This window comes from Lontra canadensis, unplaced genomic scaffold, assembly GCF_010015895.1.
Source record: "Lontra canadensis isolate GAN:19392208 unplaced genomic scaffold, GSC_riverotter_1.0 scaffold217, whole genome shotgun sequence".
In the NCBI taxonomy this organism is placed as follows: domain Eukaryota; kingdom Metazoa; phylum Chordata; class Mammalia; order Carnivora; family Mustelidae; genus Lontra; species Lontra canadensis.
In genome coordinates this window covers 230,191-473,444 of record NW_022631211.1, presented here as the reverse complement: position 1 = coordinate 473,444, position 243,254 = coordinate 230,191, and the positions used below count along the sequence as shown (strand labels likewise).

The 243,254-nt window shown below is 44.4% G+C and overlaps 12 protein-coding genes and 1 long non-coding RNA gene across 19 annotated transcripts; 9 read left to right on the top strand and 4 right to left on the bottom strand.

Annotated features, from left to right (window-relative positions):
- Nucleotides 1-10,997: 10,997 nt before the first annotated feature.
- On the top strand, nt 10,998-23,104 carry P2RX5 (purinergic receptor P2X 5). The gene is made up of 13 exons (XM_032849004.1): nt 10,998-11,281; nt 15,027-15,177; nt 15,802-15,873; nt 16,159-16,234; nt 16,321-16,417; nt 16,690-16,770; nt 17,108-17,246; nt 17,830-17,966; nt 18,428-18,521; nt 18,655-18,720; nt 21,213-21,295; nt 22,141-22,290; nt 23,035-23,104. The coding sequence occupies exons 1-13, from the start codon at nt 11,145-11,147 to the stop codon at nt 23,102-23,104; spliced, it is 1,353 nt and encodes a 450-aa protein (XP_032704895.1). The 5' UTR covers nt 10,998-11,144.
- Nucleotides 23,105-28,784: 5,680 nt separating this feature from the next.
- Nucleotides 28,785-29,625, bottom strand: EMC6 (ER membrane protein complex subunit 6). Its single transcript, XM_032849007.1, has 2 exons — nt 29,503-29,625; nt 28,785-29,334 (listed from the first exon to the last, which is right to left on the bottom strand). Exon 2 carries the CDS (start codon nt 29,296-29,298, stop codon nt 28,966-28,968), a length of 333 nt encoding a protein of 110 aa, XP_032704898.1. The 5' UTR covers nt 29,299-29,334; nt 29,503-29,625; the 3' UTR covers nt 28,785-28,965.
- A 112-nt stretch (nt 29,626-29,737) lies between these two features.
- On the top strand, nt 29,738-34,131 carry TAX1BP3 (Tax1 binding protein 3). Its single transcript, XM_032849005.1, has 4 exons — nt 29,738-29,932; nt 32,943-33,062; nt 33,417-33,494; nt 33,816-34,131. Exons 1-4 carry the CDS (start codon nt 29,894-29,896, stop codon nt 33,951-33,953), a joined length of 375 nt encoding a protein of 124 aa, XP_032704896.1. The 5' UTR covers nt 29,738-29,893; the 3' UTR covers nt 33,954-34,131.
- Nucleotides 34,132-34,505: 374 nt separating this feature from the next.
- On the bottom strand, nt 34,506-35,327 carry LOC116862002. The gene is made up of 2 exons (XR_004381580.1): nt 35,239-35,327; nt 34,506-35,057 (listed from the first exon to the last, which is right to left on the bottom strand). It is a non-coding gene; the product is annotated as an uncharacterized LOC116862002 (long non-coding RNA).
- A 107-nt stretch (nt 35,328-35,434) lies between these two features.
- On the bottom strand, nt 35,435-53,255 carry CTNS (cystinosin, lysosomal cystine transporter). 2 transcript variants are annotated; one of them, XM_032849000.1, is made up of 12 exons: nt 53,168-53,255; nt 50,532-50,611; nt 46,393-46,471; nt 45,019-45,103; nt 41,773-41,876; nt 41,520-41,651; nt 40,640-40,739; nt 40,428-40,547; nt 39,201-39,371; nt 37,171-37,288; nt 36,749-36,863; nt 35,435-36,408 (listed from the first exon to the last, which is right to left on the bottom strand). In XM_032849000.1, exons 2-12 carry the CDS (start codon nt 50,590-50,592, stop codon nt 36,327-36,329), a joined length of 1,167 nt encoding a protein of 388 aa, XP_032704891.1. In that variant the 5' UTR covers nt 50,593-50,611; nt 53,168-53,255; the 3' UTR covers nt 35,435-36,326. The 2 variants fall into 2 exon arrangements, with proteins under 2 accessions (XP_032704891.1, XP_032704892.1); XM_032849001.1 differs by having other exon boundaries at nt 39,279-39,371.
- A 475-nt stretch (nt 53,256-53,730) lies between these two features.
- On the top strand, nt 53,731-76,272 carry SHPK (sedoheptulokinase). The gene is made up of 7 exons (XM_032848998.1): nt 53,731-53,931; nt 59,093-59,234; nt 65,886-66,069; nt 66,613-66,765; nt 67,751-67,926; nt 71,301-71,501; nt 75,499-76,272. Exons 1-7 carry the CDS (start codon nt 53,764-53,766, stop codon nt 75,909-75,911), a joined length of 1,437 nt encoding a protein of 478 aa, XP_032704889.1. The 5' UTR covers nt 53,731-53,763; the 3' UTR covers nt 75,912-76,272.
- On the top strand, nt 71,413-115,366 carry TRPV1 (transient receptor potential cation channel subfamily V member 1). 3 transcript variants are annotated; one of them, XM_032848995.1, is made up of 16 exons: nt 71,413-71,501; nt 88,385-88,704; nt 89,479-89,645; nt 89,722-89,874; nt 90,351-90,491; nt 90,626-90,924; nt 91,469-91,648; nt 93,814-93,972; nt 95,333-95,428; nt 97,000-97,070; nt 101,926-102,091; nt 102,521-102,587; nt 105,296-105,618; nt 107,074-107,201; nt 107,770-107,885; nt 114,452-115,366. In XM_032848995.1, the coding sequence occupies exons 2-16, from the start codon at nt 88,418-88,420 to the stop codon at nt 114,610-114,612; spliced, it is 2,514 nt and encodes an 837-aa protein (XP_032704886.1). In that variant the 5' UTR covers nt 71,413-71,501; nt 88,385-88,417; the 3' UTR covers nt 114,613-115,366. The 3 variants fall into 3 exon arrangements, with proteins under 3 accessions (XP_032704886.1, XP_032704887.1, XP_032704888.1); XM_032848996.1 differs by lacking the exon at nt 71,413-71,501 and adding an exon at nt 84,179-84,647; XM_032848997.1 differs by lacking the exon at nt 71,413-71,501 and having other exon boundaries at nt 88,619-88,704; nt 89,483-89,645.
- A 2,041-nt stretch (nt 115,367-117,407) lies between these two features.
- On the top strand, nt 117,408-150,325 carry TRPV3 (transient receptor potential cation channel subfamily V member 3). Its single transcript, XM_032848971.1, has 19 exons — nt 117,408-117,480; nt 119,477-119,584; nt 122,010-122,130; nt 128,004-128,108; nt 128,257-128,343; nt 129,109-129,263; nt 130,045-130,221; nt 134,426-134,566; nt 136,210-136,490; nt 138,594-138,770; nt 139,697-139,855; nt 140,472-140,573; nt 142,302-142,375; nt 144,236-144,401; nt 145,704-145,770; nt 147,040-147,314; nt 148,562-148,674; nt 149,812-149,891; nt 150,182-150,325. Exons 3-19 carry the CDS (start codon nt 122,012-122,014, stop codon nt 150,277-150,279), a joined length of 2,376 nt encoding a protein of 791 aa, XP_032704862.1. The 5' UTR covers nt 117,408-117,480; nt 119,477-119,584; nt 122,010-122,011; the 3' UTR covers nt 150,280-150,325.
- Nucleotides 150,326-156,031: 5,706 nt separating this feature from the next.
- Nucleotides 156,032-177,695, bottom strand: ASPA (aspartoacylase). 2 transcript variants are annotated; one of them, XM_032848972.1, is made up of 7 exons: nt 177,681-177,695; nt 175,403-175,664; nt 171,660-171,855; nt 169,893-169,986; nt 165,749-165,856; nt 161,274-161,383; nt 156,032-157,546 (listed from the first exon to the last, which is right to left on the bottom strand). In XM_032848972.1, exons 2-7 carry the CDS (start codon nt 175,636-175,638, stop codon nt 157,349-157,351), a joined length of 942 nt encoding a protein of 313 aa, XP_032704863.1. In that variant the 5' UTR covers nt 175,639-175,664; nt 177,681-177,695; the 3' UTR covers nt 156,032-157,348. The 2 variants fall into 2 exon arrangements, with proteins under 2 accessions (XP_032704863.1, XP_032704865.1); XM_032848974.1 differs by lacking the exon at nt 177,681-177,695 and having other exon boundaries at nt 165,749-165,850; nt 175,403-175,791.
- Nucleotides 177,696-180,479: 2,784 nt separating this feature from the next.
- SPATA22 (spermatogenesis associated 22) lies at nt 180,480-195,982 on the top strand. 3 transcript variants are annotated; one of them, XM_032848990.1, is made up of 9 exons: nt 180,480-180,522; nt 181,938-182,051; nt 183,776-183,904; nt 185,737-185,797; nt 185,929-186,024; nt 189,320-189,653; nt 191,851-191,980; nt 192,435-192,532; nt 195,699-195,982. In XM_032848990.1, the coding sequence occupies exons 2-9, from the start codon at nt 182,009-182,011 to the stop codon at nt 195,888-195,890; spliced, it is 1,083 nt and encodes a 360-aa protein (XP_032704881.1). In that variant the 5' UTR covers nt 180,480-180,522; nt 181,938-182,008; the 3' UTR covers nt 195,891-195,982. The 3 variants fall into 3 exon arrangements, with proteins under 3 accessions (XP_032704881.1, XP_032704880.1, XP_032704882.1); XM_032848989.1 differs by having other exon boundaries at nt 180,486-180,528; XM_032848991.1 differs by lacking the exon at nt 180,480-180,522 and adding an exon at nt 181,754-181,835.
- Nucleotides 195,983-200,705: 4,723 nt separating this feature from the next.
- On the top strand, nt 200,706-201,781 carry LOC116862011 (olfactory receptor-like protein DTMT). Its single transcript, XM_032849014.1, has one exon. The coding sequence runs from the start codon at nt 200,720-200,722 to the stop codon at nt 201,779-201,781; it is 1,062 nt and encodes a 353-aa protein (XP_032704905.1). The 5' UTR covers nt 200,706-200,719.
- Nucleotides 201,782-229,067: 27,286 nt separating this feature from the next.
- Nucleotides 229,068-230,012, top strand: LOC116862010 (olfactory receptor-like protein DTMT). The gene has a single exon (XM_032849013.1). It carries the CDS (start codon nt 229,068-229,070, stop codon nt 230,010-230,012), a length of 945 nt encoding a protein of 314 aa, XP_032704904.1.
- Nucleotides 230,013-238,813: 8,801 nt separating this feature from the next.
- LOC116862009 (olfactory receptor-like protein DTMT) lies at nt 238,814-239,770 on the top strand. Its single transcript, XM_032849012.1, has one exon. The coding sequence runs from the start codon at nt 238,814-238,816 to the stop codon at nt 239,768-239,770; it is 957 nt and encodes a 318-aa protein (XP_032704903.1).
- The last annotated feature ends 3,484 nt before the right edge of the window (nt 239,771-243,254 follow it).

Genomic DNA, 243,254 nt, shown 5'->3' with positions numbered 1-243,254 from the left:
CCTTTCTTTATATTTCTTGAGTTATTTCAGAGGATATGCCTTTGAAGGCAAAAAAAGAGGTAAGTTTGCTTCAATATTTCTCTGTTGTTGGGCTTAGAAGTTTCATCCAAATTTTCTTCATTATAGGTGACTTAGAGCCCTTGCTTTTATACTTTTTTATTACAAATAAAACCCTACTCTCATTATAACAGTCAAGCCTTATACTGTGTACCTATGATCTAGTGACTGTCAGCTGTGCTGATCTGATTGGAGTTAAGCCAATGCAAGTGTAGTTAAGAGACTACATAAGGAACCAGCCTGAGAAGGGAAGAAACTTATAAGGAGACATGATTAGATTTTATAGATTCATGTACTATAGCTCGGGCCAAGGCCTTGTCTTTATTCTAAAAGATGCCTTTCTAGGGCCAGGCATTTTCCATTTCCTGTTCACCCTCCTCTGCCTGGGAATAGGAAGTGCCAAAACTTGTATAGATCTAAGAACAGTGGGTCATGACCACTGTCCTGACCAGATAAGGGCCAACATGAGGTCAGCTTGACACCAGCATGGGGAAAATGCCCCTTGTGATTTCTCTGTTTTCATTTCCCCTATTACAGTCTTATTGAGTACAGATTCAAATAACCTTTTTCTCTTGTGATAACATCGGAACTTTGGATTTGGTTGTTGGAGGGATGACATCAGGCAGATGTGAAAACCTAAATCTGCCAACTGTTTAGACCTAATTAAGTTTTGAGAAAGGGATGCTTCTTATGGCCAACCCCAACAGCCTTATATTATCCACAAATGGCATATGCTGTGTGTACATCTCTTCCCCTGCAAGTAGGGATATTTATTTAAGATCAGGATCTAGGTATTTTTGGGTCTCCTAGCTATAATTAGTAATGGTAAATCTTGTAATAGTGCCAGAAGTCTACCATTACTTTTTTTTTTTTTTTTTAAGATTTTAAGTAATCTCTATACCTAGCATGGAGCCCAAATCCACAATACTGAGATCAAGAGTTGTGTGCTCTACCACCTGAGCCAGCCAGCCCTGTCATTATTTTAAGAATGGATTTAGTAAATGGAATCAAGGGAAACATTGAATTACTTTAGGAAGAGTAGTTCTAATATCAGAGTTCAGGAAGTAGCTGGATGATTGTCTTTTTTTTTTTTTTAAGATTTTATTTATTTATTTGACAGACAAAGATCACAAGTAGGCAGAGAGGCAGGCAGAGAGAGAGGGGGAAGCAGGCTGCCCACTGATCAGAGAGCCCGATGCGGGGCTTGATCCCAGGACACAGATCATGACCTGAGTCTAAGGCAGAGGCTTAACCCACCGAGCCACTCAGGCGCCCCTGGATGATTGTCTTAATAGACAATTCCCAACTTCAGTTAACTCATTTGATTAATAGAAGGATATTTTGAAAAGTACATAAATAATAAGACTGTGATAGTAAGATCAGAATAAAAAGTGAAAAATTGGGGCACCTGGGTGGCACAGTCTGTTAAGCATCAGACTCTTGGTTTCAGCTCAGGTCGTGATCTCAGGGTTTGAAGCCCTCTTCAGACTCTGCTCTCAGCAGTGGAATCTGCTGGAGATTTTCTCTCCCTCTCCCTCTGCCCCTCCTGCACATGCTTCCTCTTTCTCAAATAGATAAATCTTTAAAAAAAAAAAAAAAGTGAAAAATTGCCTTTGTCACACCTGGCCCCATCCAAGCCCCTCCTTAGAAGCTGGGATGAACTGGTTTAGCATATACCCCTCCAGGCTTTATTCTGTGCATTTATAAATATTCACGTATATACAAATAGTATATAGTTTTGGGGTTTTGTTTTCTTTTACATAAATAGAATCATATATTCTGCCATTTGTGACCATTTTCAAGGAACCAGTGTCAGAAAAAGTGCTGCTGCCAAATGTGGGTGAAGTGGATAGGGAGAGGTGACACCTTCAGATAATGTGTCTTTGGGGGAATTAATAACTTAAATTTGCATAGCTCTTTACAGCTTATAAAGAGGCCCTTTCAACTTCTTCCAAAAGTGCAATTAAAGACATTTTTGTAATTGCTATATGGTGCCAAAGAGCTTTCCAAAAGGACTGAGCTATGTTACATGGTTAGCAGCATGAACATGTTCTGGGATCTCTTTTCACTTAACTTGTTTGGTTGATGGGTGTATAATCACAGCTTTAGTTTACTTTCTTTGCTGGCAAGACCATGTATTTTCCCATGAACTAAGATGACTTCTTCCCCCACTCTCTGCTTTACTTTTTCTTTCTTGTCTAGTTAAAATATGGCCCTGGTAGTTTCTCATTAGCTCTTCTGAACTGCACTATCTTCTGGGATAGAAGTAAAAGAAGTATTTCTCCCTCTGAACTCAGAAACCTCTGGGCGAGTAAGGGTGATTTGACTCAGAATTGGAGCAATGTGACTTCCAGAATGGGGGAACTGAGTGATACAAATTTGCTGGTGGGTGTTAGGAAGCAGTAGTCCTTACTGGTGGTCTGTCCAAAAGAGAAACTCTTCCTAAGTACCACAAAGAAGCCAAGACCATGGTGCCAACCTCCAGGAGAGCCCGCTGGAGGCTCTGCTCCTCCCTCTCCCTCTATCCTTAAAAGAGGATTCTGGGGCCCAATAGCCAGTCAAAGTCCTCAGGGCAGAGCTGGGAGGGAGGTGATTGAAGATGTGGTCCCTGGGGATGTCTCCTCTCCTGTCCAGGGCCTGGGAAAGGGGCCTGGACTCACCCTGCCTAGAGTGCTGGCAGATGTTCTTGGGCTCTTGGCCTTGGTTTCTGGGGTTTGACTAGTGTCCTACTCTGGGGTAACCTTTTTTCTCTTTAGAGCTGTGAGGTCAGAGATTAAGGTTGGAGCACTGGGGTGGGAGAAAACACCACTGAACCACTTTGATCCTGCAAACCTTGGAGATTTCGTAGTCTCGGAAGAAGCTACCAGCCTAACTCCTGGCACTTTACACTGGGACTTGGGGGACTTTGCTCAGTGATGAACTCACCCTGTGGATCAGCTAGCTAGTGAAGGACACTAATACCTCTAAGTCAGGGGTTTCTAACTTTTTTCTGTGTCATAGACCCCTTTGGTGGTCTGGTGAAACACAGGGACCCCTTTTCAGACTTTTCCCCAACATCATACTATGAAGAGTTGAATCTAGTTTCTTCCATTAACATTTTACACTAGGCTCGCCTTATCACATATTTTCCCATCTATCCATCCATCAGCTTGTTTTTTAATATGTACAATAAAACTTTACATACAACCAATTATATTGACATATAATACTCAGAATATTTAAAAATTCTTATGGAGATACATGTGTTTCTTTATTAAAGTGTTAAAGCATCAGGTCTAATAACTACCCTTCTTTCAAAATAGTGATGAGCTTAAAATGTATTTTGAGATATCTGCTATAATTGTAATGTGGAAAGACAGCTGTAATTTCTATTGGTGCCAAGATACAGATATTGCTAATATTGCTATGGTTTGTTGCCTACATTCATAATTAAAGGAAATGTTAAATTTCAGTTAAAGAGCAGGAAAAAAATATGTAACATATTTTTCATCCAACTTCACAGACCTCCTACGTTATATGTTCTGGTCCATTTAAGAAAAGCAGTGTCCTACACTGGGCTTTGTACATGTGCAGCTAATTTTAACGATCACTCTGTTTTAGCTCTGTTTTATGGAGGAAGAAACAACCCCACAGGTCTGGTATATAGCAGAGCTGTTGGAACAGCAGCAGATCTCCAAATCTAATGACTTTTCACAGAAAATCTTCCTGACGGACTTGGCAAGGCTACAGTGAAAGCCCTGGGTGGAGTGGTGGTTTTCAGACTTCGCTGGGCACAAGAGGTACAGGTGGAGCTCAGCATTTCAGGTTCCTTGGCCTTGTCCACTAAAGGCTCTTGATGCTCTGGTCCAGCTCTGGCCCAAAAAATCTGCTTTTTTGGTAAGCACTCTAGATGATTTTCATGCAAGAGTCACCCCCTGGAGGATACTAGTTGTGAGAACAGAGCTTGTTCATCTGATTATACTTTGTCCATGGATAGGCCTTAACACAGACTTGGAATCATTTTTTTTTTTTTAAAGATTTTATTTATTTATTTATTTATTTGTCAGAGAGAGTGAGCACAGGCAGACAGAGAGGCAGGCAGAGGCAGAGGGAGAAGCAGGCTCCCTGCTGAGCAAGGAGCCCGACGTGGGACTCGATCGCAGGACCCTGGGATCATGACCTGAGCCGAAGGCAGCCACTTAACCAACTGAGCCACCCAGGCGTCCCCAGACTTGGAATCTTGATGACAAAGAAGTTGCTTCAGGAGACAAATTTAACTTAATGCTCTGGCAGAATTATCTCTGAAATCTTCTATGAATATGCACACAAAAATAAAAGCTGAGTCACTCTGTCCTCAGACACTTCAAATATTCAGGCTAATGGCCAGAGGCAGGGTGATCAGGAATCAGTCCTTCCTTCCTTCCTTCTTTCCTTCCTTCTTGTCCCCCACCCCCTCTCTTACCACTCCACAAGGCTCCATGACCACCTACTTCATGAAGCCTGTGGTATAAAGAGTGCTAAAGTGCCTTCCTCCACTCAAAATCCTATATGACAGATATATACCCAATTGTAACTCCCTAAATTGTACAAATCCTATCCTTCGGGAATTTAGAGAACTTGAGGGATTGATTCCAGAAGCTTCCATGAACGAGGCAGACCCCTTGAAGCCATGGAGGACTGAGGGGAGACCAGCCGTGGGCAAAAGCATGGAGGCTGGAAAATGAAGGATGCGATAAAGCATGCGAGCCAATTCGGCTGAAGCAGAGTGTGTCTAACGGAGCATGTGAGGCTGGAGAGCAGGTGCGGATGGTAATTGCAATAAAGAATAACTTAAGGAAGAGTTGTGTATAAGGAACTGTGGGAAGACGCAACTACTCACAGTACGATTTTTATGCGAGGATTTCCTGCTCATTCTCATTTCGCTACTACTTTAGTTCTGTGAATTAGAGAGTGGAGCAGAGTGGAGCGGATGGATATGAGGAATTTCTTGAAGGTCTGTGGGAGAAAGCACTGTAGGGAGCATGAGGAAGAACAAGATGAGCTTGCTCTAAGACATACCGTGTTAGAGTTGGTTGACTTGAGTTTGAATCTTTATCCTTTTTGGTGCTCAGTGGACCAACATTTGAGGCTGGTTACTCTTTTTTTTTTTTTTTTAAAGATTTTATTTATTTGACAGAGAGAGAGAGATCACAAGTAGGCAGAGAGGCAGGCAGAGAGAGAGAGGGGAGGAAGCAGGCTCCCTGCAGAGCAGAGAGCCCAACCCGGGGCTTGATCCCAGGACCCTGGGATCATGACCTGAGTCGAAGGCAGAGGCTTTAACCCACTGAGCCACCCAGGCGCCCCTGAGTCTACTCTTTTAAGCACTTGATATCTGCACAGAGTTTTTCCCCAGGTTGCATTTTGAGAACTAAGTAATGAATAACAACGCATCAATTAAGATGGGTCATGGGAGCCACTGATGGACTCAGAAATGCTTCCCACAGAGAGGATCTTCCTTTTCCTTTTGACCATATTGAAATGACATTAATAATGCATCTGCTACTTCTTAAATGGACCAGTAATGTCTATTAACGGAATATGTTTTTCATAGCAGGATTATCAGAACAAGAGAAAAAATTAAAGGAGAAATTTGTGGGTCCTTTTCTTTTTTAAAAGATTTATTTATTTATTTTATTTGACAGAGATGACAAGTAGGCAAAGAGGCAGGCGGGGGTGGTGGGAGGGGGGAAGCAGACTTGCTGCTGAGCAGAGAGCCCAATGCAGGGCTTGATCCAAGGACTCTGGGATCATGACCTGAGCTGAAGGCAGAGGCTTTAACCCACTGAGCCACCCAGGCACCCCATGCTTTTTGGGACCTTATGTAAAACCCTTTCCACACCATGCCTTTCCCACTCTTGTCCCTTCTGTGCCATCCAGGATGCTTGGGACTCTGAAGAAAGGCCAGGTCTGCAGATGGTCCTCAAAGGCCTTTCTTACATTGCTGTGACCTCCTTTTGTGCCCCAGCATAGACTCAAATCTTCTACCTCTAGGCCCTGCATGAACCCTCCTCTCCTTGGGGGTGGGAAGCAGAAACACATTCACTATGTGTAAGTAATATCTGAACCTCCAAGAACCATATTATTTTATGGAATTTGTGAGGTTTTTAATTTCTCTTTGTCTTCCTTTAATTTTGGGGGGAACATTTTCTGGGTTTGTTAGTCTCCTCAGACTAAAGGAAAAGCTCTAATACTGGGAGAAGCCCTTACTAGGGCTGGAGAGAAAAGGAGGAAACCATGTGTCTTTGGAGGCCGCAGGGTGAACAAGTGATAACCTCCAGGCCTCTGATGGAAACACAGTGGTGCCACCCACCTGCAGCCAGCCCATGGTTTCCCTCCTAGAAACTCCTTCTCATCTCCTACAGAATGGGTTTTTCTTGATTAAAGGGGTGATTTCCTTGCAATTCTCCTGCCTCTAAGGCTCACTCTATTGTACCATACTTCCTCCTTTATAATCTCTAAAATTCATAGGAGAAGGAAGAGAGAATGGTATGGGGAAAAGGTTGGAATCAGAGTCAGGAGGGCCTGCTTTCCACTAAGTAAAGCACTAACACATTTCTTTGGGGGGACATGTGGAGGATCTGCCTGTTTCAATTTTTACACCTGAGAATCTGCCATTTTTTTAAAGATTTACTTATTTATTCTAGAGAGAGAGAGAACATAAGTTGGGTGGGGGTAGGAACAGAGGGAGAGGGAGAGAATCCTCAAGACTTCCCAGTGAGCACAGAGCTTGACACAGGGCTCGATTCCAGGACCTAGAGATCATGACCTGAGCCAAAATCAAGTTGGATACTCATCCAACTGAGCCACCCAGGCACCCTGAAGATCAACAATATTTTTAACTAGAGATTATCCCAGGACACAGAGCAGACCAAGATGGCCACAGCAATGGGTTCAAACCACACAGAACAATAGGTTTAAAATGTTGGCAGGTCTTAGGAGTAAGTGAGATGAAAGAAAAAGGAAAAAGGCCTTTTAGAAATTCATTTTATAATTCCCCATCACTTTATTGCTGGTACCTTAGGTCACTGAGCTAGACAAAGTCTTGTGAACAAGATGAGAATAGATAAATTCACTCACTGCCAAGCCTTCTTTCAAGTGGACAGCACTCATAATGAAGCATCATATAGACACCTTTGGGAGAGGAGAGGGAAGGGATGTGTGGTGAGGCAGGGAGGGGTTTTGGCTACTCTGAAGACAGGCCATTCATCCCTGACCCCTGACAGGAAGTGAAGTTTCAAGGCACTCAGTCAGTTCTTGCCATGCCAGAGTGCTCTCTCCCCCAGCAGCAGTGCGAGCTCCCAAAGATGGTGCCCATTCTCTTGAATGACCCCTCACTCTGATATGGCATCATGAGAGAGTCTGTTGTCTTTGAGGAGCCCTCTATGACTGGGCCTCAGCAGTGACCTCCCTCCACAGTAGCAGGGCAAATGTGTGAGCTCCACACTGTCATCCAGAGAAGCCACGGGTTCTAGAGGACTGAGCCTTGAGTGGATGGCTGGGAGACCCAGGACTGACTATAGCTTCTCAGGTGACCTAGGACCTTGTTCCATCAAATGCATAATAGGATTGAGAGTTACCTCTCCGGCTGGGTTCACAGAGTGAGTCACATGAGTTAATGTGGAAACTGTAAAGCACTGTGCTTATTGTGACAGTGGACATCATTGCTTGGGCTGCAGAGCCAGATCACCTGGATTCAAATTCTGGCTCAGGTGCTTACTAGGAGACACTTCTAGCCTCTTAGGGAAATGTAAACATAATGATTGTACCAACCACGTAGGCGTTACGGTTGTGATGATTAAGTGAGCCAACAAACGTAATGCATCCAGAAGAAGGCTGAGCAAGCAGTGGGTGCTGAGACACCTTGCTGGGGAAGATCACTGGAACAGGGTACTTGGGGGCTCTTAAGACTGTGGCCATGGGGTTAGGTAGAAACTGGAGAACCTGTCACTCAAAAGCAACAGGCAGGGCGCCTGGGTGGCTCAGTAGGTTAAAGCCTCTGCCTTCGGCTCAGGTCATGATCCCAGGGTCCTGGGATCGAGCCCCGCATCGGGCTCTCTGCTCTGTGGAGAGTCCGCTTCCTCCTCTCTCTCTGCCTGCCTTTCTGCCTACTTGTGATCTCTGTCAAATAAATAAATAAAATAAAATTAAAAAAGTAACAGGCAATTTTCTTTCAAGTGGAGAATACATCTTAGTTTTGGAAACATCCCTGACTTAGAATTTTATAAGGGAAATGTAAAAAGCATAGGCCCCTTCTCCCACTTCAGGTGTATTGAGTGTCAAGCTGAACTTGTGGGGGTGGTGAGCTGTCCTCCCATGTGGAGGATTACAGACACTTGGGTTTGCAGCTCTCCAGAAGCATTTCACACAGTGTTTTGACCATGACCCCAGGAAGAAATACATTCCACGTCATATGCACACACTCATACTCCAAACAACAGTTTCATGAAACTGTGCCTACACTTGCTTCCTTAATAAGCACACTGATAGCTCTCTCTCTCTCTCTCTCTCTCTCTCTTTCTCTCTTCCTCTTTTGAGCAGGGGATATGCTGTTTGTAACCCAGTAAGTGGGTATCATGACCCACTGATGGGTCTGGACCTAGTAGTCTGAGAAGCTGTGCTATGAGGTAACCCACAGGAGGGGTCTGGCCTGACCCCAAAAGTGGCCCTTTCCCTTCCAGTTCTACCACATGTGGTCCCTAAAGCTTTATGACAGTTCTATCAGAAACTGCAGCCTGGTCTTCGCTGAGTCATGGGGTGTTCAGGAAGGGCTGCCCATACTGCAAATTAGAGCAGAGCCCCTTCTCTAAAGCCAGAGCAGCAGTCAGGACGAGCCACATATAGAGGACGGGGGGCTTTCCAGTTCAGCCTTAGCAGCAGCACACAGGGAGGGGCTGAGCAAGCAAGAACAGGGGAGTGTGCCCTGGACTGGGGCTAGCTGTAAGCTCTGCCCAATGACCTGGGTCCTCAGTTACCCAACCTGAAAAATGAAGGCCTGTGTCTCTGGGGATCTCACAGCAGAATAAATAGTCCAGGCCACAAAGCCTGGAAATCACTTTGGGGAGTGGAGAGACCCATTGTGGCACCATCTTATATGCAGCTTATGCAAGGATAAGAGGCCTGTGGAGTGGTGTTTTTCAGCCTCAAGCTCTTCTTAAGCCAGATCTTGAGACCCTGAAAGGCTACTTTCCTCGTGGGCTCAGTTCGATAGAATCTTCACAGGTGTGATGTCACTCCATTGAGGCTGCCTCTCCCCTGAGTACCGGAGAGCCATGTGAAAGGAGCGCTGAGGAAGAGGCTGGTAGGAGAGTGAGGAAGTGAGGTCTAGTGACAATTCCCAAACCTTCCCCCCAGGATGATATCAGCTTCTAAAATCCCCACTCATGACTGGGACAGGACAGCAGCTCCAAATCCCTCCCTGTTTAAAAAATCGGAGCTGAGTTTGTTCACACACTTGACAAATATGTATTGAGTTAATATATGGCAGATACAGCAGTGGACATCAGACACAGATGTCCAAAGGCAAGGTCCCCATGCTCCAAGAGCTTATGGTCTTAGTGGGGGACACGGTCAATAAGTAAACAAGATCCTAGGCAAGAATGACAAGTGTTTTCAGGGAATAAGAAGGGTAAATGGGGTAGAAAGTGACTGGGGTAGGAGCCACTTTTGGTGGGATGGTAATAAGAATACACCTTTTGAGGAAATGGTGTTTGAATTTGATGAAAAGGTTTAAAGATCTCTGCTTCCCAAACGACGGTTTGAGAGCAAAATACAGATCCCCAGGCCCCATCCTAGACTTAGGGAATGAAAATATCAGAGGCAGGGCACAGGGATTTGCATTTTGCCTCCAAATGATTCCCATGCACACTAAAACTGGACACCCACTGCCTTGTAGCCTTTACTTTAAGAGAGAGTCACCTTGGTGAACTTTTGGGACCCTTCCAAGCCCTGGAGACTGTGGTTCAGGGAAGGGAAGGTGTGTGAAGGGCCAGCGTAGAGAGGAGCAGGACTGCTTCCGGTCAGATGGCAGGATGCAGAAACACACAGGACCTGCCTTTTTGTGGCTGTCACAAGTTCTAAAACTGATCTAAAACTTCATCCCAGTGCCCATTCCCTCTTAATTTCACCTGTTGTGAGTAGAGGTATGGTTTTAGCACCCTAGATTAGGCCCATCTCTTGCTCTGGGAACGTTTCAGATGGTTGGTTTGAACTCTTTCCAAGCATACTTTGTGATTCTGCCTGCATCTTGGCACCCCCAGCCCATCTGTCTGTCCTAGGTACCCTATGGGTTCTTCATGCTGTGGGTGCTGGGACCTGCTTGGCAACTGACTCCCTGGGAGCGTCTGGTTTTAAGTAACAGCAGCTGTTCCCGGGGCAACACCCACTTTATCACAGAGGACACAGGAGCCATGGGTCAGGCAAGTCTTCAGACTCCCTCAGCCTGTGTGGTGAGAATCAGGGTCCCCCCCCCCCCACCCAGAGCAGGAAAAATCAAACCCAGGGTGCCTGCCTGCAAATGCTCTTTACCCCCCTTCACTTCCTGCGCCTTAGGTCCCTCTTCCCCTGGCCTCAGTTTCCCCATCTATTCAATCTATCCAACACCCACCCCAGGATTGCTTTGGGAGGAGAAAAAGTGGGGTTGCTGGAGAAGCAGCCCCTCCTACTCTCCTCTCCTCGCCCCTGCTCCTCCAGCGCCCGGTTTCTGCTTTCCGGCTGGGGGGCCTCACGGGCGGCCCTGCGCCTCAAGAATGCCCTCGTAGGAGTGTGTCATCGTCACGGGAGGAGGAAGAGGGAGAGTCGTTTGCAAGGTCTCCACCCTCCACCCCCGGCCCCCGACCCCCCAGCGGCGTCTTCCGCAGCGTCGCCAGCAGCGGCCGGCGCCCCCGCGCGCTCCCCGCCCTGCCAGCCTCCGGCCCCGCGCCCCCGCCCCGGCGACCCTGCCGCTTGGAGCCGCGCCCCCGGGAGCCGCAGTGCCCAGCCGCCCGGGGCCGGCGCGGAGCAGGCGGCGAGAGGCGGCTCCCATGCGGCACCCGCGTGGCGGCGCGGGCGGCGGGCGCAGGTGACAGGGCGCCATGGGGCAGGCGGGCTGCAAGGGGCTGTCCCAGTCGCTGTTCGACTACAAGACCGAGAAGTATGTCATCGCCAAGAACAAGAAGGTGGGCCTGCTCTACCGGCTGCTGCAGGTCTCCATCCTGACCTACCTGGTGGTGTGAGTTCTCCGGGGTCTTTCAGGGAGGCTCTGGGCCGGGGAAATGGATGCGCGGTCCCTGTGCTTGGGAAGGGGCTCTTGGGTATAAGAGGGGCAGGTGAACAGAGAGCCCACTGTTTACCCCACCGGCTCTGGAGGTGATGAGATGCGAGCAGGGACTTAGCATTCCTTCATTTATGAGGCTCTCTGTGGGCTGCTCCTTCTGGCTGGAACTCTGGGTGTTGGGGGAGGGGGGCAAAGATGCAGGGGGCTGCGCTCCAGCTGTTGCCCTGAGAGCCTCCCTGGTGCGTTGGCCTGGTGCAGGCCCGGGGCACCGGGTGGGTTATTTATAATCACTGAGCTCATGTGCCAAGCTCCTGGCTGGGGCAACTCAGCAGCCTGGCATGTCCCGGCACTCGCTTCTGTCAACTCACCCCACCCGTGGCTGGCCTTTCTCGTGTCCGGCTAGGAATCCTGCCCAGAGGCCCACTACCCCGCAGCAACCGGCTGGATGGGCTGTCTCCCCTTTACCCCTCTCACCATGAGGGGAGGGGGCAACTCCTGGGAGTTGCTCAGCCAGGCACTGAGTCCTCCCCCCAGAAGGGAGGGAACAGGTGGAGCGAGGAAATGGCACCTCTTTTACTGCCTTAGTGAATGCGGTTGAGTCCCTCCTATTTCCTGACTGGGGGAGGAGCAGATGGTGCTTCTGAGAGGGCCACCCTGACCTCACAAGGAGGCCAAGTGCCCATGGAGCTTCCTCCCTAAGGCACCTGAATGTCTTCCACCTGAGGGCCTTTGTACATGCCGGTCCACAGCCAGGCACACCTTTACTCCTCTACTTGGCTAAAGCCCACTTGTCCTTCAGACCCAGGTTCTTGAATCACTCCCCTGATATATTCCATAGGGATTGTTTGCTTGTCTGACTCCCATCCAGTTTGGGGATGCCATGAAGGCAGGCATAGCCTGGCATCATCTAACCACTTAGAAAGTAGGTGTGAAATGAATGAAAGAATGCATGTTGTTCCTTGGGCATTTGCTGAATGTTTCTGTCCAGGCTGGGTCCAGTGTGTCCCTACTAAAATGGCTGGTTGGCTCATTGTCACAGCCCTTTCAGGTTTCCCCGGGGGACAGGAGAGTCTAGGGCCTAGGATGTAGCAGGTCTCCCCCAGAGATGAAGAGGGTGAGCACATCCTGGTTGGCACCAAAGAACCCTTAGTGGCACTCTGAGAGGTGCAGAACAAACCCCGCCCCCCCACTTGCCACTCCTGCATGACCTCAGGCAGGCTGCTTCCTGCCCTTCCCTGGCCTCCGTTTTCCCAACTTTTTCTAAAGGATTAACCTGGACAATCTCTAACCTTAACAGTAAATGTCAACACTAGGTTGGTTAGATCCCATTTTGAGTTCTTCCATGGCCCAGCCTTCACTGTGCTAAACAATTTATATGTGCCGTCTCATTAACAAAAAACAAATTTTTTTTTTGTATTTTGACATTTTAGACTTACAGAAAAGTTACAGGAGTAGTACAAACTTTAAAAAAAATCCTTCACCTAGATTCCTCAGATGTTAACATTTTACTACATTTGTGTTGTCCTTTCCCCTTTTTTTCTCCACATACGCATGTTGTGTGTGTATAAATGCAGTTTTTGCTGTTGAAGAGTAAGTTGCAGGGGTGTCCATGTGGCTCAGCTGGTCGAGTGTCTGGCTCCTGATTTGGACTCCAGTCATGGTCAGCGGGTGTAAGATGGGATCATCGGGGTATCTGCTTCTCTCTCTCTCTCTGCCCGCACTTGCATGCTCTCTCTCTAATAAATAAGTGAATAAATAACTCTTTTTTAAAAAAGAGTAGGTTGTAGACATTATGGCCCTTTACTACTAAAGACTTAAGTGCATATTTGTTTTTTTTTTTTTTTTTTTTAAGATTTTGTTTGTTTATTTGACACGTAGGCAGAGAGGCAGGCAGAGAGAGGAGGGGAAGCAGGCTCCCTGCTGGGCTCAATCCCAGGACCCTGAGATCATGACCTGAGCTGAGGCAGAGGCTTAACCCGACTGAGCCACCCAGGTGTCCCTTGAATGCGTATTTCTTAAAGCCAAGGAATTCTCTTACTTAACCAAGTACACCTATGAAATCATTAACACTGAAACAATATTATTTTCTAATCTATGGATCTCTTGTAAATTGCTCTTATAATTATCTGTAATAGCAAAAAAGAAAAATTCTGAAAGCTTGCCTTGCATCTGTTCATTTTGTCTTCTTAGTCTCCTTTAATCTGGAATTATACCTGAGACTGTCTTGTATATCATCACATTGATGTTTTTTGAAAAGTAGAGGATTTTTATTTTATTACAACTTTTTAGTTGAAGTAAAATTCACCTAACATGTAATTCACGATTTTAACTATTTAAAATTATACGATTCAGTGGTTTTTAGTACATTTGCAATGTTGTACAACTGTCAACCACTGTCTTATTTCAGAACATTTCCAACACCCCAAAAAGAAACCCACATCTATTAGCAGCCAGTTGGAATTTCCCCTTACCCCTAGCACTTGGCAACCACCAATGTACTTTCTGTCTCTATAGATTTACCTCTTCTGGACATTTTATATAAATCAAGTCATACGACATGTGGTCTTTTTTTGGTGTGGCTTCTTCACTTAACATAGTGTTTTCCATGTTTATCCATGTGACAGCATGAATCAGTACTTCATTCCATTTATAGCTAAAAAATACCCACATTTTGTTTGGACTATTTCTTCTTTTTGACTCTCATGAATAACATTATGAAGGACATTCATGTGCAAGTTTTGGTGTGGATATATGTTTTCAGTTCTCTTGGATATATATTTTTGTCAGTAAGTTGCTGGGTCAACTACCAAGCTGTTTTCCACAGCAGCTGCACCAGCTATCAGCGAGTCCCAATTTCTCTGCATCCTCTCCAACACTTGTTATTTTCCTTTTTTTTTTTTTTTTTTAATTACAGCTATCTTATTTGGTGTAAAGTGGTATCTCATTGTGGTTCTGATTTTCATTTTCTTGATGACTAACGATGTTGAGCATCTTATCGTGGGCTTATTGGCTGTCTCTATTATTTCTTTGAAGAAATGTCTACTCAAATCCTTGGCCCATTTTTAAATTGGGTTGTTTGTCTTTTTCATGGCTGAGTTGTAAGAGTTCTTTATATATTCTAGTTACTAGATCTTGACTCTATGATTTGCAAATATTTTCTCCCATTCTGTGTGTTATCTTTTCACTTTCTTGATAGTGTCCTTTGATGTACGAAAGTTTTAAATGTGGATGAAGTTCCACTTATCTATTTTTCCTTTATTGTGTGTGTTTTGGTTGTCAAAGAATATAGGATTTGTACTCTCATTTTGTGGAATGCCTCTTAGTTTGGATTTGTCAGTCTCTCCGTGAATAGTTTCAGGTTATGTATCATCTTCTTTAACTGTCTTCACACCCCTGGAGGGAGGCACTGTTACCCTGTGTTGACTCCCAGAATTCACTGGCTCTCCTGAGGTCACATCACCATGGCACAGGTGAGCAGGTTTTAGCCCAGCCTTCACCATCTTCAGGGCCTCAGCCCCTGAGAGCAGCCATCTCCCTTTTCTAGGATTGCTTGCCACCTCTGCTGCTTGCAGAACCAGGTTTAAGGCAGCAGTAGAAATGTGACCCCTGCCCAGGAGCTGGTGGGAAAGGTGAAGCCCCTGTGGAAAATTCCGAGGACAGCAATGAGGCTGATGCCCACCTGTCGACCCTTTCCCTACAGTTGGGTGTTCCTGGTGAAGAAGGGTTACCAAGATACTGACACCTCCCTGCAGAGCAGCATTATCACCAAAGTCAAGGGCGTGACCTTCACCAACACATCTGAGCTTGGGGAGCGGCTTTGGGATGTTGCCGACTATGTCATCCCACCCCAGGTCTGAGTCCCATGCAGCACTGGGGTCTGGGCTGGCAGGACCTGGCTCGGGGTGGGTCACATAGGAAGGTGCTCAGCTACCTAGGGACTCCCTTGGCCCAGGACAGCTGCCAGGGTTTAGACAGTGACCCTGCCCAGCAACTTCCTCCCTGACTGTGTCTATGGGACCACTCCCTTCCCAATAAACCCTGAGCCTGTAGAAACCAAATAGGGCCCCAAGAACGCTCAGGTCAGTGTGAGTCAGGTGGCCTGGCAACAGAGAACCGCTTCCTTGTATTAGCCACTGACTGCCCTTGGGAATGGCTCCCTGGCCTTTTCCCAATCGGCCTGGGCCAGGCCTTGGCCACCCTGCCTGGGCCTCTTCTCCCAGATCTGGGCTTGGATCCCAGGGACTGAGCTCAGAATAGGAATTCATGGAGGGGGCAGTTTGGGATTGTGGGCCTGAAAGGGACCTATCCAAGGATGTCTACTCAGAGACTTCAAAGTCAGTGGGCAAAATCTGCTGATTTTGTGGCCCCATTGTCCTCAACACCTCTGCAGACACCCAACCCCTGCCAGGAAGCCTGGGAACGAGGGTCCCCAAGAGGGAAGGAGGATGTCCCTCAACTCCTCTTTGGTTCCTCAGGGAGAAAACATCTTCTTCGTAGTCACCAACTTGATTGTGACCCCCAACCAGCGGCAGGAAACCTGTGCTGAGGTTTGATGGGGTGCAGAAAGCTGGGGAGGGGGTAGGAGAGCTTCCAGCAGTGGTTGGGGTCCACCCATCTCCTGAAGCAGGGGTTTGTATCTCCTCTAAGTGCCCCAGGGGATACGGGTGCCAGAGCATGTACCTGCATTGCTTGGGGGAGAAGCAGGTTCTCAAAGGGTGTATAGCCCCACTCAGGGGAGGAACACCTGTCCTAATTCCTGGGGTGGGACCTGGTTCTGAACTGGGGCCCCTGCAGGGAAATCCCCCCACCCAGGTGTCCTTTCTTTCTGGCAGAGTGAAAGCATTCCGGATGCCTGGTGCTACACAGACAGTGACTGTCCTTCTGGGGAGCCTGTTGTGGCTGGAAATGGTGAGGCCTGGAATAGCTAGGGCTGGGAGCAAAGTGGGGAAGGGAGCCAGGAGGCTTCGAGCATTGTCTCAGTCCCAATCCTGCAGGAGTGAAGACTGGACGCTGCCTGCGGGTGGGGAACATGCAAAGGGGCACCTGTGAGATCTTCGCCTGGTGCCCAGTGGAGACAAAGTCCAGGCCAGTGTGAGTGGCTCTAGCCTCGGGACCCTGAAGAGCATCTGGGCAGAGACTGGTTCTCAGCCTGGTGGTGGAGACACGTCTACTCTGGATCCCCTTTCTGAGGAAACCCGACAAAGCCCCAGGACCACCCCAACATGATCAAATTAATGGTCCTTGGCAAAGGCTCCAGGGGATCCAGGGGGCAGGCAGGCCTCGGCCCTGTCACAGGCCTGGGGGATGTACAGAGGGAACAGGGGCAGGGCCTCCTGGACAGGCTGTCCTGGCTTGGTTTTCAGGAAGCCACTCCTGGGCAAGGCTGAAGACTTCACCGTTTATATAAAGAACTTCATCCGTTTCCCCAAATTCAACTTCTCCAAGTACGTGGGACTCGGTTACTGGGGATCTGGGGCCTGCCTCCTTGTCACTGTGCATGGGGCTGTGTGCCTGGTGTATGGGTGTATGTGACATCCGTGTGTGCATGAACCACTGGGTGATGCTGGAGCACCCCTTCCTCTTGTTGTGGGAATGGGGTTCTGTCCTTGAATGCAGTAGGTTTTTGGGGAGACTACTAAGGGGATAGTAGTCAGGACTTGAGGCTAAAGTCAGGGACTCAGCCTGGGCCAGGGAAAGGCCCAGTGATGCCTGGGTCAAGCTGTCTCTGGCCTGGGAATGGCCCGTTTCAGCCTCATGTCACTATACGTTCATGGCCTCCAGGACCAATGTGCTGGACACCAAAGACAGAGCCTTCCTGAAGTCCTGTCAGTTTGGCCCCAAGAACCCCTACTGCCCCATCTTCCGACTGGGATCTGTGGTCAGCTGGACGGGGAGCAACTTCCAGGAGATAGCCCTGCAGGTAGGTGCTGTGCACCGAGGGAGCCGTGCCTGGGGGCCCCGGGGGCCCAAGAGCTCTGGGTCTGGGCTCTGTCACGAAGAGGGAGACTCCTGGAGTGGGATGGACAAAGTCCATCAGAATTAGTCTTCAGACTAATTCTTCAGAAGACCAAGTCTTCAGAATTGTCTTCAGAATTAGTATGACACACAGCCTGTCAGAACTCAGGCACTCAGTGGTAGGCACACTGAGCACCTGCTGTTTGGTTGTCAGTCCTTGGGGCATCCGTGGAAACTGAGTCAGAAGAAGCCCCACTGGCACATCCTGGCTCTTGGATGAGGTGCCCATCCCATTGTAGGTGCTCACTCATGGAAGCATGGAACAGGAGAGTTCTGGGGTTGGGCGCTCTAGGCGGTGTGCTTTTCTCGGCCACTCCAAAAGTGGGGCTAGGACCCTGGAACTTCCACTTTCTTCCTGGAAGGACGCTCCAGTGGGCCTGACCCTTGGCCTGAGTACTTTCCCGGTCTTGTCCAGCTCCCTGTGAGGAGCTGGTCTGTGTCTTCTTCCATAAAGTTCTGTGCACTGATTCTTGTCTCTTCTTTGTCAGGGTGGTGTGATAGGAATTCAGATTGAATGGGACTGTGATCTTGATAGAGCTCCTTCTGAGTGCAACCCTCACTATTCTTTTAGCCGTCTGGACAACAAATTCTCAGAAAACTCAATCTCCTCTGGGTACAACTTCAGGTAAGTGGGGCAGAGTTGTTGTCTTGTTATGCTGATCACATTTTGTCCTCTCCTGGGTGTCAGCACTCTGACATCCCTTACTGGGCATGGGTATTAGAGTGGGAAGTAGAGGGAGAAAGAGCTGAGGAGAGATGAGGGATGGAAGGCAGGGGCATCACTGGGAGAGGAGAGAAGTTTCTGTCCCCCTCTGGGCTCACTGGGAAGCTGAGGCTCGGCTTCTTAGCTGGGTCACCTTCCTCAGTGCTTTGGTGGCCCTGGGTTGGCCCAGCATGTCATGGGAAAGCCCTTGCCTCTTAGAGAATGTCTGTAAGGATTTCAAGTATCTGGATGAATCTTTACCACGGTTTTAGCATGAGGATCCATAACCTTCCCCATGGCTGCTAAGAGCAGGGGCTTGGGGGTTCTTATAAATCTCCAAGGCAGCCAAGTGCGCTTTGCCAAGCCGGGAAGGTCTCCGCTAGGTTTGCCAAATATTACCGAGATGGAGCTGGAGTGGAGTTCCGCACGCTGATGAAAGCCTATGGGATCCGCTTTGATGTGATGGTGAATGGCAAGGTGTGTGCGGTGATCTCCCATCCTGAGGCGGGGCAGGTCTGGGGTGGGGCATGCTGGAGTCCCTAGGGAGCCCACTGTCTGCCCTCCCCGCCCCCGCCCCATGTTCAGCCTGCTTTGTTTCTCTGTGCTCCAGGCAGGGAAGTTCAGCATCATCCCCACCATCATCAACATTGGCTCTGGGGTGGCGCTCATGGGTGCTGTGAGTACTCCCGTCTTCACGTGGACCCTCTGAGCACTGGCCGGGAGGGGGCGCTGCTCGAGACGTGCCGGGCTGATGCTTCAGAAGAATGGGAGCAGGCAACGTAGGTGGGATGGAGATCAGGCTTTCTGGGACCCGACACCTGCCAGCAGCCCCCAGGTGGCAGGGACTGCCAGAGTTTCTACTTCCAGAGCCAGAGAAGCACCTGCCTGTGGCTCAAGCTCAGGGCTGGGCTGGGCTCCTCTGGGATCCTGGGTCAGTCCCTGACCTTCCGAAGCCTCATTCCGAAGCCACTGCTGCTAAAAAGGGGCAGGACCCAGCTATATACAGGGCTTCTCAGCTGTGGCCCTGCTGACATTTTGGGCCAGATAATTCTTTTTTGTGGAGGGCCCTCTGTGCACTGGAGGATGGTTAACAACATTGCACTAGATACCTCTACTCGCTAGATGCCAGCAGTGCTTTCTTCCCCAGTTGGGACAACCAAAAACGTCTCCAGAAATTGCTTGTCTCTTGGGGAGCAAAATCCCTCCCGTTGAACATCACAGGGCTGAAAGGGGAGCAGCAGGGAAGTCAGGCTGTAGTCCTTCCTCAGATCCATTCCTTCAGCTAGGCCCAGAGGGGCTCACGGGAGAGGAAGCAGTGGCTGGGGAGTAGGCAAAGGTTTCCTCCGAATCTCTTGTCATGCCCCCATGTTCTTCTGGAAGTTTTTTTTTAAAAGACATGGGAGCTGTCTGTGAGTGGCTCATGCCCATCCCAGCTCCAAGCCCCTTGCCAGCGTTTCCGGCAGCCTCGTCCTGTCTGCCCTTTCTGCCTTGTTAGAGGCTTCCGGCAGGACTGAGGATGGACTTTTTATTAAGACCGGGGAACTGTGTAACGGTATCAACGAGTAACAGGCTTCAATGAGGCCATTCTCCTGAGATGTGGTCGATGAAAGTGAGCCCCAAATGATTCCTCTTTACTGCAAAGAGCCACTGTCTTGCATGTTTGCTTATGTGACTTTCTTAAGCCAGGCCACTGTCAGTGATTACTTCCCTATGTTGTGGGTAAGTCAGAACACAAGGGCATGCGGTACATACCTGTGAAATAAAGGTAACAGGGAAAGGGGGGCGCCTGGGTGGCTCAGTGGGTTAAAGCCTCTGCCTTCAGCTCAGGTCATGATCCCAGGGTCCTGGGATCGAGCCCTGCATCAGGTTCTCTGCTCAGTGGGGAGCCTGCTTCCTTCCCTCTCTGCCTGCCTCTCTGCCTACTTGTGATCTCTGTGAAATAAATAAATAAAATCTAAAAAAAAAAAAAAAAAAAGGTAACAGGGAAAGGGGTATAGATGCCAGGTCAGGTGGAAGAGTGTTCTCTGTGGAACAACTGATAACATTTTGGACATCTCGGTGGGGCAGGGTTGGGGGAGAGTCATGCAGTACCCAGAGTCAGAGGCCTGGGTTCACCTATGAGCCCATCTCTCAGCCCCCAATCCCCCTCACCCTCTCCTCAGCCCTGCAGGACACACCCCTTCCCCTGCGGGCTGTTGGGGGAGTGGCCCTCTGTGGCATTTACACCATGCACTCTGCTCAAGGCCCCTGTGAACAGTGTCGGTGGGTTCCAGCTGGATTAGCTCTGTCCTCTTCCATCTTTCCTTGACCACCCCTGTTGGCCTTGTTCTTCAAATCCCCTCTGACCCATCTCTCACAGTGGGAGATGGGTACCGAAGGGACCAACCTAAATTTCTAAAATGCCACAATTCTGACTGCTTTGAGCCCCTGTTCAAGGCTCTTCATTGTCTTCCCCTAAGGGATTAGGACCAAAGTTTCAAAGGCATTGTAAGAAAATTTACCAGCTCTTCCCCATCCCACCTCTCCAGAAGTGTCTCTCACTTTTGCAACACAGGCCCTGTGGAATTTCCTTTGCTACCTGTGCAGTGCCCTTCCTGGGTGGGCTTTTTTTTTTTTTTTCTTTTTCTCTTTTCCTTCTTTCTTTCTTTTCTTTCTTTTTTCTTTTTTTGCCTTGTATAAACTCCATCCAACCCTCAAGATTCAGCCCAGATAACCGTCCCCAGGCTGAGTAAAGTTCTGTCTTCTGCTTCCTTGCTCGGGTCCTTATCATAGGCTATGTCACTGTGATCATTTACATACTTGTCTCCTGCACCCAAGGGACGGTCCCCACAGGGTCCCATTGTCTTAATCCTCCTGCATTCCAGCGCAGTGTCAGTCTCGTGGTGACTGCCCAGCAGACGTTCACTGAAGACATGATTGAATGGGGTCAGGGCAGTGCAGGGGGTGCTTGGCCTGATAGAGCAGGCTTTCGCTCTACCGTGGACCGGCTTTGTGGCCTTTGACAAAGGTGCCTCTTGCTGAGCCCTGTTTCCTCATCTGTTAACTGGGGACAATGATGTCTCTTAGGGGTTGGTGCAAGATCAGATGGGATGTACTAAGTGTCATGTGTCAGGGCACTTTCTGGAAGTCTAGGATTCTGAGTCAGGAACCTCAACTCTTTTGCTGCAGGGAGCTTTCTTCTGTGACCTGGTACTTATCTACTTCATCAAGAAGAGCCATTTTTACCGAGACAAGAAGTACGAGGAAGTGAGGTCAGTGACGCTTCCTCCCCAGCAGTGTGAGGGGACCCTTGTGGAGCCCCCTTGATCAGCCTCCCCCTCCCCAGCCTAGAGACTTTACAGTGGTTGGATGGTGGCACTTGGGGTGTGGAGGGAGGCAGGGCTGAACTGCTGGGAGGGAGCTCCCCTGGAAGGGCCGTAGAAGGTGGGATGTTTTGAGAACACGCTTTCCAGAACCTGGTGCTGCCTGTGAGCAGCTGGCTGGAAACAAACAGGCCACGCGCAGGTGATCTGCCACTGTCTACCATGTGGTTTCAGACAAGTCCCAGCCTTTCTTGGGCCTCAGGTTCTCTCTCTGTGAGCCTTCTAGCACTTAAATTTTCGTATTCTTGGACATGGTTGTCCGATGGGCAGGGATTAAGGGAAGCTGGAGTGGTAAGGGAAGAAAAAGATGGATTTCCTGTTTTGGACGGTGGAGGTCTATTTCCAGGCTCTTTGGGCCCCCGAGCTTGGTGGTATGTATTCATAGCTGCAGAACATAGTGTTAGTGGGAAATTCTGATGTCTGTGGGAAGATTGGAAGGAGAAAGGGACTCTGGCCCGGCCATTCTGGAGGAGTTGGGATCAAAAGGGGAATTGCAGATGGTGGGCTCCAGATAGGCACCTGGGCACCCCCTGTACCCCACCACAACGTGTCATTCCCTGGACTGAACCAGCCCTGAGTCAGGCTGAGCCCTTGGCCCTGACCCTGACAGAACTCTCATAGCTCTGCCACCACCCGCCCCCACCCCACTGCTGTGAGCTGCTGGAGGAAGAGGGGTGCCTCCCAACCCCCGCTGGGCTGTGCAGGCCAGGTTTAACTGATCCTGTCCCGCCCAGAATCCTACGGGTCCCCCCGGGGCTTGCAGAGTCCTCGAAGCAGGGCGGGACCCCAGAGGCAGAGGAGGCCGAGCAGCCAGAGGTGCACCACGGAGGCAGCAGCCAGAAGGGGGATGGCTGCGCATGCCAGCAGATCCTTGAGCCCGTCAGGTGAGGGGCTGCAGGGCAGAGGCCCTGAGAATGAGCCTTGCAGAGATGGCTGGGCCCTCTCCTCTGCTCCCTGCTCCCAGGAGAGCCCATCCACGCTGGACTTTGTGGGGAGGGGGTGCTTTAGCTCCTCCATTTTGCCCGTTATTTCCCCCATGCCCTTAAGTCCCCACAGAGCAGCCTGTTTGCTCTGCTGTCCCAGCATTAGGATCATAGCAGTACCACCGTCTACTCGGCTCTCTCTGCCTGCCACTTCTCTGAGCTCTTCGTGTGTATGAACTCGTTTCAGCAACTTAGGGAGGTGGACACCAATAGTCCCTATTCTCCTAATGAGGAAATGGAAGCAAGAAAGGTTAAGTAACTTGCTCAAGTCACACAGCTGATAAATGGCAGAGCTTGGATTTGAAACGGCCAGTACATCTCTAGAATCCAGTTCTTCTCCATCAGGTTTTTCTGCCTTATCAAGCCCTCCATTCCCCTGCTCCTCATCAGATGCCTTCCTTGCCTGTCGCTGTGGGAGGCTCTGGGTGCCCCCCACGTACCAGCATGGTGGCTGCTGCTCATTGCCGGTACAGCTCCAGAGACGCCGAGCATCTGCGTGTGTCTGGGCGGTGGCCAGGGACTCGCTCTGTCTGCTGGGCTGCCAGTGAGAGGCTGCTGCGGGTGGGGTCTGCCTTTAGGGTGGCTGTCCCCATTCACAGGGTCCCCAATTGTCCTCTGTGTGCCCCCTCACCCATCTACACACAGGTCTGGCCACCTGGGGAACGGAAAGGTCGATGCGGAGCAGCTACAGAACCTGCAGACAGCGGAGGCCTAGCCTCCAAATCTGCTGAGAGCAGATTTGCTGAAGATGTTGGGGCCAAGGCACCTGCAGCCCTGAACTGAAAATTGTCTTTGTGTCTGCATGGGACAGGTGCTTCCAGGCACTGCCATCTCTTCTGCTCTTTGGGATCTTGCTATGGAGCTTTTTGTTCTGTGTATTGGGTGTGTGGCAGGGGTGAGGCAGCCTCCTAGTGGCCAGAGTGGCTCAGATCTACAAAAGGAGGCCTGGAAGAAGCAAGTGGGGGAAGGTCAGGGGCCTGAGTGGTACTAGAGTTATTTTTCTGAAATGAAAAATGTTCATGCATTCATTCATGCATTCATATGATACATATTATTTGCTATGGGCTGTGCCCTATCCAAGAGATGCTTAAATGAGATGCTGGCCTGGCCCTCAGGGAGGGGAGCACACATGTAATTCCCTCCAGAGCCAGCAGACCTCACACCTAGCCTCAGCCACCCTGGCCTTCCTCCAGCCTCTGGTTGAGACTTTCACAAATCCCTGTTGAGAATGGTGGCTCCTTGGAGAAAGACTCTGGCTAACATCCAAGGGGACGTTTGGCCTTGCCCTCAGGGAAAAAATTTAAAGGTGGCCAAGGAGGCAACCAGGAAAGGACTGGATGTGTGTAAGGAGGTAACTGGCCCCTGAGGGGAGAGGCAGCCTCTGAGGGCTTCCAGCTAAGGTGGGGAAGCAGAGGCAAGGAGGCCTCTGCTCCAGTCTACCCACCCAGTCTCTGGAAGCTTTGGGCATAGTGTCTCGCCCAAATAGGAAAGCATCTGTCTGTATCTTGCAGTTCTGTGCAGCTGGGTGTCCCGACCTAGTCTCCCTCCCTTTCTCTTCCAAGGCTGGGTCTGAAGGGGTAAGGAGATACAATAGGTGGAGCTCACTTGGCCGGGAAGCAACTGTTAATAAGGCGGCCCTAACCCTCACCCCAGCCTCTCCTTCCCCACCCTGCTCCATCCTGCCTCCACCCTGCAGACCCAAGCTGCTTCCCCCCTAGTGGCTGGAGAGCCTCACTTCTTCAAGTGTGGCCTGTAGACCAGCAGCATCAGCCTCAGAACCTGTATTTCAGCAAGATTCCTAGGTGATTCGTGTGAACATTATTGGTTGAGAGCACTGGTTAAAGAGATATGCCAAGACTGGGTCCAAGAAAGGAAAAGGCTGGCTTTGACAGGTGCTGCCTATTTCTAGGCCAGACTTATACACGTTGTACTTGGAGAGCAATAGGATTCCACCCCACCCCAGGAAAGTGGCAAGCTCCGTATATTTCAATTAAAATATTTTGACTAGATAATACTTACATGATTCAAAAACTAAAAGGTACAAAAGATTATAGAGAATGAAAAGCTTCCCTCCCACGAGGCAACCTGTGTTACCCATTCCAAGAGGCTCTCCTGTTTTGCGGAGCATCTACGCAGTGGTTCCTTGTGCCCTCACACAGGAAATGAACTTTGTCTGATGCTTGCAACATCAGACCAAGTCTCCTCTGTCAGAAAGGGACTCGATGGAGGACACCTTAAGTACTGGGCTGGGGAGTCTGCTAGCTCATTTCTCCCTCTTCCCGTGTCTGAGGAGTCCCTGTGTAAACCCCAAGGGAGAGACTCAGAACTCATCGCTCACTGTTGTCTGATGGCTCAGGAGCAAAGGCCTATGGTGCTGCCTCTGGCCTGGCAAGCTCCAGGGCTTTGTTTGCACAGTTACCCGGACAGACGCTAGGCAGTGTCCTCTTTGGAAGTGCTCTTTCTGGGCCTCCCTCAAGTTACCAGGGTTTGGTTTTCCCCGCACACAGGAGGACGGAAGCATCCTTCCACTGGGGGCCTTTGGAGAAGGTCAGAGGGACCTGCAAGAAGGCCGTGCCCCTGGGGCAAAGAAGCATGGTCCCCCTAACAGCTCCGTGCTCTACAAGGAGCAAGCAGCTCCCTCGTTCTGGGCTGGTAACCTGTCAACAAGCCCACTTGCTCTCTGAATCAAAAGTGAATAATCTGGGTGATCCACTATGCTGTTCACTTCCTAAGGCAAACCCTAGGATTTAATAATCTAGCATGTTATTTTTACGTTTGGGAGGAAGTAAAAAAGGCAGGCATCATGGCTGCTTAGGAATTAGTCGGTTTCTTTGAACCTGTTTTTAGAATTGCTTTGCAGCAGCCACATAACTTGGGGAAAGTTGTACTATTTGTCTTACATGGAAGTGGCTCCCTACAGTATTCATTCAATTAGTAAATATTTATTGGGTACCTGTTGACAGGTGTGGGACTAAATCTGAAAACACAGTTGTGAGAAACACTAAAACCGTCCCTGAGCAAGTGCTTACAGTCTGGGAGGAAGTGAGCCTTAATCCGTGGTCACGTCTATGATCACAAACTGAATTTTCAGTAAGGGATAGCCAGAGGTTTCCCCAAGGATCGTACATATAAGCTGAAATATGAAAGCAGTCTAACTAGGTGATGGGAAGCATTCCAGATAAGGGAACCACACGTGTATAAACACCTCGACATGAAAAGGAGTAACTGAGGAACTGGATGGAGACAGTGTGACTGAATCTGGTTTTATGAGGCTATCTTAACGTTTTCTGATTTTAAGGGTTGCCCCATTAAACTTCGCTGTCACAGAGGACTTAGCTTCCAGTCCAGCCAAGCTTTCCAGGAGACCTCCCCTACACTTCATGGGTTGTGTGCTCAGAAAAGCCAGTGACCCCATTCCAGCTTCTGGATGGTGTTGCACACTGTGTTTCCTTGCTTTTGCACAGCAACCCCCCTTTTTTGTGTAATCTTGGTACATAAGTGGGAAGCTCATGAATCTTACAGAAACTGGCTTTGGAATGGGAAGTGAAGTGGAACCTAAGCCCCATTGGGAAAGCCCCTTTCCTTCAGGGGCCCAGTTGCCTATCAGGAAGATGAGCATGCCACCCTCTCCAGAGCTCCCTTCCATGCTGACATTACAGGCTCACCTGAACCATCTATGCCTAACTTCAGGCCCTGGCCTAAAGCCATCAACCTGGTATTTTCCTAATAATTAATGTCATGCCTTGGGAGTGCCATCCTGCTGGCCAATGGGATTTGTAAATTGGGTGCTACTATCAAGGGGACCAGCCATTAGAGTGTAATGTCCTCTACTCCTGATACAGGGGTCACTAGGACTGACCAGTCATGGCTGCCTTTTTGCCCCCACCACCCCATCAGTTCTTCCTTTCTCAGAGCTGTAAAGGGGAACGTGACTTCCTCCAGGAATCTGAGAACCCCAGCTAAAGACTATGGTGTCCTGCAGAGTCCCTGGATCATCCCACTTGGAATGGCATCTTGCATGTCTGAAAAAGAGTTCTACTTGATTGTGATCCACCCTTCCCCACCCAAGTAATGCAACTTTCCTCAGAGCACTCTCCAGTGGACCCTAGAGTACTGTCTGTTGAAAAGGGGCACCTTTCTTCCAGCTGTTTGTTTTCCCATAGGCCAGTGCACAGAGTTAAAGGAGGAAAGATGGCAACCATTGTCTGGGACCTGCCCGGTAAATGCATTCTGATATTTTTATTTGGTTATAAAACAATAAAAGGTTTTAACTTTAAATGTATCTTGACTTTTATTCCCTTTCATATCTTTTTGGTCACTCTGTGTTTTAGAAGAAAATTTAAGGAGAAACTAACACCAAGAGGCAGACACAGGAACAATCAATGAGCAACAGATTATGTTCCCTATTACTTGCAAAGAAATTCAAATGGAAGGAAGAAAACTTTCAATGAGCAAACATTAAAAGGCTAGGAAGGTACCATAAAACTGGTACTTTTTCATTCAATGAGTGTAATCTGATAAAACTCTGGAAAGCATTTGGAATCAAGTTTTTAATCTTGTTTTAGGAGTTTATTAAGTTACTCAAAATGATATAAAGACATTCTCTGCAATATTTTTTTTTATAATAGTGAATATTTCAAACAACTTTACTGCCTAGTGATAGAGAAATGGTTAAATCAGTTTATTCCACACTGCCCCCTGCCCCCCACTGCCCCAACCTCCCAATCCAGTAGGACTGCCTCTTTACTCCACATCAGGAATGAACTTTCCCTTTCCATGCAGAGAAAAGCCCTGAGAGGACAGGGAGGTTGAGAAGGGTGTGTATGTGTGTGAGTCTCTTCAGTGGTGTTCTGAGATAGGGTTCAGAGATCATTGGGTGAGGCAGGCAAAGCTGTGGCCTCATCTGTCTTTCCTTCGTGTGCAAGGATGTGGTCCAGAACCCCAAAGGATTCATGAGGCCTGGGTCCCAGATCAATCTGTTATTGGCCATGGGCCATATAACTGTCTATAAAAGGGGACTTGGATTCAAGTCCAGATCCTCTTCTGATCTGATTCTTTTGAAAAAATCCGAATGTGATCACATCACTTCTGGCTAAAACTTCCAAAAGCTTCCTCCAATTGCTCTAAGGATCAAGGCCAAAATCTCCACTGTAGCCTTCCATGATCTGTTCCAAGTCCTGGTCCTGGCCTCCAACTCTCCAGATACAGGCCAAACTCCTTCCTGCCCAGTGGTCCTCACACATGTGCTTTCTTGTGAAAGTAGCCCCTTCTTCATACTTATTATTCAACTTTGAGGTCTCAAATGTAATTTCCTCAAAGACGACTTTTTTTTAAGATTTATATATTTTGAGAGAGAGAGAGACAGACAGACAGCATGAGCACATGTGCTAGGGAGGGGAGCAGGGAGAGGAGAGAAGCAGACCCCCTGTTGAGCTCCTAGCCTGAATGTCCATCCAGCGACCCAAGATCATGACCTGAGCCAAATCAAGAGTCAGACACTTAACCGACTGAGCCACCCAGGCACCCCTCAAAGACTTTATTGATCCCCACTCCGCAACCTGGGCTCAGTTTGGGGCGATGTTCTGTCTTCCCAGCTTACCATAATTTAAATATTTGTGAAATTAGGTAACACTTGTCTTCCCAGTTAGACTACAAATTCCACAAGCAACATGTTCACTACTGTCACTGTAATGCAATATGTATTTCTCAAATGTCTGTACTTTATTCTAGGATACCCCCGACAAGAGGAGATCACGGGTTAGCATATAGACAGAAGCATTACACTACAGTCTAAACAAGCCCAAAGTTTAGCTTAAATGTCTTCTATTTAATCTCCATTAGACATATTCTAGAAAAGAGCTTGACCGTATTTAAAATGGAAATAACAGTTAACTGTAACTAGATGAAATGGAACTGTAATTCATAGCTGAAAGCAGCGGTTACTGAGGACAGCTTGGATATGAAAAGGTACACTCAGCAAGGACAGCAAGAGCAATGAAAAGACCTGTATTTCAAACTTGGCTCTCTTTCTAGCTGTGCCTCTTATGGCAGAGGTATAGTTAACCTGAGCCTCAGATTCATCAATGAGGGATAATAATTATATCTACCCCATTGGATATTGCTAGAATTAAACGAGATAATGGGAGTAAAAGGTACAAGGCACAATGCTTGGCATATAAGAAACGCTTAATATTAACTGTTACTAGTTCTTGGGATGTTAACAGAAACTTCTCTTTCCTTGGTCCATAGTGGCCCTCTCTGGATGTCCTGTGTTAAATGCAAGGAAATTACAGAAGGCTAAGACCCAGCCCAACCTCTCTAGGAGTCAAAACTCAGCCTTCTGCACCCACGGCAGACATGGGGTATGAGTTAAGGGAGGAAAATACTCCACGGAGTGTCTCACGCTTCATTTAATCTGAAGAATATTACAGGCTCTTCGTCTTCAGATATAAATTATAACGTTACAGAACAAGCAGCGAATTCAACAACTTAAAAACTCAGTTTACACGGTGTTAATTTCTGGCGACAGTCCTCCCAATCTGTCGTGTTTTTTTAAAAAGTCATCCCTGCCCCCATTCAGTAGACGTGCACCATGCCATAGAGGAACGTCCAAAACAGGACGTAGGTGAACAGGCCTCCGATGAGACCTCCTGTAAAGAGGGGTCTTCGTGATTTAAAGTATTTGTTCCACCTCCTTCCCGCTTTGAGAATTAAGAGCAGGGAGAGCAGGATGGAGGCAAGCAAGTAGAAGATGAAGCCGTAGAGGCCGGTGAGGCCGAGGATGCCGGCCGTGGCCCCCGACAGAGCTGACACTGAGGTCCGGCAGTAATCCAGGACGGCGGCGTTGCCTCGCACAGCTGCCTCGCTGATGAACGGCGGCCCTTCCCGCTTGGCCACCACAGCGGCCATCGCATTCGCCGGGGCTCAGCCTGTTTTTTCGCGGAGCTGCGGAGGAAACCAAGTTACAAGTGACCCCCAGAGCCTGGCGAGTTACGTTCACGGCGCCCCTCCCCCCGGGACTCCCAAGACCTCACACGACTCCTGGATCTCGGGCCTTCAAAAGACCCAGAGATTTGCGGGCTCGGGCCGGCCCACCCAGGCTCACCCAGTTACCTGCAACACGACGGCGGACACAGACACGTGGCGTTCCTTCAGACGGCCAGCGGCAGACAGTCGCTCAGCGCCATCTTGCGCGGGAGGTTGCTGGGAGGATCCACGCTGCGCATGCGCCAAAGCCTCTCTCTCGCCCCCTGACGCGTACGCCGCGGGCGCCCACCCCTCCCCCGCCTTTCTACGCTCCCTCCACTCCCCGCCTTTCTACGCACGCACTGGGACTTCCGAAAGCCGAACAGCGCTCCGACCGGTGACTGGCTGGGGCTTTGTTAACTATTCATGAAGGGGCGGCCCGAATCGGGGTGCCTTTGTTAACCCGGGAGGGCGCGGCTGCTGGGATTTTCGCTGCGGGCTTCACTGAGTTGGGCTTGGTTTCCAGATTGGGGTCGAGATGTCCTACGTCCCGGGCCAGCCGGTCACCGCCGTGGTGGTGAGTGCGCTCGCGGGCTTCTCTTGGTCTTGGCTTGCCCCCACTCTCCAGATAGGAAAACTGACACCCCAAACAGGTTGACAAAGCGTTGAACCCAGAGCTGTTGCAAACCTGCGGCCAGGGTTCCGGTCCCGGCTCTGTCCCAGCGGGACCGCGGTCTTCCCCAGCCAGGCAACAGAAATGGCTGGGACCCAAGCGCCCCGGAACACCCGGAATCGCGATCAGATCCCACGCACTACCGCCACCTTGTTGGACTCCATCCAGCCCGCAGGGGCGGGAAGGACCGAGGAGAAAGTCCCCAGCTGTAGGAGTATCGGGAGAGCGCCCCCTTCCCGGCCCGAGTCCCCAGCTGGGTAGCTGCGGGGGGCGGGCGCCAGCCGCGACATCCGTGAGTCGAAGCCTTTGGAATGAGGAAATGCTTCCTCCCCTGCAGGAGACGCCGCCGCCACCGCCGCCCAGAGGGAGATTTCTGGGGTGGAGGTGGCCGGGGCCTGACTAGCAGTCCCTTATCCCTCCTGTCCAGCCTTGCTTGCTTGGACCCCGCGCCGCCCGCTCCAGAGTGGAGGCGCACGCAACTGGCTCGCTCCTGCTCCAAACTTTTCCTGCCTCCCCAGCCCCTGGGACAATGTCCAGGTTCCCCGCCTGGCACTGAGGAGACCAGACCCTTTGAGGGCTAGCTCAGGTCCCTGGCTCTCCCCACTGGCTTGTCTCGGGTGCCAAATGCTATTAGAAAAGGTAAGGGGAAGAAGAGACTGGGACATCAGATTCAGACACCAGTGCCAAAGCTGAATGGGGCCAGGAGGCAAACTCCGAGGCGGAGGTGGGGAAACTGAGTTCCGGAAAGAGGTCTGTTCCCGTTCAGCCCTAAAGGAAGCCCTCAGGAAGAACCCAGATCTCTCTGAGAAGAGATGCCTGCTGGGTAGGCACTGTGTCAGATGGAAGTCCCAGTCCTGAAGCCACGGGACAGACTGCAGTATCTCAGATGGGTGTGCAGGGTAGTCAGGCGGTGACAGGGTGTGAAGCTACTGACTAAAGTGTCCTGTGAGGTTGACCTTAGAGAACCAGCTCTAGCCTTAGCTAGTAAGAAACATTTCTGCACCTGCAGACAGCTGTCCTACGCTTCACCCTGACTGCACCAACCTTGCTTTTCCAGACCCCTAGCTGCCTCAAAGAGGGCCAGGTTTGCTTCTTAGATTTGGGGTGGGGGGTGGAGAGATGGGGCGTGGGAAAGGCAGTGTAGGGGAAGCACAAGAAAGGGGCAGTTACCTGCCTGGTAATCACCTAGTAAGTCTGGGAGAGGGCCTTGTCTTCCAGCCTAAGGGCCTGTACTCCCCTCTAATTTTGAGGGTGGGGCAAAGGTGTGCAAAGGTGTGTGTTGGAGGAGGTGGAGCAGGCCTGGAGGAGTTCACACTTGGGCACAAAGACCTAAGTCTAGTGGGCTTCCGGAGTCACACTTCCTGCTGCCCCTCTCTCCTGTCCTGGCAGGTCCTTTGGCCTTCCTCAGAACTCTAAGACCATGCCCTCCCAATTCTTGCTAACACTAGGAGTATGTCTGAAAGTGGTGGGTGGGGTCTTCTCCCTCTGCTGTTTTGGATTGGGGATGGGGTAGGGGTGGACTCCTCCCTAGTCCCTGCCTTATCCCATGTGATAAAAGGGGATACCCACATTTTGAGAATGTTAAAACCATTTTGGCTTCTCTGAACTGTGGCTTCATAGGTCCATTTGCCTTCTGGACACTTGCTTGGGTAGCTCCTGGCACTCCAAGATGCTTCTCCTTGTGTCCCCAGCTGAGAGTTGTGTTCAGCCAGGCCACTTGGCTGGGTGCTCCCCTTGACTCCTCTCCACCGCAAGCAGTCCTCAAGTCTGTTGATCTCACTTTCCAAGTAGTCACGTCCCATGTCCTCCACATCCCAAGGCTGGAAGATATCCATGTCCTCCTGAGTGCCCAGCTGGTCGGTCGTTCTAGCATCAAACCTGACCATGACCAATCTTATCCCTGGACTCCTGAGAGCCCTAGTAGGCCCAGAATCAAAGTTAGGTGTCCAAACTCCTGTCATTCCTTTCAAGGTCTGGTTGATCCAGATCAAGTCACTTTGTTTTTGTTTTTTTTTTTCTTCCTGTTAAAACTCAACTTTTGGGGTGGGGTGATCTGGTCTAGCCCCTACAGTCTGGTGATTGGAGGGCTCCTGCTGAGGGCTTTGAAAGGAGCCTAGCATTTTGGGGACCACAGCCGCAGAGTATGGTGGGAGAGCTCTAGAACCCTTTTCTGCCTCCTACATGCACAAGAGCAGGGTCTGGGCTTACAGACAAACCCCCTCCCTCTTGCGCGTGTACTCCACAGCCTTTTTAATCCGGCCTCAGCCTCACCTCACCTCCCACTTCTAGTCCTGTAGGGTACACTCATCTCATGGACATGTATCCATAGCACCTTCAAGCCTCTGCTCTTGTCCCTTGGCCAGGACCGCACTTCCTCTTCTTTCTGTGCAAGTTTGAACTTCTCTGCTTTTCTGGAGCATCTTTAGTCTTGTCCTTGACAGGGGTGGCTCAGCAATGAGCTGCCTCAACAAGGAGTACCTGCAGTGTTTTTTTTTTTGTGTGGTTTTTTTTTTTTTTTTTTTTTTTTTTTTTTTCAGGGCCTGACCCTTCTGCCCTGTGTGGTCCCTCCCCTGGGACACAGGCCCCCATCTATAGCAGCACAGCCTCCTGGCTCTTGGACCAGGAGCTTAGAGTACGTATTGACTAAAGCTGGTGCCTGAGACTAACAGGAAGGTCACAGAGGCTAGGACAGAAGGTTCCATAGGTCAGTTGTTGTGGCTGAGTTCTGAGTCTCAACCTTACCCCGCCCCAGTCTCCCAGTTTGGTGACCAGCTGGAATTCTGCAGAGGGCCTTGGGCTCCACCCTCTTGGCCTGGCTCTGGGCTGGGCCAGCAGCCTGAGGCTGCTGCTGGACATAGACCAGATTCATTGTCCACATACCCACCTGCCCCCACCCTGTTTTTTCCTTTGCCAGCAAAGAGTTGAAATTCACAAGCTGCGTCAAGGTGAGAACTTAATACTGGGCTTCAGCATTGGAGGTGGAATTGACCAGGATCCCTCCCAGAATCCGTTCTCAGAAGACAAGACAGACAAGGTGAGGGGGACCAGGGTCCACTGGGAACAAAGACCTGAGATGGTGGGTCTCTGCTTCCTGGGCCTTCATGGAAGGAGCAGAGCTCTGTCTTTCAAACAGTCCTAAGAAGGTTTAAGAAATGATGAGTAGGGATGGGGGTGGGAAATAGACCTCCCAGCGCAGGAGGAACAGGAACAGGCCAGCAGCAGGGGCCAGAGCATGGTGGGGCAGCCCTGTCTTAGCACAGCCTGTGTTGGGGGCAGACTTGGTGCTGAATCAGTTGGATGGCTGGGAATTTGCCATGCTGGGCTTTGCTCTCCGGATAATGGGCCAGTCCAATGACACTGGGGCTGGACCTGGGCTGCTTTTTTCCAGGGCATTTACGTCACACGAGTATCTGAAGGAGGCCCTGCTGAAATTGCTGGGCTGCAGATTGGAGACAAGATTATGCAGGTAACACATGTCCCAGAGGAGGAAACCAAGGCTTGGGCCAGAGGCTCTGGGGTGCCAGAAGCACTAGGAGTCAGGGGCTACCTTTGCCTCCTGGGGAACCTGGGAAGCTCACTGAAGCACTTTGGAGCACATACTGGAGTTGCCCCCAGAAGGGAGTGGTCTCTCTCTTCTGTGTGCCTCCATTGTGGCGCTTGGGATCCCCCAGCCCAGAGACATCAGCTTGGGAGACTGTTTGGGTGGGCCAGGACCCCAAAGCCCATCCTGCTTCCAGATCCCAGAGGGCAGAGAGCTGAGGTAGGCTGTCTTTTCTCCTTGGACCAGGTGAATGGCTGGGACATGACCATGGTCACGCACGACCAAGCCCGGAAGCGGCTCACCAAGCGCTCGGAGGAGGTGGTGCGCCTGCTGGTGACACGGCAGTCGCTGCAGAAGGCAGTGCAGCAGTCCATGCTGTCCTAGCAGCCCGCCATGGTCCCGGACTTGGGCCTGCCTGCCTACAGTGACACATGTCCACGCTCTGTCAGCACCTCATCCTGGCTTCTGCTAAGTACTGGCCCCTGGCTTGGAAGGGCCAGAGCTGGTCCCAGAGGCGTGTCCCTGGGACCTGACCCAGCCTTCCTTCCCCACCTCCCACCACTATCAGTCTGTTGGCCTCCCCAGACCCTGGGGCTGTCTGGCCTTAGCAGTGCCCAGATGGGTAGGAGGCTGGGGAATGCTGGGTGGGGCCAGCCTTTCCCACACTGAGCCCTGGCTCTAGGGATTGGCCTTGCCCCCATGTCTCAGCTCTGCAGTGACTATACCCCATGTTTTTTTCCTGCTTTCCCCAGCAGGGACTTGACACACAGCCAGAGACACTACAGAAGTTCGTCTGAACGGAAGCCAGGCAGGCTCACAGTTTACCCCATGGCCTCCCCAGGGTTCACCTGCTTACAAGATTTAGATGAAGTCCAAGGCTGACATTTCAGGGCAGTTCTCAGGATTGCCAGTTCCTTCTATACCTGTGGGTTTAACTTTATATTTTTTTAATCACAACTTTGATACAGAAGCATTTTTACCTTACTATTTGGAGATGCCAATTCTACTTTTGAATTTAGCTTACTAAATCACATATGGGAACAACAGCGTTGCTTTGGTTCCTGTGGAAATGGGGTAGTATGAAATTGCCCCGTGCCTGACATCTTGGGCCCAAATAAACAGTACTGGAATTTACAAGGGGTTTTTGCTGAGGCATGGGGTAGGGACGTCTAGGGGTGGATGGCAGCTACTCCAAGTAGTCCAGTACTCCAAGCTTTGGTGGTAGGGCTGACCAGCCTGGCCCCCAACCACTTCTGAGATGAAGCCCAGCTGATGCCAGGCCTGCCTGTTGCTGTGTGGCCAGGGCCACATCTGTGGGAACATCTGGGAGCCACTGCACTGGAAGTGGGGTGGAGAACTCTTCACGTCCCCTAGCTTGTGCCCCACTTGGGGCACTAAGGGGTTCATGGGAAAAAATACCTGTCCTCTACGACTCTTGAGAGCATACAGTTTATCACAGACAGGAGTGCAGCTCCACATTTCCAGAGGCTGTGATCAGATGAGATGTGGGTAAGTTGGGAGATTACCAGGGCCTCTGCCTGGCCCAGTACAAATGCCACCCCCCAACCCCCGCCGGCACTGTGAGAGTGCCCTTAACCCATCCAACCCATGCTCATAACCCCAGCTTGAGCAACATGCCCTGTACAGACATAGTACCCACACGACCTACCTGGCCCTGAGCAGGCAGGCATCTTGCACTACCCAAGAGGCTTCTCCGATGAAGTGCCCCATCAGCATGCAGCCAGCTCGCCATCACTGTGTAACCTACCCATGTGTTTCCTTACCCAAATTCTCCCCAAGTCCTAAGGATTGGTTCTTAAGCCAACATACCTGCCTCCCACATCTGGTAAATGCTCAGTGTGCACAAAGGAAACAAATCAGGTTTTAATTAAGGATACAGGCACCTCACATTAATCTTGCAGTACAAAGTCTGAGAGTGAACTGACAAGGCACATCCTGGGACCCTCCCCTCCTGCCACAGGAAGGATAGCTGCCTGGGAGAAGAGGGAAGGAGGTTTGGAATAAGGGCTGGGCCCATGAGTTGTATGTGAAGTGGTGTCAAGTCCTTAAGGGAGGCTCCTGAGTAGCCAAAAAATTGGTGAGTCTCAGGTAGGTGTCTGGGGTAAGTGAAGGAAGGGTCCAGCCTCTCCCCTACATGGGAACTACTCTCACCATTTGGTAGGTCTTACTGGCCTCTAAGGCACAGACTGGTATGTGTGTGCACGCACAGACGTGTCCTATACTCAGACACAAGATAAGGAGCAATTGAGGGGGTTTACATAGGGTCCCTGACTCTGGGAAAGTAGAGGTAGGCAGAAGGTGGAGAAATTTAGCCACTCAGTTCAAAACATCCCTCCAAAAAATCCAAAAGGGGGTAGTATGGTAAAGATCCAGAGGGTCTGGGCATAAGCCTAGCTCAGAACCAATCTGTTGGGCACCTCAAGGCTCTGAAATCCAGTTTCTTTACCAGACCCTAATCTGGGCCGCCTGTGATATGGTTGTGCGTGTTGAATTATGTAGCATGAGTTTCAGGAAGGTGGATGCTCAGAGCATGTGGCCTTCAGAGAAGGGACCCCCCCTACCAAGGCCTAATCCCAAAAGTCCTGTCCCCTCTGCCACCAGCACCAGCACCTCTGAGTCCATTGGCCACACCAACTGGCTGCTTGGGTCTCTGGGAACACACCAGTGGCATCAAAGCACCCGTGGCTCACAACTGCGGGATCAGTCCTTCAAGCTGCTCCCAGAAACACTGGTCACTTAGGTCAAGGCCTTCGGCTCCAAGCTCAGCACCCAATCCTGCCTGGGACGGCTGTCAGAACCCCTGTGTGCTGCCTGAAGCCTTAAAGAAAATAGAGACGGCGGCATCAAGACGCAGGAGGGCCAGATACCCGGCTGGCAAGGCCTGGGAGGGGCCGTCAGTGGTGTGGTTTTCCATCTCAAAGCAGAGTCAGCCATCTGTCTCAGAGGGAGGCTCCTCCCAGCCTGGCCTGGGACAGTTCTGGCTGAGGGCAGGCTGGTTTGTGTGTCAGGTGTTTGACCTTGAGGAAGAGAGCACTTGCAACACTGTCAGCACACTGAGCCAGCCCTGCGCTCCAGGCTCTGCCCCAACCTTCCTGGTGGGCACAGGACCCGGGGCCATTTATGCTGGGGTCCCTGGGTGCTAGTTCAGTTGGTCATACCCTGGTTTATTTCTGTATAAGCAGAAGTGCTGAATGAAGAAGATCACATCGAAGAAGATGGAGAAGATGCCGAGTCCAAACTTGGTTGGGTCTCCGAAGATCAGTGTCCACTGGTCTGTTAACAGCCACAGGGGACAGAGTTTGGTTTTAAGTTGGCAGCTCCCGAAGGAGCTGGAGGATGTGGGGGCTGCGGGGTGATGGCAGGGGGCGGGGAGGAAGGTGTCCTCATCTGCCCAGGAAACCACAAATCCTCCCACTGTAAAGCCCCTTAGGTGAGTCTCACCCCTGAGTACTGGGATTGGATCAGATTCCTAGGCTGAAGGGCTGGGGGTGGATGGGGTGGAGAGGTATCCTAGGAAGCCTGGCCCCCACCCTGTGCCTTCAGCCCACCAGATGGGAAGGCAGTCTGCTGGCTGACTCACCATTGTTGTAGGACTGGAGGAACATCTGGAGGAGGCTGAAGCTGCCCCCAGTGAAGTCCAGAAGCACGTTACCAATGCTCCAGCCCTCAGTGCTTTTGTAGTAAAAGTTCATGTAGGCCTGGGTCAGACAGAGGACAGCAGTGAGGGGGCTGGGTGGCCGCCTCTTAGACCTTGTGACCATCACTCCAAACAAGAACAGCTCTAATTCCTCCCACTCATGTGCCCAGGCCTCAGCATCAAGGAACACAGTGACCTTTGGGCTCTGACAAGTCCGCCAGCGGACAGAACAGTATGGGCAGGTCCCTGTGTCTCATGTTGGCACATAGCAAACAGCTCTCCTCCTCTCACCCCTGCACCTCACAACTGCAAAGGAGGGGGAGATGTTGCTTCTCCATCTTTATCCTTCCCTGTTCTGGGATGAGACCCTATCCTGGTTTTCTAGCAATTGATTTTTCTTCTCATTTCCAGTGAAGGTGAAACCCAGCCTGGACTTCATGTTGTGCTTATGAATATGGGCTGGGGGTCAACTGCCTGGTCTGGGATCCCAGCTCCACCACCGCAGGGAGGTTATCTTGGGAGTATTATCTTGGCAAGTTCTAACCTCAGTTTTTTCCCATCTGTAGAGTGGACTTGACTACCACCTCAGCTCTGGCTGGGCTCTGGAGACTGCATCTCAGGCTTCCTAGGTCTAGTTGGGGAGGTCCACTTGGACATCCCCCCACTTTCTACTGCCACTGCCCCACATCCTTCCTCCACTGCCAGAACCCTCTGGACTTCTCTGACTGGGGCAACTTCCCTATCACGACCAAGAGGAAAGGTGTGGCCTCCGTAGTGGGTCTTCTCCCAGGTCTTCTCTACCTATTAAGTCCCCTTCTTCATCCTCTTCCACCCTCTTTCATGCTTGTGGCCACCTCTCCAGTCTTGGGACAATTCTAGACATCTCCAAATGGGGCTCCTGCCTCCTGAGTTGACCAGGCCCAAGCCTTCCCACACTCAGGGACTGTGGCCCTACTTCCCTCAAGACCTCCCTCCAACCCCAACCATTCTGAAGCCTTCTTCCCTAGCCCCCTAAGGCCTGACCCTACTTTTTTTGTATTTTAGAATACATTTTTTCTGGCCCTACCTTTATAGCTTCAACAATGCTTCTTGCTGCCTCCCGTACTTCTCTGCCTATGCTGCTGTGCAGGTTGCCCCTGGCCTAGAATCCCCCTCCTCTCTTGCCCACAAAATTAAGTCCTGGTCATCCTTAAGAGCCTGGATCTGTTTCCATGCCCTCCAAGAGACATGCCTTGGCTCTTGGAGGGCGTGGATGGATGCGCTCTTTCCTGAACCCATGAAATACAAGGTTCTCTGCACTGGGGAAACTGAGAAGGAGGCTCCTCCATGGGTAATGGCGTGAGTTATGGGAGGCCCTAGATTCAGCGGTGGAGCCCACCACTGGCAGCTACTTCACACCTCCCCCTGTCCTGGGCCATTTGGGCTAAGGGGGAAGTCATGTTGGACTTTTAGATCTCCGAATCTGAATAGGACCCAGTACTTGAGGGATCATGCTGAGGGTCCCTAAGGTGTATCCTGGGTGGGACCTCTGAGCAAAACCTCTCTGGATGGGATACTGGGCTGCCTCCTCTCACTGGCTATTTCCCAAGTCTCCTGCCGCTGCTTGTCAGGGTTATCAGTTGTAGCAATGGTGGGCAAGGGTGGTGGTGGGGGGGCGGGGAAGAACTGATGTCCTTAGGAAAGACCGGGATGGAGAGACAAGGGACCTGCACAACCTGACTCTCAGAGCTGTGCAGGAGTACAGAGAAGTCTCTACTGACCCTAAGGCGACTGCTGGCCCCAGGGAAGGGAGCAGTGCTTACTGCCGGATTTCTGCTAGGCCCCGCTCTGGCTGGACTCAGGACTTCCACTGCAACTTTCCATTCACATCTCCACACCCCAGCTACAAGCTGCCCCATGGGAGCAGAACCTGCACCCTGTCGTGCCTCCCACGCTAATGGCCACATGAAGAGTAAGGAAGGCCCTGGAGGCACCTGCGGAAAATACTTGACCAGCGTCACTGCGAGCTTGATGTAGGAGAAGCAGAAGAGAAACTGCAGCCATGTGATTACCCCAACTGCAGCCAAAATCATGGTGACGAGCACGAAGACCCATGAGAGCACCAGGAAGCTGATGGTAGGCCAGGACACATGCTGGTTGCCTTGCTGAGGATGACAGAAGCAAAGGGAGTAGATGGTAGGGGCTGGGGTGGGGGCATAGAGAGCCCAGTACCAGTCACACCCTGGTCACTCTCAGGGTCTATTTCAGTCCTTTTTAGATTTTCCAGAGCTCATTTTCTTCTTGTTCCCACATTGCAAAGCTGGGTGCCTCTCAGAGGCCACCAGGAGCTGGGAATGTGGCCTGCAACACACGAGGCCTGTGCCTCATTCCATGATCCAGGTGGAGCCTGATCACCTCTAGAACCCATCCCTCACCCTATCTTGCCCCAAAGCAGGCCTTCACCCAGCTTCACAGCAAAAGGTAAAAAAACCTAGAAAGTTCGTGAAGGCAAGAGCCAAGCAGTCCCTGGCTGACCTTGCAGGTGCAGAAGGAGCTCCCTGAAGAAAGCAGTGTATCCACAGGCAAGTGAGACAAAACGTACCTATTGGTCTGAAAATTGCCCTAATGGTGCCTTTCCCTGCTGAGACGCCTTCCAGCAAAACAGCCCTCCAGCAATACAGCTGAGGCCAAAGTTTCTTCAGCATGGCAAGCAGACCCCTCGGGAGCCTGCTCCCCTCTCTGGGACCCTGAGCCCCAGCCATACCCATTTGCTCATAGTGACTTTCACTGCCCCTTGGCCTTCACAGTTTCGCCCTCCAGCTGGGGCTGCCCCACCCTGGCCTCTTCCTCGTCACCATGGCAACATCACTTACACTATGGACCACAACTCCACCCCACTTCCATGCTGCCCTCCTTCCCTGCTCCTCCCTGGCCCTGGCAGGGCCTCCAGGAGCCGCCTGTGTCCTTCCCTCCTGCTCAGCTCTCAATGTGATAGGTCATGACCGCCTCTCTGTGTCCTTCACCCCAGACCTGGGGTCCTGAGGGCTCAGGTTCATGGGTGTCCCCGGTACCCAGCACAGGGCCAGCTCTATTATCTCCATCTCAGTGAGTAGACGCTGAGTTTCTATGTCTTCCGTAAAACGAGAGGAGTGGGGAGCAGGTGGTAGGGGGTGTTGGCCTAGGCAGCCCGAGGTGGGGTGGGCACCGGATTCATCTCTCACCTCATAGAGGAAACACTGCACCATGACAACCAGGGTCAGGGCGACTGCGTGCAGACTGAAGAAGACATCGTTACTGTCCACAGGGTTCACTCCATTGGGATATTTGAGGAAAAACTGCTCCTGGTTGAGGGGTTGGGAGAAGCTTGGGGGTGAGGTGCAGCCCGGCTACCCACCAGGTTGGGCCGGGCTGCAGTGGGCAGGCAGTGCCATACCTTAATGGAGGGTACCCAGAGGAGACCAATGTTGAACACGCTGTAGGCCACGAAGCCTGTCAGGTTCAGGGCCACGAAGTCAAAGCTTAGACCAACGACACTGTGGCATGGGAGCAATGAAGAGAAATCAGGGCAAAGGGTGAGACTGGAGGGAAGAGAGGGGACAGAGCTTCCAGCACAAGGGGAGGAGGGCCCAGGTCTCCCAAGGACAGCACCGCCCTCAGGTGCCCTCTGCAAACCCCAGTCAATGCCACCCAATCTTGCCGTCTTGGGAAACAGTTTCCTTCCTCCGTCCCGCCCTCCCTCGTCTCCTGCCTCTTCAAGTCCTGGCCCCACAGGGAAAGTCTTGGAGGCCTCCTCCAGAGAGGAAGCATCTTCTTTCCTGGCTCCCAGCTCAGCGGCCCCCTACAAGGCCCATTTGGTAGAGGTGACTCAAAAGAGCTTGGGATCCTTGCTGCGCAGACACACAACTCTAGGCCCACTGTGTCTTTAAAGTCAGGGTGGGGCGGCTTCACCTCCAAGGCTGAAGGACCCAGCCTGGCCCTGCTGCAAGACCTGACACTAATTCCTCCAGGGCTGGGTGGACCAAGAACAGAGCAGATGTGGTGGACTGCCCCCAACCCTGCCTATTCTTCCCTTCCTGAAAAGCCCCATTTTGTTGCTTTCACACAGAGGAGCTGAACTGGGCCACAGAACAAACGCCCAGAGCTTCATGTCCTGCCGCAGGCTCTTAGAGCTTTCACACTGGACACTTTCTAGAAAGGGCAAGAAGAGAGAAGAGCAGAGGAGGAAAGCCTGAGCCCATGCTGCCTACAGCCTCTCTGGAATGCCTCCCATCTTACTAGCCTCTAGCGACTTCACATCAAGCTTAGCAGGTTACCTTTTCCGCCTCCAGTTGGTGATCACCTGCGGGTAGAAGGAGATGGACCAGGCCACAAAGTAAATCCAGCCAATCACCTGGTTTATGGTGCTAACGACGTCACTGTGGATGACCAGGAAGCGGATTCTCGGGCTATAAAGAGTTTGGGGACTGAAATGAGCTGAGGCTGGGCTTGAAGGAAACACCCCTGTTCTTAACACTGCCAGCCTCCCATCTCATTGCATAAGGCCCACTTGGGCTGAGGTCAGCCTACCCAGTCTGGTTGGAATGATTTCCGTGCAGATAAACAGTAACTTGTCCAACATTTTGAGATGTCACTTGAAAAGAGGCATCTGTCACTCCAGGAGGCACCACAACCTGTTAAGAAACCTGAATTCAATCTGGTGCTACAGTTATTAGGACTTCAATGTCCAGCTCCAGGCTACACTCTAGGAATGATGAGACAGACCACACACAGTGCCTGCCTTAAGACCTTACCAGTAAGAGGGAGAAACACTGGACCAACTACCAGGGAAAGTGGGATAGCTCTTCTCCTCTTCCTAACTATGAGATCTCAGGCGAGTTATTCAAGCTCTGACCTCAGTTTACTCCACGTGTACATGGGGATGAAGTGTCTACCTTACAAGGCTGCTATGAATGGCGTAATGTCCATAAATACTATGACTGCTATTACTTCACTTCTTTTATAATGGAAGGCTCCTCAATGCCCACAAACGATGTCTGCCCCATGCCCAGTGTAGCTGCCAAGTGACAAAACAGAAGAGGTGCACAAAATAGCCACCTTCAGGGAGAGAGAACGTTTTCCCCTCCTTTCTGACCAATACTTATCAAAATCTCTCCTCTGAGAAATAGTACTTGGAGGCCTGCTTACAATATCTGATCTCCCAGTCCCCACCACCACCCCCCGACATTCTCAAATCTCTCAAGTGTGGCAGGGAGCAGAATGATATACCTTCCCTGAACCTTCTCCCCCACTTTGTTCCCTGGATATTGCTCTGGGCCCCAACCTCCACCCATACCACAGGCACAGTGAAGATGCAGCCATTAGAATTCAGTGGCTTCTTTATGAGGATCCCGGAAGATTTTTTTTTTTTTTAAAGATTTTATTTATTTATTTGACAGACAGAGATCACAAGTAGGCAGAGAGGCGGAAGCAGGCTCCCTGCCAAGCAGAGAGCCCGATGTGGGGCTCGATCCCAGGACCCTGGGATCATGACCTGAGCCAAAGGCAGGGGCTTTAACCCACTGAGCCACCCAGGCGCCCCCCGGAAGATGTTTTTAGCACTGGAAATCAGGGGGCTTTGGCAGAACAAGTGAAATGGTATAAGTGCCTGCCGCAAAGCCCAGAGTCCGATTCGTGGCCTGCCTCGTGCAAGCTACGTCCTCATTCCATGTACTACTCTTGGCTACTTTTTCTTATTTTTAACAAGTTTTTTTGGTAATGTTGTTTGTATATTTGTTAAGTGGCCACTAAGTCCCTTTAGGAACTAGGCAGGAAGAAAACCGGTCAACTGGAAATCAACGGATACAAGGCAGAAGGAAATAGTAACTATCACTATCTTTTTTTTTTTTTTTAAATTATTAAGCTTTATTTTTAAGTAATTTTTTTAGAGAGAGCGAGAGAGAGCATGTGCGTGCCAAGTGGGGAGGGGCAGAGGGAGAAGGAGAGAAAGAATCTTAAGCAGGCTCCACACTCGGCATGGAGCTTGACACGGGGCTTGATCTTAAGACCTTGAGATCATGACCTGAGCTGAAATCAAGAGTCAGGCACTTAGCCGACTGAGCCACCCAGGCACCCCAAGAAACTTTAAGAACAGTTTTAGGTCTACAGCAAAATTTATCACTATTTTTTACTAAGTGCTTTCTTTCTACATGCCAGATACAATTCTAGAAATTTTATACTTGCTTTTACTCCTCACAACCCTGTCAAGTAGACATGACTAATGTTACAATTATGTCTACAAATGAGGACTTGGTGCTGTATTGGGTGGAGTACCTTATCTGAGATTCCTAGACTGCCTGACCCCCAAATTCTATCTAGTGGTTTCCAAAGGCACAGGGAGTAGACAGGAGTGCTTAGAGCTGGATGGGGGCGCCGTACAGGTTGGCCCCCAAAAAGCGGGTTGGCGCCCGTACAGATCATTCTATAACTGGATTTGACTCCCACTATATAATTTTTAAAAAAATTATAGTTGACATACAATGTTATCCACCATTAAAGTTACATAAAAATGAATCATAACATATGTGCAGAAAAGTACACACATCACAGCTTGATGAAGTAACAACCACAAACCAAGATCAAACACACAGGTCAAGAAATGGAACACTTCCAGCACTCCAGAAGCCCTGTTCTACTCCTTTCCAGACTCACCTGATCCGCAGGGGAAACTGCTGTGCCGACCAACACTATAGATTGGTCTTGACTGTGTGTGCACTTTAGGCACAAGGAAGCACACAGTGTGGGCTTCTCTGAGCCAGGCTTTCCTTGCTTAAGATTACGTTTGATTTTTACTGGCCCTAAACTAGGTGATTGCATCATTCCTCAGACTCTAAATTTTATCTGTGGATCAAACCAGACCTCAGCTGGGTGCTACAATCTGCTGTGAGAACCAATGGCTTTTCTTACCCTACGGCAGGCTTCGTGCCCCACGGCAGGGGAAAGTTGAGAGAAATGGCTCTAATGAGGTGTGCTGTTCACTAGAGGGTGAGACAGAACTGCCTCCCACACAAGTCCCTTCTGGGTTGACGCCCTTTATTTGACCACATGCTTCAGTACTGTTTTCATGCTAGGGGCCTCAGAGCCAACCTGTAGCCCATCTCTGCAACCACACAGGGCCTCATGACGAGCTACGTAGTTATCCCTGCATCTACCTTGTCTATTTTTTTTTTTAAACTCTTGTTTTTTCTCTACATTGCTGCCTTCCCTACTGATATTTTTTAATCTAGTCAGTTAGTAATTGGCTCAAATGTTGGTAAGGTAGGAGCAATGTGTATATTAACAGGTGAATGCATAAGGGCTATGAATAGTTATCGTTAGCATTTGGCCTCAGTTTTTTGGAAATAACTTACAACCAGTAGAACCTCAGAAGAGGCAAACTTCAGTGTGGGCCTAAATCATCTGGAGATCTTGCTCATATGCAGGTTTTGAATTAGCAGGTTTGGGATGGGGCCCACAATTCTGCATTTCTCATAGGTTTTCAAGCAGGGACAGTACTGCTCATCTGCCAATGCCCTCTAAGCAGCCAAGTTTTAGAAAGCCATCTTATTAAGAATTTCTTCTACATTCCCATTTTTGCCTTAAATTTCTTGCTACCACCCTCCTCATTCCAACTACATGGCATAAAATGCAATCCTCAAAGACAAACAAAGCCCAAATCAGAGATTTTTAGAATTATGGAACGGGAGCAGCCCATGGCATAAAAACAAGGTGGCCTATTTTGAAAAGCACTTACTTAAAAACTGTTTTGTTACCCAACAGTTAAAATTCATTACTTACTTCATCGGGGAGCTCAAGGATAGTAACATTTTTTGAACGAAATGTGATTTGAAAAGTGATCACCAAGGTTGCATTTAATGGATGCCTGTGGAGGATAAAAGTCTGATTACTGCTGAGAAGTTGGACACTGTGAGATCTCAACCAATCCTCTGAACTTCACATCGGGCATGTCACTGCTCAAGCAATTAGGGATTTTGGGTCTGTCACTTCTCAAGCAATTACAGTTAAGTGCTCTGTGCTAGGCCCTGAGTGGTCGTGGTGGGGTCCTTGCTCCTAGGAGCTTTCCATCGGTATCGGGAGGTAAGAGGCCCACAGGGGCCAGAGGAGAGCATGAGAAGGTGGGGAATGGGTTGTGACTGCCAAATGAAGTGTCCAGAGGCCAACAGGACCATGCCATCTGTTCTGATAGAGAAGGCTTTCAAGGGCTTGGGTCTGAGCAGAGACCAGTGTGTCCCCAGAAAGCCAGGAGACATGTATGATGGGAGTAGCTGGTGGTGTCCTCAAGTGTGAATGTACAGACCTGGGGTTCATTTGGAAGGCTACGGAAAGCCACCTGAGGATTCTGGAGAGGGGTGATGTGGTGAGGGGATGGCTTGTCAGATTTATAAGGTGTCCATGTAAAGGGGTGGCAGGAGCTGGGACAGAATCCAAGTTCCTATCAAAGCTTTGGCTGGAGATCAGACTTCCCAGGAGAGGTGAAAAACGGGGAGAAGGGTAAAGAGATAAGGACAGGATTCTAGATCTCGGGGAATCCTCACGGCTGGGAGGCAAGAGTAGGGAGAAGCAGTGAAGGACAGGGAGGAGGCAGGTTCTCTAGCAGTCTATACTAGGTCAGTACCTCACAACTGAACCAGCAGATGTTAGCCAGTAAGACTCTCAGACAAGGCCAAGTGGGAGTGTTGCCATGAATGGGGTCCACCCAAAAAGGTCACTTCTGCTTTTGGAAGGGATCTTAGAACAGCTTAGCTCCTTGACCCTTGACCTTCAGGGCTCTCAGCAAATACTTAGAGCCTTGGAAGGGACTACTCTGAAGCATCAAATGCTGATCACTCAAGGTCACCTCAGCCAAGGAAAAGGTTCCTGAAACAAGGATTCATTGGCCGGGAGTGGAGAGACTCTAGGACATGAGTCTGCAGATCACCTGCTATCATGCTATCACCTTCCTCTGGCTTTTTTTTTTTTAAAGCTTATTTTATTTTCTCAGGACAGAAGGGACTTGATGACCTCATACAGAATATCCACTGGCCCTCGGGTTCCCTGGCTTGTCTTAAAGTGAAGGGGCAAAGGTATCATACTTGAAATATGAACAGAGCCAGGGGTCAGCCTTGACCTGGCCATGGGGTGAATGAACAAGAGTTGGGCCCAGGGACTTACTGAAGGGTGATGCTGATGTTAGCTGAACTTCCATTTTCCAGCTTCACAGTGGGAGGAACGGTGAGGTCGACTGTCGACTCTAGAAGGACCCAAACCAATGACAAATCATTAGGTCAGAGAACTTAGGCTCACAAGGAAGAACTGGGATAAGGATCCCCAATATCTGAACTCATGAGCTCTGACTCGGGACAACCCCCATCTTCTAGAACACATGGAAGTCCTGAGAGGATGGGTGCTGGGCCTGGAAACCTGAGCCTTCATTATGTTCTTTCTCCTTCTGCTGCCAGAGAGAGGTAGACATAGGCCCAAGCAGGAAACACTGTAGCTTCTTCTTCCCCACACTGAGAGGCTCTGAGGCTGAGTGACCCAGAGTTTTAGAATACTGGAGCCCAAAATGTCACACAGGAATTCAAGCATCAATCTGGGACCGAAAAATGTAGACTTGAACCCCCTCTTCAGATGGGAAAGCACTGGGGTCTCTTCTGTTCATGGAGCTAAAATGGCCCTATAGAACTGGTCCAGCCCTTTTCTGTACTCTCAGAGATACACAGGGCCCAGCTACCTTGTTTCCAAAGAACCCCTTTGGACTCTGTACTAACTTAGCCTAAGCCATTCACTGATCCCCTTCCTGAGGCTGACTATACTGGGGAGTGGGGGGAAAATGGTGACTACCACAGTCTCACTATCAGTGATTTCTTTTTGGCACTAAGGTGTTAATGCAGGATAAGGTAGACAAATAGGCCTTGGGAGTGAGGAGGAAGCAGGTTTGGGAGGCCAAATACCCCAGAGCAAATTGGCCATAGAACCTGAGTGAGTTAGCCTCTCCCTGACCTCTTCCTGTGTTCTTTGGGCAGCCCACACTCCCACCCCACCTTACTCCCAGGTGTACTCAAAGCCCCAGTCACCTGTCCACCTCACCTCCCTTACCTAAGGGCCTTCAGGGTTACACAAGGAATAAGGAGTGGTCATGAAGCTTGACAGGGCAGGAAGGGAGCCCATGGGAAAGGAGCTCAACTTGATTAAGACACTCCTTGTAGGGGGAACGGCTGTAGGCAGGGCCCAGGTTTCTATCCTCCTGGTTCTCTCCAGACAGAAGATCAAGAACTGAGATCAGAAGTTTTAGGTGTTCAGGTTGGAAGGGAACTTAAAAGTTCTGGATAAAACCTCCACTGTCTGATCCCCCTTTTCATTATTCCTACCTGGAAGTTGCTCTTCCTCTGCCTGAACATTTCTGAGAACAGTAACCTCATCTCCTGCCAAGGAATCGGCCAGCCTGGAACTTTGTCCTTCTGGGCCTTGCTCTGCTACCTAGGGCCTTGGAAGGCCACCTTCCCCACAACAACCCTGCACCACGAATGTGGACAGATGCAGGCTCTGTCATGTGCACTTGCAAGCCTCCAACAGGGAGAATCCCATAGTCTGAGGTCTCTAGTCTCGGCACTCTCCTTACATCTGCCTGGCTGGGTCCCACTGAGTGGGTATGTTCCCATGCTGGTCCTGGCAGAAGCAAAGCCTCTCAGAGCTGAGTGGGACGACCCCTCCCTCATGTGTAGCCTCAGGACCTGGAGGCAGCTTTGGCAACTCTGTCCCTTCTTTTTCACACTCTTGATAGCAACGTGAGGCTTTGTTCTGGGCTTGCACAGCTGGGAGGTGGTAGGACTTAAGGTCCCTATTGTTATTTTCTATCTAGAGTTGAGGACCACACCAGATAAGCAAAACCATTGACGAGACACTGCCCAGGACAGACAGTGATGCCAGGCAGCCCCCACATCTTTTGGGTAACCCATAACCTCGGGCCCAAAGGTTCTACTGGGCTGTGGTCATGGCAAGCTAGAGATCCGTGTGGCCTTTGCTCTTCCATATATTGCACTTTACAAGAAGAGGCTGTGAGCTCCTGAGAACCAGATCATGGACTCTTTGCTTTCCCCTCACTGAGAGTCCCTGGAGACAGCGGCACTTAGCAGCTGAGAGACTGGGCTCTGAAGTCACACGGTCCATCTGCCTTTGTCACTCCCCTGCTTCCTTCCTTCCTTGTTTATAACCTCTATGTGGGCCTTTTTCTTCACCTGTAAGGTGGAGGGAATGGCACTACGTACTTCACATGGCGCTGTGAAGATACAGTGTGATAGTGTTTGTGACACATTTCCTATGTGGCCTGAGTGCTGGCGACTGTTCTCATCAGGTAAACACGGCAGGACATTTTCAAGCTCAAGATGGCAGGCAGTTAAGAAACAGGCATCGTATCCAGGGAAAGTGCATTCTAAAGTTTGCCCTGGGGCAAGAGGCTCTGAAAACCATAAGAATTACCAAACAAGTCTTCATGAAACCACCCAAAGTTTCCCCTGAGGCAGGGTATTTTTAAAATTTTTTCTGAAGGAATACTTATTGGCACCTTGCACTGTGCTTCCCATCCCACCCACTCTGCCACACTGATAACCCATTCTCTAATTACTGTAACAGTGAGAGGTGGGTATTATCATTCCCAATTTGGATATAAGGAAACAGAATCCCCAGAGGGAAAGTGTCTTGCCCACACAGCTCAGAAATGGAGGAGGCAGGATTCAAACCCAGGCCTGTTGGGCCTGAGGCCGAGCTTCTCGCCACTAGGTGGCAGTGCCTCAAGATTCCACCCAGAGAAGTCAAGAGACTCTTCTACAGTCCTTGATGACCAATCCCCAGAGCAAAGAGAAAACAAGCAGAATGAGATTAGAACCCCAATTCTAGTCACTTGATTTTATGGTGTTTACATCATTCTTTTTCAATGACATTCAGGAAGGATGCAAAGAAATAAAACGGAGCAGGGATCCTGTGCAGGTCCCACCTTTGGGGATGACTTTTACCCTCTCCTGGGCCAAAGTTTCCCCTCTGTATAACTCAGGTGGTGGTGGCCAGATGCGCTCTTCCTTCCTGGGCTTTATCTAAAGCCTGACAGTGCAGCTGTGGCACACACCTGGGCCTCAGGCCCAGAGAATATGAACCAGCAGGTCTGGAGTGGGGCTCTGGAATTCATGTTGAGAAACACCAGGCTTCATGGTACCACCTTTCCTTTCTTGGAAATTGTTTATCCACAAGGTATGACTGCAAAGTAACATGACTGATTATTTGACAAATCTGGAAGAGCCGTCAAGAGGCCACATGACTGTTACGGTACCGCCACTGTGCACAGCTCTCAGGAAGCTTCTGCAGGATTTGTATTGTTTGTACAAGGGTCACTTGAAATCTTTAGTCAGGGATTTTAAGATATATTTGATTTTTTTAAAAAGATTTTATTCATTCAATAGAGAGAGAGAGGGCCCAAGCAGAGGGAGCGGAGAGGGAGAAGGAGGCTTCCTCTAAGTAGGGAGCGTGACCTGGGGCTTGATCCCAGGACCTCGGGATCATGGCCTGAGCCGAAGGCAGCCACTTAACCGACTGAGTCACCCAGGCACTCTGAGATATATTTGATTTTTGACAATTGCTAAGCTGATGATCAAAATAACTGGCCTGCCATCCTAGGAGTGTAAATACTTTCCATCCTTTTCATGGAAGAAATTTCAGCAATGTTTGGGCAGTGGGAGAATTGATAGAATGATATAAGCCTCTAATCTAAGGGCCCTGCTGCTCTCACAAACCTCAAAAGGATGCCCAAACCCCAAGGTATTTTTTGACACCCAGCCTGTGTTACGTGAGGCCCTTGCTGCACTTGGGCTGCTGCACCCTGTTGTCTCTAAGAGAAGGTTTTTTCATCTTACAAAGGGATGCTGGGAAGACTCCTCATGTATCTGAGCCTGACACAAGAACCAGGTGCAACAAGTTGGTGACTTCGTTGGCTTCTGCAGCATCTCCTAGGACCTAGAATTCCTTCTGTGAGGTCCACAGCCCACAGAGTTGTTGGAGCACCTCAGTTTGACTTTGGTGGTACAGGAAAGGTAACAGGGACCTCATGGAAGAAGGCCAATTATTTGCAGAATCATCTGGTTCCTTGTGAAAGTCCTGAACCCCATACCTGCGTCTGCTCCACCACCCAGTGGTCATTTGGCCAAGGAGCTGGCAGACACATGCAGGCCAGACAATCCTAAACCCTTGGCTATGAACAGGTCTGGCTACTTTGTTGCACCATCTCCCTCTTTACGAAGCTGATGACCCATTTCTAAACTCACCACACTTCTCTATGAGCTTCAGGGGAAGAAGGATAAAAATAATCAGCCAACTCCTTATCATGTTCCTCAATTTCAAAGAACTAGGAAGAAAAACAAAGAGCAAGAGTTCAGGTTAAGTTTGGAGCAACTCAGGAACAAATGGACAATATGCCAGCTGGAATCGAGGCACATAAAGGACGTTCACCTCACGCTTGTGACCTCATCATGCGCTTTGCATCACCAGCTCAGAGGTGACTGGGGGGAGGGGGGTGTGGAACACAGCTTTCTTTGACATGTGGAGCCATGGGCTCAGAAAGGCTAAGTGTGTTGTGTAAGGTTCCACTCTGAGGAAGTAGACAACTACTGATTTTTTCCCTCTTCACCTGCTTCTTGTAACTAGTTAACAAAAAGAAAGAATGCAGTTTCATTGCCTGGGTTTTTTTTTATGTTTGTTTGTTTTCAAAAAGTTATCCAAACTGTGGTCAGATATTTGACTTGGTGAACCTACGAACCCTAAGGAAAGTAATTGCATTCCTTGTCCTGGGACAAAAGCGTAACGGGCTAATGCCACCCAAGGACACCAGGTTAAGACTTTTTCATTTAACAAATGTCACCTCGCCAGGACTGGCAGGGATCACACATGATAGGAACCCAGTGAGTGATGAGTCCCAGATTAGCCCAGGGGAAACTCATTGGTTAAGTGAGGGAGATGTACTACATAACACCTATAACCCAGTGTACAGCAGATGAACCGCAGGTCGAGATGGGGCAAGTCAGCATGGATATCTCTAACTTGTCTGTACCTGCTGCCTTAGCATGCAGAGCCTAGACCCTCCCACCTGACAGCCTCTGGGGATTCCCGCAGGCACAGCTAGGAGAGGGCTGTGTGGAAACACCTCTCTGGTTTCAGTTTTCCCAAAAGGCCTCAAGACACCTCTTGATACACCCCTCCCTTCAAAGACGTCTTCCCGAGGACTCCAGCCTGCCTGATCTCTGCCTGTCCCTGTCTCCTCCAGGCGTCTGTCTTGTCTGAGCAGCTCCCTTTGATCTGTTAGGTCTTTATCTCAGGAGCTTTCACACCTGCTGGCACAGACCTCCTCTGTCTCTGGCCTCCTCTGGAGTCCTTGCCTTTGATGCTATATCTCTATGCTCTCTACCACCCACTTTCTGTACCCTGACCTGCAGGGAATTGGCTCTCCTGTGTCTGTGGAATGACCACAGGTCTCCCATTCACTCTTGCCACTCTCTTCTCCTCACACCTCCCTGTGTCCCTGTGTCCATAAGTTCAGGATTCAGAATGTCCCTCAGGGTAAAGTCTGGGTTTTCCTCCGGAAATCAGATATGAATCAAGCCTAACAAGCTCCTCTCTCATCCCGCAGGAGTGGAATGTGGACTGAGAAACTCCAATGTTTGGTCAGCAAAAGTCACCCAGCCCCAGGGGCTGAGATACCTTGGAGGAAAGACACCAGGACAGATAGACATTGAGAGGTAAGTTGATTAAAATGTCAGAAAAAGGTCAGAGTGATATGTATACACTAAAACTATGTCTTGTGAATGCTACAAGGTAGAAATGGGAGAATTTCATGACCATGGGCTCTGTCAGCATGGCCCTCTTCCTGTGCAAGTTCTATCTTCCAGGCTTTACTCAGATACCATTTTAAGAAGTCTCCCATTCTCAAACCACAAGTCCCAGGAGCAACCTGGGGTCAGGGGTTTCCAGCTGCTGTCAAGTATCTTACTTAATCATGACAACTGTTTTACAACCTGCAAGTCCTTGAGTCTCCTTCTCTTGTGAAACACAGAAAGTGACAAGAATGTGTGCCCTGCAGACAGACTGCATAGGTTTGAATCTGGGCTCCCCAAATGTTAATTGGGGGTGCTACTTAACCTCCTCAATCTTCAATTTCCTAATGTGAAAACAAGGGCAGTGAGATTACATCATGGGACTTAAATGAGATGAAATGCAAAACATGGCTTGTGGTTCTCCAAAGGGGGACAGTACATAAACTGATTAAATCAGTGTTATTAAAATTTCATGATGGTGGGAAGGAGTTCATTAGAAAAAAAAAGGTTGAGAAACAATGTTGTAAAATGATCATTACCGTTGCCTCGGGCACCTAGCAAGCTCTCATAAAGCACAGGTGATTATTTTTCTCAATTCTTTGAAAAGGGTAGGGCCCAGGCAGTTGTCCTACCTTCCTCAAGCCTGAAAGCCTCGGAATGCAGGGCGGAGTCTCATTCTACCCAGTCCCCCAGAACGCAGACCGGTGCTCAGCACACCAACGCGGGTTCGTGGAATGGGCTTTCCAGCATCTTCTCCCTCCAAAGTAATCTGCAAACTCTGCGACCCATATTCAGGTAGCAACTAACCCAAAGGCGGGGAGGGGGCTTCGGACTTGCACTAGGGTGGAGCCACCCACACCACCGCGGCAGCCCCGTGTCCCTTGCTTCCGCTCACCACCACGCGGGCCTTTCAATCTGGAGGCTGTCTGGTGTCTCGAGGCCGGGATTCCTGGTAGGTGATGGAACCCTGGCGCGGCTGGAGGGGGATTAGACATACCGCAAGATCCTCAACCGACTTACAGTGCCAGTCTTTAACCCTCTGGGGTTCGGCCGGGTAAATGGAGGGAGGCTGTTGGGGCCGCGCCGACTCTCACCTGAGATCCTCTAGGATCTGGGAACCGACCACACCGTACGCTGAATCCGTTTCGGACTGTACCCGCTTCACCCGGCAGCCGGACTTTGGGTGAGGGCGGGACAGAAGTCACCTGACTCCAGCCACCTGATTCTTGGCGATGCACTCTGGGAACTGTAGTTTAGTCTTAGCTCGACAATTGGGCAGGATTGGGGCTCAGCAGAGGGGCCTAGGCGCCTTGGCAGGGATGGGGGCTCGGGTGTGTGGGAGGCTTAAACCACTTTTGGGGACACAGAGGCTCTCGGAGCCCCGAGTGCCTGTCGGCGAACCCTGCGCCACTACGATGAGCGAGGCCGGGGAGGGAGGCCACTGTCCTAGAACGGCTGTCATGGGGAACTGGGCCCTCTAGATCCTGCCTTCCGCCGCCTCTCCGCCTATTGCCAGGGCTCGCCGCGAGGGTAGGCGGGGCTGCGCCTTCTTCGACCAATGGGAAGGTGAGAAGCCTCAATGTTGGGTGTGGCTGAAGGCTTGGCCCCGCCTCGGCACCTAGAACCCGTGTGGCGCGCGCAGGAGGGGGCGCCAGTATCCCATACGTCAGCTGCGCGACTCTCTGAGGCGATGGCTACGCGGGTGGTCACTCTGGGTATCGACCTGGGTACTACATCTGTGAAGGCGGCCTTGGTGGAGGCTGTGCCCCGCGACCCGTCCGGGTTTGTGGTACTGGCGAGCTGTGCCCGGGCTACGCGAGCTGAGGCGGCGGCCCAGAGTGCGGCGGCAGGGCACCAGGTGAGGCAGCGTCCTGGAGCTGCGCCGCCTCGGGGAGCCACTCTCTCGCTCCTCAAAGGAGGCCTCCTCGCCACCCCTCTTCTTCAAAGAAGTCTCCCTGATTTCTCCAGCCTGTCTGACCTCTTCCTGCCTGCTGCAGCTGCCTGTGATCCGTTACTCTTCCTCCCAGAAGCTTTTCCCACCTGCTGACACCGTCTGGCTCTCTGGCCTCTGGCAGTATTGCTCATGGCGCTCTATTCCGGTGCTCTCTGCCCTCCACTTTCTGTACTTTGATCTGGGGAAATCGCTCTCCCCGTGTAACCTCAGGCCTCTCTCTTGTTCTTGACCTCTCTGCACCTCACACCTGCCGGCATCCGGTATCTTCAAGTTCAGGATTCAGTTTGTTCCCCAGGGCAGAATATAGGTTTTCCTCAGGAACTAAGATTGTAGAATCATAGGGCCTAAGTGGCTCTTCTCATTCCGCAGGGGTGGAATGTGGACTGGGGAATTGAAACACTTGGTCAGCAAAAGACACCAGGACCCAAAGGCTGAGACACCTTGGAGGAAGGACTGTGCAGACATAGACAGGAGAGATAAGCTGATTTAAATATCAGGAAAAGATCGGATGGATCATTATATATTAAAACTAGTGTTTTGTGAAAGCTACGGGGTAGAAATGGAGAATTTCACCAGAGTGGGATCTGTTTGGAGATGTGGGTTCAGAAAGATCATCAGTTCTTAGAGCTGGATTCCATTAATTCCCTGAAAAAGGTAGCTCTTTGTTCAGTTAATTGACAATAGAAATTAATATCCAGGAACTTTCTGTGAAACCTTAGGACTTTTTTTTTTTCTTTCTGGATCTTTGCTTGTTCTCCCAGTTGAAATAGGTGTCCTCTAAGGCCCTTTCCTGCCACGAAGAAGCCTCATTCCCTAGAGCTTGTTTTTCACAATCTTTTGGCACTTATCTAAGTTCTTTAGGGTTCAGAGTCTATCTTGCTCAGAAACATTTCAGAGGATAGAGAGTTCAGGAGCACTTTGCATATTCATAGACTCCAAATTACTTTGGTTGGGGCATCAGGGTATTTTAGAACGCTTATTTCACTACATAGACTATGAAATAGAGCCATCTTCAGCTCTTACCTTTGGGGGTGAGCAGCAGAGTTGGGATTACAGGGAGTGGAGTTAGGCACTGCCCTTTTCTCTTGAAATTGATCCAGTCTTTTTTTTTTTTTTTTTTTTTTTTTCCCTTTTTCCCAAGTAGGCTTCCCACCCAGCATGGGAAAGCTGGACTCACAACCCTGAGATCAAGACCTGGTCTGAGATCAAGAATTGGACGCTTAACCAACTGAGCCACCCAGGGGCCCTGAAATAGGGTTACTTCTTGAAAACTGCTTTCTAGGCTTCCCACAGCATGCAGCAGGCTGTTCTGTGTTTACAGGCACAGAACACCTGTGCCACACCTGCCTAATGACAGATTTAGGAGAGGCCAGGAATAGCCCCCTTGCATCCTCCACGTCTGTTTTGTGCTCTGGGACAAACAGTATTGCTGTAATTTCATCTATAGCAGAATTTCTCAGCCTTGGCACTGTTGATACTTTGGATTAGATGATTCTTTGTTGTGGGGAGCTGTCCTGTGCATTGTAGGATATTCAGCAGTATCCCTGGCCTTACGTACTACATGCCAGTAGATCCTTCTACCCAGTTGTGACACCCCAGAATGTCCCCATCCTGCCAAATATGCCCTCGGGGACAAACGTTACCCCTGAGGTGAGGACCACTGAGCTACAGAGATGCCTGATGACTCTTGTCCTTTCCTTATGTCCGTACTTTTTACTCTTAGGAAGTATTGTATACACCAAGGTCAAGCTTGGCAGCTTTTAAGTATTTGTGACTTTAAAATACCAGGATGTTTGCGGGAATCTCTGTCACCCTTTCTGAGTTATTACTTTCCCCTTTCTGGGCCTCAGTTTCCTCATTTGTAAAGAGGGGTTGGTGGGTAGGAGGGTTGAATGAGTTCCTGCGTTCTTCCTCAGATCTAAAGTTTTCGGATTTGATTTGGTTGTAGAGTGATGGATATTTTGAACCAAGGAAAGGGGGCAGCACCAATCCTGTTACATTGTGGGTATGCCCATTGTCAAAGAGCTACTCACTGATCACACTCACTATTGAAACTCGAACTAATTGCTGAACACTGACTACCCCCTTGTCTTCACTGCCGCCTGGCCCATTTCCCTCCTCCACTATCCCCACCCACACAACTCACCCACCCTGGGCCCATTTTAAACAGTGGCTCCTCTGTCTTGGGTTGATACACCTTCCAAGGTCCTGTGGGAACTCTTTAGCACTATCCAAAAGAAATTCTAACCACAAATGTGATGCACACTTGTAATTTTCAGTTTTCTAGTATTAAAAGTAAAAAGTAACATTTGAAATTAATTTTAATTGCGTATTTAATTTAGTCCAATGTATCCAATGTACTATCATTCAATATATAATAATTAATATAAAATTATTAATAAGATAAATTGTGTGTTTTTTCATATTAAATCTGAAGGCTGGTATGTATTTTTATACTCCCAACACATCTCAGTTCAGGTGCACAGCCATGCATCTCCTCTCTGTTGGTGTCTCGCTGCCTAGTCAGTTCTGCCATAGAGTCTTGTTAGAGTCTGGGGCTGCAGCCTCAGGGAAATGATTTGTGCTCTCTTCACACTCCTTCCCCCGTCCCATCCAACCTCACCTTCCTTTTCTTCTACTCCTTTGTTCAGGCTTGTGTGGAGTCTTAGAACTGCCCCTGCCCAAGGCCAGCAGGCTGACAGGGCAAGTGAGGGGTTTGTCTTAAGGAGAAGGCTGCCTTCTGCCCTGGGCAGGGTATCTTGGGCTTGAGGACTTAGTCTTTAGATACTTTTCCAAGACTGTGAGCTTTTTAGTTCTCCAGAAACCAAACATTTATTAAGAGCTGAGCCACATTTCTCTTCTAAGTTTTCCATGGGTCCTTCTAGTTATTAAGTATAAATTTATTTTGTGCCTTGAGATAATTTTTGTGTGCCAGAACATTTTACTTTGGTTGAAATAAAAATAAGTATTCAACTTATTAAATTCAGAACCCTAGTTCTTAAGCTTTTAAATTTAGCTCATAAAGCTGGTTCCATTTGTAAGTCTAAGATGTACCTATCAATTTTGAGGATCTTTGAATAATACTTAATGCCATCTCAGTTAAGTACCTTAGTTATACATTTTATATAAATATATAATATAAAATATAACATTACACAATATTCTATTTAAGTATATAAGGTACTCTAGTTGCCTGACCCAAAGCTTTTCAGAATACCTAAGTAATTCTTATAAATCTAATAAATTAAATGGATAACGATGTAAACTTTAAATGTTTTATATGTTTAAAATCCTTTTATAAGTATATAGTAGTGAGATTTGACCTTACAATTGCAAATCTACATCAGTTACTCAATTACAAAGGTAACCTAGGCCAAATTTTCTTAAGCATATAAATTTATCTAAAATGCCAAATACTCTTTAAGTTTCCTTAAGCACAAATGTTAATCAGATAGGCATGACTCTTTTAAACATGCATGTTTAATTCTTGATCATGGGACCCCTGGGTGGCTCAAGTGGCTAAGTGTTCAACTCTTGATCTCAGCTCAGGTCTTGATCTCAAGGTCATGAATTCAAGTCCCATACTGGGCTCCACACTGGGTGTGGAGTCTACTTGAAATCTACTTAATCATTGAGAAAACAATTACGTCATCTGGGTTGCTTTTCCAAGTGTATATTTTGTAGTGGCCTCCTTAGCTTTTTGAAACTTCTTACTGAATGGAGACATCTCCTGGGATTGGATGGGATCTTGGAGTCTGATTTCTAGTCTTTAACAGGGACTTCATAATTTAAAAGAAGAGATGGTCATGGAACCTCCCTAAATATTTTTGGTGTGAGTCACCTACTTTTATAAAGTTATATTAGTCTGTACCTCCCACCCATTTGGATACACTGCTTAATTGGTTTTGGCATTTTGTTATCTCTAAGATACATAAATGTGCTTTTGCTTCTGACTCCAGAGACCTTTAACCTTTTTCGAATCCTGCATTCTATTCACATATTTGTCGCAAAGACCATTTGCTTCATAGATATTAGTATGCTGTTTGTTTACAGCTTCTTATTTCTCATGACTTTGGTTTTCAAGGTTATTCTGCCTTGAGAAGTTCTTAAGGAGGCAGCAGATCAGAAAAAAGGCAAATCAGGAAAGGATGGTCCTGACGTCCTTGAATCTCATTTCCACCCCCCACCCCCCAAAATCTCTCTATACTACCAGTCTCTCTCTGGGTAGCTTATACCATTGCCTAATTAACCTTCTGATGATGATACTATCCTATTCAGAAAGCCCAAGGAGAGGGCTTTAGGAGGAGCCTCTCAGCCTGGGTCTTGAGGTCCCCCACCGGGCTCAGCCTCTCCTCTTTTATAGCTTCATCTCCCACCAGCCCCTCATATGGACCATCTCCCTGGGGCTCTTCCCAGGTATTCTTGGGGTTATCTCTTTGCCTGCCTTGCCTAGTGGGTGTTTTGTTTCCAAGTCTAAGGCCTGGCTCTAAAGGCACTCAAGAAATGTTTGCCATGTGGATGAACTAAAGTCCACATGGAAGAAAATGCTAGAGCTTGTCCTAAAGTGCTTAAGTCCATTAGGCCTTTCCTAACTACAACTTTCCTCCAGGTTCCTCCCGGCTATATGCCATCCTTTCCTTATCTTGAACCTCTGTGTCCCTTGTGATAGACCCTTAACTTCTACTTACATTATGGTCTTTCTTGTGTTTTCCTATCCTTCCTGTGAGACTGTCCACTCTTATAGGGCAGAGACAATGCTTTCCTCAGCTCAGACTCACCTACAGCGGAGGGCAGAGCCTTGGCCATTTCTGAATCTAATTCGCAGCAGTGACTCACCTGTGCTGGGAGGGACTGGAGTCTTGCCCACCACATTCCTGCTACAGGCCCTGCTGAAGGTGGTGGAGAACCCTCAGTCCCACATGTCCTCCCTGAGGCCAGTGAGCAGTCCTGGAAGTGACCCCAGTGGAATTAGCTCGGCAGATAGTACCCAGGAAATTCCTTGAGGCCTCTGCCCTCTTCCCCCTGTCTGTGTGCCCCTGCCCAGTGTGTCCTGTTCTGTTTCCAGGGGCAGGAGCAGGATGTGAGCAGAATCATCGAAGCCCTAAATGAGTGCCTTGCTGCCCTTCCTCGGCAGCTGCTTCAGGAAGTTTGTGGCATTGGAGTGTCAGGACAAATGCATGGAGTCATGTTTTGGAAAACAGGCCAAGGTATGCTGCGCTCTGGGGGTGATCATATGCTCCTAGCAATCAATTTGGGATAGCAGAGTGCTGCGGAGGGCTCTCCTCTGAAGTAACAGGTCACCCTGCAGTGTGAACAAAATGGCCTGTGCTGCCTCTTGCATTTTGTGTGCACCCTTTCTTGTACAAATGCGTAATGAGTAAGCGAACTCTACTCACACTCTGTCCATAAACAGGGCGAGGGAAGAGTGAGTTCTCTCTGATTCTCTGTAGGATTCAGTGGAGTGGATTTTCCACAGCTTTCTCTTTATTTCTGTCGGTGTCTCAGAGCATCAGCGCAGACAACTAATGATTAGTGTAGTTGTGGGAGATGCCAAGACACAGGGGACACTTGAATTTGGGCATAATTTTTGTTGTTTGCCATAATCACAGAAGTTTGTGATTTTTAAATTTCAGGGCATCCTTTTTATGGGCTCAGCTGCTGAGTATTTAGTTGGTCCTCTTCTAACAGGTCTCCCATAGTGCAGAGGTCCGTGACCTGTTCTGTTTGACCTCTAGGAGGAGACTTATTAAGCTAGCAAAATAAAAATGCTTGCATGCTTGGTAAGGGTGTTACCTATATGATCTCATTGAACTTTCCCAACATCTTTGTGAGGTAGGTTACATTAATGGCCCCACTGTGCAGATGAGAAGTGGAGGTTCAGAGAGGTTCATATGCTCAGGGTCATATGGCAGCAAGTGGTGACTCCAGCTTTTGAACCCAGGTTGGTCTGACTTTAGACACTGAGCTCTTAAAGGCCTCAAGAAGGACCAGAGTTACAGGAGGGTGCAGTAGCTCAGAGAAGAGAGGAACTTCCCAAAAGAATGTCCAACTTCCTTGGATGTTATGCATTCCTGTTAGAGCTAGCATTAAAAAGCCCTTTTTTAACTATAAAAAATTCTATATAGACATAAAAGTAGGGAGAATATTATTATGAACAGACACATACCCATCACCCAGCTTCAAAGCTGCCAGCATTTTACTGCAGGTGTTTTAAGTACAGGATGGGTGGCTACTTTGGGGGCTGTAGTAAAGGGGATTTGAACATTGGTTCACCCCTTTTTGCCTGGAGAGTTAGTGATTCCAGTTCTCCTGGGCCAAGTGAGTGGTGATCTGCTTCTCAGCAATGTGACAGGTGTCTAGTGATGCATCCTTTAATCAGTCCCCAGGAGGGCCTGGGTGACTGTAGAAGCCAGTGCAGTATCTCTTGCTCCTTTCCTCCTTCTTATCTGCTTGTTGTTAGACTCTTTGGGACCACAGGAGCTGCTTGGCTCTCATCAGTAGTTGGAGGAGAAAGCGGATTAGGGTGTTAGAGCTGGCCTCTCAGTGGGAATCTAGGTTGTAAAAGCTTTTTAAACTCCTTAATTTTGCATTAATGAGGATAAATGTCCTTTTAATACTAAAACCCTTCCCAAAAGGACAACAGAGATCTAAAGATTGTGGTCTGGTCATACACCTCCCTTTCTGCCCGTTTCCTGGACTCTGTAACAACCACACAAACCATTGCCCGCATTGTTGGAGAGAGCTGCTTAATATTTCATTGAGACAACCCACATGCCTCCTTGTTTTGTTTTCTGCTTCTGGGAAGGAGGGAAGCCACTCTTTGACAATGGTAATACTTGCTTAGCAGAGTTGAGTGAATCATACTTGGGATCAAGTCACTGTGTTTTAATGGTGGCCATAGATGAGTTTGGCTTCAGTACCTACAATATAAGGCTCCATGCTAGACCTCATTGGAGACATAGAAACGAGCAGACAAAGCCCTCACCCTCTAGGGCACACTCAAGGCCGTCAACACAGACAGGCACCAGTTTGCTGAGCAGAGAGCTAATTGCTTCCACGAGGGCACAGGCCAGCCAGCGGGCGGAGAGGAAAGGCAGTGAGAGTGTCTTCTGAGAGGCCTGTGGTTATTATGCCTGTAGACTCCATTTCCAGGCTCAGTAATAGCAGGAGAGAAATGGGGATCATAAAACCAAGCTAAAAGGCAAGCAGCCGACTAGGAGAAAACGTTTGCTAGTGTGAATATGGGTGCATACTAAAAAACCAAGAACAAAGAAAGGACAAATGGCTCTGTGGAAAATGGGCAGAGGATACTGAGAAGGGCAGTTCCTAGAAGAGGAAATACAAGCGGCTAATAAGCGTATGAAGAGATGCTCAATGTCATTAGTAATTAGGGTAGCACAGATGAAAACAACAAGAGAAGTTACCTTCCACCCACTGGATTATAAGAAATCAAAGTCTGAAAATGCCAAGAGTTGGCAAATGGGGTGGAAAATTGGTTCTTTTAAATATGACTGGTAGTAGTGTAAATTAGCATAGCCATTTGGAGGGCGGTTTGGTGGGGCCTGTTAAAAATTAGGGAACTGCTATGACTCAGCAGCTCTGCAACTTGGAATCTGTTCAGGAAAATCCCTTTCCTATGGATGTGCATAAGGATGGTCGTTCATGGTCGTTCTTTGCCCCCTTGTCACGCTAGTGGAAACTGGCATGGAGGAATAAATGTTGGCGTGCCCATGCTGCAGAAAAACATGCAGTAGTTAGCAAGAAGGAGGTACGTTCACGTATCCTGACATGGAAGGAAGTTCAGAACATTTGTTGGATGATAAAAACAACGCCTAGAAAAAGAAATACAGTGTAGTGCTATTTGTTTTTAAAAAATAGACAAAAACAAAAGGAAGTCCGTGAAAGCAAACCAAATATGTTGTATCAGTGTAAACATTTTATTTGGATGGTTACCCACAAGGGCTAACAAGGACAGGAAGGGGACTGGGACCCAAGCCTTTGGCTTTATGTGTAATATCTGAACATCTTATACTGAAAATCCTGGTTCTACCACTTAGTATCTATGTGACCTTTGACAATTTTTTTTTAACTTTTCTGTGCTTCATTTTTCTTGTATAAAGGGGACAATTATCATACCTATGTGATAAGGTTACTATGTAGATTCAATGAATCAATATTTTTGAAGTGCTTTGAACAATACCTGTACATGGTAAGAGCTCCACATTTGTTTTATAATACAAAGAAAATAAACAATAGTCCAAATTTGTTTTTGAAAAAGGACCAGAGTTTTGGAAGCAGATAAAGGTGTTGAAAAAGAGCTGCAGAGATTCAGCTTTAGAGCTGAGATAAGAATGCAGCTCGAAGTTTAAGTACAGATGTAGTATACAGTTGTGAGGGTACACTGCTTTGAGGAGCCCTTTACCCCATGTGAAACTGAGTGTGGTTTAGATGCATGGCTCTTTTGGCTACTAGCCAGGGATACCAAGCAGAGACTGACAAGATCCTCTAGATCCTTTGCTCTGACGCATCTACCTGAAGTATGTGTCCCTAGACATTCTTCTGGATCACTTCCTTACTCCATTCACATCGCTCCTCACATGTCACCTTAGAGAGGACTTCCCTGATCACCCTCCAAATATCTATCACTGCTGTATATTTCTTGACAGCAATTAAAAGTATCTGGTACTACATATTTGCTTATTTATATTCTATATCCCTAGCATATAAGCTTTCTGAAGGTAGTGACTTTTCCTTGTTCGTTGCTATATTCTCAGGGACTAGAACCAGTGCCTAATACATATTAGATATTTAATACACATGTCATTCAATCATTCATGTATGAGTGAATGAATGAATGGATGTTTCGTGGCCTGGAACTCAGCGGGAGGGGCAGTTAAGTCTCTTTCTTTGATTCTTAATGAACATACTTATAAGAAAATGTAATGGTTTTGGCTCCCAAATCTGGGGCATGAAATCAGTCATGGTCATGAAACAGTCGCATGTGGGGCTTTGCCCTGGTTTGTTTCATGGCAGGCATTGGTCTCACCTGGAAGCCATCTCATGTCATGTGGAGCCAGATTCTCAAGTCCGTCCATTGGATTTGTAGTATTCTTGCTGCTGATAATTTTTCTCAACTGGCACTTAATATTAACATTCTTTTCCCATTCTGCTGCAATGGTTATATTAATATTGTATGCAAGTGTGAGAAATCTCCCTTGTATGAGGATAGGAGAGAACAAAAGATATGTAGGGGGGGGTGTGTATTCTCTTTGTATAAGGCTGTTGGAAGTCTTAGACCTTGGACAGAGTTTGAAGGTAATGGTTCATTTTCATCATTATCATCACTAACATGAATTGAGTACTCACCGTGTCAGGTACTGTTCTAAATGTGTACATGTGTTAATTCGTTTAATACATACAACCCTATATATATAGCACAGACAATACACCCTAACTCTAACCTTTCCCTTGCTACTAGTTTGACAGTAAAGTCAACATGTGGCAGGAAGAGATATCAGGACCTAAGAAATAGTTATAAGTTTCCTCCACCTCTGGACTTCCACATACAGTTGCCGCCAAGATGCTGAACTAGCTTGACTGCTGGCTCTCTCCCCCAAGATTGGTTTCAGAAGAATCATAAGAGAAAAACACCAAAGAAAGGGGAGAACACTGTAAGAGAACCTAGGGTGATGGGGCTACTTTGAGTTGGTGCATGTGGGTTGATGGTTTGGATCTGGGGCAAGAGGCAACCAGCCTTGCCTGTGGGAAGATAAATCAAGAGGAGAACTGCTGGTTCCCCTGGACTGTCGTGGCTTTAGGACAAGCAGTACCTGTCCCCACATCCATAGTAATTCAGGTGTCCTTGAATAAAATCAAGTCAGTGGAGAAAAGCGGGAGTCTTTCCCCAAATCACAGGCTGGTGACCTATAATCTAAGGATCCTCAAAACATTGTTTCATCCTGGGGGCAGATTGGAAGCCCTGATCTGAGGAGATGTTTTTCAGGGTGGGATGGGTTCACTGTGGATTCACCCCAGGTCTCATCCATCCTCTGCAGACCTTTAGAGTGGACAGTCTAAGAATTTAAAATTAGCCTGACATACATACTAAAATATATGAAAGGTGAATATTAGCAAAAAAAAAAAAATAAGAAGAAAACATAAACAGAACCAAGCAGAAATATTAGGCATAAAAAAATATAATGGTTGAAATAAAGAGTGTAATAGATGGGATTAATAGCAGAATGGATAGATAGGAAGGAAGAAGAAAAGGACAAAGAAGTAGAAAATATTTAAAAAAAGAAATATTGAAAATACAAATAGAAGCACTAGCATCTGAATACTAGGCGATATAGAAAAGGAAAAATAAAAGTGGTAGAGGAGGAAGTTTGTGGGGAATTAATGGAGTAAATTTACCATAATTGACAAAATAAGATGTGACAGTCTGGACCAAAGGGGCCCATGGAATGTCAATGGAGGGAGAGAAGGAAAACCTTACAGCTGGATATATTAGAGCAAACTTTTAAGGATTTCAAAGACGAAGAAAACTCCAAAAGCTTACAGAGTGAAAGATCAGGTCCTAAATAAAAGAATAGAAGCAGATTGACTAGATAGTTTTCAATAGCAACATTCTATGTAAAAATGCAATGGAATCACATTTGGGTTTTCTATTGCATAACAAACTACCTCCAAAACTCAGTGACTTAAAATAGCAACCATTTTACCATACCTTGTATGAACTACTTCTGCGTATCAGATTGAGCTGCTCTATGTGGGGTTGACAGAGGTTGCTTGGGAGTATTCATCTAGTGGACAGATTTGTCTGGAGGGTTCAAGGGTAGTTCTGGTCAATGCCTGATGTTTTGGTGGGGAAAGCTAGACCCAGCTGACGATGGCCTGCTAGATGCCTCCATGTGTTTTCTCCACCTAGTTTCTTCAGCATGGTGGCCTCAGGGTAGTGGGACTTCTTACATGGTGGCTGGAATCCTCCAGAGTGAGTGCTCCAGGAATCTCTGGTGGGAGCTGCAAATCTTCTTATGACCTAACCTTGGCAGTCCTAGGATGTCACTGCCCCCACATTCTCCTGCTCTCACAAATCATCAAGGCCAGCCTAGATTTAAGGAGAGAGGATTTGAACTCTACCCCTTAATGGGAGTAGTAGCAAGGAATTTGTGGCAATCTATCACAAGTCTACAAAGTATTTTTAAGTATTGAAGAAAGGGAATTTAGAACCTAGAATGTTACAACTGTCCTTCAAATATGAGGGTATGAAAAAATATTCTGAGCCATATAGGCCTCTAGATGCTTTGCCACAGAATGAGCTTCGCTGGAACTAATTTGGGATAAAATATTTAAATAAGAGCAGAGGGGAAAAAAATCCAGATTTCAAGAGATAAATGAGGTAAATTAAGTAAAGATGGCCAGATTCCTGAGTAAAGTTTGATGTCTAAAAATCAATTAGTTAAGACCAAAGGAAAAGAGAAAATATACCCATCATCATCCAGAATCAAGTCTAGATAATATTATCATGATAAGGTTTGGAAGGACAGAAACTAGGGGACTTGAGAGTGTACCAAATTTGTTTTCTTACAGGGAGGGGGAGGGGTTATGCCATCAGCTTTAAAAAATGAATTAAGGGGAACATAGAGGAGGTGGGATAAATGGAGGGAGTAGGTGACTTGGTGAGGGTCATGCAGCCGTTGGTGGTGGAGCCCGGTGTTAAATCCAGGTGCTCTGATAGCAGAACCCATGTGCATACGTGAAGCATTATGCTGTGATCTCACTAGCAGAGTGGTCTCGAGGACATGCTGCTGCTGGTCAGTTGTTCTTTTCTCTGTTTTTGGTAATTTCCTTTGTTCCAGGCTGTGAATGGACAGAGAGAGGGCCCTCTCCTGTGTTTGAGCCCAGAGCTGTGAGCCCCCTGGTCACATGGCAGGACGGCCGGTGTAGCAGTGGGTTCCTGGCTTCTTTGCCCCAACCAGAGTCCCATCTCAGTGTGGCCTCGGGGTTTGGCTGTGCAACCATCTTCTGGCTTTTGAAGAACAGGTATGGACAACTGATTTTTGAATCAGGTGCTGGATTTCCAGGGACACGAGAATGGCCAGGAGTCTGTATCTCCAGCCGGTTGGTATCATTCCACCTGCTGGAGCATCCCTCAGTGAGGCGGCCTGGCACAGGGGTGGTCACAAGACCTAGACTTTGTCTAGAACTGCTTCATTTCTCAGAGGGCTCCTTGTTGGTTATCTGATTCTAAACCAGAGTGGGGAAGAAAAAGGCAGAGAGGGCAAGGGACTTGCCAAGGGTTGTGTGGTAAATTCATGGTGGGGTCAGGGCTGCTGAGGTGCTGCTTTCTCAAGCATGGCATGTTCTCCCTTGAAACCACTCCCTGAAGGCCAATTCCAGCCAGCTTTGCCTTGAGTGGCTGGGAAGGCCTCCCCCTGGAGGTTCGGCCATCAGGGAGCCACAGCATGTGGGATGCCTGCTGCCACCCAGCTATGCCATGTCTAGTCCACTGCCTGCAGCTAGGTGTAGCACATGCTTTCAAGTTGCTATTAGACCACGTTGAACTGTTTTTGGTATGAAAACTAGCCCAGAGTTCCTGAAGTCCTATGATGCTGCTGGCACCATCCATGACTATGTGGTTGCCATGCTGTGTGGCTTGCCAAGATCCCTGATGTGTGACCAGAATGCTGCTAGCTGGGGCTATTTCAACACTCAGAGCCAAAGCTGGAACTTGGAGATGTGAGTATATCTTTTCAATCTGGCTCCAGGGTAAAGGCCAGAATCTTGAATGCAAGTGATTTAGTGGGGCTTTCCCATTTGGGAACAATAGTGGAGGATTCCAAGAGCCCAGGAATCAGGTTCCAAAGACCCTCAGCCTGTTCCAGTCACCAGGCAAGGGTGGGCCAGGCTGTAAGTGAACCCTTGGAGGGGGGGTGCCCCATACACATGCTGTCCTGCTCCCCCACAGTTGTCCAGACCTAGGTTGGGCTCCCCTGTTCTCTGTGACTTGGACCTAGCCTGCGGATTTCAAAGAACAACTGTCAGTGTAACAAATTCTTAAATAAGGTTAAGAAATGAAAGTAGTAGTCTTGAGGGATGTCTTTCAAAAGTTCATTTTAAGGAATCATTTGCCTTTTCAGATCCAGAAATCCAGTGCCCTCTAAGTTCACTTCCTTCAGGGTCTAAATTCTGAGCTCTGTAAAAAAACAAAAAGCACCTGGTAGTTCAGGTAAAGGACTTTCTAGCATGTTCTGTAAAATTGATAGCCCCATGTTTACTAACCCCGAGTGATGAATGCAGTTGGTGTTTAGGAGACTGATGGGTTTGACTTTGGTATGGCCTGTGCTAACTGACTATGACTGTGTGCTGACATGCTGTCTCCCTTTGCTGAGTGTTTGTGTTTGGTTCAAACACAGAAGGCTGGATGGCGATGATATCTGGCTCTTATCTAACTCTTCCTGATCACCCCTGCTTAAACTAGTTGTTTTCTCCCCTGGACGGCCAATCCCCAGACTTTTGAAAGCCAGTGTTCTCTTTTTAAAAAATGCAAGTCTATTTTTCATGGTTTAAAAAAAGCCAAAAAGGCCCTCTGTGAAAACACTGGATTCTACCCTCCCTCCTTGTGTGTGTATCCTGTAGTGTTTTCCTTCATTGAGTTTCCTGGAAACAACAAAGACCAAAAATCAAGCTCCGGGCGAATACACTGTCCATTTTTGGATTGCAGATTGAGGGCCTCAGGCTTTCCTGTCCGCCTTCTCCCAGACATCGCGGAGGCTGGCAGTGTGGCAGGCAGAACTTCCCGTGCCTGGTTTGAAATCCCAAAGGGGACACAGGTGGGCGTGGCCTTGGGTGATTTACAGGCCTCCGTCTATTCCTGTATGGCCAAAAGGACAGATGCAGGTAAGTCTTTCTTTTATTGGCTCTTCAGACTTCTTCTAGTACCTCCTAAGCGCCAGCTCTGTGTGAGGGCCCAAGGGGCGCACATAACCAGCAGCCTTGGCATCCTGTCTATAGTTATACTGTAAACATGAAAAACAGCCTCCTTCCTATAGGTGAAGCCCCTCCTCTGGGAGCTTACAATCCAGCTGGCCAAGTTCTGTCCCTGACCACAGTCTGTGCTTTTCCTCTTTAGGGCCAGGTAAGGGAATTGACTCTCTCTAGTTGGCTGATTTCTGTATAACTCCATGACCAAAAAATAGATTAGTAGGTTTTCGGGTTTTGTGTTATTATGTGTTTGTCAGTGGAAGTTCCATCCGATCTGATTAGGAGTGCTGTCTTTCTGTATTCAGTGTAAAAGAGTCACAGTAAGGTGGAGGCCTCAGTCTAGGGCAGGGCTTGGTAAACTTTTTTTGTAAAGGGACAGAAAGTAAATATTTTAGACTTTACAGGCCATATAGTTTCCTGTCCTAACAACTCAGCTCTGCTGAAGCACGGAAGCAGCCATAGCCAATACATAAATGAATAGGGGTATAGCTGTGTTTCAGTAAAACTTCATTTATAGACACTAAAATGTGAATTTCATGGAATTTTCATGTGTCATGAAATTTTCTTCTCCTTTTGACTTCTCAACCATTTAAAAGTGTAGGAACATGCTACTGGATAGTAAAATGCTGCAGCCCCTTTGGAAAATAGTCTGTCAGTTCCTCAAAAGTGAAATAGGGAGTTATCACACAGTTCTACTCCCAGGTACAGACCCAAGAGATCTGGAAACACATGCCCACACAAACACTTCAAACAGATGTTCTTAGCAGCATTATTCATGATAAGTCATAATTCCAAAAAGTTGAACCAATCCAAATGCCCACCAACTGATAAATGGGTTTTAAAAATGTGATATATCCACATAGCTTAAATGCCACACATGGGAGTGAGAGAGAGGAATGAAAGAAGCCAGTTTCAAATGGCTACATGCTCTCTGGTTCCATTCCTAAGAAAAGTCCAGAACAGGCAAATCTGTAGAGACAGAAAGCAGATGAATGGTTGCCAGGGGCTGGGTGGAGCCCCGAGTGCTAACAGGTGCAAGGTTTCTTTTTGGAGTGATGAAAATGTGCTAAAATCAGATTGTGGTGATGGCTGTACAACTGTGAATATACTAAAAACCAGTGAATTATACCCTTTAAAAGGTTGCTGTTTATGGTGAATTATGCAAATTATATCTCAATAAATCTATTATTTCAAGCAAAATGTAAATGCTGGTCTTAGCTCCTAGACCACACAAAAACACATGGTGGGGTGGATATGGCCTGTGGGCTATTGTTTGCGCCTCCCTGGACAAGGGGAGAATTGGGGTGCCCAAACAGGGTGGTTGCAGGATGGGGGTTTCATTTGATCTTCATGGCAGGCTGGCTGAGTGAGTCCACTCTGGAAGTCCCTTCCTTGTTATCAAGGGGCATGGAGAATTCATTCATCTTACCTGAATTCTCTTTGTTATCACATCTTTTTTCTTCCATCAGTTAGAACTATTACAATTCAACCCTGAGTTTAAACATTCTGACCAGCTTTCTGCTCTATGCAGTTTGTTCCTATTTCATGACAGTCTTAAGAGATAACATTTCAAGGACTGTTTTTATGTTGTTTTAGGTAGTAATTCCTCTTCCTGCAAAATTATCTGAAAGAGAAAAGTGAAATTCTGCCAATTTTGTTTGCACATATTTTATGGAAAAAAGGTCTTCTAAAGTCAAAAGTCGTTCAAAACCTTTTCTCCCAAATTTTCAACTAAAATCAATTCTTCAGGAAAATGTGCTAAATTTATTCTGTGACACTTAATTTTCCCAATACACCATCTCAGAGTGTAAATGTCAGGGAGCTCACATGGACTTTTGGAGTCCAGCCTACTGACCTGGATGAGAATTTAGCCCCTCTTCTCCTTCCGGTGTCGCCTTGGACAGGTTGCTTTTCTTCCTGAGCCCTTGTCACCATCCAAAAGGAGGGCAGTGATATGTTTCTCATGGGGCAGTTGTGACACACTGGAATGGTGCCTCTAAAGAGCCTGGCTCTTTCTACACTGGTGGTTTTCTAATCAAAGGCTATTCCCTTGACAGCAGACTATCTTGTGCCTAGATGTAAATGTACTTTCTCTACAGTAAGTGAAGGGCTAGTCAGATGGGAAGAAAGTAGATATTAGGTTCCCTCTTCACAGAGCTGGTTGTAGTCTCTGGTTCCAGATTGGGGCTGCTGGCTGTTCTCACTTGTTCTGTGTCCATGGTCAAAGTTGGTTGGCCTCCATCCTTGACACCTCCACTTGAAGGGACAGGTGGAGGACATGTTGCTTCTGGTAAAGAGTCATGGTGAAAGGCTTGATATGGCAGAAAATAAAGGTTATTGGCTTTCTAAGATTGTTTTCAGTCTTCTTGCTTCCAACCTCCCAGTAGGTAGGAAGGTTACATGCTGACTTCAGTTATTTCAGATCCCAACAGACTGAGAAGAATAGGCTTTTTGGCCAGATCTTGTGAGACATGGAAGAAAAGAGATTTCTAGAATCATCCACAAGCCTTGGCCTCAATCCAGAGGAGGAAATCATCCCGTCTGTGCTGAGTCTGGGAGCTTTTCCCCTGCTGGTGGAGGGAGGTTAAGAAAAACACCATGGATATAAGGAAGAGGTGGCACTTGCTGAAAAAATGAATGAAACCTCCACAGAGAGTCAAATACTTGGACTGAGTGAGGTCTTACTCTCTGTACGTCATTGTGTGTTGTTGTGTAACAAATCATCCCAGTGCTTAATAGCCTCCAGCAGCAAACATTTATTATCTCTCATAGTTTCTGAGAGTCAGGAATCTGGATGTGTCTGGATGGTCTGGTTTAAGGTCTCTCATGGAATTGCAATCGAGGTGTTGGCTTAGCTGGGTCTGCAGTCATCCAAAGGATTGGCCAGGCCTGGTGGATCTACTTCTCAGCTCATTTACGTAGCTTTTGGCAGGAGGCCTCAGTTTTTTGCCACATGGACCTCTCCACAGGGCTGCTTATGACATGGTGCCTGCCTTTCCCCAGAGCAAGTGATCCAAGACAGAAGCTGCAGTGCCTTTTTATGATCCTATATGACCCTTTTTATGACACAGGACCCCTTCTGCTTTATTTTCTCAATTAGAAGCCAGTCCCCCAAGTCCCACCCACACTCACAGGGTAAGGGAAATTAGGCTCTACCTTCCAAAAAGGAGGAGTCTCAAAGAATTTGAAGACATATTTTTTTAAACCAGAATACTCTCCCCTTGCCCTGTTGTGACCTGTGCCCTCTGAGTCAGCCAACAGGCCTAACTTCTGCTTTCCTTGGACCCCAGTTCTCAACATCAGCACCTCAGTTCAGTTGGCAACCTCCATGCCTTCAGGATTCCAGCCAGCGCAGACTCCAGACCCTGCGACTCCAGTCACCTACTTTCCGTACTTTGACAGGACCTACCTGGCGGTGGCAGCATCACTCAATGGGGGCAATGTGCTGGCCACATTTGTCCACATGCTGGTACAGTGGATGACAGATCTAGGTAAGGTGTTGCCCACACAGTGATGTGTTCCCTGCTTGTCATTGCGATGTGGCAGTATCTTGGTGCTGCCTGTGTTATTTAAGCTCCTAGATTCATGTGTCCGATCCTGCCCAGCTCTAGCACATTCCTTCCTTCTTTGGGGATCTGGGCCTGCAGCCTTTTTTCTTCTCATCTTCTGAGCTGCTGTCACCTATTTTTTTCTGAGGGAGCACTTTCTCCTCTAACTTTGACTAGTCCCCTGGCTTTCCTGTGCCCCCTGGTTACTTTGTTAGTAGGTCACTCTCCCTTTCTGATGACTACAGACAGCTGAAAATAAAACGATCAAACATGGATGAGTGAAGAGTGTCTTGGTATTTTACATTATTATAAAATCCTTATAGCACTGATTCCTGGCAAGTGGTTCCTGGCTCCCTTTCTTGGAAGGGATCCCTGAGAACTCTGATACCCTCCTGCTTTCATCAGGGTAGAATAGATTGGGCCTTTCTCTGCTCTTCATTCGCAGAGAAACATGTAACCTCCTTCCAGGAGAGGCTCCCTTTCCAAGCACTTGAGGTAGAGATGAAATTTCTGGTCAGCCATGCAGGTATAGGGAAATCACTAGTCCACCTGTTGGAGCTCTGAATCAGGTCACTCTGGGAAGCTTTCAGCATAGTAACAAGGTGAGACACAGGTAGTAGGGAGCACATGGGAAGGTCATACTGCTTGTGCAGACAGGTGTTGCTGACATGTCCTTTCTGGCTGGCTAGGGATGTCAGGATTTCAGGGGAATTCTGCCCCCTTGGCTGAGATCCCCTCAGGAATGTGTCATTAAAAGAACAGAACTCTGATTTTATTTTGCCTGTGTCAGAAAAGGTTTTCAAGATGCAGAACCAGTTATCAGAATCTTTAGGCAAGCCCTATATTTAGATACTGGTTTGACTGGTTGGCTCTATGAATTGTTGACTGAGTTGACCGGTATTTTCTTTACACAGAAGTGACTTGTTATTTTTACCCCTGAAAGAGACGGTAATATTTAATTTCTCTGTAAGATCCTTTGAAAATGAAAAGTCTTTTGCATTGTCATGGTTCTTATTTTGGTGAAACTGAGGACTTTGAAGGCTAGTATTGGATGTAACTTAACCTTTTAAGAAATTTCTACAATTACGTCATTTGATTAAAAATTTATAGATGCAGGGGTACCTGGGTAGCTCACTTAATTAAGTGTCTGACTCTTGATTTGGGCTCAGGTCATGATCTTGGGGTCCCAGGATCAAGCCCCACATAGGACTCTGCACTCCACATGGAGTCTGTTTGAGGATTCTCTCTCTCCCTCTGCCCCTGCCCCTGCTCATGTGCACTCTCTCCCTCTCTCTAAAATAAATAAATAGGGGTGCCTGGGTGGCTCAGTTGGTTGTCTGTCTGACTCTGGATTTTGGCTCAGGTCATGATCTCAGGGTTGTGGGATCAAGCCCAGCGTCGGGCTCCGTGCTTAGCAGGGAGTCTGCTCAAGATTCTCTTTCTGTCTCCCCCTCTGCTCCTCCTCCCCTCTCTAAAATAAATAAATAAATAAGAAGAAATATATAGATACAAATACAATAGGTTGTTGAGATAAGAGACATTACACTTATTAACCAGATATGGAAATATTAAAGCACAAGATATAAAAATAAAACTCTCTCTCTATTCAGAATACCCTAGATTTGCATTATCTTACAGAAGTTAAAAAACATGAGTTCCACCCTCATGTGGCTTAGAGCAGGGACTCTGAAGCCAGGTGGCCTGCGTTTGAATCCGGGCCCTGCCACTTTCTTGTGCTTTAGGGCAGGTTACTTATCCCCTCTGTTCTTCGCTTTCCTCCTCTGAAAAGGGGTTATCCCAGATCTACCCTGAAAGACTGTCAGGATCAAGTGAGTTATATTGCAAAGCACTTAGAATGATGTCTGGCCCATAACAAGTGTGATATAACTGCTTGTTAAATAAGCATTGTGTGGTGGTGCGACCCGGGAGAGTGGCCTCAGTTCTCTGTTCGGTCAAGTTATTACGTGGCCTTGGCAAGTCCCTTCCCTTCTGTGTTTTTTCAGCTCTGATGGTCTGTGATTCTAAGCCTTTGATGTGAATATTGGGCAACTCATAGCATTTGATCCCCTCCAGTAGATTTGAATAAGGTGGTAAGCCAAGGAATGGAGAGACAGGTCTAGAAACCAGGTCTCTTGGGCCTTCAGCTAATCTGTTCCTTCCTTCAGGTGCCTCTCATGGCCCAAATGTTTCCCAGTGAGGAAGAACACTTTATTTTAACATTTCCTTAACATTCTTTAGGGAATTTTTATTAAGGACGTACAAGCACATGGCTCATTGTTTTCTGCTTTTAACTATAGACTTTCTTTGGGTTTTGGCAATTTTCCACTAATGTCGTTTTTCTGTTCCAGGATCCAATTCAGGATGCCACATTGCATTTAATCATCATATCTCCTTAGTCCCTCTGCTTTCTATTTTTTAAAGTTTTTATTTAAGTAATCTCTACACCCAATGTGGGGTTTGAACTCATGACCTTAAGATCAAGATTCAAACACTCTACTGACTGAGCCAGCCAGGTGGAACTTTTCTATTCGAAAGCTTTCTATTTGATTGATCTGTTTTTTTTTTTTCTTTTTCATCTCCTTTCCCTTTTTTCCCACTAGTTTCATGGTTTTATATTCTTTATCTATTCTTTTAGAAGTTTTCAATGCACTGTGTTTCCTATGATGTGGGGAGATAATCCCTCTTCTACATTCAGTAGTAGGGTAAATTGGTCCAACTTCTAAGGGAAGAATATGATGTGCATATCTTTTGAACAAATTCTCAAAGGACTCAGTCCTACAGATTTGTATACTTGTACACATGTGCTAGGTTATTCATCAAGCATGTGATTTTTCTTAGATTTTAGTAGAATTTCTAGAGGGAGGTGAAAGACACTAATATTCATTCTGGCATTTTTTTTTTTTATTTTTTAAGTAGGCTCCATGCCTAACATGGGACTTGAACTCACAACCCTGAGATCAAGAGTCACATACTGTACTGACCAAGTCAGCCAGGTGCCCTGATTCTGGCATGTTGAACCAGAGTTCTGCTGATCACATTTTGACTATGATATTTAAATTATTTCTCCCTCTTCCTCTCTCTGTCTCATTCCCAAGTGTATGTAGTTGAGTTTGTGTGAGTTAAATGTGCTGCTGAGGAGACTTTCATGGTCACACTGGGGTGGTGGCTTTCAGCACTGGCTGCACACTGGAAACACTTGAGGAGTTTAAAACATTGTGGAAACAATGTTGATGTCCTAGTCCTGCCTGCAGAAAGCTGATGATTTGGCCATGAGGTGGGGTGGGGTAGGCATTTTATAAAATGATTGTTATGCCCTTAAGTGTCAGTAAGCACTGGTCTAGAACCTTCTACCTCAAAAGTGTAGTTTTGGGGCCAGCAGCACTGGCTTCCTCTAGGAGTGGGTAACAACTGCAGAATCTTAGGGCTCCCCAAGGCATACGGAATCAGAAACTTCATTTTAATAAGATCCCTACTTGATTCATATACATATTCAAATGTGAAATGCATTGGTCTAGACTGGTGGTTCTCAACCTCTTGCTGAGCACTGGGCTAGACTGTGATCAGCACTGTGGTCCTGGGTTTTTTTTGACACTGCTGATAAGTCTAATAGTAGCTGTGATGATGCTTTTTTGATTAGTGAATGCATTTGCCTCCCTTGGGAGCATAGTTATGGGATGCTTAGTTGTTGGGTGCTTCGTGTTCACAGCAACACTTACGAGATCTCTCCCTGAAGTCTCGCCTGGAGTCTGCGGTGAGAGAGCCAGCTGGTGTCTGGAGCAGAGCATAGCTAGCTAGCTGCATGAGTCACTGAGCCAGGAAACAGCCAGCCAAGTGAGGATGAGCAACAAGTAGATCTACCCCTATTCACTGGGAATTCTGTACTGTCTTAGCCTACAGCAAGGGTGCATGAACTCACACAGGTCTTTTCTGTTCTTGGAAGGTCTAGAGGTCGAAGAATCCACTGTGTATTCATGCATGATCCAGGCAGCTGCACAGCAAAGAGACACCTGCCTAACTATCACTCCAACGGTGTTGGGCGAGAGGCACCTGCCGGACCAGCTGGCCTCAGTGACCAGAATCTCCTCCTCTGACCTCTCCCTGGGGCACGTGACCCGGGCTCTGTGCCGGGGCATTGTTCAAAACCTGCACTCCATGCTTCCATTTCAACAGCTCAAGGATTGGGGTGTGAAACGGGTGATTGGTAGTGGGAGTGCACTGTCCAGGAATGAGGTGCTAAAGCAGGAGGTGCAAAGGGCTTTTCCCTTCCCAGTGTCCTTTGGGCAGGATGTGGATGCAGCTGTGGGGGCAGCGCTGGTCATGCTCCAGAGAAGTCTTAACCAGAGGGAGTCTTAGTGCATTTTTTGGCCAAAAGACTGTTGCAGATTTTATCTAACTAACATTCATGACATGACCTTGGGGTCATCCTTGAACTGGACAGTTTTGTGGGCAGCTTTTAAGCAAAGCTCATTTTCAGGGAACCATCTTGACCAAGTACCTATCTTCATACTCTAATAATGCAGGCAGGACTCATCAGCTGGATCTCAAATCAGCGCTTCCCAAGAGACTCACTCGGGAATTTGTTGCAAATGTACATGTGGAAAAAAGAGGGAAAAAGAAAGAAAAGGAACAGTAGCCCAGCATCATGGTCAGCAGACTCTTCTGTGATTCACCTGTAGACAAAGAGAAAATAAATGTGGACTTCAGACACCAAAAAGTCTTCAATTAAGAAAAGAAGACCTCCCCACCCTGCCCCCAGCTCCAGCTTTTGGAATGATTGTTTTTTTGGGACATGAAGGCCAGACTTGGGTCATATGCACTGTTGGAAAAGTCCTTCCCTACTGGATTGTACCATGTGTCCCTAAGGCCCCTCTCCCATTCTTGTTCTCCCTTGGCCAGAGCTGGTTAGCTGAGGCAAGGCATGGCCCAAGATGGTAAAGCAGACTGGCTGAGATGGAGATGCATGGCGCATGTGCATGTATGTGCCTGGTGTGCATGGCGATATGCTTCTCCTTCCAAGGAGAGCCTTCTGTACTGGAGCTGCTCCAGATCCTTAACTTGCTTGAAGTTACAGAGCAGGGAAGTAAAGGCGGGTGGCATGACTAGCAAGGGAGACCGCTGCTGTGTGGCCCCATCATTCAGGCATATTGTTCCAAGAGTCTGGGACCCTTTTCCAGAGGAGTGTCTGGGCAGCAGTGTGTTTTTGTGCCTGCACAATCTTGGGAATCTTTCCAAGGGAAGGGATGTGGCTGGGCATGCTCCTGTCAGAGCGGCCAATTTGATCAGAGAGAACCCCTTTATCCTGTGGGTACTAGCTTTTCCTTCTCTTGGGGTAGGCCTTGGTGGGCCAAGCCTCTGTGTTCCTGGGCTGCAGAAACATCCCCCTGGACTCAGCTTCCCTGCAGGGATCCCAGAGCATCTAGGAGAAAGCTGTCATTGCTGCATCTAACTCCACACTCCCAAGAGTGATTCTAAGGCTCAGGCAGGCCTGACTCTGAGGCACCTGGGCAACTACGAGTCTGGTAAACAGTCATGTTGCCTCTTTGTAAATGTCACAGTTATGTGATTGTCTGAAGCTCTTAGATTAATCTGCCTGGCCATGCTGATTGGATTTTAGATACTAAAGCTCACTCTTCCAGAGCCTTGCGCCTTTAATAAGACATACCTGTCTTCTTTGGGAAGAATCGGCCCTCTGACTTCAGGAAGGCAGACTGTCTTGCGTTCTCAGAGCGCTGTGGATGGAGTCTGTAAATGTAGGATTAGGACATGGATGCAAGGCCCGGAAGCCCAGCCCAGTGCCCAGTATGGTGCTGGAACTTTTTTCCCTTCCCACATGTCCACTCTATCCCCGAGGGCTGAGTTTTGCCCTGTCCAAGCTCGTCAGCTCAGAGCTCTGCTGCTGTTTTTATTGCACATGACCTAAAGCCTCTGCAGGAGGTGGGTTGAGGACGGCTCCCAGGGCCTCATTTCTTCAGCCTGAAGTCACAAACCACTCACTGCTTTTGCTGTCATTCCCAGAAGGTATACCAAGAAGTGTTTGATACCAGCATGATCCCGATATGAGCCACTGGCCTTGAGGACTGTTTACCTGTGTCCTGATCTTATAGGCCCTGATTTGCTTTCGCCAGTAAAAGGTGACAAGAAGAGTGTCGCTTGTTCTGTGCCTTCAGGCCAGTTTGTGTAGCCTTTAGGAGTCAGTGCGTGATTTGTCACATTCCCTTCCTTTTGCCACCAGTGACTGGTAATGTCCCAGAGAAAGGCTCTGTCAGTGTGGGTTCCGTGTTAGGACAGTATGGCGTAGAACCCTCACCAAAGAATGAACAACATGCAGTGTGATTGAGAAATAAACCTTTGATGTTTGAAACCCCTGAGATTTGGGGGTTGTTTGTTACCACAGCATAGCTAGGTGTATCCTGACCACCGCAGCCACAGTAGAGACCAGACCTAGGAAGCCTCAGATGCTCCCAGCACTGACCCAGACATTTGTTGACACCCACTAGGAGCTGAGTTTACTGTCAACACAATGATGAGTTGCTGAATTTCTATCACTAGGGAATGAAATTAACACTAGCCCAGATGTATGTGTGTGCAGAAGGAGCAACAATTCATTCTTTATGTAAGTGACATTGAGCTAAACCTTGAGAGTTTCAGTCCATCAATACCAGCAACAAACAGTTAACATTTTTTGAGTACCTGCTTTGTACTAGGAGCTAATCTAAGCTTCACTTGTTTGGACCTGTTGATCTTTACGGTGATCCTAAAAGATAGGTACTATTCTCTTCATTGCTCAGATGAAGAAACTGAGACACAAAAACGGTAAGTAACCTACCTAAGATCACAGCTCTAGGATTCAACCCCAGAGCCCACTTTCTTTGGCGTTCTAGGCTGAGAGAGCAAATGTATTAACATGAAAGACTGGCATGAGCAGGCTGTGATGAATTGTCTGGTGTAACTTGGTCATAGGGCATATGAAAGGGTGTGATAGAACTTGTGACTGGAAATGTTGGCCAAACTGTGAAGGATCTTGGATGACAGATGGAGGGGTTTGGACTTTATCCTGTGGGCAGTGGAATGGAGGACAGGCTTCCTGGGGGCTTTAGGAGTATAACTGCCAGTGTGCAGACTCTAGATTGGAGAATGGGTGTTGCAGAAGGCAGGAGCCTAACTGGAGGGGCCTAGAAAGCAGCCCATGAGAGGTGGCCCGAACCAACCTGGAGGCAGAGACTGCCACACATACCTTTCTTTTCGCTCTTGACTGTGACTAGATCCATATTATGCTTATATGGTTTTCATGTTCTCTATTTTTCTTCTCAACTGCACTGAAAGCTGTTTGAGGGAAGGGTTCCTTTTAAGCTGTTCTCTTCCCTGTCCTCCTCCTTCATCTTGGGCTGATGCCTATGTTTGTAATGTCCTCCTTCTAGGGCAGAACATTATACCTTGTCCGAGGCCCAGCTCAAATGCCATCTTCCTGCTACAGTCTCCCTGGCAGCATATTTGTCACTGGATTATAATCGCAGCTGGCATCCAGGACAGCTCTCAGTGTTTGCTGATGGCATGGCCTATTGGGCTCTGGCTTGTGCCTATTACAGGGCTCCCCACCAAGTAAAGCATCAGAGAGAGCCTAACAGGTCTTCCTCCTCATGCATCCTGGCCTCCTTGAGGGCAGAGACCATCTTATTCATCCTACTCAATTGCTGTGGGTTTGCTAGTGCCCAGTGGTCTCAGGAAAGAGGGCAGTTTGCACCTGACCTCTTGTCTCAGCCACAGTTAGATGGACAGATCATGTCTTTGAAATTGAGAGATTCTGGGTTTAGAGATACTCACTGTATGAGTCATGAAACATTAAGCAAATCTTGTTCTTTTTTCATTAAAAAACGATTAGTCAGAACCTCGAGCTAATGGCCGGATATAGCTCAACAGTCAGCAGATGCGGTTCTCATTTGAAATAATGAGGATGAGAACCATAATCCCCCACGCCTGTCCAGAGCTTTACCAGCTCACAGAGACTATTCACACCCGGTATCCTTATTAATCCTCAGAAAAGCCCTGTAAAGCAGGTAGGGCAGGTACTTTTGCCCATTTTGTGGATGGAGGAAGCAGGCCCAGAGCTTCGGCTGTCAGCCCAAATTTATGCAGTGGGCATCTAGCACAGCTGGACCTCCTCTCCTGCCTCCATTCTCTGCCCATGCTCCAGCCCTCCCATCTCTTCTCCCTTTTGTTCCCAGTCCCCACCCTGGGTCCCAGCTGTGTAGAGCAGGGCCCAGTTATTGGATGCCTTATCCCTCTCTGGCTTAGGTGGCTGCTCCACCCACTTCTGGAGTACGCTGACACCTCTCGCAGAGCTCTGCTCTGACTCACATGGGTACCCGCCGATGCTAATACACAGACCAAAGGCAGAAAGGAAAGTCATTTTCTTCCAGGCTTGCCATTTGCCGTCTGCATCTGAGATCTCAGAAGCCATTTAAAATCTGGGAGGCGGGGCGCCTGAATGGCTCAGTGGGTTAAGCCTCCGCTTTTGGGCTCAGGTCATGATCTCAGGGTCCTGGGATCGAGCCCTGCATCAGGCTCTCTGCTTGGCGGGGAGCCTGCTTCCCCCTCTTTCTCTACCTGCCTCTCTGCCTACTTGAGATTTCTCTCTCCCTCTCTCAGTCAAATAAATAAATAAAATCTTAAAAAAAATAAAAATAAAATCTGGGAGGCAAGACACAAAGATCAGGGACATGAAATGTCAACACAAAATTTAGAAAGCTCAAGACAAGACTAGTAGAGTCGGCACTGTCCTTGGGTGGGGTATAGGTACAGGTTCCTACCTGGTTCCTCCCAGAAATGCCAGGCTGACAGTTTTGGTAATCAGGCTTTTTCAGCACAGGAGAGTGTGCTGGTCTCTAGCTGTACCAGTAAGTCTGGCTTCAAATCCAGGACCCAGATGGATGAAGAAAAGAAATGAGGATTCTCTCATCAGCGTCAAGGGCTCAGTTTAAGTCAATGTGCCCCCTGGTGGTAACTCTAGGGGAACAGCCACTGTGACGTGGGTTCCAGCAGACGGCCCACACACTGGCTGGTGAAGCCTTTAGTACTTTCCTCCACTGCTCTTTGTCCCCATCAGACCTGAGCTTCGAGTAGGTGCTCCCTCCCAGAATGCATCATTTAGACATGATCTACTTACGAAGAATTTTAATGGGTACATCATTACATAGATTCAAGAACACCCTTAAAGAATTATGGAAGCTGGGGAGAGGGGAGTGGGTAGAACACCTTGTTGCCCATTATGACCCAGAAAACTAGGCTGATGACAGCAGTGCTCACCTCTCAGGCAGTGTCTGTGCCACCATTTCATGAGTTTTACTAGAACCACTCAGTGCAGATTTTGCTCAGATAAAACAATGCCAATAAATACAGTGTGCTACCTTGGGTAAGGCATGGAACTAGGCTTAGAGAAGGAAAATTGAGGGGGTGAGAGCCCTGTCACCCTGAAGCCATTAAAGTCTGTGAAATAAGACACAAACATCAGAGATGTTAAAACTCAATACAAGCTTTAGGAAGCTTCAGACAAGACTGGTATGGTTGTCCCTGTCCTTGGGCAGGTTACACAGCCTGTCTGCACTTCATTTCTTGATCCATAAACTGGGGACAAAAATCACACTTTCCTCATGAAACTGTGAGAGTATGATGAGTTAATGCTCAAAGTGCTTACCCCATGCACACTGCATGGGCTTAATAAGGATCTACTGCCGTTATTGTCATTGTGATCACAAGCACCAGTTGTTACAGGAAGGCATATGCTGAGATTTCTGTAAGAGTTTAGAGGTGAGTACTTAGACTGGGCCCTTGATAGAGAGGCTTTTTGGAGGATGTGGGAGTTGAATGATAGTAATCACAGGTCTCACCTGACACCTGGGCCTTAAAGACATGTTAAGTGGATGCACAGTGCAAGCACATTGGGCCAAAGAAGGGCAGGGGAAGAGCGTGGAGGCAGGCACAGTTGGTGTGACTAGGGAGGAGATGTGTCCGGGTGACAGGAAGGGCTGGGCTGCGGTGGGAGAGGGGACCGGGGCTGTGGGCTCAGGGTGCCAGGCTGAAGGATAAGGCCTTGTTAAGTACAGTCAGGATGATGTTCCAGGACTGGGATTGGGACGTGGTAAATCGGGGTGCTTGGCCAGGGAAGGAAGGTATCTCCAGAGCCTTAGGTGAGAGGAAGTAGCTGCTAGTTACAGAGAAGGATAGATGTGAGCTATGGAAATGTAGCCCAGATAGAACAGAGAAGGAGAGGCTTGAGATGACAATATATCAGGCTTGGTGACCACAAGAAAGTTGGTGTCTCTATAGGCAGGAACATTAGGAGAGGGGACTGTGAAGGGCAGAGGAGTCTGCTTGGATATGCTGAGTGGAAGGGCTGTGTGGTCTTCATCTGGAGATTCCAGGAGGTAGGGATGGAGCTCAGGGCAGAGGGGAGGGCTGGACCCCTGCATGAGGGAGTCCCTGGCTTGGGAAAGTCAGATGGGTCCTTGGAGGAGTGGAGTCTCAGAAAAGGGTAGGAGGATATAAGTGTCAGTTGTGAGGAGGTCCCGTGTGTTGAGAAAAAGCAGTCAGAGAAGGATGAGAAGGGCTACGATTTCCCCTGTAGCCCTCACAGTATGCAGGGTACCATGCAGACTCTGGGAGATGTTGTCAGCACCCAATGGCTCTGTTACAAAGGGGACACATTTAGTGATGTATATTGTCCTCACTGGAGGCAGAAATCACCTCAGCCAAGGGGATGGTTCTGGTGAAGTGCAACCTGCCCCTTTCTTGGACTTTGCCCCTGAGCTGGCCAGTTGTCTCAGTGCCTTTCTCCAATGTCTCCCACCTGTTCCCCAGGGCTGCCCATGTTTGAGACCTGGCCCTGGTGAGCCCAAGGCTGTCCCTAAGATAGCATAGGCCTGTCTCCATACCAAGGGGTTCCCTGCAGCACCTCTGGCCCACACATTTGGTTAGAAGGAACAGTGACTCAGAGAACTTGTAGGCTGAGAGGTCACTACTGGGGAGTTTTTCAAATATAGGTAACAGATAGTTATGTATGATGAAGAATGAATTCCATGATCCAGCAATCTCACTTCTGGAATTGAAACCTAAAAGAATTGGAGGCTGTGACTCAAAGAGGTATTTGTACACCCCTGTTCACAGCAGCATAGTTCATCCTACAGTTTAAGGTTGGAAGCAACTCAAGTGTCCATTGAGAGATGAATGGCTAAATAAAATGCAGTATAAACATATGATGGATTATTATTCAGCCTTACAAAGGAAGGAAATCTGCAATTTGCTATAACAGGGATGGATCTTGAGGATTCATGGTAAGTGAAATAAGCCAGTCACAAGAAGATAAATACAGCGTGATTCCACTTACACGACAATTTTAGAGTAATCCAATTCATACACAGAATGTAGACTGGTTTCCAGAGGCTGTAGGAGGGGAGCAGTTGGGATTTAGCGTTTAATGGGTATAGAGTTTCAGCTTTGCAAGGTGAAAACAGTTTTGGAGATGGATGGTGGTAATGGCTGCCCCACATTTTGAATGTACTTAATGCTCCTGAATTGTATGCTTAAAATGGTTAAAATGATATTTTTCCTGTTATATGGATTTTACCAAAATTTCAGAAAAGGGATGAATTCAAAGGTTCATTTTAATTGCAGCTAAAGTGGCACATATGGAAGGGCACACAGCTAGGAAGGTGTCTAAGCAGGGGGCATGGTATGGCATGTTGAGATGGGCCTGGCTTCCATACCCAGACCAACAGCATGACCTGGGCAGTCAGCTAACTGCACGGACTTCTCACGTTTGAAATGAGTCTGGCCATCTCTGCCCTGCCACTGCCCAGGGTGTTGGGTGGCCTGGGAGAATGAGTTTGCACAGCCTCTCTCTAAACTGTCCAATGGCATGCAAAGTCCTTGCAGTGTCTGCACTCTGCTCTCTTGACTCAAGGGTCAACCTTGTGAGCTACTCCAAGTAGGGCTATGATGGGACTTCTGGCATGTGGCTGCTCATTTCAGGCTGTGTGGGGCCTGAGGTTTGTGGAGTTATGTAGGGTTCCTATGGGCAGCTGCCAGGTTGGGTTCTGCAGGACATTTTGGGCTGCAGACTGAATGCATACTCAGAAGGACCTGGCAGTTTTCTCAGCCATATTCTGGGAGGGAATTAAGCCTTACTGTATTAACTTTTCTCCTGCGCATTTAGGATCATACTAAGAGAAACAAGGAAATAGACAAAATAATTTCCTGTGTTCTGTGGTTCCATGAGGAATCCCAACTGAGTGAAGCTGGGACCTGGCAGACCCAGAAGCCTCCCACCTCAATCCCTACACCACGGTTCTGTGGTTCCATGAGGAATCCCAGCTGAGTGAAGCTGGGACCTGGCAGACCCAGAAGTCTCCCACCTCAATCCCTACACCATGGTTCCACAGGGAATGAGAGGCCTGAGAGAGGCAAGGACTCATCCAAGGTCACACACAGCTGGTGGCAAAGATAGCATTCAAAACCAGGTCCATAGATGCCAAGCCGGGACTGTAGGATGGGTGACATGATCATTTCCATTCCTTCTACATGGTGCTGGGTTTGACATTTCTGGTTGTAAAAGTGAATTCGTGTTTTGTTTTGTTTTTTTCCCCAGACCACGCTGTCTGTAAGGGTAGTGGGTTTGGGAGGCCTGAGCAGTGCCCTTCTCTTCCTTGTGAGCTGAGGTCACAGCTCTGGCTGGTTCTGGGCTGTGTTGTGGCTAAGTGCACTGCAGCCCCTGGCATGGTGGGAGGCGGGGCAGCAGCTAAGTGGTTTCTGAAAAAGGGCAAAAATGATGGGAAAAGCTCTGGGATCCTCTGGGAATCAGCCACGGCAACAGCAGCTGCTGCCATTGCTGGAAACATTTTCCTTGAGTGCCAGAGTGTACCCACAGCTCATCCTGACCAGCGCAGAGCAACCGCGACCTGGGGAGGGGCCAAGGACCCTCACAGAGTCAGGAGAGGCAGCTTTCCTCCCCACACCATTCCAGCTCTCCCTTCAATTAACAATAGCCTCGGAGCTCCCTGGTACCTGCTGTGTCCGGGCTGTGCCTGCATCTAGCTGGTGAGTTCTTTTTGTTGTTTGATGGCCAATGTCGATGTTAGTTTTTAGAATGGCATAGTGAGCTTGTCAGAAGCCAGGCCTTGCCTCTGTCAAGCTGTGTGATTATAAGCAGTTCAACTAGCCTCTTAGCACCTCAGTTACCCCATCTGAACATGGGATAACCACAGTGACTACCTCAAAGGTCGTGGGGGTGCATAAGTGATGTGTGGGGATGCATATAGAGCATTTAGCGTGGCTAATCATAAACACTTGGCAGGTGATAGGGGAGGTTGTCATGGTCAATGTGTATTATTTGTACCTGAGTCATCCTGGACCCTCATCCTGGAGCAAAGAGGCCATGGGTCCTGCAGAGGCCAGTGGTTTGTGGGTGGAGGTTTCAGCACATTGCCCTCTCTGTACTAAGGGGGTGCTGGGCTGGGAGACAGGAGCTCTGGGTTCTTGTCCAGGCTCCAGTCACTCTCTGTTTTGGGTAGAGTTCCTCTGGCTCTTCATCCATAGGTTGGGTAGCCCCTCAGGTCTCCATTCCTCTTTAGGAAATGCTCAGGTAGGCCAAGAGGGCAAGAAAGGTATGGGCTGGGTCCTGGGCCAGCTCCTAAGAGCCTGTGGGGAGGCCAGACACAGACAGATACTTTCAGCAGAGAGGGAGCAGGAGAGCTGCACCTCAGTATGTCTCATCTGGATTGGGGAGAAAAGGGAGGCTTCTCCTAGGTGGTGGCCGTGTCCTCCCTGGCTCTGGAGTTGAGGAAGGCCCAGAGGCCAAGCTACGTTTTTGCTGAGCAGGGTCATTTTTTTCAAGACTATCCTTTAGTCCAGACTGGTGTTTGTGAATCTTGCAGAAATCAGAACCACTGTCTCCATCAAACACCCCAAGTCATGGTTGGAAATACCCCATCATTGCAGAACATTCAACTGTGACAGGTGCATTGCCATGGGACTCATGTACTAGACACACCCAGGCCTGGCAGTGTTAGGCTTTCCTGTCCCTGTCTACCCCACAGCCCCAAACAAATAGCTTCTTAGTCCCTGTCCTTCCCTCTGCTCTTGAAGAAGCTTGGCTTCCGGTAGGGAATCAGGTGCGGGACATGTGGGGCAGACTTGGGGTTTCTTGACCTACTGAATGATGTTACCATGTAGGCTGCTTCATGTTTCTTGGGTTTGATTAGATTTGGACCAGTCAGAGGAAGAGGCAAAAAGGAACATCGCAGAACGATTTTGTGGACGCTCCTGCTAACAAGTGCTCTTATTGGGCTGGTAAGAGCTGTGAGTCAGGAAGTAGCTTTATTCTTGGTTTTGTGGCCAGGCCTATCCAAGGGGATAGCCCTGGGAGAGCCACGCCTGGCATATGGCCTGGATCTTACTCATACTTCATTTTGGGCCTTGAGTTTCCTGGGATACTTGTTTGAGCAGGAAGGTTCTACAGGTTGGGGCTTCTGATGGGAAGGGTGTTGTCCCTGCCTGATTGTCCCCAGGGCTGGGGAACCCTGGTCTGATCAGCCCCCCCACTCTGGGATGAGATCTGGGGCTGAGTCTGATGCCTGAGAAGAGCCCCGAGCCTTCAGAGAGGTGGTGGAGTGCTGGAGACGCTTGGGAGCCGGGCTGCCACATATCAGATCCAGCTTCCTCCTCTGCCTGTGTGGCCTCAGGGAACCGCTGTGTGTGCATCTCCTCAACTGTCATATGCTTACTTCTCAGACAAGTGAAAATGAAGTGAGTACATGTGAGGTGTTCAAACAGCACTCACCTTTGCACAGCACATGCTCAAACATGTCAGTTATTTTCATTCTTCCTAGCCTCCTATGCCTTTTAAAGGTAACGTGCTCCCCACAGTATGAACGGTCCTGGACAGGAAGTTACCTTTTGAAAGTATAGATGAATGCCAGTCTTCATGCTTCTGAACCTTCTTGTGGCTTCCTACCATCCACACAATAATGTCCACATCCTGTTCCTTGACATCCAAGGACAGCAGCCATCTGGTTCTGACCCTGGGCAAGCCAGTCCCACTGGCTTCCTATCAGCTAGTCTGGGATCCTCATCGTCTCTCCCAGTTTCAGACCAACCCTGCTCTTCTTCCGGGCCCAGATCCTCTGTCACTTCCTCCCTAAAGCCTCCTTCAGTACCCTGGCCCCTCCTGCGATAGCCCTGCCCCAGCCAGCACCTAGGTTCTGTCTCATTTGGGGCCTGAGCACTCTCTGTGCCCCCAGCAGGGGCCTGGGTTCCCAGTGGGATTCCGTACATAGGTGTTGAGTGATGGAATGAACAAATGGGTGAGTGGTCAGGAGTGGGATTCTCTGAGGCCGGGACACTTCCTGCTGCAGGGTTTCCATTTAATGGATGACCCAGAGAAAGACTCAGTCCCTCCTGAAGGAGGAACAACAGGCAGGAGGGAAAATGGGTCTGTCTTACTCACAGGATGCAGAGAGGTGAGGCAGCCTCATTTTCTTCCCCCAAGGATCTGGGCAACAGATGGTAGCTGATTTATTGCCAAGGCCCAGCCATGTGCTCTGAGTGTTCACTGTCTGAACTTGCACTTGAAAATGCAGGCCTAGGGGACAACTCCCTTTCCTTCCGTGGCTATTTTCTGGAATCCAGCCACTGCTGGAATATGAATCTCAATTTCTATGCAAATGGGAACAAAAAGGGCTGTATCTGATCTCCTTCATGTCCTCCACAGAGACCAGCCCAGCGTTTTTTCATAAGGGGGGGGGGGGTCAGGCAAGCTCCCTGCTCAAGAGGAGGTCATAGGTTATGGGGGAGATAAGGCAGTACCAGATAGAAATTGCTAGACTGAAGGATGATAGACAACCAACTGGGCCACTCTGGAGGGGTGGGGTGCATGGCCAGTGCAGAGCTTGGGGGTGTGGCGGAGGCAGCATCCGTGCTGGACGCCAAGGGGAGTTGGCATCTTAAAGGTGGTAGGATTTGGGCAAGAGGAGAAGAAAGGAAAAAGCACCCCAGGTGGAGGCCCTGAGATATGGGAGAGCCCTGGGTATTAGACAGTGGGGATGTCCTGCTTGGATGGAGCAAAGAGTGGGAGAGGAGGTTAGAGAGTGAATGGAAAGCAGTATCAAAACAAGTTCACAGCCACATGTGCCAGAAGGCCTGAACCAGCCCTGAATCATTTAAAATTTCCAAGTTCAGGGATGCTTGAAATATGCCAATTTCACAGAAATGACCAAAAGTGCAAAAAATCTCCTACAAACTCAACAGTTGGGGCCAACCGGGTCAAAGAGCAAAGGCCCGTGAGAATATGGCTGGTGACAGGGACACGCCGCTCACCTTGTTCGTGAAGATACAGCCTGCCCTGCTTTTCAGGGTTGAGCCATCCTCAGCACCTTGTTCTCTCCTGAATGCGCAGTCAATGACAGCCACTCCCATCGGTTCCCTTACTTTGATCTTGGAGGGAGGCAGAGCAGTGGTTAACATCCTACTTTGCAGAAGAGGCACCTGAGGTCCAGAGAGGAGAGCAATACATTCAAAACCTTCAGAGCCTGATGGCTCCGAGCTGGGGGACCCATTCACCCCTGAGCCCCATGCCCATGGGGCTACTAGGGCAGTTCACGCCTGGGGTAGGAGGTACAGCACCTCCGGAAGCTTCAGTTCTAGGGGGCTAGTGCCGACAGCTATTGGACCTCTGGGGTGAGCTGCTTCACAGGGGCTTTTGCAAGGAGGGCAGATGTGGGCTAGAATCATGCTGTCCTCGAGCTGGGAACAAACCTCATCTTCGTGGCTGCCTGCAGGCTGCCTCTTAGGCCACGAAGGATCTGGCAAGGATGAAGAAATGGGGGAGCTCAGATTCAGGGCAGGCTGAGGACCCATCCCAAGAGGACTCCTGCCCAGACCCCCTGGATGGAGACCCTAATTCCAGGTCAGCTCCAGCCAAGCCCCACTTCTTCCCCACGGCTAAGAGCCGCAGCCGGCTTTTTGGGAAGTGTGACTCAGAGGAGGCTTCTCCTATGGATTGCTCTTACGAAGAAGGCCAGCTAGCCTCTTGCCCAGCCATCACAGTCAACCCTGTTGTCATCATCCAGAAGCACAAGGATGGCCCCGCATGTGCCAGGTAAGCTGTATCTGGAGCATGGACCCCCTTCTTCACCAGGAGCTAAGCTGGCTCCTCTGGCTGAGGCCCCAGCTATGGAGATACCACGTGGTGCTCTAGCTTCTGGGCTGTGGGTCACAGAGCCAGGGAGCGGGGGACCCTTCAGAAGTCATGTGGTCCAACATCTGCCCTCATAGCAGCTTTGGGACACATGGTCATGGATGCTGGTGTATATGCTGATCTTAGCTGCCGGCTGATTTCCAGGTGTCCAGTCCTCAATGCTCACCAGCCCCAAACATTTAGACTTTAAGTTGAAAAGCTCAAAGCCGGGAGGCTTTCAGACAGAGAGGGCGGAACCATTCTAGTGAGGAGCCCACCAAGTGCCTCCACCAAGGCAGGTCTAGAAGGGCTCATAGACTAGGTAACACCTCAGGCCAGTATAGGGGCATTTTTCACTTGGCAGTGGCCATCCAAACCCTTCAAACCCCTGTCTCCAGCCCCCTCCAGGACAATGCCCCTAGAGCCCCAGCTCCTGGGCAAGCGGAGAAGTGAGTGGCTTGGGTATTGGAGGAAGTGGTGGCAGGAAAGACTTTCCAGAGGGTGCCTACTGGCGGGCTGGGGATGGAATGAGGGCACTTGCACCCCCACGGTTCCTTGTTACATCAGTTTCCTGGACAGTCACCTAGACTAAGGCATGGGTTTTATATCATGTATTTTTTCCCGTTTGGTTTGCCTTGGGCTTCTGTCATGCTCCCTGGTCAGAATAGTTCCATGAAGGGGTTTTCTGGCCCCCAGGCAGCCGTCCCATGATTCTGTCACTGCCGGATCTGAGAAGAGCCTCAAGCTCTACGATCGCAGGAAGATCTTTGAAGCTGTAGCTCAGAATAACTGTGAGGAGCTGCAGAGCCTGCTGCTCTTCCTGCAGAGGAGCAAGAAGCACCTGATGGACAGCGAGTTCAAAGGTGGCCCTGGGGAGCCGGCTTACTGGGAGGGGCCCCGGCCACTGTGCCCCGCTCTGATCCTCCCTTTGTCTTGCAGACCCAGAGACCGGGAAGACCTGTCTGCTGAAAGCCATGCTCAACCTTCACGAGGGGCAGAATGACACCATCCCCTTGCTCTTGGAGATCGCCCGGCAGACGGACAGCCTGAAGGAGTTTGTCAATGCCAGCTACACAGACAGCTACTACAAGGGTGAGGAGGGGTACGGGGTCTGGCATGGCTCTGTCCACCAGCACACCTGGAGCCAGCAGGTGTTGTTGTGCCTGGGCAAGCCTCTCGGCTCCTTGCTCCCTATACCAGCCACTGAAGTGGCATCTCCTGAGCCCAGGGGATTCTTGCCTTCCCTGCCTGCTGGACTTGATTTCTCCTGGTGCTGACAGTCCTCTCCTTCCCTCTGTGGACTTGTTCTTTGCCTCCAGAAGCCATGACTACTGTCTCTGCTACTGTTCCTTGATGTTGGACAGTTTTGACTACTCCAGTTCCCAGTCTGGTATTCCCCTGTGGGTCTCTGCTTCTGCCAAGGGGACTCGCTGGGTCCCCTTAGGGCATTCTGTCCAGCTCTCCTGTTTTGCGGGGGAGTCATCTGGCATTTTCTGCCCAAGTCTTCCCCTTGTACCTGCCCAAGCACAGGACTGTGAGTACAAACCCAACAGCACCCATCTCCACAGGCCAGACGGCCCTGCACATTGCCATCGAGAGGCGGAACATGGCACTAGTGACCCTGCTGGTGGAGAATGGAGCAGACGTCCAGGCTGCAGCCAACGGGGACTTCTTTAAGAAAACCAAAGGGCGGCCTGGCTTCTACTTTGGTAGGGACATGTGGCTTTTCGACAATTGCTAAGGGGAGGTTTGGGGGTGGAGACAGAGGGATTTGGAGGCTGGGTGGTCCAGGGACCAAGCTACTCTATTCCTGAGGCCCATCATATGCATGTGTTGGCCACAGGTGAGCTGCCCCTCTCTTTGGCTGCATGCACCAACCAGCTGGGCATCGTGAAGTTCCTGCTGCAGAACTCTTGGCAGCCAGCGGACATCAGCGCCAGGGACTCCGTGGGCAACACAGTGCTGCATGCGCTGGTAGAGGTGGCCGACAACACAGCAGACAACACCAAGTTTGTGACAAGCATGTACAATGAGATTCTGATCCTGGGGGCCAAGCTCCACCCGACACTGAAGCTGGAGGAGCTCACCAACAAGAAGGGGCTGACACCACTGGCTCTGGCTGCCAGGAGTGGGAAAATTGGGGTAGGGGGCAGGCTTCATGGCTGAGCTGGGGTATGACTTTGAGGGTGCTGTGGGAGGGAAGTGCCTACATTGCTGCATACCTGGGATCACCACCCTGCAGAGCCCTGCTGCTGTGGCACTAGGGGCTATTACAGGAAACCAGAGGAAGTGTGAGATGCTAAGCAGAAGCCAGGCACCACACCTGTCCTTTTCTTATTTCCACCTCTGAGCAGCACCAACCAAACACGGAGTCGGAGTGAGGTGCTGGCATCTGGGCATGGGGGTAGGTTGAGCCAAGGGTGAAATGGATGTGACCAGGTGTGATCCTCCAAGTGTGATCAGGCCACCATGGGTCTGATGTGGCTGTAGCTGGCATCTGAGTAAGTGGGCAGGTTGGTCAGGAGGCTGCTTGGATAGAAGTGAGCGCTTTCCTGGGGCTGGGTTTGGTCTCCAATTGGGCTAGGAAGCAGACTTATCATTGAGGTAGAGCTGGGGGCGTGGTGGGGATGTGCCTGGTGGGGGGCTCCAGGCTGGTCTCTCACAAGCTCTTATATCCCTATGGCAGGTCTTGGCCTATATTCTCCAGAGGGAGATCCAGGAGCCCGAGTGCAGGCATCTGTCCAGGAAGTTCACGGAATGGGCATATGGGCCTGTGCATTCCTCACTCTACGACCTGTCCTGCATTGACACTTGTGAGAAGAACTCAGTGCTGGAGGTGATCGCCTATAGCAGCAGCGAGACCCCTGTGAGTGGACCTGGGTGGGGCCTGGGCAGGCCAGCTTCTGGCCTCGTTGCGCCCCAGCCCCTGTCCTAGCCCCCATCCAGTTTTGCCTGGAAAACCCACTGCTTGGGGCCTAGGCCCTGATGCCTCATCTCCCCATTTATTCCCACTGAATGTTTTCCTTCATCATACAAATAATGTAGGCTAATTTTCCCATTAAAAAACACAAATATTTCAGATAAACAAAAATAATCCTTTTTTTTTTTGAAGATTTTATTTATTTATTTGACAGACAGAGATCACAAGCACGCTTGAGAGAGGCAGGCAGAGAGAGAGAGAGGGGGAAGCAGGCTCCCCACCAAGCAGAGAGCCCAATGCAGGGCTTGATCCCAGGACCCTGAGACCATGACCCGAGCCGAAGGCAGAGGCTCAAACCATTGAGCCACCCAGGTGCCCCAAGAATCCTCTTTTTATACCATATAAAAATGTGTGGTTTAATTTTATTTACATAAATGGGATCATACCATATGAAATGTAGAACAGTTTTTTCATTTAATGGTGTGTCTTGTAGATCATTTATATCAGTACATATGGGCCTGCTTCCTTCAGGAAAATTCCGGCTGCATAGTGTTCCATAGTAGGGATGGGGAGTAAATGCCCATTGAAGGTCATTTAAGTTATTTCTAGTTTTTTGTTACTACAGTGCTGCAAGCCATTTGGCATGGGTTTGGGAATTTTACTAGGATGCCTGGAATTGGAATTGCTAAATCAAAAAAGTATGTATGTTTTAATATTTTAATAGCTACTGCCAAATTGTCCTTCAAAAACACTGTATCAATTCATTTGCCCACTAGTGGGTAAAAATCTACCCATGTCCTTGTCAACCTGGGTATTATCAATCTTTTCTCAAAAACTAATTTAAGTTCTTGGGCCCGAAAATGCTATCTTATTGATGTCTTAATTCTCGTTTTCTTGATAATGTGAGGTGGATAATATTTTATGTAATTATCTGACCATTCATATTTCTTTGGTTAGATTTCCTATTCGTTGTCCTTCGCCATCTCTACTGGACTGTTGGTCCCATTCCTTTTGGTTGTAGGTACTCTTGTTATAGAATGAATTGATCCTTTCTTTATTGCATATGTAGCAAATATTTCATTTTCTTCTGGTCTGTCTCTTGTCTTCTAACTTCATATAAGGCATCATTTGCTTGTAAGTTTTTCATTTTGAGAGTCAGATTAATTAGTCTTTTTCCTTTATAGCTTCTGTGACCTGTGTCTTGCTTTGCAAGGTCTTTCCCATTTCAAGATTATACACATATCCTTCAGTACTTTTGTTTCACTCCTTTGTAGGTATTTTATGTTTGGCTTCTTAATTTACCTAGAATTTATTTTTGTGTAGGTATGAAGTAGGCATCTTACTTAATTATTTTGTTTCTGAATGAGTGTCCCAGGGCCACTTAATGAAAAGTCTGTCCTACCTCCACTGCTTTGAAAGGCCACCTCTCCTGTCCATTCTTTCTAAGGTGATACCAGTCTCTGAGGCAGACCTAGGGGGTGGGTCTGTGCTGTCAGTGGGAGGGCCTGCCCCAGTATCTCAAGGGACAGAGGCTGTGTTTACAGAGGCAAAGTTCAGGGGAGAGAGTGGCCTAGCCTGCTTTGCTCTGCCCTATTAGCCTCTGTCTGAGCTGCCATGCTGATTCAGGGCCTAGACTCAGAATCCCAGAGGGCTGGCCCATGTAGGAAATGTCTCCAAAAATGCTGGGGTGTTAGATCTAGAGAGGAGAGGGCTATGGGGGCCTGGCTGCCGTTTTCATGTCTCCAAAGGCTCTCTTGGGCAGAAAATCAGTACTGGAGTCCCTAGGTGCAGAACTGGGACAACTGGTAGAAAGCAGAGAAGACCAACTTAACTCCAGAAGATAGATCTTCCTGACAGCATTTCTCCCCAGGTTGTGTGAGGCCAGGAGATTCCTATCTCCAAAGGTATTGAAGAAGACATTGAACAGGGACCTTGTTGAGGGAGCTTAAACTTGGGCTGGGGGTTGGGCTTGATGGCCGGCAAAGGTTGGGATGATCTGATTTTGGCTCATCCATCTCAGGGATAGTGGAACTTTAAAAGAGATCTCTTGGATATGAGATTCTGTGGTTTCTGGCTGGGGAGTGAGTCTTACCTCTCTCTGCTCCCTTTAGAATCGCCATGACATGCTTTTGGTGGAACCGCTGAACCGACTCCTGCAGGACAAATGGGACAGATTTGTCAAGCGCATCTTCTACTTCAACTTCTTCGTCTACTGCGTGTATATGATCATCTTCACCACAGCAGCCTACTATAGGCCTGTGGATGGCTTGGTGGGGACTGAGGCTCAGCCTCATGACAGGGAAGTGGGGAGAGGAATGGGCATTCTTATAAGATCCTGGACTCCTTCCCAGCATGCTGAAGAGATGAAAGGGTCCTGGGATCATGACCTGAGCTAAAAGTAGACACTTAACTGACTGAGCCACCCAGGTGCCCCTTGAGCACATCTTCTGTGCCAGGCCCTGGGCCATCCTTCAAATAAGCTTAAGACCAGACTTCTTCCTCTGCCAGGAGCTTTTGACTCCTTTGAGTTACTGAATTGAATCCTTTCCATTTGCTACCCAAGCACTTAATTTGTTGCCTTTATTTCCAGGGTACCTTGCTTATAAATTTGATATAAAATTCCACTTCCGGGGCACCTGGGTGGTTCAGATGGTTAAGTATCTGCCTTCAGCTCAGGTCATGATCTCTGGTCCTGGGATTGGGCCCCACATCAGGCTCCCAGCTCAGCGGGGAGCCTGCTTCTCCCTCTCCCTCTGCCTCTCCTCCTGCTTGTGCTCTCTCTCTTTTTCCCCAAATGAATAAATAAAATCTTTAAAAAAATGAAAAAAATAAAATTCTACTTCTGAGTTAGGTAAAACCTGGCTTCTATCCACTTAATAAGGCATTTAATAATTTCATTTTATGACAAAAGAGAAACATGCTAGTGAGACAAGTAGTAAAGCAGTATTTTACAAACCATCGATGGCATGCAGAAAGGAAACCCACCCCAGGAAAGGGTCTGAGACACAAGGAAGACACACGTGTGTGAAATGTTCCACCTTCCACCATCCATGGGAAACCTTGATGGGTTCACCATGGCCATGGGAGCAGCAGAAAGCATATGTCATTGAGTCTGTAGGAGTGTTTCCACCTATGCCATCACCCTTCTCCCAGCAGAAGGAGACAGCACAGCACTGTAAGGATATTCTGCTTGGCACCTAGAGTCTGCCCCCTTGGGAATCAGGTCCCGCAGAGGGGCCTCCTTGCAAGTGTCCCCAATAATGCACTGTCTTTAATTATGCCTCTCTCTCTCTTTCTCTCTTTTAAAGATTTTATTTATTTATTAGAGAGAGAGAGACAGAGACAGAGACAGAGATAGCAAGAGAGAACACAACGGGGAGGAGAGGGAGAAGCAGACACCCCACTGAGCAGGGAACCTGACTTGGGGCTCAATCCCAGGACCCTGAGGATCACGACCTGAGCCAAAGGCAGACGTTTAACCAACTGAGTCACCCAGATGCACCTATGCCTTTCTCTCGGTAGAGGCTGAGCCTCTTGGGCAGGGGGTGGCTCTTAATCACAGGGCTTGGAAAATGTTTGTTGAATGAGTGAATAAGTGAATGGAGTCACTAACTTCTCTGCACCTTGCAGCCTCCCTATAAGCTGAAACACACCACTGGGGACTATTTCCGAGTCACTGGAGAGATTCTTTCTGTATCAGGGGGAGTCTACTTCTTTTTCCGAGGGGTAAGCATTCCTTCCCACACCGTGAGTCTCCATTATCACCAAAACAAAAAGCCAAGAGACTCACTCAGTGCTCACTCACTCTTTAATTCATGGGAGAGATATACAGGTGAAGAAGAGAGCTCTCCAGACATTCACAACTGGGGGTTGAGGGTCTGCCCCGTGGATTCCTGAGGACCCAGGATAGTCACATTCAAGGACAGTCAGGACTGAATGTACAGTTGACCCTAGAATACTGCAGGGATTAGGTGCACCAACTGCCCCCACAATCAAAAGTCTACAAGCTTACACTTTTGTTTTATTTTGTTTTGTTTTTTAATAGTTTCAGGGGATGAATTTAGTGGTTCATCAGTTGCATATAACACCCAGTGCTCATTTTGATTTTTGACTTCCCTCAATTTAACTACTAATAGCGCACTATTGACCGGAAGACTTACCAATAACATAAACAGTGAATTAACATGTATTCTGGATGATATATGTATTGTATACTATTTCTTACAATAAAGTAAGCTAGAGAAAATAAAATGTTATTAAGAACATCATAAGGAAGAGCAAATACATTTACAGCACTATCTCGTGTTTATAAAAAGAACCACCCAAGCCCCTGCACGAGTGGTCCCTCACAGCTCAAAACCATGCTGCTCAAGGATCAACTGTAATATTTAACTCCAGAAATAGAATGGATCATGACTGTTGTTCATTTAATTCAAACATTCTGTTAAAGTTCAAAATAATGAAAGAAATGTACATATATACTGGCATCACTTTATTTTACCTGAAAATACATGCATATTACTTGGTACTTCTTCTAACATATGAACAGTCTTTTCTTTGAAGTTTGGACCAATGTTACATGTTACACTGTTACAAATATTTGGAGATTGTTATGATTTTTCCCCTTAATCTTTTTGATCTAAGCTACACCCAGTGTTTCTTAGTGACTCACCATTAAGGAGTCTTTCCAAATTGTTGGACTCTGTCTTTACAGAAGCGACTGTCTTGATTTTGTACTCATATTTTAAATTATAATAAAAAAGAAAGCCACAGTAGCAAGTGCAGTGGGCAAAAAGCACTCTCAGCAACCAGAATTAACCAGTGGGAGGGAGTGGAAGGTGTGGGTGTCTGAGAGAGGATCTCCTAGCCACCAGCACTCACTGTGGGCATTGGTCAGAATATTTTCAGGGAGTGGAGAGCACTGGCTAATCTGGTGACTTAGTTCAGTGGAGGCTGATTAAAGAATTTTTACTAGAATGCACAGTTATTAAAGAAAACTAGGGAAAATGCACATAGTAGGAAGAAGAAAAAAAATCTCTCCACCTCATCATTCAAATACAGCAATTAATAGTATTTTGATGATTTTCTTTCCTGTCTTTACTTCTAGGTATTGTTAAAATTCCACTCTCTATTTTAAAAAATCTCTCCTGACTCAGTTACCTGTTAGCCTCACTGTTCTACCCTTGTTGGAATCTGCTTTGATGCCCTCCTGTGTTCCATTTTAGGCCATTTAGGAAACATTGCAAGTGCTCACCATCTAGCTTTCCTGGGAGCTTACTCTGTCTGTTTGCCTGCAGATCCAATATTTCCTGCAGAGGCGGCCATCACTGAAGACCTTGTTTGTGGACAGCTACAGTGAAATGCTTTTGTAAGTGACACTTGGATTCTTATGCCTCCATAACAGACAGCATCTGTTGGCCCAGTCCTAAGATTATAGCCATCCTTCTCACCCACCTTTTCACTCGTGCTGGGCTTGGAAGACAGTAGGACCTCACAAGCATGTTGAATGAATGGTGGAAGGCCCTCAGGAAATGTGTGTCCAGTGAGCGGATGCCGAGGCTCTACTCTGTCAGAGATGCACCAGATGCTAGGGAATGACAAAGGTGGGCTTATGGGGCTTACAGTCTGAGTTACAGTCTGAATATTCTTATTCATTTTTTTCATACGTTTGTCTGAACGTTTGGCATTCAGTGAATTGGCACTGGGATACTGAGATGAAACAGATATGATTCCTATCTTCAAGGAATTTCCAGTTTTTAGGGCAGGGCTTCTCAGCCTTGGCACTGTGGATATTTTGGACTGGATGGTTCTTTGCTGGGGAGTGGGGCACAGTCCTATGCATTGTAGAATGTTTAGCTGCATCCCTGGCCTCTACCTTCCAGATGCCAATGGCATTCTCCCTGTCCCCCAGTCTTGACAGCCAGAAATATATCTAGATATTGCTAAATGCCCCCTACCTGGGGAGGTACACTGCTTTAGGGGGAGACAGATAAGCAAAACCATAGTTACAAGAACAATGTGGATGTCACAAAGAACCTCCTTCCTTCACAAAATAACCTGGAACTTTAGGAAGTTTCCTTGCAGGACCCAGGTTACAAAGGGGGCCTTCAGATGGCAATGGGTTCTTCTCCTGGGATCACTTCCTTGGACTTTACTCTGATCTCCAGGTTTCCCTCATTCCTGAGGCCTCTCTCTCTATTCCTGGCAAATGCAAGGAGCTGATTCTCATCCAGTTGTAGCTAGCTTGTCCCTAGGACTCACAAACCCCACGCTTTTACTATAATCTTGAGATGCTTACACTTTTGTTTTATTTTTTATTCATTTCAGGGGATGAATTTAGTGGTTCATCAGTTGCATATAACACCCAGTGCTCATTACATCAATTGACTTCCTTAATGCCCAACACCCAATTAATTACCCTTTCCCCCCACTCACCTCCCCTCCAGCCACCCTCAGTTTGTTCCCTAGAGTTCAGCATCTCTTATGGTTTGCCTCCCTCTCAACTTTCATCTTATTTTATTTAGGGGTCCCATGTTTACCTGTTTTGTTTCTTAAATTTTACATATGAGTGAAATCATATGGTATTTGTCTTTCTCTGAGATACTTACCCTTTAACTTCAAAGAGCAAGGTCTGTAGGGTTAGTGCAATGCTGGTTTGCTTTACTAAGAGAAGCAATATTTCCTACATAGCATTGTGCCAATAAACTTGATTCTATTTCTAGGAAGACCCATTGTAGGCAGGTTAGAAATTTATTTTATTTTAAACTACCCATGCACATATGGAAACATTGATGAGTACTAAAAAGCTTATAACCAGTATATGAGTTCCTCATCTTAACCCTTTCCATTCCTTGCATTTCTCTCTCCCAGGGACAATCACTTTTCATTCTCAAAACTTTCTTCTGATGTTTACTCACCCAGTAGATGAGGATTTAGCATCTTTGTACTTCTTTCCTTTCTGCTTCCACTTCTCTAGCCTTCTAATATGGTTCATAGTAATTTTTGTTTTACTGGATATTGATAATTTACATTTTTTAAAAAAGATTTATTTATTTATTTATTTATTTATTTATTTATTTGACGGATCACAAGTAGGCAGAGAGGCAGGTGGGCAGGGGGTGGGGGAAGCAGGCTCCGTGCTGAGCAGAGAGCCCGATGCGAGGCTCGATCCCAGGACCCTGGGATCATGACCTGAGCCGAAGGCAGAGGCTTTAACCCACTGAACCCCCCAGGTGCCCCAGTAATTTACATTCTTATGTCTCTGTAAGTAGTATTCACAGTTGAGTTTCAAAATATACTCTGTGTCTTTTTTCCCTCTTTCTCCCAAAGTTAGTATTGTCTTGTTTTTATTTGTTTAGTTTTCTTTGTATCCACTGTTAACTCGTCCCACAGATCTTGAAACCCCTCAGTACAATTTTTCTCAAACTCAGTCACCTAAATCATATGATTGGAATCCCCTGCTCCTTTTTCTTTTCTGGAGGGGTTTCCTCCTGGAGTGCTGTCCTCTCTTTCTAACTGAGCTCTTTGCTCTCTGGGCCTGCTGCTTAGCTGTCCTCCTGGGAATCTTCTTTGCTGCCAGCCTTGGGATGCTCACTGCTTTCCTCCTGGGTTAGACTTACTATCTCTTTCGTGGTTTTACTCTTTGCTTTATTTGAGCACATCCTTCAGTATTATCATCTTGTGAAAAGGATGACCTCATGGTGGAGAACACAATGATGACAGCTCTCACCATACCCGGTTCCTGAGTTTCATCGCTGCCACATACACACCCAATGTGTTATCCCTTCACTAGCACCTTGGAGATCCCTTTCACTTCTCTCCTGACTTGGATCCTTTATTTTCTTAACCTTCTGTCTTCGTCTTTACTGATTCCCCTTTTTGAGGAGAAGGCATCCTTTAGCCAAAGAGAGAAGACACACAGTAGGGCAAGGGGGAATAAAATTTATTTCAAATCTGGCATGTCTGAAATTATTCTACCATACCTTCATGTTTGGTTGATAGTTTGGTTGGGTATACAATTCTTCTAAGAATTTGAAGATATTTCTCCATTGTTTCCTTGCTTCCAGTATTATAGACAACAAGTTCAAAACCATTCAGACTCTGGATCCTCCTTTAAGACCTGGTTTGTTTTTTCTCTTTGTAAATTTGTAGTATCTTCTATTTGTTCCTAGTGTTCTGAAACTTAACGATGTGTCTTGATGTGGATGTGTTTTTATCCAATGTCCTGGGCACTTAGGGGGCTCTTTCAATCTGGAAATTTATATCTTTTATTTCTTGATTTCTCTTCTGGAATCCTGTGGTATGTATATTGAACTTCTTGACCTAGTCTGAACCAGTTCTTATATTTTCTCACTTCTGTTTTATCTCTTTATCTTTGGCTCTTCTTTCTGGGAGGTTCAAATCAACTCTAATTTCCAACCCTTCTATTGAGCTTATTATTTTTTATATCATGTTTTTAATTTCTAAATACTCTTCAAAATTCTTCATTCCTTCTTTACAGCATTCTATTCTTGTTTCATTGATACAATCTTCTTTTGTCTCTCTGAGACTGTTAAGAGTTTTTGGTAAATTTTTCTTCTTTTTGTATAGGTTTTATTTTCTCCAAGTTGTTGTTTCCCATTTTCTTGTTTTGCTCTATCTTTCATGTAAAAGGATACTTGGAAATTTTTTATATCTGCTAATGAATAAGAGTGGAGGACTGAAAAACTGGTTGGAGGCTCTTTTTAAAATTAAAAAAAAATTATTTATTTGACAGAGAATGGGAGAGAGAACAAGAGAAAGCACAAGCAGGGGAAGCAGCAAAGGGAGAGGGAGGAGCAAGCTCCTAGCTGAGCAGGGAGCCTGGGCTTGATCCCAGGACACCAGGATCATGACCTGAGCTGAAGGCAGATGCTTAATTCACTGAGCCACCCAGGTGCCCCTAGAAGCTCTTAATGCATGAATAGGGCTTATCAATTTTGAGCTTCACTATAAACTGGTCTATGTAAGCTATTTATTGGAGAATATCCAAAGTTAGTCAATTGCATCTTTTCAATCTTCTACCTGAAAGGAAGAAGTCTGGATGCTATATTTCTGAGAACTGAGTGGAAAAGAGGGATTTCTGTAATCTGTATTATATAAAAATCCTGTAGTCTCCTGCTTTTGGTAAAATACCAATGCTTTCACGTTGTTTGATGAAAGAGGATCCAAAGATCCTCTGTTTCATCTTCTTCAGAGACAAAGCCTCCACTCTTCTTTATTTTAGGTCTCTTCATCTCTCCTCCAGAGGTCCCTAAGCCTTTTGAGACTCCTTGATTAAATGAAATGGTGCTCAGCTCTCCTCCCACTACAGATCGGAATACGGTTTTGTTGCATCTGCTAAGTCAGTTTCCATTTGTCCACCGCTTCCCAAATTCATATGTGAGGGCTCCATTTGCCACCCAAGGCAACTCTTTGCCTATCCTAACTGGTGTCAGTTCTTATTTTGGCTAAAGTTCTGCAAATACAGAGGAATAGTTTTCCTTTGCAGCAGAATTCCAATTGATGGGCCAGTCTACTGACATTAATTTACAGTAGGCTCACATCAGCACAATGGTAATTTTTTGCTGGATTCTCTCATACAAATGAGGTTGTCAGTGTGGTCTATAGTGCAAAGGTAGCTGGGGGACTTTCAGGAGGAGGCCATGATGAACAAGGAGACCTGGGATGAATACATAAAGAAGGGACCACTGGACAGACTCTGACATAGGATTATCAGATTTATTCTACCTTATCCATGGATCCTACTTGGGTAGCCACCAGCAGGCCAAGTTGCTGAAGGACGTCTTCCCTGGCTCTGCTTCTGAGTTTGAGGGTGTGACCAGCAGACTCCACCTGTGATTTTTCAGGAGTGCATGGCCTGCCCCTCCTACTGCTTAAGCGGTGTTTCTCAGCCCTTTTTCTCTTTTGCCTTTTTAGATGTTTTTTCCCTAATTGCCCCTTCCATTATCTAGTACCACAAATACACTGTATAGTTGTCTGTGTACTGTGTTAATATTTGTACTTTCTATAGAGAAAAAGATTTTGTAACCCCCTAACCAACGTTTGCCCTCTTGGGGTCACTCTTGCTCACACTGAGTATCATGGGCTAAAAGAGGCAGGACAGCCAACCCTAGCTCCTACCACAGCCTGTGGTCTGTGCTTCTGAGAGGGTGGCAGGTCTCCTGGGGACTCACAGACAGAGCTTGCTATCCCTCCACCTCCAGTTTTGTGCAGTCACTGTTCATGCTGGGGACCGTGGTGCTGTACTTCTGCCACCACAAGGAGTACGTGGCCTCCATGGTGTTCTCCCTGGCCATGGGCTGGACCAACATGCTCTACTACACCCGCGGCTTCCAGCAGATGGGCATCTATGCTGTTATGATTGAGAAGGTAGGTGTCAGTGTCCAAGTGGGTTCTCCACAGAGCCTGTCTATACCATGGGTATGTGGGACATGGTCTACAAACTCTGTCCATCCTCTGTAATGTCTGGGAGGCGCTTGTTTAGATCAGGACCCACTTTCCCAGCGTATTCCTCAAGAATCAGGCTATCTGACCCTGAACCAGGTTTGGGGGCTCCCCTAAAACTGGACCCCTCTACATACCAGGCCCCCCTCTCCAATCAGAACAAAGGCCAAGAGTGGGAACTATGGATGAATTCCTCATGACCCCAGAACTGAAAGCCACCAAACCAAACCCTCCTGCATGTTCTCCAGCTCTACTTGGGCTCAAGAGTAACTCCTAGGTTGACATAGTCCTGACCCCTCCCTTGGCCTTGCCTGGGTCTGGACTTGGTTCTGACAAGCCTGCTCTCTCCTGCAGATGATCCTGAGAGACCTGTGTCGCTTCATGTTTGTCTACCTTGTTTTCTTGTTCGGGTTTTCCACAGGTAATGGGCTTGCTCGGGGCTGGTAGTGGGCAGAGATCCTGCTCACCTCAGCTTCCTGAGGACTCTGCAGGGGCAGGGTGGGGAGAGGCCCACTGGGGTATGTATCTGTAGGTGAAAGAGTTGGGAAATAAAGAACACAAGAAATGAGCAGGAGAACATGGAAATGTAATTCATAAAACATTGTAAGCAATTTTAGAGGTATAGCTGCATTTGACTTAGATTTTTTTTACATTTTTACTTTTAATTTTTAAATTTATTAATTAAATTAATTAATTCAGAGAGAGAGAAAGAAAGAGAGAAAGCAGGAGAGGGGCAGAGGGAGTGGGGGAGAGAGAATCTTAAGCAGCCTCCATCCCCAGGGCAGAGCCTGATCTCACAACCCTGAGATCATGACTTGAGCTAAAATCAGGAATTGGCACTTAACTGACTAAGCCACCCAGGTGCCCCTTTTTAAATTTTAATTTTGACATTATTTCAGATTTTCAGAAAACGTTGTAAGAATAATGCAAATAACTTTACTTATTACCCCGAGTCCCCAAATTTTACCACATTTTAAAATCACATTCTGCTACACACACACCCCCACACGCACACACAAACACACGCATGCACGCACACATGTGCGTGCACACCACCACCACCACACTAAAAAAATTGTAAGCTGTAGACATGATCAGCCCTTTACCACTGGATAAAGTCTGCATTTCCTAAAAACAAGAATATTTTTCTTACATAAACAGTGTATAATGATCAAAATAAGGAAATAAAACACTGATACAGTGCTATTAGCTAATCTACCAGCCTTATTCAGATTTCACCAATTGTCCTAATAATGTCCATTACAGAAATGAAAATCCCAGATCATGTAGTTGTCAAGTCTGTTTAGTTTCTTTAATCTGGAGTGATTGCTCAGTCTTTCTTGTCTTGTAACCTTAGCATTTTTAATGAATAAAGGCTGGTTTTTACAATGTCTCTCAGTTTGGGTTTGTTTGATGTTTCCTCACAATTAAATTCAGGTATGTATTTTTTAAAATCAGAATATCAAGGAAGTAATGTGTGTCTTCCTCAATCCATTGTATCAGGAGTCCCACAATGTTCGTTTAGCCCATTTCTAGTGATGTTCACTTTAATTACTTGGTTTTGATGGCTCTGCTAGATTACTGTCAAATAATTATCTTTCCCTTTGGAATCAATAAGAGTCAATGAGTAATTTGTGAGGAGATGCTTTGAGACTAGGTAAATATCCTGTTTCTCATCAAACTTGAAACAGATGATGCTCACTTGAATCACTTAATCCTAATAGTTGCCAGATGATGATTTTCTAACTCTGTCGTTCCTTCTGCATTTATTAGCTGGCGCTCTATTGTAGGGAGGAGCTTTCCATTCTCCTGCACTCATTTATTATTTACATCATCGTGGCCTCACAGATTCTCTTCTGGTTTTTTGTTTCTTTTTCATGGATTCTTACTTTGTTAAATGGGTCATAATCTTAACTATTACCATATATCTTGATGCTGAGATTGTCTGAGCAGTCATCTTTGGGAGCCTCTCCAAGCCGGTTCCTGAGCTCTTGACACATCTGCAGCATTTCTCGGCACCTGGTTCTGCTTTGATCCTCATCTGAGTCCTGCAGTTACATGGTTCACATGCACGCCATCCCCTGTCTCCACCCCAGAGCCCGTTTTGGAATCTCTGTCTCAGAGTTATGGACAGTTTTGCCTGGGAGCTTTGACTGATAGGGATGGGTGTGGGCTCCAGCACCTGGTTTGAAGGCCCTGGTCTGTCGGTACCCATGGGAAGGGATTTGGCCAAGTGGGTTCGTGGCTACCAGCTATGCAGGAACCATGGGGGCACAACTGCTATGGAAGCTGTCAGACTCCAGATTATTTTTCCCAAAGAAAGGTGTAGTGTGCTGCAAGAGGCTATTCTGCTCTGAGCTGCTTAGTCCCTATCATTCTGGAATGAGTTAGCTCTGGGTCACTCTCTAAGGTGCACAGACAGACAGGGTGTGATTGAGAAGCTGGGTGTGGATTCAGAACTGATATGTAAAGTTAGGCAGGTTGTGTGCTGCACAAAGGTGATTATATTCATATTGTATATATAGATTTGTATATTTATTTTAACAGTTTTTTTTTGCTAGAAGATGATGATAAAGCTCTTAGTGTAACAAAACAGTATACAGTTGACCCTTGAACAACAGGGGGATTAGGAACACCAACTCCCTGCACAGTTAAAAATCTGCAAATAACTTTTGACTCCCCCAAAACTTTAATAATAGCCAACTGCTGATTGAAAGTCTTACCAATAACATAAACAGTTGATTAACACATATTTCATATGTTATACATATATATATATAACATGCTGTATTCTTATAATAAAGTAAGCTAGAGAAAAGAAAAAGGTATTAATAAAATCATACAGAAAATACATTTACAGTACTATACTGTACTTATTGAAAAAAATCTATGTATAAGTAGACTCATGAAGTTCCAATCCATGTTGTTCAAGGATCAGCTATATACTACAACAGTTGGCTGATAGTTCTGAAGGAAAAGGTGGTTTTTCTGTGTTTAAGTTCATAAAGAAGTGTTCCATGGCCAAGCAGCATTCCTGCTGCAGACCCATCCTGGGATATGGGGTGTGTCTGTTGGTGGTTCTGTCTTGGCTTCCATTCAGCTGCACCTGTCCCTCCCCATGCCCTGTAGCGGTGGTGACGCTGATTGAGGATGGGAAGAATAACTCTGTGCCAGCTGAGTCCACCTTGCACAGGTGGCGAGGGCCAGGCTGCCGGCCTCCTGACAGCTCCTACAACAGCCTTTACTCCACATGTCTGGAGCTTTTCAAGTTCACCATTGGTATGGGTGATCTGGAGTTCACAGAGAACTATGACTTCAAGGCTGTCTTCATCATCTTGTTGCTGGCCTATGTGATTCTCACCTATATTCTTCTGCTGAACATGCTCATTGCCCTCATGGGTGAGACTGTCAACAAGATTGCGCAGGAGAGCAAGAACATCTGGAAGCTACAGGTGGGTCAGAGGTTGGGGTGTGCCCAGCAGGAGGATGTCTGCTGCTCTCTTTGCTGCATAGCACAGTTAGGTGTGTGACCCCTTGCAGGGTTTGGGGAAGGGGAGAGACCCCAGGCAGCCCTGGGGGATCAAGCAAGAGCATCTCCCCCAGTCGACTCCCTGCTGGCCCCTCCTTCTGGGGTTCCCTCCCAAGCATCACCAACTGGTGTTCACAGACACTGTGGTTAGACAGTCCCTAGGAGCAGGAGATGGAGGGCTCAGCCCCAGGGGGTGCCCACCTCACAGAAGCTTGGTCTAGGGTGGGCACCAGAGACCATACTTGGGGGGAGCAGCTAGAATTGGGGGAGCTCTAATAGCTCTGGAGCTCTAATAGCTGCATTTTTGAGGCACCTGATCCATATCTACTCTCCTGCCTAATAATGAACTGTCATTCTTATTAAGTAGCATTGATTCTATACCAGTTATTGTTCTAAGTGTTTTACATAATTTCATTTAATTCTCACAACAATGCTATCAAGTGGCTACCATTATCATTCCCATTTTTGGATAAAGGCACTGAGGCAGAGAGAAGTTGGGTACTGTGTCCTAGATAACTACAGATCTTCCTCAATTTACAATGGGGTTACCTTCCAATACACCACCATAATTTAAATATGCATTTAATGCACCCAACCTACTAAACATCACAGCTTAGCCCAGCCTACCTTAAGTGTGCTTAGAGCACTTAACTTTAGCCTACATTTAGGCAAAATCATCTAACACAAAGCCTATTTTATAATAAAGTGTTGGATGTCTCATGAAATTTATTGACTACTATAATAAAAGTGAGAAGTAGAGTAGTTATATGGGTACAGAGTGGTTGTAAGTGTACTGGTTGTTGACCCTTGTGATCACATGGCTGACTGGGAACTCCCAGCCTCACGAGAAAGGATTGTACTATATTTTGCTTGCCTGGGAAAAGATCCATGTCCAAAACTTGAAGTATGGTTTCTGCCAAATGCGTATTGCTTTTGTATCATTGTGAAGTTGAAAATCATTAAGTTGGACCATTGTATGTCGGGGATGATCTGTAATAAGTAGCATAGTCAGTATTCAACCCAAGCAGTCCCATCTTGTGGCCCTGCTCTTAACTACTACACTATCTGCCCCTTTGTGAGCACTTCAGGGAAGAGTCCGGGGCTGGACACTCTACCTCACTTGTGGGAGGCCCTGCCCCAACTCGACCTGGCAGGCAGCAGCAGTCTCTGGGCAGGTCTGGGCTGGAGGGGCTGAGCTTGGAGTGTGCACCTGCCAAGCTACAGAAACGAGCTTGACATAGAAGGCACTAGAGGTCCCGCTCAGGGGCACTGGGACTGGGACAAACTCTGGAGAGGCTGATCTTGGAAGCCCCACTGACAGCCAGGGGAAGCCCCGGGATAAGCCTTTTGCCCCTCTGCTCTCTGTGTCTTCTCACAGAGAGCTATCACCATCCTGGACACGGAGAAGAGCTTCCTTAAATGCATGAGGAAGGCCTTCCGCTCAGGCAAGCTGTTGCAAGTGGGGTACACACCTGATGGCAAGGATGACTACAGGTGGTGTTTCAGGTAATGCCCAAGCAGGAAATCAAACTTAGGGAGCTCAGGGGCTTAGCTATAGATATCAGGGATCTACCCAAAGCCAGCTATGGGTACAGAGGCCATTTTGGGGGCTTTGTGGGCATAAGGGACTCATCTGGAGCCAGCTGTGGACACAGAAACCTGCCTCAGGGCTTCCTGGGACCAGTCATGAACATAGGGGACTCTCCCAAGGCCAGCTATCGGTAGGTACATGGGCTACCCCAAGGCTCAGCTGTGGGCACCAGGGACTTACTGTTGGGCATAGGAGACCTATAGGAAAATGAAGTGTCCAAAAGGGTCATCCAGTGATCAGGGTCAGAACCAGGAATCCAGCATTTAAAGTCCCTGAGCCTCATGATGTGGTCAGAGAACAGAGCTTTGGGGGTGGTGTCCAAAAGGCAGGCCCCTCTCAGCCCTCCTGCCTACCAGCTATGTCTCCCCATCCTTGTCTATGGGCTTCTTGGGATTGGCCTGTGGTACTAAGCCCTCAACCTGGGAAGCTAGGCATGGCTTTTAGGCCATCAGCTCCTAGCTCCCTTGTCTCCTTGCCCTACAGGGTGGATGAGGTCAACTGGACCACCTGGAACACCAATGTAGGTATCATCAATGAAGACCCGGGTAACTGTGAGGGCATCAAGCGCACCCTGAGCTTCTCCCTGCGGTCAGGCAGAGGTGAGGCATGAGGGAAGTATGCTGTGACATGGAGGGAGCCTGATGTTGGGCAGGTGAAGCCTTGGGGTTCCTTGCTCCTTGCAGGCCTTCTTCACCCCACAGCCTGGACACTGGAACAGCCCCAAGGGTCAAGCACCTGCATACACTCTGTCACAGGCACTCTTGTACTCTCATGCATTCCTGCACAGCTGACTGTGCCACATGCCCATGCTCACCAGCTCTGCCAGTATCCTGCCCCAGGCATCTGTCCTCAAGTGCCCCAGCGGAAGCAGTTGATCCCACATACAGCCATCTGGGACAGCTGGCCTTGTGGGCTGCCCTGCCTCCTCTTCTCGATCCTCACACCCAGTGTCTATGTTCGGCTGTGTGACTCTTATGGACACGAGCAGGTACAGGCAAAAATTCACCTTGCATGAACACAACCAGGCAGGCAGAGGAAGAATGGGAAGACTAAAGGGTATATATACCTTGAGCAGAAATGCTCTGCAGAAAGTCACTACCAGGAAAAAAATAGTCCTTTACCAGTTAATGGTAAACATTTAACAGTACTTGTTAAATTAAAGGTCTAATTGAGAACATTTATTTAAAAATGAAGCAAATGTAGTTTGTACTGAACAGATTTTGAGTTACAATTCTGCACTAATTCTTTGTTTTTAGCTTTTAGAAAATTGTGGTAAAATATGTGTAATACAAAAGTTGCCATTTTAACCATTTTTAAGCGTATAATTCATTGGTGTTAATTGTGTCCACAATGTTGTGAAACCTTCACCACTTTCTATTTCCAGAACATTTTCATTATTTCAAACAGGAACTCTGTACCTATTGAATGATTACTCCTATTTCTTCCTCCCCCCACCCCCTGGTAACCTCTATTCTGCTTTCTGTCTCTGTGTCTGTCTCTTTTGCCTAGGGTAGGTACCTGGTATAAGTGGAACACACCTTTTGTGTCTAGCTGAATAATATTCCATTGTAGGTATATACCACATTTTATTTATCCATTCATCTTTTCAATCAACATCAGGATTGTGTCCACTTTTTGGCTATTGTGAATAATGCTGTGACCATTGGTGGACATAATTCTGTTTGACTGCTGGCTTTCAGGTGTTTTACTAATTAATTAATTTATTTATTTATAGAGAGGCAGAAAGGGGGTGTGGGGTAGAGGAAGAGAGAAAGTCTTTTTATTTTCAGGCTTCTCATGAATTTTTTTAGTCTATTCTGTACAAAAATATGGCTTACAGTTTATTGCTGAAATGTAGGAACATGAAGATTCCCAGTCCATCCACACTTTTAAACCTAACAAGTATGAGAGAGAGAATCTTAAGCAGACTCCACACCAGTGTGGGTGTGGGGCTCAGTCTCATGACTCTGAGGTCAAGACCTGAGCTGAAACTAAGAGTCGGATGCTTCAGTTCTTTGGATAGAAATGAAACTGCAGGATCCTGTGGTAATTCTGTGTTTAACTTTTTTAAGAAACTGCCAGAATGTTTTCTAAAGTGGCTGCATTTCTGTACATTCCCACCAGCAAAACATGAGGGTTCCACATCCTCACCAACACTTGCTGTTACGTGGGTTTTTGTTGTGGTGGTGGTGGTTGTAGCCATGCTAATGGATGTGCAGTTGTATCTTATTGTGGTTTTGATTTGCATTTCTCTAATGACTAATTATTTTGAATATCTTTCCAAATGCTCATTTGTCATTATAGGTATTCTTTGGAGAAATGCCTATTCAAGCAATCTGCCCATTTAAAAATTTGTTTTGTTGTTGTTGAGTTATAGAAGTTCTTTATACATTCTGGATATTAATCCTTTGTCAGGTATACCATCTGCCAGTGTTTTCTTCTAGTCTCTGAGTTGTCCTTTGATATAAAAGTTTTTATTTTGATGAAGCCCAGTTTATCTATTCTTTTCTTTTATTGCCTATTCTTTTGGTGTAATATGTAAGAAATTTTTGTCAAATCCAATGTCTTGAAGATTTTCCCTATGTTTTTTTGTAAGAGTTCTATAGTTTTAGTTCCCAACCATTTCCTTGTTGATTTTTTTTAATCGATTCACGATTTTCTTGTTTGCTATAAACCTTGGACTGTTTCCCAGAGTTGTGACAATATTGGTTCCAAAGTTTCTGTTTTTTGTTTGTTTGTTTGTTTTTTGATATTTTTATGGTGGTCTAGGTTTTGGGAACTACCTATTTTACCATTTTGCTGGTGTTATTAATTCTTGAACAAAGAATGAACCAGATGCTGACTGTTTGGGGTTCTTTTTGGTAGGGTGGGAGAAAGGGCACTATTTTCAGATCAGCTTGCCTGATAGAATGATACTGCATCTTTCATATTTGATATTGCTTCATAGACTCTTTTTTTATTTTAAAAACTTAAGATGAACTTTATTGATATATAATTTACATGCAGTAAAATGCACGCATTTTAAATGTATAGTTTGGTAAGTTTCAGGAAATATCTACTCAGGGAACCACCACCCCACTCAAGATATAGAACATTTCCATCATGCCAGGAAGTATCATAAAGCCTCTTTGTAATCAGTTTCGACCTCCCCATCCCAGGTAACTACTTGTCTAATTTCTATCCCTGTCAATTAGTTTGATATCAGCTTTTGTTTACTTGAAAATGTGAATTTCATTCTCATGTTTGAAGGATATTTTCACTAGATACAGAATTCTGGGTTAACAGATTTTTTTTTCCTCTTTTTAAAAAAAATTTCCAACACTAACTTTTTCTCCACTGTCTCTGGCCTCCATTGTTTCTGGTGAAAAGTTGCTCATTATTTGCATTCCTGTATGTAATTTGTCTTTTTCTTTTTGGCTGCTTTCAAAATATTCTCTTCATCTTAGGTTTTCAGCAGTTTGAGTAAAACGTGCTTTGGTTTGTTTTTTTGGTTTATCCTGTTTAAGATTCGCCTGCAATTCTTGGATCTGTACATCAGAGTTTCTACATATATTTTGCTTCATTGTCCCTATCTACTTTGGGGGGGACTCCAATAACATATATTTTATTTTATTTATTTTATTTAACTTTATTTATTTGAGAGAGAAAGAGAGAGGGAAGGAGAGAGCAGGGGGAGGGACAAAAGGAGCAAGAGAATGAGAACCTCAAGCAGACTCCCTGCTGAGTGCAGAGCCTGACACAGGACTCTATCCCAGGACCTCAAGATCATGACATGAGCTGAAATCAAGAGTCGGATGCTCAACTGTCTGAGCCACCCAGGTGCCCCTACATGTATTTTAATTTTTTAAAATTTTATTTATTTATTTGACACAGAGAGAGAGATCATAAGTAGGCAGAGAGGCAGGCAGAGAGCCTGATGCAGGGCTCAATCCCAGGACCCTGAGACCATGACTGAGCTGAAGGCAGAGGCTTAACCCACTGAGCCACCCAGGTGCCCCGTCCCTACATGTATTTTAGATCGTTTGATATTGTCCCACAGGTTTCTGAGGCTTTATTTTTCCTTGATTTTTTTTCTATTTCTCAAATTTGAGAATTTTATTGTTCTGTCTTCAAGTTCACTGATCCTATCCTCAGCCATCTCCAAACTATGGTTAAGCTCATCCAGTGACTATTATATTTCAAGTATTATGCTATTTGGTTTTCAAGTTTCTATTTTTTTTTTTTTTTTACGGTTTTCATTTCTTTCCTAAGATTCTCTAGCTGGTCTGTCATCAAGATCCTATTTACTTTTTTGTTTGTTTGTTTGTTTGTTTTGTTGTTGTTGTTTTTACATATTAATAATAGTTAATTTAAATTCTCTGCTAACTAAGTCCAACATCTGGGCCATCTTGGGGACAGTTTCCATTGACTGTTTTTCTCCCTCCTTACTGTGAGTCACATTTCCCTCTTTGCATGTCTAGTAACTATTAATTGTGTACTGGGCATTGTGGGTAATATGTTTTAGAGACCCTGGATTGAAATTTTTTTAAAGATTTTATTTATTTATTTGACACAGAGAGAGAGATCACAAGTAGGCAGAGAGAGAGGAAGGGAAGCAGGCTCCCTGCCCAGCAGAGAGCCCCATGTGGGGCTCGATCCCAGGACCCTAGGACCACGACCTGAGCTGAAGGCAGAGGCTTTAACCCACTGAGCCACCCAGGCACCCCTGGATTGAATTTTTGTTTTAGTTGGCAGTTCAATTATTGAGCGAATCACCCTGAAGTTGTGTAGGCTTAGTTTTAAACTTTATAATGATAGATCTATGAAATGCCAAGGTATTTTCCAATTCCATCAAATTTGTGGGGCTCAACCTCCAAACTGTTTCCACTAAAGTTCTTGCCAGGACTTGGTTTTAGGCTTTGTTAGGGTGGGTCTTGGGTAGACCTTACTCTAGGGCATGTAGAATAAGTAGGGCATTTCTGTGTTTTCACTTGATCCTCAGAGTAGAAAAAAGGTCTTAAGGAGGTCTCTCCACTCAGTACTGCTCAGCTTCCAGTGTTTCTATCCCACTGTCAGCCCTATAGTGGCCACTGTCTGGTAGGTCTTATGCAGTCTCACATTGTACAAGTACACTCCAGCCCCCAGCCCAGAGACTTCTAGACCTCCACCATCACATCTCTCTTTTTCCTCTTCTTCTGTGCCCTGTTCCACAGATTCTAGCTGTTTCAGCTGTCCAAAACCCCAATCTCTTCTTCCTTAGTTCAGAGGTACTGCCATGCTCTGCTTAGACTCCAGCTCACTACACCACAGTCATAGAAATTGTCCCTATGCAAAATATCAGGGCAATCATGGGGCTCAGTTTGTGGATTTCACTTTTTCTCAGCAACTGCAGTTTTCAGTCTGTATCCTATGCCTGAAAACATTTACTGCAAATATTTTTTCCTGCTTTATGGTTGTTTACAACAGTGTGGGCAGCTCAGCACTACATACTCCATCAGGGCTAGAAGTAGAAATCTTTTTTATCAAGAGCTTTCTGCAATCCTGTAATTTTCCCACTAGTTTCATGAGAAGCATTTCCTGTGTCATGCCATAGTACTTATTGATTATCTCTACAATTGTTATTGATCTAACTTTACCACAGAGCCATTCAAAGATGATTTTGCCTATAATTTGAGCAGTCTTCCAATATCAATCTTACTGACTTCATGAAACCTCCGATCTTTTAAAGATTTACTATTGTACTTGTGGTTAACTTGCATTGTGTTTGCATGACATTGTTGGCTGTTTATAACATTGCACATTCACTGTGTATTGACAAAGATATTGTTGAAGTAGCAGGGATATACACATTCTTGTTATTTGGATTGGGGTAGGAGATGATTAGAGGTTCCCTGATTTCACATTTATAATTAATTAGTGAATATTTCCTGAGGATTTTGCTTTTTTGTACAACTTTGTAGTAGTGTATACTTTAGTAATGAATAGTCATACAATTCAGATAACAAGGAACTCTCCTACCTACAAAGTGTATATGATTGGGAAGGGGCAAAAGTATACATGAGAGAAAGGCCAGGGAGGAAAGCAGTTAATAGCTGAGCTGGGGAGAACACTTGAGAGAGTCTTGGCATCAGGACTGTGGGAAGTGGGCATGGAGAGCCCTGTGCCTCCTTTCAGAGCTTTTGAGCTAGGGCTGGGCCAAGCAGTCTCTGAGGCTGCATGTTCCCAACGCTGAGCCAGCCAGAAGATTGTGTCTCAGTGAGACCTGGCCTATATCCCCATGAAGTCCTGCTTCAATGCCTGGGTTCTTATTTATCAGGTGATGCTTGGGAGCAGGCCAACATCAGCCTGCAGTCCTGGGGTAAACACCAAGACCTGGAGAATTTGGCTGGAGTGGTCATGATGGGCCTAGCTTTCCATATTCCTGATGCCTTTGACATGTGGTCAGTGTTAGACACGAGCAGAGGAACCTGAATTACGGCCTGAGGGTAGGAGGTATAGAAGGTATAATCGAGGCTGGTTTTCCAGAGAGATTAGACCCAGGGTGGCCAACCAGAGGACTTGGCTTTGGGAGGGGAACATGTACCAGGACTCTGGCAGTGGGAGGGGAACATGTACAGCTTTCCCTCTTGGTTGTCAGTTTGCCTAGGTGGCTGGGAAGCTGGAGGGGGCTAGGGAGTGACAACTGGATTCTCTTTAGGAGCTCCCTGTGCACACAGTAGAGCCCCATTTAAGACCTAATGTCACCATGTTTTCTTTGGCATTGTTCTCAATATGCTATGCTCTGGTGGGTCCTGGTCCCCAGATCCTGATTCTCTGGCTGGTTCATCAGCCTACAGCTGACCTGATGTGGAGCCACCATGGGGCAGGCCCCAGTGTTGCCCTATGGAGATCTGTCCTCCCTCCCATGTGGTCAGGGAGGAGATGGAGACTGGGAAAGGCAAGCAATAGACTCTGATGAGGTCCCTGCAAGTCAGGGTGAGGGGAAGTAAGAGGATTTAGGATTTTCCAGAGTGGAAGAGGCTCCTTAAGCAGGCAAGGGAAGAGGAAATGGCAGCTATCCCTGTGTCTCAGGAAGGACCAAAATGTCTGGGTCTCCTTTAAGAGAACTACAAGTTGGTAAGGCCAACAAATAAGTGTTTATTTCTGCGTGCTGCATCCAAGGCAGTAATGATGTTTTACTCTTTAGTTTCAGGAAGAAACTGGAAGAACTTTGCCTTGGTTCCCCTTTTAAGAGATGCAAGTACAAGAGAAAGGCCCCCTGCTCAGCCAGAGGAAGTTCATCTGAGGCACTTTGCAGGGTCCCTCAAGCCAGAAGATGCTGAGGTCTTCAAGGATCCTGTTGCTTGAGGGGAAAAGTGAGGGACCCCTCTAGGGTACTCCTAACACTGTTGGGTCTCAGAATATCTCACTGTGGAGGGAAAAACAGGGCCCTCTCAGCAGCCTGGCTTGGCCTGTGCCTGCCCAGGCCCTTTCCTCACCTGCTCTGCACAAGCTACGGGAAGCATTGTTGGGTGCATGGGGAGAGCTAGTCATCCAGCCTCACTGTCCCCAAGGGAGTCTTCCACCAGGAAATTATTTTGCTCTCATATTTTTACTGACTTTGTTAGGTATCATGAATGATGAATCTTGTGTGGACATATGTGATGCCATTGTTCTATTTTATATGACTAGAAGTGAATGTAAATGAGGCCCAGGAAAACACCTCTTGGAACAAAACAAAACATGTCCTTTGATGTAAACTACTGCAGCTGTTCTCTGTGTTGTGTTTAATACCTCCTCCGAAACAGAGTGGGCTCGGGGGAATGTCATTTATTCCTCAGAGAAGGTGGGGGAAGGCTGGCCCTATTTCCAGCTCTGCCAGAATCAGGTTTTGACGGAGTGACTTCCTTGTTCTGTGTGATACATCATGGCCCCCAAAACAGAACTCTTTTGCTGTCCAGATGAAAGTACAGCACCTGTCTTAAAAGCATGTGGCAAGAATTTTTTCATGGTCTTCCATTTGTAGCAACTGTAGTCCTATTCCCCCGCAGTGGTCCTACTTCCACCTCCATGCATCCTGTCACTCATCAAATAAATAAATAAATAAATAAATAAATAAATATCACATCTAGTGTGAACTTTGTACCATAGCTAGTTGGCTATGGTGTGTGTGTGTGTGTGTGTGTGTGTGTGTGTGTGTGTGTTGCTATTGAGGCTGGGACAGTTAGTAAGGTTACACAGCCAGTAAACAGCATTGCCTGGGTCTGACTCCAAAGCCTGGGACTTAACTGTGGCACCAGGCTATCTGGCAGAGAATAGAATGGGCTGGGGCATTCCAGTCCCTCACTGGGGAGCAGAGACATGAGGGCTTTTTGCTTCCTGTTGTGGGCCTGGGACCCCTCTCTTCCTGGAGGCCTTCCTACAAGATGTCATGTAGATGTCAGATATTTGCAAGTTTCTGCAGATTAGATCAACTTTCAAACTTAACCCGAGCTGGAAGGAATCTTGTGGTTGTTCTTTTCTAAAATGAATGAGCGTAACCTTTTGTGTAAACCCATGTTCTTTAAAGAAGGACACACATGCAATTAGCCCACTCTTTGCTCTTTTGTGTCTGTCACTGTCTCTTTAGCTCCCTTTCCCCATGTCCCTCCCTCCAACACATGGAGGCAGGAAGAGCCACAAACCAGAATCCCAGGTGGGGAGGCTGCTCAGCTCTCCTAGCCCAGGGTGAGCTGTGACCTGCCAGGATACAGACAGCCTCTCTTGACCACAGTCTGGGGGGATCTGCTCAGGCCTGAGAGTGTTGATGGAGATCTGCCTGGCTCCCAGGCCTCCCTCCTTGTTCACTGCACTATGTGGAGTGTTTCCTAGGGCAGGTCAAGGCATTGGCCCATCCCTGCGTGCACTCATCCCATGGAGACCACTTCTCTTACTCCTCCTTCTTAAAGGGAGAGCTTGTGCACCTGCCACCAGGGTCTGATATCTGCAAGGCCTGGGAGGTGTGGGGAGGAGGTAAGGGTGTGTTTGACTCCTGTCTAGTACGTACTTTGGGGGTGTTTTATAGTCCAGGGCAGATGGTCTGGTGAGATGGGGGCCATGTAGGGTATGCTGGCAGATGTCTAGGGGCTGCCTAAAATTTGGGCCTCTGGGAAGCAGGCTTGGGGCAGGAAAGTGTAGAAGCTTCCCTTTCCCTCTCACTGCCACATCCCTTCCAGGCCCCAGGCTGCATCTGCCCTTGGCATTTTGCTTCCCACACACAGCCCGTTTTGATGGTTCCTCCTGTCACTGTTGTCTTTTAATTTAAACTCCTGTTTCCTGCACGGTCACAGAAGGAGCTGAGGTCACAGAGGAAGGGTGGGCACAGCAGGGCCCATGGCTGCTCCAAGGAAAGAGGAGCTGGACTCTGGAGGCCAGTTGGTCTGTCCTCCTGGGTGCCCAGGCACTGGTGCAGCTGCGACCAAGCACTAGAAGTCACCCATGTGGTGGGCAGGGCTGAGCGGGCAATGCTGGCTTCTATGGGGCTCCAGGCTAGGCAGGAGGAGGCCGGACTCCTGGCTCCACACTCCTGTCGCTGTGCCAGTGGACCCCAAACACAGGGTGGGGATCAAGCTCATCTGCAGCCCTGGCCAGTTGCAGGCAGGGGGTCCGTTGGCCAAAATGCTGCCTTTGGTTTGAGGTGCTGACTTGGTTGAGCTGGGGCACTTCCCTCCCTGACCACATGGGTACGAGCGTCTTCAACAGGGCCCTGCACCCCATAAAGCTGGACGGGTGCAGCCTCCTGTGATGAAAGGGTCAGAGCTGACTCAGTGGCTTGTGGCCCGACTCACAGCTCCTGTCTGACACTCCACTGAGGCTGTGCATTATTCACCCAAGCTCATCATCGTTCCTTGAATGTGCCAGGATCTTTTGCCTCCCAGTTCTGCTCCTGCTGCTCTCCCTGTGTACAAGGTCCTCCCTCATTCCCAGTGTAGCCCAAATGCTCTCCCTTCCCTGAGCCCATCCCCCACTGCCCCATGGGCCAGATTTCCTTCCTCCTCAGTGACCCAAGCCCTTTTTGTCCTTACAACTTGCTGAGTGGGGTTATGGTTTTTGCCTGAGCCTGTGTCCTGTGTGGCCCACAGTTTCTTGAGGGTGGAGACCACTTTCTCTAGTACTAAATCCTATGCTGGTCCTTGCTTGCCTGCCTTGTATCCTACTGTGGGATCTCATGATGTGTTGCATTAAATGGGATTGAACGTAGGCCAGCTCAAGGGGCAGGAGCTGCTGTTTCCTTGTATTTGGGGTAGGAGCAGGGTGGGGGATGGGTAGTGGCTCTGACTGCTGCGATCTGGTCTCTGATCCCACAAACAGCAAACTCCCTGCCAGGCACAGTGTGGGACTTTGGGTGGGGACAGGGGTCTTTTAGAGAGGTTCCAGCCTGGCCTTTGAGAAAAAGTGTCAACACCAGGCAAAATGTAAATGCTGAAATTTGACAACAGCCGCGTCCCTAGGGTTCTGAGGCCACGAGAAGTAAAGCTAAGAGGGACAAGGGGCTGATTCAGAAGGGGAAATTAATTGAGTATTAGAAGGAAGACTATGATTGATCCAAGGTCAAGCTATCATGATGGAGTTTCAGGCAATGTTTGTGGGAACTTCAGGACCACTTGATGTAAAACCACCAAAACAGCCCACATTTGTTGGTCCTGAAGCCAGGTTTCCTGTCCCTTACTGGCCATAGGTCCTGCTGCCCTATGGTCAGAAGACTGAGTCTGCCGCCTGCCTCTGCCCAGGCTGGAAGGTTGTGGTGATGAGGGATGGAGGGACTGGGGAAATCCCTGCTGCGTCAGTCATGGGCGCCCTCCCTGTCAGCAAGACTTCCTGCTCCCTCCCAGTCCTGTCTGCCCAAGGGGACAGGTGGGCGATTCCTGAGTAACAAGAGACAGTCAGGGCTGCCCCAGCCTCGCTCCGCCCCCTTCACAGCCTTGGCCTGCTTGAGGAGGAAGGGTGTAGAATCTTCCCCAACATCTGGCCTGGAGGCAGGTGGCCCAGGTGGTTGCTGGGGGAAGGGACCAGGATGACAAAACCATTCAGAATTAATGACTGTTGCTGTTTATTGAGTTCTTTCTGTCCTCTGGGTCTTGTTGAAGTCCTTTCTATGTGTTTTCTCAAATAATTCTGCAAGGCAGATTGATTGATTTATTTAAGGTTTGGTTTTTTTTTTTTTTTAAGATTTTTATTTATTTGTCAGGGAGAGAGAGAGAGAGTACAAGTGGGGGGAGTGGCAGGCAAGGGAGCAGGCTCTTCACTGAGCAGGGACCCTGATGTGGGACTTAATCCCAGGATGCTGGGATCATGACCTGAGCCAAAGGTAGACGCTTCACTGACTGAGCCACCCAGGTGTCCCTGCAAAGTGGATTTATTATGCACATTTCACAGACAGGAAATGGGAGAAATGACTTGCTCAAGATCATAGAGCCAGAGAGGGGTGAGGTTGTTTGACACCAAGGTTTGAAGTAAATAATTTCTGGTGGTAAGTGGTGTTTTGTTTTGTTTTGTTTTTAAAGATTTTACTTATTTATTTGAGAGAGAGAGAGAATGAAAGAGGGAGAGAGTGAGAGAACATGGGGCGGGGTGGTCGGGGGCGGGCAGGGCCAGAGGGATAAGCAGACTTCCTGCTCAGCAGAGAGCCTGATGTGGGACTTTGATCCTGGGACTCCAGGATCCAACTGAGCCACCCAGGTGCCCCTGGTGGTAGTCTTTGAATGGGGACTTCCTTTGTCTCTAAGAGGATCTGATCCCAGACTTTGAAGGACAGATACCAAGTTTTGGTACTGGCTACCCTGGGATCGACCAAGCCAGTGCTCAGCTGTGGCCTTTCCTCCCAGGGCTCAGGGTAGAGCACTTGACCATTCATTAGGCTCTTCCACCAGCATGATCTCTTTGACTCTTCACAGCATCCTTGGAAAGTAGTTGTAATTCCCATTTCCCATTTGGGGAAACTGAGGCCTGTGATGGGAAGCATCAACTACAAGAGAGAAAAGAGTTGGGACCAAAACTTTGGCCTTGGCACCTGTTGCCTCCCCTGCCTTCTCTTAGGCTGGGCTGCTGTGTGGGTGTGGGGTGACTCAGGCAGGGCATGTGGGTGGGCAGGTGCTGCAGCTATGGCTGGTGGGTGTGGCCTGCCTGACGCCTAGGGCAGGTGGCCCAGCCAGTTCTGCCTCTGACGCCTCATTTCAACCCTCTCTCTGCCTAGGATGAGAGCCTCCCGCCGCCTCAGCCACAGTCCCTCCAGGGGTCCCTGGGCCCAGGACATGCGGTGATCTCAGAGCAAAGGCACCCACCACCACCCAGACCTCACCAGGTGAGTCCTCACCACACATGGCAGCCAGTACTCTCCAAGGTCCTAGGGGACCCTGGAGTGAGAACCCAGGGTTCTCACTAAAGGGGTCCTTTAGGTTGCATCTGCCCTTTGCTGATAGGCCTTGGGGGAGGCGTTGGGAAGAAGCTTGTATCTCTAGCAGGAGAAACAAAGTGAGGTGTGAGCTCTTGGCCTGGGGAGTAAGTGCAGAGCCCAGGTTCTGATGGACCCAAGAAACTTCCCTGAGGTTTGGAGATCTTGGGAGGGGGAAGGGCTCACAACCACCTAGGGGCAAAGGTGAGGCTCTTGTCACCACTAGTGGGCCCCAGGATGTGGCTCTCCAGTGCAGGAAAGTGAGGGGGGCCGTTCAGGATGAGATGAGGTAGCCCAGAGCTTGAGAGAGACAAGGCCCAGGCACCTCACAGGGGCTGAGCCCGTAGCTGCAGGGGCTCCCTGTGGGCCCCGGGCCTGGCCTGTCTCCCGGGAAAGGCCGTTCAGTCAGTATCACGGCTTGGGAGCACTTCTCCAGTGAGGAAGGCCAAACCAGGGAGGGAGGGCAAGGCAGTGAGAGAGTCCCACAGGTGAGAACCCAGAGTTTATGGGGTGACTCAGGGAGCTAATTATCACCACTAATTATAGCTCCAGCCCAGAGTTTTCTTGACCCTCTCCTGCCCCAGCTTCCCAGGGCTGCCCCAACTCATGGGCCCAGTGCTGGGAGGATGGAACAGCCGGATGTCATGGGTGAGTGCTCTAGGGTCCTGGGGTCCTTTCAGCTCATTCATCAGAAGGGAAAACAGAGGCCCAGGGTAAGAGACACGCCCTCTACCCTCCCCTCCCCCAACCCCCTGCCTCAGTCTTGGTTTAGCTCAGCCTTTTAGCCCTATCCGTCCATAGACCACTCCTGACTAAGGAAGGAGTTAAAGCCCACCCATCCTCATCCTGTGACTATGGAGACAGTCAGGGACCTACATGCTCATGATTCTTTCTCGGTAGGATACTTCATCTCTCTGGCCTCAAGTTCTCTGCACTCCAAGGCCAAAGCCTTCCCCTGGATAACTCCTCCTCTCCCAAGGCTGCTTACTTTGGGGAGGGCAGCTGTCCCATTTCCAAACCTCATTGCCATCTGATAACGAACGGCTCTGGATACTTCTTCCAGGAGACTTTCCTATCTGGGCCAGGATTACCAGTGGCCCCAGCTCTACCCCACCTAGCTAGGCTCTTAGAGGAAATCTGTCCCTTGCTCCTGTCTCCATGACCCTGAGGGTGTTCTCTGAGGGCTGCTCAAGCTGAGAATGGCCCCCTGATGATTGCAGAGTCACCTCTTATCCATTAACCCTTTGTCTTGTCCATCTTATCCTATATGGCGAGCCCACCCTTCTCCATGGGTGCTGCCATATACTGCCCCCACAGTAGCTTTCTGCTAGCTAGCTTGCACCTAGCTCCATGTGCTAGTCTCCTTCATCCTTCGTAGTCTGCTATCTCTAACATGTCTGTCTCCTGTGTAAACCCTCCCATGCCCGCTGCCCTTGGGACCAGCTACAACTCCTCACTGGTGTTTCAGGCCCTCACAACATGGCCCCACCTGCTTTTGGAGACTCTCATGCCAGTGGTCTCCAGAACTCCCCGGGCTCTGCAGCCACACCAGCTCCTTGCCACTTGCTATCTTTCTTGACGTGTGGTCTTTGCTCAGGCTATCCCCTCTGCCCAGATTGTCCTTCCTCTACACAGAAACCTCTAAGGACCCCTTAGAGTTCTCAAAAGACATGTCAGTCCCTCTCCCCAGCACATCCCTCTGAGCCCAGCATGGGGTCCAGCCTGTACTGAGCACATCTGAGGGGCTGCCTTGCCTGCCTCTGGGGAGGGAGCTCAGCTGCTCACTTCAGGTGAGAAGGGAATCTAACGGACAGATAGCCACAAGGCTAGTGGCACTCAGCTCTTGGGGATAAGACAAAGATAATGAGTGTGTCAGCTGCAGAGACCACCAGGGTAGTAAGAAATCCAAAGCACCGAAGAGGTCTGAAGCTGTATTACTAGGAGCAGAGTGCCTAGGACAAAGGAGAAGGTAGTCCTGTTCTGTTGAGGATATCACTGAACACAACATCTGATGGGGAAATGGAAAAAGCAGAGCTAATTCTTAGGAGTCCGCCTGAAGATTGTGGGTGGAGATGATGTCTTGAGAGACGCTAAGGGCATGGTGGTCTCTGCCTGGAAGCTCTGTTGGGCTCTCCTAAGATGCACAAGGGCAGAGGTTCTGGAGCAGGGAACAGGAGGAATTGCAGGGAAGTTGGCAGGCTTGGAGGGGAGAGAGTGAGCTCCTTGTCCTGGGGGTATGAGTAGGGACTACCCGGTGCCACATGGGCGTCTGAAGCCCCCTAAAGCTCCCCCATGCCCACTCAACCTAAGCACCTATGCTACGATTTTGCTCCAGCCATGAATGCCCACCCCAAAGAGATGGTGCCCCTCATGGGCAGAAGAGCTGCTGTCCCCAGTGGGAATCCTCCCATCCTGCAGGAGAAGAGACCAGCAGAGATCACCCCCACCAAGAAGAGGTAGGATGGGCAGGCTTGGGCACTGTGTTGAGGGGGCACAAGAGGGATTCTGATGCCCACCCTCAGGCAGCCCTTGCCTGGGGTCGACACAAGACTCTGTCTCATCTGGGGTGACCTGGTATCCAGCTAGGTATAAATGGGGGGAGGGTGGGGAAACAGCCCTACATGTTCAGGGGCTGAGCTAGGGAAGCCAGTACAATGGGAATAATCAGGGAGGCCTCCTTGAAGGGATCAGAGGTGCTGAGGCAGTAATATTCAGGAGGGCTTCTCGGGGAGGCAAGGGATCCCTGGAGCCACCCTTGAGACAAGGAGCAGAAAGACTCATGGACATTCCAGGCAACCTGGATCCCCAAATGAATGCTTTTTTCACATACATCAACTGCTTTCCCATCCATTGGGTGCCCAGCCAGGGTGTTCAAGCTCTTAAACACCACCTGTGTAATGGGCAAGAAGCAAAGGCATCTCCTCATAGGGTGATGGTTTGCTGGGGTTGTCGGCAGGCAGTTGGCATCCTGCACACATGTGCTGATGGTGTTTTTGTTACTTGGAGCTTCATCTTCATCACTGTCATTGTTATTGTCACTCCAAGGGGCCCCTGGGAACTGAATAGGACTGGGATGGTTACGACTACTTCCCAGCTGGGGATGGGGAGGAAGCAAAGCACGGGAGTGTTTCTCCAGGGTCATCCCTGGCACCTGAGCTGCTTCCGTGGCAGTCGCCGAACCCCTTCCAGCCCAAATGCCCCTCCTCACCACAAGCTGTGTCTTCACTGGACCCTGCTGGGCTCTGGATGTGATTTAGCTTGTTTGCCCTGCCTCCTCTGGCCCCAGCCCCAGCCCCCTGCTTGGGCCAGAGGTGAGAATGCTGTTTTCCCTTCTGTCTGTTGTTTTTGAGTAATAATTACTGAAGTTTTCTGTGCACCAGGGCCCAGGCTGGGGAGACTGAGACACAGAGAGAAAGAATATCCATCCCTGCTCACAGTCTGGTGAGAAGGGCACCCAGAAGAATGTGAGATGTGTCCCAACTTCTGAGATGGGATCTGAGAAGGATATGAGAAGGGATCTGAGAAGACTGTGGGCCATCTCAGGGCACTTCCTGGATGAGTTGGTTTAACATGGGTGATGGCAGGTGGAGAGGAAGGGCAATGGCATCCCAGATGGAGGCTTGGGGCAGGGACCAGTGAGGAAATGTGTAACTGAAGTGCTGGGTGGGTGGTGGAATCTTGGAGAACATGAGTCCCATGGGGGCTGGGTCTTGGTTAATCCCATGGGGTTGGTTAAGGAGTTTGGACAAACCCGAGGGCAGTCAGAAGCCACAGAGGGATTTTATGTGAGATAGAGGGCATGGTGAGATTTGCATTTTGGAAAGGATAGTCTGGGTGATCTATGTGGATGATGGATTAGAGGGGAGACTGGGAGCAGGAAGATGACAAGGAGGCTCTTGGGAAGCTTGAGTGATAGCTAGTAAGGTCTGAACCTGGGTGATCAGGGATGGGGAAGAGGGGGTCAGGTCAGAAATTTATCAGGATCATGGGGTGTGCAGGATCAACTATGAGAAGGGAGGGACAAGGCAAACCAAGAGACATCCCCTTCATTTGATGGGAGGGTTGATGGGGCCATCTCTGACATGAGCACATCAGAGGAGAAGGAGCAAGATGAGGAGAGACAAGCCAGGTTCAGGTGTGAATGTTGTCTGAGAAGTGCCCGAGGGACGTTCAGGTGGAGGCTCCATCCTGGAGTGCAGAATAGAAAACTGGGCAGACCTGGGGTTATGGGGGCAGCCTTAGTTGTCTAGGTAAGGGCAGAGATTCCAGATCCAAGCCACCAAACACCACCCTCCTGCCTCTCTTTCCCTTTCCCTGCCTTCTCCCATTCCTAGGGGCGGTTTGGACCTCAGGGAAAGATGGTGAACATGGCTTCAGGAAAATCCCAGGATCTTCCCACAGTCAAGCTGCCTTTTCTGAGCCTATCCCTGCTCATGAACTTAGCCTCATACTCAGCTCTACCTATGGCCTCACGCAGCCAATGGCCTGGGTGTGAGATGTGAACTTCATCTCATGAAGCAGTAGCACCTTCTACCCAAGGGCTCCTTGTGGGCCCTCAAGTGCCTACTTCTCCCTGAAGGTTTGAGCATCTCCCTCAAAACTGAGTATAGGACTCAGCCTAGATAGGAAAAGAAAAGAAAAGAAAAAATTCAATGTAAATAAAGAAGGCCAGTCTGACCAGTAAGGAAATCTGTACTAATGGGATTGAAGATACCAAGAAGTCTAAGTAGGGAGAGATTTTTGGACCCGGAGCTTTTCCTGAGCCATCATGCTATTTCTCATGAGCAGCTGCCATTGTGGCCTCTTTTCCGAATCCTGAGCAAGGCAAATGCCCTGAGGTAGACATGGGCTGATGAAGGTTATGGAGGAGCTGGCCTTTTGGAGATCAGAGCACTTGGACAATTTTTGGTACAAAGTAGGTGGTCACACAGCCTCCTTCCCAGCCCCGGGGATGCTCAGGGATAGTTCACCATCTTCAAAGGGACAGAAATGAAGGAGAGATGGGGGAGATCTGTGTGCTCACATGAGTTAACAACACCTGTGAGGTGTCCTTTGGTCTGGATCAAAGGTAGGAATAAACAAACAGCATATGCTGCAGGTTAGAAGCCAGGTTGTCACATGGCCAAGACATCACCATCTGTCACTGTGGCAGGTGAGATGTGGCATGTGCAGTGGCAATTAGGGCACGTGTGGGATGGACTGTCATGGTCTGCAGCTCCTTGTCCCAGGAATTGGGTCCTTGTTCATGGTCAGGGATCTTTCCAGTCTGACTTTCATCACTTTCCTTCCTAGCCACTGAAGACTTCCTCTGACATAGTCCTCACCTTCTTCCATAGAAGCTTTTCTTCTACCTGCTCTCCCTGCTTCTGGGGATTTTCCCTTGTCTCTGAGGACAAGGTTCCTGGAAGGGTCATCTCTTCCTTCCCTGTTTCCCACATTTTCTACACGGAGCATATTAGTATTTTTTGAGTAAATAGGTGGGTCGGTGCAAGAGCAGGTGAGACAATGAGAGACAGAGTGGGTGAGCTGATGAGTAAGTGTCCTGGGGGCTCAGCACAGTCCCTCAGCACAAATGAGGACACTTCATGGTGATATGAGGATACATTTCCTCCACTCCCTCTGTCCCTTTGGTTTCCAGGCCTGGAATAGATAGATGCTGCCATGATTTGGTTTTTGGTCCACCCTGGGGGACCCCTATGGACTCTGGGAGGAGAACTTGAGAAGGAGAGGAGTTGGAGGAAAGGCAAAGGACCCTTCCCCAACTTCTTGGGAAAGACTGAGAAAAAGATGAGAGCTTTGGGCAACACAGAGCCCAATAGGAGTCACCTGAGGTTTATACTGGTCTATCTATTGGTTCATTCCACCCACCTCTGTATCTATCCGCCAATCTGCCCAACTACTCATTCCTCAGCTGTTCATGCATCCATCCAGCCTTCTAACCATCTTATTCATCCATCCAACTTATCTGTCCATCTATCTGACGAGCCATTTTCCCTTCCTTTCACACAATATCTATCCATATTCTGCTCCCCTGTTCAGTTAAGTCTTCCAAGTGTCAGAACAAGTATTGGGTTCTGGAGAATTAAGGACACTGCAAGTGTATTTCCTCCCATTGAGGATCTTACAGTTGAAGGTCAGTGTGTTGTCTGGAGCAGGGAAAGCAATGACCTCATTGTGCTATGCACTGCTCTCTGGTCCAATCCTTGGGACCAGTTCTGACCAGTTCACCGGAACAATAGCTCTTCAAATGGATTTTTGCTCATTTGCAAATGAGCTCATTTGCTCATTTGCACCGTCTAATCCCCATCTCCTAGAACAGTGCTGGGCACACAGTAGGTGCTCAATAAATATTTGTCGAGTAGATGTATACCAAGGAGACTAGACAAGTAAGAATAGCTTTAGGGTGGCATTTCTGGGGCATTTCAGGGATGCTGGGAGTGGTGATCCGACTGGATGACCTCTGATGCCCACTTTAGCTACACAGTCCATTTGTGGATGATTTAGAGCAGTCCTGGCTGCAGAGTCCAGGATCATCTGGCCCAACCACTCTCCATCCTCGGGTCACACAGGAGACAGAGGCAGAGGCAAAGCCAGACTAGAGCCCAGGTTTTGGGCTCCCAGTCAGGGGTGTAATTCTCTTTTGGAAGAAGGATTTGATTTTAGTTCAGGTCAGAAAGTTCCTCTTGATGGGCAGAAGACAGGAGGGTGAGGGCCAATGTGCCAGTCAGTGCTGCCTCCCCACCCCAAATATGCCCCAGTTCTGGATTGGTTCTGAGCCTTCCAGTCTTGTCTGTTTCTGGAGGACAGGAGAGGGAGCCCTGGGTCTTGCCTGGGAAAGTCCCAGAAGACCCTAGAAGACCCTAGAATACCCAGGACTCGCTCATGCCTGCCCATCCGGGGAAGTGGCTATGTTGGGCAGTGTCCACTTTCAGCTAATCCCTACAACCAGTTTGGCTGGAAGACGATCCAGAGGGCTGAGAGGAGAGCAGCATGGATAATGGTATAAACTGTGAGCCTGGAATCACGAGTCAGTTCTCTGACCAACGTGGCTTCTATCCTTGGGGTCAAAGGATATCCATGGTGATCAGCTGCTCCATCCTGGGCCTTAGTTCCCTCATTTATAGAATGGGGCCACAATCCTTTCCCTGCTACCCTTCTGAACTTGGCATGGCTAGAACTGTACTTTGGGAGCTCTTCTGTGGTCTTATGAGAAAGGGAGGGGGCATGTTGATCCTCCTGAGTGTGGGAAGGAAACAGGCAGCAAAGGCACTTAGGAGAAAGAGCAGCTGGTCAGGAGGCCACTCTCCCAGGCCAGGTCACAGAGCCAGCAGGTACGTGGCAGCAGCCACGGGGTAGGGGGTATCGCAGCAACCGACCCTTGTCCTGGTGCTCATCATCCCGGTTGTCATGGGAAGGCTTGTCCCTCAGTGTGTGATTGTGGGTTCTGTGAGCATGCGTGTCTCTGTTTGTGGGTGTCTGGCTTGGGAGTCATATCTTGGATGTGTGTCTCACCTCTGAGCAGCCAGTGAGTCTGTCCCCTTCCCTGGGGCGTATTCAGGTCACAGGCCCTGGGCCCACATCTCTCTTCCACTGGGAGAAAGTGTACCCTTCATTTGCCCCTCTACTTCTCCTCATGTCCACTGTCCAAAGTGGTCTCCTGAGTTTTCCTTCTTGACGAGGATTCTTAGTCTTGTCCCCTGAACTTGTACATGCCCTCTTAGCTCTAGGTCTGTTTTCTGTGCTGACACAACTGTACAAGAGATGATCAAAGGGGGTTGAATATGCCCTGGCAGCCAGGAAAGGCCTTTGTCGATGTCAGCAACTAGGGACTGGCCCCTGGAAGAGCTCTTCTTCAGACCTGAGGCCAGAGGGGCTATTGCGGAAGATGATGGGGAATTGTAGCTCTTGTTATCATGTCCCCCATCTCTGGTGAGTCCTCGCACCTGGAGGAAGCCGCAGACAGGAAAGGCAGATGCTAGGCCACCCTCAGATGCTAGGCCACCCCAGCAGAGACCCCTGGGCTCGTCTCCCGGTATTTTTAGTGACAAGAGTCACCCAGACCCAGCTCTGCCACCTGCTTGCTGTGTGAGCTTGGGCAAGTAGCTTGACCTCAGAGCCTCCACATGCCCACCTGTCAAGCGTGGATGATTGGGATGGTACCCATCTGAGAGGGCAGCCGCGTGGCTTGAGCGAAGCCATGAGGGATGGAGCCTAGTGTGGAGCCAGCCAAGAGCGAGTGTGCTGTGTGGCAGGTCACTCTCAGGGTGAAGGGCATGTGGGTGGACAGTCCCTGTCCCGCTCTAATGGCCTTGCTTGGGTGTCCCCACAGTGCACACTTCTTCCTGGAGATAGAAGGGTTTGATCCCAACCCCACTGTCTCCAAGACCTCTCCCCCCGTCTTCTCCAAGCCTATGGACTCCAACATCCGGCAGTGGTGAGTAGTGGCCCCCTTGCCAGCCCCTACTCCAGTCCAGCCCTCCACTCTAGGATGGGCAGTGACTCACCTGGGGCCTAATGGCCAGGCCTGGTTGGCTCTCTCTTTTAAACTTGTCTCTCTCTCTTCCTTCCCCACTCCCCCACAGCCTCTCTGGGAACTGTGATGACATGGACTCACCACAGTCTCCTCAGGACGATGTGACAGAGACCCCGTCCAATCCCAACAGCCCCAGGTAAGCCTGGCCATTCCCTTCCACCCACTGTGTCCACCAGGTGGGTGACAGAGGCATGGGCATCACAACCCAGGGAAGAGAAAGAAGCCTCCATTCCTGGGGCTGGGACAAATGTCTGGGCCCATGGCTGTGGCATGTAGGAATTTTCTTTTGTGGGGGGAGTTTTACATTTCATAAACTATAAGAAGTATTACCCATTCATTATAAAATATTCAGACAACAGTCTGCAGCAGAGCGAGAACTGTAACACAATCCCATACAAGTAAATTAAAAATACATGCACCCAAACCATGAAACACCATGTGCATTTTGCAAGAACACATACAAACAAAAAAATACGAATTGCCATGGCTGTCTCTTTGGAGTGTGGGGGCAGGGAGAGATGGAGTTTAAAAATTCAAACACTGCCAAAGATGAAAGTGGGATTTTCCTTCCTTTCATCTCATACTTTTCAAGATAATCACTATTAATTGTCCTTTCTAGTCATCTTTGCTATGTGTATCCAAATATATAGTTTGGAAAACTGTGATTGCATTTGGATTCAGAGGGAAGCCTGCATGGGGCAACACGGATGCCAGGGGCCCGGGGCGCTGGTGGAAGACGTCTGGGGCCTGGTGACTGGCTGTGGAGCTGCGGCTGTGGTGTCTGGGGCCATGGACCCGGCTGTGGTGCAGCTCTGCGCAGGCACAGCGGCCCTGGCAGGAGGAGGGGGAGAGGAGGTTGGTGGCACCCATGTGGTGAATTGGAGATTCTTTCTGGCCTCAGTGCAAACCTGGCCAAGGAAGAGCAGAGGCGGAGGAAGAAGCGGCTGAAGCAGCGCATTTTTGCAGCCGTGTCAGAGGGCTGCGTGGAGCAGCTGCTGGAGCTGCTGGGGGAGCTGCAGGAACTTTGCAAACGGCGTCGTGGCCTGGACGTGGCTGGTCAGTGCCTGGCTCTAGCAGAGAGAGTGTGGGGCTGGGGGCTCAGCTTGGCTCCTGCTGTCCACCTTTCCCCACAACAACCCATGAGGGGGACATGTGAGGAGCCCAGAATGTTGGGCTGGGGACTTTGAACCTGACTCTGAGGGCAATGGGGAGCCCCAGCCCTTAGACAGGTGAAGGTCATGTCTGGCTACTGCATGGAGGGCAGGTGTAAAACTGGAGAAAGGCACTATTCAGGCAATGCTGGGATCACAGCAGCAGACCTGGGGGAAGGTGACCAGCTCCTCAGCAGGGGAACTGTCTGGAACCAAGGACAAAGGGAGTGAGAGAAAGGGAGGATTCCCGGGTAGCGCCTTTGGCGACTTGCTGGCTGGTGGGGCCCACGTTGTCTGGGGGACTGGGGAATAGCTCGTTAGAGGGAGGTGATAAGCTTTATTTGTGGGCTGCCAAGAGGTGGTAGGCTGGAGATTTGGGGTGTCAGCACTGAGGTGGACAGTGGGAAGGCATGCAGTGGGTGAGATTGCCCCTTCCAAGGTAGCAGGTGCAGAAGGCAGAGAGCTAAAGTCCCACATAAGGCTTTCGGGGGCCTCAAGGGGGGAAAAGTTGGAGAGGGAGGAGGGGAGCAGGTAGCACAGGCTCCAGGAGGCCAGTGGAGGGCACGGCATGGGAGTCTCAAGATCTGAGACTGCAGCCCCCACACCCTGGCCTCCCCTGCTCAGGGCTGGGAGGGCTAGGGGCAGCCGGGGCCCCTCCTGCGGCTCACCCATGACCCTGCCTGCAGACTTCCTCATGCACAAGTTGACGGCCTCTGACACGGGGAAGACCTGCCTGATGAAGGCCTTGTTAAACATCAACCCCAACACCAAGGAGATTGTGCGGATCCTGCTGGCTTTCGCAGAGGAGAATGACATCCTGGACAGGTTCATCAATGCTGCATACACAGAGGAGGCCTACGAAGGTATGCTACCTGTGGGAGGTGCCATGTGGACAGGGGAGTGGGGTGGGAACCAAGCCATACAGAGCCCCCCCACTGTCACTGTGGACCCAAAGCACGAAGCAGGCCCTCCCTGCCTCCATCCTTGGTTCTGTAGAGAGATTCGAGTGCTCACCACATGCCAGGCAGGCCTTGTTTTCAGCACTGGGGTGCAGTGATGAACAAGACAGATGTAGGCCACTGCTTTAAATAAAGTAATTTTAGATGGAAAACGCTAGGAAAATGATCTGAAGTGACTGGGTATGGGCAACTTTAGAATGGGTCAGCAGGGAGGGAACATTTGACCTGAGGCTGGCATGATGAGGAAGACTGGGAGCAGGGCAAGGGCTGAAGCCCGAGATGGGAACGAGTTTGGCCTATCAGGGCAATGGGAAGCAGGCCAGAGATGCTGTCACATAGTTGGGCGAGGCCCACACATGGTCACTGTCAGTCTCACCATCATCATTATCACTACTGCCCCATTTGGGTCTCAATTTTGTGGCTTCTCTGTTAAGTGAACTAGAAAGGGGCAGAAGACCAAATTTGGGATAATGTTTCCCTGCCCAGCAAATCTGTGGTGAATAATCAGTAAGGTATGCCCTCACTGGAGTTTTTGGACTCAGTAAACATCCTGTTCATCTCTAATAAGGTGCAAACATGATGAGCTCAGGAATAACCAGATGCTATCTTGCTGACACGCCAAGGGGTGCTGAACATTGCTCTTTGCAGGGGATGGTCTAGCTTGGGCCCTAAACTTTTCTCATGGGAAAAAGTCATTTTAAATTATTTATTTGTTTATTTATACTCCAGATGTTCACAAGCATTTTTGCTATATTCAAGAAAAAGTAAAGGATTGTGAAAACTAACACCGTTCATTGGAAGAGAGGGGATCCAGGGAAGATGGCTACAGCTGAGTGCTGAACTGCACGATGAGCTCCCTGGTAGCCAAAGCAAAGAGAGAAACTAGATGAGCTGTGTATAATGTTCTCAGCCTGTCACTAGGGAGCTGATACTAGTCCTTAGCCAAGGAGTTTTAGGTCAGTGCCTCAAGCTTGCCTGTCTTGATTCTTTCCCCTTTTCAGTCCCTTTCTGTCCCCTTCTTTCTTCTTGTCAGTATATAGACACACCTCTTTCTAGAAGCATGTTCCCCTTGAGGCCAGGGATGGAGTCTGTCTTGCCCATAGTGAATTCCCTGGCCCCTTGGGGTATCATATAAGAGGTCCTTAATAAATGTTTTTTGAATGAGTGAATAAATGAAGGTTACTATCAAGGCGTTGCTGTCCTGGCTGCAATTCCTTATTTCTTTCTTAGCCTTCCCTTGTCACTTCCTTCTTTCATGACTTTGTCTTTTGCTGGTGGCCTTGTTGGGGACTGTGAACATTCTCTCTGCATGGTGGGAGGAGCCATTTATTTCTGTCTTCTCAGAAACCAACTCCCCATTCTTCCCTCTGATGGTATCTGCTCGTACCTTCTCTCCAGTGTCTGGGTGGGTGCTCCCCGCCACTGGGGGCTGAGGGGCTACAGCACCATGGGGAGTGGGAGTCATTTTTCCTCACTTTGGTACGTTACTTTGCCTTTCTGAGTCTCGTTCCTCCATCTGTCAGGGGCTAATATTTCCTTCCTATGCTGCTAAGAGGATCCAAAAGCAACTTTTAAAATATTATTTTTAACATTTTGTGAAAGGCCTTCAGAAATTTGCCTTTTTTAAAGCGATGTATTCAACTAAAAATTATTATTAAAAATTTTAAACATGCATTTGAGATTAATATAATGAATGATTTATTATCCATCATTGCGATTCAACATAATTATTTTTAATTACATAAATAACACATGAATAGAGTTTCATTGTAAAACATTCAAATAAAATGAAAGAAAATATGGCATCAGAAATAAAGTAGCCAACAGGAGGGTTTGGAAGATAGAGTCAAGGAAACCTTTGAGAAAGTAAATAAATAAATAAATAAAGGTATGCAAAAGAGGAGAGAAAACAAAATAAGGAAAGCAAAAGATCTACCTAGGGAGCCCAGCAGAAGAAATACAGAATAGAGAAAACGGAAGGGAGTCCATGGTCAAAGGAGTAATACAAAAATATTTTCCAGACCTAAAGGACCTCTATTTCCAGATTTTAAAAACCCATTGAGGCGCTCCTAGGTGGCTCAGTCAGTTAAGCAACTGACGTCTGCTCAGGTCTTGACCTCAGGGTCATGAGATCAAGTCCCACATTGGGCTCTGTGCTCAGCAGGGAGTCTGCTGGAGAGTCTCTCTCTCCCTCTTCCCTTCCCCCTGCACACACTCTAAATAAATAAATAAATAAATAAATAAAATCTTCTTTAAAATTTAAAAATAAATAAATACCCTTAGAACATAAAAAAATTCAAGTATTTAATTAAGTTAAAAAAAAAAATACCCTCTGCCCGTTTTTCCACTCTCCTCTCTAGAAATAATTATGTTGTGTAGACCTTGAGGACTTTCCTAGGCTTTTTACAAATGTGTATATGTGAACATAGAAACATGTTTGTTTATTCATGTATCTATTTAACATAGAACAATAGCATACTGTTTGCATTGTTCTACACCTTGCATTTTTTTTTTAACTCTATGCCTTAGACACCTTCTCATCCCAGAATATGCAAGTCTGCCTCCTTTTTACCTGCCCTAGTCTGAGTGTGGCTATCCTGTGGCTAATTTCTGTTTTCCCCTATATATATATATATGGATGTTCTTCAATTTTTCACTATGAAAATATCACAGTACATATTCTTGCCTATGACCCCATGCTCAGTGCACACGTTTTAGGAAAATACTTTGAATTGGATTTTCTGTGTTCAAAGACATGCACATTAAAATTTGTAATGATAATTGTCAGATTTGCTTCCAAAAGATAGTAGTTTATTCTCCTTGAAATACAAAGTATTCATTCCCTCATTCTCTCACCTTTCACTAATACTGGAAATTATCTTTTTTGTTTGGTTGGTTCTGCTTTGTTTTTTGTTTTGTTTTGTTTTGCCAATCTAGTCAGTGAAAAGTAGAAAAGTGTTAACTTGCTAGATTCTAACTTCATTTTCTCAATTATCAGTGATTCCAATCATGTTTCACTTTCTTTTTTGGCCATGTGTATTTTCTTCTCTGTGAGGTGTTTGTTAATTTTTTCTCAGTTTTCTTTTAAGTTGTTTGTCTGTTGATTTGTAAGTGGTCTTAATATATTAGGAACTTTAAAAAACCTACTGTCTCTTTATTTATGTCTCAGATATTTTCCCCAGCCTATCACTTGCCTTTTATCTTTCTTTACGATGTCTTTTGAATTACAGAAACCTTACATTTTTTTCTTTGTTAGTTTTTTTCTTTGTGGTTGTGTTAGTTTTTTCTTTGTGGTTGTTTCTGCATTTTTGGATTTTGCTTAAGAAGTTCTTCCTTATGAAAAGATTAGTTATCAACGAATTTTTGTGTTTTTTTTTTTTTTTAAACTCCTACTTCTTTAATCCACCCAGGAATTTATTTTTGTATATGGAATGGTGGCAGCTCTTTGGAAAATGCTGTTTCTGGTGGGACATTCCTAGAGCTATCCCCTCCCCCAGCCTTTCAGAGCCTTCCATCTGGAGAGTCCACAGACTCCACCAGCTGGGTTAATGTCCTTTCAGCCCCTTCCTGCTGCTTTCTCCGGTTCTGTTCCTCAGTCATTGTGGCACCACTCTCCCGGCTCCTAGGCCAGTCATCCCTTCTTTCCCAGCCCCCCACAGGCCATTCTGAGGACTTTCTCCCATGGGTCTCTGGCCCTCATCATCTCTTTCTCCACTGAAGTGGCGGTTCCTGCCAAGTCTGGGCTCCTTCTAATGCATCCTCCAATTTTGCATCCAGAGTGATCCGAAAATACACATGTGCAAAACTCAAAACTCTGGTCGTGTCCCTTGCCTGCTTCAATGACTTGTGACTTCCCACAGCACTTAGGATAAAGTTCTAACCTGGCTTATGCCGTCTCGATTGCCCCCCACCCGCCCCGCCCCGCCCTAGGTCCCCCAGCCCTTGCGACTCCCTGTATGGTATCACTGAAGTCTCACCGGAGCCTGGAGCAGGAAGGCAGCTAGTATTTTGCTGTGGCTCGGCAGGGAGTTCGGGGGCCAGGGAGGGTCTGTCCCCCAGGGCCCAGCCGCTGAGCGCCCCCCTTCCTCCCTCCCCACTCCGTTCGCAGGGCAGACGGCACTGAACATCGCCATCGAGCGGCGGCAGGGAGACATCACCGCGCTGCTCATTGCGGCGGGCGCCGACGTCAACGCCCACGCCAGGGGAGTCTTCTTCAACCCCAAGTACCTGCACGAGGGCTTCTACTTTGGTGGGTGCTGCCCCCCCACCGTCCGGCCTTCCCGACCCGCCCCCATCCCAGTAGGCGCTAGCGGGCTGGCCTGGAGCCCCCACTGCCAGGTTCCTGCCCGCTCGCTCGGCACGTGGACATGTGGACCCGCCCCAGGCCCAGAGGGACAGTGCCCGGGGAGGCCGCTGGGATAGAGCCTTCTGAACTGGGGGAGGGGGCGCGAGTGGGCATCCACGTGAGCAGACTCAACTTCCCCTCTGCCCCTGCGCCCAATGCTTTCCAGGACTGCAAACACGCAGTCAAGAGTCAGAGAGGAAGATTCCCTGACTGACAAATTAGGGAGTTCAAAAGGAATTGGGGTTAGGATACTCTGGGTAGAAAAAAAGATTGTAATGCCTAATTTAGATATAGTGAAATTCACCCGTTTTAATGGATAGTTCTGTTCAGCCCCACAAATGTATACAGTTGACTAACCACAACCATGAGGGCAGGGTATAAATAGTCCCATCACACCAGAAACTTTGCCCCCACAAATTTGTCAACCCCTTTTCCCACTCCAGCCCTTGGCTGCAACCACTGACCTGTTTTCTCTTCTGGGTGGTTTTTTGTTTGGTTGGTTGGTTTTTATCTGTAGGACTAGCTGGGTCTGAGCAGCCATGAGGACAGGGTCTTGTACAGTCCATTGGTCCAACATTAGACCCTGTTGGAACCAGTGTTGGGAAATGTCTGTCAGGTGGGAGGAAGAGAGGGAACAGAAGGGAGATTGGAAGGGAAACAGTTGGAGACCTCCTGTCCAGTCCTAGTTCCATCTCAGGCTTGCTGTGTGACCATGTATGAGTCACCTGCCTTCTCTTTTCTTAAAAAACATTTATTGATCACTTACTATACACACCAGGCACCGTTCTAGGTGTTTGAAATGTAACAGTGAATGAAACAAAGATTCCTATCCTCATGGAACTTAGGTTCTAGACTGGAGGAAAATGATCAATAATAAACATAATAAATAACACTATGTAATATCTTAGAAAATGATAAGTGCTATGAAAATATAAAAATCAAGGCAGGGAAAGGGGGTCAGGAGTTCCAGGGTAGGGAAGTGGATTTCAATTTTAAATAGTGCAGTTAGGGTGACTCATTAAAAAGGTGATGTTTGAGTGAAGACTTGGTAGAAGTGTGGAGATGCCCAAGGCAGATGCTGAGAAACAGTACTACAAGTGAGGGGAACAGCCTGTGCAAAGGCCCTGAGGTAGGAAAAAATGCCTTGGCACGTTCTAGGAAAAGGAAGAAGGCCACTGTGGCCGGAGAGGAGTGAGTGGGGATAAGAGAGGAGGTGATGTCTGAACATGCAGGGCCTGTGGGCTTTTGCTGGAACCCGGGCTTTTATTCTGGGCGAGGTGAGTCTTTTGTGTTACTAGGATCAGTCTGGCTGCTATGCTGGGGATAGTGATGGAGGCCTGGGATGGAAGTAGGGAGATCAGTTAGGAGGTAATGGAAGTGATCCAGCTTTGGTCTCCCCGCTCTCCTCGTACAAGGCAGAAGGTGGGGGGAATTACAGGGAAGCTCGGGTGTCAGTCCTACTGAGGACATGGGCCTCAGTCCTAGGGCTTGCGGAAACTGGGCAGGTCTAGGAGAGAACTGAGGTCTAGTGCTCCCTACTGCCCCAGGCGAGACCCCACTGGCTCTGGCGGCGTGTACCAACCAGCCTGAGATTGTGCAGCTGCTGATGGAGAATGAGCAGACTGACATAACCTCGCAGGACTCACGGGGAAACAACATCCTACACGCATTGGTGACAGTGGCTGAGGACTTCAAGACACAGAACGACTTTGTGAAGCACATGTACGACATGATCCTGCTAAGGAGCGGGACGTGGGAGCTGGAGACCATGCACAACAAGGATGGGCTCACGCCACTGCAGCTGGCTGCCAAGATGGGCAAGGCTGAGGTGGGGCCTTGGGCGGGGGCAGGAAGGAGGGCAGGGAGGCTCCTGGCCAGTGCTTTGGCCTTTCTGGGGACCCCACAGATTGTACCTTGGCCTGGGAGAGGTCAGCCTGAAGTCTAGGAAGTACATTTGTGGCATGGGGTGGGTTTGTTCTGAGTGACCACACAGAAATATGGCACATGGGAGCCCCCTCTGGGCTTTAGTCCCTGACACTCTGTGTTTCTATGCCCTGCTCTGGGACTCCCATCTGGGGTCAGAGTGGAGGAACTTGAAGGCTGTGGTGACGTGGGACCTCACAGGCTTTGTGGCTGAGGATTCCTGTGTGGTGAGGCAGGCACACAAGCCAAAGCTATGTCTGAAGACCCTTAGGGCCTTCAGCCTCTCTCAGGAGGCTAGGAGTCCCAGAATGCCGGATCTGCATCCAGAGCCAGTGAGCTGCCTGAGTCTGGAGAGACCTCTCTCTGTCTGTCATGTTGAAACTCTGAGCCAGGTCCCCAGCAGAAAGTGTGGTTGTTTGAGGCCCTTTGTGCCCTGTGTGGAGTGGCTGAGGAGCTCAAGGCTTAACCTTGGTGAAGACTTGGGTTGAGGTGGGCTCCCATCGCTGTGGGTGCCTGGAGTCACAGCTCGGTCTGAGATCAAGGTCAGGACTCAGGTGGGCCCGAGGGCAAGGCCCAGAGTAGCTTGCTCTTCAGCTTCCATGTGTCCAAGCCCTAGGAGTGGACTGAGGCTCCTGGGAGGCTGTGAGAGGACTGGGTGGGTGCAGGGGGCTATTGAACAATCACAGCTGTGCCCGCCTCAGGGCAGCTGACAGGGGAGGCGGGGGCCTTGAGGGCCTTGGGCCCAGTGTCAGTGGTCAGGGCTGATGCCCACAAGGGACCTTTTCATTCTCTTGTGGGGGAAGGAAGGGTTGGAGATTGGCTTTGACAAAGGAGAAATTGTGTGCCTTCCCACCCTCCCTACCATCTCCTACTCTCCCCCAGGAACACAGTTTGTGGGGGACTTTGAAGAGAGTCAGATTAGGGTTGCAAGTGGAGCTTCCTGATAGCTGCTGTGGCATGTGCTGTGGTGCTTGGAGCATGGCCCCATGACCTTTTGACTCTCTAGAGGATAATGTGCTCCCCCGTGGCCAGTCCTGGGGAGGGGACTCCCCCATTCCTGGCCCTCTCTCTTCTTCATTCAGTGTTCTTTGGAAAACCTTTCTGGATGCTGCCCAAGTTGGCCAGTATGCTGGGAGTGGAAGGTGCAGAGATGCTTAGACCAAGGAACAGACCCTGTTCCTTGGGGCTCTTTGAGGCTGGGGCCCAGGATGGGGAGATTGGCCCTGGAGTCAGTCTGGAGGCTCTCTGCCTGGACTGTGAGGACAAGGCTCCCATATGAGATGAGATGGGAACCCCACTGGGTGGTGTGAAACCAGGGCTCTGACACTGTCATGTCAAGAACCCTCTTCCTGGGTCTTGGTTTGGTGCCCCAGGAAGCTCTGGCCCCAGTTCTGGAAAGGAGTGAACTGGAGAGCAGTGGCTCTCCACCTGGCTTGCACTTTGGAACTGCCCATGCAGCTTTACAAAACATAGATATCTGGGTCCCACCTGCAGAGCTTTGGACTGAATTAGTCAGTGGTGTGGGATTGTCGAGTGTCCCTAAGTGACTCTACTGTGCACCAGAGTTTGAGGGTCACCTGGAGAGTGGATTTCTCAGGCCTCTCTGCCAGGCTGGCAACTTGTATGGCCCACAGTGAGCCTCAGCTGGAATGGTCTTGACTGAGGGTAGGCTAGGGAAGCTGGAAAAACTTCTAATTTCTTCTCCCATCCAGGTCAAATAGAAATTATTTCTCAAAATTGTCAGTTCTCATATGCTTCACCGAATGGAGTCCCCAACTGGTACAAGGTTTTATGATCTTACTGTGCAGCTTTCTGCACCCTGCAAAGGGCCTCCGCACCTTTTGTCCCTTGTATTCTCAGTCCCTGGTGAACTAGGCAGAGCAGTGAGGTTCACATGGGTTCTGCAGTGGAAACCGAGCTCGGGGCTTACGGTGGCAGGTGCAGAATCCATCCAGGTGGGAACATCTTCCCAGCCCTGTTCAATGGCTGTTCCTCTTTCTGTCCCCAGATCTTGAAGTATATCCTCAGTCGTGAGATCAAGGAAAAGCCACTCCGGAGTCTGTCCAGGAAGTTCACAGACTGGGCATACGGGCCTGTGTCGTCCTCACTCTACGACCTCACCAACGTGGACACTACGACAGACAACTCGGTGCTGGAAATCATCGTCTACAACACCAACCTTGATGTGGGTCTCTCAGGGGGGCTGGGGGAGGGCTGGGGACGAGGGGCTGGGCCTCAGGCTGCAATGGGAAGACCTATGGCACTAGCTGGACATGTCTGTAGTCCTCCAGTTCTTTACCTCGGTGGGGAGAGTCAACACAGAAAAGGCAGGGCTAGGGTCGGTGCTGTGTTTACTTATTCCTAACTAACCTTGTGTTATAAACTTCTGTGGTGGGTGTCTCCTGGCCCCAGAATCCTGGGTAGTGTGAGACGGCGGGTGGGATGATTGGTGTTGATCTCCATCTTGTTTCTCCTTCTCTTCCCTGATGGTTCTATAATCTCCCCTACCCACAGAGAAGGCACAGCTGCAGCAATCAGAGAGGCCTTCCTGGAGGAGGCAAGGGCTGGGGCGAAGATCACTGAAGCTTGAGGGGAAGTGAGAGGATCAGCAGTGAGAGGTTTTCAGCTTTTGGGGGGAAATTGAGGCAGCAGATTAGACCTTCATGATCCTCATGTTACCAAGAGCCATGCTTACTGGAGCCTGCCTTATCTGGGGTCTCCCTGAACCCTCACAGCCTGCTGGTTGGTAGGGCAGTTTGGATGATTTCAGTTTTATAGATGAGGAAATCGAGGCCCTGGGAGTATTGGGGGTTTTCCCAAGGTTACACAGTGAAGGGGCCAAGTTGGTTCCAGTCATGGCCCTTCCCCCTTGCGGCTCTTGCTCCCCATTAAGCAGCGGGTCCTCCCACCGGAAGCCCAGCTCCTGTGGGGTTTGGCTGCTGCCTGGGGGCACTGGGAAGGAGCTACAGGAGCCAGAAATTACTCTGCCCACATTTCCAGCCAAACCAGCCTATGGGACAGAACGATTGGCCCCTTCTGCCAGGGGTGGTGCTGACTCAGGGCTCCCTTTGGAATGAGGGCCCTTTGAAAGTGGTGGTGTTCTACCCCCAGAACCGGCATGAGATGCTGACCCTGGAGCCCTTGCACACGCTGCTGCATATGAAGTGGAAGAAGTTTGCCAAGTACATGTTCTTCTTGTCATTCTGCTTTTATTTCTTCTACAACATCACTCTGACTCTAGTCTCCTATTACCGTCCCCGGGAAGAGGAGGTACGTGGGCCCCTGGAGGGAGGCGGGTGGGGTGGTCAGAGCTCCAAGAGGTTGGAGAGTCCCATGTGCATATGAGGAAACTGAGGCCCAGAATGACCAAGACATTTGCACGGCATTCCCCAGTTGTCATCCTGCACAGCTTCTAGGGAATTGAATACGTCTCTGGTCCTCAGCAATTGTGGGGAAATCTGGAGGGTTGGAAGACCCAGGCTCCACCTTAAATCTAGAGCTAATTGGGTGTTTCTGCCATGAGGGTCGGAGAAATGGGAGGGGGGATTCCCCCACTCTGGGCCACAATTTCCCATTCATTACATGGGGCAGAGTTTTAGCTTCGAGTGTCCTCTAAGTGTCTGGATATGAATGGGTTCTGGAGAGAACAAATACCATGAGGTGTGAGGGGTCGTTAGCATGGATTGGACTGTAGAGTTCTGGGTCCCACTGTGGGTGGGTACAGGGGCACAGAGCTGCCTTTCTTTCTCTCCCATTGTACTGAGCTTGGGCTTCGCGTTGGCTCCAGCTCAACTAGTGGTCTTGGCACGTGTGTGTGAACCCTACACCCAGAGGGGCCTTCCTCATTCCCCGTCTTGCTCCCATCCATTCTTTCCCTTCTTCCCAGGCCCTCCCACACCCCTTGGCCCTGACGCACAAGATGGGGTGGCTGCAGCTGTTAGGAAGGATGTTCGTGCTCATCTGGGCCATGTGCATTTCTGTGAAAGAGGTGAGTGGCCCACTAAGCCCCTTGCAAGGCAGGCAGAGTGACCACAGGCCTGGCTTTGATCCACCCTGCTCTGCCTGACTATGGGGAGGGGGGTTCTGGGGAGTACTTCCTTTCTAAGCTTCAGATTTTGTAGATCCAAAATTAGTTTCTTAGGCAGACCTGTCCCACCTACTTTATCTATCCACCCTTCTATCCCTCTATCAGCCATCTACCCTCCCAGCCCCTCAGTGACCCGTCCTCCTGTCCGTCCATCCACACCTTCAGTCACTTCTCTCACTGACCCAGCCCTTCGTCTGGGTTTATCAATCAGTCCCTTGTCAACCATCCACCAATGAATCAACAGGTATATTTTGAACACCTTCTATATGTGGAGCCCTGGGGGAGGTGAGAGGGAAAGAGGGAGTTTATCCTCTTTAAACTCACAGTCTTGTGGGGGATTTCAGATAGGCACAAACATCTGGATCCTAAAATGGATGATGTAAAGGGCCCTGTGTGTGGTTCAGACCAGCACTCAGAGGAAGAGAGATGACTTTTATCTGGGGACAGGACAGGGAGGGAAGGCATGAAAGCAGAGGTGGTATTTAGTCTGCAAGGGCGGGATTTGGCATGAGGGCACTGAAGAGAAGGTCATTACAGAGTGGGCAGGGGGAATAGCATTAAAAGGCTCAGAGGCAGGAGAGCTAATCCATATCTTTTTTTCTTTTCTTTTAATTAAAATTTTAATTTTAATTCTAGTGTAGTTAACTTACAGTGTTACATTAGTTTCCTTTGTACAATATAGTGATTCAGCAGTTCTGTACAAGACTCAGTACTCATCACAGGTGTACTCATAATCCCCTCTACCTAGTTTCCCCCAGACTCCACCCTCCTCCCCTCTGGCCACCATCAGTTTGTTCTCCATAGTTAAGAGTCTGTTTCTTGCTTTGTCTCTATTTTTTCACTTTGCTCATTTGTTTCATTTCTTAAATTTCACATGTAAGTGAAATCATATGACATTTGTTTTTCTCTAACTTCTATCACTTAGCATAATGCTCTCTAGCCCCACCCATGTCATTGAAAATGGCAAAATTTCATTCTTTTTTATGGCTGAGTAATATTACATTGTATATATGTCCCATCTTCCTTATTCGTTCATCTATCAGGGGACACTTGGGCTGCTTCCATAGTTTGGCTATTATAAATAATGCTTCAATAAATATAAGGGTGCATGTATCTTTTTGATTTTGTGTTTTTGTATTGTTTGGGTAGATACCCAGTACTGCGATTACTGGATCATATGATATTTCTGGTTTTAACTTTTTGAGGAAACTCCACACTGTTTTCCACAGTGGCTGCCCCAGTTTGCACTCCCACCAATAGTGCAAGAGGGTTCCTTTTTCCCCACATCCCCACCAACACCTGTTGTTTCTTGTTTTTGGCTTTAGAAGCTAGGCTGTGTCTGGGGAATGGCAGCAAATTGTGTGACTGTGCTGCTTTGCACACAGTGAGGGTGAGGGTAAGGCGGGGGGAGTGAGAGATGTGAGAGGATTTGGGGGTGCAGCCACTCCTACCCTGGGATGCCTCTGCTCCCGGGCATAGGTCCCCTTCTGTATTTCTCACCTGGGCTCTGGCTTGGCCTTCATGCCCTCCCCCTCACCGAGTCTCAGTCCTGAGGAAACACCGCCTTCCTCAGATCCTCCAGTGAGAGGCATGCAGGGGGTGCAGCTTTTCTTTCCTTTTTGGCCTCAGGGCATCGCGATCTTCCTGCTGAGACCCTCAGATCTGCAGTCCATTCTCTCTGATGCCTGGTTTCACTTTGTCTTGTAAGTAGGTCTGTCCCATTTGGTCACCACTGCACAGGCAGAGCCAAAGTCCTGTATGGTGGCCGCTGTGTCCTCTGGAACCACCCTCCCATGTCACCATGTCCCAGTCATTTGGCCGTAGTCTCGTGGCCAGGGACCTCCTCTCCCTTCTAGTGAGAGAAGCCCATGGACACCCATGGAGAGGACCAGAAGAGCCTAGCACAGTGCCCACCATCAGGTTGCAGTGATGACTGTCTCCACCCTGGCAGGTGTGGCAGAGAAGGCAGGAAGAGGCTTAGTGGTGGTTTACTTCTTCAGGAAGAGATGGTCTGGGCCAGTTCCTCCTAGTTTTGTGGGATCTAGAGGTTGCCATCTTGGACTCTGGCAGATCAGGGCTGGAAAGCACTAGAGAAATCATCAAGTCTCATCCATAGGCACAAAAACCAAAGCCCAGAGCAGGGAAATGAGTTACTCAAGGTCACACCAAGCCTCGGTGCTGTCAAAGCCAGCCCCAGCCACCCCGTCATCTTCACCTTATGCTAGAGCAGGTGTGGCTACCATGGGGCCAGGAAGCCCAGCTCAGCAGCCTCTCTGAATGAGGTCACGAGTTGACATCAGAGGCTTATGGGACATCTGTCTCTCAAGGAACAGAGGCTGATTCACCATTGCTGCCATGCGAAGGAAATAGGACTTGCAGTGTGGAACGAAGTACGTTGGGCTCTTTGGCTCTGCAGATCTCACCAAAGTCCTGCCTCAGAGTATTTGGGAAGCTGGTTCTATAGGACCTTAAATCTTGGCCCAATGTTTCCAAATACCTAGGTGTTTATTATGTATGCACCTGCCTTCTAGAGGCATAAATGGAATTCTTCATCCCTGTGGGCAAGTGGGGTGCCCAGATACTGCAGTGAGTAGATGGACCCCATGATATCTCCCTCATGGGAGTCTTCCACCTTTGAGAAAATATAAGAATTCCAGTGAAGCGTTTGTTTATCCAGCCACTGGCTTTAGTGCAGACAAAAGTCACCAATGCATTGCCCTGCTTTTCAGCTTCTTAGGTGTTTTGTTAACGAGGGATACATCATGCTTCCTCACTTCAGTCTAGAATGCATCGATCGCCCAATCATTTGCTTTTCATTGCACATGAAAAGCAAGGCTGCCTGTGTCCTAACTTTAACTCATTGGATATTTTACAATCATGGAGACCGTCTGATGTTCTAAGCAATGGAGCTTTTTATCTAGATGTCTGCATCACTGATGATGTAGTGATGTTTAGGAGTTGATGCTGGTCCTGTGTGTTTGTTATATGTTGTACTTTAAAATATATATAACCTAAAGTTGCCATCTTAACCATTTTAAACGTACAGTTCAATGGTGTTAAGTACATTCATATTGTTCTGCAACCAATATGTTCAAGAGAGCTATCATTTAGCACATATTATAGTTGTTAAAAGACTTTTGTAATGATTGGCTTTTAAGTATAGACGTTGTTAGCTTTCATCATTTTTGTTAAAAATGCAATCACTCACTTACCTCCCTTAGTCTACTCCAGCGGCTCCCTGATCTATGTGGGCATCAGAAATCACATGTGTCAGTTAAGATATATGGGCTTCTGAACCAGAATCTCCTTGAGTCCTCAGGATCTGTACTTTTAAAAAGTCCCTGCCAGCTGCAGTCCAAGTGCTGTCGGCTCTGACACATGTCTGCTGATGCCATCCGCAAGGCTGGATGTTCGAGTCAAGAGGGTCTGGGTCAACCTTACCTGTCTCTTCCGCGTTACCCTTCAGGGTGCCATTTTGGGGGTGGAGGGGAGATTGGGGTTGGAATGTCTCCCTGGATGCTGAGAAGTAAGTAAGGCTCTTGTCTCCTGTGTCTCCTGAACAGTTTTGTCCAAGCTGTGCTTGTGATACTGTCTGTCTTCTTGTACTTGTTTGCCTACAAAGAGTACCTTGCCTGCCTCGTGCTGGCCATGGCCTTGGGCTGGGCAAACATGCTCTACTACACGCGGGGATTCCAGTCCATGGGCATGTACAGCGTCATGATCCAGAAGGTGCGTTGCGGGCTTGTGAGCATCACAGACACACAGGCATCTGTGCTGGGGAGATGGGGAGTCCTCAGAGAATGTCCATTTTTCCAATGGGGAAGCAGGTTGGAAGAGAAGCCTGCTTCTCTCCCTCCCAAATACCACTGTCTCCCTTTGCTTGTGGCTAGATCTCACCCCCAGGCTGTGGTGTGCTGGTAAGTCTTTAACAAGTTTATTGCCCCAAGGATATTTACAAATAATGAACTATATAATGGCCTTTATTTAAATTCCACATAGACAGAAGCATTTGTTGATTTTTCTTGGACTCCTGTATCTGCTGCCCATTTATGGTTGCAAGTGACAGATATGTCAATATCGGTTGATGCTTTCTTGAAGGAGTAAGATGAAAGTGAAACAGCGCAGCCTTATGAGAACTTCCCTTGCTTGTCAGTGATGCGAAGTACTTACTCGCTGATTTGAATAATAGTTCTCAAATATTCAAAGACTACTTCATGAATGTTACTGTCTTATTCATGACACAACAGCTACAGATAGGACACATTTTAAATTTTAATCTGCCTTACCATCATCTCTATTGCCGTCTTAAATCTAGATCTAGACAAATGTAGGTCTAGACAGTCAGCAAAATCATGAGTCTGTGATTTGTCCCACTCACTGATTCCCATAGTGTAAATCCTAGCACGGCTGATTTCCAGCTGCCAGGATGATGGAGTCAAACACAGAGTCAGGAAGCGATGCTCAGTAATGCAAGATATAGTAGGTACACAGTATGGCTGCCAGTGACCTAAATACCCTTAGTCACGTAGATAATTGTAAAGTGAGTGATGAGTTTTGAATATTTATTATCTTTGTTTTTACTATAATTTACTTTAATTATAAGTTTACACAATTTTTCATAATGGTTCTGTTTAACAGCCAGATTACAAAATTGATAAGAATGTAACCGTCAGCTCTAATGAGCTGACATCAGGCGCCAGCACACCACTGCCCCCAGGAAGCGTGAGGCTTTCCGACACGAGACACTGTGAAAAGAAGTGCTCACGTACAGAGTGAATCACCAGGGACAGGCACAGACTATGTGCCAGAAGGGGGAGGGAGGAGAGCAGGAACGGAAGGGAAGGCTTCTTGGAGGAGATGGGACCCAGAATGGAGCTTTGGGGCATCAGAGGGTTTGCTAGGGGAAGGGAGAATGGTCTGGGGGAAGGCGTGGTCAGGGCGGGGGTTGGAGGAGGGTGGGAAGCAATAAGATCAGCGTCTAGTGAATATATACCTAAATCTTACCCTTAAATTATGTTTCTCCTTTTATAGGTCATTTTGCATGATGTTCTGAAGTTCTTGTTTGTATATATCGTGTTCTTACTTGGATTTGGAGTAGGTAATTTATTTATAGATAATAGGAACTGCCACATTCATAAAGCACTTTATACAGATGTCAAAAGGACAGCGTCCCCAGCAGCCTCAGCAAGTCATGTCACCTACCAGCGGAGCACTTGCCGTGCTTAGCATTTTCCAGGCATTGTCTTTTTATTTCTCTCAATATCTTGACCAAGGGGGAGTCACCGTCCCTGGTCGTAAGGTAACTGAGGCTTAGAATCAGACCTGTCATCCACACTGTGGGGTGTGCCTCCCGCATTCGCATCCAGCATCTTACGTGGCCCCCACAACCTGAAAGAGGATTGGTAGGTGGTGTTGGCCCCATTTTACAGACAGGGAAGGTAGAGTCTGCAGCAATGTGACTGATGGTCTTTGAAAACTAGGAGTAAATTAATGCATCGAGGTAAGCTCCTTTGGCTCCCCACATCATGTTTCTTGCGGTTTGGTTCAGGTATATCTGTGAGGGCTCTCCTGGACACTGGGGATGGGGAGCCCCCTCTTAAAGTCTCTTCATTTGTACAACCTGATTTTATTTCTAGCTTCTGCATAGACAGGTATCATTGAATTTTCCCATCTCCTCCATCCCCCTACCCCACCCCTCATCCCCAGCCATGATCATTGGCATTTGAAATTAGGCAGACATTCACATCTTCTGGTACCTTTGCTGGGCCACAGTGTGTTTATTTATTTGCTCCTTCACTTGCCTATTTATTCTTCCATGCATTTACTCACTCATTAATTTGACCATCCATCCATCCATCCATCCATCCACCCGTCTATCCATTTAGCAATAAGCCACTGCTATGGTGTGTTGGAAAGAAGAGAAGAAAGAGGCCACAGTCTTCTTGGCCAGGGGATCTCTCTACAGAGGGTGAGGAAGAGACTCAGGACCTTCCAGTCTTGGAGGAGATGACCCAGGCCACAGGAAGCTGGGAGCCCAAAGCGGGACACACAGAGATTATAGATCGCAACTCTGCAAGGCTGGGAGTGATCAAGGGCTGAATGGCAGAGTAGAGGAAGGAGAGAAGAGTGTGGGCTTTGTTAGGCAGGAAGAGTTTTTTACAGGAGCTCATGGCAAGAGAAGCAGCCTAAGGAAGCTTCTAGGAGCTGAGGGAGGCGGGAGGTGAAATTTAAATAAGCAGAGGCTGAGGCTGTAGGCCTGCAGGGTGTGTGGGGGAGGGGCGTGTGTGTACATGCAAGTGTGCAGGAGTTTGTTGGGTAATTAAGCAGCCAGAGCACCCGAGGAGAACACCCTCTTCTGTCCTCCCAGCCCTGGCCTCGCTGATTGAGAAGTGTCCCAGTGACAATAAGGACTGCAGCTCCTACGGCAGCTTCAGTGACGCCGTTCTGGAACTCTTCAAGCTCACCATTGGTCTGGGTGACCTGAACATACAGCAGAACTCCAAGTACCCCATCCTCTTTCTGTTCCTGCTTATCACTTACGTCATCCTCACCTTCGTCCTCCTGCTCAACATGCTCATCGCCCTGATGGGAGAAACCGTGGAGAATGTCTCCAAGGAGAGTGAGCGCATCTGGCGTCTACAGGTGAGCCTGGCAGGACCCCTGCTATGAGGGTCTTCCTGGGGACTCCATTCAGCACGTTGTATGGACAGCTGTCTGTACCAGGGACCTGGGGTGGGGGCTGGGAATCTGCATCAGCTCCCTGTGGTTGGCCAGGTTTGGGGAGATCTTAGTCTAGGGTATGGGCAGTATGACTGGACAGCAGCACAGGTGAGAAAAACTCAGGCTTACAGGCATGATCTGCTCAGAGTCTGGTGTGATGTGTGGATGTTGAAATATGAACTTTGATTGCATTAAGAGGAGTATACGGCATAGGACAATGGAGGTGACAATTCTGCACTCCTCCATCCTGGCTGCAACATTCCTTACATGCTGGGGGTCTTACACACTGAGGACAGTAACCCACAGGATGGTCCAGAGCAGGTTACCAGGCTTAGGAGAGGACTTGGAAACTGTGCCTCACAAGAAATGGTGTTGGGACTAGGGTTGAAAAAGGTAAGAGTTTCTTCAGGTATCTGCGGAGCTACTTGTGAAGGGAGAGCTTCCTTCTGAGGTCCCAGATGGCAGAACTGAGGTATCTGGGCAATGACAGGGAGAAAAGCTTTGCTTTGTCACGAGGAAGTTTCTAATTATTAGGTCCTTCTCTCTCTTTTTTTTTTTTTTAGATTTTATTTATTTATTTGACAGACAGAGATCACAAGTAGGCAGAGAGGCAGGCACAGAGAGAGGAGGAAGCAGGCTCCCGCTGAGCAGAGAGCCTGATGCAGGGCTCAATCCCAGGATCCTGGGATCATGACCTGAGCCGAAGGCAGAGGCTTTAACCCACTGAGCCACCCAGGCGCCCCTATTAGGGCCTTCTTAATTGGATTGTTGATTCCATTCAAGAGAGATCTGACAAATTGTTGATAGTTAAACGGTGAGGGGAATCCAAGCCTGGCATGCAGGTAAGATTACACGATGTCAGCACCTCTCTTCATTGTGGGATCCCAGGATCCTAACATTTTCAGTTAGGAAGCTCCTGGACTTCCAGAAACAGTGTTTATGTTGTGTTTAAAGTAATTTGAATACCTTTTCCTAACTTACTGGTTTTTCATTTTTGAATTCTGGAGATTAGCTGGACCCTTCGGATCTGTGCATTAAGCTTCCAATTGGAGGTGAAGCTGGCTGTTTGGTGGTGTGTGTGTGTGGGGGGGGGTGTCTGCACACTCATACAGAGCTGTGTTCCTGGGCCGGCTTCTCATTGATGTGCTTAGGCTCATGTATGTCCCCAGAGAGCCAGGACGATTTTGGAGTTTGAGAAGATGTTACCAGAATGGCTGAGGAGCAGATTCCGGATGGGAGAGCTATGTAAAGTAGCAGAGGAAGATTTCCGGCTGTGTTTGCGGTAACAAAGGGAAAGGGGCCCCCTGGTGTGTGTCTTTGGGGGGCTGAAGAGAGAGGAGTCAGTGAATGTCAGAGAAATGGTGCTGTCCTTTGTTTCCCAAACCACACCTGCAGTCGGTTCTGGCCTCCGTAGAACATGGAATTTGCTCCTATGTGGTTGCTAGCACTGGGACAAAGCTTCTCCAGTTTCTGCAGGGAGAGGGAAGGAGACTGCTGGTGGCCATTCCCATCTCTGCCCGTGCAGCTGCCTCCGTGGCCTCTCCCGGTCCACTCTCTTGTTTAGGAAAGATTTGCCAACCCAGCAGTCTCTGTCCTTTTCTCTAGCCTGTGTGCGTTCATGGAACACCAGGGGACCTGAGCCATGTTTGTCATGGGTGACTGGAGAGGGAGACAGCTACTTGGGACAGATATCAAGGTTTTTGGTTTTTAAAAAGTACCTGCACGTGCCATGACCAACTTTTCTGATGATGAGTCTACTTTATCCTCTGGCTGACTGCCTGACCTTATGGATGCCTTCCATGTATACCTCACCATGCCCAGCTTCTCTGACTGAAAGTCCCACGCTGTGGAAACCACCGTTTCCAGCTCTATAACGCTTACCCTGACGAATATCTCTGATGTTCACACCCTCATTCTAGAGCTGCTCCCTGAATGTGAACTTCAGGCAAACCACTGCCTCTGTTGCAATCTAGCACCTTAGACTCTGCCCACTCTCATTGGGGCCTGAACCCTAACTGCATTCTCCTAGTGCAACCTTAACTCTAGTTTAACCTCAAGCTTCTAAACTTCTACAAGTTTAATCCTCACACTGTCACCTCAGCCTCGGCCCTCTCCCCCTCCTTCCCCATGGACCGCCTCTCGGCAGGCAGTAAGGCACAGCCGTTGCTGTCTGAAAATGTCCCCTTGACACCTCTCTGAGTTTCTGCACCCCACACACTGGGATGGGACTGATCCCTGAGGGCTGGGAAGATGGGGAGTTTTAAACCCCCAAACTGCTGAATGACCATGTGTGGTGGGAGTCCCAGATCCCTGGGATGGAAAGAAAGGGAGTGTTTAGAACACTCCAGATGTCATGCTAGTTGTTTGCATTTAATGAGGTGCAGTTGAGAAGTAGTGAGAATGATTATCACACTTGCAGGATCAATGAGGTGAAGTGGACTGAATGGAAAACACATGTCTCCTTCCTCAACGAAGACCCGGGGCCCGTGAGACGGACAGGTACCGTTGCTGTCTCAAAGTGTGCTGACCATGCCTGTCTGATCACGTGACCAGGGGCAAAGTGTGTCTGAGGGCCCTGATTTTCCCCATCTGCAAAATAGGAGGTTGAATTAAAGGGGTTCTCAGGTCCCTTTCAGCTGTGACATTTTATATCCCTGGTAGGAATAACTTTTAACAATCAGGTGGGGATAAAAGAATGAGGTGGTGTGCTAGACATGGAATCCCACATTACAGAGCATCACCTTGCTAAAATAGTGGTTTTGGTGTTTTGTTTTGTTTTGTTTTTAAAGCAGATTTCAGCAAAATCCAAGATTCTTCCAGAAGCAACAGCAAAACTACCCTCAACGCATTTGATGAAATAGATGAGTTTCCGGAAACTTCGGTGTAGAAGCAAAATCCAGAGCTGGTGTGAGCCTGGGCTGTCTAACACTGCAGTCCGGGCTAAGGGCCTACAGCAGAATGTGGCCTTGCACTGCATGGCCAGAAATGGAAGGCAATCTCATGCCAAGTGGTGGCTAAGCTAAGAGGCAGCTGTCAGTCTGCTTGAATGGGAAACACCCTGGATTATTTATTTTTTTTACTCAGCAAAGGGTTTGTGTAAACCCATGGCTAGGAGTCCTTCAAGTCCAGGGCGAAGGCCTGGGCTCACCAACTGCAGGACAGCTTGGCTGGGAGTAAGGGCTGGCGGGGAAGGGGCAGAGGCCTGAGGAGCAGAACTTCCTTCCTGCCAACCTCTCCTCGACAGCCCCCAGCCCCAGCCCTCACTTTCCACTGTCTCCCTTACTGTGACTGGGTCTCCTGAATTTAAGCGATTCTTGATCCCATCCCATCCCAGAACAAACAGGACAGAACTAAGTCGGACGTCCTTAGGGTCGAAGGGACTGAGCTATGGAAATGCCCTTCTGGACCCTTCAGGGAACAGGAAACTACCCTTGGGATGAGTGCCTTGGTACCCCAAGGCTCGAACTGTCTCAAACTAAGAGACATTTTTAGTAGAGTAATTAACACAGTTAATTTTTTATTTTCAATAGAGAAAAAACATTTCAGTTTTGAATGAAAGTTACTTCAGATGAAGTATGTGATTTTAAAAGCTGAGAAACAGATTTGGGGATTTGGGGCTGGATATAAGTATTATATACTTGGCCTCAGCGTGGCCAGAGCAGGGACAAAAAGCTTTTCTTTACACACACAAAAGTCCACATGAGACGTGCCAGGCAGGGCCTGTGTGGGCTGCTGTGACCTGGGTGGAAGAGCTTGGCCCTTGTCGTCGTTCTGGCCCTGCCGTCATGTATGCCTCCCAGCTGGGAGCGGGGCTTCTTCTGATATAGAAATAGCAGCTGCTCTGTTTCCATGGTCTTAAATCTCAGAGGTTACTATTATATATCAGTACTTCTCATTGGAAGAATTTAACAAAATACCCAGAATGCTCTGGTTTTAAATGTTTTTGTTAACTGTGAATTTTGAGGCTGAAGAGAGGGAGTGTGAGAAAGGAGTGTTTGCCAAAACATAGGGCTTCTTTTTAGAGCCTCATCCTCTGATCTTTCTCCCCCTGAAATTACGCAGAGTCAGTCTGAGGCAGAGGTGAAGTGGGGATGGGAGACTTCTTCCAGATTACTGGAACTTAAACAACTATAAAATCTGCTCTGCCTTAGGAACCTGGTCAAAGTATTCATGTGAGAGTTTCTGGAGGCGGGATTATCAAGGTATTAACCACGAGTTTGAATTTTAAAGGGCATAAAAATCAATTTGGCCTTTTAGACAACTTGGCAATTGGCTAGTGAAGCTGACTTGAGGCAAACTGAGGAGTGTGAGCCAAGCACTCTGGGCCCCTCTGGGCCACTCTGGGCCCTTTTCTCCACTCCGGGATGCTCTGTGTGCCAGCTTCCCTGGGTGAGTGGACACTTGGCCTTTGTGTCCCTGATGAGCCAGGGCTGGGAGAGGAGGGGTGGGTCTAGGACGAGCCCGAGACCTGCAAACTTTGCTGCAGTCCCTGTACTCCCAGCTGAAGCTGACCAGGGCTCTAAACTGTGGTGCTCTGGTGTGAGCAGGGGTAGCAGGGATGAGGTATGTTCTCTGGAAACAGATGATTGAGGGAGAAGGGTTGTCCTGGAGGCGGGAGGAGCACCTGTGTTCCAGATGGGCAGAAACAGTGCCAAAGGAAATTTCAAGGACAAAGATTTTGGTTCCCTCCAGTCTAGCAAATGCTCCAGATATTGAAGACGTTTAAGCAGAACTCATTAGGCATGTTAAGGATCACAGTCAGATGGACCGTGAGGTCCTTTTAGCCTGGAGGTCAGCATCCTGTGCCGGGAGTTCCCTACTTTTGTATGTCCAGAGCAGATGTCCTGGTCTGAAGGGCAGCCATTGGGATCCATGGTGCCATGATCTGGGAATTCCAGGATTGTTTTGGTTTGGATAGGAATGGATGAAGTTGCACAGCTCTCCATTTGCCACTTGAACAAAGGCTGCGGGGTAAGGCGAATGGAAATCAATAATGGGATCTTGGTCCTCTCACGCATCTGAAGAGCTGTTATCTGTGGATCTGGATGGAATCTGGTGGCAGGGGCATTTTCTGTACCGTATTCATCCCTGAAAGACTTTCAGCCAAGGTCACCTGAGCCTGGGTAGGTTTACCAAGGCGAACGGAAGCAGTGAGTCAAAGATCATTGGTTTGAAAGAATCAGTTCCCTTATTTTATACCTGGAAACTAAAGACCAGAAAAGAAAGTGGACTTGCTTAAAGCCATACAGCCATGCGGGAAGTCACATCAGAATTGCTGGAGCCAGAGTGCTCTGACTCCTGGGCCACAGGTGTCTCCCAGCACAGTTTCAACATAGTTATTCAGTAAATTTGAGCCTGCCTTTGTGGTTGCCACATATATTACGTCAGGGGGCTAAGGGATTTTGCTCAGATGATTCATGTTGACAGTCTACATGTTCCCAGTGATCCCCAGGACAGGTTTAAAACTCAAGTGTGCACATAGGTGTGCACAAACCACACACACACACCACATCACACCGAATCCACCAGCATATCAGGACATCTTAAAACTTCAGAATTTACATTTCAGTAATTTAAGGGATAGGCATTTTTCCAGGGATGGAATCCCCCATGCTCAGATAATGGTTTTGGCTGGGAGTTTTCCTTTGGCTAGACTTCCTAATAGAGGAATCTATTATTCTAGACATTATGTGATGTATGCACCTGGAATAAAAATGCTGCTTACCTTCCTCTCTGGGATGTAGAAGGTGTATGAGATTGTACTGTGAAGTAATTAAGCTCTTAGTAGGCTCCTGCCTCAGAGAGCCCAGTATTATTGAAGTTCCTTTCCTTCCTCAAGGCCTGGTTTAACTGTGTCCTTTTGCTCTGGGCGGGGCCCAGGTGGATGGGCCGTATTCCTGGCCTGTAAGCCATACTTGAGTTTTGCATTGATTTACATGTTTATACTGTGATCTTGGTTCCAAACATAGAATTATCAGCTTGTTCTCTTTGAATGTGCCTGATCCTTGTCAATTTTAATTCACATACTTGTTCTTAGTGTTGTGTGTGTGTGAAACTCTGTGTTTAATTAAGAAGTCATAAATAGAGTAAGAACATTTTAGTGCCATTGAAGAAATGCTTTCATGATTTCTAATAAATGTTTATTTTGCCTTGCTATGATTGTAGTTTATCCTTTATCTTACGTATGCTACTATGAAGACCAACTAGGAATCCTAGAGTGTTGCTTAATCTAAGGCTAAAGGAAAGCCCACTTTTTGGACCTGAAATATTGGTCCCAACTCAGGGACAGAGTCAGCACACTGTGAGACAGGTCACCTTTGAACAGTGTTTACATCTCACAGTGTATTGATGTCCAATACCCTAGCTGAACCATGCAACAACTCTAGAACCAGTTTGAGTAAAGAGGGACTAAGGGAGTTGAAATGACATGCCCAAAGTATCACAGCCAGAAAATGTCAGCAGCTCAGGCTTACATGACCCCCAAGCAGTGCTCTGTCTACCATGTCCTGCTGCCTGTCAATTTATTTAGTGTGGCTATAACACCATGGCTCCACGCAGAGATCAGAAAGTATAAATCCCTTCGGTCCACTTCACAGGACCTTTGTGAGGAGGCAGTGATATTACTATCATTACTGGCCAACTCATATGTGTAGTCATTTGTAAAATTCTCTTGTTATTTCATAAGGATGGCAGTTCTTAACTTGAATGCTAAGACACTGCTGTGTCTTGGTGGGTTGCAGAACTTGCAATTTATTAATCAGTGATCTGCTGCATTTGGTGAATTATTAACTTAATCCAAACAACTCCTAGAGCAGCATCCTTCACTGGGATGTGTCTTCTTAAATGGCAAAGAAATGGGAATTGTACATAATCTACATCCTAACTCAAATAAGCTTCAGCTTCTAATCTAGGAATGTGCTATCCATGGGAACATTCTGGGTGGACTGATAGAAAAAGGGTGGAAACCCCTCTTAATAGGATATATTCTGGGAGTGGGATGTCTAGGTCAATGGGTATGAACAGTTTTGTGGTTCTCAATATTGTAAAAAGTTACCTTCCAAAAGGTATTTTGCAACTTAAGCCTTTAAGATGATATGTTTCCTATTTATAAAGCTTTTCCTGTCACACTGGTTATCTTAATAACACAGTGTTATAGGTTTGATGAGTATTATATCCCCATTTAACAAGTGGAGAAACTGAGACTTGGAGAGACATGGAATGATATCTAAAGGTCACAATGTTTTTTCCTGGGCCATGGGTCCAGGTTCTCTGAGGTTTACTAGTCAGTGCTAGTCAGTCGTGCTAGTCTAGCCTGAGTCACATTTAAGAATACGTCTCATCCAGGTAAAGGGAGTGTGGGGGTGGGATAGGGCTTCAAGAAGAGGGAACAATGTGGGCAAAGACTAGGGAGCTTGATGCAGCTGAGGATGGAGGAATCTGTGTGGCCAAACTGTTGGGAACAAAGGGACAAGTGACATGAAATAGGGCTGGAGAGGTAGGCAGAGGCCAGAGCACATAGGACATGTTCAGCTTTCACATCAAGTTTAGAGGACTCTACTAAAAGGCTTTAGAGAGAGGAATGACTAAATCTGAACATTCCTCTGTTTTTGCAATGGGGTTGCAGGCTTAAAAGGGTATATGTTCCCCCCTGCCATCCTTTGGGACACAGTAATGTTTGAAGAGTGTACAATGAAGTGAATTCCAATTGAGAGTGATGGGCAGGCATACTCAGGGAGTGGCTGGGAGAAAAGGAAAGAAGGCAAGGACATTGGTGGGATATGAAAACACTTCAGTAGAGAAGGGATGTTTAAGCACACTCAGGCGACTAAACTTTACTGGGCGCTTATAGATTGAAGACACTGGAAAAGAGATCGGTAATGTCTTCAAGATGGGAGGAAAGCAGAGAGGGGCAAAGGGGCAGGCCAAAAAGTCTTTAAGATGAAAGGAGAGTTAAGGAGCATTTTGAAGGAAGAGGAGGAATTAGCTAGAGCAAGGGCCGAATGGGGGTGAGGGGTAGAGGAAGGAGGGAGAGAATTCTGAGTGGAAGGACCAGTCTGTGTAAAGGCGTATAGGAATAAAACAATGTGAAACGGGCTAGAACAGAGAGCACCTGAAAGGCAAAGCATCTAGAGAGGCTGTGGGGGAGAGAACAGTAAATCATAAAAGGCCTCTTGTATTAGGAATTTGAACTTGAATAACTTGTTATTCTGTGTTGGGCACTGTGCTAAGTACTTGTCTGTATCAGCCCACTTATTCTCTATAATAATTCTAAGAGGGTGACACTATTATGATCACCCCCATTTTACAAATGCAAAAACCGAGTGTGCAGACTGTTAGAAATAATCAAAACAGAATAAAACTGAAAGTGGCTAAAACCAAACAGCACTATGCTCTAGATTTTTAAAAAATCACATTTAATTTAGAAACTCTGAATTCAGTAAATACTGAGTCAGAATAAATAAGACTTTGCATTGGTAAAATTTTACAGGTAACTAAAATTTGATGGAAAAGTAAAAGGACTCTGGTCAACATTCACATCTGGAAAAAACTGACCCAGAAAAATTGGACTCAGACAAAACAGAAGGCATTTTCACAGTGGGGGAAGGAAGATTGGTAAAACTTGTTATGTATGAAAGCTCATTGACAAATTGAATTTTTACTTCAGAATTCAGAAGGAAGAGAGTTTATTCCAATAAAAATCATTTTGGCAAAGTACAAAAATATTAGTGCTGAAAATTTCGGAAACAGTTTACTTGCACTTTATGAAACACTGAATATTAAAATGAAATTGGCTTAATGGGGTTTGCTCTGGAAGAATGAGATATCTTTGTTTCCAATAATATTAGTATGATTTTGGTACATATATTTGAAACCACAAACATGGGTTTATTTGGGTCCAAATCATATGATAAAAACTGTCTTTAACTTGGCCCTGGGGGCCTAAGAGAGGAGACAGGTGCGGTTCCTGTAGGGGCTGGAGGGAGAGGGAGAACTTTGAGGAGAAAAATCAAGAGAGGAGAGGGATTTGGGCACTTCAGTCATGGGCGCTTTCTTGAAAGAACGCATTTGATCAGAGACATGAGTTTGGGTCACATTTCCACTAGTGTCCACTGCCCTCTGCTATTTCTGTCTTCACCACCTATGCTGTAGGAGCCCAAAGACTTCCTCACGCGTTGGCTGGGGACAAAGGCAAGTGCATTCCTTCAAACTGAGAAGCGACAGTTGGAGGACTATGCCTCTTCCAGATTTTCCCAAGTTGGGAAGGGATGTTAGCTTCCCAAGGCGCTTGTGAGATGTCTGGAGGAGGCTCCCCGTTCCCGGAGGTCAGCGTGGAACAAGCAACCATGTGAGAGCAGCGATGCTGTGTGTGGGTTACTGTCTTTCTGTGGACAGAGGTCCATTCAGTTTCTAATCAGCCCTCATTTCCTGTTCACATTTCATCTTCAAAAGAGCAATTAAAAACCTCCTATGGATATCACAACTATTGGTAAAGTTTACAGACGGGATACTTAATACATTAATTCAAATGTGAAAAATTTAAAAGTAGCCAAGTCTGCATCATTAGTTTCTAGTAGCATTTATACATTACTTGAAAACACATTTAATTCTACACTCAAATTAATAACATTTTTAGATAACATCCATTTCAATTTTGAAATGTGAATTTAAAGGTGGTTTTATTCAGAATCTTAAACTATTCAAGTATAATATATAAGGAGCTATACAGAAATAAGAAATGCACCTCTTTGAATAAGCTACCCATCCAATATGATACTTTTAAAGATACTCATTAATTCATTTATTCATTCATTCATTCAGAAAATTTGCCTCCATGCCCACTGTGTGCAAGGCACTGGACTGGTGCTACGGGTATGAAGCTAAAGATGGCACGATCCTGCCCTTCAAGAGCTTACAAACTAGTAGAGATACTGTACACAGGGGGTTAGAAGTGATTCCTAATGTAAAGAGGAGCGAATACTCTTTGCACTGAGTGTTAGTTTGGCTGTCTTTGCGAAAGCTTCTCTCTTTTCGTAATACGCAGCCTCATTTACAAACACTGGATACACAGTATCGTCTCCGCCCAATGGAATTATCTGTCCGTCAAGAGTTAAAAACACAGGATCCCCAGGGTGCAGCGGTTTCCAGTCTTGATCCTCTCAGGAAACAATTAAAATAACGTAAGTTACATTTGTTTTTTTTCCTTGTTTTTAAAGGTTTAAGCCGGGCTCTAGACAACTAACAGATTGCAGCACTGTATAAATAAGGAGATACCGGACAGATGCATTAGGAAGCACACCATGATCTCACTAAACTGAGGCCGAACTGTTACTTTGGGCTGCAGTTTTAAGAGTTCGCATTTAATTTTTATAACTGATACATGTCATTAGAGTTTGCCTCAATACCAAGTTTGCCTTGAATGTTGCCAAGGAGATTTAGAGTATGAAAGGACAAAAATAACACATGTCTCTCTAAGTGTATATTCTACTTGTTCAGCAAAATTTAGGAAATACCGTTAAGACGCTTCAGTGTGCTGGGCATTATACTGCTGGGGATGGGAAAATGGTACCATCGTGCCTGCCTGCAAAGGGATGCTACTTGGATAGGCTTCGAGCATAGACAGTGGGGGTGGGGCTGGGGCAAATCCAGGATAAGGTGAGTGTATTCCGTGGCAAAAACTGAGTTATCTGGAATGTCCCACACCAGGGATCTGGACCTCTGAGCCCTCAAACCCCAGTGCTGTCACACCACAGGAACCCTAAACCAGTTCTTCCCAGACTTTGACATGTTTGCAGGTGGTGTACGGATTTTGTGAAAATGCAGATTTGGATTCTATGGGTTTGGGGCAGAGCCCATGAGTCTGCATTTCTAACATTTCCCAGCAGCACACGGGAGTTTATTAGAAAAGCACAATTTCATTTCCCACTGCAAACTTGCTAAATCGAAATCTTCATGTTAACAAATCTCCAGATATTTACATGCACAACATTAAAGTTTGGGAAGCACTGCATTATGGCAATTTTCTCAACCACGATTACACATTATAATCACCTGGAATGTTTAAAAAATGTAGATGAGTAGAAGGGCTGCCTGTACCACAGATACATGAAACTAGAATCTCAAGGGTGGGGCTCAGGTGCCATTAATTTTAAAACATTTATTTCAAAATTTACATAGAGTAAAATTTATTCATTTTTATGCACCGTTCTAGGAGTTGGGATATGCACAGTAGAGAGTCAGGTAAGCACAGAATATGGAACGAAGGTGCATGATTCCATCACAACCCTCCCTCGCTTCACTATTTAGAGTTCCCTGTTGGCTGGTTTTGTTTTTCAAAGCCCCAGGTGACTCTGTAGGACGGTGTGTGAAAAGCTGCTCTAGACCAGTGATTTGCAGCCAGAGATGTGCCTCTGGAACAAGTGACACAGCTGCTTTGCCACAAATGCAGTGATGCCATGGTCAGGCAGGGCTACCCAGACTGGAGCCATGGGAAAATCACCTGGTGAGCCTAACTGATATCCGGTGCCCACCTTGATGAATTAAATCAGAATCTCCGGGGATGGGACCCGGACCAAGATTTTTCAAAGCTCCTCAGTGCCCTAGTTTTGTTTTGTTTAAGATTTTAGTTATTTATTTGACAGAGAGAGAAAGCACTGGGGGAGCAGCAGGCAGAGGGAGAAGTAGACTCCCAACTGAGCAGGGAGCCTGACATGGGACTCGATTCCAGGAGTCTGAGATCATGACCTGAGATGAAGGCAGAGACGCTCAACCGACTGGGCCACCCAGGCACCCCTCCTGTGGTCTAAGTTTGAGAAGCACTGTGTTGGTGCTTTTGTAATGGGCTCCCAGCATTTGGGGGTACGTCCTTGAGGTCACTCCAGTGAACATCCTGATTAAGAACCATCACTCTTAGCATAAAACCTGGACTGTGTCTCTAGTTCCAGGGCCTACCGTCCTCTCTGTTCACCCCCTACTCTACAACAACACTGGTCTTGCTGGTCCTCAAACATGCCAAGTTCCTTCCAGCCCCAGGGTCTTTGGATTTGTTTTCCACGTGGTTGACTTCTCGTGGTCCAGGATCCAGCTTCAATGCCATCATCTCAGAGATGGCTCTTTCAGACCATTTCATCTAATAGGAACCATCTGCTGGCCTCTATTCTTCTGTTTATTTCTTTTATAGTAGTCATTACACTACAACTTGTTTATGTATTATTTACTTATTCATGCTGTGTTCTCCCCTGCTTGGTATGGAAGCTCCATGGGGGACTTTGTCTATGTTGAATCTCAGGGCCCAGAATAGGCTTAGTCATTCAAATACATTTTTTGTAATAACTAATGAATCACTCTTCCTTGTAGAATACAGAGCCATCAGAACGACCCTAACCTTCCCTTCAACACCTACCACTAACCCTGTTTGTAACTGTTCTCTGCCTCACTTCTCGGCCTCCCCACGATGATTTTGTACTATTCCTCGGATCCCCGAGGAATACAAATTCTTTAAAAAATCCCGTGTTGTAGTCAGTTAGGACATCAACATCTTGGCCTCTGTTTCTGGACTTGCTATTTTTGTTATCTGTAGGACTTCCTCTTTCTCCCTCACTCTTTATCTTTCTTTCCTTTAAATCACTGCCCAAGGTTCCTTCTGGTGTCTACCTGGATCCCACAAAGGCACCAAGCACAATTTGTTTCAATTATCTGTATTTTTGGGCAGGCTACTTTTTTAAGTTGTAAGTCTGGATGACTAGTATTAAGGTCATTACATAGGAATCTGAACTGGATCAGTGATTCTCCACCTTGATTACTCAGGCCAATAAGATCAGATTATCTGAGTGGGATCCTGGCATCGTTATTTTTCAAAGGCTCTCTAGGCAATGTGTAGCCAGAGCTGAAAGCCCCAGATTAGATAATCCACCAGGTCTCCTCCATCTCTGATGTCTAAGGGTGAGTAGGGTACTCACAATGGGAATGGAAGCTTTGCTCCTCCTTTTTTCTACCGTTGCCTTTCCCAGTTTTAAACTCTCCCAAGAGCCTTTTCTTCTCCCTTAACTATGCCATAATTGATCAAGCCAGACAAGGAACAGATACTAGGATTCTGAGGAGAGTGAAGAATGTGGCCGAAAACATTGCAAAGGAAGAAATTTGAATGCTTTGCTCTAACTTATTCAGTACGGAGCACAGGGAGGTGGCAGCAATGTGATCAAACTGCAAAGAACATTAGTTCTAGATCTGCCACGGATAGCTACAGGACTATGGGGAAGATCTAACTTCTGAGCCTCTGTTTTCTTTAAAAAATTTTTTTTTGAATGTAGTTGACACACAGTGTTACACTAGTTTTAGGTGTACAGCATAGTTTATACTTTATACTATGCTCACCCCAAACGTAGCTACTATCTGTCAGAGTACAACGCTATTACAATAGCATTGGCCATATTCCCTGTGTTCTGCCTTTTACCCTGTGACTTATCCATTCCATAAGTGGGAGCCTGTGTGAACCTCAGTTTTCTTAAGTTAAAATAGATACACTGATTCCTGCCCATTGCACTTGGGCAGGAATTTCACCTTCCCTGAGAGGCTTGCCCGACCCCTTCCTCCCTACATCATTATTCTGTTGTAGCATCTGGTTATCTTGATTTCTAAACCACAGTTTAGCATTTAGTATATCTGCTTTGTAAATACCACAAAAGTATTTGTGTACCCCCAGAGCCAGCACGGATCTACTCAGTAAATATTTACTGAATGAAGGTTTGAATACCCTACCTATATGGTAGGGTTTTTGAGAACACAAATGAGCTAATGTATGTAAAATGGTTTTTAAGCTATAAAGTTCTATTGGAAGGTGGAGCATCATTATTTTGAATACTTTAAAGAAACGGCAAATGTTACCTGCAGATTAGGGTGGATAATAGCAGCAATATCTCCATTTTCATTCCTGGGATAATCAACTTTCTCCATTATTTTATAGACTTCAATAGCACATGGAGGAAATTCTTTCCCTATGGTGAAAACAATATGTATATTTGGTGACTAAAAATGCCTCTTCAAAAAAAAGGAAGTTGCCACTTTCAGGGAAAAACAACCACCACCAAAAAATGAAGACAGTTACAAGAACATACCATTTTAGTTAAGGATATTCATAAACAACATCTGGCCAAAAGAAGTTCTCAAACTACTCCTATTGGTACATTGTCCACAAATACATTAATGGATAGAAATAGATAACAGGACTTGAGAAGCCAGTGTGGGAGAAAAAGAGGCTGGGATGGAAGTCAAGATACCCAGGCTTTAATCCAGCTGTGTAATCTTGAGCAAGAAGCTTAACTTCTTGAGGCTCACTTTCTTCACCTGTCAAATGAAGATTTTGAATTATCTTATCTTGGAGGTTCCTTCCAGCTTTGACATTCTATGATCGTACAACCTCAGAAGGACTTCCAGCAGGTTAGATGACTTCAACATTGTGCCCCTTCTTTCAACATAGTATTGTGAGACACAGGGAAACAGGCAACCTGCCAACAGTGGGGTCCTCCTTCCAAAGATGCAGCAACATCAAACAGCCAAAACTTGGAAAAGAAGTAGTGTACATGTATACCAGGCAGCCTTGAGTAAAAGGATGAAGTTTCATCCAACATAGGGCTCGTAGTGCACTATGGTTGCAACTCAAAGAAAAATCTTTTGTCTTTAGAGCAGAAAGTGCAGCCAGGGTTGGAATGTAGTAACCTGTGATCACTTCTGTATCAGTTAGTTTTTGATGCTTAACACACTCCCCCAAACGCAATGGTGTCATACAAGGACCTTCAATTTAGTCATGACTCTGTGGGTTGTTTGAGCAGTTTGTCTGGTTTAGGCTGGCTTGCTGATTTCTGACTGGCTTGCTCATGTGTTTGCGGTAAGCTGGCAGGTCAGCTGGGGGCTGGATGATCTAAGATGGTCTTACTCTCATGTCTGGCATCTGACAGACCTATTGGGCTAGAGCTAGGGTGTCTGAGTCCTCTGCCTCATAACCTCCCATTATTTAAGAGGCTAGGCCAGGCTGATCCACATACTGGCAAGGGGAGCAAGAGTGCAACCCCCAGAGGGCAAGTCCTTTTCAAATTTCTTCTGTGGCACAAAACATGTCAGATTCAGGAGGTAGGGAAATAGACTCCATTTCTTGGTAGAAGGATCTAAAACAGCACATTGTAAGAACATGGACACAGAGAAGGAAAGAATTTGTGGCCATTTTTACAATCTACCCCACTTTCAAGGGAAAATGGAAACTTATCAGGTGTCCTCTCTTTAAAGCAGAAGGTCCATTGGGAGTAAAGGAAAAAGTGGTAGAAAATAAAGTAGCATGTTTTTGCTACTTTGAATCTCAGAGTCTGAAGGAGCCTCAAATACCTAATTTCATCAGTGCTTGAGTATTCTCCATCTCTTTCTGGCCCACTGGTGGTCATCTTACTCTAGCTCGGACAGCTTCACAAAGTGTGGTCAGTGTTAATTAGAAATTTATGTCTGTAGGTAACTCTATCCCACTAATTCTACTCTGCCCTCAGTCACAGAAAACAAGTCTAATTGCTTTCCAATATAACACTTCTAAAACTCCAATATAAAGTCTTCTTTTGCTGATCTAAATATTCTTATTCACTATTCCTACGTGGTCATATTCATGAGGTTCTATGTGAAGGTACTTTGTAAACTCAAGTTCTGTGTGTGTCTTAGGGATTACTCTTATTTTGGTTTTCAAACCTTTTAGCATTCTTAATTTACTCCTTGGCTAACCACTAATATGGAGTCAGAATTTATTCACAGTTCCCCAAGTGGTGTTTATTCAATGCAGGAGAGAGACCATCACCTCCTGGATTTTTTTTTTTTAAACATAAAAGCAAACTTTGTACCTGTAATGTATTTAACTTAAAGCATTTGCTTCAGACAATTGTTAAAGATTGTCAGGACTTTTTCGATCCACCTCCTGACCCTGAATATTTTCCTGCAAGCTTCCTGCCACCTTTCATTTATATATAAGCATGTCACATATATCTTTATCCAACTTACTGACAATTTTGAGTAGCACAGAGTCAAGGACGGAGCTCTTCTGCACATTTCTAGAGATTTTTCTCTAGGTGGTTGGTTATCTCTTTGTCAGCATTCTTTGGGTAATTGTGCTCTTTCCATGTTAGTTAAAAATCCACCAAACTAAAAAGTTATAGTGGTTTAATATTTCGGAACTGTAGAATCTTTTGCTTAAGTGAAATGTTACATGGAAGAGCAATAAAACAGTAGGACTGCTCTGGAGCAACTGTCCTTGAACTGTCCCAGAGCGACTGGGCAGCTAGGAGACCCCCTCCCCTCGAGTAGGATTCTGTGGACTCTGATTTGGAAACCATGTTTCTTCACTCAGGTTTGTGGCCTTCTACCTGGTACATCATTTCTGTAGTCCCACACTTATTATTGGAAGGGTGTCTTATAAATTAGTGGTGACCTTCCCAATACCAGGTCCATTCAATGCTATCGACCCTGTCCTCAGAAAAAGGTGGTAAAAATCTGATTTTCAGTCTTTATGATTTTGGAGTCAAAGGATTCCTAAGCAGAAAAGAAATTCCTGTGATTGAAGTAGGGTGCACAATCTGACATTAAGAAATTATATACCCCACGACACTGAACTATTCTCCAGCCTTGTCACTATAATGACCAACTCCACAACAATTTCGATTCAGCCTTCTGGAATAGTTATTTCCATAGGATTTTCTCTCTCTCTCTCTGTCTTTTAGGAATATTTAAAAATTAAAAAAAAATTTTTAAAGATTTTATTTATTTATTTGACAGACAGAGATCACAAGTAGGCAGAGAGGCAGGCAGGGGTGGGGGAAAGCAGGCTCCCAGCCAAGCAGAGAGCCTGATGCAGGGCTCGATCCCAGGACCCTGGGATCATGACCTGAGCCGAAGGCAGAGGCTTTAACCCACTGAGCCACCCAGGTGCCCCAAAAGTTTTTAAAATTTTATTAAGTTTTTAAAATTTTAATTCCAGGATAATTAATACACAGTGTTATATTAGTTTCAGGTCTCTCTGGTTTTAATTATACTTTATTTTTAAATTTTAAAGAAAATCAGAGAGAGAGACAAATCATGAGAGATTCCTGACTCCCTCCAGGAAACAAATCTAGGGTTGCAGAAGGGAGGGGAGTGAAGGGATGGGATAACTGGTGAACACTACATCAAAAACTAATGATGTACTATATGTTTGCTAATTGAACTTAAATTAAAAAAATATTCTTTTGAAAGAAAAAAATTTACTTTTTTTGTAATTTTAGTAAGTAATAAGACTTTTTTTTGCTGCAGTTTTAGGTTTACCAAATAAATGAGCAGATAGTGGAGTTCCATATATCATCCTACCACCAGCCCCATTTAATTATTTTTTAATTACACAAATAATAAATGAATGCATCATTCACCTTGAAAACAATAAAAACAAAATTAATCTGTTTTTTTACTCCCCTCCCCAATAATCATGGTTATCAGTTTGGTGTATTTTCCTCTAGAACTTTTCCTGTGTATTAAGATATATGTGTAGATGTATTCAAGCAAGCATTTATTACTATTATTATTATTATTCTAAACAAATTGGTATACTGCATGTTTTGGTCTGTAGCTTCTTTTCTGTAATTAACAATATATTTTGAAGATCTTTCCACATTAGTTTATTTAATTGTTCACCAATGGATCGACATTCAGGTTATTTCTGTTTTGCTGTTACTGTGACACTGATACCCACCCTTGTGTATGTCGTATTGGGTGTGCATGTGTTTGTGTTTCTTTGAGATATGGAAATGCTGGATCACAGGATTTGTGTATTTTAAAAAGTGGATACTGTAAAAATTATCTCTAAAGTGCCCTTACCAATTTAAACAAGCAGGGATGAGAGCATCCTCTTTTCGTATACACTTACCAACAGTTAATATTATCAGATTTTAATATTTTTTTCACTTTAATGGGAGAAAATGGTTTCTCATTTTAATTTGCATTTCTCTGATAACTAGTAATATTGGACATCTTTTTATACATTTACTGGACATTTTAATTTCTTAGTATTTGCTTTTTAAACTGGAAATTAGAAAATGAGGATTTTATTTGGAGAGCTTTATTTAGTAGCTGCTTTTCTTAACTGTCTACTCTGGTCACTGAAGAATGGCTGAAGTGAATAACATTTTTAAAAATCATCTACTACCATGGGCATGGTAAATTTGACAATTGCTATTTCAGTGTTCAGTGGTTAAGTCACTGTGTGCTCATTTCAGCTCCCTTTTCTGATTTCTTTACACACACACACACACACACACACACACAAACATACACTAACAAGTAAACAGTTCCTTTCTCTTGCTTACCTTCATTGAAATTATGTATAAAATCAAGAGCATGTTTAATCATTTTTCTCATTTGATCCAAAATATCAGCTCTCAGAACCCCTTGAGGCTGGGGACCAACTTCTATACCTCGGTACAAAAGGGGAAATAGTCATATTTATACAAAGAGTATTACAACACATTATAAAATTGATCATTTTGATGTATAAATATCTATAATCCCATCATTAAAATTATTAAAAAGATAGACCATGTAGCATCATGGAAAATATTTGAGACAATGTTATGCAAAAAATGAAAGCAGAACATCCACATGTACATGCTATAAGCATAATGAATCAAGACTGGGAAAAAACATGGAAAAATATCAGAGTTATATTAGAATAGTAAAATCCTGGGGTCATTTTTCTTCTCCTTCAATATTGTCAAAATGCTTAAATATCATAACCTAATAAACAGAGTAGACAAATTTATATTGACAAAATAGTAAGTGGCCACAAAGAGAAACTGTCATAGACCTAATATTTAGTTTTGACTGGAGGAAAGTCATCCATTTAAGTCACAGAAATCTAGAGCCATGGATGTAAGTCAACATGACAATCTATGTGACCCTAGAGCAACATTCTTACTTACCCTTACATAACAACCCATCCTGACATGATAGTGTGACAGTTTTAGTTTTCCTTAGAATAAATTTGTATTTATTTTTCACTCCTAGCCAATCCAATCTTTTTTTTTTAAAAAGATCTTATTTATTTGACAGAGAGAGATCAGAAGTAGGCAGAGCAGCAGGCAGAGAGAGAAGGGGAAAGAGGCTCCCCGCTGAACAGAGAGCCCTATGCGGGGCTTGATCCCAGGACCCTGAGATCATGACCTGAGTCAAAGGCAGAGGCTTAACCCACTGAGCCATCCAGGTGCCCCAAGTGCCAATCCAATCTTACACCAAATACCTAGTCACTTCCCTCCTGTTCCCTTCAATCCCTAGGGTTATCCCTCCAACAGTTATTCCTCCAATTCTTACTTCCTCCACTTTTAAACCATTTACCAAGTATAATATCATCCATTCTCTTCCAGACAATTCATACGTATTCATATACATTCTTTGTCACCCATTCTGTTTTCACTCACTTCTCTCATTTCTTGATTCACACAATCTTTCTGTATTTGATCTATATTTTTTAAAGAATTTTATTTATTTGAGAGGGAGAAGCAGGCTCCCCGCCGAGCAAGGACGCCCCCCCTCTGCCACCCCCATGTGGGACTTGATCCCAGGACCCTGTAATCATGACCTGAGCTGAAGGCCGAGGCTTAACCCACTGAGCCATGCAGGTGTCCGGATCAACATTTTTTATTTGTTGTACTTAGCTTTCTTTCTTTCTTTCTTTTTTGTTAAGATTTTATTTATTTATTTGACAGAGAGAGAGAGAGATCACAATTAGGCAGAGAGGCAGGCAGAGAGAGAGGAAGGGAAGCAGGCTGCTTGCTGAGCAGAGAGCCCTTTTGTGGGGCTCTATCCCAGGACCCTGAGATCATGACCTGAGTTGAAGGCAGAGGCTTAACCCACTGAGCCACCCAGGCGCTCCTATGCTTAGCTTCCTTGTATACACGTTTGGACATGTATTTAAGTATGTGGTATAAGTGTGGCCGAGGTAAGCATCTTGTGTATAAATGATTTGTACAGATGTGTGAAAACATGTTCAAGGACATGTCTACATCTGTGCTGTTGAAGACATTGTAGGCTGCCCATCCAAAAGCCATTCTACCTCTTCCGTTAACAGAGTCCTGATTTTGGTTGGGGGTCCAATCTTCCAGGTAAGGGAACTTTTCTCCAGCTCAGGTGTAAATGTAGAATAATATAAGTCATTAGAGTACTCCCATTACCCTAGTGATTGATTTAAGAATGGATATGTGACCCAGTTCTAACCAAGTGGTTATAATAGAAGGTCTGCAGGGGAGTTCCTAAGAATTATCTTTCACTCACTAGATATTATCTTGTTGGCATATGATGCTTAAAATTACAGTGGACATCTTGTGGCCATGGGGCTGCTAAAAAAATGCTAACAATGGGAGACTTTCTAGTCTAGAAGAACCTAGCTCTTCATTATGCTGTTGAGCTGTTACATAAAATAATAAATCTATCTTATTGCTTAAGCCATTTGAGCTTCTTGCAGCCAAAAAATATTCTACATTTCCTTGTTCTGGGGGGAGATGGGGGGGAGATGGAAGGTGTGGTGTGAGGCAGTCCTATGTGGAGAGAAGATATGATGGTTAGGAGTGGGTATTTGACCCAGAAGTCAGTTATTGACAGTTTTTTCCCTTTCTGATTGTGAGTGGAAGATAATAGGGCGGCCTTATTTTCTAAACCAGCAATTAACCTTGACACAAGATCCTGTGTCAGAGAAGAATGTTTAGATTTGTAGAAAACAGCCATGGCATAGTCCTGAGTGGAGCTGAAGAAGTAACGGTCATAAAATTAAATCTTCTGAGTCTCTAATGAGGCCACGGTCGACCTGGGACAGTTAGTAGAAAAATCTGTTTAGTCTTCCGTGCGTGTGAGCGCATGCGCACATGCCCACGCACACATGACAGACAGAGATACAGACAGAAAATGAAGAAGATTCTAGGAATGATCTTAAGGCTGGCTGAAGCAAACAGCTTCTTTCTGGAATAAAGTTTATCTGGAATGATCCTGCCATTTTTTAGGTGCCTTGGCAAAAGAATGCAAAAGGAGTCCTTGTAGAAGGTCAATAGAAGCTAAAGCAAATTTCTATGAGCAAAAGTTATAGGTGTATTATAAAATGTTGAGGGGCACCTGGGTGGCTCAGTCAGTTAAGGGGCTGCCTTCAGCTCAAGTCATGAACCCAGGGTCCTGGGATCAAGCCCCCACATGTGGCTCCCAGCTCAGCGGAGAGTCTGCTTCTCCTCTCCTCTCTCTCTCCTCTTGCTTGCGATCTTCCCCCAGATAAATAAATAAATAAAATCTTAAAAAAAAATAAATAAAATGTTGAGCTGCAGATAGTTTTTCCTCTGATCTTAAGTGTTTTTTTTCCCCAATGAGTGGATGGTATAAAAATATTCCAAATAGCAAAATTGCAGGGAGAGCATACAGTATTTCTAACTATTTATGATGATCTTAATACTCTGTCATATTAAAATGTTTGAAAGATTTGTTTTTATTTTTTAGGACCAAACATACTGGTAGATATTTGCTCTAGCTAAGAGCAGCATTGCCCGACAAACATCACAAACCAAGACTGCTTTTTCAAAGTGTGGAAATCTTTTGATTTATTTGGTGTCCCAAAGAAATAGGCTCTCTATCCTTTATTGTTAAGCATTTGGTTTGTTTTAAATAATTACCTATACTTGGATATTTAGCCTGCCCCAGGAGATCCCTGATTTTACACCAAATTATCAACAACTGATAACGAGGATGACTTTAAATTTGCTTATATTGTTTGACAACTTGTTTTTAAAATGAATTACTCTTGGTTAAAACCATCTGAAATCTAACAAAAAAGGATTTTAAGTTGTGATAGCAATTTTAATGATTGTAGTATATCTGCAAACAACTATGTTAGTAGGTCACTCAGGAAGAGAGTGGAATACAGAAAAAAGAGACTGAGTATGCAAACCTTTCTGTTGGAAGTTGCTAGAAGGCAAAGATGAATTCACAACCAAGTAACATTCAGGGCAAACAAATGAATGGATAGCAAACAGTTTATGGGAGACATGAATGCAAAGCAGGTGCTAAGAAGAATGTTGACAAGATTTTTCATGGGTCTTTTGTGTTTCTGCATGTCTTCCCAGCAAGACACTGACTGTCCTGGTTCTAGATTATTTTTTAAGAATGTTTGTATAGTGAACAGTCCTGGAAAATGGGGATGATCTCTTTCTAGGGACAAAAGGTAGGCATGTTTACTGCTCATTATAAAAGACTGAAGTTCCTTCAGCTCACTGTTTATCTCCTGGAATGCAGAAAGCTGCTCAATGAAATTGAAGAAATTTGATATAATTAGAGTCTTCCTGGAGTTAGTTTGCTTATTAACTGATAGTTATAAGCCATAATAATTAGCAAGATAGCTATAAATATTCTTAAAAAATAATTTTCTCAGAGGTTCCCCTAGATACATTTTGTGCAGTTGTGACAATGGAAAATATGACTTACCAACAGGATACTTGGCTATAGAACGAGTGGTTGCATATTTGAGGGAAGGATGTTCAATAAGATAAACATAGCAGGGTAATGGAGCCAAAGAAGTCTGAAAAGAAATTAAAACATCTTTCTTATTACATAAAGACCATTTGCTTTGTTCTCTTTTCCACTGGAGAGTCAATAATGTCTTCAATATGTTTTACCACATCAGCTAAGATTAGCAAGACAGCTTTATGAAATACTCTAAGATTCAGTGTTATTATAACTTGTAAACACACCAATGCATTACATATCAAATTGAATCCTGCATAGATTTCTGGGTAGAAGGTACATTAAACAATTCTCAAGGACCATGATCAAAGCACAGGAAATAATTTTTCCTTCTGGAGGGATTTGGTTATTTTTGTTTTCACTGCTGGTTACAGTTATTATTTAGCTTTGTATTGATCACATAATGAATTCTGTTTCCACCCCTACAGTCCAGGTCTGTGTAGATGTTGGGTGACTTCCCCCACCTCCACTTATCTGAGTGAGAATTCAAGAAATTCCTCCAGGTTTTGATGACAATGTCAGCCATGCTGCGTCTACGCCTGGCAACCAGAGCATTCGACTCTCCCTTCAATAAGCAACAAAGAATTGCTCCATTATGATCTCCAACCAGAACTACTATCTACTTATTATCAAAAACTCAAGGGAAACAAAAATAATTATTCTTTACTGTATGCTAGGTTTGAGGGTAAATGCTTTAAATACTTAAAAAATTCTCATTTAAGGCTTTAACAGCCATATGGGTAAGTGTTGCTGTTATGCCAATTTTATACAACAAGGAAATCACAGTTTTGGGAGTGGGGTATCTTGTCCAAGGTTAGTGAGTAAGAAAGCAAGGATTATAAACCTAGCTTCTGGGGCGCCTGGGTGGCTCAGTGGGTTAAAGCCTCTGCCTTTGGCTCCGGTCATGATCCCAGGGTCCTGGGATCGAACCCCGCATCGGGCTTTCTGCTGAACAGGGAGCCTGCTTTCTTCTCTCTCTCTCTGCCTGCCTCTCTGCCTGCTTGTGATCTCTATCTGTCAAAAAAAAAAAAAAAAAAAAGACATTTATAAACCTAGGTTCTCCTGGCTCCGTGGGTCAAACTCTTTCACTAGATCATACTAGCACTCTGGAAGGAAGAGTACCCATTACACAGAAATAAACATAGAGTTTATTATTTGTGGTTTTGCTGTGGTTTAGCAATTCTCTAGCTATAGGCACTGGATTGCTGAAATTTTCATCCTGTAAATTTCTGAGCCTTAAAATGATTAACTTTACCAAGTACTAGAAGAACAGATGTGTGCTGGGGTATCTGAATCAAATGCAGACAAAGGGAGAAATAAAAAGAGCCACTCCTTTTAACACTGACCTTTAGTTAACATTAAATGACTATTTCTTGAGCTTCCTAAAACTAGAATTGAGCTACTTCAAGCACACCAATTTAAACATTGGTATTAATTTTACCAAATAGCCTATGACTTGGTGGCTGTCTGGATAAAAGATTTATAATTTTATAGACACAAGTATCTACAACGGTCTCATTATTTTATTCACTATATTTATTATTTTACTCATTTCCTCACCTTTTGTCCTGCTTGTCAACACTGCCTCTATTCTAGTGTCCCTCTCATTCCCTCATCTCTCTTGGACACTCCCTCATCTCCTGATCCTTTTCTGTCTGTCTTATACCTATAGCTGGCTTAAAAGTACAGGAACTATACTAACATATAAATTAATAACATTGACATTACCTTAATATAATGAAACATCTGAATTAAAAAGTCATTTCTGGAGTCTTCAAGAATAAGAGTGCATCCCATGTTAGAAGTAGTGTTGTGAAGGTCAAAAATAATGTCATAGGAATCTTCATTGTCTTTTGGGCCAAACAAATGATTTATTTCTTGAGCCCTTCTCACTTCATATGGCAAATCCTTTGACATTTTTTTGCTGTTATTAGCAGAAAGAAAAAGATTAACAACATCTGTGGCTAAGATAACATAAATATCTAATAAGAACATAGTGTATAAGGAAACCGTTGCCAAACCTTTAATATGAAAAATCTGTAAGGGAAGTGGAACTTATCTGAAAATTTCATAAATAAAAAAATTCCTTTTTTTCTCCATTTGATTTTATGTAATGGTGCATTGGCCTGCTCACAAATAATAGTTCATTTATGTGGCTGATGCCAGAAAAGACATTTCAAATAGGATTTAGCATCTGACTTCAATTTTGAACAAAATTTATTCATTAATCAACAGTTTTTAAAAAGTTATGTGCACTGGGCTATTTTATGGGGCTACGCCATCAAACACACATTAAATTTCTTCTTCCTCTGGCTGATTTCCTAGTGCCCGAAAATAGTCAAACTTAGGTGATCATGTTATCTAATTAGGGATTCTAATGGAGATCAGGGAACCAGTAGGGGTCTACGGAAAGCTTTACAATGTCTGTTAAGCTCTAAGAAAATGCAAAATTTTGCAGGTATATGCATATATATATGTATTTTTTTTTTTTCTGGGATGAGTTTTTATTGAATTCTCAAATGAGTCTCTATCTCCTCTTACTCTTTAGGATACTTTTTTTTTCTTACTGTACAGGATGATGATGTACGTTTATTATTCCTCATTAAACAATGGTTTAATTCAACCACTTCTCTATAATTCCATCTATTTCTGTTCCCTATTTTTGTTGGTATCTTCAAGGGACCTACAGTTTGAACCTCGGTAATTTCTGCCTGAAATGTAATCAAGCAGTCAAAAATGAAGCAGCCATTTTTGACCATAAACCAAAACTACGAGGACAAAAGCTTCATAGTAAGGACGGTACAGTGGGAAGACAGAAGAGACCTGTGACACTAATGATATTATTGAACCACTGCAAACACTGCTGGACTGCCAAACTCTTCACTTATTTGTGAAAGAGAAAACTTTTATTTAAGCCACTGTTTTCAGGTTTTTATATGCAACCAAACACAGTTCCTAATGGATAGATAAGCATTTTATTATTTTTTTTAAGACTTATTTATTTATTTTAGGGCAGAGGAGCAGAGGAAGAGGGAAAAAGAGAATCTCAAGCAGGCTTTCCTCTGAGCATGGAGAACCCTGAGATCATGCCCTAAATTTCAATCAAGAGTCAGTCACCCAACAAGTAAGCCACCCAGATATGCATTTTAAAAGTTAATTCAGAGAACAACACTGCGAGTTTCCTCTCCCCCCAACCGATTGGATTCTAATTTTCCCTCAGGTGAATAACTGGCATCGCTAGCCGCCCAGTTGCTCAGAGCTAAGGACTGGAGTCTTAAAAGATAATGGACCCTGCGTTTTCATGCCTGGGGTCCAGGTCTCATAGGAGGAGTCCCAAGGGATGAAGCTCAAACAATAGGCAGGGGCAAGCTCCGAAAAGGCACAGCAGCAATACTAAGTTACTTAAATCTATGCTGGATAGGAGATTTTGGAGGAATTTTCAGCTGAGGACAGACATGATAAGATTTGCCGGTCAGGATGATCCCTATGAGTGAATAGCAGTAAGGACTGGACTAGGGCTAAATGCTGAGGTGCTTTAGGAGGCCACTTTAACTGTCCACAGAAGAAATAAACCAAGGAGGTGAGAATGCAGAAGAAGATTGGATTTGCAAAATATTCAACACTTGAACAATTGGGAAGATTTAGTGACTTACTAGACATGGGGCTTGAGGAACAGGGAAGGTTCCAAGCTGATTTCCACAGGGGATTTGGTGGGTATGGGTGACATCACTGAGAGGGTAAATACAGGAAAAGGAACAGATTTGGGAGAGGGAAGACTGGAGAATGTAAGTAGCTTATCTATAAGTTTTATAACCACCCTGACAGAGAACTGTCTAGCCTCTGAAGAGTATTCAAGTATAAGAACTAGAAAATGAATTTAATTGAAAAGACTGCTCTCATTGAAAATGTACACTCTCGAGTGGTCCTAATAAGAAGACTCACCCCTGTTCATTTCAGAGTTATTTGAGAAGTTAACATTTGAGAAGTTGCCTAAAAGAGTTATTCTTCAACAAGTTCTTATAAGAGTTAGTTAAAAGCTATTTTAGGTGACTAGATAAACCTTAGTTGTATCAACATAAGCTCAGTCACAAAGATAAAGTATTCCTGAAATTAAAATATATGCCAGTAAAAAATATTATTTGATTCACAGAACATAACTAATTATAATTTTCCCTAGAAAATATCTATTTCTTGGGGCTCCTGGGTGGCTCAGTTGGTTAAGCAGCTGCCTTCGGCTCAGGTCATGATCCCAGTGTCCTGGGATCGAGCCCCACATTGGGCTCCCTGCTCAGCAGAGAGCCTGCTTCTCCCCATCCCTCTCCCAGAGCCTGCTGCTCTGCCTACTTGTGCTATCTCTTTGTCAAATAAATTAAAAAAAAAACTTAAAAAAAAAGAAAATATCTATTTCATAAAGTGAGGCATACTTGAACTTGAAGTCATAACCATCTTTTGATTGGCTGTGAGATTAAATTTAAGAAACTCTAAACTGAATTTAGTCTTTATTAGAAAATGAGTATATAAATCGGTGCTGTATTTGTTGTTCCTTTGCATGTCTTCTATCTTAGTAGTCTTCCCACTTGCTGTCTGCAAAAACCATTTTGTACATAGCTTTGTACTCCCACGGTACCTGGCACAGTGCCCCATAAAGAGTAGGTGTTTAATAATATTTTTAGGTAAATAAAAGAAAGTGATAAGAAGCAAATAATACTAAGAGGCTTATATATCTACACTAGGACCTACAAAGATGTAAACAAAGGCAAAATACTTATTATTCATATTATGTATCATAATTAATACCTAGAGTATTATTATTGCATATTGTGTGCAATGTATTATAAGCCAGTTGCAATTTAAATTCAAATTTAATGCAGGTGAAGTATCTTTAACTCTCAGTGATCCACCACTGAAGCCAGTACATCTACTCCTCATTTTACAGAGTTGCCTGATATATATTTTTTTGATGATGGGCATTTATTAACATTTTTCATTAAATATTAATTGAAATGTTCAATATTCTTGACTAGAACTTTATGTACTACCATAAACATAGTGGTATAAACACATAGTGGCGAACCACCTAGAAAACTAACAAATATGTATGCAAGTGTAGTGGCCAAACACTAATAAATTATAAGACCATTAAATCTGTTTCTTTAAAGATATGGCTTAAAAATAAAAACCATTCTTATTTTTTGTCTCAGTCTTTACAGAATGCATTTAAAAAGAAAATCAGTTAAGAACAGTCTGATGCTTTCAAAAGTTTATAAGAGAGCATGTGAATGCCCAGTTTAGGTCACTGAGAAATTCATAGTGTAGTATAATTAAAAGTGAAAGTGATCTTATTCATAACAGCAATTATATGTACAGATTTGTATATCATCTGCTACACATATATATTCTCTCACACGTACCACTTTTCACACACACACCCATATATGTACCCATACATACAACACAAAATATAGTCTTACCCAAGATTTTCAGGGTCAAAAACTCGATTCAGGTCACAGTCAATATATCTGGTACACTTCTTCACTGCTCTTGGGTTGGTAATAAATGGTTTTACTTCCAACCCTGTTCTCTGAATCTCAGTGCCATTCTCCAGCCAGTGCTTAACTAGAAATACTCCTGTTAACTCATTCCCATGAGTTCCTCCAAAGATAGCAACCTTTTTTATAGGATCTTTAGTAACATGACAAGAAGTCATTTTTATCAAGTAGTTTTATCTGATTTCTGCAATTCAGAAAAGAGGAGATAATATAAAACTTAATTTCTTAAGAAAAGTTTAGAAATTTAAATTTAAACAAGACTTTAACCAAAGTGCAAAGTGCATAGTTCTCGTGAGTGGAGTATAATTTAATATTCTGTTACAAGTTCAGAGCCTTGTTTATTATAGGGACACTCCCTTCTTTAGCCCTGCCCTTTACCATATTTGGATTAAAATATGCAGAGATTGACTGGACACAACTGTTTAACTTCTTACTCCCTCACATGGTCAGTCGATCTAAATGCAATAATAAATTACCATCTCATACTAATACAAAAATTCTGTTTTTCTTTCAGCTAGAAGGTCACCTATTGGTGCTTCTACAACTACTTGTGATAGTAAAAATAGTTCATATTTTTCTAATCCTTAAAAATATAAAAAATTTAAAAATATAAAAAAAAGAAGTGGTTCATAATATGCATGCTATTATTTGATATTTATGTTTCCACTCACATTTGAAAACATTTCTACTCTGAAATGAGTTCAAATCCGTTTCATCATCGGAGGACATTTGAATCTCACTTCCAAAAACAGCCAAAGACAGATAGATCCCAAGAGACCTTCTTCTCTACTTCTCTACTGAAAGAAACAATGCTGTTTCTTTCAGTAGCTTTTTCATGGTCAGAGACACAAGAACCAAATAAATGAATGATCCCTAGGACTTAAAAAGCTACTTTGAAGTATGCGTTAATTTCTTTCTGATTGAGCTTTTGATAATTCCATCAATTTCTTTAGGAATCATCCTCATTTTTTGCCTTAATTCTAAAGGAAAAGCATCTGGGGGTAATTTTCAAGTCTTTGTAATGCTTGAAAATGTCTTGGGGCATGCTATATATAATAACTAAATTAAGAGTTTATTGTAATACACAGTCTAACTTACTGGCAGTACAGACTTTTCATTGGAATGTGTTACTCAATAGGTGGTCTTATTAGGGGAAACTATCCAGAATACTAAGATGATTACATTCCTTTGGAAAAATGACTCTGAACCAAATCGGATTTGATTTCATGTTCAATCATCCAGAAAGGCAAATACGTTCAAGTACTGGCAATACTATGTACTAGTAATGTCACATTGTTTGATTGGGGTACAACAAGAGAAATTCATTACAACCAAAGAAAAGTTTGATTTATAATTAAATTTCCCACATGTTATCTCAGCTTGTTCATATATTCACTTTTTAAGATAGGGTGGGTTAGGTATTGACATTCCCATTGCAGTGTTAAAGGAAAAGTCCCTCAGCTACAAGGAGAAAATCGAGCTGGGACCCAAGTTTTCTGATTGTAAGCCCAGTGTTTTTTACAGAACAGGGTGCTTCCTGTTATTTTTGGACTTTCCCAAAGTTCTAATTTTGTCCTTTTGGAATTCACATAAGCAGTTACTACAGTGTGCTCAGGAAACAACAAGCATATAAACAAAACACATGCTGGAGAATATAAAATGTGACTGTTTCATAATATTTAATAAACTAATACCTATGTTCTTCCTTTTAAAAAATTGTAATACAGAGCTAGAGAAAGCAAAATAATGAAATCCAAATTTACACATTAAAATTACCATTCTAACCTAAGAAAATGCCTCTGTAGCCTTTAATTTTCTATCCACATCAACTTACACAGAACACTTCAGTGTGGAGATTCTGAAAACAAGCCTAAATGTTAACAAATGATAGTTGTATTGTTTACTTTTGTTTTAAGAGTTGTAACTATGGTGAATTATTAACACTTGATTATGTTTTATTTCTTTTCTGCTGATTGTGGTTAGTTCTGTCCTTTGCCCTAGTCTCTCTGGAAATGCTGCCTTGGTTATTTACTCTTAGCTGGCACAAATGACTGGCATTTCGAGGCTTGTTTTATGGAATTTTAACAGATAAACACTTTGAAACACATTTAACATTCACGAATGAAATTTCCCTTACATGTCAAAATGAATAACTTTTTTGAGAGTTAAAAGAATTAGAGCAATTCTGTCCTATACTTACCTTGTTTATTGTGTACAGTTCGTCTTCTGCGGAAAGCTTTATTAGAAAAAAAGGAGAGCATTTCCTTAGAACTAGAGCAACAGAGGCTTTTCATACTCTTATACCAAGTTAACTTCCGAAAGATTTTTAACTCCCTGTTTCCCAAAGCACACCAAATTTTTGAGCTCTACAATATCTAAAAATTTTTATTAGTCTAATTCTTTTTTGAAAATTCAAAGAACTGATGGTATACAAAGTGGAACCCTTTCTAGTTATCACCATCTCACTATTAGGTTGAATATTTAATGTTTGGAAGTATTTAAAAGAAAAAGCCTAGTAATTTCCAGCACTACAAATGTTTTGTAGGGGTGAAGGTGCCTGATTTATTAGTAAAATAATGTAGTATAAAACAAAGGGAGAATAAATTTTTCATAGTCTTGGTCATCCAATAAATGCATGCAAAAAATTTTGTAGGAGACACATTTAAGTTGTTGTTTACAAAATAGTATGACTGGAGGATAAGGAGGGTCTTTTCTCCAATATTACATATAAGGAAGTTATCTCATTCATAATGCGGTTGTCTAGCAGTCATGTAATTAATCAAACTACTCTCACTATTTAAATTTTTTCCTTCCTTTGTGGCCCTCTTGCTGTCACCCATTCTGACCAACTTTCCAGATGAAAACAAATCAATGTAGCCAAAACAAGATCAGTATAAAATAGGTTAAGTTTATACACTGCTAGTAAAGATTCCACATTGACCATGTCAATAGTCCTGACAGACATAACACACATGTTGCTCATAGTGGGTTTAAAGTATTTGTTTTTAATGAGAAATCCATTTTTGGGGTGTGTGTGGGGTGTGTGTGTGTGTGTGTGTGTGTGTAAGGTAAAAATTGGTTTTCCCAAAGCTTTTAGTCATTTTCAAAGGTCTCTTTTTTGGAACCATGACAACTCACAAATCTTTTCAGACATTTTATTGTGTGAAATCTCTTTTTCAGATTAAATGAAGACACTATTCCTTCAAAGTTATTCCTTAGTTTAGCATTCATACTTATTCTTTTTTTTTTTTTTTTTTAAGGAGGGAAAGGGGCAGAGATAGAAGGAGAGAGAGACTCATATGCAGGCTCCTCACCTAGTGGGGAGCCTGATGTAGGGCTCTATCTCACAACCCTGAGATCACGACAAGAGCCGAAATCAAGAGTCTGTGCCTTAATTGACTGAGCCACCCAGGTGCCCCTCATTCTTCTTCTGACTTCATCTTACAAGAGTTGACCCTCCAACAACACAGGGGTTAGGGGTGTTGACCTCCAAGCAGTTGAAAATCCTTGTATAACTTCTGATTCCCCAACAACTTAAATTACTAATAGACTACTGCTGACTAGAAGCCTTACCAAGAGACAATTAACACGTATTTTGTGTATGTATTATATACTGTATCCTTACAATAAAGTAAGCTCGAGAAAATGTTAATAAGAAAATCATGGCAGAGAAAATACATGTACAGTATCATACTCTAACAAAAATCCATATATAGGGGCTCCTGTGTAGCTCAGTCCTTGGGCGTCTCCCTTCAGCTCAGGTCATGATCCCAGGCTCTTGGGATCAAGCCCCACATCAGGCTCCCTGCTTGGTGGGAAGCCTGCTTCTCTCTCTCTCCCACTCCCTCCTCTGCTTGTGTTCCCTCTCTTGCTGTGTCTCTGTCAAATAAATAAATAAAATCTTAAAAAAAAAATCCATGTGTAACTAGACCTGCACAGTTCAAATCTGTGCTGTTCAAGGGTCAACTGTACATGTCTCATGGTTTCATAGTCCTAGGCCTGTACCAATAACCTTCCCTCGATCTCTAGACCCTCTGCACATTTCTGTTCACCTATCCCAGTCTTCAAATGGTCAGAAGTTATAGTAACAACAAAACATGTCTTGGACTCCAGGTGGAGCTAGGATTACTATTTATGGCGTCTAGTAAACATTCAGTAAATAGCTACTGTTACTAAATAAAAGCTAACATTTATTGAGCATTTACTGTGTGCCAGGACTGTTCATTCTCTATTTTAATACTTTGAGGACAGTTAATTAAGTAGTTATATTGGGAAGCGAAATATAGGTTTAGAGGAGGTCAATAACTTGCCCAAGACCAAGGGGCCAGGCAGTGACCGCCTATCACGTGAGGGTCAGAGCCCCGGTCACTGCACCATTCCGTTTCCTCTCCCCGGTCTCAAGTGCTTGTTCTCCACCGAGCTTGCACAGCACAGTCCCAGCCTTATTGACTCTACTTGGATTTGCAGGGCCCTCTTTTTAACCCAGCTTCAGCTCTCCCACTGGCTGCCAAGTGACTTTAATTCCCAGCTATGACCAAGGGAGTTGAAACAAACCCTATGACCTGGTTTTGAGGCCTGTGGCCTTTGAGTTACTCTCTTCTAAGTGAATTCCCAGCATCTTACAAATTGATGTCTAGAACCTAAAATATACGTGCGCGTGGTGGGGGTGGGGAGGGTGTGTTGGGCCACCAGTCCTGGGTACACCTCAGCAGTGAACAGAAACAGGCTTGTCCCTACAGCCATTCCTGTGCTACGTACCTCACAGTTGTGAGTGGGAGGTGCGTTAACGTTCTTCTTCCTAAGATAGCGAGCATGCATCCTTCTCATCGCCCACGCTAGACGACACCATTTGCACCAATGACCCAAACGCAGGGGACCTCTGCGCCTGCGCAATTGGAGGCACGGGTGGCGGCGCGTCTGCGTAAAGCCCGACTTCTCGCGCTTTTTCGGAGGCCGGGAAGTGGGCCGTAGCTGACTGGAGTGTGTCCACGGGAAGCAACAGGCCGAAGACGACGGTTATTTGGAGGCGTAGGAACCTGAAGGTTGAAGTTGCGCGTCGTGTTGGCTGGAGGGTCAAGAAGGGAAAGACTGTATTATCCCTAGTTACCAAACTTATCCGGTCCACAAATCAGTAGAGGTCGTTGGAAGAGAATTTACTCCTGACTGGGCCGCCTAGGAGGAGCCATAATAGGCCTTCCGGGTCGCCATTTGAGACGAGACAGTGGGCTTTGACGGGGGGGACTGGGGGAGAGAGAGAGAGAGAGTGTGTGTGTGTGTGTGTGTGCGCGCGCGCGCGTGTGCGTGTGTACATTGGGCATACTTTTTGCTCATCGACGCTGTCAACTGCATTACTGCCTTCTGGGTCCAGTTAGAAGTTGGGGTCGGGCAACTCGGGGTCCCTGACTCCATGGTCTGGGGGAGGATGCTTATTTTGTTTGCATGGTATTCAGAAATGTAATAGCCCTTGTAAGCCCCTCTCTAGGTTCAGTGTGTGAGTTACATTGGTATTTCCTTGATGAGAAAAAGTCGCACAACCTCTCTTTTTCTTCCTAGAATGACATCAGGAATATTTTCTAAAGGGCCTGCTATATCCGGCTTCAAGCCCAGGATGTGGAAACAAAGCAGAAACAGTCTCTGAACTTATGTTTCCCAAGTTTTATTTCTATAAGTGTTATTTAGACATTAATGTTTATCTCAGTACGATTTACATTGTTGTATTCATGTCTATTTTCCTCATTGGATAGTGAGTTTAGGAACAGAAATTACCTTGTTTACGTTTGTGTTTTGCCTTTTCATGTAATAGGTAAGTGTTTGTTGAATTAAATTGCAATTGAAATATATTAGGACGCTGAACATGGAAAAAATTACAACATACTTTGTTGTAAAAGAAAAAACAAAAAAACTTCTTTCACTTGTTGGAGTTAAGTAGACACTGAATAGAAACTTATCATTACAATTATTCTGGATTTTGTGGCTTTAGTCTTTGATACTATATAATACAGGGGTCTCAAATTAATGGCCAAAGCAAGTGATCTCCACAGTGTTTTAAAGTGAGATAGAGCTTGTTCTCATGCTGTTAGTTCAATTGTTTTTGTTTCATTGGTTGCCTTGTAAGCATACCAGTTTGCCAGTGTTGTAGTCCATTTCCGTCTTTATAAATTTGTTTCAGAACTGTTGCTATTGTGGGTCCTTGGCCCTAGAATACATTACATAGAGTGTGTGCAAATCCGTGCATGTTTAGGAAGAGAGGTATAGCCGCTTTAGTCCTAACCAATTTCGAACAGAGTTGGAAAAGTAGATTGTTAGAAATTCTTATGCAGGAAGAAAAGATGCTGTAAAGTGATTTCCTTATCAGGTTTGAAACCATAGTGTTAAATCATAATTTCAGTAATTACTAGGCTGAGAATTTGATTTTTTTTGTTGATACAATTTGAGTTGCAAATTTCTTTCTTTGAAGATTTAGTCAGACAACTTCATTTGTAAATTTGGAATGCTAAAGAAACGTTACAGACTTTGATATTGAAAAAAATGAAGAGAAACCTAAGTGAAAATTCAACTCGAAGTACAGCAGGTATTGAACAATTATATTCAATTTTATTTATTAAATTTTTATTTTAAATTTTGTATATTTTTGTAATATATTTATATATTTACAAATATAATTTTTATATATAATATATTTATATAATTTATATATTTATAAATAAATTTACAAATATATATTTGTAAATTTTGTATATATTTGTATATACCATGTAAACCTTGTGAAGTTTATAGATGGAACATTTTGGGAGGAACTTTTTAAAAAGATTGAACATATAGTCTAGCCTCTTTACTTTTAAGGTCCAAGGAAATAAAATAACTTAGAACATTTAGTGGCAGAGGTAGGAGTAAAATGAAACATTCCTGGATTTACCCTTTCTTTCTACAAACTTTATGTGCTTGAGTTGTTGTTCACTCTTAAGCTGAAAACATAGAAATAGATTTATTTCTATTTGTATTTGTGACTTTCTTATTTAAAATATTTCTATCTCCCTAACAACTTCCCCTACCATTTCTGCTTTCCCAGTTTATTAGTAAAAGGATAGAGGATAAGGATGAAGAGAACCAGGAGTCTAGTGATAATGCACAGTGAAGACAATAATAGCTATTTATGATAGCTGTATTGTATTCTAGCATTTAATTATATGTATTAATTTATTTAATCCTTACACCAGCCCTCTGGGATAGGCATTATAATTGTCATTCCTGTTTTCCAGATGAGAAACTTAGGCACAGAGAGGTTAAATAAGTAATTTATGAAGTGGCAAAGCCAGCATTTGGACCTAGGAATCTGGCTCTAGTGGTCATGCTCTTAATTACTATATTTCCCTCCTTCTCTGTGTATGTCATAGTAGCAGAATGAGTTAAGAAAATTGCCCAAATGTATACTTTGAAGTTGTGATTCAAACTCAGGCAGTCTGATTTCAGAGCTCACATAATTTTCCCAGCTTTTTATCTAGGCACTGTGCAAGCTTTTCAGACCCCTTTTTGTCTGAGATCTCTTCTAGTTTTAGTGTTTATAAATTCTGACTTTTGGCTTGACTTGAGATCCCAGGCCTCCCATCTGGAGGGCTTGGACATAATATTTATTTATCCTCATGTGGATTGAATATTATCACTTTAAGCATTCAGAAAATGATCCACAGAAAATATCCATTACAGACACCTGGAGTGCATGTTAAAATTGCAGAGTTTTGGATTCCAAACTAAATCTGTTGAAATAAAATCCATGAGAGTGGGGTCTAGGAACTGGCGTGTTAAGGAAAATTCCATGTAAATCTTAGACTAAAGTTGGAGAACCATGGCCCTAAAGGGTGTGCTGTCACAGTCCAAAGAGTGGTTAGGGTTTTGGAAAGCATGGGTCAGAGTTTGGTTCTCCCTCACCTCTATTGTATTTGAAGGGCCCCCTCCAGTGACATGGTAATAAGAAGCACAGAAAGGAAATAAGGAAAACAAAAAGTGGATTTGGAAAGGGTTGGGGGGTGAGGAAGGAGATGGGAATTACTTCCAAACAAGTGAAATTAAATCAGTGTTAATGTAGAACAGGAAAGGAGTTTTTAATAGAGACAAATGAGGTTATTTGGGACCTTAAAAAGAATGTAAAAATCAATGCAAAGATACAGAAATATATCTGTAATAAATATAAAATTAACATATAGAAGTAGACAAATCAAAGTTGTTATTATACATAATTATTCTTTAACTAGATCTGTTTGCCTCTTATGTACTAATTTATTGGTACATTCAATTTAGGCTGTTTGCCTGTACCATTGTTCAATCAGAAGAAGAGGAATAGACAACCATTAACATCCAGTCCACTTACAAATGATCCAAGTAGCAGTACTGCTTCTGATAGTTATGATTTCCCTCCTTTACCGCCAGGTGAGGAAATATGGTGAAAATTTTCAAAAAATAGGAATTAAGATTATAGAAAATTAACATTTTAATTTTATTACAATGGAAATAGAAAGTTTATTTTTTTTTCTTCTTTCCCCTATCCAAATATAGGGATTACTTGGCTCTTTCTGAACATTCCAGTACAGTAGTTTGAGTTTCCTTGTCTACAAGGGTGGCTTAGCATTTAAATGGAGTATCTTAGATCTGAAGCCTTTGTTCTAATGAAGTTGTAACCCACATTGTAAAGATTTGTTTTTTTCTTTTTCAAGATATATGGATATTGTAACTTAGGCATGTGGTGATAAAGAGTGGTGAAACTCAAGTTGCCTCAGGAATTGGGATATGTGTACACATGAACACAGGAAAAATGGGAGAAAATTTAGACCTTAGGAAGGATAGAAGCCTAAAATTTCTACTGCTTGGCTTTTTTCTCTTCTGAGCATTTTTGCTTTTCTTCATTTGTTACTTTATTTCTCTCATCCACTTGGCTTCCTTATAACTTCAACTAGCCCGTGAACTAAATTGTCCTTGCTGGAAGTTGACATAGCCTTTTACTTCTAGTTCTCAGAGTCCACTGTTGACTGCCTTCTGTATCTTTTGATTAAATTCTAAAGACAGCCTTTGGTTCAGCACATCTTTTTAAGTAAGGTCACTAAAATTCTGGTTTAGCTTTATGATTAGGCCTCTCATCTCTGCAACAGTTAGCTGTGGTGGTGGGTGCTGAGAGGTCTTAATGTTTGCTGACTTTTTATTTCTCCTCAGAAAAAGGCATGGATAGGCAGGCATTCTGAAATATACTTGGTATATGCTGATTGTATACATTTACATATTTTTGAGGATACCTTAAAAATCTTTAATAAGATCTTTTGCAACTAGAATTTTAAAATTTCTCTCACTTCCTCTCTCTCCCTCACCCCTCCAGGCCTTAGTCTGCTTGTAAATCTATAATTATTTTCTTTTCTTCCATATTTGAGGAATTCAAAGTAGGAATTTTATATTATTTTCATTTTTATTGACAAAGGAAAAAATCCATATGGATGTGCATAAATTGGCATTTATCTGATCATCCTCTGCCATTTAAAAAAATTCTCTGACATTTAAAGTATTTTTATAAATAGCATGAATGTTGTCTTCCATTGGGAAATGTTCATCCTCCTGAAATACTGAACTGTCCAAGCTCTGAGCAGGATTAAAATCTGTCAGAGATGTAATATTCTTATATTGGGTAAGAGATATGGCTAGATCAGTGTTTTTCAAATTTTCGTCTTGATCCATTAGTTTGAAGGAAATAGAAGAGAATAGAGTAGAATAGAAAATGTCAGGGTGCAACACACATGGTAAGGATACAGACTGATATTGCAGTTTTGTTATGTTCTCTCTCCTTTGTCTCTCTCTCTCTCTCTCTCTCTCTCATGTATACCATGCATGTGTGTACGTGTGTGTGTGCACATATATTCTGGGCTATGTTGTACTTTTTTGCTGTGGGTTGGGTTCAAAAAAATTGAAGAAACATTGATTACACTAAATTCATGCTACAAAGTACAAGGTTCTACACTAGAACTGATCATGGAAAAGATACAGATTAAACTACTACCTTTGTTTAAAATACAATGAGAAAGGAAGACATCTATGAGAATTAATAAGGCAGGCTGTGACAAATTCCACAATAAAGTGCTGTTTGAAGAACATGCCCATATCTTCCAAGTCCTTTTCTTCTCCAGGCTTTTAGTTTTCCACCTATTAAATAAATATGAAGTGATTATTTTTAAAAAATGATATGTATCTTACTTTTGTCTATGCTATTTGTATCTTTTGAGATTGGGCTTGGGAAGCTGTGAATCCAGAGTTTCCTCCTTCAATGAAAACAATGAACACAGGGTAGGTGGAAAGATATATACTACTGACTATATGTGTCTGTTACTGACTGATGTTATTCTTCATTGTATATTTTACATTTCTCAGTTTGGAAACAAACTATTAATATTTAATAAGACCTATTTCTTTGAAAGGCAAATACCACATTCAGTTTCTCATCCTCTGAGAAGTCAAGATTCCATGTCTAAGTCTACTCAATTAAATACTGAAAGAAGCAAGAGTCACTGGAGGTGAGTTTATTTAAGATTTTTCTTTTTTCTATCCCTTCTCTTTCCCCTCTTTTTCTCTCCTCCATTCCCTCTTCCTTCATCTCTTCTTCCTTTCTCGGGCAAAATTAAAATTTAGGAAATTTTTATGCTAAATAGTAACTAACCCCATAGCAGTATTAGCTACGTTTTATAAAAGAAGTTTTAAAATGCTATATAAGACTTTAATAATAGGCAAATTTTAAAAAAATGGGCAAATTTGTCAGTGAATATGTTTCCAAAGCATTCTTCACGTTATATCCAAATTTCTGCCTATATTTGTCATCATGCTACAGATCATTAATAATCTAATTGACAGTAGGTAAAGAGTCAGGAAGAACTGTATTTTAGAGTTGGATATATTTAGGAATTGCCAACCAAATAGAATGGTGAATCTCACCCTAGTAAGACAGTCAGCTCCATAAACAGAACAGAGTAAGAAAGAAAGATGAGGACCAAAATGTGTGTACATAAACAGTGGTAGGTTCTCAGGAAATGAAGATGACCGTCAAGGAAGGTAGCGAGAATGCTCCTGGATTATTGCTATAAGAGTCTAAATTTAATCCCTAAATACGATGAAAAAATAAATAGTTAGGGAAAGGACATGGATTATTTGTTAGGTTGGATTTTAGTATTCTTGAGTAACTAGTAACTACCAAAGAAAATACTTTTGGGAACAAAATATTAGAGAAACAACATCAAACATATATCTTGTATCAGTCTTGTTTAGTGCTATGATACATTATTTTAATAATCCTTACAGCAGGGGTGCCTGGGTGGCTCAGTGGGTTAAGCCCCTGCCTTCGCTCCAGTCATGATCTCAGGGTCCTGGGATCGAGCCCCGCATCGGGCTCTCTGCTCAGCAGTGAGCCTCCTTCCTCCTCTCTCTGCCTGCCTCTCTGTCTACTTGTGATCTCTCTCTCTTTCTGTCAAATAAATAAATAAAATCTTTAAAAAAAATAATTCTTACAGCAATCCTGTAAAGTTAACATTACCTTCACTTTTATTAGAGATACCATATTTTTTAAAGGGGATAAATATTAATAAAATACTTAAGTACATAAAAACAATATACATATTTTAAAATTAGTTTTGATCATACTGGTTTCTTCAGAACCAGTTAGTTACTTTCTTTAGAACCAGGGCTTATTACCTAGGCCATTCAGTGGTTTGAGATCGTCCTCAGAGGCACAGTTTCAGCTGCAGATGCTGTAAGAAAATGCCTTCTGACTGGCATTTGAGAATTAGGTAACATTGTAATATGGACAGGCAGTCAGTATTAGATATTCCAATTTGAAATCATAGATAATCTATCAGACAGTTGGACTATAACAACAGAAAATCCAGGAGCAAAAACCATTAGAAAACCCAGTTAGGTGGCTGGTAATCTGCTGAAGCTCTTTTAACTGGTTCTCTGTTTAGGTTTAGAATCTCTGCTTTATCTTCACATCCATGTAGCCCCCGTTAAGCGCTTGTTCTTGGGATCTCATTGGACACCTAGATCCAAAGAGAAGGATCCAAAGCAGACACTACCCTTCCCTTCTCAGAAGCCACTACAGATTTAGTGCCTTTCATGGTCTGGCTGGGATTTGAGGACATGGCTGAGCTAGACTGGCTGCTGAAGCAGCATCCTTGTGTGGGCTTACTCAGGAAGGTCAAAGGACTGTGGTTCTTCCAGGGCTTGTCCCCAGGCCAGGAGCGCCTCCTAGACAAAAATGTGGGAAGAAGTTAAAATGCATTATCAATAAGGAGCTGTGAGGGGTGCTTGGGTGGCTCAGTGGGTTAAAACCTCTGCCTTGCCTCGGATCCTGGGATCAAGCTCCATATTAGGCTCTCTGCTCAGCAGGGAGCCTGCTTCATCCTCTCTCTCTGCCTACTTGTCTGTCAAATAAATAAATAAAATCTTAAAAAAAAATAAGGAGTTGTGAAACAAAGAAACTTTTCTAAATTGAATAATAAACATAATTTTTATAGCCATGAGAGGAGAAAGGCGAAGTTTGGTTTCTGTTCTCTCTACTGAAAATAAAATTGCTGTCATATGAAGAGGTGGTGAATGTAGGAAAAATTTTAAAGAGGTGTATCAGACAGTTAATTAATAAAAATACAAGTAATTTTTTTCCTGGATATTTTGAAGTTTGTGAGATTCATCAACTTTAAGGTTTGAAATTATTCATGATATCTCCTGTCCTTATTTTCATACCTAATTTTGCACCTAATTTATTTAAGAGGGCTGCCCACATTAACAAGCTTCAGGCCCCATACAGTCTGGACTTGTGCCTAGTCACTAGGGAACCTGTATTATTTTCTCTAACAAGGGATGAGTTGTATTATTTGCCCCCTTGTAATACCAGTGATATTTTCAGGAAAATTACCCAGAAATAAGAATTTGTGACCTGGATTAGTTTCTCCCTGTTGAACTCTTAACTGGTCTGCTTAGAAATTATACTTTGGATTTTGGCCTCATTAACCTCATGTTCTCATCAGCTGTTACTAGATTAATGTAGTTACTAAAAGGTTGCAACAGATTCATTAATTGGACTTTTAAGCTATATAGTAAAAGCATAAAATTTCTAATCAAAGTTATCTACACTGCTTGTGTTTATTCTCCTTGTGATTTAAAATCACCTATAAGCCATAACTTAACTTGTTAAAATTTTATTGTAGAAAATTTAAAAAATAAATACATAAAGAAGCAGGCAAATATCCTCAGAATCTTACCACTAAGAGACAACCACTGTCATATGAAAGCCTATATAGTTTAAAACATATGCGTTATAACACTAGACTCTGAGTTGGGAGATTAGGATTCTCTGGGTTCCAGATTGACAATAACTTGCTGTATAACTTCAGGCAAGTTACTTCCTCGGTTTCATCACCTAAAAAGAGAGGTATGATCCATTGCAGAGTTGTTGTGATAATGTATTTGGGAGTTCCAACTAGTCAGTAGTTACAAAGTACTTTATAAATCATAATTTTTCACTATTAATTTTTTATTTTTTAAATTTTTTAAAAGATTTTATTTATTTATTTGACAGAGAGAGATCACAAGTAGACAGAGAGGCAGGCAGAGAGAGAGAGAGAGAGAGAGAGGGAAGCAGGCTCCCTGCTGAGCAGAGAGCCCGATGCGGGGCTCGATCCTAGGACCCTGAGATCATGACCTGAGCCGAAGGCAGTCGCTTAACCCACTGAGCCACCCAGTCGCCCCCACTATTAATTTTTTAAAAGAAAAAATATATAGAAACAAAAAAACTAATATTAATTTTTAAAAAATCTATTACAGCTACAGGGATGGCAGCAAAAATACCAGCTGGAAAACATCGGACAGAAATGATGTTAGGCCTCAATGCAAAAGAACAAACCTGGTGGCAAATGATGGAATAAATTCCTGTTGGGGAGCTCAGCAAGGGAAACAATTAAGAATATCAGAACCTCCTAACTTATCTCACCAAAGAGAAGCCAAAGTACTCAGACAAACAAATTCGTCAGAAATACCTGGCTCCACAATGAGAGGTCTAGACAAAAGCAGTGCTTTACAGGCATTTAAGCCTAGTTTTCAACAAAGTCTATTTAAGAAGAAAATGTTGGATGATATTCCAGAAAAAAGTAGTCTTAAGGTAAACTTTATAAATATGGATCATTTACATTTAAAAATGAGATAAATACTTAAATTACAGAGATAAGAGCATTTAAAAATCAATCTCATGGCATGCATTACATGATTAACACAAATGCCTGGTCGCTGATGTAGATGAATGTTTCAAAATATTTTCTTTGTGATTATGAGTGACTGCTCCTTTTCATAGTTGCCTTAGAGTGTGCTACTGGATTCTGAATCTCACTGTTGATTGATGATTGAGATGATGAGAGTTTATCCATTACTTAGAGAAATTTCTCCCAGTCCTTTATGTGTCAGTCTCATTTTTTGTAACAGGGGTCAGCAAACTCTTTTTTTAAAGGGCCAGATAGTAAATATTTTTTTACTTTATGAGTCATATTGTCTCTCTTAAGTGTACCACTCAGCTCTACCATTGTAGTTTGGAAGCAACCATAGACAATACATAAATAATAGACTTGACTGTGTTCCAATAAAAGTTTTCAAAAACAGACAACAGGTTAGATTTGGACTGCAAGCCAGAGTTTATTTTACTTTTCTAGCTTCATATTCCATAATCTACAAATTCTTTTATATACTAGCCATTTCAGACCTTTCACAATTCTCTGAACATGATATGCACTCTAATATGACTCTGCTTTGGTTTAATTTTTTCCCTATATCTATATATCAGCCTTACTTCCCCCTCTCACCACTCTTTGCTCTATTTGTTCTTTGTAAATATCTTTTATATATTTTGTGTGCTGGTTGTTCCCTACCTTTCTTCCCTTGTACCCTGGCCCAAGAGATTTTTTACTCTCCACTCTCGGTGCTCTGGAAGGCTGAGTTGCCCTACGTAGTGCAGCCTCCTGAGGTCCCCAGGCTAGCTCTTGTTAGGGGTCAGCCAGTGGGTGTCACTGGCAGGAAATCAGAGGGGAGGGAGAGAGGTTGGGTTTTCCTATTTTCTCCCTGTTTAAATGCTGTATTGTGGGCAGTAGCTGTCCCCAAATGGTACAGCTCTTACGTGAATCCAGCTTTCACAGGTGTGATAATTTTCTTTCCCTTGTCCTTTCAGCCTAGGAATAATAGAAGTCTCTTATTGTTGTTAGTCTCGAGGGCTTTAAGTACCCTGTTTGTTTTGCCCATACACCTGTTAAGAAGTCTTTTCAACAAGCCATTTGGGGTATTTTTTTTTTTTTTTTTTGCTAGAAATCTGACTAATGTAGCATATATCACAGTGGCTTTCAACCGTATGTTTCCTTGTACAAAAGAATGATAGTTACCTTAGTAACAATTGTTCATTATGGCAGTAGCTCTCAATGGTAGGTATTTGTAACTTGGTTAGGAAGGGGAGGAGGAGGGAAGGTAACTGTAGTTAGAAAAAAAAGTCCCATCAAGTATTCTTTGATGTGCTGCCTCCCTCACAAGGGAAAGTACCCTCTTCCCCCCTGAAATTAGTACTTGACGTACTGTATTCTTAGTTGATCTTTAAAAATGCCAAACACATTCTCACCACAGGACCTTTATATTTTGCTGTTCCCTCAACCCTCACTTAACAACCTATTTAAAATAATAATTCCTATTTCTCTTTATCCTTTTACTCTGTTTTTCTTTAATTCATAGGATATATTAATTCCTGACATTCTATTATGTATTTATTTGTTTATTTTCTGAATACTCCATTAGAGGGCAATATCGGTGAGGTATCTTGTCTGTTTTGTTCAGTGGTGGTTCCTCATTAGCTGTGTTTGGCACATAGTAAATGCCAGTAAGTACTTTTGAAATGAACGAGTAAGTGTGTTTGACTCCCCTGTTAGAGTGTGAACACATTAGGGAAAGGAACTATGTTTTATGCACCTGTGTTTATCAGAGGATTGGCACACAATGCTCTAAAAATATTCAGTGAATAAATAAATGAGTGCGTGAATGTCCATACAAATAATTTTCTTCTTGGTTTATTGTCTTCAAGTATATCCTAGTTTCTCCTCCTATAAACTGCTAATGATGTCTTTAATTTAAGGGAATAACTACTAAAATTTTCAATATTTTCTTACATATTCTATACAAAAGGACCTAGAATCTTTACATGGAAAGTGAAAGAGTGTGACAAGAAAAAAAAAAAAAAATGAATCGCTTCTCGGCCTTTTAGCTAAGATCAAGGGTAAAAAAAAAAAAAAAAAGAAAGGTTTTTCTAATGTTATGTTTTTATTTTTCAAAAGGAAAGCTCATTTTATCAGTTAAAGCTTAAGGAAAAAGATAATTCTTTAAGAATTATATCTGCAGTTATTGAAAGCATGAAGTACTGGCGTGAACATGCACAGAAAACTGTACTTCTTTTTGAAATATTGGGTAGGTATAGTACTTTGGAAAACCTCAGTAATACTATTTGGACAATAGTTTTAAATGTCTATAGGAATACCTAGGGGATCTTAAAAATAAAATTTGGAAAAGAATATTATGGTTTATTAGGATTTTCTTCATTTCTTAGATTTGTTATTGATTTGTGTGACTTAAGACGTATTATTTTTCGTCATATTCTTCTGATTCATAATGTTAAAATGGGAAAGATTGTTACGGGGCTCTGTCTTAACTCCTGAGTTGAATAGGGCCAGAAATTTTGTTTTCCTTAGTATATAACAATTTCAGAGATATTGTTCCCACTTAAGATGTAGTCTTTATTATTGTATAAATAAAACTAGAAGAGCTTTGTGTAGGAATAGTTATTTAAATATTAGTTCCCACTGTTAAATTTTAGTTGCATTTTACCAGCACTGATTTTCTCCCCTATTTTAATGTTGCTTAGCTGTTCTCGATTCAGCTGTTACACCTGGTCCATATTATTCAAAGACATTCCTTATGAGAGATGGGAGAAACACTCTGCCTTGTGTATTTTATGAAATAGTGAGTATTTGTTTAAATATTCTTTGCAAAGCTTGTGCCAACCAAACATACAAAGGCTGGTTATAATTCCATCATAGTAGAAATTCTGTTAACAATTTGGTATTACTTTCAACATTTTGTTTGGTTTTAATTCTGACTTTAAAGTTTATTTGTTCAGCTGATAGAGATAACCTACTGTGTGCCAGGTGCTGTACTAGATGCAAGGGATACAAAGTAGAATACAAGTGCTAAAAAGCTCTTTCTTTCGGAGTTTATTGTAGTCTCAGGAAGAGGTACATAAATGTTACATTGTGGTGTGATAAGTGGTATGTAGAGGCATGTATGGTATGCTATAAAAGTAGACAGGATGGGGCAGATCAGAGAAAGACTTTTCAAGAATGTAGTAACTTATCTTATCTTACATGTTTAAAGAGTAATAAATGAAGCCAAAGTGTGTTGGGGGAGGGGAGAGGTTGGAAGAATGAATTACTAGGTAAGAGGGCAGCAAATGCAAGGACATGAAGCTGAGAGCGTGGATTGTAGAGGAAACTGCACATAGTTTATAATCAACAGAGTGTGGAAGGACAGTGGTTCTGAAGTTGGAGGAAGGCAGGGAGTGGGCTGGGATTTAGGAAAGATTCTTGGTGACAAATTAGCCTGCAGGTGACAAAGGAGGCTGGAGACTTTGTAAAACTTACATACTTTGTAGAAGAGTTTGGTATTAATTCTGAAATCAGACTTGGATTCCAATTTTTACCCCACTATTTACTAGCTTTATGACCTTGAGTAAGCTACTTAAATTCCCTGAGTTTTTTTAATCTGTAAAATGGGAAGACTAATTCCTACTGAAAGATTGTTTTGGAGATTAGATAATAAAATATATGAATGTACATTTTCTGACACATAGTAGATGAAAAAAGAAATTATATTACTAATTTCTATAATATCTTTAATCCTTATTTTTCTCTAGTCTATTAAGTTTAAAAATATTTTATTGAGGGCACCTGGGTGGCTCAGTTGGTTGGGCGTCTGCCTTCGGCCCAGGTCATGGTCCTGGGGTCCTGGGATTGAGTTCCTCATCAGGCTTCCTGCTCAAGCAGGGAGCCTGCTTCTCCCTCTGCCTCCTCTTCTCTCTCTGTTTCTCATGAATAAATGAATAGAATCTTTAAAAAAATCTTTTATTGAAGTATAACATATACCTAAAAGTATACAAATCATAATTGTACAGTTCTGTGAGATACCTATGACATATCACAAAATGGACATTACCAAGGCTAAGAAAAAGAATATTGCTGTCACTCCATGCATTCTGTGTCTCCTCCCATTCTCTACCTCCTCTCTCCTACCTAAAAGCAACTACTATGCTGATTTTTAATATCACAAATTAAATCTATTTAGTTTTGAACCTTATATAAATAGTATTATATGGTATGTCTTTAAAGTCTTTGCCTCAACACAATGTTTGTAAGATTCATCTGTTATTCTGTGAGGCTGTAGTCTATTTATTTATATTTCCATGTACAATATTCTGTTGTAAAACAATTTAGCTTTCTATTCTACTGTTGGTGATATCCAAGTTTCCAGATTTTTTGCTGTTATGAATAATATTCTATGAATAGTCTTGTATATATCTTTTGTGCATATACACACATTTCTGTTGAGCATATACCTAGAAGTAAAATCACTGCATCATAGTTCATGTGTATGTTCCAATGTAGTAGTTATTTACCAAAGAATTTTCCAAAGGTTTGTACTTATTTCCACTCTCACAATCAGTGTAGACGAATTAACAGTTTTTCTGCATTCTTATCAACACTTAGTGCTGTCAGTCTTTTTTATTTCAGCCATGTAGGTTTTTAGTGCTACCTTACTTTTCTGCAGTTCCCTGGTAACTAATGAGCTTGAACGCCTTGTATGTTTACTGGCCACTTAGACACCTTCTTCTGTAAAGTCTTTTCAGGCCTCTTGCTCTTTTCTATTGAGTTATTGTTTTATCCTTACTGATTTATCGGAGGTTTTTTGTGTGTGACTATTTTGGGTACAAGTTATTTGTCCATTATTTGTATTGCAAATTTTTTCTCATACTCCATAGTTTGCTTTTTTAGTCTTTTATTTTTTTTAAAGATGTATTTATTTATTTGACAGAGACACGGTGAGAGAGGAAATACAGGCAGGGGAGTGAGAGAGGGAGAAGCAGGCTTCCTGCCAAGTAGGGAGCCGAATGCGGGGCTTGATGCCAGGCTTGATCATGACCCGAGCTAAAGGCAGATGCTTAATGACTGAGCCACACGGGGCCCTGCTTTTTTAGTCTTAGTGATGGCTGTTGAGGAACAGAAATTCTGCTTTTTAATATAGTCTTTTTAGCAATTATCAATGCTACCTTTTATACCTAGTGTTTTTTATGACCATTTGGTGAAGGGAATTCCAGAATACTCACCTTTAGTTAATGATTCAGAAGATTTGATGCTGGCTGGTCTTTTTCCATTTTACTAGTCGCATGAAATCTATAGCCCTTTTGGGTACCACCCCTAAGCTAAGGGTGAGGGTGAGAGTGGTGACCAGAATCTCTTTTCCTTGGGAGCCTCTGATTCCGTTTTTTATCTCCCAGTCCTAGGAGCCTGTCAAAACCTCTGCTCAGTTTCTTAGACTCAACTGCCTTGACTGTTCTTGACAGATAATCTCAAGGGGAAACATTCCTAAATGTCAAGCCCCACTTTGGACTTCTGTCTTTTCCCAGATGGGAGTCTCTCTACTCCCTCACTGCATTGGTATCTCTCTAATGTCTATGAGGAGATTTAAAAATATTTCATCCACCTATTTGAGTTGTTCTTAGCTAGAGAGTTGGTCTGAACTACCTGGTCTGCTTTCTACTGGAAGTAGAACTCTAGCAGTCTAATAAAATGAATAATTCATGTGCCATTACCCTGGGAGTTACTGTCTTTTAAGACCAATAGCTTACCAGCTTGTAAGAAGCCCTACCCAGGTGAACATCTTTCCTCTGTGGCAGGACACCCATATATGCCTAGCTATCTTGGTCTTACAGGCAGTGGGGCCCTAAATCCGGTTGAGGGAATTACAGCTTTTTGGGGGTGATTCCTATTTAGTTGGTCATATGATTAGTTTTAAAAAACTGAAATTCAGATGAAGTAAATGATAACATCTTTGATATTTATTTTTTTAAAAACAGGATCGTGAACTTCCAAGACTGATTAGAGGCCGAGTTCATAGGTGTGTTGGAAACTATGACCAGAAAAAGAATATTTTCAAATGTGTTTCTGTTAGACCAGCATCTGTTTCTGAACAAAAAACTTTCCAAGCATTTGTTAAAATTGTAGATGCTGAGATGAAGTATTATACTGATACAATGAATGAAATTTAAATAGTAATAAGGGAAGTTTAAATATTATAATTTAAAGCATTTCCCTATTGTTTAAATGATCATCTCCATGCTTATAGCTGCTGTTTTTTGTAGTTCATTTGTTGAATTAAAATATTTCAATCCTTTTAAATGTGGAGTTTTTTTTTAATGAAAATGGTACATTTGCTAAAATTAAACAACCATTTCTAGATAAAAATCCTCAAAGTAGTAGGAATAGATGCTTATTTAACATGATATAATAATATATTTGAGTCAGTCCAAAAGCCAACATCAAGCTTAATGGGAAAATATAGGGACATTCCCACTAAAATCAGGAATAAGACAAGGGTGCCCACTATCGGTACTGTTACTAAGAATTATATAAGAACTGCTAGTCTATGCAGTTTATTTAATTATTTCAAATATTTAGTGTGCATATATAATATATATTTACATATTTATATATTTATATATAATTTATACTTAATTCTCTATTTTCCTATATCTGTCCTTCTAAAATGCTTCTGCATTCTGGTCTTTCCTCCCTACCTCTCCCTGCCCTCATTTTTAAGATCTCAATTGCTCACCGCTCTATAAAACAAATAAGTGGAGGGGAGTAATAGTCTCCAGCTTCAAAAGCAATCAGTTAAGATGGAGAAATCCCTTAGAAGGTACATGGAAGGAGGATGCAGAGGATGATAGCAAGTTCTTTTCTGGCTTTGCAGCTACTGCCTTATACCAAAGTTGTGATGCCAGTTGGGAGATCACATCCCAAAAGATTGATGTATACTTCTATAGAATATGAACCAGGAACCCATACATGGTGCTACTTCTCCCATAGCCATGATATATGGGTCTGGGAATCAAGAGGTGGTAGCAGGACTGACTTTTGTCATTATTACACCAAATGATGACCTCACAAAATTTTTGCTTCCCACCCCGACAAGTTTAGGCTTCTGGTTTAGCGATCTTAATTTGTTATAGTCTGGGTTGCTCAAAATGCAAACAAAATCTTATTATTTGCTAGTATGTTTTTGGTACTGTTCTCTCACAGGAAGAGACAGAAGGGTATGAATAATGAAGAAAGGACAACCAATAACTGGGGTGGCTTATTAAGTTGACCACTACTGGTGAATAAGGCTTGTTGAAATGCATCATAGAACCGTCTACCTTAGTGAAAATGGGAAGCGTATATTCCTTAGCTCCCACCACTTGTTTTTTTTAAGGGTTGGCACATGGGTCCTGAACTCCCTTACATTTTCAGGTGTGTATGTATCAGTATTAAACTGGCTACCTGTGATATTCTACTCTGTGGAAGCAGAAAAACCCTATGCCAGGATGCAATAATCAGGTGGAGCAGGCCTGAGGTAGTATAGTTAGATTATATCTCTGTGAAGCTGGTTAAAGTCTGCAGAACTGGTTACTGCAGCTGTAGCTGGAATAAAAGCTGTCTCAGAGAATCTGAAGTGCTGCACAAGAAGTTGCTGGTACAGCTCCTAAAGAATATTTCTACCAGGATTGCTTTAATGGTTCTATTCTATGGGAAGCTGAGACTGCCACTTGGCCATTTTAGGTTTTTTGTGTTACTGAACCAACAGGCAAAGAAAGGAGCTATGATACTGTCTGGAGTCATTAAATCTAAATTAACAATAGAAAATTGGATTTCTCTACACAATGAGGAAAGACCATGCCTGATATCCAGGAGGTTCTTTGGAGTACTACTTAGTAAAAGATAATGGAAAACCATAGTGACCCAATAAGGACATCAACACTGAGGATTTGGACTCGTAAGGAATGAAAGTTGAATGTAAAGAAACCATGGAGCTACAGTGATACATATAGAGGAAATATGGAAGAAGGAGTTATAAATATTAGCTATGGCCTTATGACCAATACAGAGTAAGAAACAACCGGAAACTAGGAGGTAATCTGGCACATGTGGATAGTGGTGGCAGGGTGCTATTAAGGTTTCCTACAGATGTAAGAAGCTAAACATACCTCAATGGAATGAAAATCTGGGTTTCTTTTCCATCACTGCATGAGGAAAAATTGAAATTATCTGGGAGAGTTACCTTTTATTCCAGTACTTCCTATGCATCTGCATATGATTGGGTCATAGGGATCTAATCTTTATTAGCTGCAGGTTTATCTCTCCACTTGAGTATGTTTATGAGAAACTGGGTTGTAGTGAGAGGTGATGCCACCCTGGGAATTTTTCCAAAATATGTCTTTCATGGCACTTTGTTCAAAGACCACTGATGATGACTTCTTGCCCGCAATAAAGCCTTTTACCCTGTAAGATATTTTAGGAATTCATAGCCTTGTCCCTATTCCTTTCTATGGCTTCTCCAATCATCCTCCTTCACCTCCCAAAAGGAAGGCTCCAGCCCCATGGGACTGTCCATTCCCTAAACAGGGAATGATTAAGCATCCATATTCTGAACTTCTCTCTTTCCCCACCTTCCCCCAAAGTATAGTCAGGTGTGATCAGTGATGTAATCAGTCTCTGCTCCAGGACTCAGAGCATTTGTTGCAAGGGTCCTGGGTAATTTCTGTGTCTTTAATGAGTTCCTTTAGGATCTAGACTCCTCTGGGATCCAGGGCCCCTTAGGCCCAGGGATGTATAGAATGGGAGATTTGAGAAGGGATGTTGCAGACACAGTGATGACTACAAAAGCTGGCACTTCACATGTCTTAGTAAATAAAGGGAAACAGGACCTTAAGTTAGTGTGCTGGTGTCACCCTCAGGCATACTGGGTAGGTTAGGCAAAGGGTGAATGATCTGATCCATTAGGGTCCTTCTAACCCGAGAGTCTTTTTTCCCAGGTTGTATGACATTCTGCAGGATAGGTTCTTCAGGTATGATAATCCTCCTCTTCTTCATCTCCCTGCCTCCTGAGACTTCCCTAGAAATATTTTTTCTGATGTTACACCATCATATGGTTACATAACTGGTTACACATAACTGGTTACACCGGTGTAACCAGTTACACCAGTTACATCAGTTCACCAGTTACATTTTGTCTTTTCTTAATGATAATACTCATAAATATTGCTATATAAGATCTCAAATCCAGAAATTACCTTTATTTCTTCCTTTTATCCCCAAGTTACTAAATCTCGAGATCCTTCAGGTTCATTTTTTTTTTTTTTTTACAGCAATATCACTGAATCTTGTGGATGCAGCAAAAGGAAATAGTGATGGTGTGGATGTATACTGGGTCGGCTATTTTGGTTAAAGAGAAGCATAGTTGAAGTTCAAATTTTCCATGAGTAACAAGGTTATGTCAGGCAATTCTATAATAAAGTGCTGAAAGTTATTAATTTTTGTTCTAAGATCACTTAGTAGAAGTAAATATTCTAATAGAAGTTTGCTGTCTCTAAAGTTGAAGGAATGCATGTCTCAGTCTGAAGCACAGCCAATGAATATTTACGAAACATTGGCTATAATGAGGCACTGTGCCGGGTGCTGACACTTCTGCAGTCATGAAGGCAGACGTGGCCTTTCCTGCATGTTTACAATCCAATAGGGAGAACAGCTGTAACCAATCTTCTGGGCATTCAGTGCTTGAGGGACAAGTATGGGATGCCTGGAAAACATAGTAGCAGGTTCTTACTTGGTCTGGGCAAGGGGGCCAGGAGAGATACAGCTGAGTAAATGACATGTAATATGGCTAAAGGGTAAGTAGGAACAAACCAGGTGAAGAGGGAGCAGAGAGAGGAAGATGCTAGGCAGGGGGAACAGCAAGTAGACTGGTGACAAGAAATTGTGCCTTTCAAGCCCAGCATTTCTGGAGAGGTGAATGTAAGTGTCACTATGGGGCTAGGTGAAGCTGTGGAAGTCAGCAAGTTGTTAAAGCATCTTTTGTGCAATTCCTTTGAGAGGGATTTTGCTTTTTATCTTTTTAAAATGAGATTTTATCTATCTATTTGAGAGAGAGTATGAAAAAGAGAATGAGCAGGTAGGAGAGGCAGAGGGAGAAGCAGGCTCCCTGCAGAGCAAGGAGCCTGATGCAGTACTCAATCCTGGGACTCCGGGATCATGACCTGAGCTGAAGGCAGATGCTTAATGGACAGAGCCACTTAGGCGTCCAGAAGGAGAAAATGTTCAAGTGTGGAAGCAGGGAGAAAAGTGAAGAGAAAAGAGGCTGTTCCAATAGTACAGACAAGACATGATGTCAGCCCAGTCAATATAGTGAAGGTTGAGATAAGGAATGGATGAATGAGAAAGAGGTTTAATGTGGCTGAATCTTTAGGATGTGTTGACAGATTGGATATTGAGGATGAGAGAGGATGGAAGGAAAGAAAACTCTCAGGTGTATGACTTGTGCCTGGATTTTTTTACTGAGATGTGAGAGATGTAGAGGCATAGGTTGGGAGGGGGACAGGGTAAGATCATGAGTTTTATTTGTGATCTGTTGAACCAAAGATGCTTGTGATTGTATATGAAGAGATAATCACTTCGCAATTGATGATATAGTTTCTGAGTTGATAGAGGTTTATCAATGAGATTTAGATGGTAATTTATGCAATGGGAATAGGCCATTCTTTTAGGGCTGCATATGTGGTGTTAGAACAGTATTTAGGGAAAGGCCCAAGAAAATATCGATACATAAGATACTGTTATAGAGGACACCAATCACAGTTACTGAGAATGAAGGGCTGAGAACCAGGATTATCACGCAGAAGATAAGAGATAAGAGTGTTTCAGAAGAGAGGGAAGAGTCAACCATTTAACATTTTAACAACCTTTGTTAAATGGTAATGAGTGAGAAATGAAAAAAACAAGTCTGAAGGTGATTGGATTTAGTGATTTGTTATATTGTGGTTACAGAATGTTGTTCTGGATAATGAGAGTGAAATCAATTATTGCAGAACAACTTACCTTGTATCATAGAAATTGTTCATTTTTATTCAGGTTTATAATGGACAAAAGACACTGGACACAGAGCATGACAAGAAAGAATCAAACTGTCATCTCAGAATTTGTCCTCTTGGGCCTACCCATTGATCCAGATCAACAAGACCTGTTCTATGCCCTGTTCCTGGCTATGTATGTTACCACTGTCCTAGGGAATCTTATCATCATCATCCTCATTCACCTGGACTCCCACCTCCACACACCCATGTATTTGTTTCTCAGCAATTTGTCTTTCTCTGATATCTGCTTCTCTTCTGTGACCATTCCCAAGTTGTTGCAAACCATGCAGGGCCAAGTCTCCTCCATTCCCTATGCTGGCTGCTTGACCCAGATGTACTTCTTCCTGTTTTTTGCAGATCTAGAGAGCTTCCTCCTGGTGGCCATGGCCTATGACCGCTATGTGGCCATCTGCTTCCCCCTGCATTACATCAGCCTTATGAGCCCCAAGCTCTGTCTCTCGCTGGTGGTGCTTTCCTGGGTGCTGACCATGTTCCATGCTATGTTACACACTCTGCTCATGGCCAGATTGTGGTTTTGTGCAGACAACAAAGTCCCCCACTTTTTCTGTGATATGTCTGCCCTGCTGAAGCTGGCCTGCTCTGACGCTCGAGTTAATGAGTTGGTGATATTTATCATGGGAGGGCTCATTCTTGTCATCCCATTCCTGCTCATCATCATGTCTTATGCAAGGATCGTGTCCTCCATCCTCAAGGTCCCTTCTGCTAGGGGTATTCACAAAGCCTTCTCTACCTGTGGCTCCCACCTCTCTGTGGTGTCTCTCTTCTATGGGACAGTTATTGGTCTCTACTTATGCCCATCAACTAATAATTCTACTGTTAAGGAGACTGTCATGGCCATGATGTACACTGTGGTCACCCCCATGCTGAACCCCTTCATCTACAGCCTAAGGAACAGAGACATGAAGGAGGCCCTGGGAAGAGTTCTTTTCAAAAAGAAAATTACCTTGCCTGTATTAATATCAGAATATTGACCCAGGGCTTTTTTCACTATGACATTTTCTGTTTAAATGACATACTATTCTGTTCCATTGATCTATGTGTCTGTTTTTGTGCCAATACCATGCTGTCTTGATGATCACAGCTTTGTAATATAGCTTGAAGTCAGGGACTGTGATGCCCTCAGCTTTGGTTTTGTTTTTCAACACTCCCCTGGCAATTTGGGGTCTATTCCATTTCCATATAAATTTTAGGATTGTTTGTTCCAGCTCTGTGAAAAATGTTGATTTTATTTTGATAGGGATTCCACTGAAAGTGTAGATTGCTTTGGGCAGCATAGAGATTTTAATAATGTTTATTTTTCTAATCCATAAACATGGAAAGTTTTTCCATCTCTTTGTGTCTTTCTCAATTTCTTTCATAAGTGATCTGTAGTTTCTACAGTATAGATCTTTTACCTCTTTGGCTAGGTTTATTCCTAGGTGTCATATGATTTTGGTGCTATTTTAAATGGGTTTGATTCTTTAATTTCTCTTTCTTCAGTTACATTGTTAGTATATAGAAATGCAGCTGATTTCTGTGCATTGATTTTGTATCCTGCCACATTGCTGAATTGCTGTATGAGTTCTAGTAATTTTGAGGTGGAGTGTTTTGGATTTTCCACATAAAGTATCATGTCATCTGTGAAGAGAGAGAGTTTGACTTCTTTGCCAATTTTAATGCCTTTTATTTCTTTTTGTTGTCTAATTGCTGATGCTAGGACTTCTAGTAATATGTTGAACAAACGTGGTGAGAGTGGGCATCTCTGTGGTGTTCCTGAACTTAAGGAAAATCTCTCAGATTTTCCTCATTGAGAATGATATTCACTGTGGGCTTTTCCTAGATGGTTTTTATGATACCAGAAATGGACTCTCAACTCTATGGTCAACTAATCTTTGACATATCAGAAATGAATATCCAATGCAAAAAAAGACAGTCTCTTCAATAAATAGTGCTGGGAAAATTATACAGCCACAGAATAATGAAACTGGACCATTCTGTTATACTATACATAAAGATAGACTCAGAATGGATGAAAGACTTTGATGTGAGATGGAATCCATCAAAATCCTAGAGGAGAGAACATAACCAGTAACCTCTTTGACATTGGCCACAGCAATTTCTTTCAAGATACCTCTTTAAAGGCAAGGGAAACAAAAGCAAAAATGAACTTTTGGGATTTAGTCACGATAAAAAGCTTCTGCACAGCAAAGGAAACAGTCAACAAAACTAAGGTAATCTGTGGAATGGGAGAAGATATTTGCAAATGACATTACAAATAAAGGGCTGGTATCTTGTTAATTTTTGCCATTTTAACTGGTGTAAGGTGGTATCTCATTGTGGTTTTGATTTGTATTTCCCTGATGGTTAGTGATGTTGAACATTTTTTTGTACGTCTGTTAGCCATACGTATGTTTTCTTTGGAGAAGTGTCTGTTCATGTCTTCTTCCCCATTTCTTAACTGGATTATTTGGTGGTGGTGGTTTTTTTTTTTTTTTTTTTCCAGGTGTTGAGTTTGGTAAGTTCTTTATAGATCTTGGATACCAGCCCTTTATCTGTAATGTCATTTGTCAAACTCAACACCTGAAAAAAAATTCAGTCAAGAAATGGGGCAGAAGACCTGAACAGACACTTCTCCAAAGAAAACATACAAATGGCTAACAGACGCATGAAAGAATGTTCAACATTACTCACCATCAGGGAAATACAAATCAAAACCACAGTGAGATACCACCTTATACCGGTTAAAATGGCAAAAATTAACAAGACAGTAAACAACAAATGTTGGCAAGGATGTGGAGAAGAAAGGGGAACCCTCTTACGCTGTTGGTGGTAATGCAAGCTGGCACATCCACTCTGCAAAGCAGTATGGAGGTTCCTCAAGATGTTAAAAATAGAGCTACCTTACAACCCAACAATTCCCCTACTAGGGATTTATCCCAAAGATATAGATGTAGTGAAAAAGAAGGGGTATATGTGCCCCATTTTTCATAGCAGTGTTGTCCACAATATCCAAACTGTGGAAGGAACTGAGATGTCCTTCAACAGATGAATGGATAAAGAAGATGTGGTTCATATATACGATGGAATATTACTCAGCCACCAGAAAGGATGAATGCCTACCATTTGCATCAGCATCGGTGGAACTGGAGAGGATTATGCTGGGTGAAATCAGCCACGCAGAGAAAGACAATTATCATATGGTTTCACTCGTATATGGAACATAAGGAATAGCATGGAGAATCATATGGGCAGTGAGGGAGCTCTGAATGGGAAGAAATCAGAGAGGGAAAAAAACCATGAGAGACTCTGGACTCTGGGAACCAAATGAGGGTTACAGAATGAAGAGGGTTGGGGAGAAGGGGTAACCAGGTGATGGATATTAAGGAGGGCACGTGTTGTGATGAGCACTGGGTTATGCACAACCAATGAATCATTGAACACTGCATCAAAAACGAATGATGTACTATATGTTGGCTAATTGAACATAATAAAAATGCACAAATAAAATAAAATGACATAATAATGGTTCAATACATAAAAGAAGTGGAGTTGTGTAGTTGCACTGCAAAAGGGGGTCTCAGTGACCTGCCAACAAGTTCTTTCTTTTTGTTATTCCCAGGTGACTGAAGAAGCATTAATTTTAAGCTTTTAATTGATCTTTCTGTCTCCAGTTGTTAAACAATTAATATGTCATGTGCTTATTATTTTTTTTTAACTACAACTGCTTTAAATAATACCCTGCTCTCCCAGGTCAATATTGACTAAAACTCAAACATCTTGCCCCTCTGCTTACCTCTGATAAAAACTGGACTTTCATCATTGAATGCAGATTTTTACTTACTTCTTCCCAAACACAGGTTCACATCATTCTGTCTTTTAACATTTTCTCCTCTGATTTATCTTCATGTCTACATTCTGGCCTGACCTGAACCTAAAGTGGACCTTCTATCTGCTACAATAGTTTAGTTTGTCTTTACCTGGGAGCTAATGTATACCTAAGACCTTACAGGTTACTCCCACAAGTATGGGAAAACCAGAGCCAGGTTAACAGCCTTACTGTTTAAGGGTGTCTCCCTTCTGCTTAGTATTTTGGAATTTTTAAGCAAGTTTTACATCCATGCTCTTATTTTACTCTTATGATTATTCCACAAAGGAATCTTATCACCATCTTAAAGATTGAAAATGTGGAATTTGATGACTTGCCAAGGACCCAGAATTGGTCAACATTGAGCTTAATTTCTCAGACTGTCTAATTTTAGGGTTTCTTCTCCTTTTCCCCTCACCTCAGCAATAAGGGGCAAAGCCATTGATTTTTCAGTCTTAACCCCATTTGTGGCATTGTCTAGAATCCCAACTTTGGATGGTTTGTTTCCTATGGTCTCCTCTAGCTGATGGCATATAAATCCATTATATTAATCCTTTCATATATTCTGCTTACCTCCACATCTCTATCTGCAGATCTTTCACCAGTTCCCAATTTTTATTTTCATCTTCACAGTAGATATCTCCCCTTGGTGCTCTATGAGAACTTCAATCAACCTGCAAAAAAATGAACTTTTTTATATTTCCCCAAGCTTTCACTGCTCTTATACTCCATATGTTTTTTAGCTTTGCAGAAGTATAAGTGATAAAAATTGCACACATTTAATGTATACATCTTGATGAGTATAGACTTAGCCCTATATCCATGATACTATCACCATAACCAAGATATTACATATATCCTTAATCTCCAAGGATTTCCTTCTGTTTCTTTGTGGTTTTTCTTTTCTTTTTTGATAAGAACGCTTAACGTGAAATCTATCCTCCTTACATATTTTAGAGTGTACAATACTATATTATTGACTGTAGGTACTATATTGTACATCAGATCTTTAGAACTTACTCATCTCATATAACAAAAACATCTTATACCCATAGAAAAAAAAAACAATTCTCCATTTCCTTCTCCCTCTGGCCCCTGACAAGCACTATTTAATTTTTCTTGTCTGCTAGCGTGGCTATTTAAATACCTCCTATCTAAAACGGAATCATGCAGTATTTGTCCTTCTGTGAGTGGGTTTTTTCACTTAGCCTAATGGCCTTTAGTTCATCCCTGTTGTCTTGAATATCAAGGTTTCTTTCTTTTTAAAGGGTGAATGATACTCCATTGTATGTATATATTACATTTTCTTTATTCATTTATCTGTCGATGGACTTTTGGATTGTTTCCATATCTCGACTATTGTAAATAATGTGCTGCAATGAACACAGAAGTGAAGATATCTTTTTGAGATACTGATATCATTTCTTTGGATATATAACTTCATTAGATATTTACAAATATTTTCTCCCATTCAATAGGATGCCTTTTCATTCTGTTGTTTCCTTTGCTATGCAGAAGTTTTAAGATAGATGTAGCATCAAAAAGAATCAATGGACCTATTTTCACATCAGTTGGGTAACTAGCTAGGAGCAAGACTGTTGTGCTGTATAGCAAGCCTGTATTTGCCTTTATTTAAAAATTGCCAAAATGTCTTCCAAAGTGGTGCACCTTTTTGAATAGAGTTACTTTAATTTTCAAAACTTAAATACAGTTTCTTGGATCCTTTCCGTTGTTTCCCAAGCTGATAGTCAGGAGGTCTCACTCATAAGGCAAAGAGCACTGGCTTTGCCATCCAATCTGCGTTTAAATCCTGACTCCAAAAACCTAAAAACCATTTCTTTTTTTCTTTTTACTCTAAATTTAAATTCAGTTATTTAACATATACTGTATTATTTGTTTCAGGGGTATAGGTCTGTGATTCAACTGTCTTTTATAATAACCAGTGCTCATTATAACATTTACCCTCCCCAATGTCCATTACCCAGTTTCCTCATCCCTCCACCCCCTCCCCTTTGGCAATACTCAGCTTTTTTCCTATGATTAAGAGTCTCTTATGGTTTGTTTCACTCTCTGGTTTCATCTTGTTTTATTTTTTTTCTCTCTTCCCCTATGATCCTCTGCCTTGTTTCTTAAATTCCACATATGAGTGGGATCATATGATAATTGTTTTTCTCAGATTGACTTATTTTGCTTAGCATAATACCCTCTAGTTCCAACCATGTCATTGCAAATGGCAAGATTTCATTTTTAATGGCTGCATAATATTCCAGTGTAGGTATATGTGTATGTGTGAGCGGGTGTGTGTGTGTATGTGTGTATATATATATATATATATATATATATATATATCACATCTTCTTTATCCATCCATCTGTCAGTGGAAATCTGGGCTATTTTCATAGTTGGTTATTGTGGACATTGTTGCTATGAACATTGGGGTGCAGGTGCCCCTTTGGATCACTACATTTGTATCTTTGTGGTAAATACCCAGAAGTGCAATTGCTGGTTCATAAGGTAGCTCTATTTTTAACTTTTTGAGGAAACTACATGCTGTTTTCCAGAGTGGTTGCACTATCAGGGAAGTTGCATGAAGTAACTGTAAAGTCAAGAAAGGGGGTTAAGTGTGACTAAACTATGTACATTCAGCTGAGAGGTCATATAATTTATTATCCAAACTGGAATTTAGATATATATATAAAATTTTTATTTTGAAATAATTACATACTCATAAGAAATTTAAAAAATAGTACAGAAAGATAATTTATACCTCATCCAGGTTCCTCCAGTGGTACCACTTTATATAACTAGATTACATTAACAAAACCAGGAAATTGACTAGCACATCACAATGAACTGGAATTATTATTATTACCATTAATAATAATTATTATTATTATAATTTCTTTGTGTATAATTTATGATACTCTGTTACCCACATGGATATATATAAACACCAACAAAAGAACTCTAGAACTGTCTCCTCATCCTGAGGATGTCTATTGTATTATATCTTCATAGATCAAACTGGAATATACCTTGAGAATAAAAAGAGTCTAATAATGGGACTATATAGGACAAACTGGTATATATATTCACCTTAATTTTAGCTTTTATAAATGTGATCATAGATGTTCAGAAAGCAACAGGGAGCAGAGAGAGACAAAAATTCATGCATGCATGTATGCATGCATGAATGAATGAATGAATTATGAGTACCTCACATGCCATGCAAGAGTTTAGTGTGTAGAGATACATTTTTTCCCCCTTTGTACAACAGGATTCCAGATACAGGCATGTATTTAATTGGTGCTGTACTAAAAAACTATTTAAAGTTTTTAAATAGTATTTAAAATTACTTTAAAGTTTAAGTAGTTAAAGTTACTAACTGTTTAAAGAATGGGGGAAAAAAGTGGCTGCCTTTGACCTACTGGTAGACAATATGTCACTATGTAATGAGGCCCCTTGCTAGGGGATATTCTTTTTTAAATTTTCAATATAGTTAACATACAGTGTTGTGTTAGTTTGAATTGTACAATATAGTGTTTCAACAATTCCGTACAACACCCATTGCCTGACAAGTGTACTCCTTATTCCCCATCAACTATTTCGTCCATCCACACACCCACATCCCATCTGGTAACCATCAGTTTGTTTACTATAGAGGTCTCTCTCTCTCTATCTTTTCTCTCTCTTTTTTTCTCTCCCTCCTTCTCTCCATTTGTTTCTTTGTTTTGTTTCTTAAATTCCACATAGGAGTGAAGTCATATGGTGTTTGTCTTTTTCCTATTAACTTATTTTGCTTAGCATATACTCTCTAGCTCCATCCATGTTGTTGCAAATGACAAGATCTCATTCTTTTTTATGGCTGAGTGATATTCCATTGTTTGTATGTATGTGTACACACACACACACACACACACACACACACACACACTACATCTTCTTTATCCATTCACCAGTCCGTGGACATTTGGACTGTTTTCATAATTTAGGTATTGTAAATAATGCTGCTATAAACATAAGGTGCATGTATTACTTTGTATTAACATTTTTGTATTTTTCTGGTAAATCTGTTTTAAAAAATGCCAGATCATAGGGGTAGTTATATTTTTAACTTTTTGAGGAACCTCCATACTATTTCCCATGGTAACAGAATGGAGGTAACAGAACAGAAACAGCACCAGCTTGCATTCCCACCAACAGTTAAAGAGGGTTCCCCTTTCACCACATCCTTGCCAAGAACTGTTGTGTCTTATATTGTTGATTTTAGCCATTCTGACAGATGTGAGGTGATATCTCAATGTAGTTTGATTTGTATTTCCCTGATGACAAGTGATGTTGAGGATATTTTCATGTGTCTGTTGATCACCTGTATATCTCCTTTGGAGAAATGTCTGTTTATGTCTATCCAATTTTTTAATTGGATTATTCATTTTTTGGGTGTTGAATTTGATAGGTTCTTTATATATTTGGATACTAACTGTTTATCAGCTGTGTCATTTGCAGATATCTTCTCCCATTCTGTAGGTTGACTTTTAGTTTTCTTGATTGTTTCCTTCACTGTGCAGAAGCTTTTTATTTTGATGAAGTCCCAGTAGTTTATTTTTTATTATGTTTCCCTTGACTCAGGAGACATATCTAGTAAGAAATTGTAAAGGCCAGTGTGAAAGAGGTTACTGCCTGTGACCTCTTTGTAGTATAATGGGAACCTTCATTCCTAGGGAATATGCACCCTTTTTGGTCCTGTCTTTATTAGGTTATTAGACTTTCCATTGAGATTTATTATTAAGTAGATAAAATACTAAGTGGCACCCAAGTGTTCCCCAGGATTTCAGACATGGCCCTATCTGTCCCATTATACTATGGAAAGAGCCCCATACAGCCCCACACAGCTCATTTTAATGGTTCCCCAATCTCAGATTTTGTTCTTTAATCCATTTTGAACTTATTTTTGTGTACAGTGTAAGAAAATGGTCCAGTTTCATTTTTCATGTTGCTGTCCAGTTTTCCCAACAATATTTGTTGAAAATACTGTCTTTTCCATTGGATATTCTTTCCTGCTTTGTTGAAGAGTTAGTGACCATATAATTGTGGGTTTATTTCTGGGTTTTATATTCTGTCCCATTGATCTATGTGTCTGTATTTGTCCCAGTACCATACTGCCTTGATCACTACAACCCTGTAATATAACTTGAGGTCTGGATATGTGATGCCTCCAGCCTTCCTTGTTTGGGGTCTTCCTTGTTTGTGGTTCCACACAAATTTTAGGATTATTTGTTCTAGCTCTGTGAAAAATGCTAGTGGTATTTTGATTGGGATTGCATATAATGTGTAGATGGCTTTGGGTAGTATAGACAATTTAACAATGCTTGTTCTTCTGATCCATGGGCATGGTAAGTTTTTCCATTCCGATGTCTTTCCTCTTCCATTTCTTTCATCAGTGTTTTATACATTTGAGAATACAGGTCATTCACTTCTTTGGTTAGGTTTATTCCTACGTGTCTTATGGGTTTTGGTGCAATTGTAAATGGGGTTGATTCCTTTATTTCTCTTTTTGATGTTTCATTACCAGTGTCTAGAAATGCAACAGATTTCTGGATGTTGATTTTTGTATCCTGTGACTTTACTGAATTTGGGTAAGTGCTCTCACAGTTTTTTGAAGTCTTTCATGTTCTTTATATAGAGTATCATGTCATCTGTAAATAGTGAAAGATTGACTTCTTCCTTGCTCATTTGGATGCCTTTTATTTTTGTTGTTGTTGTCTGATTGCCAAGGCTAGGATTTCCAGTATTTGTTAAATAACAATGGTGAGAGACATCCCCATCTTATCCCTGACCATAGAGGAAGATCTTTTCAGTATTTCCCCATTGAAGATGATATTAGCTGTGGGTTTTTCATATATGGCCTTTATTAAGTTGAAGTATGTCCCCTCTATCCCCACTTGTTGAGAGTTTTTTTAAAATCATGAATGGATATTATACTTTGTTAAATGTTTTTTCTGCATCTATTAAAAAATCATATGGTTCTTATCCTTTCTTTCATTAATATGGTGTATCACATTGATTTGTGAATATTGAACCACCCTTGTAACCCAAGAATAAATCCCATTTGATCATGTTGAATGATTCTTTTAATGTCCTGTTGGATTGCTTTGATTCTACAAATAGAAAAGTGACCTCTTTTTGCAAGGTAGGAGGTATGGAGATGTGAGTCCAAGGCAATATATTGGAAGATAAACTGTGGTGGGAGAGAACTTCCTTAAGCTGGCTATTGGAAAGTATTATAAGCAGCAGAGTGCAAAATTGGAACTTTCAGAAGTCTGCTCCAGAGGGGACGTTCCTGCCTGAAAGGGGCTCAAGTGGCAAAGTAGGGAAGAATCCCAGATGGGATAGTATGGCCTCAGGATCCCCAGGGTCACAAAAAGAATGGGGGTGCCTAAGGAAACAAAAGCGAAAATGAACTTTGGGACTTCATCAAGATCAAAAGCTTCTGCACAGCAAAGGAAACCGTCAACAAAACAAAGAGACAACCCACGGAATGGGAGAAGATATTTGCAAATGACAGTACAGACAAAAGGTTGACATCCAGGATCTATAAAGAACATCTCAAACTCAACACACACAAAACAGATAATCATATCAAAAAATGGGCGGAAGATATGAACAGACACTTCTCCAATGAAGACGTACAAATGGCTATCAGACACATGAAAAAAATGTTCATCGTCACTAGCCATCAGGGAGATTCAAATTAAAATCACATTGAGATACCACCTTACATCAGTTAGAATGGCCAAAATTAGCAAGACAGGAAACAACATGTGTTGGAGAGGATGTGGAGAAAGAGGAACCCTCTTACACTGTTGGTGGGAATGCAAGTTGGTGCAGCCACTTTGGAAAACAGTGTGGAGATTCCTCAAGAAATTAAAAATAGAGCTTCCCTACGACCCTGCAATTGCACTACTGGATATTTACCCCAAAGATACAGATGCAGTGAAAAGAAGGGCCATCTGTACCCCAATGTTTATAGCAGCAATGGCCACGGTCGCCAAACTGTGGAAAGAACCAAGATGCCTTTCAATGGACGAATGGATAAGGAAGATGTGGTCTATATACACTATGGAGTATTATGCCTCCATCAGAAAGGATGAATACCCAAATTTTGTAGCAACATGGACGGGACTGGAAGAGATTATGCTGAGTGAAATAAGATAAGCAGAGAAAGTCAATTATCATATGGTTTCACTTATTTGAGGAGCATAACAAATAACATGGAGGACATGGGTAGATGGAGAGGAGAAGGGAGTTGAGGGAAATTGGAAGAGGAGGTGAACCATGAGAGACTATGGACTCTGAAAAACAACCTGAGGGTTTTGAAGGGGTGGGGGGTGAGAGGTTGGGGGAGCCAGGTGGTGGGTATTAAGGAGGGCACGTATTGCATGGAGCACTGGGTGTGGTGCAAAAACAATGAATACTGTTACGCTGAAAAGAAATAAAAAAAAAAAAGAATGGGGGTGCCAAAGTGTGGCAGAGTTTGCAAATGTTGTAGAGGGGAAGCCAGCTGCAAACAGCAAGTCTAGGCTCTAGCTTTCTGCTTGGTATTTCTGTAAACCATGAACAACTGCACCATCAGGTGAATGCTCTCCAAGAAGCATCCCAGCAATAGGCAGCATGGTAAGATCCCCACTCCCTCTTCTGGGAGGAGCACGGATGTGCACCACAGGAGTTCATAAAGTTTGGAGACTCAAAAGGGGGTTGTGTGCCTGAGATAAAAACACTTGGTCACAGGCTGGGTGAACACCGAGTTTGGACAGAAATCAGGGAGGCAAAAGTGATTGACTGCTTTTCTGTGAGGGCTCACTGAAGAGTGGGGGGCAGGAGCTTTCAGCTCTGGAGCTATATATGGAGGCGCTGCCATTTTCATCACCCCCAATTGGTGCTGAAAGCCTTCCGGGAGCAAAACAGCACCACATGGTGCAATCTGGAGCCACTTACACTGACCCTGGACCTCTGCAAGGGGGGGTGGATTCCGTTTTGGCAAAGACATCTGAGAATCAGCTCAACAGGCCCCTCTTCCGGGAGACCAGCAGGAACATCCCTCTAACAACAAGTTTACTGATGATAGAGAACCGAAAATTTCGGCTGTTGGGGAAAACAATATATATCATTCGTAGGGTTTTTTTTTTTTTTAATTATTATTCTTGAGACTTTCATTTTTACTTTTTTTCATTTTCAGCTATTTTCTTTCTTTTTTTATCAATTCTTTTTTTGTCTCTTCAGTTTTTATTTTTATATTTACGTGGTATACATTTTTTTAATCTTTGGTTTCCTTTCATTGTATTCAATTTTATTTTTATTTTTTATTTTTTAAGATTTTATTTATTTGATAGAGATCACAAGTAGGCAGAGAGGCAGGCAGAGAGAGAGAGGAAGGGAAACAGGCTCCCTGCTGAGCAGAGCCCAATGCGGGGCTCGATCCCAGGACCCTGAGACCATGACCTGAGCCGAAGGCAGAGGCTTAACCCACTGAGCCACCCAGGCGCCCCTTTTATTTTTGTATATATAAAAATTTTTCTCTCTTTCCTACTCCAGGATCTAGTTTCTTCTGACAAACAGACCAAAATACACCCAGGATCTAGTTTGTTGTTTTGTTCTCTTTTACTTTCGTTTTATTTTTTCTCATTTTTTGGTTTTATCTTTTTCTTCTGATTGGTTTGTATTTTTCTGGTGGTGTTGTTTATATTTTTGTCTTTTCTCTCTCTTTCATCTCCTCTTTTCTGGACATAACAATGAGACAGAGAAACTCACCACAAACGAAAGAACAAGAGGCAGTACTGACAGCCAGGGATTTAATTAATATGGGTACAAGTAAGATGTCAGAACTAGAATTCAAAACAAGGATTATAAAGAGACTAGTTGGGCTTGAAAAAGGCATGGAAGACATAGAGAATACCTTTCTGGATATAAAGAACTAAAATATAATCAGGCCAAAATTAAAAAGGCTATTACTCAGATGCAGCTCTCACTGCTGGGATAAATGAGGCAGAAGAGAGAGTCAGTGATACAGAAGACAAAACAAAAACAAAAACAACAAAAAAGACCCAAAAACAGAGATTAAGGAAGCTGAGAAAAAAAAAGATAAAAACAACTACTGGATCACCAAAGGTGGATTCAAGAGATTGGCAATACAATAAAGTGAAATAAAATTAGAAAATAGGGGTCCCAGAAGAAGATAAAGAGAGAGAAGGAAAAGGTTTATTTGGACAAATTATAGCTGAGAACTTCCCTAATCTGATGAAGGAAACAGGCATTCAAGTCCAGGAGGCACAGAGAATCCCCCTCAAAATCAATAAAAATAGGTCAACACCTCTGCATATAATAGTGAAACTTGCACATTTCAGAGATAAAGAGAAAATCCTGAAAGCAGCTCAGGACAAGATGTTCTTAACCTACAAGTGTAGAAACTTAAGACTGTCAGCAGTCCTCTCCACAAGACCTGGCAGGCCAGAAAGGACTGGCATGATATATTTAAGGTGTTAAATGAGAAAAATATGCAGCCAGGAATACTTTATCCAGCAAGCCTATCATTCAGAATAGAAGAGATTAGGAGTTTCCAGGACAAACAAAAGCTAAGGGGATTTGTGATCACTAAAACAACCCTGCAAGAAATATTAAAAGGGATCCTTTGAGCGGAGAGAGAGCCCAAAAGTAACAAAGACCACAAAGGAACAGGGACAATCTACAGAAACAGCAACATTACAAGTAATCCAATTGCACTAAGTTCATATCTTTCTATAATTACTCTGAATGTAAATGGACTAAATGCTCAATCAAAAGGCAGACTGGATAAAAAAGAAAGACTCATTTATATGCTGTCTATGAGAGCCTCGTTTTAGACCCAAAGAGACCTCCAGATTGCAAGTGAGGGAGTGGGAATCATTTATCATGCCAATAGACATCAAAATTAAGATGGAGTAGCAATTCTTATATCAGACAATCAAAAGACACAGACTGGACAAAAAAGCAAGACCTATCCATATACTGTCTACAGGAGACTCATTTTAACTGACTGAGCCACCCAGGCGGCCCCAGGAGACTCATTTTAGATCCAAAGAGACCTCAAGATTGCAAGTGGGGGTGTAGGAACCATTTATCATGTTAATGGATTTCAGGAGAAAGGTGGGGTAGCAATCCTTATATCAGACAAACTAGATTTTAAACCAAAGACTGTAATAAGAGGTGTAGAAGGACACTATATGATAATAAACGGGCTATCCAACAAGAAGACCTAACAATTGTAAATATTAAGTCCCTAACTTGGGAGCAGCCAATTATATAAACCAATTAATAACAAAATTAAAGAAACTCATTGACAATAATACAATAATAGTGGGGAGTTTAACACCCCACTTACAGCAATGGACAAGTTATCAAAGCAGAAGATTAACAAGGAAACAAGGGCTTTGAATGACACACTGGACCAGATGGACTTCACAGATACATCCAGAGCGTTTCATCCTAAAACAACAGAATACACATTCTTCTCAAGTGCACATGGAACATTTTCCGGAATAGATCACAGACTGGGTCACAAATCAAGTCTTAACTGGTACCAAAATATTGCGATTATTACCCACATATTTTCAGACCACAGTGCTTTATTTCTTTTCCATTTTATTTTATTTTATTTCTTTTCAGTGTTCCAAAATTGTTTACATTTATTTATTTATGTTTTGCATTGTTTATGCACCACACTCAGTGCTCCATGCAATATGTGCCCTCCTTAATACCCACCACCAGGTTCACCCCCCCACCCCAAAACCCTCAGTTTGTTTCTCAGAGTCCACAACTTCTTATGGTTCATCTCCCCCTCTGATTTCCCCCATCTCACTTCTCCTCTCCATCTCCCAATGTCCTCCATGTTACTCCTTATGCTCCATAAGTAAGTGAAACCATATGATACTTGACTCTCTCTGCTTGACTTATTTCACTCAGCATAATCTCTTCCAGTCCCATCCATGTTGATATAAAAGTTGAATATTCATCCTTTCTGATGGAGGCATAATACTCCATTGTACATATGGACCATATCTTCTTTATCCATTCGTCCATTGAAGGGCATCTAGGTTTTTTCCAGAGTTTGGCAACCGTGGCCATTGCTGCTGTGAACATTGGGGTACAGGTGGCCCTTCTTTTCACTACATCTGTATCTTTGGGGTAAATACCCAGTAGTGCAATTGCAGGATCATACGGTAGCTCTATTTTTAATTTCTTAAGGAAGCTCCACACTGTTTTCCAAAGTGGCTGCACCAACTTGCATTCCTACCAACAGTGTCTCTTCAACACTTGGTGTTTACTGTCTTGTTAACTTTGGCCATTCTAACTGTTTTAAGTTGGTATCTCAATGTGGTTTTGATTTGAATCTCCCTGATTGCTAATGATGATGAACATTTTTTCATGTGCCTGTCAGCAATTTGTATGTCTTCTTTGGAGAAGTGTCTGTTCATGTCTTCTGCCCATTTTTTGACATAATTATCTGTTTAGTGTGTGTTGAGTTTGAGGAGTTCTTTATAGATCTTGAATATCAGCCCTTTTTCAGTAGTGTCATTTGCGAATATCTTCTCCCATTCCGTGGGTTGCCTCTTTGTTTTCTTGACTGTTTCCTTTGCTGTGCAGAAGCTTTTGATCTTGATGAAGTTCCAAAAGTTCATTTTTGCTTTTGTTTCCTTTGCCTTTGGTGACATATCTTGAAAGAAGTTGCTGTGGCCGATATTGAAGAGGTTACTGCTTATATTCTCCTCTAGGATTTTGATAGACTCCTACCTTATGTTGAAGTCTTTTATCCATTTCAAGTTTATCTTTGTATATGGTATAAGAGAATGGTTGAGTTTCATTCTTCTACACATAGCTGTCCAATTTTCCCAGCACCATTTATTGAAGAGACTGTCTTTTTTCCACTGTATATTTTTTCCTGCTTCATCAAAGATTATTTGACCATAGAGTTGAGGGTCCGTATCTGGGCTTTCTACTCTGTTCCACTGGTTTATGTGTCTGTTTTTGTGCCAGTACCATGCTGTCTTGGTGATCACAGCTTTGTAGTAAAGCTTGAAATGGCGACATGAAGCCCCCAGTTTTGTTTTTCTTTTTCAACATTTCCTTAGCAATTCCGGGTCTCTTCTGGTTCCATACAAATTTTAGGATTGTTTGTTCCAGCTCTTTGAAAAATGCCATAGACCACAGTGCTTTAAAACTTAAACTCAAGCATGAGAGAAAATTTGGAACACAAATGCTTGGAGGTTAAAGAGCATCCTACTAAAGAATGAATGGGTCAACCAGGAAATTAAAGAAGAATTTTAAAAATTAGTGGAAACAAATGAAAATGAAATCACAACAGTTCAGAACCTTTGGGATGCAGCAAAGGCAGTCATAGAGAGAAGTGTATAACAATATAAGCCTTTCTCAAGAAACAAGAAAAGTCTCAAATACGCAACCTAAACTTACACCTAAAGGAGCTGGAAAAAGAATAGTAAATAAAACCTAAATCCAGCAGAAGAGAAATAATAAAGATCAGAGCAGAAATCAATGACATAGACACCAAAAGAACAGTAGAAGAGATCAATGAAACTAATGGCTAGTTTGTTGAAAGAATGAGGTCAATAAACCTCTAGCCAGACATATCAAAAAGAAAAGAGAAAGGACCCAAATTAATAAAATCATAAATGAAAGAGGAGAGATCACAACCACACTGATGAAATACTAACAATTATAAGAGAATTTTATGTAAAACAATATGTCAACAGATTAGGCAATCTGGAAAAAATGGATGCATTCCTAGAAACATATATACTTCCAAAACTGAAACAAGAAGAAATAGAAAACCTGAACAGATGCATAGTGAGCAACGAAATTGAAGCAATAATCAAAAATCTCCCAACAAACAAGAGTCCAGGGCCAGAGGGCCTCCTAGCAGAATTCAACCACACATTTAAAAGGGAAATAATACCTACTCTAGAAATAGAATAGAAATGGAAGGAAAACTTCCATACTCATTTTATGAGGCCAGCATTACCTTAATCCCAAAAACCAGACAAATACTCCACCAAAAAATGGAATTACATACCAATATCCCTGATGAACATGGATGCCAAAATTCTTCCCAAGATACCAGCCAATAGGATCCTCAGTACATTAAAGGGATTATTCATGACAACAAAGTGGGATTTATTCCTGGGCTGCAAGAGTGGTTCAAATCCACAAGTCAATCAATATGACACACCAAATTAATAGAAGAAAAGACAAGAATCATATGATCCTCTCAATAGAGGTAGAAAAAGCAGCTGACAAAATACAGTATCCTTTTTTGATTAAAACTCTCTGCAGTATAGGGATAGAGGGAATATACCTCAATATCATAAAAGCCATATACAAAAAAACCCACAGTGAATATCATTCTCAATGGAGAAAAACTGAGAGCTTTTCCCTTAAGATCAGGAACATGACGGATATCCACTCTCACCATTGTTGTTCAACATAGTAGTAGAAGTCCTAGCATCAACAGTCAGACAACAAAAAGACATAAAAGGCATCCAAATTGGCAAAGAAGAAACCGAACTCTTGCTCTTTGCAGACGACATGATACTTTATGGGGAAAACCCAAAAGACCCCGCCCCCAAATTGCTGGAACTCATACAGGAATTCAGCAATGTGGCAGGATAGAAAATCAATGCACAGAAGTCAGTTGCATTTCTATACACTAACAATGAGACAGAAGAAAGAGAAATCAAGATTCCATTTACAATTTCACCAAAAAACACAAGATACCTAGGAATAAACCTAATCAATGAGGTTAAAGATCTGTACACTGAAAACTATAGAACACTTATGAAAGGAATTGAGGAATACACAAAGAATTGGAAAAACATTCCATGCTCATAGATTGGAAGAACAAGCATTGATAAACAGTCTGTGCTACCCAAAGCAATCTATACATTCAAGGCAATCCCTATCAAAATACTATTAACATTTTTCATAGAGCTGGAACAAATTAAAGCATGAATAGAACCAAAAAAGACCCCCAAAAGTCAAAGGGATGTTGAAGAAGAAAACCAAAGCTGTTGGTATCACAGTTCTGGACTTCAAGCTATATTACCAAATGTAATCATCAGGATATGGTATTGGCACATAGATCAATGGAACAGAATAAAGAACCCCAAAATGGACCCTCAACTCTATGGACAACTAATCTCTGACAAAGCAGAAGAGATTATCCAGTGGGAAAAAGTTTCTTCAACAAATGGTGTTGGGAAAATTGCACAGCCACATGCAGAGAGACTAGACCACTTTCTTACACCATGCACAAAAATTAACTCAAAATGGATGACAGGCCTAATTGTGAGACAGGAATCTATCAAAGTCCTAAAGAAGAACACAGGCAGCAACCTCCTGACCAACTTCTTTCTAAACACATCTCCAAAGGCAAGGGAAACAAAGGTAAAAATAAACTATTGGGATTTCATCAAAATAAAAGCTTTTGCATAGCAAAGGAAACAGTTGACAAAACCAAAAGACAACCAGCAGAATGGGAGAAGATGTTTCTAAATGCCTTATCAGATAGAATCCAAAATCTATAAAGAACTTATCAAACTCAACGCCCAAAAAGAAACAATCCAATCAGGAAATGGGCAGAAGACATGAACAGATATTTCCTCAAAGAAGACATCTAAATGGCCAACAGACACATGAATAATGCCAAACATCACTGGACATCATGGAAATACAAATCAAAACCACAATGAGCTACCACCTTACACCAGTCAGAGTGACTAAAATTAACAAGTCAGGAAATGACAGATGTTGGAGAGGATGAGGAGAAAGGGGAACCCACCTACACTTTTGGTGGGAATGCAAACTGGTACAGAAACTCTGGATAACACTATGGAGGTTCCTCAAAATGTTAAAAATGCACCTGCCCTATAACACAGTAATTGCACTACTAGGTATTTATCCAAAGGATGCAAGCATAGTGATTCAAAGGGGCACCGGTACCCCAATGTTTATAGCAGCAATGTTCAAAGTATCCAAAATATAGAAAGAGCCCAGAGGTCCATTGACAGATGAATGGACACACACACAGAGTGGAATATTATTCAGCCATCAAAAATGAAATCTTGGGGCTCCTGGTTGGTTCAGTTGGTTGAACATCTGGTTCAGCTCAGGTCATGATCTCAGGGTCCTGGGATCAAGTCCTGAATGGGGCTCCCTACTCAGTGGGGAGCCTGCTTCTCCCTCTCCATCTACTGTCCCCCTGGCTTGTACTCTCTCTCTCTCTTTCACTCCTCTCTCTCTGTCAAGTGAATCAATACAATCTTTTAAAAAATGAAATCTTACCATTTGCCATGATGTGGGTGGAATTTGATCATCAGAGGAAGAGAAATATATATCATATGTATCATATGATCTCACTTACATGTAGAATTTAAGAAACAAAACAGATGAATATAGGGGAAGGGAGGGAAAATTAAAACAAGACAGAATCAGAAAGGGAGACAAACCATAAGAGACTCTTAATTACAAGTAACAAGTTGAGAGTTGCTGGAGTGGAGGTGTGTGGGGGGATGGGGTAACTGGGTGATGATGTGCCTTAAGGAGGGCACTTAATGTAATGAACAACTGTTGAATCACTCATTAAACTCTACCTCTGAAACTAATAGTAAGCTGTATGTTAATTAATTGATTTTGAATTTAAAAAATACCAACATTTTTTACAGAGCTAGAAGAAACCATCCCAAAATTTGTATGGAACTACAAAAGACCCCAAATAGACAAAGCAAACTTGAAAAAGAAATGCAAAGCTGGAGGCATCACAATTCTGGACTTCAAGTTCTCTTACAGAACTGTAGTGATCGAGACAGTATGGTACTGGCACAGAAATAGACACACAGATGAAAGGAACAGAATAGAAAACCCCAAAATGTACCCATACAACATGGTCAACTAGTCTTTGACAAAGCAGGAAGGACTATCCAATGTGAAAAAGACAGTCTTTTCCTGAAATGGTGTTCAGAAAACTGGACAGCAAGATGAAGAAGAATGACACTTAACCATTTTTCTTAAACCATACACAAATATAAATTCAAAATGGATGAAAGACCTAAATGTGAGATAGGAAACCATCAAAATCCTAGAGGAGAATACAGGCAGTAACCTCTTTCACATTAGCTGTAACAACTTCTTACTAGATATGTCTCCTGAGGCAAAATGAACTACCAGGACTTCATCAAAATAAAAAGCTTCTGCACAGCAAAGAAAACAATGAACAAAACTGAAAGGCAACTTAAAGAATGGGAAAAGACATTTTCAAATGACACATCCAATAAAGGGTTAGTATCCGAAGTCTATAAAGAACTTGTAAAACTCACCACCAAAAATATGGGCAGAAGACATGAATAGACATTTTTCCAAAGAAGATATACAGATGGCCAATAGACACATGAAATATGCTCCACATCACTCATCATCAAGGAAATACAAATCAAAACTACAGAGATATTACCTCATGCCAGTCAGAATAGCTAAAATTAACAACCCACGACACAATTATTGATGAAGATGAGGAAAAATGGGAATGCAAACTGGTGCCGTGTTGGTGGGAATGCAAACTGGTGTAGCCACTCTGGAAAACAGTGTGGAGTTTTCTCAAAAGAAAAAAATAAAACTACCCTAATTTTAAATAATTCTAGTAATTTCACTACTAGGTATTTACCAAAAGGATACAAAAAATACTGATTCAAAGGATACATGCACCTCGATGGGTTTTTTTTTTTAAAGATTTTATTTATTTGTTTGACAGAGATCACAAGTAGGCAGAGAGGCAGGCAGAGAGAGATGGGGGGGAAGCAGGCTCCCCACTGAGCAGAGAGCCTGATGAGGGGCTCCATCCCAGGACCCTGGGATCATGACCTAAGCTGAAGGCAGAGGCTTAACCCACTAGCCACCCAGGCACTCCAGTACACCCTGATGTTTACAGCAGTATTATCAACAATAGCCATATCATGGAAAGAACCCAAATGTCCATGGAGTGGATAAAGAAGATGTGACATATATCTACAAAGGAATATTGTTCAACCATTAAAAAAAGAGTGAAATCTTGCCATTTGTAATGACATGGATGAAGCTAGAGAGTATTGTGCTAAGCAAAATAAGTCAGTCAAAGACAAATACCATATCTTCTCATACGTGTAATTTAAGAAACAAAACCAATGAACATGGAGGGATAAAAAAGAGGCAAGCCAGGAAAAACACTCTTAACTCTAGAGAACAAGCTGAAGGTTACTGAAGGGGTGGTGGACGAATGGGAGAAGTGGGGAGAATGGGTTAAATTGGGTATTAAGGAGAGCATTCGTTGCCATGAACACTGGGTATTGTATGTAAATGATGAATCACTAAATTATACACCTGAAACTAATATTACACTGTATGTTAACCAAGTGGAATTTAAATAAAAAGGTGGTGAAAATAAGTTTTAGGTAATATCATACTAAATGGTAAGAGATTGAATGCTTTCTCCCTAAGTTCAGAGACAAAGTAAAAATGTTTGATCCTACCACTGTTATTAGCATTGTATTTGAAATCCTAAGCAATGAGAAATGACAAGGAAAATAAATAAAAGTTATATAGAGTGGAAAGTATTAAACCATCTCTGTTCATAGACAACTGGATTGTCTATTTAGAAAATCCCAAAGAATACAAAAAGTCATTCAAGAAGTAGTGAATTTAGTATTACCATAGGATATAAAGTCAATGTATTAAGAAGTTTATTTCTGTGTGTAAATATAAAATAATGCTAATCCGTTAAAATAAAATTTATATTAACTGACAATAAACATAGGTAAAGTGGAAAAACTCTTTAGAGTACTACTTTAGGGGCTCCCAGGTGGCTCAGTCAGTTAAACATCCAATTCTTGATTTTGGCTCAGGTCTTAATCTCAGGATCATGAGATGGAGCCCCGTGTCAGCTCCAAGCTCTGCAGGGGGTCTGCTGGAGATTTCCTCTCTCTCCCTGTCCCCCTGCCCTCCCCCTGTTCATACTCTCTCTTAAATAAATAGATAGATAAATAAATAACTATTGACACTAGCACCAAACCACTTAATACGTATAAATCTTACACAATACGTATAAATTTATACATATAAGTACGTATAATACGTATAAATCTAACACAATATATGCATGATCCAAATCTTGAAAACTGCAAACACTGATTACAGAAATCAAAGAACAACATGGATAGATATAAATCATGCACGGATGAAAGACTCAACATTGTTAAGATGTCAACTCTACCAAAACTGATCTAGAGATTGAACACCATTTCAATCAAAATTCCTTCAAGACTTCTTTGGTACAAAGTGACCATCTGATTATAAAATTTATATGTAAAGCAAAGAAACTAAAAAAAAAAGAAACTGATTTTGGAAAAGAAAACAAAGTTAAAGGGCTCATACTACCTCATTTCCAGACTTACTGTTAAATTAAAACAGTCAGAAAAGTGTGGTATTGGAGAAAATATAGAAATACGGATCAGTACAAGAGTATAGAATAGTATATAGAGTCCAGAAATAGATCCACTAAAGTACTGCCCATCTGACTATTGACAAAGATGCAAAGACAATTTGTGGAAAATAATATTTTCAATCAGCTGCTGGAAAAACTTTATTTCCATGTGCAAAATAATATTAACAATAATAATAATAATAATAAATCAATACCTCACACTCTCTACAATTCACACAAAATGGATCATACACCTAAATATTTGTATGGGTATTAAGAAAGCCCCTCCACCCGCCGCCGACATCCTGTTTTGTAGCATTAGAGAAGTCCCAGAGCGGGAAACAAGGAGCATGTGCAGCAGAATTCGGGTGCTAGTTGGAAGTCAGTGCAGTCACTGTAGCTGTGGCTAAAACAAGAGATGAAACTGAAGAATGAATATAGAGCATGAGAAGTGTCCCACATAATTCTTATTACTATCAGGGGATGGTTTTACATAGCAATGTTTTCACTGAATTGGAAGTTCAATTCAATGAACTTCCATCTGGACATTTTGCTGTTCTTGTGAACTGATATATAAAGAGCAGGGTTGCCATTCTTCCTGAGGTGGTGATATTGATTACCAAGGGGAGTCTAGATTGCTCTATACAATTGGGACAGATAGGACCATGTCTGAAATCCTGGGGAACACTTGGGTGCCACTTAGTATTTTATTTACTTAATAATAAATCTTAATGGAGAGTCTAATAACCTAATAAAGACAGGACCAAAAAGGGTGCATATTCCCTAGGAATGAAGATTCCCATTATACTATGGAAAGAGCCCCATACAGCTGAGATGATGGCCAATGAGAACATAGAATGTGTAGTGAAAGAAGGAGTTATAAATGCCAACTATAGCCTTGTGATCAATTACAGTACAAGGAACAACTGGAAAATGGGTAATCTGACAGTTGGGAAGAAGTAGAAATGATGGTGGTCACCAAGTTCTATAAAGGTTTTCTAAGAGAGCTAATGGTGTAGAAGTACCTCAGTGAGTTTCAAATCTGAGTTTCATTTTCTATCTCTGCGTGAAGAAGAATTGAAAATAATCCGGGAAAGCTGTCTTTTATTCCAGTACTTCCTATGCATCTGCATATGATTGGTTGGGTCATAGAGATCTAATCTTTATTAGCTGCAGGTTTATCTCTCCCCTTGAGTGTGTTTATGAGAAACTGGGTTGTAGTGAGAGGTGATGCCACCCTGGGAATCTTTCCAAAATATGTGTCTTTCATGGTACTTTGTTCAAAGACCACTGATGACTTCTTCTTGCCCACAAGATAAAGACTTTTACCCTGTAAAATATTTTAGAATATTCATAGCCTGGACTCTGCCTTTTCCAAGCTTTTCTATGGCTTTTCCAAGCATCCTCCTTCACCTTCCAAAATGTCAGCTCCAGCGCTGTGGGACTACTGTCCATTCCCTAAACAGGGAATGATTAAGCATCCATATTATGAACTTCTCTCCTTCCCCACCTTCCCCCAAAGCATAGTCAGATGTGATTGGTGATGTAATCAGTCACTGCTCCAGGACTCAGAGCATTTGTGCTAAGAGTCCTGGATTTCTCTGTCTTTAATGAGTTCTTTTAAGATCGACTTCTTTGGGATCCATGGCCTCTTAGGCCCAGGGATGTATAGAACAGGAGATGTGAGAAAGGATGTTGCAGACACAGATGACGACTACAGAAGCTGTCACTTCACATGTCTTAGTAAATAAAGGGAAACAGGACCTTAAGTTACTGTGCTGGAGTCACCCTCAGACACACTGGGTAAGTTGGGCAGAGGGTGAATGAGCTGGACCCTTAGGGTCCTTCCAATTCAAGGGTCTTGCAAAATTGTGTGATGTTCTGCAGGATGGTTCTTCAGGTATGATAACATTCCTCTTCTTCACCTCCCTGCCTTCTAAGAGTTCCCTACATTCTAGAAATATTTTAATTAATGTTTACCAGTTACATTTTTGTTGTCAATATTAACAGTTGTAAATATTACTGTGTCATGTATTCTTACAAGACTGTATAATTCCAATGTAATGACAGCTCTTGTGGCAGGTTTTATTATTTTTTTAATTCAATTAGCCAAAACAACATTAGTTTCAGATGTAGTGTTCCACAATTCATCAGTCGTGTATAACACACAGTGCTCATCACATCATGTGTCCCCCTTAATGTCAATCACCCAGTTACCCCAATTCCCCCCACTCACCTCCCCTTCAGCAACCCTCAGTTTGTTTCCCATAGTTAAGAATTTTCATGGTTTGTCCCTTTCTCTAATTTCTTCCCGTTCAGTTTTCCCTCCCTTCCTTTATGATATTCTGCACTGTTTCTTATAGTCCACATATGAGTGAAACTATATGATAATTGTCTTTCTCCGATTGTCTTATTTCACTTAGTACAGTTCCATCCACATAGATGTAAATGGTAAGTATTCATCATTTCTTATGGCTGAGTAATATTCCATTATATATAGATATAGATATAGATGATATAGATATAGATATAGATATCTTCCTTATCTGTTTAGCAGTCAAAGGAAATCTCAGCTCCTTCCATAGTTTGACTATTGTGGACATTGTTAGTATGAATATTAGGGTAGAGGTGCCCCTTCGTTTCATTATATCTATATCTTTGGGATAAATACCTAGTACTGCAATTGCGGGTCATAGAGTATTTCTATTTGTAACTTCTTGAGGAACTTCCATACTGTTTTCCAGAGTGGCTGTACCAGCTTGCATTCCCACCGACAGTGTAAGAGGGTTACCCTTTCTCCACATTCAAGTCAACATTCATTGCTTACTGTCTTGTTAATTTTAGCCATTCTGAATGGTGCAAGATGATATCTCATTGTGGTTTTGATTTGTATTTCCCTGATGACAAGTGATGTTGAGTATTTTTTCATGTGTCTTTGGCCATTTGTATGTCTTCTTTGGAGAAATGTCTGTTCATGTCTTGTGGTAGGCTTTAATGTAGTAGTCTGAGCCCTTGTTTTATTTTAGAATCACCTGGTAACTTTAACATTTTTTGTACAGGCCTCCTCTAAGATTGTGATTATATTTATCTGAGGGCATCCAGTAATCTTCATTTTTAAAAGCCTCATATATATTTACCATGTACTGCGTAGTCCCTGGACCACAGCACTGCAGTCACTGGGTGCTAATTAAAAATGTAGAACTATAGGACACCTAAGTGTCTGCCTTCAGCAAGGTCATGATCCCAGGGTTCAGGGATCTTGCCCCACATTGAGCCCTGCATTAGGCTTTCTGCTTGGTGGCAAGTCTGCTTCTTCCTCTCCTTCTGCCTGTCACTCCTCCTGCTTGTGTTCTCTCTTTCTGTGTCAAATAAATAAATAAAATCTAAAATAAAATATAGGACCAGCCTGCTGAATCAGAATCAGCATTTTGGCAGAATGCCTGGGTGATCTGCATGGGTATTTAATTCTAGAAACACTGTGCTAGGTGATCCTTACGGGCAGTCCAGGCTGAGAACTACTGACCATAGGTGAAAGATGAAGGGGTCATTACATAATTAGTGGTAGTATCTGCAAGTGTTGTCTCTGGTTAATGATTCCTCATCATACCCTCAACACAAGAGATGGATCCCACTCATTTATTAGGAAGCAAAATTCTGAAAAACCAGCTGTATGATTTCCCTTAGATGTTTGTTCCCACTATAATGCCAGTATGTAATGTCCATGTGTAAAAATTGCTAATGTGGGTGGATCAAACAGCACCAGCAGGGTGTAGTCTAAGCAGTGGATTCAGTTCAGTCTTTAATGAAGGAGCCTCCCACATCTCTTGATAGTTCTCTGCTTTGTCACCTTTTAGACACATTGAGGTGTATTAGGGTTCTCCAGAGAAATAGAACCAATGGGAGATTATATCTTTATCTATATCTATATTTATAGATCTATATATCTGATAATATGTCTCTATTATCTGTATCATCTGTAGTCATGAAAAGGGTAGTCTAATCTGAGGTACCCCAACACTTTCCATGAGTACAGTGTTACATTAATAAATCTGTAACATAGTGACAAATTTAGTGCTAAATGGTTGAAGCTAACGAGTACTTGTTCTGAGAGGATTCAATAGGAATGGGTATTTTAACATAATAGGAGTTTGCTGTCTGTAAATTTGAAAGAATGCATGTCTCAGCCTGAAGCACAGCCAATGAATATTTACGAAACATAACACAGTGCTATATCGAGGCACTGTGCCAGGTGCTGACACTTCTGCAGTCATGAAGGCAGACGTGGCCTTTCCTGCATGTTTACAATCCAATAGGGAGAACAGCTGTAGCCAATCTCCTGGGCATTCAGCGCTTGAGGGACAAGTATGGGATGCCTGAAAAACATAGTCGCAGGTTCTTACTTGGTCTGGGCAAGGGGGCCAGGAGAGATACAGCTGAGTAAATGACATGTAATATGGTTAAGGGTAAGTAGGAACAAACCAGGTGAAGAGGGAGCAGAGAGAGGAAGATGCTAGGCAGGGGGAGCAGCAAGTAGAAAAGACTGGTGGCAAGAAATTGTGCCTTTCAAGCCCAGCATTTCTGGAGAGGTGAATGTGAGTGTCACTATGGGGCCAGGTGAAGCTGTGGAAGTCAGCAAGGGTCAGGTCTTGAAGCACCTTTTGTTCAATTCCTTTGAGAGGAATTTTGCCTTTTCCTTAAGAGCAATGAGAATCCGTGAAGACTTTAGGGAGAATGATGATCAGATTTTCATCTTAGAATGCACAGTGTGAATGAAAGATATTGAAGGAGAGAGTGTCCAAGTGTGGAAGCAGGGAGAAGAGTGAAGAGGGAAGAGGTTATTCCAATAGTACAGACAAGACATGATGTCAACCCAGCCAGAATAGTGATGGTTGAGAGGAGTGGATGAATGAGAAAGAATGAGAAAGAGGTTTAATGTGGCAGAATCTTAAAGACATGTTGAAAAACTGGATATTGAGGATGAGAGAAAGGATGGAAGGGAAGAAAACTCTCAGGTGTATGATTTGCATTTTGATATCTTTTACAGAGATGTGGGTAAGTAGATGAGGAAGGAATTGGAATTGGGAGAAGGGGGGGTTTGAGATCCTGAGTTTCTTTTAGGATCTGCCGAGCTTAAAATGCATGTGAAAAGTCTAAGGGAAGATAATTCTTAAGCAACTAGGTACACAGTTTTATAGTTAGAGTCATTTACACCTGAGGTTTAAACGGTAATCAAATCCTTTGGAGTAGATTAGTTTTTCTTCATTCTATATGTAGCATTATAAGAGAACGGTGTTTAGGAAAAACTCCTGGGACATCAACATGAAGAGTTTGACAAAACAAACTAGAGTTACTTAGGATGCCTGGTAAGATAGGTATGAGGAAAATCAATATGTAAGTGTCTCAGAAAGTAATGGATAAGAGTGTTTTATAAAAGTTGGAATATTGTTGGGGTGCCTGGGTGGCTCAGTCATTAAGTGTCTGCCTTCAGCTCAGGTTATGAACCTAGGGACCTGGGATGAAACCCCACATCAGGCTCCCTGCAGGGCAGGAATCCTGCTCCTCCTTCTCCCACTCCCTCTGCTTGTATTCCCTTTCTCGCTGTGTCTCTATCAAATAAAAAAATAAAATCTTTTTAAAAATTTTGGAACATTATTAAAAGGAAGTGATGAAAAGTCATTTCTGATCATAGAGATTCTGTCCTTAGAGATTTGGAGTATAGAAATGGTAATTATTGTGATGAGAATTATATAAAGTATCTTTACAGAGCACCTAACAGATTATGTATCACAGAAATATGTTCAGTTTTAAATTCATGTTTTAATGGACACTTTTTTCCTCCTAAAGATACTGAAGACAGAGCATGACAAGAAAGAATCAAACTGTCATCTCAGAATTTGTCCTCTTGGGCCTGCCCATTGATTCAGACCAGCGAGACCTGTTCTATGCCCTGTTCCTGACCATGTATGTTACCACCGTCCTGGGGAACCTTCTCATCATCATCCTCATTCGCCTGGACTCCCACCTCCACATGCCCATGTATTTGTTTCTCAGCAATTTATCCTTCTCTGACCTCTGCTTCTCGTCTGTCACAATGCCCAAATTGCTGCAGAACATGCAGAGCCAAGTCCCATCCATCCCCTATGCTGGCTGCCTGACCCAGATGTACTTCTTCCTGTTTTTCGGAGACCTGGAGAGCTTCCTCTTGGTGGCCATGGCCTATGACCGATTCGTGGCCATCTGCTTCCCTCTGCACTATACCACCATCATGAGCCCCAAGCTCTGTCTCTCGCTGGTGGTGCTTTCCTGGGTGCTGACCATGTTCCATGCTATGTTACACACTCTGCTCATGGCCAGATTGTGGTTTTGTGAAGACAACAAAGTCCCCCACTTTTTCTGTGATTTGTCTGCTCTGCTGAAGCTGGCCTGCTCTGACACTCGAGTTAATGAGTTGGTGATATTTATCATGGGAGGGCTTGTTGTCATCATCCCATTCCTGCTCATCATCATGTCTTATGCAAGGATTGTGTCCTCCATCCTCAAGGTCCCTTCTGCTAGGGGTATTCACAAAGCCTTCTCCACCTGTGGCTCCCACCTATCTGTGGTGTCACTGTTCTATGGGACAATTATTGGTCTCTATTTATGCCCCTCAGCTAATAATTCTACTGTTAAGAAGACTGTCATGGCCATGATGTACACTGTGGTCACCCCCATGCTGAATCCCTTCATCTATAGTTTGAGAAACAGAGACATGAAGGGAGCCCTGGGAAGAGTCTTTTGTAGAAAGAAAATTATCTTCTCTGCATGATGGTAACATTTTATATTTTTACATATTTCTATCTAGTAGATATAATAATTTTGGAGTATTATTCCAGATTTTTTTCCTTACCGTGGAAACATTCTGTTAAAATGATATGGTAGTTATTCAATATGTAAAAGAAATGAAATTGAGCTATTCAGTTGAACTAGGGGAGAGAGGTCTTGGTGACCTCCTGGCTAAGCCTTCCTCTTTGTGTTCCGCAGGTGATTCTGGCAAAGTGTAGTTTAAGAATTCCTGTTTTAAACGATCTTCATGCCTTACATTCTTTAACTAATTTTTCATGGGAGACTATGTTCCTTTTTTAAGCCAGAACTCTGCTTTCATTGTGGTATAATTTTATAAAATAATTCTCTATACTCTAAGGTCAATACTAAATGACATCCAGAATCTCCACCTCCCAGCCTCCCTCTTAATGTCTCCTAGTTACCTCTCTCTGCATAAGATTCACATCATTTTATCTCTTAACCTTTCCCCCCTCCTTATTTGTTTTCATGTCTTCTCTGTTTTCTGACTGGCCTGAGCTGAAATGGATTTTTCTAGCCCTTGCTACAAGAGTCTATTTTGTCTTTACCTGGGAATAAGAAATACCGAGGGGACCTAAAATTTTCCCCAGGAGTGGGGAAAGAAGTTGAAAGCTAGTAAACAAGTTCAGAGTTTAAGGATGCCTCTTTTCTGTTTGGTATTTTCTGTTCGGTAATTTATATAATTTGGTTCATAAAAGAACTTTGTATCTATGTTTTTATCCTACCCTGAACCTCATGACAATCCCAAGGAATAGATATGGTTATTATTTTGTAGACTGAAAAGCATGTTGTTCAATTTCTTGTCAAGTCACACAGTGTGTCAATTGTTGAATCTATGTAATATCCCAAATTGTGATTTTATTATTTCTTTTCATAGGCTTTCACTTTAGAAAGAAAGAGAGCACTCATTAATAACAAACCAAAACTAAACCAAATAAAACAACCCCCCCCCAAAAAAAAAACCCAGAAACCAAAATTCTCTTAGCTCCATTTATGGCATGGACTAGTTTTCCAACCTCAGTCCATTTGTGTCCTCAGTTGTCCTCTCTAAGCTATGGCATCCAAATGTACCATTTTCATTCTCAAGTACATTCTGGTGACCTCCACGTCTCTGTCTGAAGTCAAGACTTTGTCCAAACTGTTATTGTCATCTGCCCTTTGGATATCTCCACTTGAGGCTCTATGAACTGTTCAAGCTCAACATGCACCATATTGAACTCTTCATGTTCCTTCAAATCTGCTCTTTGTCCTTTATTCTATATCTTCATTTATGTCACTTTATACTCAGTTACCAGAACAGCCATACAATCTTTCATGATACATTTTCACTTAATATTGTATTTCTTAAAATAGCTTATTGTATCCATGAGGCAACTAAGGTAACACTAATTTCTATAATGGATAAATACTGAAATCTCAGTGCCATCATACAACAGATATATAGTGACAAGAAAAAAGATTAAATTAATGCACTTTCCTCCACAACAGAAAATTCCATTAACAAGAAAATGAAAAATAGACCCTATTCTCAATAGCCATGGAATTTATGTTCAATAATATAAGAAAAAAATTTTAAAACTACTGAAAGATATTAAAGAATACCACAATAAGTGGACATACACAATGACCCTGGATGTGTCCTTTTAAACAGATTGGGGAGAGTAATTTTATACACTAAAGTAGATCCATTTAAAATTGTACATTTTGATGAGTTTTGAAACCTCATTATTTTAACAACATCAGTTATCCTAAAACATTCAGTACAATCCAAGTTAAATTCTCAAAAGAATTATTTTTGTGGAAACTGACAAGCTTATATTGATGTTTGACACATTTGACCACATAAAAAAGAGGAAACTTATCTAAGACAAAAGATAACATAAACAAACTTGAAGGAAAATTGACAGACAGTAATATGCCTAAAACACAAGATTAAAATTCAGAATATACAAAGAACACTTACAAGTCATATAAAAATAAAACAAACTGAATGCCTTGAATATATGGTAACTTAATCTTTGATAAAGGAAGAAAGAATATCAAATAGGAATAATACAGTCTCTTCAACAAATGGTGTTGGCAAAGTTGGACAGCCACATGCAGAAGAAGGAAACAGGACCACTTTCCTAAAGCATACACAAAAATAAATTCAAAATGAACTAAAGACCTAACTCTGAGCCCTGAAAGCATAAAAATCCTAGAAGAGAGGAAAGGCAGTGATATTTCTTGACATCTGCTGTAGCAACATTTTCTACATATGTCTCCTGCAGCAGGGGTTATAAAAGCAAAAATAAACTATTGGTACTACATCAAAATGAAAAGCTTCTGCACAGCAAAGGAAACAACCAATAAAACTAAAAGGCAACCAACAGAATGGGAGAAGATATTTGCAAGTGACATATCTGATAAAGGGTTGGTATTCAAAATAAAGAACTGATACAACTCAATACCCCAAAACCAAATAATCCAATTAAAAACAAGCAAAAAAGGGCACCTGGGTGGCTCAGTGGGTTAAAGTCTCTGCCTTCGGCTCAGGTCATGATCCCAGGGTCCTGGGTTCGAGCCCCACATTGGGCTCTCTGCTCAGCAGGGTGTCTGCTTCCCTCTCTCTCCCTCTGCCTATCTCTCTGCCTACTTGTGATCTCTGTCAAATAAATAAATAAAATCTTTTAATAAAAAAGCAAAAAGAAGACATACAGATGGCTAACAGACATGTGAAAAGATGCTTAACATCACTCACTATTAGGGAAATCCAAATAAAAAATACAGTGAACTATCACCTCACACCTGTCAGAAAGGCTAAAAATCAGCAACGCAAGAAGCAACAAGAGCTGACAAGGATGTGAAGAAAAAGGAAGCCTCTTGTACTCTTGGTGGAATACAAACTGGTGCAACCACTGTGGAAAACAGTATGGAGTTTTCTCAAAAAGTTAAAAGTGGAACTGTCCTATGATCCAATACACACGACTATTTACCTCCCAAAATACCAAAACACTAATTCAAAGGGACAAAGGGATACACACATCCCTATGTTTATAGCAGCATATTTACAATAACCAAATGATGGAAGCAACTCAATTGTCCATCAGTAGGTGAATGGATAAAAAAAAATATGGTAAATATATACACACAATGGAATATTTTTCAGCCTCTTAACTACAGAGAACTGATGGTTACCAGAGGGGAAGTGAGCAGGAGGATGAATGAAATAGGTGATGGAGATTAAAGAGTTGTTGTAATGAGCACTGGGTGATGAATTGAATTGTTAAATCATTACATTGTATACCTGAAATTAATATAACAGTCTATGTTAACTATACTGAAATTAGAATAAAAACTTAATACATTAAAAATATTAACAGAAAATCCATGAAGATCTCATGAAACAAACTGGGGGTTGATGGAGTGGAGGGGTGTGGGAGGGATGGGTGGCTGGGTGATGTACACTGGAGAGGGTATGTGCTGTAGTGCGCACTGTGAATTGTGTAAGACTGATGAATCACAGACTTGTACCCCTGAAACAAACAAAACATTATATGTTAATGAAAAAAAGAAAATTCATGAAGAATAAACAGTATGAAAAGATGTTTGACTTCAATGATAACCAGGAAAAAGAAAATTGAAAAACTAACATTTGATAATTGAATGACCACGTAATTGACAAATATATAAATGATTGAATTTCTATTTTAATAGTGAAATGTGGGAATAGAGATTTTAAGAGATAAAATCCTGTGTCATTACACCTATAACATTCAAAACAAAAGCTACAAGCTTAATTTCAAATTAGTTTGTTTTGTTTATACTCCATCAGTTGCTCAAATCTGTTCATATCTCATTCATTCATATTTATAGCACATATCAAACACTCTCTCCCTTCTAATCATTAACCCCATCCCCTCCTTCCTCTTTCTTTCTCTCCTTTTCTTTCTTCTTCTTCTTTTTAAAATGGCTGATCCACGTTGAATCACTATATTGTACACCTGAAATTAACACTGTATGTTAAAAGAAATTAAAAACTTAAAAAAATAAGTAAAATGGCTGATCTATTTAAGATAATTTTCAGTCATCAAGACAGCCACCAAATTCAGCATTTAGGGTCTCCTAGAAACAAGAACATTTTCATACATAATTACAATACCATTATCACACCTGAGATATTAAACATTAATATACATATATTTAATACAAACTAAATACAAATTTCTCCAATGATAAAGACTTGGTTTTGGTTGGGGGGACACATGGGTGGCTCAGTCGTTAAGCATCTGCCTTGGCTCAGGTCCTGATCCTAGTCCTGGGATTGAGCTCTGCCTCAGGCTCCCTGCTCAGCGGGAAGCCTGCTTCTCCCTCTCCCACTCCCCCTGTTTGTGTTCCCTCTCTCACTGTGTCTCTGTCAAATAAATAAATAAAATCTTTTTAAAAAAAACATTTGTTTTTATTAGATGTTTGTTAACATATAATTCACATACTATACCATTTATCCATTTAAAATATAAAATTAATTTTTATATACTCAGAATTGTGTAACCATCACCATAATCAATTTTAGAACATTTTCATAAACCCCCCAAAAAATCTCATTAACAATCACTACCCATTTTCCCCTAGCAATCACCAGCTTACTTGGCGGATTTGCCTGTTCTTGATATTTCATATAAATCATATCATATAATATGTTGCTCTTGGGATTGTCTTCTTTTAATTGGCATAATGTTTTCAAGGTTTATCCATATTATGGTATGTAACAGTACTTTATTTCATTGCTGAAAAATATTCCACTGTCTGGATACACCACATTCTTTCCAGTCATCAGCTGATGGTGGTTTCCACATTGGGGCTGTTGTGACTGGTGCTGCTCTGAACATTCATGTACAAGTATTTGTTAGTACTTCAGTTTTTTTAGGTATATACTGTTGGGTCCCCCAATAATGGGTCCGTGATTAAAGGAGCGAGCCTGATACAAAGCAAAGGTCAAGCAAAGCTTTATTTTGCGCTGAGCATCGAGAATCAAACCGTTCGGCTGAGAGAGTGCTACCCCTCCCTGCCTCACAGACTAACTTTTATAGAGCAAAGGCCATGTGGTTGGGCCTGGCCACACACAGGTAGCCAATGAGATTGCAATACACAGAGAAAGCTGCACAGTCATGCTAGGTCCCACACGGGTGGCCAATTGAACTACAAGTCACCCCATAGTAGACATTTGAACTAGCCTAACATCTTGGTGAGAATTGGTGCCCAAAAGCGGAGCCCACACTCCTTGGTAGCTAGGGAGACAGTATGCGCGCTTTACTGATTGGATGTCTCCACTGACCCGACTCAACCCTGCATTCAGGCTGTTCATCTCCACCTGACCTGACCGGCCCTTGTATTTGGGCTTTGATACCTGGGACTGGTTTCCTGGACTTGCTTTTAAGTAATTTCCCTTGGCGGGGCGGGGGGGCGGGGCAGGGTCAATTTAGGTTTTACTGCATAAACAACAAAATGGCTGTTCAACCGAGGTGGGGCCGCTCTGGCTGACTAGGCCCTTACAATACCAAGGAGGGTAACTGCTGGATCATTTGGCAGTTCTATGTTTAACATTTTGAGGAATAACCAAACTGTATCACTCACCTTCCCCCCTTCCAATGACCCTTCTCTTCTGCCTGCTTCCTAGCACAGGGCGCTATACCTCAGCCACACTGAACTCCCTTTGCCTTTAAAAAGCTCCAGGCTCTCTCACCTCTGAGTTTTTCCATATGCTATTTCCTCTCTAGACGCTTTCATTTTCTTTTTCTGGAGAACTCCTCAGATTCTGCTTAAACTTCATTAAAAAAAAAAAGTCTTCTCTGACCTAATGGATAAGGTTAGGTGTCCTTTGTATGCACTCTTTTTTTTTTTTTAAGATTTTATTTATTTATTTAACAGAGAAAGATCACAAGCAGGCAGAGAGAAAGGGGGAGGCAGGCTCCCCATGAAGCAGAGAGCCCGATGTAGGGCTTGATCCCAGGACCCTGAGATCATGACCTGAGCTGAAAGCAGAGGCTTTAACCCATTGGGCCACCCAGGCACCCCCTTAATATGCACTCTTAACACATCTAGTATTTTCCCTCTGATAATATTTGTGATGCTTGGCAGTAGCTTGTTTAGTTACCACGTCTGCCAGCTATCTAGCTGGTCTTTGAGGGCAGGAACAATGTCTACCTTGGTTTTTCCCACAGTTGTGAGCTCAGTGCCTTGTACATGGTAGGTACCCAGTAAATATTTCTAGAAGAAATGCATTAATGAACTAATAGATTAAGGATTTCCTGGGTGAATCAATTGACACAATGCTTGCTATCATGGAGCTTAAAGCCCACCTGAGAAGAGAGGGTTGGTATATGTGGAAGAAATCACTGGACAACACATAACAGTGGTGACCAAGTGCTACAGTATTTGACTTTGATAACTGTTGTAGCGGACAGATATTGGCAGAAGGTAAAGAAGGTAGATATTAGTGTGGGCTGTAATGGCTGGGGAAAGCTTTCTTGAGATCAGACTTAGAGTAAACCCAGAATTTTGTCTCAGGGTATGACTTACTCAGAAATGTGCAGGAGTAAGGGTGGATGGAAGGACTGGGTTTGTTAATAATGAGTTTCTTTGGGACCCAGGGATCCCAGGGGTCAGAGCATTATAGAAGAGAGGAGTTGGAAGACAATGGCAGGGCCTCTAGCTGATGGGGAAGTAACAAACAGGAGGCAGGCTCTGGAGCCACACTAAGACAAGCTGGGTAAACTGGGAGGGGGTTCAGAAGAGGTAGTTACTCCAAAAAATCCCCTTTAACAGATTAAATTAAGATTCCATAATTATGCAGTGAAACTCTTGCAGGATGATTTAGAAGTCATCAGCCTCATTGTTTTCCTCTCTCAACAGCGATTCCTGTCTCTGAGTATAACTGGGAATCATCAGAGCTATTAGTGGGAAAAAATAAATTGTATGTTTGTGGAGTACTATACTTTGCAAGTGCCAATCATTCCAAACCTGCAATTCTGCAAGGTAGGTAAGATTCACTAATGATGAAGTGTAAGGTTGGAAGAGTTCAACAATTTGCCAAGGTCACAGGCCAGTAAATGATGGAGTCTGATTCCTGTGGGCTCCTAAATGTTTTGCTTGGGGGTGAGGTAAACAGAGTGTAAAAGACCATTTTGGGAGCCCCTTTCCATGAAGCCAGTTTTCCTCACCCTCCATTGAGTTATCCTAGTATTATTATCTTTAGCTAGGGATAGATTTAAGTCATAACTTCAGAGGAAATCCTCACTCTTTGGGTTCCAAAGGTTTGTCCCTTCTGGGCCAGTAGTTTCTTCCACCCCACAAAACCCCTTTTCACTTACTTCACTTGCACCAAGGTGTTCTGCTCATGGATAGTGTGGGGGATAGAGATGAGGGTAGGGGTACTTGGGAAAATACTGCATCCTCATCACAGAACTTAATGATGGCAGTAGTAAATCTTACCAATGCCACACTTGGTCTTAACTTTCTTTGGCAGAATAAATTAGGTACTGTTGTGTTCCTATTGAGCTGATTGGAGAACTCTGACTAACGGAGATTAAGTTTCTTGGCCAGCACACACACACACACAAAACTGAAATCTTGCCATTTGCAACAACGTGAATGGAACTAGAGGGTATTATGCTGAGCGAAATAAGTTAATCAGAGAAAGACAATTATCATATGATCTCACTGATACAAGGAATTTGAGAAAAAAGACAGAAGATCATAGGGGAAGGGAGGGAAAAATGAAACAAAACCAGAGAGGGAGACAAACCATAAGAGACTCTTAATCTCAGGAAATAAACTGAGGGTTGCTGAAGGGGAAGGGGGTAAGAGGGAGGGGGTAGCTGGGTGAGGGACATTGGGGAGGGTATGTGGTATGGTGAGAAAAAAAATTGTTTTTTAAATAAATTAAATTTTAAAAAAAGTTTCTTGGCCAGGTCATGGTACAGGTTTGGGTGTAGTAAGGTGATCGCAGGTTGCTTGGCTCCAGGGCCCAGCACTTAAATGCACACTGGGGTCCTCCCAAACTCAGCTGCTTACCCTGCTATCCATCTCATTCCTTCTCCCTTCTAACTCTTGCTTTTCTAACTAGTGTCCCCTGGGTCAATCAAGTCTTTTTTTTTTTTTTTTTTTTTTAAGTCTTGAAAGAGAAAACAGACAAGATTTTCATGTGGGTTAGGAGAGTATTAATCCAGGTAACAAAGAAATTAAAGTGGAGGAGCCATTTTTCTGGTAGTTCAAGTGTTTGGAACTGGATCTGAAGTTCTGGGGCCTGGGTTCTAGTGCCTACTGATGATGAGAGAACATCTAGTGCCTTCTAATCTGCAGCAACTCAGACCTTCATGCCATTCTGCAGTTTGGGGAACCCCCCATGGTTCTCAATGGTTCCCAGGCTGTGGCAGGTGCAGAACATGGGCTCAGATCAGTTTTGGCTCATCACCTCCTTTGCCACACCACTGAGGTGGGTGGTTGAGGGGGTGTGTAAACTGGGTGGGCAAACAAATAGATGGGCTTTTCTTTGGAGTAGGAGTGCTGGGTGCATTTTGGTGAGAAGGATGCAGGTGCTGATGGTTATGAGGTGGTAGAGCCTCACTTGGTTTTGCACACTCCTTGCTCCAGATAAAGCTGGTGGAGAGGCAGCTGGGGAGAATACACACACACACACACACACACACACACACACACATATACATATTCACACTTTCATACAAATCATTCTTAATTTTAAAAAGGTAAAACAAAAGCAATGTGAAAATGGGAAACCAAACTGCTGTCTCAGAATTCATTCTCTTGGGCCTACCCATTGATCCAAAGCAGCGAGACCTGTTCTATGCCCTGTTACTGGCCATGTATGTTACCACCGTCCTAGGGAATCTTCTCATCATCATCCTCATTTGTCTGGACTCCCACCTCCACACACCCATGTATTTGTTTCTCAGCAATTTATCCTTCTCTGACCTCTGCTTCTCGTCTGTCACAATGCCCAAATTGCTGCAGAACATGCAGAGCCAAGTCTCATCCATCCCCTATGCTGGCTGCCTGACCCAGATGTACTTCTTCCTGCTTTTTGCAGACCTGGAGAGCTTCCTCTTGGTGGCCATGGCCTATGACCGCTATGTGGCCATCTGTTTCCCCCTGCACTACACCACCATCATGAGCCCCAAGCTCTGTCTGTCCCTGGTGGTGCTGTCCTGGCTGCTGACTACTTTTATCTCATTATTGCACACCCTGCTCATGGCTCGGCTGTCTTTCTGTGCTGATAATGTGATCCCTCACTTTTTCTGTGATATGTCAGCTCTGCTAAAGTTGGCCTGCTCTGACATTCAGATAAATGAAATGGTAATCTTTATTTTGGGAGGGCTCATCATTATTGTGCCATTTCTGTTGATCTCTTCATCCTATGCACGGATTGTGTCCTCCATCCTCAAGGTCCCTTCTGCCAGGGGCATCCGCAAGACCTTCTCCACCTGTGGCTCCCACCTCTCTGTGGTGTCTCTCTTCTATGGGACAATCATTGGCCTCTATTTGTGCCCATCAGCTAATAATTCTATCGTTAATGAGATTGTCATGGCTGTGATGTACACTGTTGTCACCCCCATGCTGAACCCCTTCATCTACAGCCTGAGGAATCAGGACATAAAGGGAGCTTTGGGAAGAGCCTTTTCAAAGTGGACAATACAGCTTTTTTGGGACAGAGACTCTAAAGATTAAAGTATGTTTTCAAACAGTAGATGTAATATTGACAATGAGTAGTGTCTGTAAAGTCTAGTGGTACCCATGCTAATTCAGCCCTAATAGCATCTCTGGGGTTTTTCCCACATGTCACTAGTGGTGGGTCCATTGTACCTCTTGGGTTTACCACAGTTTCTGGGGGTGATGTACAACAAGACTGACATGTAGGGGACACTTAGAAATTATTATTCAAATTTGAATAAATACCACTCTAACCTTAGTGTTTACTGCACAAAAAGAAAAATGTTCAGTAGTTCCTAATTCTCTAAGAAGTAAATCCAAATTTCTCAACCACTTCAGTGCTTTGCTTCTGACAAATATGCTTATTGCATGAAGAATATCTTCTAATTTATTATGTACATCCTTTTGTAATTTTTTACTCTCCCAAGGATCATCATTTCTTCCCTTGTTGACCTATTCTGTACTTAATTTTCATTTCAGGTTTTGATTCACCTTTTTAATGACCACATTCTAAAATTTCTTTTTCCTTTGATTTGTTCTATCACTTGTCAGTTAATGACAGATTACTTCTTTTGATAATATTTATATTTTGGATGAGAATTTATCTTTTGAATTAAAATCATATGGTAAGCAATAAACCATGTGATTCTGTTATGAATTGTTAATTTATAGGAACTAAAATGGAAACCCATATACAGCCTAAGGTAGCACAAATAGTGACAGAGGGATTAGAATCTATTTATTACTCTCAGGTGGATTTTTCCTCTGAAATATTATGCTAAAATTTTGTGATGCTTTCTTCATTTATTTCTTTTTTTATGAAGTTTAAGTGTCTTGAAGACAGGTGCTCTATAATCTCTTCAATGATGAGTTCAGTGTCTTGTACTTACTAAATGTAGAATAGTAATTGATTTTATTTGAATGCATTTTCATATGTGTCTTGAAATTAATGTGTGCCTTTAAAAATCTCACCTTTTAAAAAAAGTCTTCCTAATAATTCCAACTTTGACCTTATTTCTTCTTCAAAAATTTTTGATTACAAAAAGAAAACATTCTCATTGAAAATTATCCAAAAAATAAAGAAAGAAATAATAAAGTGAGAATGTGAGGGTTCCCCAAAGTTCTGCTCTCCCCATGAAGGCAGTTAAAGTTTGGGGAATATTCAATATGCATAGATATTTTCTATGCAAAGACTAACTTTGCATGTAATAAATGAGATTAAATTATGCATTCCATTTTTTTATGTTGTTACATAAAATATATTTTGAGTTCATTATTTCATATAAAGACATATAATCCTTTTAGAATCTGTATTGTGTTTTGTTGAATGGATGCATTAACCATAACTTATTTAAATAATCTGGGTTGTTTTCAGTTCTTTATTATTTTGAACAATACTTCAATTTTATTGCCTGGTCCGTATGTTTTCTTGTGGACTTGTGCTTTGATTCTAAGGACACATTCTTAGAAATGGGCTTACTAGATCAAAAACATGTTATAATTGGGTAGAAGTTTCCAAATTGCCTCCAAGGAATTCTGCTAATGTATATTCCTTCCAAAAGTGAATGAGCATAGCTGTTTCTTTACATGTTCTCAACACTGGATTTTTTGTTCTCCAACTATTTATCAACCTAATATCAAAACATGAGATTTTACTATTTTTTTTAAAAGATTGATTTGTTTATTTGAGAGAGAGAGAAAGAAAAAAAAAAAACTCGAGCAGGGGGAGGGGCAGAGGGAAAGAATTTCCAGCAGACACCCCACTGAGCGAGGAGGCCAAGACAGGGCTCCATCTCAGGACCCTGGGATCATGACCTGAGACAAAATCAAGAGCCAGCTGCTTAACCTACTAAGCCACCCACGCACCCCGAGATTTTACCATTTTTAAATTGAATTTCTATACATATCAATAAAGTCAAACGTCCCTTTATATTAACTACTGTTCCTTGAGCGTGTAATTTGAGCACGTCCTTTGCTTTTAAGTCAATTTTCTTTTTTCTTGTGATGCCACTTTACCTATCTTGTAAACCACATTTCCCTCAGTCTGTTCAACTTCTGACTTTGGTAGTGATGCATTTTTCCCTCACTAAGATCATAAACTTCAAAGTAGACAAGTAAGTTGATTTTTATTTCTTGATATATATTTTTTCTTTGACAAGCTTGGAAAAGGGTTTTCTATCCCCAAATTAATGTTATTATTATCATTACCATCATTATTATTATCTCATTATTTTTTCTAGTTCTTGCAGTTTTAGTTTCTATATCTCTACTTTGATCCACCCAAAATTTTAAAGGCAACTGCCCCTTTTTTCTTCCCCCCTTCCTTATTGTCTTCACCTTCACAGATATGAAAAACTGATTTTATAATGTCCTAAGGCTCATGTACACCTCCTTATTATATTATTATTATTTTATTCATTTCTGGACTTATTATATTGACATCATTCTATCTATAACAGTACATGTTAGGTACCTTATGTGACAAGCCCTCCTGTATATTCTTCTCTTCCAAAACTTTCCTGACATTTTTCCTTTCAGATATGCTTTAGATCTATTTTGTTAAATTCCAATAAAAAAAAACCTATTAGGAAATTAACTGGAGTTACTTTGAATTATTACATTCATTTATGAATTAGAATTGGTTATTTATACAGTTGTCTTAAAAACTATAAATAACAAATATATTTCCATTTACTCCAAGTTTTCATTTCTCAGTTAAATTCTGTACACTTCTTAATTTGGTATATTGCTGTATATTGCTTTCTACATTTATTCCTAGGTATTTATTCCTAGGTATTTTACATTTTAAAAAAAATGTAAAAATGTAAAAAATGTAAAAAAAATGGGGGGTCACTATTGTGTTTTTAGACAAGTACTCTTTTTACATAGGAGTTACTGATTGTTTTGTATATCAATTTTACAGTAGTCCACCTTATTAAATTCTCTTTTATTTTCTAATAACGATTTTCAATTAAATATTTAAGCACTGAAGATACACAATCAAAGCTAATATCAGTATTGATAAGTATGAATAGTTTTTTCAAATACTTAGTTCTGTTATTTCTCTTTTCTAATTGCATTTGAATACCATTTCAAAAACTACATAAAATAATAGTTATTCTAAGGAGAGTTCAGATGTTAGTGTAAGGCCATACTCTTTATCCTTCAATAGTTTTGGATATCGAAGGGCATAGTTAACTTTCCCAACTTGTTTGGAGGTATTTTTGGAGAAGGTCCTTTGCAGAAGGGTCTACCAATGCATGGGGCCGCCATATCATGACAGCGCTAGTCTACAGAAGAGAGTCTAAAATTCTGTCTTTATCTCAGCATGCACACAAATGAGATGAACCATGAGAAACTCTGGACTCTGAGAAACAAACCGAGGGTTTTGGAGGGGAGGGAGGTAGGGGTTTGGGTGAGCCTGGTGGTGGGTATTATGGAAGGCATGTATTGCATGGAGCACTGGGTGTGGTGCATAAACAATGAATTTTGGAACACTGAA

Excerpts from the sequence above, each read along its gene's own strand:
- P2RX5 (XM_032849004.1), top strand. The coding sequence starts at position 11,145 with ATGGGGCAGGCGGGCTGCAAGGGGCTGTCCCAGTCGCTGTTCGACTAC. Across the intron at positions 11,282-15,026 it reads ATCCTGACCTACCTGGTGGT|TTGGGTGTTCCTGGTGAAGA; the intron begins GTGAGTTCTCCG and ends CTTTCCCTACAG. Across the intron at positions 16,771-17,107 it reads CCCAAATTCAACTTCTCCAA|GACCAATGTGCTGGACACCA; the intron begins GTACGTGGGACT and ends CATGGCCTCCAG.
- EMC6 (XM_032849007.1), bottom strand. The coding sequence starts at position 29,298 with ATGGCCGCTGTGGTGGCCAAGCGGGAAGGGCCGCCGTTCATCAGCGAG.
- TAX1BP3 (XM_032849005.1), top strand. The coding sequence starts at position 29,894 with ATGTCCTACGTCCCGGGCCAGCCGGTCACCGCCGTGGTG. Across the intron at positions 29,933-32,942 it reads AGCCGGTCACCGCCGTGGTG|CAAAGAGTTGAAATTCACAA; the intron begins GTGAGTGCGCTC and ends TTCCTTTGCCAG. Across the intron at positions 33,495-33,815 it reads TTGGAGACAAGATTATGCAG|GTGAATGGCTGGGACATGAC; the intron begins GTAACACATGTC and ends TCCTTGGACCAG.
- CTNS (XM_032849000.1), bottom strand. The coding sequence starts at position 50,592 with ATGATAAGGAGTTGGCTGATTATTTTTATCCTTCTTCCCCTGAAGCTC. Across the intron at positions 41,652-41,772 it reads AATCATTCCAACCAGACTGG|CCCGAGAATCCGCTTCCTGG; the intron begins GTAGGCTGACCT and ends AACTCTTTATAG. Across the intron at positions 39,372-40,427 it reads TGCAGTGTTTCCTCTATGAG|CAAGGCAACCAGCATGTGTC; the intron begins GTGAGAGATGAA and ends TGTCATCCTCAG.
- SHPK (XM_032848998.1), top strand. The coding sequence starts at position 53,764 with ATGGCTACGCGGGTGGTCACTCTGGGTATCGACCTGGGTACTACATCT. Across the intron at positions 59,235-65,885 it reads GTTTTGGAAAACAGGCCAAG|GCTGTGAATGGACAGAGAGA; the intron begins GTATGCTGCGCT and ends CCTTTGTTCCAG. Across the intron at positions 67,927-71,300 it reads GGCCAAAAGGACAGATGCAG|TTCTCAACATCAGCACCTCA; the intron begins GTAAGTCTTTCT and ends CTTGGACCCCAG.
- TRPV1 (XM_032848995.1), top strand. The coding sequence starts at position 88,418 with ATGAAGAAATGGGGGAGCTCAGATTCAGGGCAGGCTGAGGACCCATCC. Across the intron at positions 102,588-105,295 it reads CTTGTTCGGGTTTTCCACAG|CGGTGGTGACGCTGATTGAG; the intron begins GTAATGGGCTTG and ends CATGCCCTGTAG. Across the intron at positions 107,202-107,769 it reads GACTACAGGTGGTGTTTCAG|GGTGGATGAGGTCAACTGGA; the intron begins GTAATGCCCAAG and ends CTTGCCCTACAG.
- TRPV3 (XM_032848971.1), top strand. The coding sequence starts at position 122,012 with ATGAATGCCCACCCCAAAGAGATGGTGCCCCTCATGGGCAGAAGAGCT. Across the intron at positions 140,574-142,301 it reads TGTGCATTTCTGTGAAAGAG|GGCATCGCGATCTTCCTGCT; the intron begins GTGAGTGGCCCA and ends TTTTGGCCTCAG. Across the intron at positions 142,376-144,235 it reads GCCTGGTTTCACTTTGTCTT|TTTTGTCCAAGCTGTGCTTG; the intron begins GTAAGTAGGTCT and ends TCTCCTGAACAG.
- ASPA (XM_032848972.1), bottom strand. The coding sequence starts at position 175,638 with ATGACTTCTTGTCATGTTACTAAAGATCCTATAAAAAAGGTTGCTATC. Across the intron at positions 165,857-169,892 it reads TATAGCCAAGTATCCTGTTG|GTATAGAAGTTGGTCCCCAG; the intron begins GTAAGTCATATT and ends TTTTGTACCGAG. Across the intron at positions 157,547-161,273 it reads TTATCCACCCTAATCTGCAG|GATCAAGACTGGAAACCGCT; the intron begins GTAACATTTGCC and ends GTTTCCTGAGAG.
- SPATA22 (XM_032848990.1), top strand. The coding sequence starts at position 182,009 with ATGAAGAGAAACCTAAGTGAAAATTCAACTCGAAGTACAGCAG. Across the intron at positions 183,905-185,736 it reads TTTCCCTCCTTTACCGCCAG|ATTGGGCTTGGGAAGCTGTG; the intron begins GTGAGGAAATAT and ends GTATCTTTTGAG. Across the intron at positions 191,981-192,434 it reads ACTTCTTTTTGAAATATTGG|CTGTTCTCGATTCAGCTGTT; the intron begins GTAGGTATAGTA and ends AATGTTGCTTAG.
- LOC116862011 (XM_032849014.1), top strand. The coding sequence starts at position 200,720 with ATGAGAGTGAAATCAATTATTGCAGAACAACTTACCTTGTATCATAGA.
- LOC116862010 (XM_032849013.1), top strand. The coding sequence starts at position 229,068 with ATGACAAGAAAGAATCAAACTGTCATCTCAGAATTTGTCCTCTTGGGC.
- LOC116862009 (XM_032849012.1), top strand. The coding sequence starts at position 238,814 with ATGGGAAACCAAACTGCTGTCTCAGAATTCATTCTCTTGGGCCTACCC.